At 34.3% G+C, this 287,500-nt stretch overlaps 9 protein-coding genes and 1 long non-coding RNA gene across 11 annotated transcripts in view; 7 read left to right on the plus strand and 3 right to left on the minus strand.

The window, feature by feature from the left end:
• Positions 1 to 24,448, plus strand: part of LOC111052580 (NADH dehydrogenase [ubiquinone] 1 alpha subcomplex subunit 9, mitochondrial) — a 26,224-nt gene extending 1,776 nt beyond the window's left edge. The window contains exons 3-8 of the mRNA XM_022339309.2: positions 1,307 to 1,426; positions 3,925 to 4,098; positions 7,752 to 7,885; positions 11,693 to 11,854; positions 19,912 to 20,101; positions 22,754 to 24,448. Coding sequence (XP_022195001.2) covers positions 1,307 to 1,426; positions 3,925 to 4,098; positions 7,752 to 7,885; positions 11,693 to 11,854; positions 19,912 to 20,101; positions 22,754 to 22,936 — 963 coding nt within the window. The 3' untranslated portion in view covers positions 22,937 to 24,448. The remainder of the gene's footprint in view (positions 1 to 1,306; positions 1,427 to 3,924; positions 4,099 to 7,751; positions 7,886 to 11,692; positions 11,855 to 19,911; positions 20,102 to 22,753) is intronic.
• A 10,198-nt stretch (positions 24,449 to 34,646) lies between these two features.
• LOC111052579 (vitellogenin receptor) lies at positions 34,647 to 100,727 on the plus strand. The gene is made up of 27 exons (XM_039439358.1): positions 34,647 to 34,796; positions 39,725 to 39,872; positions 41,902 to 42,032; positions 43,965 to 44,093; positions 47,894 to 48,048; positions 49,941 to 50,066; positions 52,644 to 52,758; positions 54,573 to 54,728; positions 55,712 to 55,822; positions 58,108 to 58,233; positions 60,387 to 60,605; positions 61,527 to 61,698; positions 64,482 to 64,683; positions 68,239 to 68,433; positions 70,892 to 71,161; positions 72,579 to 72,735; positions 74,025 to 74,893; positions 76,423 to 76,656; positions 79,691 to 79,912; positions 81,019 to 81,379; positions 83,694 to 83,901; positions 86,947 to 87,128; positions 88,513 to 88,718; positions 92,013 to 92,197; positions 93,761 to 93,992; positions 95,557 to 95,776; positions 97,384 to 100,727. Exons 3-27 carry the CDS (start codon positions 41,957 to 41,959, stop codon positions 98,049 to 98,051), a joined length of 5,796 nt encoding a protein of 1,931 aa, XP_039295292.1. The 5' UTR covers positions 34,647 to 34,796; positions 39,725 to 39,872; positions 41,902 to 41,956; the 3' UTR covers positions 98,052 to 100,727.
• Positions 100,728 to 103,193: 2,466 nt separating this feature from the next.
• Positions 103,194 to 104,230, minus strand: LOC120353894. Its single transcript, XM_039439362.1, has 2 exons — positions 103,904 to 104,230; positions 103,194 to 103,563 (listed from the first exon to the last, which is right to left on the minus strand). The coding sequence occupies exons 1-2, from the start codon at positions 104,127 to 104,129 to the stop codon at positions 103,409 to 103,411; spliced, it is 381 nt and encodes a 126-aa protein (XP_039295296.1). The 5' UTR covers positions 104,130 to 104,230; the 3' UTR covers positions 103,194 to 103,408.
• A 1,392-nt stretch (positions 104,231 to 105,622) lies between these two features.
• On the plus strand, positions 105,623 to 132,000 carry LOC111046242 (nuclear transcription factor Y subunit beta). 2 transcript variants are annotated; one of them, XM_039439360.1, is made up of 7 exons: positions 106,023 to 106,273; positions 107,560 to 107,618; positions 120,034 to 120,559; positions 122,468 to 122,581; positions 124,390 to 124,453; positions 127,627 to 127,781; positions 131,872 to 132,000. In XM_039439360.1, the coding sequence occupies exons 2-7, from the start codon at positions 107,577 to 107,579 to the stop codon at positions 131,913 to 131,915; spliced, it is 945 nt and encodes a 314-aa protein (XP_039295294.1). In that variant the 5' UTR covers positions 106,023 to 106,273; positions 107,560 to 107,576; the 3' UTR covers positions 131,916 to 132,000. The 2 variants fall into 2 exon arrangements, with proteins under 2 accessions (XP_039295295.1, XP_039295294.1); XM_039439361.1 differs by lacking the exons at positions 124,390 to 124,453; positions 131,872 to 132,000 and having other exon boundaries at positions 105,623 to 106,273; positions 127,627 to 127,769.
• Positions 132,001 to 138,906: 6,906 nt separating this feature from the next.
• LOC111046237 (nuclear transcription factor Y subunit beta-like) lies at positions 138,907 to 172,930 on the plus strand. The gene is made up of 6 exons (XM_039439363.1): positions 138,907 to 139,063; positions 139,698 to 139,756; positions 140,933 to 141,521; positions 142,618 to 142,731; positions 144,714 to 144,777; positions 172,716 to 172,930. Exons 1-6 carry the CDS (start codon positions 138,967 to 138,969, stop codon positions 172,762 to 172,764), a joined length of 972 nt encoding a protein of 323 aa, XP_039295297.1. The 5' UTR covers positions 138,907 to 138,966; the 3' UTR covers positions 172,765 to 172,930.
• Positions 172,931 to 200,112: 27,182 nt separating this feature from the next.
• On the plus strand, positions 200,113 to 207,662 carry LOC111055936 (proline-rich protein HaeIII subfamily 1-like). The gene is made up of 3 exons (XM_022343240.2): positions 200,113 to 200,220; positions 202,000 to 202,056; positions 205,997 to 207,662. Exons 2-3 carry the CDS (start codon positions 202,009 to 202,011, stop codon positions 206,462 to 206,464), a joined length of 516 nt encoding a protein of 171 aa, XP_022198932.2. The 5' UTR covers positions 200,113 to 200,220; positions 202,000 to 202,008; the 3' UTR covers positions 206,465 to 207,662.
• Positions 207,663 to 209,129: 1,467 nt separating this feature from the next.
• LOC111060062 (RING finger protein 141) lies at positions 209,130 to 227,537 on the plus strand. Its single transcript, XM_039438559.1, has 5 exons — positions 209,130 to 209,191; positions 212,537 to 212,689; positions 218,706 to 218,880; positions 223,288 to 223,583; positions 227,387 to 227,537. Exons 2-5 carry the CDS (start codon positions 212,538 to 212,540, stop codon positions 227,535 to 227,537), a joined length of 774 nt encoding a protein of 257 aa, XP_039294493.1. The 5' UTR covers positions 209,130 to 209,191; position 212,537.
• Positions 227,538 to 236,515: 8,978 nt separating this feature from the next.
• On the minus strand, positions 236,516 to 240,496 carry LOC111060064. Its single transcript, XR_005572684.1, has 3 exons — positions 240,351 to 240,496; positions 237,346 to 237,394; positions 236,516 to 236,695 (listed from the first exon to the last, which is right to left on the minus strand). It is a non-coding gene; the product is annotated as an uncharacterized LOC111060064 (long non-coding RNA).
• A 3,488-nt stretch (positions 240,497 to 243,984) lies between these two features.
• Positions 243,985 to 252,203, minus strand: LOC111057650 (extensin). The gene is made up of 3 exons (XM_022345099.2): positions 252,017 to 252,203; positions 249,889 to 249,947; positions 243,985 to 246,081 (listed from the first exon to the last, which is right to left on the minus strand). Exons 2-3 carry the CDS (start codon positions 249,934 to 249,936, stop codon positions 245,167 to 245,169), a joined length of 963 nt encoding a protein of 320 aa, XP_022200791.2. The 5' UTR covers positions 249,937 to 249,947; positions 252,017 to 252,203; the 3' UTR covers positions 243,985 to 245,166.
• A 3,636-nt stretch (positions 252,204 to 255,839) lies between these two features.
• Positions 255,840 to 287,500, plus strand: part of LOC111057651 (zinc homeostasis factor 1) — a 142,167-nt gene continuing 110,506 nt past the window's right edge. The window contains exons 1-3 of the mRNA XM_039439364.1: positions 255,840 to 256,020; positions 259,581 to 259,726; positions 280,703 to 280,769. The gene's annotated coding sequence lies outside the window, so the exon portion shown is untranslated. The remainder of the gene's footprint in view (positions 256,021 to 259,580; positions 259,727 to 280,702; positions 280,770 to 287,500) is intronic.

Genomic DNA, 287,500 nt, shown 5'->3' on the forward strand with positions numbered 1-287,500 from the left:
TCACTATTTTACAAAGGCGACTTTCCAGAAGTATTTTAAGCCTAGTTGTTGATTGATTGATTGAGTACTTTTTTTATGTAGATTACAATATATACTGGCTTATACACTTATATACAATAGCCTACAATACAGCAAAATTATAGATGAATTTACATAATATAGACTAAGAAAGTAATTATTGAACTGTATATGATATGGAAAAAGCAATCTGTAATAACTGTAGATAATTATATTGTTATGCATCTACATAAATTGGCGGAGCTTTGGACATATCAATGTCCATTCTTCGGAAAGAATATTAAAAATATCCTCCCCACTTACTCTCTACCAAAACTGAATGATTATGAGATGAACGATAATACAATGAAGGTAGAGTTATGAATGAATAAAAATTACAGGTTATGCTATCCACTTGAATTGATTCAAGTCCACTTTTCAGTCCACAAATAAACTAGAAATTTTGATTTTGATTTGACTAAAAACCGATTATTATAGAATGATTGCATTCAATAAACTCTCAGAACTTGAAAACATTGAGTTATTAAGAAAAATTTTGAGCCATAAATAGAACACAGACTTACATTGAAAGCACAGCTGTTAATATAAGGGATAGCAGCACTAATATAAATTGAATACCGCGATTATATAATGGACATCAATATAGTAAGGCTAAGATTAAACTTATCAGACATACTAACTAACTAGATTCTATTAATATCAGTATAGATCTGTTCCAATCTAAAAATAGACATTGAAAGCTCAATTCATTAAAGCGTTTTATCTAAAGACCTTTGGCCCGGTCGCATAAAAGCTCCTTAAATTTTAATCGTGATTAATCTCACAAGAACCAATCACAGAAGGAGATTTTCGAAAAGAATGGTTCTCATGAAATTAATCACGATTAAAATTTAACCGGATTTTGTGCAACCAGCACAGAGTTATTCTGTTATGTGGGAAAGATGTTGTTTTCTTGTTATTCAAATTCTGTGATTGTGTACAGGCTACTATTATAAGATAGATCCTTCTCTCTTACTTTTCATGAATGAAAAATTTATCTCTTTTCTGTAAAGGGCTACTTGTAATAAAAATAGAAAAAAAAACAATTTCATGAATGAATGTGGCTGCTGATGCTACACTCTACTACTAGATCTGTCTCCACTACTTTTCATGAATGAAATATCAATTTCATGAATGTATGCTGCAGCTGATGCTGCCCTCTATTACGAAATCTGTCTCAACCACTTTTTACGAATGAACTATCATTTTTTATGAATGAAATATCTATTTCAATGAATGAATGTTTCAGATGATCCTGCCCTATCGTGGAGAATACTACGACATTCACCCGAAGCGTGTTGCAGGTGACTTGGGTCAGGTGCTATTTCATCACTATCACCTGAAAGACGAGAGCAGCATTCGAAAGGCGGTAATTAATTCCATAATTCATTCGCATGAATCACAATATGTAGTATAACTACAGCAACTATATCAAATTAACCGGTTATATAGTTACTGTAGTTTAACTAGTAAGCCCCCGGGCTGAAGAACTCTCTCAAAGTGCCACTGATATTCTGTCAGCTGTTCTATTAAAAGCAATGAAAGTTAAGAGAAATAATTCAAATTGCATTGGAACATTAATGATTACAAAAATATGGGAGCAGACGAAAAAATCCCAAAAATTGCTCTCCAATCAAGTAAATTACAATAAACGCAATAGCCTACAAATAAATTTGAAATCGATAAAAAAAGAAAGGGAGAAAAATACCTCTTGCTAAATTATTTAGCAACTATTTTTTATAGAGATGTGATATGAAGTTTATATGGTATAGAATGCGTTTATGTTTCATATTTCTCTAAACAGATAGTCCTAGTAGTTTCGTGAAACTATGTGACACTGCATAGATATCACTGCATCAATAGCAGCATAGATAAAGAGATAGCATGAGAATATATGGCATGGTTTGTAGAATTCATTCAAACCTTGGAAGTTTTTTATCAAATAATGGTGTTGTGTATCAAGTTGAGATGATACTACATCATTTGTGGTGATACTGTATCATTTCTGGTGATAGCATAAGAAGTTATGCTATGGTGTTTAGGGCGTTTATGTTGCAAATGTCAGTTCTAGTAGTTGTTTTTCGTGAAGCTATGTGACGCTGGTAGTCTCTCATACTGTGCCGTTCTCACACTCTCATGTGGCTAAAACAGTAATAATAGACAATAGACAGTAGTAGACAGTAAGGAAGGTTCTGTAATATCATAGGGAAAAAGAAAGCATAAAGGTGCGTACAGATTAACGCGCCGCGAACATGAGCAATTCACTTTTAATCAGCTGATGCCAAGCTTTTTGTATCTGTATCTTACCGTTTCTGTAAAAATACAAATATAATCAGCTGATTAAAAATGAATTTCTCATGTTCGCGGCGCGTATATCTGTACGCACCTTTAGAAGATACCCCATGGTATACGACGTTGATGTTGCAAATTTCACTTTTACTCAAACCGATAACTGTCGATTACGGTACTATCTATTATTAGTGTTTTGCTTGGGAGTGAGAGTGTAAAGCTGCGTACAGATATACGCGCCTCCAACCCGCTCCGCGCACGCTCCGCCCTCGTTCCTCCATCGCTCCGCAGTCGCTCCGCCCCCGCTCTGCAGTCGCACCGATCATGAAGGTTACGGGAGATGTTAGATCTTCTCTCGTTCCCCGGTCGAACCACTCTTGCTCCCCGGTCGATCATCAATCGCTCTGCTCGAGTGACGTTCGGTTGCGGAGCAGAGCGAAAGTCTGTACGCACCTTAAGAACGGCACAGTATGCGAAACTACCAGCGTCACATAGCTTCACCAAAAACAACTACTAGGGTCGGCTTGAGTTGACAGTGAATTTGAAACACAAACGCCCTATACTATGGAATAATGCCATCTCTTCTCTATACTATCACCATAGATGATACAGTATCACTACAAATGATACAGTATCATCTAAACTTGATACACAAACCATAATTTGATACAAAACTTCCAAAAATTAGAATGAATTCTACAAACCATGGCATATCTTCTTATGCTATATTTTTTACATGATATTACTATAAATGATAGAGTATCACCACAGATGATACAGTATCATCTAAACTTGATACACAAACCATAATTTGATATAAAACTTCCAAACTTAATGGATTCTACAAACCATGGGCTATCGTCTCTATGCTTTTATTTAATCGAATTCCATTTTTGAGGTGAATTTGATGAGTTATATTTATTTATTCCTATGGCTTTTATCAAAAAAGAGAGATCCTTTCGGATGTTCTGCCTCGCCGTGTATTACCCAATGCCATTTCCTATTAACACTCAAGTTTATAGGTTATATATTGGGCTCTTCATCTTTCTCACTAAAAGTTTGCACTTTCATTTCCTGAGCTTTTATTTTATAAAGTTCAAACTTGAGAAAACTTATTTCTAATCACAAATTCACATTTAAAAAGCAGTCAAATATAAAATTTTGATGATAATATCATAGAGAAATGATAGCATAAGTAGATATCCCATGGTATAGGGTGTTTATGTCGTAACTTTTTGTGTTATCTCAAGTCCACGTAGTTCTTTCTCATAAAGCTATGTGACGCTGGCAGTCTCTCATATTTTGCCGCTCATACAATCTCACCCGGCCAAAACAGTAAAAATCTACAATAATCGACAGTAATCGGCTTGAGATAACAGTAAAAGTTGCGATATAAACGCCCTAGACCTTGGGATATCTACTTACGCTAATGTTTCTCTATGATAATATGGAACTGAAAATTTCACATTGCAAATTCTTCCATGGTAACCAAATCCATTTCATGAGTTTTTTAGGTGAATTTGATGATTTTTTGTGTGTTTTTAAGGTGAATTTGATGATATTTTGTGTGTTTTTTAGGTGAAATACTCGAACGTGGTGATCAATATGGTGGGTCGCGACTGGGAGACTAAGAACTTTAGTTTCGAGGAGGTGAACGTAGAGGGAGCCAGGCGATTGGCTAGGATTGCTCGCGAGATGGGAGTTGAAAAGTTCATTCATATCAGCGATGCTAATGCGTCGCCTGATCCTGCTGTGAGTTCATTCATTCATTCAAGTTAAGATTAAACAAAGTTAAAGTTAAGATTAAACAAAATTAAACAAGGTGTGACTAAACAAATAGTCTGTCTAAAAAATGGATTAATTTGTTAACCTCATGTTACAATAAATTAAATATCTCGCGATAGAGAACCGTTCGCTATTTGCGCTAACTAGGAACTGGCTACTAAATAAAAAGTAACCTCTCACTATAGTTCACTGAGCGAAGTGAGGTTTAAGATTCAAGTCGACGGTTTGGCATTTCTCTTAATGTTTAAATGTTTATATGTTGCGCATTTACGGCGAAACGCGGTAATAGATTTCATGAAATTTGACAGGTATGTTCCTTTTTTAATTGCACGTCGACGTATATACAATGTTTTTGGAAATTTTGCATTCCAAGGATAATATAAAAGGAAAAAGGAGCCTTCTTCATACGCCAATATTAGAGTAAAAATCAGACTATAGAATTATTCATCATAAATCAGCTTACAAGTGATTACACAGATGTGTGGAGAAGCACTACCTCCGTATTTACGGAGGTTGTGGGAGAAGCTAGTCTATTGCTGTATTTCCATAAGGTTTATAGTTTCAATCAGGTACTTGTGGATGAGAATACTGCGTGAGGTCTACTGTTCACAGAACTACTAGTTAAATATCTTGCGATAGAGAACCTTTCGCTATTTGCGCTAACTAGGAACTGGCTACTAAATAAAAAGTAACCTCTCACTATAGTTGACCGAGCGAAGTGAGGTCTAAGATTCAAGTCGACGGTTAGGCATTTCTCTTAATGTTTAAATGTTTATATGTTGCGCATTTACGGCGAAACGCGGTAATAGATTTTCATGAAATTTGACAGGTATGTTCCTTTTTTAATTGCGCGTCGACGTATATATAATGTTTTTGGAAATTTTGCATTCCAAGGATAATATAAAAGGAAAAAGGAGCCTTCTTCATACGCCAATATTAGAGTAAAAATCAGACTATAGAATTATTCATCATAAATCAGCTTACAAGTGATTACACAGATGTGTGGAGAAGCACTACCTCCGTATTTACGGAGGTTGTGGGAGAAGCTAGTCTATTGCTGTATTTCCATAAGGTTTATAGTTTCAATCAGGTACTTGTGGATGAGAATACTGCGTGAGGTCTACTGTTCACAGAACTACTAGTTAAATATCTTGCGATAGAGAACCTTTCGCTATTTGCGCTAACTAGGAACTGGCTACTAAATAAAAAGTAACCTCTCACTATAGTTGACCGAGCGAAGTGAGGTCTAAGATTCAAGTCGACGGTTAGGCATTTCTCTTAATATTCAAATGTTCGAATGTTTATATGTTGCGCATTTACGGCGAAACGCGGTAATAGATTTTCATGAAATTTGACAGGTATGTTCCTTTTTTAATTGCGCGTCGACGTATATACAATGTTTTTGGAAATTTTGCATTTCAAGGATAATATAAAAGGAAAAAGGAGCCTCCTTCATACGCCAATATAAGAGTAAAAATCAGACTATAGAATAATTGTTAATCATAAATCAGCTGACAAGTGATTACACAGATGTGTGGAGAAGTCAGTCTATTGCTGTATTTCCATAAAGTCTATAGTTTCAACAATACCTTCTATTACCTACCTATTAGTAAGTAATAGTAGGTATTGGTTTCAATCAGGTACTTGTGGATGAGAATACTGCGTGAGGTCTACTGTTCATTGAACTACTAGTTAATATGCTGCATCAGCAATAATAGAATGACATGAGGAGTGCTGAGTTTGATAAGTAATTCGTTATATAACTTTGATTTATTCATTTATTCTCTAATTTACTCATTCAAGTTAATACTGTATGTGACGGAAGTCTTTTTTACTTTCCTAGCCCTTTTACCATAGGTAAGGAAAGTATTGCTTTCCGAAAAAAATTAAGGTACCCCAATTCATAAATTTCTATACGTTTCAAGGTCCTCTGAGTTCAAAAAAGTGGTTTTTGGTCTGTATGTGTGTATGTGCGTCTGTGTACACGATATCTCATCTCCCAATCAACGGAATGACTTAAAAAAATTAAGACTTAAAAAATTTGGAACGTAAGGTCCTTACAATTTAAGGATCCGACACGAACAATTTCGATCAAATGCGATTCAAGATGGCGGCAAAAATGGCTAAAATTTTGTCAAAAACAGGGTATTTCGCGATTTTCTCGAAAACGGCTCCAACGATTTTGATTGAAGTTATACCCAAAATAGTCATCGATAAGCTCTATCAACTGCCACAAGTCCCATATCTGTACAAATTTCAGAAGCTCCGCCCCATCCATGCAAAGTTTGATTTTCGATTCCCAATTATCAGGCTTCAGATACAATTTAAACAAAATATTTAAAGTGGAAAACTCAATCTTTTGAAAACTCAATCAAAAAATTGAGTGGAAAGGATTGAGCATGAAAATCTCTGCAATTAATGTCTTGTAACATTTTCATCTAAAATTGAAAATGAGCTTGAAATTCGAGAAATTGTGATTATTCAATTGCAAACTGTTTGCAACTGTTGATTCTATTGAATCATTCACTATGAAGAGATAGCAGACCTCGTGTGTCTCCAGCGTATTGTCCTCTCACCAGCTGGCTTGGATCTTTAAATAGTAGACTTGAGATGTGCGTGAACACTAGCGTCAGGGGATCAATTTTCATAACGGCAAGGAAAGTTGTGTGAGTGCGCCATACCAGATTATTTCAGGCGTTCTCAAACAAGTCGGCAGGGCAGAAAGACTGGCTGAAGACTGGCTCCGATGATCATCAGATGATTCCCGAACGCCAATCGGACAGCTTCCTGCCTTGCCGATTCGTCTTAAAACCCTCGTGTGGCCTCGCCCCAATCCTGTTAAAACTGCTTCTCAATTCGAGTGGAAAATAATGAAGCACTTGAATAATCATGTTCAATAAAATTATTAGAATTGATAGTGATTTTATGAAATCTCTCCATAATAAGAAAACAAAGATATTGTCAATTTCACTAAAAATTTATCAAAAACTTTAAAACAGTACCATGTTTTCACGTTTACCAACGCATCATCGTTGGTAAATGTGAAACCATGGTACTGTTTTAAAGTTTGTAATAAATTTTCAGTGAAATTTGACAATATCTTTGTTTTCTTATTAATCATGATTGTTCAAATTAGGCTATCTATTTATTCACTAGCAGGTAACCCGTGCTCCGCAAGGATCTATTTTTAAACTTGACAAACTGAAAACTTGATGTAATAGAGTTTTAAATAGTCCTTGAACCATCCTCCGTTAGTTAAGAATCTATATGCAAAAATTTCAAGTTAACCAATCCAGTAGTTCAGACGTGATGATGCGTCAAACAATTTTCCCATCCCTACGGCTGTAAGCCGGTTCTTTCCTTCAGATAACATTACATAAAATATAATAGAATAGAATAGCTGCCTTTATTTTTACCTAGGAGGGCGGAGTTAGGGCGCAGCCGGCCCTCTCTTACACTCAACCCTCAAATGAGAGGCTAAAATGAGAGTGTTTGGGCTGACGCTCAAACACGCTCATGAAACAATCAAAAAATTGAGTATGAGCCATTCTAGCGAACAATAAATCTCAGGTGAAATATTCTGTTCACAAAATATTGATTGTTTGTGTTGTTTATTACAGCAAAAAGTGATCAAAGGAGGATCCAAGTTCTTGAAGAGCAAGTATGCCGGAGAGCTGGCTGTGAGGGAGGAATTTCCCAATGCCACCATTATCAGACCGTCCATGATTTTTGGAAATGGAGACCGATTCACCAGGTGAGCATAGAATTCAGTCCTTCGTCCTTTTGAGGAGGTGATCATTTAAAGTACTCGAATTAATGAAATTCATGGTCAGATTCTCCAGACTTTCAGTAAGTAGAAGACAGTATGAACACAACTGCAATTTGCTGATTAATATGATTCCCTTAAACTTATTCACCCATAAAATAAACAAAAGACTTACAAAAGATATTGATGAATGGGTAAAAGCTAGAATATTTTTCAAAATAGACTTTTAATCATAAAATTACACATAATAGATTGATTTGGTGAATACCCAAAATAAAATTTTGATTTTTGTGAATTTCAACAAAGTTCTTTTTTTGTGTTTCAATCAAGAAGAAAAAATAAGAAAAAAACTTTCAATGATTTGAACTAAACTCATTGCTAGCGATCAGACACGTGTCTCTGCTAGCAATTACTGCCGGTAAAATGAGTACAACTGGGATTTCAGTTATGTTATATGTAATTTATTTTTATTATTTCTAGAATAGGGTATATTCTGAATTTCTGTATGATGTACCCAATTATTATGTGAATTTGTAATTGTAAAAATCTTGTATATATGGCAAATAAATTGAATTGAAATTGAATCGAAATTGAATTGAAATTGAATTTAAATTGAATTGAAATTGCGTCAGTTTGATCAATCACACATTGATCAATATTGCGATTGTTTGTTTCTTAAGGTGCGTACTGATATACGCGCCGCGAACATGATCAATTCACTTTTAATCAGCTGATTATATCTGTATTTTTACAGAAACTGTAAGATACAGATATAAAAAGCTTGGCATCAGCTGATTAAAAGTGAATTGCTCATGTTCGCGGCGCGTATATCTGTACGTACCTTTAGAAGATATATGGTATACGACGTTGATGTTCCAAATTTCACTTTTACTCAAACCGATAACTAACGATTACGGTACTGTCTATTATTAGTGTTTTGTTTGGGGTGAGAGTTTAGGGACCTTTTAGGGACAAGTTTACTTTTGAATTGAATAATTAATAAATTCCCAATTCGTAGTTTATTTATTTTTATTCATTGTTGATTTAATTCAGTAAATTATTACGATTTATTGTTGTCACAGGTACTTCACTTACAATTTCCGCCACTATAGGCGCTACCTGTTACAGAAACGACTATAGTGAGGTCCACGTTATAATGACAGTATTTGATCAACTTTGGTTTTGCTATCCTTGTTTATCATTCGACAAAGCCGGTGGTACTATCCTTTTCTAGGCCCACAACGTGGATCTTTTGGTAGAGAGTTAGTGGGGAGGATATTTTTAATATTCTTTCCGAAGAATGGACATTGATATGTCCAAAGCTCCGCCAATTTATGTACATGCATAACAATATAATTATCTATAGTTGTTATATTACAAATTGCTTTTTCATATCATATACAGTTCAATAATTATTTCCTTAGTCTATATTATGTAAATTCATCTATAATTTTGCTGTATTGTAAGCTATTGTATATAAGTGTATAAGCCAGTATATATTGTAATCTACATAAATAAAGTACTCAATCAATCAATCACAACGATGACAATTATGTTTTTGACAGTGTAGAAATATAATTAATGCAGAGAATCGGCATCGCTATTCTTCTATCTTTATCCACTGTCATTATAACGTGGACCTCACTATAGGACACTATGAATTATAGTGAAGTCCACGTTTAAATGGCAGTATTTGATTAACATTAGTGTTGCTATCCTTGTCTATCATTCCACAAAGCAGATAGCGCTATCCTTTCCTGCCTCTGCAACGTTGTAAGATCGTTTTTCAACCACGTAGAAATTATATAATTAAAAAACAAAATATTTAATCTCAATTATTATGACACTTTACTATTCAATCATTGAAAAATATATATTTTTTTTCGGATGGACACGTTAACTCGTCGGTCCCGGTTGCCTAAAAAGCAGTCGTTAGGTCATGTCAGAGGCCCTGAAATTGATCAGTTGCGACCTGAAAACTCTGACACCAGACCTGAGCCAGCCAGGTCACTCGATATTATTATTATTATTGAAAAATATAGATGAATGGAATATAATTGATTATTTTAAACAAGAATGAAGATCTAATATTACATCAGATATACCGGCATGAGCTGCACTCTATAAAAGGAAGTGTTAAGGCAAAGAATCGGTGACGCTTTTTTCCTATAGTGAGGTCCACGTTATAATGGCAGTGTTTGATTAGCAATGGTACTGCTATCCTTGTCTATCATTCAATAAAGCGGATAGCGCTATCTCTTTCTCGCTTCGCTCTGTTGCCAGATCGTCTTTTAACAATGTCGAATTAATAAATTAATTATCAAAATATAGAAATTATTGAAAAATATAATTTCTTGCTTAATAAAATATAATTGATTATTTTAAACGAGAATGAACAGTTAACATTACATCAATAAACCTGTATCAGCTACCATCTATAGAAGGCATTGACAAGACAGAGGTTCGGCAACGTTGTTCTGCTATCTTTCTTCACTGGCTTGATAACGTGGACCTCACTATGTACGCATAGTAGCGTCTTGATGCTAAGGACAGGTTAAATCAGTCCAGCGATCAAGTCAAGAGTCTGTGACTCTAGATGCTTGTTTACTGTAAATTGATTCAATGATTGTCATTCATTCTTGATGAAATTGTTGTGATTAATTGATTTATTGATCATTGACCGAGCGAAGTGAGGTCTAAAATTCAAGTCGACGGTTTGGCATTTCTCTTGATGTTTAAATGTTTATATGTTGCGCATTTACGGCGAAATGCGGTAATAGATTTTCATGAAATTTGACAGGTATGTTCCTTTTTTAATTGCGCGTCGACGTATATAGAAGGTTTTTTGAAATTTTGCATTTCAAGGATAATATAAAAGAAAAAAGGAGCCTCCTTCATACGCCAATATTAGAGTAAAATCAGACCATAGAATTTTCCATCATAAATCAGCTGTCTAGTAGACTATAATACTACCCGTTCAAAAACATCGAACATCTTGGAAATGTATCTTTCCATCAACTTTAGTAGACAGTTGACTATAATACTACCCGTTCAAAAACATCGAACATCTTGGAAATGTATGTTTCCATCAACGTTAGTAGACTGTTGACCATAAGACTACCCGTTCAAAAACATCGAACATCTTGAATATGTATCTTTCCATCAACGTTGTAGACAGTTTCAGCCAGATCTGATAACAGCGCTCACACTCACATTCCGGGAGAACACGTCACGGTACGATAGGACAGAAAGCTCTATGTTTATTTAGGAATTTTTTCTAGACATTTTAAATTGATAAATTATTTATTCATTTCGGAGAAAACATAGCAACAGGTCAATGTAACTTACTGACCGCGAGGTCTACTGTTCACAGAACTACCAGTGTTTAAATGTTTTTATGTTGCGCATTCACGGCGAAACGCGGTAATAGATTTTCATGATATTTGACAGATATGTTCCTTTTGTAATTGCGCGTCGACGTATATACAAGGTTTTTGGAAATTTTGCATTTTAAGGATAATATAAAAGGAAAAAGGAGCCTCCTTCATACGCCAATATTAGAGTAAAAAATCAGACTATAGAATTTTCCATTATAAATCAGCTGACAAGTGATTACACAGATGTGTGGAGAAGCCAGTCCATTGCTGTATTTCCATAAGGTCTATAGTTTCAATCAGGTACTCATGAGAATACTACTGTTCACAGAACTAGTAGTTTTATTCATTGTTAATTTTATTCAGTAAATGATTGTGATTGATTGTGTTTGATTGCTTGATTGATTGATTGTTTTGACAGGTACTTCACTCACATCTTCCGCCACCAGGGGCGCTACCTGCCTATGTACAGGAAGGGCGAGGAGACTGTGAAGCAGCCCGTGTTCGCGGGTGACGTCGCTCAGGCCATAGTCAACGCTGCCAAAGACAGGGACAGTCGAGGACAGACTTACCTCGGCTACGGGTCAGTAAATTCGTAGATTTAGCCTATTAAATCACATTGAATTGTCAGTGCAGACTTATCTCGGCTATGGGTCAGTAAATTCCTTGTTACTTTCCTTGCCCTATTACCATAGGTAAGAAAAGTATTGCTTTCGAAAAAAATTAAGGTACCCCAATTTCTAAATTTCTGTACGTTTCAAGGTACCCTGAGTCCAAAAAATGTTTTTTGAGTATTGGTCTGTATGTGTGTGTGTGTGTGTGTGTGTGTGTGTGTATGCGTCCGTGTGTATGCGTCTGTGTACACGATATCTCATCTCCCAATTAACGGAATGACTTGAAATTTGGAACTTGAGGTCCTTACCTTATAAGGATCCGACACGAACAATTTCGATCAAATGCAATTCAAGATGGCGGCTAAAATGGAGTAAATGTTGTCAAAACAGGGTTTTTCGCGATTTTCGAAAACGGCTCCAACAATTTCAATTAAACTCATACCTAAAATAGTTATTGATAAGCTCTATCAACTGCCACATGTCCCATATCTTTAAAAATTTCAGGAGCTCCGCCCAATTTATGCAAAGTTTGATTTTAGATTCCCAATTATCAGGCTTCAGATACAATTCAAACAAAAAAATTCGAGTGGAAAAGATTGAGCATGAAAATCTCTACTATTAATGTTCAGTAACATTTTCACCTAGAATTGAAAATAAGTTCGAAATTCGAGAAAATGTGATTATCCAATTGCAAACTGTTGGCAACTGTTGATTCTATTAAATTATTCACTATGAAGAGATAGCAGACCTCGTGTGTCTACAGCGTTATTGTCCTGTCACCAGCTGGCTCAGATCTTTGTTTATAAGTAGACTTGAGATGCGCGTGAACACTAGCGTTAGGTGTTCAATTTTCATAACGCCAAGGAAAGTTGTGTGAGTGCGCCACACTAAATTTTCTTTTGCCTATTAAATCACTTTGAATTGTCAGTGCAGACTTATCTCGGCTACAGGACAGTTTTTCGTCGATGGAAAAACCAATTTCGAATTGTCTCACAACAAATTTATTAAACTAGCCTTCAGAGCTCGAAACAGCTAGATAAGGAGCAACTTGATAGGGAGAGATAAATCATTATTTTTCTTATTTCTTATTCTTTCATTGTGCATAATACTACAATTTTAATATAATTATGACAAAATAGGCTGAGCCTTTACTATTTCTCTCCAAAAATTTTGATAAAAAGTTAATGTTTTCCAAAGTTTATTGTGCTTTTATTGTGCATAATACTACAATTTTAATATAATTAGGAAAAAATAGGCTGAGCCTTTACTATTTCTCTCCAAAAATTTTGATAAAAAGTTAATGTTTTCCAAAGTTTGAGTCGAGTCGAGTTATGATTGGCGAGCTGCTGTAACTGTTGGAGACAATTAGCAAGTTCCAAGTTACCGTTTGATTCAATTGTGATCGAAAATCACTTTCACTGTAAATAAAATTTATTATTATATTTTATACAAATACGTAACCCGTGCTCCGCAAGCGTCTAATTCAGGCCCGGTTCCACCAGGAACTAAAGGCGTCGTTAGAGGAAGCGTAAACTATAGTTAACCCTTGACTGACAAAATTGGATTTCACCACACGCCGTTAGAGTTAATGAGCCGTTATAGAGTTAACCGGCCAAATTTGGTCGGTTAACATCTGTAATCTGTCTAAGAAAAAATGGCACTATAATTCCCAACAGGTCTATTCCATCACATCCCGGTCGTCTGTTGATGGGAAGGATATTATTTGATATCCTTTTCAGAGAATCGACAATTATTTGTTAAAACACCGCCGATTCATGAAGTTACATCACAATATTATGTTATTGTTATTCTAATAATTGCATTCAATCTTTATTCTCGTTGATTAATTTTTTATATTTTGTGAAATTCGTTGAATGAGTGCTATATAGAATTTTTATATCATAAATCTTCATTCTCATTGATTATATTTTTGATTCTATTCTCATTTTTTATATTTTGTGAGATTCGTTGAATGAGTGCTATATAGAATTTTTATATCATAAATCTTTATTCTCATTGATTAATTTTTCATATTTTGTAAAATCCATTGAATGAGTGCTGTATAGAATTTTTATATCATAAATCTTTATTCTCATTGATTAATTTTTCATATTTTGTGAAATTCATTGAATGAGTGCTATATAGAATTTTTATATCATAAATCTTTATTCACATTGATTAATTTTTCATATTTTGTAAAATCCATTGAATGAGTGCTGTATAGAATTTTTATATCATAAATCTTTATTCTCATTGATTAATTTTTCATATTTTGTGAAATTCATTGAATGAGTGCTGTATAGAATTTTTATATCATAAATCTTTATTCTCATCGATTAATTTTTCATATTTTGTGAAATCCATTGAATGAGTGCTGTATAGAGTTTTTATATCATAAATCTTTATTCTCATCGATTAATTTTTCATATTTTGTGAAATTCATTGAATAAGTGCATTTTTATATCATAAACCTACTATGTTCCAAATTTCGTGAGTGCTGTTTTCGAGATACGGTGACATACAGGCATATAAACAGAAATTTAATAGAATAGTATAGGATTTTGATAGTGCAACCCCTCACCCATCCCTTTAGAGTAACCGTCCACTGGAACCGTATTCAACCGATCCGTTCGGCCGTTGGATCGGACGAATCCGCCGGCCGTTAATTCGGCCGAATATGGTCGTCCATTGGAACCGTTTACGTCAGTCTAGTTCAGTAGTAGGCTGGTTGCCAATTATTGAATTAACTACTATCATAGCCACCATCATTTTTCATAAACAATGATTATATTGAGATTTTGAGAATTGAATAAACAAATATCCACTAAACTTGTTATTCTTTACAATAATCTTACCTTCAGATCCTATTTGTTCAGCAATATTTGTCCACAGATTCCTTTGAATATCATGACGATGATATCTTTTGTCTCGCATATCCCACAATGGAACATGCTCATAAACAAAACTTATCAACTATTCATTGTCCATAGTTACAACTTTATAAAACCGAACAACTTCAAAAAACAAACAAGACTTTGAAACAATTTTTGAGGTTAGGAACACTTTGTTGTCTCAGCTAGACTAGCTAGTTCGGCCGGATAGAGCCGGAAAATCCCATTCAATTCGGATCGAAAAATTGATCGGCCGGAGACGGCCATGCACGGCCGTATGAATCTGTTGCAATGGACGAGCATCTATTCCTTACTTTGTTGGGGGATCGTTCGGTAGTTTTGGGCCGATGCTAGTTCGGACGATAACGGGTCTAGTGGACGCCCCACCTTGGGCAAGCCACCAATCAGCGGTCATTTATCATCTCAACCTGTCTGCCTACATCTTCCAAGAGAGCCGTGTCGCAATGCCGTCTGAAACACAAGGTAATTATTGGCCCCATCACAGTGTTATAGTGAGGTCCACGTTAGTGGACAGTGTTTTATAAATGGCAATGGTATTGCTATCCTTGTCTATGATTCAACAAACCAGATAGCGCCATCCTTTTCTAGATCTGCCACGTTGCCTAATCGTCTTTCAACAATGTAGAATTAATAATTAATTTACAAAATATTTCATCTTAGTTATGTAGATTCATCATTAAATTATTGGAAAATTATAATTTCTTGCTGGATAAAAATGTAATTTATTATTTTAAACGAGAATTAACAGTTAATATGACATCAATAAACCTGTATCAACTACCGTCTATAGAAGGCATTGACAAGAAGATCTAAAATATTATAAATCTCAATAAAATGTAATTGATTATTTCAAACGAGAATGAACAGTTAATATGACATCAATAAACCTGTATCAGCTACCGTCTATAGAAGGCATTGACAAGAAGATCTAAAATATTATAAATCTCAATAAAATGTAATTGATTATTTCAAACGAGAATGAACAGCTAATATTACATCAATAAACCTGTATCAGCTACCGTCTATAGAAGGCATTGACAAGACAGAAGATCGGCAACGTTGTTCTCATACTTTTCTCTACTGCCATTATAACGTGGACCTCACTATAATTATTTGTATCGTCTGGAAGTCACATGTAAAATCGCGTTCCTCCGTATCGAGTAACACCTCAAAATCCAACATACTTCTTCTTCTTCTTTAATTACTTCTCACTGTTCTTCTTCAATAATGATGTTTAATCCTCTTCTGCCTTGGTTTAAAAGCAGCTCTCTTTTCCACGCGCTGGTCAACCGCGACAAAAGAGTCTCTTCTGCTCCTTCCTCTTCTTCTATCTTCTACTACTTCTCATTCTTGTTTTTCCTCTTGTTCTTTTTATTCTTCTTCCTCCGCCTCCTCAACCTCTTCTTCCTCTTCCATCTCTTCCTCCTCAAATCAAATCATTTTTTTCATTTTTTGTGTAGTTGAAAAGTTGATATTTTTGTAATTATTCATATTGAATGAAAAAGACTAAGAAATTGTCAAAACCCACAGATTTATTGATACTTAGAAAGACCGTTTTCGGTTATTGCACCATTCTCAATCTCTGATAAACTGATCAGAGATCAGAGATCATCAGATTCATCAGAGATCAGAGTTTATCAGAGATTGACAATGGTGTAATAACCGAAACTGGTCTTTCTAAGTATCATTTTAATCTGTGATTTTTGACAATTTCTTAGACTTTTTCATTCAAAATCTTTTTTTTTATCAAATCATATCATTTTTTTATTTTTACAAAAAAAACAACTCAGTAAAATAAAGATATAAACTTCTATACAGTTAGTTCCTGTCAAAATAAAAATACTACTTGCTAAATCATTCTCAATTTGTATGCAAGTAGGAGGTCAGTGAAAAAAAAGTTTTTTATGCTACACACACACACACGCACACACACACACACACACACACACACACACACACACACACACACACACACACATCTTTCTCTTTTAAATCGGTATGTGCAAAACATGTAAAAAGTATTATAATAGAATATGAATCACTTTTTGTGTAGTTGAGAAGTTGATATTGTGGTAATATTCATATTGAATGAAAAAGACTACTACTTAGAAAGACCGGTTTCGGTTATTACAACTTTGTTAAACAAAGTTTATCAGAGATTGACAATGGTGTAATAACCGAAACCGGTCTTTCTAAGTATCAATAAATCTTTGGTTTTTTGACAATTTCTTAGTCTTTTCCATTCAATCAGAATGTGAATCAGATATTTAAAGAAAAATAACTCTCAATAGTTTCAGGCAGACATCCCCAGTAAGCCATTTTAATATTTGTTTTTTCAAAATTATTTTGTTCTCAATATTTCTTATTTAATCAGGTAGATGGTTGGAAAATTTTGGCCCCAAAAAGACAAGGATTTCAGAAAAAAATGTTATACACCCTGGGGTGTCTAGCTAAATTTTCAACTACACTTCTAGCTCTGTATACATTATCATTCTCGACTTCGATTGCCTGATAAAATGTAAAAGGATGATAAGACTTTGAAAACATATTCATAGCGCAATGGCAAACAATTGAAATATTGATAGATCAAATTCGAATTCAAATTTTTATTTACTTGAAATTCATAAAAAATATTAACAAAAGTATAACACGACAAGTTACAAGTGAACAAGATACTACTCACAAAAAGTACAGTATGTTACTGGACTTTGTCCGCGAATAGGACTCAGATACAAAGATAGGTAAAAGTGTTCGATCCTGCTCACACCCTCCATACACCGTACTATGGCTTTTTGAAGCACAATTAGATGTGCTAGATGGGTTTTGTAGCTGGATCCCCAGCAAATAATACCATAACTTAATTTGGAATCCACCAGAGCAAAATAGAGTTGCCTGAGCACAACTGAAGCAATGCATTTTCTAAGGTGATAGAATTTTTTAAGAATATGGTGGAGATAATTTTTCAATTTACAAATGTGATGAGACCAAGAGAGTTTCTCATCCACTACAAGACCTATAGTGAGGTCCACGTTGTAATGGCAGTGAAGAAAGATAGGAGAAAAACGTTGCCAAGTCTCTCCATTTTGCCACTGAGTGTACACAGCTGTTACTCAATTCATCCCATTAAATTTGATCTAATAATAATTATAATTTCCTTGATGAAATAATCAATTTAATGTCAAATTAATCAAGAATATATTTTTTTCATAATTTGATTCAAAAATTTGCTTCCATAACTGAGATCAGATTTTATTTTTATACAAACCTGAAATGGCGGCTAATTTAAAAAGCTGTGATACACCAATTTGAATCTCAAAACAACAGAAATTGAGTTATCTGGTAGGTATTCTATTCCAATTTATTTTAAAAATGATAGAAGAATAGAAATTCTATCAAAAATAAGTAATTTCAATGGAAATAATTCTGAAATAACCTTTCAATATTATTCATACCAGTACGAGTAGGTCTAACCTATACGTGTAGGCTAACTGAACCATGAATGGAGTCTAGAGCTGCGTACACATATTCGCGCTTCCAACCCGCACCGAGCACGCTCCTCCCTCGTACCGCCCTCGTACCGCCCTCGTACCACCATCGAACCACAGTCGCTCCACCCACGCACCCATCATGAACGTTGCGGAAGATGTTAGATCTTCTCGCGTTCCCCGGTCGAACCACTGTTGCTCGCCGGTCGATCATCAATCGCTCTGCTGGAGTGACGTTCGGTTGCGGAGCAGAGCGAAAGTCTGTACGTACCTTAAGATGTTTAGTTATCAACTTTTAAAATGTCATTTCAGGTATTTTAATTTGTGTGTTCTCATACGGTAATGTCTAAAAATTATTTAATTGTTCCAAAAATACATTTTAAATCAATTATACGACTTGTGTACTAAAGTATTTTGAAGAAAATTTAGAAGTATTTTTTTTTTAGAAAAAAAATGGCGGCTGAGAATATTGTTTGTCTAGTTTTGTACAGTCACTGTCAAAAGTAAAAATAAAATCTTCTGGCAAACGGACAACATTGCGAAGCTAGAGAGAGATAGCGCTATCTGTTTTGTTGTATGATAGAAAAGGACAACAACAGTATTGTCAATCCTACACTGCCATTATAACGTGGACCTCACTATAGATACCTGATAAAATCAGTTTTCCTCCACCTACTGTCCAAAGTACTTACTTTACTCCCTGAAACCTAATACTAAAGTGTCACTTTTTCGCTCTCGGTAGTAAAAAACAGAAAAACTCCCTAGGGAATAAAAGTGACTCCATTTAAATAACATGGGGAGCATCTCTATTTTGAAACTTACATTGTAATAGGTTAGAAGGTCTAAGCTCAGATGAGAAAGCATAATAGAGGTGTCTGTCATTGAGTCAACTGAATTCAAAACCACAACCAGAAATTTGATCAACTCATGAAATATATGTTTGTATGATAATTATTATATTCTTAATATTAGTAGACGATAAGAATTTATACAATTTTAAAAATATTTTATTCTATTCAAAATACCAGCCAACAATTAATATTTTTGATATGCAATTCAAATCTGACCGCGTGATCTGGAGTCAGCCATTTTTGGTAGCTGCTCAGCTGATATAATTGTTACAACTTTTGCCAATAGATAGCGCAATCGGCAGTGCCAATCAGACGACCGGTTTTTGGGTTTTAGATTTAGGTTATGTTGTTAGGAATCATTGCCACCAATACGTAAGTTATTAGAATGATTTTATTTGCAGTTTCTATAAAAAAATGTAGATGGAGGAAAAATGTTGTGTACATCACGAGCGAAAAATACTTTTACCCCAGGGAAATTGCTGCCCTCGGCTTCGCCTCGGGCTTCAAACTTTTTCCCACAGGGAGAAAAAGTCGTACTTTTCACTCTAGATAAACAAATAACTATTGTGCCACAGTACCACAATCACAATAATTGACTCCTCTCCTTCAACTACTTCTTCCTCTACCATTACTTTACCACTACTTCTCCTTCAACTACTTTTTCCTCTTCCTCTTCCTCTTCTTCTTCTTCTTCTTCTTCTTCTTCCTCTGCTCCTTTACTAACAACCAAGCAGCAACTCACAGCTCTTCTAATGATATACTGTTTTATGTTTGGCAGTCCGAAGCGCTACCGCCTCGCTGACCTGGTGGACTGGTTCCATGCGCTGGTGAACCGCGACGAGGAATCGTGGGGCTACAAGCGATACGACATCAAGTACGACCCCACCTTCCTCATCCGCGCCAAAATCAACGAGAAATTCAACCTCTCCTGGCCCATTGGATTTGTGCACCCTGAGTACATTGAGAGGGTAAGTGTTCTATAATAATCGGTTTCCATTTGGTGGATAATTAATTATTATAGTACAGGCTCAGCCTAGTTTTTCCTCCAATGTCATAATTATATCATAGAGAAACAATAGCGTAAGTAGATATCCCTTGGTATAGGGCGTTTATGTCGCAACTTTTACTGTTATCTCAAGCCGATTACTGTCGATTTTTACTGTTTTGGCCGGGTGAGATTGTATTTCACAGTTGTATATGTACACTTTAACATTGAAAAATTTGATGTGAATAGACACCACCATAATTATGCGACAAGAAATGTTACTGTTTTGTTGGGGTGAGAGTGTATGAACGGCACAATTTGAGAGACTACCAGCGTCACACAGCTGCATAGGAAAGAACTACGTGAACTATCGGCTTGAGATAACAGTGAAAGTTGCGTCATAAACGCCCTATACCAAGGGATATCTACTTACGCTATTGTTTCTCTATGTTTATATTATGATAATAGTGTTTTATACAATAAATGAATAATTAATGAATGAATTGAACGAAAAATCAAAATCAAATGCTGTAAATCACCCCTGATTTCCATCTAGCTGTCAACCCCTGTTGTTAATATTCGTTCGTAGAAGCAGAAGTTTTCGAAGTGATTTACAGAATTTGATTTGGATTTTCGTTTAATAATAATGATAAATTCGTGACATTTGAATTCACAGTAGAAAACAATAAAAATACATCGTGAAACCGAAAATGATTATACAGGGTGTTTACGAACTCCCTACCCTAGGGCATTGTTCCTGGGTAAAAAACATATCTAAATATCATATTTAAATTGTCCTGAAGTCTTCATTTACTCACACAGCGGTCATTTTGCTTTTTTCACTAATTATTTTTTTTCTAAATAATGGTTAAGCATACGAAATTGACATTTTGCACAATCATTTATAACAGCTAGACAAAGCTACAAAAAAATTATGATAATTTTTCAAATTTATAAAACAAAATGGCGGCCATTTAAAACTTTGTTTCTTCAATAACTCAGAAACCGTTGGTTTTACAAAAACTTTACAGGAATAACTTTTTTTAGTAAATTTTATTGCCTATCGTCTGGTACCAGATTTTGTAAGATCGGACCAATATTGACTGTGATATGGCAGCTTTAGTGGTTGGTGACCCACCTTTAAATGGGTTAGGTATGTAACGTTATTCCATTGTTTGAAATGAACTTAAATCGCTTACTATTAACATGCAAAGCAAACTGATATTGTTGCATCATTGGGGCGACTCTATTAGCATGCCTTGGTTTGCACTGCAACAAACTTTCAGTGGTAACCTATCACTAAGGCTGCCATATCTCAGTTAATATTGGTCCAATCTTGAAAACCTGAAAATCTAGTCAAATCTGATACCAATTGAAAGGCAATTCAATTTACTAAAAAAAAGTTATTCTTGTAATTCAGTTTCCGAGTTATTTAAGAAACCAAATTTTCAATGGCCGCCATTTTGTTTCGTAAATTTGAAAAATTATCATAATTTTTTTGTAGCTTTGTTGTAATGATTGTGCAAAGTTTCAATTTCGTATTTTCAACCATTATTTATAAAAAAAAATAATAAGTGAAAAAAGCAAAATGGCCGCTGTGTGAGTAAATTAACCACTCCCACACCACTTCCGGACAATTTTTTCAATTCAATTTCAATTCAATTCAATTTATTAATGTCAACAAAAAATTAATATACAATTCATACTTACAAACATAAAATACAAATTCTTTATAAAATAATGAATATTTACATAAAATATCATAATATTCTAAATAATATTGTTGCATCCCTCTTTAAATATGTGATCATATCATAATTTAAATATGATATTTAGATATGATTTTTACCCAGAAACAATGCCCTAGTTCGTAAACAACCTGTATAATTTTTGTAAAGTGTGGAGTTTTTAGCTCAAAAATTTCTAGTTTAATTCAAAATTTAGACTTTTTGAATACGGTTAAGTTACTGTTCTAGATTTTTTGATTCTAGACTCTAATAGTATCTATTTGATTCAAAATGTGCTTGTTCATCTGAGTATTGAAGAGTGTAAATTGTATTTTGAAAAGTGAAAGTGACATAACCAACATTTTGATTTGGACAGTATAGTATAAATTGGAGAGGGGACAGTTTTGGGCATGAGCCTGTTGTGCCTCTCCTCATGTCAAGTATTTGTACACAATGTGATAGATAAATAAATAATCATTTTCGGTTTCACGATGTATTTTTCTTGTTTTCTACTGTGAATTGAACTGTCACGAATTTATAATTATTATTGAACGAAAATCCAAATTAAATGCTGTAAATCACCCCGAAGACTTCTGCTTCTACAAATATTGTCAACAGGGTTGACAGCTAAATGGAAATCAGTCTTCGGGGTAATTTACAGAATTTAATTTGGGTTTACGTTCAATAAAAATTATTGAAGAGTGTCCTTGAAAACTTAGACAACGCCATTTTCTAGGCCCTTGACGGTCAGACGCTTCCTGTGTGTATCATGAACACTCTGACCACGCCACGACACCGCACGCTCTAGCCACCCTTGAACAGTTTGAAAATTTGAATCGGATCAAATGTAAAAGACATTCTTGTGATCTAGGATAATTATTGTGATTAATGTGCATTTGTGTGTTTAGGAGAGCATTTCGGATCCAGTGGCCGTGGAGGATATGACCTTGGAGGACATCGGTGTAAATCTGACGCCCATCGAAGATATGGCTCCCTGGCTGCTCAGATACACGCGTACCAACCGCTACTATGACGAGGAGATGAAGCTGTACCACGAGCCTCCCCCGCCGCAGCCCATTAAGGGATTGTAATTTCATCGAACATCAAGGATTTTAGTCAAATTCAATCAGTTTTAAAGGATTTTTGTCAACTCAATTTGATCAATCACAAAGGATTTTAGCCGAATTCGATCAGTTTAAAAAAATTGGTAACAAACTCTCATCCCAAATTATGCAAAGTCGACGTTTAACGCTTATCCGAACAGTTGGTATAGTGAGGTCCACGTTATAATGACAGTATTTGATTAACATTGGTGTTGCCATCCTTGTCTATCATTCGACAAAGCAGATAACACTATCCTTTTCTAGCTCCGCAACAATTCCAAATCTGTTTTTGACAATGTAGAAATAAAGGCAGAGAATCGGCATTCGACAAAGCAGATAGCACCATCCTTTTCTAGCTCCGCGACGATGCCAAATCTGTTTTTGACAATATAGAAATATAATTAATGAAGGCAGAGAATTGGCAACGCTGTTCTTCTATCTCTATCCACTGCCATTATAACTTGGACCTCACTATAGATGAAGATCCGTTTTCTCAGTCAAATAGTCAAAGACCCGGTTGCACAAAGGCCGGTTAAATTTTAGCCGTGATTAATTCCACAAGAACCAATCAGAGAAGGCGTTTTCGAAAAGACGGCTTCTCTGATTGGTTCTCGTGGAATTAATCACGGCTAAAATTTAACCGGCTTTTGTGCAACCAGGCCAAAATCTTTATTACATGTTCTTCAAAAACGGCAATAGATGTCAGTCAATATTAAATTTATATTTTTTATGGTAACTTGAATCATGAAAAATTATACAAATGTTTACTGATGAAGTATTTCAGTTGGTAGAATTGATGGTGATGTTGTGAAATCTCTCCATAATAAGAAAACAAAGATATTGTCAAATTTCACTAAAAAATTATTAAAAACTTTAAAACAGAACCATTTGTTAACTACGTGAAACCATGGTTCTGTTTTAAAGTTTTTAATACATTTTTAGTGAAATTTGACAATATCTTTGTTTTCTTATTATTTTAGTTGGGCTACATTTATTTTCAGTTGTAGAAAATATTTAGTACCATTGAAATATTTTAAATTATATACGACTAGTAATGACATAAATCTGGTAGTGTATAATTTAAAAGAAATCTTTCAAGGGTACCAGTTATCTATACTATAATAAAGGAAACAACTGGCTTATACACGTACGAGGTACGAGGTTGGAAATTTATATCACGACTGAACTACTGGACTGATTAACTTGAAATTTTGCAAATAGATTCTTAACTAACCGAGGATGGTTATAGGCATATTTTCAATTCTTCAAGATTTCATTACGTCAGGTTTTCAGTTTGTCTAGTTTCAAAATAGGATCGTTATCTTTTGACTGATTGATTGATTAAAATCCTTTATCAAATATTAGCATCCAATACCCTCTAAAAATCTATTATGCTTAGAGCTGCATTTTGTATCATAGAGCAAACATTTTGTTGTTTTATTGTTCAACCATGTTATAAATTATGTGATCATCTATGTAAATAAATTGGATTGAACAAGATCTGATGTTTTTCTTCTTATTGCCTACCTAAAACAAGTGCAAGTGCCGGTTGCACAGAAGCTGGTTGAATTCTAACCGTGATTAATTCCTCAAGAACCATTCAGAGAAACCGTCTTTTCAAAAATGCCTTCTCTGATTGGTTCTCGTGGAATTAATCACGGTTAAAATTTAACCGGCTTTTGTGCAACCGGGTACAAGTCATTTAGAAACTCATTGTGGTGATTCACGTTATAGAGTCAGTGGAAATGATAGAACGGCAGAGTTGCCAAGTCTCTTTTTTCCAGCGTCTTCTATAGCAGATGAAATGATTCAAGACATCTCGTTATATCTTATACCAGGGCTCTCCAACCTACGGCCCGCGGGCCACATCCGGCCCGCCAAGAGTTATTGCAACAGATTTTTAAAAATATATATTCACACAAAGAAGGTAAGCTACTTCCATTTTACAGTTCTCTCCCAGAAAAAGACTTAAAAAACATAAAAAACCATGCTGAAGCTATGTTTTCTCTTTTTGGATCTCCCTACAAGTGTGAGCAGATATTTTCAAAAATGAAGTTTGTTAAATCCAAATACAAATCTTCCTCATCAGATGAACATTTGGAATACATTTCAATGATTGGAACCACATTAAAGTTTGATCCCAAATGGGCGGACATTTCGAGTGGAAAACAAATGCAATACATATTCTCACTAAAACTCTTGGTTCTGTAGTTTTTTGTAACACCCGGCCCCTGCGCACAGGCTTTGCCTTTGCAGGGACCTTCCGTGTTTTTGTTAACCTGCTATTTTAAGTTATTTTGTTTTAGTTTTAAGTTATTTATTTCATAACTACTTTGTATAATAACTATGTTGTAAAAAGGATAAATAAATTGAATTGAAAAAAAGTATTCTCTTTTAGCTTGGTAACTTTTTGTGATTTCGTGTATTGTCAAGTTGTCTTATTACTATGAAAAAAAAGTTATCATATTTTGTTCAACTTGCTAAACTCCTGCATTCCCAAGTTTTCTTATGACCTTTTTACACTCAATAGATTTGACTTTGTATTGAAATGAAATGAATTGTTTTGTTCCTTCCTGTGTTTTAATCAAATCTACTTAAAACTCCTCATATTATTTCAATGGAAATATAATAATTTTACACCCCCCAAATACACCGTCGTTTGTGGCTCACAAGTCAAATTCCACGTACATCCTTTTTATTTGCCCTCTAAGCCACCCTAGAATTAACAAAGTGGCCCTTGGATGGAAAAGGTTGGAGACCCCTGTCGTAAACAATATTAATTAACAGATGATTCTTATTAATAATGATAATTTATTACGGTATATATTTTTATTCGTCAAGAACATAATTAATATTATTCCATGATTTGATAATCAATTTTCTTGATTGTCGTTCTATAACCAACATTTTGATTTGGACAGTATAGTATAAATTGGAAATGGGACAGTTTTGGGCATGAGCCTGTTGTGCCTTTCCTCATGTTAGGTATTATTTGTACACAATGTGAATAAATAAATAATATGAGACGTTTCGCTACAATACAGGGTGAGTTATTCACTGAAACATAAAATCTTTCCTCCATTCACAGATCAGAAAAATCACTCCTCTTCAAATGCTTATAACTCAAGAATAGGAGCGAATTTCGCCAATGTGATGACATATTATTGTTACTCTCATCAAGTACTATCATTTCTGAGAGTTTGAGCGGTTTTAATTCACGAGCATTTTTACAAAAATCCATTATGCTTTTTTATCAATGGATTTCATAAAAAAACTAACTTGCCCGGCGAACTTCTTACCGCCAAATAGTTTAATGCATCTCATGACAAACTTTGGCTGGATACACACCTGAGGAGGCGCGATGCGGCATTTTATTTATATATATAATTTTCCAACTGCAAAATGAATAATTTACTAAAAATCAAACAATTCTGAACACCGAAGACAGCAAAATTATTCTTCAATGTTGTTTTCCATCACGAACTGCTTATTATTTAATTAGGTACTTTATGCTATTAGAAAAAACTACTAGCGCAGCCAGATATTTCACAATAAATGAATTAATCACTCACTGGTTCTTGGTTAAATGAATTAATCACTCACTGGTTCTTGGACTCTTGGAACCAAGAAGATGGCGGACCTGCCGAAAGATCTCGTTGTCACAGTGAGTAATTAATTCATTTATTGTAAACTATCTGACTGCGCTGGTCGTTTTTTCTAATAGCATAAAGTGAGCAAAATTATTCGAAACAAAGCATGTCTTTAGAGCATGTAAGACTTAATAACCTGAGGCCGCACTGCTGGATGGTTACACACAGAACAGTCATTTTGTTTTTAGTCGGGGCGTTTAGAATGAAATACATGGGTGGTTATGGAGCAGCACACACTCTTGTCTACTATCTACCGACGGCTGTTGGATGACGCAATGATTATAACAGCTGATTTTTATCTCTGTATGTGGCCAGCTTACTATCTTCTCCCATAAGGATTACATGCAAACTTTGAAGGACCGTAGGAAAGAGTCCTGGGGCCTGTTTTATAAAAGTTACAGTCCTGTAATACAGGAGAATCACCATTCCATTACATGCTCAATATAGCTGATAAAATCAGCTGTTCCTGTATTACAGGACTTCTAAATTTTTATGAAACAGGGGCCTGAAGTAGGATTGTAAATTCCATAGGCCATAAACCTGATCCTGAACATAACGAACACAACTAAAAAAAATCATCAGATTCGGTGCACACATAGAAAAGTTATTGAATGTCAAATGTTTGAGGCTCGGATTTTTATTTATATAGATGCAAGTAATATTATCTCCCAGATTTTGTTGATATTCGGGCTATGAATAGAGGTTGACCTAACAAGTGACGTGCTACAATATGAGACGTTTTGCTACAATACAGTGTAAGTTACTTTCTGCATCAATGAATAATCATTTTGAAGTATCAGCCATTTCGTCATCACTCCATCATTACAAATGACAAACATTATCATGAATAATGTGAATATTATATCATAAATAATGATGACAAATAATGCCATCAGCCCAATATATCATGACGAATAATAGCCTATATGCTTCAGGCTATAGTGAGGTCCACGTTATAATGGCAGTATTTGATTAGCAATGGTATTGCTATCCTTGTCTGTCATTCAACAAAGCTGATAGCGCTATCTCTTTCTCGCTTTTCTCTGTTGCCAGATCGTTTTTTAACAATGTAGAATTGATAATATTAATTTCCAAAATATTTCATCTTAGTTGTGAAAATTCATCATGAAATTATTGAAAAAATAATTTATTGCTAACAAAATATGATTGATCATTTTAAACAAGCATGAACATTTAATATCACATGAATAAAGCTGCAGCCGCTACAATGCAGCAGCAATGATTATAATTAACAAAATATTTCTTCTCAATTATGAAAATTCATTATGAAATTATTGACAATGTAATTTCTTGCTTAATGGAATATAATTGATTATTTGAAACGACAATGAACAGTTAATATTACCTCAATAAACCTGTATCAGCTACCGTCTACAGAAGGCATTGACAAGCCAGAGGATCGGAGGGGTACACTGAAGGAGCCTCCACGAAGATTGCAACCTACAAGTGAAAGCAAGAGAAAAAGAGAATACTAGCCAAAGCAATCGGGCGTACCCTGGGCAACGTCAAAATGACGGCCAATCCTTCAACCACCGGACTGATCAACAAAAATCGGCACTTTTCAGAGCCATCCGTGACGATAGTGAGCTTTAATGTTGAAGGCTTAACTAGATCCAAAGAAGACTTTTTATCATTGATGTGCAGGGAACAGAAAATAGACATACTGTGTATTCAGGAAACACATAGGGACGAATCCAGACCCCGACCTCGGATCTATGGCATGACACTAATCGCAGAAATCCCCCATGCAAGATACGGCAGTGCAATATTTGCTAAAACCAATGCCCTAGTAACCTCCATAGACAGCACACACGTGGATGACATCGAAATCATCACTGTGGAACTGAGAAACTATACGGTGACATCAATTTACAAACCGCCGAACAAGGACTTTAACTTCCAAGAAACTGATAATTTCCACTCGCAAACAGTACAGTTCATTGTGGGAGACTTTAACAGCCACTCAACATCCTGGGGTTACAGAACCACCGATGACAACGGACACAAAACGGAAGAATGGGCAGAAAGAAATAACCTAACAATAATCCACGATCATAAACTACCCTGCTCATTCTACAGTCGAGCGTGGAGGCGTGGATATAACCCAGACTTGTGCTGGGTGTCTTCCAGAATTTCTGGCGAATGCGTCAAAACAGTATATGACCATATACCAAAAAGTCAACACCGCCCAATCGGTATAAAGGTATACTCAGCCCTGAAAACTCCCACTATACCCTTCAGGAGAAGATTTAATTTTAAAAAAGCTAATTGGGACAAGTTTAGCCACGAGTTAGATAATGCTGTCGCTGACCTTCCAGCCATCCCAGAAAACTACGATCAGTTTGTTAAGATTCTAAGGAAGATCTCGTGTAAAAACATACCCAGAGGATGCCGACAACAATACATTCCAGGAATGTCTCCTGAAGCTAAAGAACTGCTGGATGAATACCAGAGACTGTACTCTGAAGACCCTTTTGGCGAGGAAACAATAGAACTAGGTGAAAGAGTGACCCACTTGACAAGTATGGCCCGACAGAATAAATGGATTGAAACACTAGAACGTCTAGACATGACGCATAGTAGCAAAATAGCCTGGAATCTCATCAAAAAACTAAGTGGAGACCCTTGTGTAATAAACCTGCCTGGAAGAGTTACCTCAAACATGATTGCCCACCAATTACTCTTAAATGGAAAAACCAAAGGAAAACTAACCCGTAGGAAAATAATACGCAAAGAAGAGTCGGAAAACAAATTACTTGAACAACCCATCATGATGGAAGAACTGGATTCCGCTCTAAAAACAATGAAAAATGGAAAAGCCCCAGGCATAGATGACATCTGTACAGACCAAATTAATCACTTTGGAATGAAAACCAGAACATGGCTACTGGAACTCTTCAACACATGCATAAACACCTTTGCCTTGCCGAAAATCTGGAGAAAGTCAAAGGTGATCGCCTTATTGAAGCCAGGAAAATCACCAGACCTTGCCACTAGCTATAGACCCATATCTCTCTTGTGTCATCTATATAAAATATATGAGCGTATCATATTCCAACGAATAGGGCCTTTTATTGAGGAAAAGCTGATCCCCCAACAAGCAGGATTTCGCCCTGGGAAATGCTGTACCAGCCAAATACTGAACCTGACTGAACACATTGAGACTGGATATGAGGAAGGTACTGTTACAGGAGTAGCCCTTATAGATCTTACAGCTGCGTATGATACAGTCAACCACAACCTACTTATGACAAAACTATACAACCTAACTCAAGACTTCCACCTAGTCAGAACAATTCAGTCTCTCCTTCAAAACAGGCGTTTCTATGTGAGTCTCAATGGGAACAAAAGCAGATGGAGAAATCAGATTAATGGACTGGCCCAAGGAAGCGTGCTCTCACCTCTTCTTTTTAACATATATACCAACGACCAGCCTATAGCTCCTGATGCACGTCACTTCCTTTATGCTGACGACTTGGCCATCGCAGTTCAAAGTCGGACTTTTGAAGCAGTGGAAGGAAAACTAACTGCAATACTATCTGCCATGTCAGTATACTACAGACAAAACAGTTTAAAGCCAAATCCATTAAAAACACAACTGTGTGCCTTCCACATACGATCAAAGGAGGCCAGAAGAGAACTGAATGTTCAATGGGAAGGCCAACAATTAGAACATACAGACTCACCCAAATACCTAGGCGTCACCCTCGACAGATCACTAACATATAAAACACACTGCCAAAACACTGCTTCAAAAGTCAACGCGAGAAACAACATAATCAAAAAACTGCGTAACAGCAAGTGGGGAGCAAGCCCAAGGGTTCTCTTGACATCTGGAAAAGCACTCAGTTTCTCAGTTGGAGAATATGCATGCCCGGTGTGGTGTCGATCCACACACTCCAAAAAGATAGACGTGGCACTTAACGAAACCTGCCGTATCATGACTGGATGCATGAAGCCGACTCCCATCACCCAACTCTACAAAGCAGCAGGAGTAGTCGCCCCTAACATCCGGAGAGCCACCCATGAGTATCTGGAAAGATTTAAGCAGACTTTCGACGATAGACACATGTTATATGGGACCGAAGAACCGCCCAGCTTTCGACTAAAGTCTAGACGTAGTTTCTTGAAGTGTACTAAACCAGAACCACCAGAATGGTACCCTCCAGACGAAAATGTGGCAACAGGTTTGGATCTGAACTGGTTAACATGGAGAACCCTTAATCGTATAAGAACTGGCATGGCTCCGGTGAAGGAAAACCTGGTTAAATGGGGATACAAGCAACCGGAGGAGATTTTTTGCGACTGCGGAGATACACAGACTATGCGACACCTTTTACAATGCCCCCTACTGCCAACCCACTGCACATTTGACGACCTCTGGGAGGGAAATGATTTAGCTGCCGACCTTGCCCGGTATTGGGCTGGAAAAATTTGAAGTCCGGACACGAAAAAGTAAAGTAAGTATCGGCAACGTTGTTCTCCTATCTTTCTCCACTGTCATTATAACGTGGACCTCACTGTAGTACAGAGATTAGAACAGCGTCTCCAACAATTCTTATCGGATTGCTAATTATAAAAATGAGAAAACAACATCTGAATGAATGAGAAACAATATCATTCTAGAAAAAACAATAATAATTTATAATGCACTTATTTGTTTTCTATGACGTGAGCGTACTTACTTACAAAGCACAATTCTAAGCTCAAAACAACTTCAAATTCTAAATTTGTCTCTAGCGAAAAATTTTTCCGCAATTAATTGATATAAACAGAACAACAAAAACATGCTAAGTGCGCACTACCAAAATTTCTCATATCTTTCCTAGAAAATTGTAACTTAAATATATTTTGAAGACTAATCAATATTTTTAAGGCAAACTTGAAAACAATTTATGCTTTGAAATTTTTTGTCAGAAGTAATATTTTCAGACACACTACTTACATATTCACTTTTTGTGTAGTTAAGAAGTTGATATTGTGGTAATTATTCATAATGAATGAAAAATACTAAGTAATTGTCAAAAAACCGCTGATTTATTGATAATTAGAAAGACCGGTTTCGGTTATTACACCATTGTCAATCTCTGATGAACTGATAAACTTACATATTCGTCTCCCCTAGAATTTTAACAATAAAAAATTTTTTAAATCAGCATTTTTTTATCTTCAAAATCATTTTTTGGAGACGTTCCTGAGAAATTGGGAGAATCTGATGATGAATCATTTTTTCACAAACTCAATATTATAGTTGATAGAGCACTACTCCAAGGTCATTATTTCTTGTGATAACAAAATGCTCTGGTCAACTTAAAAGTGGTAACTTTGTTAAATTAACTGATAAGAAGATTGAAAACTGTTGAAGAGTTGAAATAATGCAAATGAACTTCCCTCTCATCAATGACCTTTTAATTATTTTCTACACTCGGTATCTTCAACCTTAGCGTATCATTGTACTAATAAATCTCTGGCAAAGCATTAATTAGATGAACAAGTTTTTTCTCATTGATTTTACTATTAAATTACTCTAGAGATTAGATTTGAAATATGCAAGCAATAATGTCAAATAATTAGCTGATCAATGTTTGTTTTTTCTAATGTAATTCTGCTTATTACACAAGTGTATCTTTAAATAGTGGCGATTGGCAAAGTATCTATTTTTGTTTATTTTAGTTGAAACATTTTGCTGTAAAGTTGGCTTTCATTCATGTATTTAAACGTGGGGCGATTTGATTGAGAACTATAATATTCTAGTGCATTGAAAATTGATTGAAAATAATATTGTCAAATTAAATTTATCCCCAGTGATAATTCCTAGTGTATTGAAAATTGATTGAAAATAATTATTGTCAAATTAAATTTATTCCCGGTGATAAGTTCAGGATAAAGTGAGCAATATACCGTGTACTGTATTTTTGTTTTCTAAAATAGGCTAGTTTTGTCAAGTTTTCACTGTTACATAATATGAAATACTATGAATGAAGATTCCAGTTTTTTCTAACAATAAGCTGAATATATCGCAATCACTTTGAAAATTGAAAATACATCAATATTATTAAAAGTGTTTGTTGCCTCTGTACAAGATACCTACCGTTATCTTTATTTCATTGTGCACATGAATTTATTTCCAATTGGATTGAAAAATAAGATTCCACTATTTATTTGCTCCCATTATATTGATTCATATTTTAAATTTTCTCTAATGCTGCAGTGTTGTATAATGGTAAAATCAGTATCAGTACACCTATATTGAAATTCTGATAATTACGGAAAATTATCATTACATTCTTCAGCGTTCAGTGATAGTTATTTGCACGAATAAGTATTTTTTTATATTTGCCAGTTCTCCAATACCGTATTTGGTACCTGAGAGTTTATAAGGTGAGTGATCATATTTTACATTTGTGTCAAATTAGTTTCAGTTTGTTTCAATTCTCCATTGTAAGTGACAGTGGAATGAATCTATAAATAAAATGAGAGATAATTCAAGGTTTTTCAGAATAATTTGCATTAAATAAATCTATATATACAATGAGAGACAATTACAGGATATTTAGAATAATTTGCAAGACATTTTAATCTCATCATTTTATTAAGCTCTATGTTATGTAGCATAGATTTTTAATTATCACATTCACTGTGACTACAGTATTATGATCCATATACAATCAAATACTATAGTGAGATCCATGTTACAATGGCAGTGGATAAAGATAAGAGAAAAACGTTGCCGTTCCTCTGTCTTGTCAATGCCTTCTATAGACTGTAGCTGCTACAGCTTTATTCATATAATATTAACTGTGTTCATTCTCGTCTTATAAATGATCAATCATATTTTATTTAGCAAGAAATTATATTTTTTTAAATTTCATAAAGAATTTTCACAACTGAGATGAAATATTTTGGAAATTAATTATCAATTCTACATTGTTAAAAGACGATCTGGCAACAGAGCAAAGCGGGAAAGAGATAGCGCTATCCGCTTTGTTGAATGATAGACAAGGATACCAATACCATTGCCAATCAAACACTGTCATTATAACGTGGACTTCACCTATGATAGTCATAGCCTTTTGAAAGAATTTCGTGATCAGATATAAAATTTATGAACCTTTCTCTTGATGTAGTTATCTAGGCTACTATATTCCAGAAAATATTTGAATAAGGAAATATTAGGATATCAAAGCAGATCAAAGTTTATTATTGAAAGTGTGTAGTAAACAGCTTATTTGAACAAAAATATCGCTTACTTAACAACGTGCAATGTTTGCAATTACACTCAATAATAATATTCATTGTCATATTTATTTAACAGATCCAACAAGATTACGGATTTATTACTCCAGCTTTGACGCTGGTTTGAAACATTACATTACCGTATTTATTATCCTCAAAATTATCAATTTTGAAACATTTCTCAAGCTGCGTTTACACCAAAGTTGTACTATATGCCAATTCTTTCCTTTATTATTATTATAGGTATAGGTCTACTTGTGTACGGTATTTAATCAGTTGATTTGTGAGGGAAATTGATAGCAAATATTCATTAAAGAGAGTAAATAAATCATCACATACATGAAAGTGAATAAATTCCTTACAAAATCAATTCATATGAAGGCCTAACTTTCTATCCTATTAATTATTGTCAAATTAAATTTATTCCCGGTGATAAGTTCAGGATAAAGTGAGCAATATACCGTGTACTGTATTTTTGTTTTCTAAAATAGGCTAGTTTTGTCAAGTTTTCACTGTTACATAATATGAAATACTATGAATGAAGATTCCAGTTTTTTCTAACAATAAGCTGAATATATCGCAATCACTTTGAAAATTGAAAATACATCAATATTATTAAAAGTGTTTGTTGCCTCTGTACAAGATACCTACCGTTATCTTTATTTCATTGTGCACATGAATTTATTTCCAATTGGATTGAAAAATAAGATTCCACTATTTATTTGCTCCCATTATATTGATTCATATTTTAAATTTTCTCTAATGCTGCAGTGTTGTATAATGGTAAAATCAGTATCAGTACACCTATATTGAAATTCTGATAATTACGGAAAATTATCATTACATTCTTCAGCGTTCAGTGATAGTTATTTGCACGAATAAGTATTTTTTTATATTTGCCAGTTCTCCAATACCGTATTTGGTACCTGAGAGTTTATAAGGTGAGTGATCATATTTTACATTTGTGTCAAATTAGTTTCAGTTTGTTTCAATTCTCCATTGTAAGTGACAGTGGAATGAATCTATAAATAAAATGAGAGATAATTCAAGGTTTTTCAGAATAATTTGCATTAAATAAATCTATATATACAATGAGAGACAATTACAGGATATTTAGAATAATTTGCAAGACATTTTAATCTCATCATTTTATTAAGCTCTATGTTATGTAGCATAGATTTTTAATTATCACATTCACTGTGACTACAGTATTATGATCCATATACAATCAAATACTATAGTGAGATCCATGTTACAATGGCAGTGGATAAAGATAAGAGAAAAACGTTGCCGTTCCTCTGTCTTGTCAATGCCTTCTATAGACTGTAGCTGCTACAGCTTTATTCATATAATATTAACTGTGTTCATTCTCGTCTTATAAATGATCAATCATATTTTATTTAGCAAGAAATTATATTTTTTTAAATTTCATAAAGAATTTTCACAACTGAGATGAAATATTTTGGAAATTAATTATCAATTCTACATTGTTAAAAGACGATCTGGCAACAGAGCAAAGCGGGAAAGAGATAGCGCTATCCGCTTTGTTGAATGATAGACAAGGATACCAATACCATTGCCAATCAAACACTGTCATTATAACGTGGACTTCACCTATGATAGTCATAGCCTTTTGAAAGAATTTCGTGATCAGATATAAAATTTATGAACCTTTCTCTTGATGTAGTTATCTAGGCTACTATATTCCAGAAAATATTTGAATAAGGAAATATTAGGATATCAAAGCAGATCAAAGTTTATTATTGAAAGTGTGTAGTAAACAGCTTATTTGAACAAAAATATCGCTTACTTAACAACGTGCAATGTTTGCAATTACACTCATCAATAATAATATTTATTGTCATATTTATTTAACAGATCCAACAAGATTACGGATTTATTTCTTCAGCTTTGACGCTGGTTTGAAACATCACATTACCGTATCTATTATCCTCAAAATTATCAATTTTGAAACATTTCTCAAGCTGCGTTTACACCAAAGTTGTACTATATGCCAATTCTTTCCTTTATTATTATTATAGGTATAGGTCTACTTGTGTACGGTATTTAATCAGTTGATTTGTGAGGGAAATTGATAGCAAATATTCATTAAAGAGAGTAAATAAATCATCACATACATGAAAGTGAATAAATTCCTTACAAAATCAATTCATATGAAGGCCTAACTTTCTATCCTATTAATTATTGTCTGGGATGAAATAAAAATTTGAACCAGGTTCAATTCTATGGCTACACATTAACTTATATACAGTAAAGCTGCGTTTACACCAAAGTTGTCAACAAAATGTTTATTTTTCCATCCTTATAGACTCTATTGGTTGAATATAGCTTGTCAAACACATGATGTGCATATGTGTTTGACAAGTTATATTCAATCTAATAGAATCCATGAAGAAGGAAAATATACATTTTGTTGACAACTTTGGTGTAAACGCAGCTTTACTGTATATAAGTTAATGTGTAGCCGTAGAATTAAACTTTAGTTCAAATTTATATTTCATCCCAGACAATAGAACATAGTAGAGCTGGGTTTACACCAAAGTTATTAACAAATTTATACTTTTATACATTTATACATTGATACATTGGCTACAATGTCATTCTCAACTATAATAACTTAAAAATAACTTATAAATTGTTAATAACTTAATCCTGATGGATTCTATTAGATTGAATGGAACTTGACAAACACATATGTTCATCATGTGTATGATAAGTTATGTTCAATCTAAAAGAATCTAAAAGGATTAAGTTATTAACATTTTGTTATTAACTTTGGTGTAAACGCAGCTTTAGTTAGGAGGCCTTCATATGGATTAATTCAGTAAAGAATTTATTCACTTTCATGTATTTGATTTATATTACTCTATTTTATGAATTATTGCTATCAATTTTTCTCACAAATCAACTGAATAAATACACAAGTAGGCAACAATACATTAAAGGTATAGATATAAATCTGCTAGCTAATGAGATGATGATAATATCACAATCATGTAATTCCAGCGTAAGGAATTATATAATATAATAAAGGAAAGAATTGGCATATTATAGTACAAACGTACGGAATAGGAAATTCACGAATGACGCATCATCACGTCTGAACTACTGGGCTGATTAACTTGAAGCTTTGCACAAGATTCTTAATTTTCCAAGGATGGTTATATAGGTCTATTTTGAGTTCTTCAAGATTTCAGTACGCCACGTTTTTAATAAGTGCCTTGCGGAGCACGGGTTACCTGCCTGGTCACAAATTAAATAAATATGATTTTTCAACAACACTTCCATTCAGTGATTGACATTTATTTCTTTTTTGTTCTATTCATAATGGAGAATAGATAACACAACATATAACATATATGATTGTATATAAATTGAATACCCTATATAGAAAGAATAAATGAAATATAATCTCGGTAAAAATGACTTGAAAATGGCATGAATGTCGGAAACATGTTGTGATAAAATAATTTAAAAGGGTACTGATATTTATAATTTATTTATATTAAAAGTAGCCCTAAAGAAAAAAGACAAGAAATAATAAAATACAAAGAATACATTAATTTTATATTAAATAGATAGAGTTTATGCTGATGAATAGACCTAATCTTTATAGAGCTACTATAAAAGTATTGGAACACAATAAAATATTCATCAAGTACCCTTTTTATTATTCAATCATTAGAAGTGATTTGATAAAAATACAAATTATGCTTCATAATAATTTCAATGTGTTCCATTGAATAAATTGAAATCGAACAAAATACACGCATTAAAAGACCTATATAATTTCAGATAAATTAAGAGTAATCCCAAATAGTTGATCTATATAAATTCACACAACCTATACTTTTTATTCATTCATGACTCTACCTTCATTGTAATATCATTCATCCCATCATCATCACCTAGGCTTAAAATACTTCTAGAAAGTCGCCTTTGTAAAATGATAAATAAATAAGAAATAAATGAACCAAGACCAATTTCTAATAGATATAGGATAGCATTAGTGTATTGTTGATTTATTCTTTCAAAATGATAAAAGTAATTTAATAGATTAAAATATACATTTTATGGTGTTTCACAAAAATAATTCAAATCAAACAGAATACACTCAATATAGACCTGTATTGTTTGAAATAAATAAGAAGTAATTTTTAATAACGGTAACAATACTTTGTAGTCAAGTTATCCATAATAAAATGAAATATACATTTTATGGTGTTTCACAAAAATAATATTCAAATCAAACAAAATACACTCAATATGGACCTGTATTGTTTGAAATAAATTAGAAGTAATTTTAAATAAAAAAAAAAAAATAAAAGTAACAATATATCGTTGGCTTGTTATCCATTCAAAATAACCACTAGAAACGTTTATCGTCGTTCTGAAGCCAGTCAAAGTGAATGACGATCTATGATTGTAAACTATAATAAGGTCCACGTTATAATGACAGTATTTGATTAACTTTGGTGTTGCTATCCTTGTCTATCATTCGACAAAGCAGGTAGCACTATCCTTCTCTATCTCTTTGGTAGAGAGTTAGTGGGGAGGATATTTTTAATATTCCTTCCGAAGAATGGACATTGATATGTGCAAAGCTCCGCCAATTTATGTAGATGCATAACAATATAATTATTATCTATAGTTATTATATTACAAATTGCTTTTTCATATCATATACTTTCAATAATTATTTTCTTAGTCTATATTATGTAAATTCATCTATAATTTTGCTGTATTGTAAGCTATTGTATATAAGTGTATAAGCCAGTATATATTGTAATCTACATAAATAAAGTACTCAATCAATCAATCAATCTCCGCAATGGAGCCAAATCTGTTTTTGACATTGTAGAAATATATAATTAATTGAGGCGGAGGATCGGCAACGCTGTTTCCCTATCTTCATCCACTGCCATTATAACGTGGACCTCACTATAGAAAATCAATATTACAGTATTTTCAATTTCATTACGGTAACGAATACTATGCGTAGTGAGATTCATTCCAATTTGTCATAATTGTTTAAGTGGAAAACCTGGGAAATGTTAATGTTATCATCTATAATTAATACTGACAGTATAATATGAACCTCATTGGAGCGCAGTTGCAGATTATCAGTTTATCTTATCAAAACTGAGATAACGACAAATCTTCCTAATTTTGCTTCACCCTCTAGTGGATAGACCCACTTCTAAGAATGTTGTCTTCCTCTCCAATACTCTTATCATGCTTCAACACCACAATTCCGCCACCTTGATCAATCAAAATGAACCCATATTATATAATAATTCTCAAGCACAAACATACTCAGTTATTTACACTGATTAAATTGGTTCAATCTATTGATTTTTGAGTATTCTGTCTATTTATTTTGATACTATTATGTAAGCTAATTCCTAGGATTAACTTGTCTGATATCATCAATAGAATTGGAGTGAGATTCAAGTCAAAGTTTCAGAATTAGTTGAATCAGAAGAGTTGGTGTTATATCTGTAAGGAATGATGACAGATTCTAGTGGGTGTCATTGTATATGATTATATATTGTTTCCTCCACAAGGAAACTTGAAGCGGTTTGAAATGATTTTACAATATTCTGTGATAATTTCTTATTTCAAAAACCTCCATAACTAGAAATTATATAACGAAAAAATGTTTGTGAATTTGAAAAGTTTTCTCGCGGGCTTAGTTTTCAAGTCACGTGGTCTACATCAATCTGTCACCATCGTTCGAATGGGGATCATTAATGTTCCACTGTAGTAAATACTGACAGTTTTTAGTGAATCTGTAGCTAGTTCTGCTATTGGTAGAAAATTCTAGACTATTCTTTCCGAATTTCAGGCTGATCTTCGGCCACTTGGAGCTTCGATGTGCAACCGATAACTTCTTTCCTGAACAAAATTGTGATTTGTGGGCTGTGAAACATCAATTTTATTAGAATATTTTTTAGCAAATGTGGTGAAACCGCTTTTATTGTCTATTTTTAAAGGTGAGTTCATAGATTTGTACTTAGTATGATAGTTATTAACTCAGTCTCTCTATTTTTCAAAGTGTGTAGGTGAAGAGACTAGAAGTTGAACAAGTTTTATCAATCCTTAACAAGTAACACCATTGTAACCACGTTGTATTAAAACTGGAATTTAGTCGGAATTGTTAGATATTTTAAGCTAGAAAATGTTATACTCACTTCAAATTCTTAAATAATAATTGCAAATTATAATTTCATGAAGGAGCTACCCAGATTGAGTATAACATAGATTTTTGTTGAAACCTTAGCTTCAAAATTACCTTCTCAATAATATCATCCTATTTCATATTTTTCTGATGTCTAAAAACAAAAATATGATGAGTAATTATGAATGTATAATCAACAGAGCAACCGGACTATTTATTGATTAGAACAAATATTGTGGATGAGAATAAATTATTTTAATTCTTGAATCTTGTCATAGTACCCTTGTGATTGGTTGATTATTTTATGATATTGATTTTAGAATACACTGAGATATAATTATCTGAGAAAATAAAATTTCAATTATTAGAAAAAGTTGCTGTAGTTGGTATTTCTTTCAACGTCTCATATCATGATAAATGCTGTACATATCGTGATATGTCAGGCCTGTAGATTCAATATCAATATTGAATATTCTTGATCATTCCTATTCAAATAATTAAAGGACATAATATTAATTCTGCAGGTATCCATTATTGTAGCTTGAAATATTTTTATGAAATCCATTTGTGGAAGCTTCCATGTAATTTTTTTCTATACTTTTATGAGAGCTTTTTCACAAGATGTGAGATCGAGTTCATAGAGGTTTCAAAGTTTATTTCTCTTGAATTTCCTGTTCTTCCCATATTGAGAAAGTACGGTACCAACAAATTTATTGTATTTTTTATATTCTTCTATTCAAGCTATTGCTGTTAATTATTTTCTTGCGGATATTTGTAACTTCATAATACTATGAGATTCTCAGACATGAATAATCTAGAATCTTGATAACTAAAGATAACGATATCGAAGATAACTATAAGTTGGTAAACTTCATACTTTAAAGTTTAGTCTACTACTCTTAATGCAATAGGTTGAGATCTTATTTCCAATTTTACTGGTACCGTAGATAATATTTGAGTACGGTATAATACTAATCAATTTTCCGTACGGTACTGCAATATTTCAAATTTTATCGATAGATAATTTTTAAGTATAATACTAATCAATTATCCGACATTGAAACTTTCTGATACCTGATGGCTTATAAATATATAATCTCTATTTATAGATCAATCATCACCATCCAAACATTATTTTCAACTATATCTATTCTATTTTTATTTAATTAATCACGAAATTGAGATGAATCATTAGAGTTGATTGATTGATACAAAATCAATAGAGGGGCAAATGCTCTTGAGAACACAGATTTCAAATAAAACTCAATATTTTTATGAATTAATTGATGAGAGATTTACCCACAATATAATTTTTGGGTGAAGGATGAATTCTTAAATTTATAGTCAGTCACAGAAACTCAGAAATATTTCTATTCATTCTAATAGATATTAATGATTTAATAACTTTTAATTAATTAAATAGTTTCATTTATATTAGTGTAGTCATGATGTAGGCTTTCATTCTTGAAGTTTTAAATTTTATCGTGTGCCATGTTAAAGCTGTATACCGTAAGCTGTATATTGTGCTACTTCAATTCAAACATATATACTTTCTTCACTAGATTTAATTAACATTTTATATCAAGTTAAATTGTAAATATTTTTTATTTTCTTTCTAGTTCCAAGTGAAGTTTCATTAGAACTCTTTCCCCACAGACAGACTTGTCTATGTGGGGTAAATCAAAAAGAGTGGATATATTTTTATTTATGTCTGTACTGAATAAAACTTTATTTGATTTGATTTGATAATCCTAATATAGGTACTTGATAATTTAACAACTACACACTTGTTCCTTTCCATATTTCCACACCAATTAATAATAGATTTTCTGTTGAATTTTCAGATAGTTGTAAGTCAAATTTTATTGCAAGTGATAAAATCACTTCCTGTCTACCAACATGAGGGCCATTTGGTTTTTAGCCAATATTGTAATATTGGCTGCAATTGGGGCGTCCTCATTTGAAACTTTTGAAGGTGAGCTCTTTTACTTCCAATTCAAAAATATTTCAATCAATATCGAATCATAAAAAGTATCATATTATTTCCGTATTAATTTATTTTCATTTATTGTCAATCACAAATTATTATTGAGGTGGAAACCACGATATTGCGCGTCCATAGTGTGAAACAAATTATTATTCTTTAATTATTCATACAATAAAAGTACATAATCAAAATGATAGGGAGAGAAAAAATAAGGTAACCTTGTGCTACTCTTCTCCCAAATTTAGATTAGGTTACACATAGTCCAAAATAGGTTAAGTCTTGTAGTTGTTCACTTCACAAAATTTTCAGTCCTTTATTATTTTCACAAAGTAGATTTTTGAATTTAGATGCTTAAAAACCAAACATGTAAGAAATATTTCACATTATTATCACCAAAATAGGAAGTATTCACATATATAATAAATAATTTTGCAGGACCATAAACAAACTTAATATTCTAATATCAATAGTCGAACGTATTTTAAACAATAATATATTATGATTGAGAGAAGACAGCAGGCAGACATTTTTGCCTTTGACTGTCTTTGAACAGTTTCATTCTTAAAATTTCCTTCTGCTATTTAGTTCTTCGGTCAATATTTGCAGTGTAGTAGGAGTCCTTTTAGTTCTATTTATTCAGCTTTCATTGGATATTTGAAATAATTACATACAATAATTATGCTCCAGCAGATTCGATTAACTGCAATTCCTAATGAATCTTCCATTATGATTTAAAGTACTTAATACATTACTCCTACTTTATTAACCTTCCGGTAGTCGCGCCCCGTGTGCATAAGTCGTGTTGTATTTTGTACAACATCCAATAATCCAAGTGTTATGTACTCTGTTCACTGTCAAAACATATTAATTACCTAATTGTATAATCACTTTTTCCATCTTCTTCGATTATTTTACGCCTATGAAGATTTGGATGATTACCATTTCATATAGGTAATAAGGTACATCAAGCAAAGCCATCAATTCTGTGTTATTGTTTCGTTTACAGTCTCCGTATACAGTCTTTCTTTATCTTATGCATAGTGCGACTTATGCACTGTCGCGACTAAAAAAATGGCACCTACCAGACTTAACCATTGCTCGGTTGATACCAACGATATATATATACTAACTAGTTAGTATATATATAGATTGTTGGTTGATACTGCAACTCAGTGGAGTGATGGGGGAAAGTTTTGGAATGCATAGGTGACTCATTCACTGACACCACCCCATTCAATAGTTTATTTGTGCAGCAAAAAAAACTTACGCTGTTGTACTTTATACAACAGCGCGACTGTCGGAAGGTTAAGGTCCATCGTACATTATATTTTATTATAGTGAGGTCAACGTTATAATGACAGTGTTTGATTAGCAATATAGTATTGCTATCCTTGTCTATCATTCAACAAAGCAGATAGCGCTATCTTAGCGCTATCTCTCTCTCGCTTTGCTCTGTTGGCACATTGTCTTTTAACAATGTAAAATTAATCATTAATCAACAAAATATTCCATCTTGATATTATGAAATCATTGAGAAATACAATTTCTTGCTTGATAAAATATAATTGATTATTTTAAACGAGAATGAACAGTTAATATTACATCAATAAACCTGTATCAGCTACCTTCATAGAAGGCATTGACAAGACAAAGGATCAGCAACGTTGTTTTCCTATATTTCTCCACCATCATTGTAACGTGGACCTCCCTAAAGTGTTGAATTCAACTATTCTCATAATTTTTTCTGATCTTTGCAACATTTGTAATAGATCTAGATCCAGTAGGTAACCTGGAACTCAGCCCTACACACAGACGTATAGTCTTGTAGGGATATTCTTGTGATAGTAATACTATTGAATTTATTGTATAGTGCGTTTTGGAGAGAAGATTGATTTGAATTTGTTCTAATTTTGTTTGCAGGTTTGATTCCCAGCCACGATGGTTGTCCTTTAGACCACTTTATGTGTGATGATGGAGAATGCATTCTGTTAGCTCAGCATTGCGATGAAAAAGATGATTGTTCAGACAGAAGTGATGAAAAGAATTGTGGTAAGTCAATTCCTTCAATAATAATTGATAAATAAAAGCTTTTATTAGTTCCCAATACAATAGGTAGAACGAATATGAAAGATTAAACATCTCTGCTGAGATAATACTTATAACTTAATACTTAGTTTTGAAGAGTAAATTAAATTTTTTTCAAGTGGAAAGTGAAATCTAACCTCTTTTTTGAGATTTCTATTTGTACAAATTTGGGAGAAGACAGTTTTTGGCTATGCCTGTTGTCTTCTCCCAATCGTATTATATATTATAATTATGATTTGTGATTGTGAATAAAATAAATAAATAACGACAATACTGAATTGAAATGTACATTATTTTTCTTAGAATTAACTGAATTTCCAAATGCGAATTTCTATTTTCAAATAGATATTAATGCTATCAATAGCTCTATCTATATTAAAGCTGCTCTATCTATATTATTTTATAACGACAATACTGAATTCAAATGTACATTTTTCTTAGAATTAGTTGAATTTTCAAATGCAAAGTTAATATATTCAAATAGCTATCAATGCCATCAATAGCTCTATCTATATTGAAGCTGCTCTATCTATATTATTTTATAACGACAATACTGAATTCAAATGTACATTTTTCTTGGAATTAATTGAATTTTCAAATGCAAAGTTAATATATTCAAATAGCTATCAATGCCATCAATAGCTCTATCTATATTAAGGCTGTGCAAAGGCTAAAAATAAACTTTCTACTGGTGATAGTTTTCAAACTTTATTATTAGCCTAAAGTTGAAATATTTTCTATGATAATGTCTCACAATCTTTTTATGATAGTGTGGATGAAGCTTATGGGAGTGTTATTTATCGATTGTGATAAACCTATATATCTGTTATGAATTATTGAAATATACTTAGTCATGAAAATACTTATATTTATTCATGAGAATAATCTAGGAAATCAAATGCCTGAATTTTGTCTAATCCAGTTCTTCATTCTAAAGCTGAACCGGAGTTAATAACACGAGTTATTAACAAAACGTTATTAACTTAACTGAATCGTCAACCATTTTTCTTGATCTTGTTGATAACAAGGAATTTTCTGTTAAAAACAAGAGTTGTCAACTTTTGTAAAGAAAAATTTTTGTCGATTCAGGTAAGTTGACAACTTTTTATTAATAACTCATGTTATCAACTCCGGTGTAAACGCAACTTAACATGATGTTATTGACTTTTGTAATTAACATCAGTTGATAACAAAAATGTTAAAAACTTGTTCTAATAACTCCGGTGTAAACACAGCTTTAGTAAGGTTTCCTATTGTTTATGAAATTGAATCCTCTAATTTTTAAAATCACTATAATTTCTGAACTACATTTCTATTTTCGGAGAAAAAGTGTTATCCTGAAACTCACTGCTTACACTTGGAGTTCTCTTCAAAATTATTGGAATAACTTTTGAGTTATTTGTAGTACAAATTTATTTTCTACTACATTTTGCAGTACATTTGTACTACAATTTGTAGTAAAAATTAAAATGTTCAATACCCCACTTTCAATATTTTTCACCTCAATATTTGTTATATTATTTTTATCCTCAACAGTACTTATATCATAAGTATGTACGGCAAGATATAATCATGAACAAAATATAGCATAAGTTTATGCTATTATTTCTCTATGATTTCACCTTCTGATTTTTCAATTATTGGTCTATTGTTATAGCTGCTTTAAACGTTCTATTAAGCTACTGTGAATTATTAATTCAATTTCTGTTTCAATAATATTATTACTAAACAAAAATCCAAATTAAATGCTGTAAATTATTAGCCTGTTGCCAATATTTGCAGTACCGCAAAAGTCTTTAGGGTGATTTACAGCATTCAATTAGGATTTTCGTTTAATAATAATTATTAGCATTTGAATAATTGCAATATCTCAGTAATTTCAATTTCTGTGTTATTGTGAAAGTGATGTGGTAGATATTGGATAATAGCAACTTATATTTATTCGAAACCACTAATTAATTATAAGAATATTTGAAATACGATTATAAGTGTTGTAAGTCTATCTCGAATAATAATTATCATTGTTTCACAAGTCAGCAGTGGTTTTTACAATAATATCAAGTGGTTTTTATTAAATTTTTGGCGATGAATTTCAATTGAAAACATGGTTGGATGATAGACAAGGATAGCGACACCAATGTTGATCAAACATTGCCATTAAAACATGGACTTCTCTAATATTTTTTTAGTAGTTTTGAAAATATCAAGTCACGTTTGAATTCAATATTTTTTTAGATTTATTTCTTAGCAGAGTTCTATTAAACTGAAGGTAAATTCAGTTTAATTTGGGATAAATTTGAATTAAAATTCACGACTAATTTTCAGAGTTGAACTTTCATTAAATTATTGTAGGTGAATTGAATTCCTTTTGAGATTTTAATAATTAAAATTTATAACTAATTTGCGAGTTGCTTTCTATTAAATAATAGGTAAATTCAGTTTCATTTGGGATAAATTTAAATTTAAATTCATGAATTATTTGCACATAGTTGGATTTTTATTATTAAATAAATGTAGGTGAATTCAGTTTCATTTTGAACGAATTTTAATAAAAATTCATGAATAATTTTCAGAGTTGGACTTCCATTGAATTCTGAATGAATTCAATTTTATTTGGAATAAATTTCAATTAAAATTCATGACTAATTTCCATAGTTGGACTTCTATTAAATTGATGGTAAATCCAGTTTTATTTGGGATAAATTTCAATTAAAATTCATGACTCATTTGCAGAGCTGGACTTTCATTAAATTGTATTTGAACTCAATATTATTTGGGATGAAATTTTAATTAAATTCATGACTTAATTGCAGAGTTGCTTTTCTATTGAACAGTAGGTGAATTCAGTTTTATTTGGGATGAATTCCAATCAAAATTCTTAACTAATTTCCGAAGTTGAACTTCCATTAAATAGTAGGTTAATTAAGTTTTATTTGGTATAAATTTCATTAGAAATTTACGACTAATTTTTATTTGGGATAAATTTCAATTAAAATTCATGACTCATTTGCAGAGCTGGACTTTCATTAAATTGTATTTGAACTCAATATTATTTGGGATGAAATTTTAATTAAATTCATGACTTAATTGCAGAGTTGCTTTTCTATTGAACAGTAGGTGAATTCAGTTTTATTTGGGATGAATTCCAATCAAAATTCTTAACTAATTTCCGAAGTTGAACTTCCATTAAATAGTAGGTTAATTAAGTTTTATTTGGTATAAATTTCATTAGAAATTTACGACTAATTTTTATTTGGGATAAATTTCAATTAAAATTCATGACTAATTTGCACATAGTTTGGATTTTTATTATTAAATAAGAGTAGGTAAATTCAGTTTCATTTTGGACGAATTTTAATCAAAATTCATGAATAGTTTTCAGAGTTGAACTTCTATCAAATAGTAGGTGAATTCAATTTTATTTGGATTGAAATTAATGACCAATTTTTATAGTTGAACTTCCATTAAATTATGGATAAATCCAGTATTATTTGGGATAAATTTAAATCAAAATTCATGACTAATTGGAGTTGGACATTCATTAAATTTTTGTAGTTAAATTCAATAATTTGGGATAAATTAAAAAAACATAAACTTATTTGCATAGTTGAACTCTCATTAAATAGTAGGTTAATTCAGTTTTATTTGGAATAAATTTAAATTAAAATTCATTACAAATTTTCAGAGTTGGACTTCCATTAATTGGAGGTGAATCCAGTTCCATTTTATATAAATTTTAATTTAAATTCATGAACAATTTTCAGAGTTGGACTTCTGCAGGGGTCCGCAATTCTTCGAGTGTGGGAACGGAAATTGCATAGATGGCGACATGGTATGTAATGACGTCAGAGATTGTTTAGATGGATCTGATGAGGATGAACAATTATGTCACACCCAACACCAAGAACATCATATTAATGTAAGTAATAAAAACATTTAATTAAATAAATGACTTTGTTGTAGTTAAGACACTGTGTTACTTGTAAATATTTGAAAAAACACTTACTTTTGTTGGAGTATTGAGGAATGCATTTCACTCCTGAAGAGGAGCTTCATCAGCCTCAGAGGCTCAAGAGTGAAATGCATTCATTAATACTCCAAGAAAAGTGAGTGTTTTTCAAATATTTACACAGTGTCACAGTAACACAGTGTCTGAACTATAACAAAGTTATATTATATAGTATTTCGTCATGGAAAGCAACTTCAATAAATAAATGAATTGAATAAATATAGATAAATAAAGAAATCTGGAAGATCTAGAAATTGATTGAATAATCAATGATTATACAAGTTCAGAACCTTCAATATTTATACAGATGGAAACGTATGAGATGATATTGAATTTATTTCAAATTAACAGGTAACCCGTGCTCCGCAAGGGTCTAATTACAAACTTGACAAACTGAAAACTTGATGTAATAAAATCTTAGAGAATTCAAAATGGGCTTATGACCAACCTCGGTTAATTAAGAATCTATATGCAAAATATCAAGTTAATCAGTCCAGTAGTTTAAACGTGATGATGCGTCAAACATAATTTTCCTATCATGTACGTGTATAAAAGGCAAGCTCTTTTTCTTTATCTATATATATATAAAACCGAAATGGCACTCACTTACTGACTGACTCACTCACTCACTCACTCAATCACTCACTCGCAGAACTAAAAATCTACCGGACCAAAAACGTTCAAATTTGGTAGGTATGTTCAGTTGGCCCTTTAGAGGCGCACTAAGAACGGATTTGGAAAAATTTCCAAAGATACGCCCAAAATCTGCGTTTCTCCAGCATTTTTTGGCGTTTTCTCAGCGTTATCGAGAACAAATGAACAGAATAAAATGTTAAAACTCAGTACAGAAGCTCAGCTAGGGTGTAAAAATGTTGTGTTAGAAGGAATTTGCAATAACGTCAAAGATACGCCCAAAATTAGCGTTTTTTATTTGTTTTTGCTTTTTCTCAGATTTATCGAGAACAAATTAACAGAAATTGTTCGAATTTAGTACAAAAGCTCAGCTAGGGTGTAATAATGTTGTGTTAGAAGGAGTTTGAAATAACGCCAAAGATACGCCCATAATTAGCGTTTTTTGCGTTTTCTCAGTTCTTTCATCAAGTACCTAATAGACAGAATATGTTCAAATTTTGTACATAGGTTTAGATAAGGTCTAAAAATTTTGTGATGAGGTGACTTTAATATTTCATCAAAGATACGCCCAAAATCAGCGTTTTTCCAACGTTTTTCTCTGCTTTTCTGCGTTTTCTCAGTACCTACTTTGATTTTCTGATGGAATGAAGCATGCTCAAATGAAAAAAGCAGGCGAGCGAAGCGAGCACGCTGATCTCAGTTTTGGACTATCCAGTCGGGGGTCCAGGGGGTGGAGCCCCCTGGCTAGGCGGATATGGTGAGCGAAGCGAGCCTGACGGCTAGTTATAGTATAGTATTGCATCTCATTCTAGCAGTTTACTGGAGATTAAAAAAATATCGTGCAGCAACCGAAACTTATTTCATTTTTATAATGTGCTTTGTAGTAGTGTCAATTTCAATATTAATAATTTTGACTTTGTTGTAGTTTATACACTGAGTTACATTTTTGTAAATATTTGAGAATCACTTACCTACTTATTATGATGCAATGAGGAATGCCTCTTCCACTCATGAGGAGGAGCTTCATCAGCCTCAGAAAAAAGTAAGTGTTTTTCAAATATTTACAAATGTAACACAGAGTGTGAACTACAGCAAATTCATTATATGGTGTTTTGTCATGGAAAGCAACATCAATAAATAATTTTGTCAAATTTGATTCATGTTTTCAGTATCCTGAATGCGACAACGCAACCCAATTCACGTGTGATGATAAGATGTGTATTCCGTGGGCTTGGGTCTGCGATGGTGAGCCCAATTGCCTGGATGATAGCGATGAGAAAACTTCCCTATGTCAGGTCAGTAATAAATTATTAATCAAATCAAGCCATTTTTTATTCTCACAAAAGACACAATACAATAACTCAAATGATTTACTATCAATACTCAGTGAATCAAAGATATAAACTTTTATACAGTTAGTTCCTGTCAAAATGAAAATAAAGATACAGAGATATCTTTTTATCTAATCTTATTCATCTCAGTGGAATAAAGATATGAACTTCTATTCTTACTCTTAGTTTCTGCAAAAATTAGAATAGGTAGTTTATCTATAGGTATAGATAATAGGTATTTTTAGAGCTATCGATAGAGAGGGATTAGGGAGGCTGTATAGCCTACCTTTACAGATACGGCTGATAAATAGATAGAGAATAGGTAGGTAGTTTATCAATTTCTGTTATAAAATGAAAGAATAAAAAAATATCATGGAAATAATATTCAGGATTATGATTTTAAAATTATTGTATTTTCAAATGGTCAAGTGAAATCTAGCCTACTAATTTCTTCATTTAGAAGAAACCATACTTATTCGCCAGTAAGATCTAATTTATTTAATGTCCGTTGAGGTATACTTTCTACAGATGGAATTAAATAGAGAATGCATTTATTCAAATGCTAATTAATATGTAATTATTATTTAACGAAAATCCTAAATAAATGCTGTAAATCACCCCGAAGACTTCTGCTACTGCAGACATTGACAACAGGGTTAACAGCTAGATGGAAATTCGATGAGAACTACTATCCAAAAGTTATTTGCCAGCCCGGGAATCGAACCCGGTACCTCCCAATTGCTAGTCAGGACTGCTTACCCTTACACCAAACTGACAATCTCTGGATTGCAGCGCTCATTTTATACGAAGCCATAGCGGCCAACCAGGATACAGATGGAATTAAATAGAGAATGCATTTATTCAAATGCTAATTAATATATAATTATTATTTAACGATGTTTGGTGTAAGGGTAAGCATTCCTGACTGGCAATTGGGAGGTACCGGGTTCGATTCCCGGGCTGGCAAATAATTTTTGGATAGTAGTTCTCATCGAATTTCCATCTAGCTGTTAACCTTGTTGTCAATGTCTGCAGTAGCAGAAGTCTTCGGGGTGATTTGCAGCATTTATTTAGGATTTCCGTTAAATAATAATTGTATACTTTCTGATGTGATTGGATAACATTGTAAGGGAACTTTATACTAGCCCTTTCAATATCTGAGGCAGCATCTTCGACTCATGTGTTATTTATATGTAGATTTGAAGATACACACAATTAATGATATATTGTATAATTTATTCTTAATGATGATATTATATATTCGATACTCCCCCACACAAATTTCTTATGTTGTAAGTGAATTTAGTGAAAATTTATGTAGAAATTTTATTACTTTCACGTTTCACTCCAGGACAATTCGTTTTATTGGACTATTTATCATTGCGATTAGATAATGATAATAGTCTGTTTTTTTGTAATAATCTATTGCTAATTTCCAATTTTTCATAGAAAAATCAATGAGTTTCAAAACTATCAGACTGATTATGAAAAGAAATAATATTGGATAAGAGAAAGACAAATTTCTTTTGGAAACAGAATTATTTCTTTCGGTACTAAGTAGAAGAAATTTTGTTATCAATTCGGATCTTAATCTTTCTAAATTCAAAATAAATTGTTTTGTGTGTTTGTGTTTTGTTTCAATGTGGGAATTAGTGAAGAGTTGGAAAGTCGCAAATAACATTTATTTTGACAATTTATTTTATGAAATTGGGATGAAAAGAAGTTTTGGACTGTAGTCTGTTTCGTTGTTCTTAAGTTGATTGTAAATGATAAATAAATAAATACTCTAATAGTTATTTATTATAGTAATAAAAGTAGGCTAGTTAAACCTCTTCACAATAATATATTTGAGTTTTGTTTAATAGCCTCCTAATCAGCCAAGAAATCATGGAAAACCTTAAAATCAAATGTCATGATTTTCCAGTGAATTTCAAATCTAAGGCCCAGTATTACAAAAGCCTGTTAAATTCGAATCATGATTGAATTCCACGAGAACCAATCAGAGAAGTTAGGTTTTTTTGAAAGAAGACTTCTCTGATTGGTTCTCGTGGCATTTGATGGGGATTAGAATTTAACAGACTTTTGTGCAACCGGGTACTAGTAAACTGGAACCAGTTCGAGGAATGAAATGAACTAATGTTGTTGGAATGTAATGAACTTCCATGATCGAGTGAGCTTTAGATTGAAAACCAAAAAAAAAAAAAAACAAAACAATTGTACTGGGAAAATTTGATAATAAGTTATATTTCACATTAATTAATTTATTATTTATTTATTTATACAATATGACAATTTCCACTGAGTCTAACAAGACCCATAGTGGTGCAAAACAAAATAATGGGTGTAGGCCTAGTTGAATCATCCTGTCTTACACTAAACTTATGAAGTACCGCGTATAGAAAATGTACTATAGATAATTATATTTGTTGGAATTATTTATTAGATCAGTTATTGAGTTATCACTATGAATTATTTGAATTATTACTAATACTATATATAATTTGAAGTTCATTAAAAGACAAAATCACTTCTGTTCTCCAGAAACACCACTGTTCAAGAGAAGAATTCCAGTGTCGAGATGGTCATTGTATTGAGGAGGATTTCAAATGCGATGGATCACCTGATTGCAAAGATGGATCTGATGAAGAAAACTGCCGTAATTATTTCATTTATACATACAATCACAGTAGATATATATATAGCTATGACTTAAGTTTCATACTGGTTTTCAAGATTTATGATATAGGTAGCCTACTGTACTGATTTTTTAATCAATCAATCAAAATCAATCAACATTCTTATTCACAATACAAACAATTGAGGGTCCTGTCAAACCCAAAAGTTTTTCGGCGGGTGCCCAGTTACAGAAAAAAACGAGTTACAAAAGATAAATAAACTTAGACAAAATAAATATTACACTTTAAAGATTTATTCTGAATATATTATATATTTTATTGATTTGAAATGAGAATATCCTTAATCAGGTGAAGTTACTAGGATTTATGAGTCCAATGTACACCACAAGGCATTGATTAATTCAATTTTATTATTTTTGATTTTTTTTTTCAAGTAGATTGAATTTGCTTCTCAATTTTTCTACTCACACTCTTAATGACTTGCCTACTTTTTTGTTATCGAACCAGTTTCCTCGAACTTGTTCACTATAGTGAGGTCCACGTTATAATGACAGTATTGAGGTGCGTACAGATTTACGCGCCGCGAACATGAGTAATTCACTTTCAATCAGCTGATGTCAAGCTTTTCATATCTGTATCTTACCGTTTCTGTAAAAATACAGATATAATCAGCTGATCAAAAGTGAATTGCTCATGTTCGCGGCGCGTATATCTGTACGCACCTTTTGATTAACATTAGTGTTGCTATCCTTGTCTATCATTCGACAAAGCAGATAGCGCTATCCTTTTCAACGATACTTGATCTTTTTCAATAATATAGGAAGATTATTAATCAACAAAATATCTAATCACAATTATGAAAATTCATTATTCAATCATAACAAAATATATTCAACTCTGTTGTAGTTCAAACTCTGTGTTACTTGTATTTACTTGATGAATGAAATATAATTGATTATTTAAAACAAGAATATAATAATAATAATATCGAGTGACCTGGCTGGCTCAGGTCTGGTGTCAGAGTTTTCAGGTCGCAACTGATCAATTTCAGGGCCTCTGACATGACCTAACGACTGCTTGCTAGGCAGCCGGGACCGACGACTTAACGTGTCCATCCGAAACACGGGAGTGGCCCGAGATAAATATCTTTATGAAGAAATTCTAAACAAGAATGAACAGTTAATATTACATCAGTTATACAGGTATCAGCATAATATCCTCTATTATTAGAAGTCAGTGGCAAGACAGAGAATCGGCAACGTTGTTATTATTATTATTATTTATTACATTTACAATCACAAATCATAATATTACAATATAATAATAATAATTATTATGATATTATGATTGGGAGAAGACAACAGGCATAGCCCAAAAACTGTCTTCTCCAAAATTTTTACAAATAAAAGTTTCAGAAGAGAATGTTTTCTTATCTTCCTCCACTACCATTATAACGTGGACCTCACTATGAAACCCTTGTAATATTTTTGAATTAAACTCGATTACATGACTAGTTTTGAAGTGTATGTCATTCTCAAGTAGTGTCTTTTGTGAGTTTTAAAACAGTGATTCTGACTAAATTCGAGGCTATCAATCAATCAATTTCATTAGAACAACATTTTTACATTGTTGGGTCCTGCTAAACCCGTGGGTGGCTACTCTTAATCATCAAGGAATTGAAATAAAAAAAATAAGTACCCTTTTTAATTTTTTTACTTGAAACATGTTGTTTCAAAATTAATGTTATTTTCAAGTGAGTGAATAAATAGGCTAAATAAATGTCTGATACTGATAAGTGGGGATCCATATTTTATACTCTTTATTTATTTTCTAGCGGTAGGAGTCTACTCGATGGATGACGAGTGTACACTGGACAATGAGAGATTCCCTTGCCATGATAGAACGCTGTGCATTGACATCTCGGCGCTTTGCAACAATAAGAGAGATTGCTTCGATGGATCGGATGAAGGAGGGTTGTGCCATGAAAAAAGTAACTATATCAATAATTAATCTATGATAATTATATCAGCTCATATCTTGTGATGATAAATATTTTCATCTGTAATCAATCAAATTAAATGCCATAGAACAAACTACTACTTATACAAAATGTTACTTGAAATTGATCATTATATGTAACTGATAATACGTGTGTTATCATCAGACATATTTTATTCATTTATTCACTAAGTAAATTATATCAAAATAATAGAGAGAGGAAAATAAGGTAACCTTGTGCTATTCCTCTCCCAAATTTAGATAATACATATTCCGAAATAGGTCAAGTCTTGTAGCTCTTCAATTGACAAAATTTCTTTATTCAGTATAAGTACATTATATCAACATAATAGGGAGAGGAAAAGTAAGGTAACCTTGTGCTATTCCTCTCCCAAATTTAGACAACATATAGGTAGTCCAAAATAGCTTAAGTCTTGTAGCTCTTCAATTCACAAAATTTTCATTTCTCAAGAATTTCACAAAGTAGATTTTCAAAATTGGATGCTTCAAAACTAAACATAGAAGAAATTTCCACAATCTTATAACTAATTATCAAAATTGATAATTGCATTTTATTAATTCACCTATCAATCAATTCAAGTTATTTGTAAAAACTATTTTCAAATTGAATTTAATCATCAATTGATAGAAACTGCGAGATTGCTACACAGAAAAGTGTTGATTCATTTATGATAGCCAATCACCTCTATTTCTTGAATTCCAATCATGTCTATAGACCTATTCAGTTTTACTATTATTGTAACTGCTTTCTGGCGAAAATTGTGTTGAAATGTTTTGTTTTTTTTTTCATGAAAACTCCAGTCACTATTGATATAAATGTTCTATGAGCGTTTGAAAACATAATGTCACAAAAATTTTATAAATTCGACCTTTTTTCTTTTCAGGTTGAATTACAATTTCCATTGTCCATTAGCAATCATTTTTTTAAATAATATTTTGTAATTTGTTGTTTAGTTGATTGTAATGGCAAGGCCAACTGTAGCATAGAACAGTGCTTCCAATCCCCCTCGGGCCAGATCTGTCTCTGCAACAAAGGATATAAACACGACAATGGAGTCTGTGTTGGTGAGTAAAATATTAACAAATATTAATTTTGTGTTTTTTAGTTTGTTATTGTATATTAAAAGTTTTCAAAAAGGTACTATGGTAATATTTTACAAAGAATTAATCAATTTATCTGTTGATATCATTATAAATCATAAGCCTACTTATATAATTGGGAGAGAGCAACAGACTTAGCCCAAAACTGCTTTTCTCCAAAATGTTATAATCCCAGTACCGTAACATTTTCAACCGATAGATTAAATTTCACTTTCAAGAAACAAATATTTTCTGGAATATTATGCAAATTCATTTCATTTTCATAGATTTTCTCATTAATGAAGGAAGATTTGACACACAGACAGAAATATATTTATTTCCAAAAGAATGCAATTTACAAAATAAAACTCTCATATATTCAAACACAGTTTTAATACAAACAAGAATTTATAAGGAATTGGCTAATAGGCCTACCATGATGTTATACGAAATAAACGTTTGGTGTAGCATCACGTCTGTAGGCCTACTACCAAACTGATTAACTTGATAGATCTTTTGATAAAATGATGATAGCAAACCAATGTTTTCACATTTGCTTTCATTATTATGGAAAAATACTGTAGATTTCAAGTTATTAAAACAAGTTATTGAAGTTATTTCAAATTTCATTTTACCTCAATCTCTTTATGTATTCCTTGTAATTTTGTTCCACCCTTCGTATACGTTAAATACATACAGTTCTTACTTGGAAAATTCGTCTAGTAGCCTATTATAATGATACTAATAATAGCTTTATTGACATTCATGAAATGAACAAAAGCCTCCCAATTGAGGTGATTTTTGGTTGGCAGTTACTGAAAAAACAAAATTTACAATATAGTTACAAATTGTCCATGATTCTTTGCCACCTTCTCCGATCCCTGGCTGTTGTGGCCAGTAGCCTATATTGGTAGAGATTTTTTACTATAGTAAGGTCCACGTTATAATGGCAGTGGATAAATTACAATTACAATAATTGTAACTTTGACAAGTTGTGTGGTCATTATTAGTAATGTATTTAATTGTATGTAATTATTACATACAATTAAAATTACAATTAAATACATTACTTACAATGACCACACAACTTGTCAAAGTGGTCATATAATTTCCAAAACTTAAAATGAATGTCAAGTAAATTTTATGATGGAAATAAAATTATTTATTTATTTATTATAAAGATAGAAGAATAGCGATGCCGATTCTCTACATTGATTAATTATATTCCTATACCGTCAAAAACATAATTGGTATCGTTGTGGACCTGGAAAAGGATAGTACCACCGGCTTTGTCGGAAGATAGACAAAAAAAGCAAAACCAAAGTTGATCAAATACTGTCATTATAACGTGGACCTCACTATAGAGATCAATGATGATGTAACAAGCGAAACTTGTATCACAAATTAATGTAATGATCTCCGGTTTTGACAGAATCAAGTTGTTTCCAATCATCATGGATATATTGAATAATAATAATAATAATGCATTTATTTGATCCATAGATTCATACATGAATATAAAAGATCTTGTCAAACATAAATTTACACAGAAGTTGTCAAGTACAGAGTAAAAATTTAATAAATATGATCGAATAGAAACACAAATATGTTGTAAAAATTCTACACAGTTCACCAGTCAACTTGAAAATGTGACCGATGTGGTCACGAAAACCATGATCGTGTACCGAGTAAAACAGTGTAGAATTTGACAACAGATTTGTGTTTTTATTCAATTATGGAACGGTTCTACAATATTCACAATGACTCAGTCGAATTTTTTGAATAAGTATAGAAAAATACATCAATTACAATCTATTTAGGCAGGCAAAAACTAAAATGTTACCGTATATCACAGTTGGGGTTCGAAGATGATTCTATAGAGTGATAAAATTTATATTTATCACGATAAAAAATTCAAAATTTTTAGTTTAGTCATTAGTTTTGAAGTGGAAATTGGACTTTTTGAAGTGAAAGTGAAGTCTTAACCTTATTCTTTTTTGAAACTTCTATTTGTAAAAATTTGAGAGAAGACAGTTTTGGGCTATGCCTGTTGTCTTCTCCCAATCATATTATATTTATTATAATTATGATTTGTAATTGTCAATGGAATAAATAATAACTTCACTTTCACAACTACACAGAAAGTCACTTTCATTTCTTTATTTTGAAATATTATAGGGTCTATTGTATGTATCATTATTATGTAGGCCTATCATTTGTTGTGTGAGTTTTATGATGTGTTTCAACAACTGTTTGTGTGTGTTTTTTAGACATCGATGAGTGCAAGGAATTCGGAATTTGCGATCAGAAATGCAGTAACCTGGTTGGTGGATTCAGATGCAGTTGTGACCCCGGGTATGCACTGCAAAAGGATGGACATACTTGCAGGGCAGAAGGTAGTATATTACTTCAATAAATTATCAATAATTAATTAATAATCATTTTTATTGATTAATTTTCTGAACAAGTTATTCATTCATTTATGCATTTAATCCATTATTATTTTTTGCTTTTAGAAAAAACGACTAGCAGTCAGATATTTTACAATAAATGAATTAATCAATCACTGGACAACGAGATCTTTCGGCAGTTCCGCCATCTTCTTGGTTGTACTCATAGACAAGTAGAAGGAATCCTTTTTGATTACCTTCTTAGCCACAACAAACCCAATAGACACCAATAGACACCAACAGCACCAACAGACACTAATCCAATAGACACCAACAGACACTAATCCAATAGACACCAACAGCACCAACAGACACTAATCCAATAGACACCAACAGCACCAACAGACACTAATCCAATAGACACCAATAGACACCAACAGACACTAATCCAATAGACACCAACAGCACCAACAGACACTAATCCAATAGACACCAACAGCACCAACACACACTAATCCACTAGACACCAACAGCACACAAAAAATTGCCATCCTATCCTTCTATTTGTCTATGAATACAACCAACAAGATGGCGGAACTGCCGAAATATCTCGTTGTCCAGTGAGTGATTAATTCATTTATTGTAAAATATCTGACTGCTAGTCGTTTTTTCTAAAAGCAAAAAGTGATTCAATAATAAGCAGTTCGTGATGGAAAACAACATTGAAGAACATTATTATTTATGTTAAATGATTGAGAGGAACAAGGAGGATAGCTTGACCGTATTGATAAGGGATGAAAAATCTCTCTCCATTCAATAAGATCATGAATTTATTCGAAGTTTTGTGAATTGCAGGACGCAAAGAGCCACTAAAATGTACTTTTCATTAAATTCACTTAGGACCGGTTTTCGAGCTCGGAATTTAGCCAAGTTCTAGACTTTAAACAGCTGGAGTCAGAAAATTGGCTTTCCAAAACGGGGCGTGGTCGCAGCTTTTATAACAGTAGTCGTAGTTTTTATTTCCTCATTTCTATAATTGGAAACGTTTTTCCTTGACGAAATTAGACATTACTAAATAATTCAAAATAGCTGAAACTTTACAATATCTTCTCTTTATTTTATTATGTGTTCAATTTTCTAGTTTTTCGAGATTTAATTCAAAAGTGACTATGACAATGACTGCGACTACGCCCCGTTTCGGAAAGCCAATTTTCTGTCTCCAGCTGTTTAAAGTCTAGGACTTAGCTAAATCCCGAGCTCGGAAACCGGCCCTTAGATTCCGATTATTACATTATAATTAAAATTATACATTGTGAGTTTCAGGAGACAGAGCCGCTAATCAATTTCTTAATAGTTAAACAATCTCTGAATTTGATCAGATGATGAATCTATCTCAATAAATTATTGTACTTTGTGATTTGCAAGAGGCGAAGAACCAAATTGACCATTCCCAATTTGAAGCCAATTTTTTTTTAATTCTATTACTGTCACGTGATGTATGGTTTTTCATCTATATCAGAAAAATATCCAAGTTGTATAGGGTAGAAGTGGGAGGTTCGCATAATTTTGAAAACCCCTTAAAAAATACCCCTTTTTTGAAAATTCGAAGCTCCGGAACCAAAAATGGTAGAATCCTGCGCGACCACTCAATTTATTTGAAATTTTGTTATCTTCAATTCTGTTGAGAATGATTTTTCTCCAAAAACTCGAAGTGTTTGAGATTAAATGAAAAAATCAAAAAAAGTCCAAATTTTTAGGGGTTTTGGGGGTTTGGGGGTTAAGCCGCCCTCTGACGTGTCAGCAAATTTCAGATTCGAATTCAGCGCCCCAAAATACATATAGAACCGTCGTGAAAAATTCTTTCGGGGCTGTGTCCTGAAAAACGACCATTATTTGACTGGACTAAATTTCAATCAGTTACTTCTGTGATATTATTTATTTGTTTATTTATAAGGTTAGCAAAAAAAAAATACAAGAATCGGAAAAGAAAAAACAGGCTATTGCCTAAAACTTCTTCAATTTCCTAATTCAGTTTTAAATTATTCAAGAGATATCTCCTTATGCTATCACTTTTCTATGACTATACTTCATTAGTTGAACAATTTATGAATTTAATTAGATAACAATTCTAATTCAATACCTATTTTTGACAATCGCAGGAGGCAAGGAACCACTGATCTACTTCTCGCTGGGCAGAGAGATCCGGGTTCGATTCCTGAAGTCAGGCATGTACCACGCGGTGGCTCGCAACCTGAGCCAGGCCATAGGGGTGGAGGTGCAGGGGCACCATGTCTACTGGACTAATATCTACGAGGGGGATGAGATGATTGTCAGAGCTCAGCAGTTGGGGGCAGAGAGGATGCCTATTGTAACTGCAGGTAAATTATTAAACATATCAATTTTAGAAATCTTCATTTTGTATCATTTTAAATTTCTTAGTCTTCCCATTTTTTGAGTCCCTTTCTTCTTCTACTTCTATTAATTCGTCTACTTTTTTCTGCTACTTCTTCTACGTCACCTTCTTCCATTCCTTCTCCCCCTACTCCTCCTCATTCTTCTCCTCCCACTCCTATTCCTCCTCCTTCTTCTCCTTATCATCATTTTTATCATCTATTTCTTCTTCCCTTCTTTCTCCTCCCATTCTCTTCAATCTTGATCCTCTTCCTTCTTGTTTTTTTAAATATTCGACTTTCTTCTACTTGATCCTCTTTTCCTTCTTCTCCTACTTCTGCTTCCTCCCATCCTCCTTCCATCACTTCAATTCTTTCTCTTGTTTTTTCTTCTTCTTCACCTCTTTCTCCTCATTTTTTCAGTTTTTCTTCCCCGTCTGCTCTTCATCCTCCTTCTCCTGCTCCTCCTTTTACTAACATCACTTTTATTTTTATTTTTGTTCCTCTTCTGCTTCTTCTACTTCTTCTCCTTCCTCTTCTTCTCCAAGCTCTTGTTTCTCTTTTTTCCTTTTCCTTATTCTTGTTCTTCTTCTTTTCTTTTTCTCTTTGTTTTTATTTTCTTCTATCTTTTATTCTTCTCCTACTCCTTCCTCCTGCTTCTCCTTCTTCCATCAATTTTATTCATCTTTTTCCTCTTTTTCTTCTTCCTCTTCTTCTTCTTCTTCTTCTTCTTCTTCTTCTTCTTCTTCTTCTTCTTCTTCTTCTTCTTCTTCTTCTTCTTCTTCTTCCACTCTTCCTCCTTTCTGATGAACTAAGATCTTGATCAAGTGAATGTCTGTCTCCCTTTGTACCAATAATTTACATCAGTTTAAATTTGGATGAAACACTGTTTGTTGGTCTGTATTGCAGGTCTGAGGGAGCCGGAAGATTTGGCCGTTGACTGGGTGACGGGCAACATCTACTTCACCGATTCTGGCATGAAGATGATTGGAGTCTGCTGCGCTGACGCATCACACTGCGCCGTTCTGCACAATAGCGACATCAACAATCCAAGAGGCATTGCCCTGCTGCCATACGAGGGGTGAGTCTGTCAATCAATCACTACTGTTTACCATTTGAGGGGGTTAGTCAATCAATCAATCAAACAATTTGAAACTAGAGTGGGTCACATTATAAAAACAGCATGAACAGAGTGCCCCGTTGCACAAAAGCCTGTTAAATTCATGATTTAATGCCCCAAGAACCAATCAGAGAAGGCTTTTTTGAAAATAAGATTTCTCTTATTGATTTGTTGATTGGAATCTTCCAGTTGACAAAATTGTGTTAGCTTTGAATCCTGATTAAATGCCACGAGAGCCAATCAGAGAGCCTTCTTATCAGAAAAACCTTCTGTGATTGGTTCTTGTCACATTTAGCCATGATTTGAATTTAACAGGTCTCTGTACAACCCAGCCATAGGGTACGCTCTGAACCCTACGTCAGGTCGATAATCAGCTTTCAATGTATATCGCGATTGCGATAGCTTATATGAAGCTGCGTACAGACTTATGCGCCACAAACAAGAGCATTTCACTTCTCATGAGCTGATGCAATTCTAAGGCCAAGCCAAACAAAGCGTTTTTGAATTGGCGGCAGACGAGTCGGCAGGGCGGGAAGCTCTCCGATTGGCTGATTGTGTTGACGTTCAGGAATCAGATGATAATCAGCCAATCAGAAAGCTCGTCCCCCGTCAATACAAAAACGCCTTGAAAAACTTTTCATATGGCCCTCGCAACTTGTCATGTCGCCCTTGCCAATCGATTTCCACATACATCAGTTAACGTGTCCGGTACAGTGTAAATATAATTTCCATAAGCTCTAACGCGCCTATTCATAGTCGCTTGGCCAAGCTGTGTGTGAATACTCCTATTAGAACTAATAGAAATAATATTCACAATATACCAGACATTGAGATTCAGAGCCTACTGACATTAGAGAATCCAGTAGGGATCATGTTTTCAAATTTATTTTATTTCTCACAACATATTTCCACTATTAGGCCAGAACACATCAAGCTTTTTTCAAGCGACAACTCAATCAGCCAATCGGAGATCTTCCTGCCCTACAGACTCTAAAAACACCAACTCAAAAACGCTTTATTTTGTCTGGCTGTGAATTTGATTTTCATGCATGTAAATACTGGTAGCCCTTACCAAGAAAGTGAATAGATTATAATTAAACTAGCCGTCATGCTCGCTTCGCTCGCCATATCCGTCTAGCCAAGGGGCTCCGCCCCCTGGACCCCCGACTGGATCGTCCAAGAATGAGATCAGCAGGCTCGCTCCGCTCGCCTGCATTTTTCATTTGAGCATTTTTATCATATGTTAGGACGATCCAGTCGGGGGTCCAGACTAAACGTCTGGCTAAACGGATATGGCGAGCGAAGCGAGCCTGACGGCTAGTAATATAATATTCCCAGGATTGAAGTAGCAGTGCCCAATCAATTTTTCCGCGATAAATGCATTTAAATCTTCAACTTGGTGCCAACCTAACAAAGTCAACTCAACTTAATGCCAACCTGACAAAATTATTAATTTAGTTGCCAGTTAACAACTGTTTCAAAGAGGTACTCTATCTAGATTATAGTTCTATAGTAACATATGATATGGAAATTTCAATTATGATTAAGAGATTGGGAGAAGAAGAATATACATGCTAAAATACGAACTTTAAACCCTTAAAAACAACCCTTAGAGTTGAAATATTGCCAAAAGATTCCTTAGTGCGCCTCTAAAGGGCCAACTGAACATACCTACCAAATTTGAACGTTTTTGGTCCGGTAGAGTTATGCGAGTGAGTGAGTGAGTGAGTGAGTGAGTGACTGAGTGAGTGCCATTTCGCTTTTATATATATAGATAGAAGATGCCTTATCATTTGCACGTTATAGCATCGTCAAGGACCGCCCGTTTGTACAGTAAAAGCTTAAACTGAATTTAATTAATCAGCTGGTGGCTTGAACTCAAAATGAACTACAATACAGCGAACGAGACTTCATATGGATTTAATCCAATTTAGAATTAAATTTATTTAGTTTAATCTTCCGGTAGTCGCGCCCTACTCAATCACACGAGCAGTCGCGTGTTGTATTTTGTACAACATCCAATTTTCCAAGTTTTATGTACTCTGTTTACTGTCAAAACATATTAACTGATTATATAATTACTTTTCCCATCTTCTTGGATTATTTATTGCCTATGAACATTTGGATGATTACCATTTCATAGCCCAATAAGGTACACCAAGCAAAGCCATCAATTCTGTGTTATTAGTTCGTTTACAGTCCCCGTATACAGTCTTTCCCTATCTTATTCACTGTGGCGACTAAATGGCACCTAAAGACTGAACCATTGCTTGGTTGATACTGCAACTCAGTGGAGTGATGGGGGGAAAGTTTTGGAATGCATTGATAGGTGACTCATTCACTGACACCACCCCAATAGTTTTGTGCAGCAAATAACTGACACTGTTGTACTTTTTACAACAGCGCGACTGCCGGAAGGTTAAGCTAAAACCGTGCAAACTTTACTGAAAGTGATGTGGGCGAAGTTGAAACTATAAGAGCCTCTCTTCCACTTGAACCAGTATTGAATAATATGGAAATCCTGATATTTTTTAATAGAGTTTTAATCTAATTCTAATTTTCATCCATTTATTTACTTTGTAGTAATTTATTATGTACTGGTCAGACTGAGGTAACAGGTCGTGGGCAAAGTTTAGGACATAAGAGCTCCTCTTCCACATAACCAAGTATTTAACAGTGGGAATTTAGCTATGTCTTTAATTGAATTTAAATTTGATTCTAATTATAATTAATTTGTTTTATAGATACATGTACTGGTCAGACTGGGGTAACAGGTCGGTGATAGCTCGCTCAGGAATGGACGGCTCCGATGTATTTGAGTTTGTCAGCGAAAATCTTGGCTGGCCGAATGGAATCACCATAGACCACGGCAATCAACGCCTCTACTGGGTCGATGCCAAAATGACCACTATTGAATCAATCAGGCTGGATGGCACTGATCGTAGGGTGAGTGTAAAGTAAAGTGAAGTAGTTGAGTAGAGTAGAGTAGAGTGAAGTGGAGTAAAGTGAAGTAGAGTAAAGTGAAGTGATAAAGTAGCCTAAAATAAGTGAAGCACAATACAGGATCTTTCTAAATGATGGACCCATTTTCAAAAATTGGTATTCAATAAAGTGAAAATTCGAAATGAACAACCTTTATACCAATAGAAAGAGAAAGTTTCTAAGTTTTTTTCAATACCTTACAAGTGTTGAATGTGGCCTCCGGCTGCTGCAAGGCAAACATCTACGCGGTAGCCAAACTCGTCCCACACGCGAGAAAGCGTATCTGGTATTATTGAGTTTGTTTGTTCGTTGTTTGTTTTTTGTTATAGTATTAATGACGTTTATCGACTTGTTATATTTTTATTGACGTTTCCTATTGCATTGTTATTGCTTTATTTGAATAAAAGTATTCTTATTCTTATTCTTATTCTTATTCTCATTCTTATTCTGATTCTTATTCTTATTCTTATTCTTATTCTTATTCTTATTCTTATTCTGATTCTTATTCTTATTCTTATTCTTATTCTATTCTTATTCTTATTCTTATTCTTATTCTATTCTTATTCTTATTCTTATTCTTATTCTCATTCTTATTCTTATTCTTATTCTTATTCTTATTCTTATTATTATTCTTATTCTTATTCTTATTCTTATTCTTATTCTTATTCTTATTCTTATTCTTATTCTTTTCTTATTCTTATTCTTATTCTTATTCTTATTCTTTTCTTATTCTTATTCTTATTCTTATTCTTATTCTTATTCTTATTCTTATTCTTATTCTTATTCTTATTCTTATTCTTATTCTTATTCTTATTCTTATTCTTATTCTTATTCTTATTCTTATTCTTATTCTTATTCTTATTCTTATTCTTATTCTTATTCTTATTCTTATTCTTATTCTTATTCTTATTCTTATTCTTATTCTTATTCTTATTCTTATTCTTATTCTTATTGAGTGCACGGCAGCAGTGATACGGTTCCGCAGATCGTTCAGCAGCCGGCGACCATATTGAACACTTGTATTAAAAAAACCGTTGAAACTTTCCCTTTCCATTGTTATAAAGGTTGTCCATTTCGAATTTTTACTTTAATAAATACCAATTTTTGAAAATCGGTCCATCATTTAAAAAGACCCTCGCTTTCTCGTGTGTGGGACAAGTTTGGCTAGGCTATATCTGTTGTGTAGATATAACGGTATCAGCTATCCTCTATAGGGGGCAGTGGCTAGGTAGAGAATCGGCAATGCTGTTCCTCTATCTTTCTCCATTGCCATTATAACTTAGACCCCGGTATAGCATCAATAGATCACTCTTGTCAAACTAGAGTACTTTGAGACATATCAGTAAAACAACTTCAGTTCAATCTAATATTGTACATTTGTTGAACCAAAAATTAAACAATGTATCGATGATACAGATAGAAAAAATTATTCTCTACAAATTATGTCTCTTGCAATTTTTTGATACAACGAAAGATAAGGCTGAAATCTTGTAAAATCCAAGTGCGTGTGTCTCTATTCTAGTAGCAGACCTAATCTAGTTACATTTTTTGACGCTAGATTCCGCGAGCGTGCAGTTTGCTCAGTTGGTAGTACCAAATTCTGCCACCAGGCAGTGCGCGCTCCACCAAAATCTCATTTCTGGTTCTCAAACGCTTGACCAGAGTTTCTCATACACTGGTTGGATTCCCAATCGGAAAAATTGTAGGCGCCTAGGTTTTTTGTCAATAACTTGTGAACGATGCGTCCAACAATAATTTTTATGGAGACAATTTTCGTTTGAAATGAATTTCCTAATAATATCGTCATATTTCCAAATTGATTTTTCCATTAATAGCGGAATTATTGGGCTGTAAAGTAACATTTTGTCAAATGTATTCCTGAAATTTCTCTTTAATAGTTCCAATACAAATAGAAGAAGAAGGAAAAGGGGGAGAAGTTGAAGAAGAAGAAGAAGTAGTAGTAGTAGTAGTAGTAGTAGAAGAAGTAGTAGTAGATGAGGAAGAAGAAGAAGAAGTAATAGTAGTAGTAGTAGTAGTAGTAGTAGAAGAAGTAGTAGTAGATGAGGAAGAAGAAGAGGAAGAAGAAGAAGAAGAAGAAGAAGAAGAAGAAGAAGAAGAAGAAGTAGTAGTAGTAGTAGTAGTAGTAGAAGTAGTAGTAGTAGTAGTAGTAGTAGTAGTAGAAGAAGTAGTAGTAGATGAGGAAGAAGAAGAGGAAGAAGAATCTTCTTATAGAAGAAGAAGTAGTAGTTATAGATTAACCACTACGAGAAGTAATACAAAAAGTGGTAGGAGTATTATAGTGGGGTCCACGTTATAATGACAATGGAGAAGACAGGAGAACAACGTTGCCGATTTCTCTGCCTTGCCATTGCCATCTATAGAGAATATAGCTGATACCAGTATATCTGATGTAATATCAACTGTTCACTGTTATTAAAAATAATCAAAAATTCATATTCAAAATTTCAAGTTGATCAGTTGAGTAGTTGAGACGTTGATGATGCGTCATTCGTGAATTTCCTTTCCCTAGACAATATTCTTTCCTCTATTCTATTATAGAAGACTAGCAGGAACCCGTGCTTCGCAAGGATCTATTTTCAAAATTGATAATCTGAAAACTTGACGTAATGAAATTTTGAAGAATTGAAAATTGGCCTATAACCATCCTTGGTTAATTAAGAATCTAGCCTATATGCAAAATTTCAAGTTGATTAGTCCAGTAGTTCAGACGTGATAATGCGTCAAACATAATTTTCCTATCCCGTACATGTATTAAGCCAACTCTTTATTTTATTATAAATATGGTTAACGACTGCAAGAGAACAATATTATTGAGGTTGAGTGGAATCAGGTAGAAAGCAATAACAGAACAGATGTTCTTTTTTGAATTTCTATCATATTATTTTGTTATTTCCAATGATTACAACATATGTTAGAATATCACATGTCAATAAATAAATTATTTCATTTCCATATAGCACTCACCTTACCATTTTCATAACCTTACTTAATATGATCCTTTTTCATCCTTTGAAACCCTTAGAGGCAATATATCTCAAAATCCGTTCTTAGTGCGCGTCTAGCATGTTTGAAGAATATTTGTGCAAAGTTTCAAGTCTGTAGGACAATTAGTTTGAGCTGTAGTGTGATTTTACATCAAAATTTTCGAAAAATGTCCTCTCCTGGACCCCCCTGAGCTCCTGATCGAAATTTTTCTGCATATATCTAATCTTTTTTCGTAGCTGAACAAAAAAGTTTCCCATGACTTTGCTGTGCAATGAGCGGTTAAAAAGTACAAAATTTTGGGGGGGCCCTAGCTCCCTCAGGGGTGCAAATTTCTGAAAATCCTTTCTTAGTGGATGTTTTCAGGCTACCATAAATAATCGTGCAAAATTTCAAGTTTTTAGGCTCAGTAGTTTGGGCTGTGGTGTGATTTCAGTCTGTCGGGGCTTAGCCTTTTATAAGTATAGAGATTACATAAAATTCAATTTTTACTAATTATTTTTGTTAATTTTGCAGAAAGTTCTAGAGCGCGCAGTTGTGCATCCCTACTCGATAGCTGTTTTCGAAGACACGATTTACTGGAGCGACTGGGATTCCCTGAAAATCGAGTCGGCCAACAAATTCACCGGCAAAAATCGGAAAACTGTCGTTCAGGACAAACACAGAATCTACGGAATCAAAGTCTACCATCCTGCTATGCACGATATAGATGTGAGTGTATTATATTTGGGTTATATCATCGTATATGATAATAGATTATTTCATCCAATTTTCTCTTAACCTTCCGGCAGTCGCGCTCTTGTAAAAAGTACAACAGTGTCAGTTTTTTTTGCTGCACAAAGTTATTGAATGGGGTGGTGTCAGTGAATGAGTCACCTATGCATCCCAAAACTTTCTCCCCATCACTCCACTGAGTTGCAGTATCAACCGAGCAATGGTTCAGTCTTTAGACTTTAGGTGCCATTTAGTCGCCACAGTACATAAGTCGCACTGTGCATAAGATAGGGAAAGACTGTATACGGGGACTGTAAACGAAACAATAACACAGAATTGATGTCTTTGCTTGATGTACCTTTCTTATACATTCTCACCCCAACAGAACACTGAGGGCCAGTTTCCGAGCTCGAGATTTAGCTAAATAAGTTCTAGACTTTTAAACAGTTGGAGTCAGAAAATTGGCTTTCCGAAATGGGGCGTAGTAGCAGTCCACATTCAAATTAGCTTACGAAAAACAAAGTGAAAATAGTGTAATGTTTCAGCTATTTTGAAATATTGAGGAGTGTTTTATTTCGTCAAAGAAAAGCTTGTCAAATTATAGAAATGAGAAAATAAAGATTACCATTAAAACCACGACTATGCCCCGTTTCGGAAAGCCAATTTTCTGACTCCAGCTGTTTAAAGTCTAGAACTTAGCTAAACCCTGAGCTAGGAAACCAGCCCTGAAGCCCGCCGCAAAGTAGACCCACGCTAAACCACGAAAAGCAACCCACGCCGTGGGATGTTTGTAAACCATTGCTAGGCTTCTCTAGACATCTGTGTAAAGGTGCGTACAGATAAACGCACCACGAACATAAGCAATTCACTTTTAATCAGCTGACTATATCTGTATTTTTACAGAAACGGTGAGATACAGATATAGAAAGCTTGGCATCAGCTGATTAAAAGTGAATTGCTCATGTTCGCGGCGCGTAAATCTGTACGCACCTTTATACATGTAATAAATTATCCACTTGTTAGCAGATCGATTATAAATAATTTTATTATTCGGTCCCGGCTGCCTAAAAAGCAGTCGTTAGGTCATGTGAGAGGCCCTGAAATTGATCAGTTGCGACCTGAAAACTCTGACACCAGACCTCAGCCAGCCACGATATTATTATTTTTTTTTTTTAATAATTTTATAGCAATGGTTCACAAAATATCCCACGGCATGGGTTTCTTTTCGTGGGTCTACTATAATACGGGCCTTACTGTTTTGTTAGGGTGAGAGTGTAAGAACGGCACAGTATGAGAGTCTCCCAGCGTCACATAGCTATAGCCAAACAAAATTTGTTAGACTTTCATCTTGAGTTAACAGTGAAATTTGGAACATAGACGCCCTATACCATGGGATATCTTATTATTCAAGCTTTCCTTTATGGTACAACTTACACATTTTCAACAGTTTTCAATTAATTTTGGATATAATTTGTTGCATGTGTCTGTTTTCTTCCTATTATCATTTGTTCTTATTTTAGTATTATTTATTTGTTGTTTCGTTGCCTATTTATCCGTGTTTCGGATGGAAAAGTTAATCTGTCGGTCACAGCTGCCTAAAAAGCAGTAGTCAGGTCATGTCAGAGGCCCTGAAATTGATCAGTTGCGACCTGAAAACTCTGACACCAGACCTGAGCCAGCCAGGTCACTCGATATTATCCTATACTATTAAACGAGCAACTTCTGTTCATATGTTCATATGTTTAGATGTTTTTATGTTTGTATTTCACCGGATCTCGAAAACGGCTCTAACGATTCTCACGAAATTCAGAACATAGTAGGTTTATAATATAAAGATTCGATTGCACTAGGTCTCATCCCTTGAAAAACTGGCTGAAGGACATTAAAAGGATAATTATTATTCATCCTTGGAAAAACAGTTGATAATAATTATTTTGTCGTCTGTTGGTGATGGAAGTGAGTGAGCGAGTTCATGTGTGTGGGACTGTGTCAAAATTATGACTCAGCTGTTGAACTTTTGTAATCATTCAATCAGGTACTTAGTGCCGGTTGCAAAAAAGCTGGGTTATTTTCAATCCTGATTAATTCCAGTAGATCCATCTTTTTGAAATAGTCTTCTCTGATTTGGTTCATTTGAAGTTGATCAGAATTAAAATTTAACCGGCTTTTGTGCAAGTGGGCCTTTGTGAGGGAAATTTTTGCATTCCTCTGGGAACTAATCTATGGGAACTAGATAGAACATTTATGTATGAATGTTATTATAATTTCTTCTTTCGTGATAAATTTCTTTTGTTTTTGTACTCCAGAGCGAAGCTCGGTCTCCGATATTTATTATTATAACTGCATAATTATTGTTATTATTTTATGTAAGGAATTTCAGATTGTCCTATTATATGTAGAGATTGTTTTTTCATGACATGAGAATTTTAATTAGATCTTTTTGTTGCACTTTCAGCAAATCAACTACTGTTTCGGCGCACCCTGCTCGGACCTCTGCCTGTTGGCTCCTGAACGAGTGGACTCGAGCTCCTCACCCTCACCAGCTGGCAACAGCCGACGCTACAGCTGCGCATGCCCAGACGGCAAACAGCTGGCAGCCAACAATCACAGCTGTATTGAAACAGAGAAGAAGCAGGAGTTGGTCATTGGCAACAGAGATAGGCTGCTCAGTTACCAGCATAAACAGCTGGGAAGGGTTCATATTGAGGAGTTGCCTCTAGATCAGGTAATTAATTAATTCATTAGTTGATTCATCTATTCATACTCTTATCAATTGAATGATTCATTCATCCACACTTTAATTTGCTTGTTGATTAGTTGATTTATTCTTTCAATAATTTTGCAAGATAAGCATTGATGATGATTTTACATCAATATAGTACGCCTAATCATGCATTGATAAAATGCAGATGGAAATTACTGAGATATTGCAATTATTCAAATGCTAATGAATTTTTTATTATTATTAAACGAAAATCCAAATTAAATGCTGTAATTCACCCCGAAGACTTCTGCTACTGCAAATATTGACAACAGGATAAACAGCTAAATGAAAATTCGATGAGCGCTACTATTCAAAAATTCCCGGGCTGACAAATAATTTTTGAATACTAGTGCTCATCGAATTTCCATGAAGCTGTTTATCCTGTTGTCAATATTTGCAGTAGCAGAAGTATTCAGGGGTAATTTACAGCATTTAATTTGGATCTTAGTTGAATAATAATAATTAAAATGCATTGTATCAGAATTGAAATACATCTATTATATGACGTATATCATAGTAATATTTACAATAATATGATTCACGTGTGTCATGATATGATTCATAATTAGTGACATGTTTATTCTCGTGGGACATGATGTCATAAGTAGATAAGTGAATGAATACAGTACGAGAGTATTTTTACTCATTCATAAGTCGATAATCCATTCATTTATTCATAATTGTTATAGTATCAGAATTGAAGTTCATCTACTGAATATGACGTATATCCTATTATATTAAGCGAGCAATTTCTGTATTTATATATCTGATTATTTTCATATCTGGCTATTTTTATATCTGGTTATTTATGTTTAACGGATCTCGAAAACTGCTCTAACGATTTTCACGAAATTTGGAACATAGTAGGTTTATGATATGGAGATTCGACTGCACTAGGTCTCATCCTTGAGAAAACTCGCTGAATGACATTGAAAGGATAATTCATCCTTTGCTGAAACAGCTGTGGATAGTAAAAAAGTGAGTATGTGAAAAATCAAAATATCGCATCCCCGAAATTCATAAGATGACGTATAGCCAGCTGTGAAATATAAACACGATCATTTTTGAGAATTGTGTTCTGTTTATCAATATGTTGATGGATGACGGAATGATTATAACAGCTGATTCCTATCTCTGTGTGAGGCCAGCTCACAAATTAATCTTCTCTCATAAGGATTACATGTACACTTTGAAGGACCGTAGGAAAGAGTCCTGAAGTCAGATCATAAATTTGATAGGCCATAAACCTTCTCCTGAACATAACAAACACAACTACAAAAATAATCAAATTCGGTGTACATATAAAAAAGTTATCGAATGTCAAAATTTGAGGCTCGATTTTTATTATTTATATAGATGAATCCATGGATTGTTACAGGGGAACGCGATGATTGGAGACATAAGCGCTCTACAGTACAACTCTCAAGATGGCAGCCTGATAGTGGGCGACTCTTACAATCGGAAAATGTCTTCAGTTGATCTGAAAACTCTACAGGCCAGAGATATTGTGACTACTGGCGTTGGACGGATAGAAGGTGAGGATTATTTATCATCATCATCAACATCAACATCATCATCATTATAATTTAGAAAAATTGTTCGTTCTCTCTAGGAGGGATGAGAAAAGTCGGCTGAATTTGGATACTTCAGTTCAATCATGAACTCTCATAATGTCCACATTAGGACAAAGCTGGCCCATGTGAACATAGATAAATATTAGATAAATATAAAGAAAATAAAAATCTCAGTACCCTTTTTTGAAATATTTAATCACAACATGTTTCGGACATTTATGCCATTTTCAAGTGATATCACTTGAAAAAATGATACTGAGATTTTTTTTCTTTATATTTATATTACAAGTAGCCCTATACAGAAAAAAGATAAATATTATAATATGATCATTCTATGATATCTAGCTGGGTCACGTCATGATACGTCCCGTCATATCTCAATGTGTGACTAGCCTAATATCATAGAGGTAAAATAGCACATGAATATATCTCATGGTAAAGGGGAGTTCATGTTCCAATTTTAAATGTTAACTCAAGCCTATACTCCTAGAAGATCTGTTTCATGCTGGTGAAGCTATGTGATGCTGGTAGTCTCTCATACTGTGCCGTTTTTATACTCTCACCAAAACAACAATACAATAGTTGACAGAAACGAGAACGATTTATACCATGGGATAGCTACTTATGCTATCTTTTATTCATGCTAATATACTTTCTAAATGTATCATGGCTCTTTATTCGAGTACAATTTTACTAGAGACTACTTATCACAGCTTTGAGATACATAATAAGTTATGTCACTAATATTATTGAGGATGATACCCACATTAACGTTTTGCTTATGCGTGAGTAATGGGAGTGTGAGGTTGAATCATGAGATGATCAAACGTTCATGCCTATTCGATGGAATTCGTCAGGATTCGAACCCGCGACAAGTTCGCACTAGCAGACTGAAGAGGATGCATCGCCTTATGCTCAACTCACACTTACGCGACTCATGTCAAGAAGAGACTCTACTCTAGTCGAGAGCATGTGCTTTCAAATGGTGACAGTCAGACCAGTCGATTCTAGTCTCCGCGACATCACCATTTGAAAACATAATTATGCTCTCGACTAGAGTCGAGTCTCTTCTCGACCTACTGAGTCGCGTAAGTGTGAGTTGAGCCTTAATCAACTCGGCTTATACGATACGTCTTATAAGATACATCACTAATCAGTTCTAACACTGATAATATAACATTATTCTGATTGATACTAATTAGATACATTTCTCATCATTTTAGTTTTATAAATAAATTTTTCTCCCACAGGCATCGCCTTCGACAACCTAGGCTCCAACATCTACTGGACCGACTCAGAACTAGGCAAAGTGGAGGTGATCAACACCATCAATCACCACCGAAAAACCATCATGAACCACCTACAGGGCGACATACCACGTGGTATAGCCGTCATACCATCAGAGGGCATCATGTATGTCTCACTTACTTCCCCCACCACCGCTCACATCGACAAACTATCCATGGCAAGTGGTGACGTCATGTCCCGTACACATATCTTTGAGGAGAATCTTCGAGGACCGTTTATCCCCTTGTTTTATGATGGTATGTTGCACCGTATGTACTGGGCTGATTCAGGGACTAGACGTATAGAACATACAAACTGGAACGGAGAGGAACGACACACCTATTCCGAACTGAACAGCTCTCCAATATCTGTCACATCTGTGGGGACTGATATCTTCTGGTCCACCCCCGGTTTCAAAAACGTCTACTACGCTAACAAACTGGAGTTTAAGGGTAGCAAGGTTTTGGACCTCTCAAACCTAGTTTACTCAAACTCCAAGATCTTCATCACCGCAGTTACTGGTCTAGATTCCCAGCGAAACCACCCCTGCGCAGTGGATAACGGGAATTGTAGTCATATATGTTTGGTGTCTCCGAAGAAAGATATTATGAGGGAGTGTGCATGTCCTGACGGGATGTATCTTAAGGAGGGTGGGAGAGAGTGCAGTGTGAGAGAGGCCTGTGAGAGGGGAGAGTTTGAGTGTGGAGAGAGCAGTGTGGCGGGGATTGTGAGGCATTGTATCGCCGCGAAAAAGAAGTGTGACGGGAATAAGGATTGTCCCTTGGGGGAGGATGAGGATAGGAGTCTCTGTGGTCTCAAGGATTTCAGTAAGGTGAGTCAAGATTTATACTAGTTTTAATACAATGTATTTCAATATTTTCATGGATTTTATTTCATTCAAAGTACACACTCCACAATTTATCGATTCTCAAAAATGATCTTACATTGTTCCATAATTCTAATTTATTTTTACCTTCTCTGATAAATTCCACCTTCACTTCTAATGAATTTTATTTCTTTCAAAATACACACTCCACACTCTATCTATTCTCAAAAATTATTCAATATTGTTTCATATTTCTCATTTATTTCCACCTTCTCTGATACCCTCCACATTCACTTCTCCACCATGTTTTCATCCCAGTTCAAGTCTACTTAATCTTTGTCTTATCACATCGTCTTAAAGATGTGACAATCTGATGATACAATCAGATGACACACATGTTACAATCTGTGTTTTTCATTATGGAAAAGTACCACATCACTCACAACTGAACTGTTTTTACATTTACATTACAACTGTTTTTACAATTTTATCACATTCAAAATATACACTTCACACTTTATCTATTGTCAAAAATGATATAGCATTGATCCATATTCTTCATTTATTTCTACGTTCTCTGATACACAGTTCTATATGAGAACTTTGCTTCTCTATTATTCTTTGTTGACTCTATATGTTTAAGTGCACTCATTACTATATCACTTCGTCTTTGACAAATTTTATTCAATTCAGATACACAATTCACACTTTATCTATTCTTTAAAAATGATTGAACAGTGTTCCGTTATTCTCGTTTATTTCTACCTTCTCTGATACAATCCACCGTTGCTTCTTCAATATGTATACCGTACAATTAAGTCCACTTATCACTTTATAAGTTGTTCTTTCTCTAACTACTTCTTTTTCTACTACTTCTCACTTTCTCCTCTTCCTTCTCACCTTCTCTTGCTCCCATGCGTTCATATTCTCACAACTTTCATCTCTGTCTTCTTCCTGTGTTTCATCTTCCTTGCATTCTCCCATCTTCATCACTATCCTTTATAATAGTGTACCATTGGATGTGTATTCAAATTGGGTTAGATTATAGTGGATAGAATGTTGGATAGATAAGAAGGGAGCAGAGACATTCAAATACATGCATTGTTTCAACACTCTCTGATACACTCTACGTTGTTTTGACCCTTCTGTAACTTCCTTCTGAGTGATATTATTTTGTTTTTTCTAGTAGTTTTATTGATGAAGAATGAGTTTCCAAAATGAGTCGGTATCTTAATGAGAGTTAAATTGAATGAAAAAGACTAAGAAATTGTCAAAAATGACTTATTCATTTATAATTCAAGAATTATTCATTCAATATGAATAATTACCACAATATCAATTTCTCAACTACACAAAAGAGAGTGAAATTGATAGATAGTAGCATGGAGAAGAGATAGCATAAGCTATAGCTAGACCAGTTCACTTGCTCCTCCTTCATCTTCTTCTTTTCCTCCTCCTGCCTTCCCTTCCTCACTAATCCTCCACAACTCACTCACTATCTACCTCCTCTGATAATTTATATTTCTCGTTTCCAGTTGCACTGCCTGCCAGGGCAGTTCGCCTGTCTGGATGGAAGCCGTTGTATCCCGGATGCCCTGCTCTGCAATTGGCACGCGGACTGTGATGACCACTCGGATGAGACGCTCGGCTGCGATTCGAGTCGAGCACCCGAGGATGGCCGAGCGCAGCCGAACATACCCGAAGTGTGCGAGTTCCGGTGCAGCACTAGCAATGAGTGTGTTAGCGAGGCTCAGCGGTGTGATTTGCAGGTGAGGCAATAAAAAAAAAAATAAATTGGATAAGTTCATCTCTATAATAATACAATTTTACAATGAGGAAACATTTTCAAATGCTTCATAACATCATAGATCAGTTACATCCGGGGTCTGGGACACTAATTAAATCTAAAGCTGCGTACACATACTCGCGCTTCCAACCCGCACCGAGCACGCTCCTCCCTCGCACCGCCCTCGTACCACCATCGAACCACAGTCCGCGCACACATCATGAACGTTATGGAAGATGTTAGATCTTCTCGCGTTCCCCGGTCGATCATCTATCGCTCTGCTGGAGTGACGTTCGGTTGTGGAGCAGAGCGACAGTCTGTACGCACCTTAATAGACCAGGGCTCTCCAACCTACGGCCGGCGGGCCACATCCGGCCCGCAGATAGATTTTGTCCGGCCCGCCGAAAGTTATTGCTGCAGATTTTTTTAAAATATATATCTATACACATTTTTGACAACAACTGTGAGTTCAGTACTCTTCTCTTACTAGCCACTCCATCTCTTAATAAGTCCGACTGAGTCATTGTCAATATTGTAGAGCCGTTCCATAATTGTGTAATTCTTAATAAGTGTAGAATAAGCTGTAAACAAGCAGCGATCAACCATTGCGAGATATTAGCAAATGGTCTGCACGGACTCTACATGTCTCTCCCAGCAAAAGACTCTGAAAGCATAAAAAACCATGCTCAAGCTATGTTTTCTCTTTTTGGATCTACCTAAAAGTGTGAGCAGACGTTTTCAAAAATGAAGTTTGTTAAATCCAAATACAGATCTACCTTGTCATATGAACATTTGAAAACAATTTTAATGATCGGGACCACAAAGTTTGATCCTAAATGGGCGGACATTCTGAGTGGAAAATAAATGCTATCTTCTCACTAAAAATAAGTATTCTCTTTTAGCTTGGTAACTTTCTGTAAATTCGTGTATTGTCAAGTTGTCTTATTACTATTAAAAAAATTATTATCATTTTGTTCAACTTGCTAAATTTATGCATTGTCAAGTTTTCTTATGGCCTTTCTACACTCAAAAATTGGACTTTGCATTGAAATGAAATGAATTGGTTTGTTTCTTCCTGTGTTTCAATTAAACCTACTTGAAACTCCTCATATTATTCAAATGGGAATATAATAATTTTATACCCCACAAATTCCCGTCGTGTGTGTCCCCACAAATCAAATTCCACGTGCATCCTTGTTATTGGCACTCTAAGCCTCCCAAGAATTAACAATGTGGTCCTAGGATAAAAAAGGCTGGAGACCCCTGTAATATACCATTAAACCACAAACGCAACGTCAGAATCTGTGAATGAACACATCTGTGACTTATTACAGTATAGATTATTGTCAAGCTACATCAAACGATACAATCTGTTGAAAAATATAATCAAAGATCAAGATTGAGTCACACCACAGCCTACTTTAGATTTCTAAAGTAAGCCATGGTCACACCTCTTTTGTACTTGAAATTTCTATTTATTTATTTCTTCAATCAATTACAATTATTATACTTATATGTATAGAATAGGATACATAATAAAATAAAGTGACTGACATTTTGACCAATTTTGTTTGATATCTCAGTTACAGACTTCTGAGAAGTTGGATCTGACTGTCATTTTTTCATGTTTTACCAAATCAAATCAAAATTTTATTCACAATTGAAACAGTTGAGGGTCCTGCCAAACCCAAAGGTTTTTCGGCGGGTGCCCAGTTACAGGAAAAATGAGTTACAAGAGATAAATAAACTTAGACAAAATAAATATTACACTTCAAAGATTTTAAGTAAAAAATGAAAGAAAACTGATACAAAATGCAAAAATAAAATAAGAAATATACATCAGATTTTGATACAGAATTACATTAATGAAAAAAGGGAAAAATGAAAATTAATTAGAAAGGAATGAAATAATAAGGGAAAAATTGTTTTATACAAGTAATAGTAAATTTTTATCGTTGAGGCAGGCGGCAGTGACAATAAAAGGAAAATTTCAAAACTTCAGCCAGCAAAAATTGAAAAATACTAATAATGTAAGCATTATGCTGTCGTTTTTTCAACTTGACGTTTCTTAAATTATGAGTACGTTTGTAATATATTATTAATTTAATAAATTGATTGTGCTGTTATTAAAATAAAACAATAAAACATTTTCAGATATTATTACTAACATATTACTGACATTAAACTCATCTTAAGACATAGGCCTAAACTTCTTAGGATACCGGTAGTGTAATTATTGATTCATTCATGGAGAATTATTCTTCTCAGTCGAAAAAGACTATTTGATCCAGTTCTCTCAGCTTTCTCTCGAATGAAAACGGGAAATTGAAATTGATACCGGTGAATTATGATAAAAAGACACTTTAGAATGCTTTCTATTTAATTTCTGTGATATTCAGTTACATGAATTCACATGATGATTGGTTAAGTCTTCATTAAGGAGTGTACAGACACTTTTAAAGTTGTTAATAATTGTAGAACTGTAAAACTTGTAAAAAATTAAAAACTGTAAATTATTAATAATTAAAAATTATTTTACACACGTCGAACACGAGCACTTCTTTCTTCATCAACTGATGCCTAGACTTATTACATCATTATCTTACTGTTTCTGTACAAATACCAAAGACCTTGAAGAGATATAGACCCACAATGCCTATGCCTTCCCAATGATAGCTCTTACTTGAAATTGAAGGCTGCCATTGGGGTATTTTAACACGAGATATTATATATTATTTATTTGTAATACAATAGATCACAAAGGCATTGGTGGCATTGGTATGTAATAATCTTATGGGTTGCCCCCTCAATGGCGGATTTCAATTCCAAGTACGACACTAGCGCTGCATGTGAGTCTATGCATCTTAAAGGTCTTTGACAAATACAGAAGATATGATAAGCATAGCATCAGCTGATGAGAAGTGGAGTGCAGGTGTTCGTAGCGCATAAGTCTGTACACACCTCAAAAAATACTCTTATTTCAACTTACTGGATTTTTAATTATTTTCAACTTCCAGCCTGACTGCAGCGACGGTTCAGACGAGCTAGGCTGTGACGCACACCTGTGCGACAAAACTGCACAGTTCCGATGTCGGTCGGGAGCATGTATAGCCGCTGAGTTGGAGTGCAACGGGGAGATGGACTGTCGTGATGCGTCAGACGAACATGCCAAATGTAATCATGTCAGGACGTGCTCTCCTACTCAGATCACTTGCAACAATGGACAGTGCATTGATAAGGTCAGTTGGAAAGTCAGCACCTGATTATTATTGGGTTGCTATCCTTGTCTGTCATTGGAAAAAATCTGATAGCCCTATCCTTTTCCAACTCCAGAATTATGGGTGATATTCACCCTATCATTTCATCCTGCAATCACTCCATTCAGCTCAGGGTGACAAACTATGGTCCGTGCAGCACTGTACTCGATATAATAACGCTGCAATCCATGGTTAATATGAACTATGGTTAATATCAAGTAGGCTTAAAGCCTGATTTTCATTTATAGAGTTAGTGGAAGACGCCCCTGGGCAAGTACTAACTATCTTGTGAACTTTCCAAATTTAAACTTTCATGGTAGAGTAATAGTTTCTAGTAGAGTGAAGTGGGATAGCACCAAGGGATAGTACTAATTTAAACGAGCTAGTAGAGTAGAGTGGAGTCCGTATTGACATTTTAAGGTTAGTTCTGTTCACTAGACAACACACTTTACCTACTATTCTCAATTATAGTGAAAACAGTTACTCGACCAAGTAAGAGTAGAGTAGAGTTAGCTCGGTAAAGTTCGTATGCCAGTTACTCGACCACTAACTCTACTAGTGAAAAACAGGCTTATTCAGTGCTGGATTCTATCCTGTTCTGGATTCACTGCTGAACTCTATATTTTTTTCTAATGATGGACAAGGATGAAGAAACAGAGCAGGGAACTCTTCTCCCAACAGATGTGGTCTGACAAGATGATCCCTAGTTTTTCAGGCAAAAGTTGGAGAAAGACTTACTACCCCTTCTATTTGATGGCGTTGACACCGATGCAGTAAAAGAATTCACCTTCTCTTAACTGTGAAAGGGTTTCGGATAGCAACATTCTTATTCTTCCATTGTTATAATTATTATTATTTTGTTTCAACTAACCTTGAATTTGACAAATTTTGATATCTCATGAGCTGAAACGCTACGTTAGGAGTGCTCAAGAATTTTTAATAGTATTATTCTGTTTCACTTTACCTATAATTATTTGTTAAATTTAGATGTTTCAGGAGCTAAAATGTAACGTTTAGAGTGTGCAAGTCTTTAAATACTAGTATTCTGTTCCAATTCACCTTGAATTTGACAAATTCATACTTTTCAGGAGTTGAAATGCAACGGCCGGAATGACTGTGACGATGCAAGCGACGAGCAATCCTGTCCACAGCGTCCCATTGCACACATTCCCGTCTTCGCGAACACGGGAGCTTCCTCCCCCGAATGCGACACCCGCTTCGAGTTTGAATGTGAACGAGGACATTGTATTCCTTCCTCAGCCCGTTGCAACCATACATCAGAATGCAGTAACGGCCGCGACGAACTCAACTGTATGGGTTGCCATCACGACCAGTTCCAGTGCAAGAACGAGAGGTGCATCTACCACACGTGGGTTTGTGATAAGAAGAACGATTGTGGTGATAATTCTGATGAGGAGGAAGCACTGTGCAAGACGCGGAAGGGGAATGGTGAGTTATTGAATGGAAAAGACTAAGAAATTGTTAAAAAACCACAGATTTATTGATACTCAGAAAGACCGGTTTCGGTTATTACACCATTGTCAATCTCTGATAAACTAAAACTAAATACAAGAGCAGCAGAATTAATACTAGTAGGCGAGTACTACTATTGGTCAAGGGCATGAACGCCTGCCATTGGCCCAGCTAGACAGTCTCCTCCCTTTCAACGGTGTGAGCCATTTGGTCATATGAATAATTACCACAATACCAACTTCTCAACTACACAAAAAATGGTGAGTTTTTGGGTTTTTTTGGTTTAGGGTTTAGGGTTTAGATGTTTAGGATTCCAGGGTTTGGGATAAAGGGTTGAGAGTTGCAGGGTTCAGGGGTTTGGGTTCTAGGGCTTGGGGTTTCAGGGTTTGGGGCTTTGGGTGAGGTATCAAGGTTTATGTATAATTTAGAGTATTGAAGTTTCGGTGTTTGGGGCTGAGGGTATTGTGGTTAAGTGGTTTTAGGGATTGTGGTTTTGAAATTCAAGGTTTATAGAATATTTGAACATTTAAATTCCTATGACACGATCAATTTCTTTGGAGTACAGTACAATAGCCACCTCTAATACAAGGCCCCGGCCTACGATATTGCAACGTCGCAGTGTAGGCCTAGAATCTAATACATGATTGATAGAAAAAATCAGCTGGTATTTTTAAAAATATTTTTCACCAATCATGTATTAGATTCTAGGCCTACACTGCGACGTTGTAATATCGTAGGCCGGGGCCTTGTATTAGAGGTGGCTATGACAGTATGCGTCTCATGACTTTGAGCTTTGACTTGAGCTTTGCATGCATGACTTTGAAACGGTATGTTGGCAAGGTATGTTTTGCCGGATAATATTCACAGCTTTGCAGAAATATCAGGCTTCAGAGTCCCCAGATCCCTATCCCTAGATGACGGGAGCTCCCTACAGAGCTTCCTTGAAGCTATTCCTTGCTCTTCCTTGAGAGTTGCAGCGTATCACCAACTATGGAAACAGCAAGTTGAACGAATGTCAGCTGATTGACTGTGTTGTGCTGAAAGTACGTAACTCCAAAAAACTTCTTGTGTATCTTTTCGGATGCAACACGTTGCTTTTAAGAAGATACAAAAAAACATATGTTGCATCCAAAAAGCTCCTTGTGTATCTTTTCGGATGCAACACGTTGCTATTGAGAAGATACAAAAAAGCATCTGTTGCATCCAAAAAGCTCCTTGTGTATCTTTTCGGATGCAACACGTTGCTATTGAGAAGATAAAGAAGAAGCATTTGTTGCATCCAAAAAGCTCCTTGTGTATCTTTTCGGATGCCACACGTTGCTTTTGAGAAGATACAAAAAAGCATCTTTTGCATCCAAAAAGCTACTTGTGTATCTTTTCGGGTGCAACACGTTGCTTATGAGAAGATAAAGAAGAAGCATTTGTTGCATTCAAAAAGCTCCTTGTGTATCTTTTCGGATGCAACACGTTGTTTTTGAGAAGATACAAAAAAGCATCTGTTGCATCCAAAAAGCTCCTTGTGTATCTTTTCGGATGCCACACGTTGCTTTTGAGAAGATACAAAAAAGCATCTTTTGCATCCAAAAAGCTCCTTGTGTATCTTTTCGGGTGCAACACGTTGCTTATGAGAAGATAAAGAAAAAGCATTTGTTGCATTCAAAAAGCTCCTTGTGTATCTTTTCGGATGCAACACGTTGTTTTTGAGAAGATACAAAAAAGCATCTGTTGCTTCCAAAGTAATTGAGTAAGATTAAAATTATTACAATAGGCTATATAGACTGTGATAGAATTGAAGTTTAGTAATTATTGTTTATTGATATTTCTGTATTCTTATTTTTATTTTTTAACTTTATTTCATTTATTTATTTATTTTGAAAAACTGAATAGCTTTGAAGCCTACTCTTGCACTGAATGTTGTGTATTATCTTCATTTATGTATTTTTATTGTAATTCTGTTAGAAATTTTATTGTATTGACATGGCCTAGTGTACTGTATGTATTTTCTGGCTGTAATAAAATCATTGAATCATTCCAAAAAGCTCCTTGTGTATCTTTTCGGATGCAACACGTTGCTTTAGAGAAGATACAAAAAAGCATCTGTTGCTTATGGAGAGATACATTCTCAATAATGCTATGTGTTTTTGAACGAGTACTATTGTAGTCTAGTGGCCCTCCAACGATAGGCAAAGCTACAGGACGCGGACTGTAACTTTGTGCTCTTCAATTGTTATTTAGGGATGTATATCAATACTTTTGACATGCAACGCGTTGCATATTCTTTCCGTTGCAGCCGACCAGAGCGTTGCAACAAAGAGCGACACTCGTTGCTTCGGGAGCTTCCGCTGTGCAAGCGACGCCAGTGAGTGCATCCACACAGACAAGGTTTGCAACAACGAGAAGGATTGCTCCGACGGAAGTGACGAGGGTGGTATGTGTGATAAGGGATGTGAGAGTGCAGGATGCAGTGATACTTGTCAAAAAACACCTCATGGTCCCAAGTAAGTATTCAATTTTGTTACCTTTTTGTTACAGTTTCATAAGATTTTGTTGGATTTACATGATTCACCACATGGTCCCAAGTGATTATTGCATTTTCTTTTTCTAATTTGTGTTACAATTTCATAAGCTTCTGTTGGACTCAAGTGATCCACCACTTAGTTTCAAGTGAGAATTCAATTTTTTACATTTTTTGTACAATTTCATGTTTTTTTGTGAGGTTCAAGTGATACAACACTAACGCTCAACTCACGCTTAAGCGACTCAGGTCTAGAGCATGTGTTTCCAAATGGTGACACTCAGATCAGTCGATTCTAGCATAGAGAAACAATAGCTCGAGTAGATATCCCATGGTATAGGGCGTTTATGTCGCAACTTTTACTGTTATCTCAAGCCGATTACTGTCGATTATTGTAGGTTTCTACTGTTTTGTTGGGGTGAGAGTGTATGAACGGCACAATATGAGACTACCAACGTCACACACCTTTTTGAGAAAGAAATACGTGAACTATCGGCTTGAGATAACAGTAAAAATTGTGACATAAACGCCCTATACCTTGGGATATCTACTCAAGCTATTGTATTTCTCTATGATTCTAGTCTCCGCGACGTTTGAAAAAACATGCGCTCGACTAGAGTCGAGTCTCTTCTCGACCTGAGTCGCGTAAGTGTGAGTTGAGCCTCAGTTTCAAGTGAGAATTTAATCTTTCACATTTTGTTACAATTTCATGAACTTTTGTGAGGTTCAAGCGATTCACCAAGTCATAGTGGGAACCTGTTCCCAAGTAATTAACTAATTTTTTAACATTTATTGTAAGTTTTTAGGTTATTTCGTGAGATTCCTGTGATTTGCTACAATAAAATTCAGAGAAAACTATCAGGATGATCATTTTCGAAGTGATAAAAGTGATACTTGTCAGAGAACATCACATTGTCTCAAGTAATTTTCCAATTTTGTTACAATTTTCCTAAGTTATAAGTTTCTGTGAGATTTACGTGATATGCTACAATCCAGTTTGCAACGAAACTATGAGGGTCATTTTTTCAACTACCGATCAAAGTGATACTCATCAGAAAACTCTATATTGTTTCAAGCTATTATACAATTTTGTTACAATCTTTGTAAGTCATAAGCTTTTGTGGGATTCATGTAATTTGCCTCAATCAAATCCAGAGAAAACTACAAGTTGAATAAAAAAGACTGAGAAATTGTCAAAAACCACAGATTTATTGATACTTAGGGCCGTTTGCACAGTTTAGATTGCTAAACTCGATTAAATTAATCGAGTTTAAGTTAATCTGGAAGTTTAAACTTGAATCGGTTTTCTCAGTGCATTTACTAATCCAGTTTAAGTTAAACTAGTTTAGCGTTGAGTTGGTAATAGAATGTCATCGTTTATAATATCAGGAAGGGTAATTTTTACAGGAAATTTGCTATTTGTTTACAAACCATTAGTGAATTGAGGCTATGTAGCTACTATTTCCTGGTTCAAAATCCACAGAGCTGTAAGCTGTACGGTAATAAAAGAGAAAAGCGATCAAGAAATTATTCAAAAAATGATGAAATGCTTTATTACTATTAGAAACAAACTTTATTTAGTTGGTACCAAAAAATATAATCTAGAATGTAAGATAAAAACCTTATTTTGTTATGAAAATCTACTTAAATCTACTACGGTCTTCCTCGTTTATTAGAAATCTCTCGAAAGCAAAATATCTCAGTTATTTGTTATTAAAAACATGTTTTCTAATCAAAAATCATTGATAAAAATTGTCTTATTTTCTATCAAGTGGCTTATTTGATCAAATACGAAATTGGCACTTGCTTTACTCAAGCAAAACCGTTAGAAAAATTCTCTATGATCCCAGAAATTTAAATGATTCGTTTTTTGCCCAATTTTTCTGTTCCAAAATCTCTTCACAGTCATCTTCATCAATCGCATTGAAAACTTCTATCAATTCCTGTCAATTCTATCAATAATGATCCACTATAACCTTAATAATTTTCATTGTCTATAGAAGCATTAAAAATAAAACGTTGAAAAATAATTTACTATTAGCTGTTTCCCCATCAAATTTTACAGATGACTAGTAAATCCAAATTATTTGGTTTAAACCTCCTGTTTTGGAGGTTTTAACTTTCCTAGAGTTTAAACTCAATACAGAGTCTAAACTGATACTGCGCAAACGAAATTTCAGTTTAAACCAAAAAAAATCCAGATTTGGTTTAAGCTTCAGCTTAAACTTAAACTGTGCAAACGGCCCTTAGAAAGACCGGTTTCGGTTATTACACCATTGTCAATCTCTGATAAACAGATAATGGTGTAGTACACCATTATCTGTTTATCAGAGATTGACAATGGTGTAATAACCGAAACCGGTCTTTCGAAGTATCAATAAATCTGTGGTATTTGACAATTTCTGTCTTTTTCATTCAATATGAATAATTACCACAATATCAACTTCTTAACTACACAAAAAGGGAAAACTACAAGGGTCATTTTTATAAAAGTAATACTTACCAAAAAACACCGCAATGTTCCAAGCTATTATACAATTTTGTTACATTCTTCATAATTCAATGATGGATTGAATGATTGCCTTTATTCATGGCCTTGATGTAGTGGGGTGGAAAGTTTAAAACCTGAAACTATATTCTCCTCAATCCAATTCGAACATAAACCAGTCGCTTCCCAGAAAATGACTCCTTCATTCTCTTCTGAAGTTGACTTTTCTGAATATTTTCTCAAATGCACGTTTTTTAACATGCTCTCTTCACTGGTTGCAATTACAATAATAAAAAATTGACTATATTCCTGCGTAGAAATGAACAAAACAAATAGAAAATAAAGTAGTAACATTTGTGGCTGTTACTACTTCATTTCTGCGCAGGAATATAGTCAAATTTTTCATGAAATTTACAAAACAAATGAAAAATAAAGTAGTAACAGCCATCAAATACCGTATATAACTATGATATTGCCTTTCATTCAAGTTGGCTTCTTCATTGATCTCTATAAAATCGATTTTTCTGAATATTTTCCCAGATGCACATGTCCCCAAGGCTTCGAGCTGTCAGGTGATGCTAAGACGTGTGTGGATATAGACGAGTGTGCCACGGAGGAGTATTGCTCGCAGTATTGTTCCAATACTCCCGGAGCATTCCGCTGTTCATGCAAGGCGCCAGAGTATGTTCTCAGGGAGAATGGCATGAGTTGCAAGGCTAAAGGTTAGTATTGCAAGTCAACTAGATTCACTTCAAGTTCTACGATACATAAATTTATTTATTTTATGAATTTTCTCTGAAAACACTTCTTCCCATACTCCTCCTACTCCTTCTTCTACTCCTCCTGCATCTCCTTCTCTTCCACCTCTTTCTCCTCATCACCCTCCTCCTGCTGAAAAACTAGATGAATTGATATAGTCTATTACCATCCTTGTTAAATTCAGAGTCTAATATCAGTGACTGAGCTTCGCTCTGGAGTACAAAAGCATAAAAAATGTATTACGAAAGAAGAAATTATAATAACATTCATACAGAAATGTTCCATCTAATAATAATAATAATAGCTAGCGCACAAGTTTAACTTTGCTGGCTGTGCCAAATCATTTAGATCTATTATAATTTACATTTTTATTATGCATTTTGTATGTATCATTCATGTTTTGTAACTATGTAATTTTGGCGAAATAAACATTGTTATTCTTATAATAACAGTAAATCGAGATTCATTCCCATAGGAATGCAAAAATTTCCCCCACAAAGGCCCAGTTGCACAAAAGCCGGTTGAATTTTAATCCTGATTAACTTCACGTGAACCAAATCAAAAAAGATGGATCTACTGGAATTAATCAGGATTGAAAATAACCCGGCTTTTTTGCAACCGGCACTAAGTACCTGATTGAATGATTACAAAAGTTCAACAGCTGAGTCATAATTTTGACACAGTCCCACACACATGAACTCGCTCACTCACTTCCATCACCAACAGACGACGAAATAATTATTATCAGCTGTTTTCCCAAGGATGAATAATAATTATCCTTCTAATGTCCTTCAGCGAATTTGTTTTAGGAATGAGACCTAGTGCATCGAATCTTTAAATTATAAACCTACCATGTTCTGAACTTCGTGAGAATCGTTAGAGCCGTTTCCTAGATCCGGTGAAATACAAACATATAAACATCTAAACATCTAAACATCCAAACATCTAAACAGAAGTTACTCGTTTAATAGTATAGGATCGATAGATTACTTCTCTCATTATAATTCATTTTATTCCGGTTTGTTTATTTCTGTTATAATATAACTTTGTTACGACTCACACTGGCGCACAAGGAATCTTCCTTTTGCCGGTGTTTTTGCCTCACCTACTGTACTTATGCATGTGATCATAAATTGAATCTTCATTTTAGAACTATTATTTATAATATAAAGGAATAAAGGATATCATTTCGTTATTATTTCTAATTAAATAAATGTATGTATCTTGGTTTAAGTGCAGTAGCATTATACTTATATTTATTTTTTGAAAAGTTATTTTGTATTTTGTTTTTGGCAAATAAAATTCATCCATTCATTCAGAAATATTCAATATTTTTTAATTGTTCAGGTGGCGAAATGCAGTTCATCTACTCTGTGTACAACGAGATTCGCACCATGTCGGGTTGGCACTCCTATCTGGGCATCGTTCACTCGGACCCCGACTACAGGGCGCGCGTAGCGGGACTGACAGCCGACGTTGCCCGTAAATACGTCTACTGGACAACCACCACAAACGACAGTGTCTTCCAGATATCTATGGATAATCGCCGAATGGTGAGATCACATTCATCGCTAATAGACTACTCTTATTCAATGAGGAATTTTTCTTCTCCTTTTTTTCCCTCTTCATCTCCTGCTTCTTCTTCTTCTTCTTCTTCTTCTTCTTTTTTCTTCTTCTTCTACTTCTTCTTCTTTTTCTTCTTCTTCTTCTTCTTCTTCTTCTTCTTCTTCTTCTTCTTCTTCTTCTTCTTCTTCTTCTTCTCTTCTTCTTCTTCTTCTTCTTCTTCTTCTTCTTTTTTCTTCTTCTTCTTCTTCTTCTTCTTCTTCTTCTTCTTCTTCTTCTTCTTCTTCTTCTTCTTCTTATTCTTATTCTTATTCTTATTCTCTATTTTCTTCTTATTTATTTTCTTCTTATTTTTTTCTTCTTCTCCACCAACTCCTTCTCTTCCCCCTCCTCGTCTTCTCACACCTCTCCTTCATCCTCATTCATCTCCTTCTCATCCACCTAAGCTTCCTCTTCCTCCTCCGCCTCCTCTTCCTCCTCCTCCTCCTCGTCCATCTTCTCATTCCTCACATCTTCTTCTCACTCACTTTGTCTTCATTCAACTCGATCCTGCATCTCTTTTCTTCCCTCCTTCATTCTTTCTCCATCAACTCTCTCTCCTTCTCCTATATTCCCTTTATTCCCTTCTTCATCAACTTCTTCTTTCTCTCCTACTATCAATTCTTTATCTTCTTCCATTCACTCTGACTTCTATTGAATTCATCTTTATATCCTTCCCCTGCTTCTTGTCCTCAGTCTCTTTCTCCTCCTTCTCTTTCTGATGCTTCTTCTCTTCTTCCCCTTCTACTCTTTCTTCTTTGTCTTGTTCTTCCTCCCAGTCTCCCGTTCCTTTCTTTCTTCCTGCTCTTTTCTCTCGTATTCACTCACTACTTTTCCTTTTTCGTCATTTTCTGCTTCTTCTTCTCAGTCATTTTCTCCTCCATCACATTCTTCTTCCTCCTCTCCTTCTCGACAGCCTTTTCTCCTCACTTCTCATCCTCTATCTTCTTCTACTTCTTTTTCTTTATTTCCTCTTTCATCGTCTTTCTTCGTCGAAGCAAAAGTCGGAGCATGTAAGTCGTTGCGTCTGGACGGTGAAACGGATGGGTCTTCAAGATTAAGTCGTCAAACTTAAAATGTATCGGCCGGGAATCCTTTTCCATCAAACCGTCCGTCTTTTGCCTATCCACCAAAACCTAAATCACGTGAAAATGAACATAGAGAAATTGTGATTTCAGATTCGGATTCAGCGCCCTCAAATTAATAAAATGCCTCGCGAGTACTTGAAAATAAGCAAGTTTTTTTTTATCGATTGTATAATAACACCATTCTTAAACCCTTTTTTTTCTTTCTTGATTCTCATGATACTCTCAGAATTTGGTTTTGATATTATGATTCACTATCATGATATATTAAGATGTTCTATATTGCTGATAAGAAAACTATTTACAAAATTTCAATCCATTTACAATCTCTGTGTCTTGAGATATGACATGTAAACAAAGCCATTTAGCATAACAGTAATATTTTTGTCATCATGTTGTTGAATATAGCATTATCCGGTTGAATCAGAGAAAAAATACGATATAATTTTCACTCATCTACCGGATATTAATTGTAAACCGTATACAATTCACTGTATTCAGACTCAATGAACCATATCTCAAATCACAATTCATATTGGAGTGACACATAACCTCTAGATACTTTGGACTGTTGTAAAAATTAGAATTGGAACCGTTTTGGGCGTAAGTTAGCCTGTATGAATATTTATTTATAAATAAATAAACAAATAAATAAACATATCAAGAACTGAGCTCGTGAGTACAAAAATAGGAAAACGGATTACATAAGACGGATGCGTGTGGACGCAATTTTACATCAGTCTTTTGCTTGAACCAAACGATCAGTCTTTTGCTTGAGCAAGAGACTGATGGTATACTTGACCCGGCTTTACTCTTCCTCTACCTTCCTTCCTTCTTCAAACGGAGGAATTCATTTGAAAGATGAGTAATTTATCTTTTTCTACTTCTCCTTCTTCTCCTCCTTCTTCTTCTTCTTCTTCTCCTTCTTCTTCTTCTTCTTCTTCTTCTTCTTCTTCTTCTTCTTCTTCTTCTCTTCTTCTTCTTCTTCTCTTCTTCTTCTCTTCTTCTTCTTCTTCTTCTTCTTCTTCTTCTTCTTCTTCTTCTTCTTCTTCTTCTTCTTCTTCTTCTTCTCCTTCTCCCTCCTCAGCAGTCTTAGCATTCAATAATATTCATTATATTTTTCAGCTTCAAAAATATTAATGACTGTAATATCGAAATACGGCGTGGATTATGCAACCTGCCAAACAGGGATTAGCACTTTTTTACTGTTCATTAAATTTTTATATCCATTACTTCTGGGAGTCCTATCAGCTCCCAACTGCTGAGCTGAGACAATGGTTTTGTCTCCTTCGTCCTTCGTAATATTGGTTTCAAATGAGAAGAGGAAGAAGATGAAGAAGAAGAAGAAAAAGAAGAGGAAGAAGCTTCGCTTACAAATTTTGCTTGTCTTTCTTTCCCCTCTTTCTCTCCCATTCTTTCCTTTTTAATCATGTTTTTCCTTCATTCTTCACTTTTTTCATATATCATGAGAAAACATAGTTGGCTAGGTATTTCTATCCTGTCATTCTTCCAGCACACCCCACAATGAATCCTGTCTTATGTATTTTTATTGGAAATTTGATTTTTTATTGTATTTATCTATTCATTTATCAAATTGTGTACAAATACTTAACATGAGGAAAGGCACAACAGACTCATACCCAAAACTGTCCCATTTCCAATTTATACTATACTGTCCAAATCAAAATGTAGGTAATGTCACTTTCAATTTTCAAAATACAATTTACGCTCTTCAATACTCAGATAAAAGAGCAAATTTTGAATCAAACAGATACTACTAGAACCTAAAATCAAAAAATCCAGAACAGTAAATTAATAATTATTCAAAAAGTCTAGATTTTGATTGAAACTAGAAATTTTCCATCTAAAAACTTCACACTTTACAGAAAACAACAGTTTCTGTATTTTGATATAATTTATTGTGTGCTTACCCACATGAGCTTTTTGCTTTTTGCTGAGAAGTACTAGGGTGATTTATGAGATTATTAAACGTCCATGCCTATCAACAGGACTCGTACCCACGTCCAGGTAGCACTGGCAGACTGAAGGATGCAACGCCTTAGTCTATCCAGCTATCCTGCCCGGCATATCCTGAATAATAAATCATTGTTCTATAATGTTTTCTATATTCTATTTTCTACTTTTTGTTTTCTTCACCAGATAAGGTCAGCCCACATCATACGGCCAAGTCGGCTGGCAATCGACTGGATCACTGGCAACGTGTACGTAGTGGAGGCAGCCACACAGATAACCGCTGTCAACTTCGAGAAGCGAACCCACGCCCGGCTTTACAAGAGCGATCCGGCCAAGGATATCGAGGCGTTGGCTGTTGATCCTGTCACTAGGTTTGTTGCACATTCAATCAAAATCAAATTATCATATCTTCAGGTAGACATAGGCCTACATAAGTTTTTATTGAACTTAATAATATGATCTGAATATTCATATCTCCACGTAGATAAACATAAGTTTTGATTTAACCACATAATATCGGGGCACCGAGCTTTGCTCGTTATTTTTAATATCGGGGACCGAGCTTCGCTCTGGAGTACAAAAGCATAAAATATTTATTACGAGAGAAGAAATTATAATAACATTCATAGTTCATACAGGAATGTTCTATCTAATCACAGGAAATTGAGATTAATTCCCAGAGGAATGCAAAAATTTCCCTCACAAAGGCCCGGATGCACAAAAGCCGGTCAAATTCCAATCCTTATCAATTTCACGTGAACCGAATCAGAGAAGACCATTTCAAAAAGATGGTTCTACCGGAATTATTCAGGATTGAAAATAACCCGGCTTTTTTTGCAACCGGCACTGAGTACCTGATTGAATGATTACAAAAGTTCAACAGCTGAGTTACAATAATTTTGACACAGTCCCACACACATGAACTCGCTGACTCACTTCAAATGATCATTATCTGCTGTTTTTCCAAGGATGATTGAAAATTATCCTTCTAATTTCCTAGTGGAATCGGATTTCTGTATTATAAACCTACCATATTCTGAGTTTCGTGAGAATCGTTTGAGCAGTTTTCGTGATCCGGTGAAATACAAACATATAAAACAGAAATTGCTCGTTCAATAGTATAGGATTTATTGATAAACAGAACACAATTACTCTAAAGGGATTGTGTTTATATTGTACAGCTGGCTAAACGTCAGCTGACAAGTGATTACACAGATGTGTGGAGAAGCCAGTCTATTGCTGTATTTCCATAAGGTCTATAGTTTCAATCTGGTACTTGTGGATGAGAATACTGCGTGAGGTCTACTGTTCACAGAACTACTAGTTTATTGATAAACAGAACCACAGCCTACTATAGATAGAGTGAGCCATGACAGAACATAATTCTCTCAAATGATCGTGTTTTATATTTTACAACTGCCTATACGTCATCTTATGAATTTCGGGTATGCGATATTTTCATTTTCCACAGAATCACTCACTTACTTTTTACCTTCCACAGACGACGAAGGTCTCAGCTGTTTCAGTCAAGGATGAATTATCCTTTCAATATCGTTCAGCTAGTTTTCCCAAGTTTGAGACTGATTTTACCAAAATCTGTTATCTCAATCATTAAAGCTTATCATTTAATCATTGAAAAATGTATTTTCTGATTATTTCAAACAAGAATAAACAGTTAATATTGCCTCAGATATACCTGTATCAGTATTCTCTATAGAAGGCAGTGGCAAGGCCAAGAATAGGCAACTCTGTTCCCCTATTTCTCTTCCTTCACTGCCATTATAACGTGGACTTCACCGTAGAGAAATACACATCCTATTTCTGTATTTTCTGGAAACAAAATAATTTTCTGGAACGAATAAAACGATGGCTTCTTCAGAGTATTTCTCAAAAATAATCTATTTTAAACATTTTTCTCTGTTTTTTTTCGACAGAACAATGTTCTGGAGCGAGCGTCTAGCACACAAGATCCAGTTCAGTGCCATCTACCGAGCAGACACAAGTGGCTCGGGATTGCTCGAAATAGTGTCGACCAACTTGAAGCAAGTGTCCGACATATTCGTCGACTCGTTTCACGCCCACATCTACTGGGTCGACAGTCAGACCAGAAAGGTGGAGAGAGCCTCCTTCGACGGGAGTAATCGGCAAGAGGTGTTTACTAGTCCTGTGAGTATTTATTCATTCATTTATTTATTTATTCATTCATTTATAAATTCATTCACTAGTTCCATACTCAGAAGTATTTCACAAGATATGCAGCTTTGAATATAGAAATTGGCCATTTTTTGTTTATTGGAATATGGGCTTGAGTGCACTCAACAATAAATTTTCCATTTTTTGACCGAATTTTACTTATGATTCATGATTTTGGACCGCCTGGACGAGCCGAGAAGAATGAAGTGTAGTACTATATTGTTGATCAAAAACTGAAATTCATCAGAATTGATTTTTTCTTGAATTTTTACTCTTTTTTGAAAACTCATAATTCAGTATTCATTGGTGATAGAGAGTTCTGAATAATCTCATTTTATAATCCAGAGAAAGGTGGGAGCAAATTTTCCTGTCCGATTACTGGATATGGCGGAAATAGCTGAAAACTAGAAAATGTACCGAAAATACGAGGTTTTTGGGCCACCCTGTATCTACAAACTAGCACAAGTAAATTTTGCATGAAGAAACTGGTTCTGGACTTCTCTCATGTATCCAAATAATAAAAAATATTAAAAAATCAGAACTACAATATAAATTGCAAGCACACCCCATTTAATTTTTTATGTCTATATTGACTGGTCTACTGTGGGTATTCACTTATTCGTTCTTCCACACATTTATCCATTCGTTCATCATTAATCCATTCATTTATCAATATATCATCTATTCATGCACATTCACTCATCATTCTTGCCTCAGTTCAAAATAAGTACAATCTAAATATTTTGTGCTGTGTGGCTGATTACACACACATCGATTTTTCAACGTATCTATTTTCTATCGATTCTTACGTTTATCTCGATTCTTAATAATTTATTTGAGTTCAACCAACAATTTTCTATCGAATTCTAATATGTTTCTAGTCTGTTCTAACTGTTTTCTATCTATTATTGACCAACTCCTTCAATTTGTCCAACCATTTTCTATCGAATTCTAACATGTTTCTAGTCTGTTCCAACTGTTTTCTATCGATTCTTACATTTATCTCGATTCTTGACCAACTATTTGAGTTCAATCAACCATTTTCTATCGAATTTTAACATTTTTCTAGTCTGTTCCAACTGTTTAATATCGATTCTTACGTTTATCTCGATTCTTGAGCAACTATTTCAGTTTGACCAACTATTTTCTATCGAATTCTAGCATGTTCTAGTCTGTTCCAACTGTTTTCTATCGATTCTTACGTTTATCTCGATTCTTGACCAACTATTTGAGTTTGACCAACCATTTTCTATCGAATTCCAACATGTTTCTAGTCTGTTATAACTGTTCTCTATCGATTCTTACGTTTATCTCGATTCCTGATCAACTATTTGAATTTGACCAACTTTTCTATCGATTTTCTAGTCTGTTCTGTTTTCTATCGATTCTTACGTTTATCTCGATTCTTGAGCAACTATTTGAGTTTAATCCACCATTTTCTATCGAATTCTAACAAGTTTCTTGTCTGCTGTAACAGTTTTCAATCAATTCTTACGATTATATCGATTCTCAATACATTTTATATCTGAATTTCCAGGCTGTACCGACGGACATCACCCTGTTCGAAGACTACATGTATGTGTTAGTGCAAGCTGATTCGGCGTCCGAGAATATTGACATGATAGAGACAGGCAACGTGTGGAGATGTGGTCTCTATGGAGCAGCCTACCAGAAGTGCGAACTATTTCGCATTCATCCCAAGCACTTTACTGTGCCCTATCACTTCGAAATTATGCATCCTGGGTTGCAGCTCAAAGGTAATCATTATAGAGAATATTATTATTGATCCAATTTCTCTGAAGACGATCCTATGTAAACACTGTAGACGTTATGATTGTGTTCCGTAAAGAATGTATAATTTGACTGTTTGTATGTTTCTAAATTGATCTAATGAGACTCAATTCATTGATTATTATTGATTCACACAATAAGAAGCCTGAATAATCAAAATGATAGGGAGAGAAAAATAAGGTGACCTTGTGCTATTCCTCTCCCAAATTTAGAATAGAATAGAATTTTATTAGTCATTCAATATTTACAAAAAATACATCGACTTCGTCGATGAATAGATAAATAAGGTTACACATAGTCCGAAATAGGTTAAGTCTTGCAGTTGTTCACTTCACAAGACTTTCAGTTCTTGATTATTCTCAATTGATGCCCCAATTGCTTCAGCTGACCTCTTCTGCACACTCATAGTGATTGAAAACTGGTTCTCAATCGAAATCGTTGAATAATTGAATGGTATTTGGGCCCAAGTACATAAAAGTCTATAAAATGTTGATGGTGAATTTCAGAGAAGCATCTCTGATTGCTTCTGTGGTATTGAAGTCCTATTAAAATTTGACAGACTCTTGTGCAACTGAGCCTTTATGATTCATAAATATTATAACCTATGTATCAGTGTATAAATAAATTTAGAAATATAGTTGACAATATTAATACTTTCCTTGCCCTATTACCATAGGTAAGGAAAGTATTGCTTTCCAAAAAAATTTAAGGTACCCTAATTTCATGTTTTCTATACGTTTCTATGTCCCCTGTGTCCAAAAACATGATTTTTGGGTGTTGGTCTGTGTGTGTGGGTGTGTGAGTGTCTGTGAACACGATAACTCCATTCCTCATTAGCTGATCGACTTGAATTTTTAAACTTAATGTCCTCATACTATGAGTATCCGACTATAAGAAATTCAATATAATTCAATTCAAAATGGCGGAAAAAATGGTGGATAATAACTAAAAAACCATGTTTTCACGGTTTTCTCGAGAACGGCTCTAACGATTTTCTTCAAATTTATACCTTAGATAGCTATTTATAAGCCCTATCAACTGACATGAGTCTCATTTCTGGGAAAATTGCAGGAGCTCCATAATATTCCTGAGAAGAATGAATTTTGTTAAATTTCTATCACGATTTTCTCAAAAATGACTTGACCGATTTTTTCAAATTCACACCCTGTATAGTTATATATCAGCTCTATTAACTGGCATGAGTCTCCTCCCTGAGAAATCAACAGGGGGTACACCCCATCCTTGAGAAATTTACTTTGTAACCTCCTTCTCGTGCATGAGGTAGGTAGGTAGAGCCGTTTATTCAAAAGAACACATGTCGATATTTTATTTGTAGAACAGCTGTTTCGACAACTTTTGAAAAATCCTCAAATAATTTCATAATTCAAACAAAGGAAAATGTACTCTGAACACAATCACAATAGTATAATCGTAGTTTTAATTATTTAGCCGCCAATCGGCATAATGTTATTCCCTAAATTATCCTCGTTAATGAGGCTTATAGATCAATGAGCAAGGAAAGTTGTGTGAGTGTACCACACCAGATTTTTTATTAATATTTGACGATTTCCAGGTCACAACGACTGCCGAAACTCGACCGACTGCCAATCAGCCGGCGGCATGTGTCTTCTCCGCAACCACAAACTCCGCCCGTCCGCCGTATGCGTCTGCGCAGACGGCACACGCATGCGCAGAAACAGCATCTGCGAAGCGTCGTCTGCGACCATCTTCGACTACGATGACGTCACCTACCTAACCTCAAACTCGCCGGTGCAAACGTCTTCACTGGGCAGTGCCTTCTGGATGTTTTTAGCGTTTATTTTCGTCGTGGTCCCCGTCGTCGGTATTTTATGGTTTGTGTATCGTGGGGGGCCACCCTCTGTACCCCTGAGTCCCCCCCAATGGATGCCCGGTTTTTGTGCCCGTCGCTTTCCTTTCCACACGATTAGGTTCAACTCAAAATTCGGGAATATGGATGCAGACGATACCATCCCGGCGTATTCGGATTTCCAGTTTCACCCCTGTCAACTGAACCCTGGGGAACACCAGTACGAAAACCCCATAGCGGCTATGCAAGCTGAACAAAATAGTGGGGCAGCGATAACTATCAAAACCATGAATGAGATCGACATTCAAATGGGAGAGGAGAAGAATGGGTGGATGGCAGGGGGTGGAGAAGGGGGAGATGATTCAGACTCGTCGACAGTTGAGATGCCTGAAGTAAAACTGTTGAATTTGTGATCACGTTGATGCTCCAATCATAAATCAGACACTTAGAATCATAAATTTTGAATCATATTGATCATAAATCAGTTAAGGGGATGATTTCGTTTCGTAGACAATTAATTAATTGAAATGCATAGTATGAAGCTGTTGAATTTGTGATAAATTTGATGCTCCAAACATAAATCAGACACTTAAAATCATAAATTTTGAATCATATTATCATACGTGAGTCATCATTTGATCATAAATAAGTGAAGGGGATGATTTAGATTTGTAGACAGTTGAGATACCCAATGTAGAGCTGTTAAATTTATGATTACATTGCTGGTTCAATCATTAATTATATAGACTCTTAAAATCATAGATTTCGAATTTTGAATCATGAATGAGTCGTAATTTGATCATAGAAGTTGTAAATATATCAAAATTTCATCCTAACGCAACCTGCACTCGAAGAATCACATATCATAAATATGAGGAATAATTTGATCATAAAAGTGTTGTAAATATATCCACATTTCATCCTAACGCAACCTGCACTCAAAGAATCACATATCATAAATATGAGGAGTAATTTGATCATAAAAGAGTGAAGATTTGGCCAAAATTTCATCCTACACACAGAAACAATACTAGCATCAACTAAGTGTCCACTAGCTGTTACGGGAACACGGAATTGGAAATTCCATCTACATTTTAGTCCCTGACATTTCCAATTCCGAGTTCCCATAATAGCTGCTACTAAAGTCCCTGAGAGCAGGCTGCATAAGATTTGATGTGTGACCTAGAAACTTAGCCTTGAAATAATTAATTTCGAATTACATCATGAATGCGTCATAGTTTGTTCGTGAATGAATTGTAAATTAGTCATGAATGAGTGAGAAATTCAACTTGTATGATAATAATCTAATCATAAAAGTGTTTTAATCGATCTTTAATGTAGCAACATTTAATATGTCCAATGTTCTTGTGAAATTTATGGTACAGATGAGTGTTCTGAAAACATTGTTTTTCAATCATGAATGAGACAGTTTTGAGATCATAAATGAGTCAACACTTGAGATACCCAGATGTCTAGTTTTTGAATTTGTTTTACAGATTATACCACTAGCTCTCATATTTTAATTCATAGAAAATCAATTCATGAAAGTATTCTGATTTTCTCTTCCATGTAGACCTAAGTCAAAAGTCATGGATAAATATCATATCAAGTCATAGAATAATGAATGCATTCTAAGTGCCGGTTGCACAAAAGCCGGTTAAATTTTAATCCTGACTAATTTCATTACATTTATTTATTGTCACATTACATCAATTTTTGAGTAACACTCATTTGACTGGTGACATGTCAATACTAGAACAAAATTATATTTAAAAGACTTAGTTCTAACTTCTTGAAAGTAAAAAGTAATTCCAGGAGAACCAATCAGAGAAGCCGTCTTTTTGAAATTGTCTTCTCCAATTGGATCAGGAATTAATCAGGATTAAAATTCAACCGGCTTTTAACCATGAGAACCAATCAGAGAAGCCGTATCTTTGAAACTGACTTCTCTAATTGGTTCATGTGATATTAATCAGGATTGAAACTAACCGGCTTTTGTGCAACCGGGTCCAACTCTCCATGTATTTTAAGTCGAAAGTCATGAATAAATCAACCATAAAATCACCCAACGTTTGGTTTTTAAATAAGTTTATGTGTTGGTGTTGAAACATCCTATACCATCTTATAATGATGGTGAAGGTATATCATGTAAGAACATAGAGATTGCTATTATACAATAGGAAGAAATAATAAGGGAACAGCGTGAATATTGATGTTTAGAAATTGTGAACTGTTAGCAAAATGATGAATTTGGAAAATAAGGATTAGAATATTCTTTTTGAAATATTTTATACTCCAATGTTGATGTGAATAAAAGAAATTTATTGGTAGCAATATAATCAGTATTAGTGATGACATAAGTTTATTACATCAGTGCAATGCAACTATAGCTATTAATCCATTGGTGAGGTGTTTGGTGAAAAATAACCGAATAACTGAGAATAACCGAATTAATGAGAGTAACCGATTAACAGAATAAATAAAAGTAACCGAATAACTGATTCACCAATCGTGTCGCTAAACGTGACCTGAAGGATAAGTCAGGAACTATGTAAATTCAAAAATTGAATTCAATTTTGATGAAGGGAGTAGAGATCTTTGGGAATTACTCTCATAAAATAATCACCACTGAAAATATATTTATTTATTCAATCATTTAACATAACATCACTTCCAGAAAAATGCCACAGTTTCAAGCCCAAATCGGCTCCAACTCTATTTTTTTAATTTAATGTTTATTATTGTTATAGTTTTAGAATATGTAGGTCTAAGTTATTTTTTAGTATCAAATCCCGTTTGAAATCAATTTGTATAACTTCCATGAATATTTTATTTCATGTGGTTAGTTTAAGTTTTCAATTACCGAATTGTCAAAGAATTCGTAATAAATGTTTATTTTTTGTATTTTGTTTTTTTTAAGTGGATAAATTCATTCAATCATTCCTTCAAATCAGATGAACAAAAGAGTTTTAAAGTTTTAGATGATGAAACGTAGTCTAAAACTCTAGTGAGGTGATCAGTCAAATCAATTATTATTAATATACTGCCAAAAATCTTCTTATGAAGATACATATTACACTGCCAAGATACAACTATCTTTTTATGAAGATACAAACTTCATAGTTCGTTGCTTTCTTACCTCTTAATAATAAAAAATATTATTTTTTTCTTACAATTATTATGTGAATGCAGTGATCTACTGATGTGAATATCAACGGTACTTAACTCTATGATCTACCTCTAAATTTAGATCATGATAATTCAAGACATATTAACCTTGGCTATCAAAAAAGTGCTTCATAAAGTTTTAATAAAGTTTACAGCATTTAATTTGGATTTCCGTTTAATAATAATATTATTCAAATAATGAAGTGGACTGGAAAAAGAGTGTCTAAAATGATTAAAATTATGTCACACATTAGTTGTTATAGACTGAATTTTCATGTTGAGATTAGTATCATGTAAAGTTTGAATTTCTAGTTTGTATCTCAAGTTTAAAATAACCAAATTCATGAAAATTGTTGTAGAAACTCAGTACTAAAATATCATTGAATGCTTCATTTCAATTGTAAAATATTTGTGTCTCTGAACTCAATCAACTTATGCATTCATCTCAAATAATCCACTTGTATAATTCTACAAATTTGTGTACCTTCTTAGGACAATATGCACCATAGGCTTTACTTTAAACGCTAATTCAATTCACGTTTTTCGATTAATTATGATTCAATATTATTGTTCACCTGTTGATATTGTCACATTCATTTAGACCTGTTAGACTACTTTCCAGGTTTAAACTAACAGCTGTTTTATCTCCGTTCAAACTGAGATGGAGCTTATGGGTCTAAAGCTGCGTTTACACCAAAGTTATTAAAAAATGTAAATAACTTAATCCTTATATATTCTATTAGATTGAACATAACTTATCATACAAATGATGAACATATGTGTTTGTCAACTTCGTTCAATCTAATAGAATCTATGAGAATTGCAATTGCAAATCATAATATATATTAAATATAATATGATTGGGAGAAGACAACAGGCATAGCCCAAAACTGTCTTCTCCCAAATTTTTACAAATAAAAGTTTCAAAAAAGAATAAGGTTAAGTTTTCACTTTCACTTCAAAAAGTCCAATTTCCACTTCAAAACTAATGACTAAACTAAAAATTTTGAATTTTGATATTTAAAAACTGATTAAAAACAAAAATATAAATGAGGATTGAGTTATTAAAATTTTGTTAATAACTTTGGTGTAAACGCAGCTTTAGTTCCTCTCAATAAACCTATTCAATTCAATAATGATTTTTCAAATTTTAATTTGTTCAAAAATCATGTTTAGTTGCTTCTAGTCTCCAGTAATTTAAATAGATATCATTTGTGTTCAATTAGAATAAGTAGGCCTACATAGGTACATTGTATTATATTATCATACATTTCAAATAATATTGTGATGAATTAATGTATAGGCTAGATTTATGTGTTATAGTGGATATGATGTTGTGGGAGTGTTGTTGAAGGTGATTTTGCTTTATTCCATGTTGATTCTAAACAACTTCTAACTGTCACAACGATTAATTTATTAGAAATATTGTAATATTTTCCAAGTTTCAATGAATAACGATTTGTGACAATTAATTTCAAAATGAATCGGTTCTTGGAACGTAAATCTAATTTGACAATAATTCAACTCAGCTGAAAATCTAACTTTGTAATTGGTACAATAATGCTTGTGTGAATATTGTTTATAATGGAAATCAAATTCTCATTGAAATAGTATGAGATTTTCTACGAGTAAGAAACTTAATTAAAAAACTGAGGAATCATTTTGACAAAAATGGAGGAATGAAACTATTCTCTTGACTGTAAAAAAGATAAATTGATTAAAATTATATTATGTTTTACAAACTCACGATACATAGCCTACAATAAATAGAAGTACAATAAATGTAGGTAATACATGAAAAGCAAATTTGTAATGTTTGTCGACTACCTGGAGATTTTTATCAGATACAAGCATGTGATAACTTGAGAAACTAACAGAGATAACACTAGAACCAACTTATGAAAATAGTTATTTTCAATAGTTTCCAAGTGTATTTTTGTAGTGTAATACAATAAGATATGCAAAAAATATATTTAAGAATAAGTAAGAATATTGATAAAAGAACTAGCTGTTTAGTGGTGTTCTTTATCATTATACACGAATAGAAATCTCTCTAAATAGGATGATAATACTGTAATATTAATTCAGCATAATAGAAGTCTTCATTAAAATCCCAAAAACTACGGAGGAAAGAGAATTTCCGATACCGAATCAATGAATAATTCTTCATGAATTTGTATTCATGTGTATGATGATTAGGCTTGTCTTCAAGATGTCGAGTCCATGAAGTACCAAGCTATTCTATAATTCGGCAGTTATTGAACATTATTAAACGTTATCACAGTTATTAAACATTTCACACCAGTCTAATGATGTAGCATCATACAAAAATAGAATAAATAACGAATAAAAAATGGTCATAAAAATAAAATAAAACATTAGAAATGGTCGTACAAGAATAAAATAGAATAAAACATAAAGAATGGTCATACAAAAATAAAATATACTAAAAAATTGGCAGTTGGATTAGCTGTATGTTTTGAAAGTATTATTGCACATATTTTTGGCAGTGTCTCCCTCTTGAGTCGGCTTTTCTTGAGATGCGCCAACTAAATTAAGAAATTCTAGTTCATCAACACATTAATCAACACTGAGTAATTTATCACCGATCAGGTTTCAGCTGATTTTGAGCTGTTTCTTTTGCGTTTTTCATAATTTGCAGCTGGCCTGATAGTTTATCCTCATTCTCCACAAGTTCAGACACTTTGTCAAGGTTTTTGCTTGTCCAACTCTGCACCAGTGATCGAAACGCATCATTTATTTATTTATTTATTAGATAGAGCGAACAATACAATAGTCGGAAAAGAAAAAACAGGCTATTGCCCAAAACTTCTTCAATTTCCTGATTTTGTCACAAATCGTCCAAATATTATATAGGTTATGTTCACTTCAATTTCAACACCAAATCTTCAATCTGAAACTATGAATCAGAATAAAACAAAGAATTTCAAATTTAGATAAATTGATAATGAAACTTCCGTTAAAACTAAAACCAAACTTCAAATATTCACAAAATATAGAATAAAATCACTTAAATTTTGAGCTCGAAAATATCACTTTCACCATAGCTACAACAGCTGATTTGAATAATAATCATAAATCTCTTTCTGAGTATTTTGCCGTAGAGTTGCTTGGTCTTGCCATCTGGTCATCTCCTCTTGCAACCATTTCTTGTTGGGTTCTCTGCGAGCTCGTTCTAAAAGATGTATTAGACGATCCCCGCTCGACTCAAACTTGAGACTCTCTTCAAGAGACGTATCATGATGAAGCAAAATACTCAAAAAACCGTCGTCCATTTCAAAATCGCTGACACACTCTCTCATCTGCTGAACGAAATGCAAAGCTTTTTTGAGATCATTCTGGACACACAAGCATTCATGTTTCCATTGCTCGTAACGAGTTGTGTCTGGTACTGAAGCACTTGTTTCACCAATGGATAATTCCTGGAACAAGTTATCAACTTCTAGAGCTTTTCTGGATTTCTCGACTTTCCCCCCTCCCCCGCACCAATCCTACGTAAACCCCCCCACACCCTTTCTCTCTCTCCCTCGCTCTCTCTCTCTCACTCTCTCTCTCTCTCTCCTCTCTCTCTCTCTCTCTCTCTCTCTCTCTCTCTCTCTCTCTCTCTCGTCCTTCTGTTCTTTTTGAAATATTTCCATTTCGCTCTCCAATAAATTCTTCAACTGTTGCCTTCGCACGTATCCAAATTTTTCTTTTTCTCCTCGATTTCTGACATTTGTGGAGTGACTGACCTGCTGCTGGAGTTTTGCGATGAAGCCCAGTGGGTCAATTTGCTGCTAGAATGGTCACATGTTTTATTATAATCTTGAACATCGGTCCACTTCACTTCTTAATTCTCTCCTCTTCGGATACACGTTTTCGAATCACCTCACTCTCTCTGAAATGACGACAACTGCTGTAACCAAACATAGTGAAGATGGATCCTAAATTTGATGTTGTAGAGAATATGGTAATTGAAAGTGCAAATACTCCTGCAACAAATAATTCTTCATTTGAATGAAGTTACAACTATCGAAAGGGACTAGAGGAGCTGCTTCTAACTTCCGTCTGCTCATGACTACTGCCAACCAAAAAGGGTTACAATAGTTTTAAAGTTATTCCATACAGAAACAATAGCGTAAGTAGATATCCCATGGTATGGGGCATTTATGTCGCAACTTTTACTGTTATCTCAAGCCGATTACTGTTGTCTATTGTTGATTTTTACTGTTTTCACCGGGTAAGTGTGTATGAACGGCACAATATGAGAGACTACGAGCGTCACACAGCTTCACGGGAAAGAACTACGTGGACTATCGGCTTGAGATAACAGTAAAAGTTGCGACATAAACGCCCTATACCATGGGATATCTACTTATGCTATTGTTTCTCTATGGTTATACCTACTGGTTGTATTTTTCAAAGTTTTATGATATAGTGTCTAACAACATTGTGTATAGGCAAAAAAAATTGTTACATTAATATTTTTTTAAGTTATACTAGTTGTATTTTTTTAAATTTTATAATATAGTTTATAATACTACTGTTACTTTTCAAATAACTATCACAATTTTCTATTAATTTGTTGTTGAACAAATAATAGTTGTAAATAAAAGAAATGTTCTATTTTTCTCAAATCTTTATTTGCTTTGATTCATCCTCAGGTAAATCACAAGGATACAATGTATTCTGGGTACCTACATTGGGTTATATATGTAGTAATATGGGAAAGCTACCGAAGAAGAAGAAGAAGAAGAAGAAGAAGAAGAAGAAGAAGAAGAAGAAGAAGAAGAAGAAGAAGAAGAAGAAGAAGAAGAAGAAGAAGAAGAAGAAGAAGAAGAAGAAGAAGAAGAAGAAGAATAGAGGTTCAGAATTCAAGCTACACTTACATTTCCAGTTTATTATGTCTGGAGCAGTCACCCTTCTATAAGAGGAATACCGAGATATTTCGTTGTAGGTGATATGAACTTATTACATTCATTAGCAAAAAAATAATTGAATAAAACTTGAAGCCGACCTTGACATTGAATAAAATTCACTTTGAAATAGGTTTCATACTTCGACGATACCAAGCTACAATATCGAGATACACTTCTGCTGTCAGCTTTCCTCGATCAAATCCCAATATGCTTTTCACTCAGACAATGCTGACAGTTGGCAGTGAATCTTCTGTTACTTGTAAGTTGAGAGTGCAGGTGTATGAATAAATTATTATAATTTCAAATTGATGTAATTTGGTTCTATCGTGTAATACTGCGATTGGTTGAGCAGTTTTTTACTGACACAATTTGATTCTGTCGTGTGATTCTGGGATTGGTTGAGGCTAGAAATCGAAATAGAAGTCATATAGGAATATGAAATAGACAACGTATAGAGGATAGTCGATACAGTTACTGTGGTGGCAGTACTACAATATTGTCAGTAATTGCTGAAGTTTCTGTGTCAAGTGTTGCCTTAGGGGATACGGGTAAGTCACTATTTTCCTTCTCTAAATTCAAAACTATCTATCTATCTATCTATCTATATATATATATATATATATAATATATATATATATATAATATATATATATATAAAAGTGAAATGGCACTCACTGACTGACTGACTCACTCACTCACTCACTCGCAGAACTAAAAATCTACCGGACCAAAAACGTTCAAATTTGGTAGGTATGTTCAGTTGGCCCTTTAGAGGCGCACTAAGAAATCTTTTGGCAATATTTTAACTCTAAGGGTGGTTTTTAAGGGTTTAAAGTTCGTCATTTAGCATGTATATTCTTCTTATTCCAATCTCTTAATAATTATAATTGAAAAATGTCCATACCATATGTTAATATAGAACTATAATCTAGAGAAAGTACCTCTTCGAAACAGTTGTTATCTGGTAACTAAATTAATAATTTGGTCAGGTTGGCATTAAGTTGAGTTGACTTTGTTAGGTTGGAACCAAGTTGAAGATTGAAATGCATTTATCGCGGAAAAATTGATTGGGCAATGCTACTCCAATCAGAGCTATTACTGGGAATATTGTATCACCTGATATGGTGAGCGAAGCGAGCCCGCTGATCTGATTTTTTACGGGGGTCCAGGGGGCGGAGCCCCCTTGCTAGACGGATATGGCGAACGAAGCGAGCCTGACGGCTAGTTATCTGATAAAGTTTTCATATTACCATATAGTGTTTATAATAGGGCCAATTGGAAGTTGAACCAAGAGAAAAGATAGCGTGAGAAATATCCCATGGTATAGGGCATTTACGTTGCAAATTTCACTGTTAACTCAAGCCATGTCCAAACTAAGCACCCTATATTTCTTATTACAAATTATTAGCCGATTTTTGTAAACTCAAGCCGATTACTGTCGACCATTACTGTTTTGTCCGGGTGAACACACAATGGATACTTACATTTAGAATATTCTAGTTGCAACCCCTAAATCACCCCTTCATGAGGGGTTGAAATTCAGTTGTATGTCAAAAGGTAGAGTATTTGACCAATAACTTATCCTGAAAGTAACAGTATCATATCTTCAACAGTCTTCAATTTATTGAAGGGTTCCCTTCCCATACATATGACTCACTCTGTATATTGATATAATAATAATGAATATATACATAATATACATTTCTTTATCTGCAAGATCAAAGAATATTTATTCCATAGCAGTTGAATTTCCTGAAACTATACTATTTCAAAGCCTTTTCAAGATACCTTAGATAATAATAGCTGTTATCATACCAGTCTTTCTGTTTTGCAGTTGGAGAATTAATAATTATGATTCCGGTCAAACTATTGCTCTTCAGCGGTCTATTGGTCGTAAGTTGGAAAATCTTGAAATACTAATTAATTTTTTTGAATAAAAAATATATATGTGAAGTATTTAATTGGTTAATAAATTCCGTCAAGTACTCAATTATTATAGTTTTTATTACTTTCCTTGTCCTATTACCATAGGTAAGGAAAGTATTGCTTTCCAAAAAAAATTAAGGTACCCTTATTTCAAGTTTTCTATACGTTTCAAGGTCCCCTGAGTCCAAAAACATTGATTTTTGGGTGTTGGTCTGTGTGTGTGTATGTATGTGTGTGTGTGTATGTGTGAGTGTGTGTGTTGGAACAAGGTATAATACGGGGAGACAATCAAGTATACACAGCACATTAAGGGGAGGTGTGTACACTAAGGGGAGACCCCGTAGTGTCACTGCTCAATTTTAGTAAAAATCACTTCTACATGCTTAAAACCATGTAAAAACGTAATAAAAAAAAATCTCCCCATTTTGTTAGTACTCTACCTAATTGGGATACACTCCAGTTTCCAAAATTGCCACCACGTTGTGCTACGATCACACTTACACAAAACTCATTTACGGATTGAGCATACAATGCGGGGTACTTGCATATCCCTGCATATCTCCATTGTCTCCTTCACTGTTCGAAGTAACTGGTTTGCTATGGGGCTTGCCGTGAATTTATGAATCAGCAACTTATCTCCTTTTTCGTTCAGACTCATTGAGTCACAGCTTAGCGAATTCATAGTTTATTTTTCTGTTCATTCACTTGAGACATGAGAAGGGAGCGAGGAAACATGCTGCCAGAATGTATTGTGGTACTGATTTTTTAGTTATTGGTACAAATAGTCTGAAAATGATTCTTCACAAAAAAATACCCTCTGCTAACCTTACAGTGTTAAAAATACCTGTTTTTTTCTCCATATAACTCAAAAACCTTTCATAGTGAAAAAATCCAGAACTGTTTCCAAGAGAATAAAATCCTCTACAATTCAACGCCAAATTAGGTTCATCACAATCAATGGTGACTTGGTAACACAATTTCCCGAGAATTTTCCGCATTGAATTTGGGTTATTGCTAGAATGATGCGAATGGGAGGCTTGTTAAGATTCAAGAATAGCACGTCAGTAAGTTTATATTCTTGAACAGGCTTCACTGAGAATTCACTTACTGTTTTAGAGAAGCGGATGCCTCAAACTTTGCTAACCTAACATTGTATCTCAAGATCAGGATAGCCTATGATAAAATGAAATTTGTCTCTTAGTTTCTCTCCATATTGACATTTTCTTCTGTGTCTGTCAATCCTTGCAAAAACTCTCTTGTAAACCTTGGATTGAATATTTTACTTGTGTACGGCATGCTCACTTTTTGTGAAAAGACGTTTTTCCGGAGAAAAGATTTAGTAATCATACCCTGCTCAAAAAAAAAAAAAAATAGCAGTCACAACACCTTTTCCAATTTTATTTGAGAAAGTAAAAAGTTAATTTGAGAAAGTATCAATTGTATTTGAGAATAGTCACTTGTAATTGAGAGAATGTCAGATGTAGCCTAAATGAGAATAGTCAATTGTATTTAGGAAGTCATCACACATGTAATTGAGAGTAGTGAATTGTATTTGAGAAATCGTCAAATGTAAATGAGAAGATATCATATCATGAGCAGACATTTGAAAATGAGAAAATTTTCCAATTGACATGTCGTGACTCTTCTGTAGCCTACAGGTTTGATTTGAGCAGGGAAGGATACTGTACTACGTACATAGTATTCCATAGGCTTTGTATGTGTGAAATTATTATTTTCAATTGTGAAATTGAGGAGCTGGGTGGAAAAACGACCGAGGCCACTCGTGTCGTTTTTCCGCAACACGCTTCATTCTATCCGCCATTAAATTCTGAACAGATTGGTACATAAAATGTTGTTGTATCTTGAAAAATGATTGAGTTGTGAAAATTTTTTGTTTGTGTGGCAAACCTGAAATTATTCAGCTGACAAGCTGTGAGCCAGCAGCCAGTGAAATCCTTATTTTGTTTTCTTACAAAAGAAGAAGCTGATTGATTGATTGATTGATTGAGTACTTTGTAGATTACTTGTACTTATGTAGATTACAGTATATACTGGCTTATACACTCATATACAATAGCTTACAATACAGCAAAATTATAGATGAATTTACATAATATAGACTAAGAAAATAATTATTGAACTGTATATGATATGGAAAAAGCAATTTGGAATAACTATACAAGATTATATTGTAATGCATCTACATAAATTGGCGGAGCTTTGGACATATTAATGTCCATTCTTCGGAAAGAATATTAAAAATATCCTCCCAACTAACTCTCTACCACATGAATGGTATAAGAAGATCATTAATACATCCAAGGGAACCAACAATCCTCTAGATGATGAAAATAATGAAGAAGACGCTCCTGAAGAAGAATCCGATGCTGAAAGCATTGGGTGTATGAATTTCCCGAAAATCAGAACAGTACCATGTAACATTCCAGAGTCTTGATTATGGGAAGAAACGTGTTCAAGAAGAAAATATCATCTTCAATTGTTCACTTCTAAATGACATTTTTTAGATCTTTATTACCTACTTATTAATTATCCAATATCATGAGCAATATATTATCATTATCACTACTCTTGATACGGGTTTTTCATCATTTTATTGAACCTCTGAACATGTAACAACCAGGGTTATGGAAAAACGACCTGAGACAACACACCTTATATCAATTATTATCAGTTAGCCTTGAATTACTGGCTAATTATGAATAATAGCATTGAAAATAGTATAAAAAGATCAATAAGTTCAAATACTTGCAAGAATATTGCATTCTGAAGAAATAATGAAGATGTGTACTAAATATTTCAAACTCAATTTACACAAAACTTGATTTTTTGACTCAGGTCGTTTTTCCACCCAACTCCTCAATTATTTCCCCTGTACTGTTCACGAATGATTAATGAGAATCATTTCTATGTATGTATTGGCAACACGACTTTTGTCTCCAAACATTTGAACTTGATGAAGATCAAATTCTCTATGTTCACGGCGCAATTGAACTTTATCATCAATCAATTGAATCTCTTGATCAAGCAATTCGGTAACTCTCCAATGAATTTTGGGGCTCAAAAATATTTTTTTATTTAAAAACTAAACGTTCATTTGAATATAAAATATATTATCATATATTTTTTATGAGTACAGTTATGGAAAATAAAAGTATTGGTTTTTTAAAATCATTCCCCAATTAAAACTGACAACTTTTCGATTTCAAATCGTATGTTCTCAAATTAGGAGTTGATAGTGAGCTGTTGAACGGAGCGGTCGCAGAATTGTTTTGCTCTCTTATTTCAAGTTTCCGGACGGGTCGTGCTTAATCGGTTCATTTAGTGCATGTTTAACCTAGAACGTTCTTTCGTAATAAATTGAATTATCAATTTGTTATTTATTTGTGAAATTGTTTTCAAGTGAATCGAAATATTCGAAGCTGAATGAATAAGAACAGTATCTAACAATACTTTTCACCGGACGATAGTGCTAAGAAGAGTCCTCGTGCTAAAAGTTCGCCTGAGCTCGAAGAGATGGAACAGAAAAAGCGTGCTCCAGACCCAAGTGTTAAAGCTTCCGGTAATGTGAACTCAGACTTTATTGAATCACTATTTGACCGTTTTGAAAAGCGGTTTAGTAAGGCTATGGATGAAAAACTCGCGCTGCTAGCTACAAAGGTGGATTTAAATGGTCTAATTGAAAAAGTGAATAAACTCTCTGTCGAGAATTAACAGTTAAGAAATCAAATTGTTGCTCAAAAAATTCAGAATAATCTCATAATCAGGAAGATGGAAAATTTTGAAAATAGATCGAGAAGGAATAAAGGAACAATATACTTTTTCGCGGGCTGAAATATGAATGTGCAACAGTGGATTACGTGAGAACTGTCAGAGACTTTTGTGTGAGTCATTTGGGGGCACGAGCAGGTACCTGGGTTAATCGAGCACATGCATTGGGCAAGAAAATAGATAACGGGCCAATCATTGCGCATTTTCCGGACGATCAGGACATCCATTTCATCACGAGAAACAGTAGGAAGCTGAAGGGTACACAGTTTGTGATTCATAAAGACTTTGCTTTCGACACAAGAAAACGACGATCAAAGCTTTTCCGGGTGCTTGGCGAGTTGAAGAAACAAGTTCCGGGAGTGAGAGGAGAGTATCGGTTGAAGTGGATCGTTTAATCGTGAATAGTCGGGTTTTCACGCTGGATGAGGAGAATGGACTGGTCTCGGAGGGAGAGGATGGGCTGCAGAAGATCGGGAGCATGTTCGATGAGAGTGTGATGCGGGCCGTGAGCGGGAGCATGTGTGATGAGGAGGAGCGAGGCGGCGAGGACGAAGACCGCAACCGCATAGATAACGCCGTCAGTCCGTGTGAGAAGGGACAGTTGAGTATAGTAGCGTACAATGTGGCTGGATTAAGTGGTAAGATTGTTCAAGTATATAATTTTATTTGTAATTATGATGTTTTTGTACTATTGGAGACGTTTGTTGAAAGAGGAAAGCAATTGTATTTTGAAAACTGTTTTCCAGATTACAATTTATACTGGGAATTCGCAGTTGGAGAATCAAACTGAGGTAGAGCAAAGGGAGGAAAGTTAATAGAAATTAGTGAAAGAATAGAGAGTTTTTGTAAGGTAATCGATGCGCTTGAGAGGAAAGTTATTCACATGAATGCAGGACAACGGGATGAATATTATATAGTTCCAATTTACCTGAGTGGTGGAGGAGACATGGAATGGGAGAGAGAATTCAATACATTATGGGAGTTTATGATAGTGCAAGAGCATAATAGAAATAATATGATTTTAATTGGAGATTTTAACGGTAGAATAGGAAATGGACAGGGCATGTCGGAATTAACAGATGTAATAGAATTGGGAAATGCACTGAGTAATAAGCAAGAGTCAAAGGATGAGGTGATTAATATGAAAATTAAGAAAATATTGGAGCTCTGTGAGGTTTTTAATTTCATCATTATGAATAGAAGGATAAGTGGAGATAGGTGGGGAGACTTTACTTTTATAGGCAGAGGGGCTTCCGTAATAGATCTATGTTGCATGGCTGTCGAATTAGCGCAAATAGTTGGAAAATTTTCTATTGTGCCAGAATTTTTATCTGACCATTTCCCAATTGAAGCTACGCTAATCACGGTTGATACTCTAGAAAGAGAGAGCACAATTTTACCACTCTTACCGAAGTTGAAATGGAAGGAAGCGAGGAAGAATGAATATATATCTAAACTCACCAATGCTTGTAGAGAAATAAATGGTCTTTCCGAGAGTAGTGAAGAGACTTATGAAGTATTAAATAATCTTGTATATAGAGCTGCAAATTATGTGCCCCAACCTGATAGAAAGAGAGAAGGATGGAGAGAAAAGTGGTTCGACAAAGAGTGTGCGGTTATGAGAAAGCGAGTGTTCAGCCTATTGAATGTGTTTAGAAAATCAAATTCGGAGCAGGTGAGAGAAAATTATATGAAGGTAGTAAAGGGATACAAACTGCTATGTAAGAGTAAAAGGCAAGCGTATTACAGCGATATAAAAGAACAATTCAGAAGAGTCAAGGATTCCAGTGATTTGTGGGCTCTGATAAAGAAATTCAAGTGTAGAGAGTTCAAGATTTCGGGAACTGTGAGTGCTGAGGATTGGGTTGAAAACTTCAGACGAGTGTTTTGATCAGTTTGCGGGGTAGTCACATATTATGCGGCGAGGAATGTTGAAGATCAAACTCTTGACAAAGACATAGATATGAATAAATTGGAAAGTGCCTTCAAGACAATGCGCAACAATAAGGCTCCAGGTGATAACAGAGTTCCTGCTGAGTTTTACAAGAATGCGTCAAAAAATTACAAAGAGATTATTTTGACTTTTTCCAATGCCATCGTCAGAGGTGGACAGATACCAACAGGGTTTCCACGTTCAATTATATTTCCATTGCATAAAAAAGGTGATACCAATGAAGTGAATAATTATAGAGCCATATCTTTTATAAATGCTGTCGCTAAAGTATTTTCATTTATTTTACTGAGAAGGTTGCAGTTGTGGGAGGAAAGAGAAAAGATTATTAAAGAGAATCAGTGTGGCTTTCGGAGAGGTTATTCGGCTACTGATAATATTTTTGTTCTATTCAATATAGTAATCGTTGAATAGACCTACAAAGAAGTTGTACTGTTTCTTTTTGGGCTACGATAGTGTGGACAGAGAGGCTTTATTTTTTAAACTGAGTGAATTGGGAGTGTCGACTAAATTTATTGCGATGTTGAGGAGTCTATATAGAAATACGAAGTCTCCTGTATGGCATGGCGTGGAGGGTAACTTAACAGAATACTTTGAAACCAGAAATGGATTAAAACAGGGATGCGTATTCTCCCCGTTGCTATTCACACTATTTTTGAATGATTTGAGTGATGTTATTGGTGGAGGTATATTATGTTGGGCAGAGGTCTATGTTTTAACTCAGATTTTCTTTTGTCTGTCTGTCTGTCTGTATGTATGTATGTAACGCGTTGATAGAATTCTATGAGATTTGGCAGAAATATTCCTTTTTCAACTGCGCGTCGATGTATTAAAACACAAGGTTTTTTTCAAATTTTGCATTTTAAGGATAATATGAAAAGAGAAGGAATCCCTCATTACTCCGACATCACTGTATATAATTGACTGAGCGAAGTGAGGTCTAAGATTCATGTCGACGGCTGTGCATTTCTCTTTATGTTTATATGTTGCGCATTCACAGCGATATACGGCAATATATTTCCATGAAATTTAACAGATATGTTCCTTTTTAAATTGCGCGTCGACATATATACGAAGTTTTTCAAAATGTTGCATTTCAAAGATAATATAAGAGGAAAAGGAGCCTCCCAAAGATACTCACAAAGATACAGAATATCTCTTGCAGTTAACAGAAGGCTTGATGAACATGGATCTTTGAAAGTTGTTTTTTTTTGCATGCATCCACTCTTTCAAATAGGATACATTATTCTGAATTATTCTGTGAACATAGGTGTAGACTACTTTCTAGGATCATGTAAATGTTAGGGTCAAGCTACTGAGAAGTCATGGTGGGGGGAGTGAACAAGGCCATCGTGTTTTTCTTAGGCTAGTTTCACACGGCAGAATCCCGTCTCCTGAAGATCATAATTCAGATCATTTCATATTTCACAGCTCGAAGGCTTTCACAAGGGGATCTCAAATTTCAGACGCGTATGCTCAGAGTATGACTCATTACTTTTCTCAAAGTATTCGGATTTGGATTCAGCGACCCCAAATTTTTTAAAACGTAAGTCCCATTTTCGAAAATACCCAAAAACAAGGGAGTTACAGCAGTTTTTAATATAGCTTTTACATTGTCATAAAGTTATGTTTAGTAAAAATGTACCTACTAAGATAATAATACTTCTGCCTCACAGGTAAAGGTTTTTAGAAGCTTTTAAACACTCTTGAAAAGTTCAAACATGAACATTTTAAAACATTAGGGGCCGGTTTCCGAGCTCGGGATTTAGCTGAGTCCAAGACTTCAAACAGCTGGAGTCAGAAATTTGGTTTTCCAAGACGGGGCGTAGTCGCAGTCATTGTCATAGTCACGTTTGAATTAAATCTCGAAAAACTAGAAAATTGAACACAAAATAAAATAAAGAGAAAATAGTGTAAAGTTTCAGCTATTTTGAATAATTCAGGAATGTCTAATTCCGTCAAGGAAAAACGTTTCCAATTATAGAAATGAGAAAATAAAAACTAAGACTTCTATTATAAAAGCTGACCTTTTGGAAAGCCAATTTTCTGACTATTGCTGTTTAGAGTCTGGGACTTAGCTAAATCCTGAGCTCGGAAACCGGCCCTAAAAGTTCTAGTTTGAAAAAAAAATTCCAGCTTTGAAAGTTTCAAACTTCAAAAGGTTGAATCCAAATATGGAATCAGAAATCATCTCCCCTTATCACTCAATAAAATACGAGAAAAAGTAACCTTGTACAGTTAACTTCACTGAATTATTTACGTTGTCGGGATTTCAATTTTGTCATACAACAATCTAATTCATTAGGTTGAAATCGTTGAATATTACCATGGATTTCCTGTTGAATCATTGACTTAACATCTTTGCAACAATCAATAAAATCTATTACACAGTATAAATATGCATACAGTAGGCTATAAACATTGTGCTGATCTGAACAGTGAGTATAGAATGTAATTACATTATATTACTCTAACAGCTAACTGGATCTGAATTGATCTATTGTAATAATGGACATAATGAAATAATGTCTCACTATTCCAAGTAAAACGAAACTAATGTTTGTGTTTGTATAAGAGCTGCTGAGTGGATACTGCATACTGAGAAATTCATAAATGATCCAGACCAGCCTGGCGACTTCGATGCTATCGACACCGGAATCTCCTTTTATTGCTATCAATGAATGAATCTGAATTAAAACCATGTATTGTATCAACTATCCTATTATCGTATTGTAATTCGTGAAGCCTGTTTAGTAAAAGCCAGTTACATACACATCGATTTTTTACCGTCCTTATAAAATTCTATTAGATCAAACAGATGATGTTTGACAAGTTGCACTTATTCGAATTCATAAGGATGGCAAAAAACAATCGTACAAAAATCAACGTGCATGTAACTGGCTTTCGAAGACCCATACGATATTGTATAGAATAGTAAATATCGAAATAAGTGTTGCAGCCAGAACTTGTGTTAAGAACCGGTTTTGTCCCCGCTTTGTAAGTTAAACTAAACACACAATTCCTCCCCGGAATGTGGGTTTGAAGTGTACACACCATTTCTCCCCGCTTTGTGCAGTGGAAGTGTACACACATTTCTCCTCGGTTTGTTCAGTGAAAGTGTACACACATTTCTCCCCTTTTTGTAGGTTTAATGCGTAATTTTTTTTTCAAGTTAACAGAAAAAAAAAGTTACAACTGTATTGAACACATATTAATATACTTTCTAAAACAAAAATTAAGTCTCCAACATGTGTGTAAATGTGTGTAAATCAGCCTCCCCGCAATGTATGTTCATTTCTCACCTCCCCGTTTGTTACCTTGTTCCAGTGTGTGTGTGTGTGTGTGTGTGTGGTGTGTGTGTGTGTGTGGTGTGTGTGTGTGTGTGTGTGTGTGTGTGTGTGTGTGTGTGTATGTGTGTATGTCTGTGAACACGATAACTCCATTCCTAATTAACCAATTGACTTGACATTTTAAACTTAAGATCCTTATACCATGAGGATCCGACAATAAGAAATTCAATATAATTCAATTCAAAATGGCGGATAATGGCTAAAAACCATATTTTTCACGGTTTTCTCGAAAACGGCTCTAACGATTTTCTTAAATTTTATACCCTAGATAGCTATTTATAAGCCCTATCAACTGACATAAGTCTCATTTTTGGGAAAATTGCAGGAGCTCCGTAATATTGCTGATAAGAATGAATTTTGTTAAATTTCTAACTCGATTTTCTCAAAAATGACTTGACCGATTTTTTTCAAATTCATACCCTGTATAGGTATTTATCAGCTCTATTAAATGACATGAGTCTCCTGCCTGGGAAACTAACACCAGGGGGTCCACCCCATCCCTGAGAAATTTACTTTGTAACCTCCTTCTCATGCGTCAGGTAGGTAGGTAGAGCAGTTTATTCAAAAGAACACATGTCAATATTTTATTTGTAGAACAGCTGTTTCGACAACTTTTAAAAAATCCTCAAATTTCATGATTCAAACAAAGGAAGATGTACTCTGAAAACAATAACAATAATATAATCGTAGTTTTAATAAAATTATTTAGCCGCCAATCGGCATAATGTTATTCCCCTAGATTATCCATGTTTAAGAATGAGGCTTATAGATCAATGAGCAAGGGAAGTTGTGTGAGTGTACCACACCAGATTTTTGATGTTGCTTTTCATGACGAAACACTATATTATAATAACTCTGTTGTAGTACAGACACTGTGTTACTTGTAAATATTTGAAAAAAACACTTACTTTTCTTGGAGTACTTAGGAATGCATTTCACTCTTGAAGAGGAGCTCTGATGAGCCTCCTCAAGAGTGAAATGCATTCCTCACTACTCCAAGAAAAGTAAGTGTTTTTTCAAATATTTTCAAGTAACACAGTGTCGGAACTACAACAAAATTGAAGTTTTAAGTTTCTCAAGTTTTCTGTTCGTGAACATTTTGTCATTTTTGTAACTTACCGTGTTTCGGACGTAAGCCTGTGATACTTCTCTAAAATTTGTGTAATTCTAAATGATTCAATAAATAAATGAGTTTGAATTCGGATTCGAATTTGATCCATGCTCAGTAAAGAAACCTTGTTTCCTTGAAGCCTTGATTCTTTGAAGCCTTGATTGAGGAGCATTGATTCCTTGAAGCCTTGATTGAGGAGCATTGATTCCTTGAAGCCTTGATTGAGGAGCATTGATTCCTTGAAGCCTTGATTGAGGAGCTTTGATCCCTTGAAGCCTTGATCGAGGAGCATTGATTCCTTGAAGCCTTGATTGAGGAGCATTGATTCCTTGAAGCCTTGATTGAGGAGCATTTATTCCTTGAAGCCTTGATTAAGGAGCATTGATTCCTTGAAGCCTTGATTGAGGATCATTGATTCCTTGAAGCCTTGATTGAGGAGCATTGATTCCTTGAAGCATTGATTGAGGAGCTTTGATTCCTTGAAGCCTTGATCGAGGAGCATTGATTCCTTGAAGCCTTGATTGAGGAGCATTGATTCCTTGAAGTCTTGATTGAGGAGCATCAATTCCTTGAAGCCTTGATTAAGGAGCTTTGATTCCTTGAAGCCTCTATTGAGGAGCATTGATTCCTTGAAGCCTTGATTGAGGAGCATTGATTCCTTGAAGCCTTGATTGAGGAGCATCGATTCCTTGAAGCCTTGATTGAGGAGCATTGATTCCTTGAAGCCTTGATTGAGGAGCATTGATTCCTCATATTAGTTAATTAATTAATTTATTTATTTATTCTTATTGCTTTTATCTGCAGAGAGATCCTTTTGGATGTTCTGCCTTTCCATATTGACCAATGACATTTCTTATCAACACTCGAGTTTACAGGTTTCATATTGGGTTCATGTTTTCTCACAAAAAAATTGCATTTATACTCCCTGAATTTCTATTTTATGAAGTTTGAAAACGAGAAAACTATTTTCAAACAAAAAAATCTGGTGTGGCGCACTCACACAACTTTCCTTGCCGTTATGAAAATTTATCACCTGATGCTAGTGTTACAGCGCATCTCAAGTCTACTATTCAAAGATTTGAGCCAGATGATGACAGGGCAATAACGCTGGAGACACACGAGGTCTGCTATCTCTTCATAGTGAATGATTTAATAGAATCAACAATAATTTGCAATAGAATAATCTCATTTTCTCGAATGTACAGCTCATTTTCAAATTTAAATTAAAATGTTACTGAACATTAATTGTAGAGATTTTCATGCTCAATCTTTTCCATTAGAACTTTTTTTCTTTCAATTGTATCTGAATTGGAAATCTAAAATCAAATTTTGCATAGATGGGGTGGCACTCCTGGAGTTTTTACGGATATGAGACTTGTGGCAGAAAAATAGAGCTTATCAATGACTATTTTAAATATAAATTTGATCAAAATTGTTGGAGCCTTTCTCGAGAAAATCGCGAAAAACCCTGTTTTTGACAACATTTTCACCATTTGAGCCGCCATCTTGAATTGCATTTGATCGAAATTTTTTGTGTCGGATCCTTATAGTGTAAGGACCTCAAGTTCCTAATTTCAAGTCATTCCGTTGATTGGGAGATGAGATATCGTATACACAGACGCACATACACACACACACACACACACACACACACACACACACACCACACACACACACACACACACACACACAAACACCCAAAAACCACTTTTTTGGACTCAGGGGACCTTGAAACGTATGGAAATTCAGAAATTGGGGTACCTTAATTTTTTTTGGAAAGCAATACTTTCCTTACCTTGGTAATAGGGCAAGGAAAGTGAAATCACATTAAAAGTGAAATTGTGAATCAATCTTAGTTAATAAGTGGAATTAATGCATCAATCATGTATTTCCTATCCCATACATGTATAAGTCAATTATTCCTTCTATTATAATCAGATTTCAAACTTTCAAAATTCAAAATTTATTGTTTCAAGTGTTTGGTCAGAAAATCATACAAACTTTTATAAAATGAAGGTAACATAATTTATTTCGTGGACTATTTTAATGAGTCAAAATTCCGGAGAGGAACAGTTTTTGGGGCTGTGCCTTTTGATTCTCCATCAAATAATTTTGAAAACATGATTGTGCATCATTGAATTGATAAAAGAAGATTATTGAGACAAGCTTATTTGATTACAGGTTATTCAGTGTGCATATTATTCACCTCCCGACTCTCCAATAGATTATGGAGAATACTTTGCATCTCCATCCTCTCCACGAATGAATCCGTGGGAAACAACAGCAGCACAAGGATCGTCATCATCACCAAAACCGAGGTCACCACAACGACCGAGGTCACCAGAACATCAACAGTCATATACACCACAACATCAACAGTCATATCCACCACAACATCAACAGTTATATGCACCACAACAACCGTGGTATCCACCACCACAACCGTGGCATCCACCAACACAAGTACAGTGGCAACAGCAGCAACAACAGCAGCAACAACAACAGCAGCAACAACAGCAGCAACAACAACAGCAGCAACAACAGCAGCAACAACAACAGCAGCAACAACAGCAGCAACAACAACAGCAGCAACAACAGAGGCTTCGACAACTCCAGCTTCAACGACAACAGAGGATACAACAACTGGAACAGGAGGACCCATCACGAAAGCGACGAAAAGTGTCAACAGCAAAAGGACGACACATGAGCAAGTTAAATTAAATCTAATCAAACTCAATTCAAGTACAGTATGCATCCTTTAGCTTTGCCTCTGCACAGAGTTGAAAGAGAAGATCGAAGATTCAAGATTTCCTTCTAGTTTGTGGTCTCTGTGACTTTGAAACGGCATATGGGCAAGGTATGGTTCACAGGGTAATATCTACAGCTTTACAAAAACATCAAGCTTCAGAGTCCCTAGATGGAGGAAGCTCCCTATACACAGACATTCTCCATAAATGGGAGAGTTGCAGCATGTATCATCAATAATTGGAAGAGCATGTTGAACAAATGTCAGCTGATAAGCTGTGTTGTGGTAATGAGGAGTAACTACAAAATTCTCCTTGTGTATCTTTTCAGATGCAGCACGTTGCTTTTGAGAAGATGCAAAAGAGCATCTGTTGCTTATGAAAAGATACATTGGAGCTCCTTGTGTATCTTTTCGGATTCAACACGTTGTTGCTTTTGAGAAGAAACAAAAGAACATCTGTTGCTTATGAAAAGATACATTTTCGGCAAAGCTACAGGACCCATACTCGTCAAGAGACCTGTCCAATCACAACCCAAATGAGTGGGATCGGAACACTGCATGACCTGGACTTGATGCAATAAAATGTTCTGTGAACAGTACATCTACTGTTATAAACCACAGCCTCCTCTTATACTGTCCATCAGAGTATATCCTGTCTGTATGTCATGTCGACAAGATATCGGTGTGGAAACGGCTATTGGCTGTTCGGGTTGGTGTATAAAAATGCTAAAATCAAAATATAATCTCCTTCAAGACATACTGGCAACAGGACAGCCTGAGTTCAAGGCAGAGAAAGGTCGAGAGACAATACTATGTTATTCTAGTTATTAATTGCATGCGTTATCGCATGCAATCAATAGTTGATTCAATCTCTATAATGAAAATGAATGTTTGTTTGTGTGTTAGTTTGTTTGTTCCCTATAGACTTGGCCAAGAGGCTAACGTCGAACGGGTAGATCATCATGATTCAAGATCATGTTGTGATCCTGTCTATGATTCAGCATATGAACTAACCAGCTGTGATGAACACGTCACTCTGTGATAAAATTGTTTACTGGTATTAAAACGGTAGTTTTAAGCACATAGAAAGTCCGTATTGAGATGTGAATAGAAATATTTATTGTGAGATAAATTTCATGATTAACCAAATAAAGTCAATTGTGACATGAGATACATTGACTTTTTGGCGGTACGAAGTTCGCCGGGTAAGCTATTATGCATGAAAATTGGATTCAATAAGGCATGCAATTAATAGTCCACACAGCAGCTGATTTTTCACCAAGTGACTTAGAGATATTGATTTTCATGCGTTATGGCATGCAATTTATAATCCACTTTACAGCTGATTTATGATGAATAATTCTATAGTCTGATTTTTACTCTAATATTGGCTGATGAAGGAGGCTTCCTTTTCTTTTATATCATGCTTGAAACTCAAAATTTCCAAAAAAAAACTTGTATATATGTCACTGCACAATTTAGAAAGGAACATACCTGTCAAATTTCATGAAAATCTATTGCTGCGTTTCGCCGTAAATGCACAACATAAAAACATTTAAACATGAAGAGAAATGCAAAACCGTCGACTTGAATCTTAGACCTCACTTCGCTCGGTAAATTATTCGAAAAGACAGCAAAATATCTAGTTGACAAAAACTGTGATAGGCCTAATGGTGATATTCACTTTAAACTTTTAGCATTGGTTGATTGGGGAACATGTTGAGGTTAGTTATGATGAATTCAGACAGTTTTAAGTGAATTACACTTTACAAACTCGTTTCTTCTCCATTTTATTGGATATTATTGATAATGTTTTTTTCTATTATTTTCTATATATTTAACTATAATTTGATTGAACATTTTTCACAGGTGTATTCTTAATCATGGATGCTAACAGAGATGACAGAGTGACTATAGAAGAATACGCCCGATTGTTGGCCTTAGCTAACACACATGAAAGATCCATTTTCAATTATGTCAACAGTAAGTTTACTGAGTAGTTTTGCATGTGACTGTGATGTGATTAATCATCCATACCGAATGGAAAGACTGGATATTGTCCAACCGCAGACTTATTGAATAACGAGATACCTGTTTTGGCTTCTACACCATTATCATAGACTAAAACTAAAAGTAGAGAGCAGCAGTATTGATACTTAGACTGGCCACAGAAGGCAACACAAGAGGCGCCCTCCTGTAGTATTAAGCCTTGTCTGGGTTGACTCCACTTCCCTAGCTATTCGTGGAAGCCAAACCAAACCCCAAGGCAACTCCAAAAGTTGCATTGTCTTCAAACCCATCGGGATCTGCCCCATCAGGGCAGGTTCCTCAATCTGAAATAGGTGCTTCAGGAACACAGGAGGTTCCGTAGCACTCTTATGTAGAGACTATCAACATTGAGAAGGTTTCCACTGATCACGACATGGATGACTTAAGATCAATCACACTATCCGAACTGGAAATGAAAGATGAGCTTCTCAGAAGTCCAGTGAAGCGATAATCTGCAGGAATTCCTGAGAATGCAATTTGCAGGTGGAGAGAACAAACTTCACCTCTGCTCGAGGAAGGGCGACCATTCAGGCGAAACTTCTTGAGAGAGATAAAACTCTCGAGCCTGCAAAGTTTCGGGGGGGGGGGGGTGAAATGGAAAACCCCAGGAGACCAGAGATGAGTGAAACTCCAGGCACAAATGTGGGTCGAGGGTGGCCAGTCGCCGGGCGCTGGAGAGGCAATTTGGCAACTCATTCAGCACAAGGACCTACAAGAAAGGCTAGGAGTGGCACTCAATAGAACCAATCAGTCTGAAGAGACTGCCAAACATATCACACTGGATTGCAAAAGACTAGGGGCGAAGAAAAGGGCTCTGTTTGGCTGCAAGCAGCCAGGTGATGAATGAGATGTTAGTATAGGGAAAAACTCCTGGATCTTGTTAAGGACACAAGTATTGGTTTGCCTAACTAATGTACTTGGGACACACAGTAAGCTCCGGTTGATCTGTGAGGTTCTTTAAACATTTGGATCCTTGAATCCGTCCCTTCAAACATGATATAATAGCGGTGCTTGATCATTAGTATGAATACTGCTACACTGTAATTTAAATTTAAGTTCACTAGAAATAGTAGGATAGTTTAGGTTAGGTTAGGTTAGGTTAGGTTAGGTTAGGTTGGGTCAGGTTAGGTTATCAATTGGTTATCATTTAGTTATCAATTATTGATAATGTTGTAACAACCGAAACTGGTAACTCGTTTTTCAATAAGTCTGTGACTGGACAATATCTGTACTTTTTATCCATAACTGATAAGTTCATTATAAGATCATTCATTACTAGCAGATAACCCTGAACAGTCTGGTTAAGAACTTTACAAACTGAAAACTTTACGTAATGAAATCTTGGAGAATTGAAAATAGGCTTATAACTACCCTCGGTTTAATTAAGAATCCATATGCAAAATTTCAAGTTAATCAGTCCAGTAGTTCAGAGCAGACGTGATGATGCGTCAAACATAATTATTCTCCTATCCTATACGTGTATAAGACAGTTCTTTCTTTCATTATATTAAACAGCTATATATGACCATTATTCAAGCTAGTGGAAATAGTGGCTGTAAGAAGCTAGTCTCAGTGTCAGTATAAATATATTCATAGAGAAAAATATAGCATTAGAAGATATCTCATGAATAGATATAAATATGATTGAATGGAAAATGAATTTTACAAATAACAGATTGTGACTGCTGTTGAATTATCCAGAACATTTCTAAAGCTCTTTTACCTTTTCTGCATATTTTCAGTCAGGGTAGCTTTGGCGCAGGCATTCCGAGGAAAACAATATATAACGAGCGCTGATATTCCTAGGTATTGTATAGGCCTATTAAATAATACTCTAATATCGGGAGACCGAGCTTTACTCTGGAGTGTAAAACTGCGTTTACACCAAAGTTATTAACAAGATGATTATTTTTCTGTCCAAATAGATTCTATTAAATTGAACGGAACTTGACAAACACATGTTCACTTGACAACATATGCTCATCATGTGTATGATGAGTTATGTTCAATCTAATAGAATCAATAAGGACAGAGAAATAAACATTTTGTTAATAACTTTGGTGTAAACGCGGCTTTAAAGCATAGAAAATTTGAAAGGAAAGATTGAATTTATAGTTTATATTTATTCACTGTATCCATTTTCTCAGTTGTACAATAATTATTTTTATAGTTATATGAGGAGGCACAACAGGCTTATGCCCAAAGCTGTCCCTTTTCAAATGTATACTACAGTCCAAATCAAAATCTAGATTAAGCTACTATCACTTATCAAAATAACAATTTATTCACACTCCAAAAACAAACAAATCATCAATTACAAATAGATATACTATGAGTTCTATATAGAATGATGTACTATGTTTGCTACAATGTTTGTTAGTAAACTATGTACTATTCTACACTAACAGCATCCAGTTACTATTTTGGACTTCCCGAAGTAAACATGTTTTTCAAAAGAAAAGAGAAATAAACGAAAATAAGTTATTCTTGCTGAATTTTTCTTCTTGAGAGATCAGCTGGATGATCCCACACATGCACTCGTTCACTCTCTTCCATTACAGTATCGACAGACGACAAAATTCCCAGTTTTTTTCCAAGGACGTGTTAATCCTTTTAATGTCCTCCAGCGAGTTATTCCAGGGTTGAGACCTAGTGCAATCGAATCTTCATATCATAAACCTACTTTGTTCCAAATTTCGTGAGAATCGTTGGAGCCGTTTTCAAGATCCGGTCACATACAGATATAAAAAAAAATAAACATCTAAACTTAACATAAAAACAGAAATTGCTCGTTTAATAGTATAGGATATGCACAAATGTGATTCTTTTTCCAATTACAGTACAATCAGATATAGAAATAGCCTACAATTTTTGATTTTGTGAGTTAGCTGAGGGATCTGAGGCTACTTTAAACTCATACTATAGTGAGGTCCACGTTATAATAGCAGTATTTGATCAACATTTGTGTTGCTATCCTTGTCCTTCATTCGACAAAGCAGATACCGCTATCCTTCCCTACCTCTCCAGATCGTTTTGTTTGATTATCTATCATCAATTCACCGATGCACAAGCAAGAAGCTCATACAGGCATAATCCGCATTGAAAAAAGAACAACTCAACTAAATTAATTTTATTCATTATTTCTGTAGATTAAATTCAGTCAAAAAATTAGTGTGGATCAAGTGCATTTTCCCCAATGATAATCTATATGAATAAAAATCGCCTCAAATTTTGACATTCAATAACTTTTTTATGTGTGCACCGAATCTGATGATTTTTTTTTTAGTTGTGTTCTTTATGTTCAGGACCAGGTTTATGGCCTATCAAATTTATAATCCGACTTCAGGACTCTTACCATCGGTCCTTCAAAGTTTACATGTAATCCTTATGGAAGAAGATTTGTGAGCTAGCCACACACAGAAAAAGAAATCAGCTGTTATAATCATTGCGTCATCCAACAGCCGTCGGTAGATAGTAGACAAGAGTGTGTGCTGCTCCATAACCGCCCATGTATTTTATTCTACAACAAAATGACTGTTCTGTGTGTAATCATCTAGCAGTGCGGCCTCAGGTTAAAGACTTACATGCTCTGAAGACATTGCTTTGTTTCGAATAATTGTGCTGTCTTCGGTGTTTGGAATTAATTGATTTTTAGTAGATTATTTATTCTGCAGTTGGAAAATTATCCATATGAATGAAATCCATTAAAATTATCAATTGGAATGATAATAAATTATGAATAATAGCATCAAGTTACCAGCTGTACACTAAGCTAATTTTGAAATCAGAGGAGGCGCGGCTTGGTGATACAAAGTGTTGATCTATGGACTATGTGTTGATCTATATACCGTTTGGTATACCGTTATCTATATACCGAATATCTATATACCGTTATACCGATTTGGTGTGTGTGTGTGTGTGGTGTGTGTGTGTGTGTGTGTGTGTGTGTGTGTGTGTGTGTGTGTGTGTGTGTGTGTGTGTGTGTGTGTGTGTGTGTGTGTGTGTGACTACAAAATATAAACACGACTTAGAAGATGAAGAAACCTTAAGGGTTTGAAAGGGAAGGTTAGAAGGTGGGGTTTTTGCTTTTATATGACAAAATGCTTGTATTATTCAAATGTTTTAATAATTATTGTAAAGCAGAAACAGAAAGCTTGCATGTCACAAAATGTTTGTGTTATATAATTTGACTATACGACACCATATGATTCTCAAGAATGCGATATTCTGTCTACTCTGTACTACAGCCTACGTCACGGCTGCAGTTCCCCCACTCCAATAATTGCATTTCAACGAATATACTATAGATGCGTGACCAACCTTCTGTCTACTAACTTTGCATCACTCCAACATAGGCCTCACATTTAGCCAGTGACGAATAGCCTACATCAGCTGAAGATGCGTGTTGATTTCTACACTTAATCTTCAGCAATGTAAGTAAAATGAATGAATGCAATTATGACAGTAAAATCAGTGTTCCCCAATAAATTATGAAAAGTTCTACACTAGTGACCCCCTTTGTTAGAGAACTCGCTCAAGAACTGTTGTATTGTAATCTTTGAAACCCGCAACTTTCAATTACAGGTACATAGTTTATAAAAATTATGAAAACATCTGAATATTTCTCATTGGGGATCCTTTTTGAAATAAAAATTACTCTTCAAATATTGGTAGTTTTCTGTCGCTTCAATATCTTTGACCATCATATTAATCCAAATTATTTTTTTTTTTAATGAGAAGGTGGTCATGTGATACATGATTTCAATACAGAGTTCCAAGAGAAAATAAATGGCGGAAACCGCATAAATTGATATATCAATGAAGGTAGAGTTATGAATGGATAAAAATTATTGTAGAACACACAAACAGACGGATAACGACTTTGGCCTTCAGTAAATCAAAAGTGAGAACTCGCTAACGCTCATTTAAATATCCATACAATATTCAACAAATTTTATAATAATTTTTCATTCTTGCAGGTTGGTTGTAGATCTAATAGAAATTGCGGACACATTACCAGAAAAAAAATACAGAGAAAAGGATATTCAAGAGCTTTTCGGAGTCTCAGAGACCAAATCAAAAGAACTCTTTTATTATCACAATAATATGTTGCATGAAACAATTACAACCTACAGTGAGTATATGTAAAACTCATTCGACTAGCAAAATTTACTTTAGAATGAAGCTTTGAAACGTATAACTTATTGCTAGAGTTCATAAACTGAGGTAAGGTCCACGTATAAGACTTACAGTGGCAGTATTTGATTAACATTGGTGTTGCTTTCTTTGTTAATCATTCAACAAATGGGATAGCGTTATCCTTTTCTACATAAATTTCCTTCAAGTTTTGTACAGTGGAGTTTTGTGATATCTACTTCAGTTTTCCAGATATTCACTCTTGAATGTGTAAAAACAGTTTTTCTACATAAATTTTCTTCAAGTTTTGTACAGTGGAGTCTTGAGATATCTACTTCAATTTTTCAGATATTCACTCTCGAAAGTGTAAAAACTTGGAAAAAACAGTTTTTCATCCAACTCTTTGCACCTTCCGGGCTCATTAATCAAGAACAATGCATCAAAGAAAATACTACTGAACGTTGTGTTGTAGTGCATTTAATTCTTTTCATTTTGATGTATTATTTCACTAGTTTATGCCCCCAATCAATTGTTATCCCATAGCAGTTTTGGATTCTACACTTTTAAGATTAAATATCTTGAAAACAGAAGAGTATATCACAGAACTCTACTGAACAAGGCTTGTAGGTATAGGAATTTCATCTAGCTTTATTTTTGGTCAGTTAGTCATGTCGCTGAAGGCATTGTTTTCATGATACATGAGTGTAAAACTACGTTTAGCTGGAGAGCTATATAGCTCTGCTATATAGCAGAGCTATATAAAATTTGAGCTACATATAGCTCTGTCAGCTACATATAGCTCTGCCATAAGTAGATTTTAACGCTAATTTTATTTAGCAGAGCTATATGTAGCTCTGCAAGATGTTTGGAGTAAAAATCACTGTTCAGTTCCCAGCCAGATGCCGAAGAAGAAGGTAGTTCTTGCAGCAGTCGCTGCTTTCGCCGCAGCTACTTTGATATTTTCAACACAGAGAAGAGAAAGAAGATTTTGGATAATTTTGTCAGGCTAGAAAACTATACATTGGTAGTGACCTTTTGAAAGACCTAAATGAGGTTGATAGAGACGATTTGACTTATGAAATTCGTTGTGATGATAGTTTCAAAAACTTTCTTCGCCTGACAAAAGGTGATTTTGAATATTTACTCGATGCAGTTGGACACAACATTTCAAAAAAAGATACCTCTTTCAGAGATGCAATACCTGCCCGTGAAAAATTGTCAATTACTTCAAGATTTCTTGTATCTGGGGACCTTCCTTGCATCAAATTTCATGTTTTCTATTTCTATTTTTCAAAATCAGCACTTTTAGCGTCCCATAGCACAGGGTAACCCTGAATAGTTCAACTAACTTTATAATATTGTCTCTATTCCAGTCAAATTCACTATCAATTTTTGCACAATAATATAATTATAAATCAGAAAGAAATGCTTGTAATGCGCAGTAGACTACCACCACTCTGACAACAAATGAGTACAGTATATCAGGTGATCAGGTGTAAATCCAGGAGGCACCAAACAGCTGCAAACAGCAGTGAACAGTTGCGGCAGCCTTCCTTCAAGGACAGAGCAGCTACATCTAGCTCTGCTATAGACAAAAATTGACATATATAGCAGAGCTACATGTAGCTCTAATTCTCTTCGATGTTTACCGAAAACTTTGGATAGCTCAATTTCTGCTATATAGCTGAGAAAATAGGCTTAAAACTGCTATATAGCAGATCTTCAGTGTCACTTTTTGAACATGTAGCAGAACTATAAAGCACTACTACATAGTGTAAACCTAACTTGAGCCAGAAATGAAAAAAATGCAACTTTTAAACCACTCTTATCCTTGATCACAAGGGGTAGAGATTAGGACTTTTGATATATTTTCCCTCCAACAAGTCCAAACAAAGCTGCGATGTCAAATATTGTGTTCTAAACACCCACCAAACTTACTTGTCAATTGATCTATTATTGTTAAACTGAAGAGTCTACACTCAACACTATAACTGCTGCCACAATCGTAGGGAAATGCGTAGAATATAGTCCAGTCAAATGGTCGTTTTTCAGGAAACAGCCCCGAAAGAATTTTTCACAACGGTTCTATATGTATTCTGGGGCGCTGAGCTCGAATCTGAAATTTGCTGACACGCCAGAGGGCGGCTTCACTCGCAAAGCCCCCAAAATTTCGGACTTTTTTCAATTTTCAATCTCGAAAACCTTGAGTTTCTCAAGAAAAATCATTCTTAACAAAATTGAAGAGAATGAAACTTCCAATAAATTCAGTGGTCGCACAGGACTCTACCATTTTTGGTTCTGGAGCTACGAATTTTCAAAAAAGGTGTATTTTTTTAGGGTTTTTCAAAATTATGCAAACTCACCACTTTCACCCTATACAGCTTGAATCTTTTTCTAGTAATGATGAAAAACCACACATCAAGTAAGAGAACAATTAAATCTGAACAGAATTCCTTGGGAATTTTCAAATTTAGTAGTGGGGGGAGGGGAATACACCCGGAAATAGACAATCATGTCCTACAGCCGGAATATGAATTTTTCATTATAATTGACAAAAGAAATAATATTCCGGCTCATATTATATTACAAGGTTCATTTAACATTATTGAATGTGTATTGAAAAAAAAAACATATTTAACAGTGAAAATACCCCTATAACCCCCTCCCACCGCCTTTAGTCCAGTCCAGTATTTTGGAGCGCTGAATTCGAATCTTGAATTATCTGACATGTCAGAGGACGGCTTCACCCCCGAGACTCCCGAATACGCCCAAAATTTTGATTTTTTTCAATTATCCCATTCAATCTCGAAAACTTTGAGTTACTCGAGAAAAATCATTCGTGACAAAATTGAATAGAATAAAATTTCCAATAATTTGAGTGGTCTCGCAGGACTCTACCATTTTTGGTTCTGGAGCTACAAATTCTCAAAAAATTTATTTTTTCAAAATTTATATAGGAATCTATCACTTTTAGAATAGTATATTAGTAATTGAAGGCCATAATTGATGATATTCATTTGTGTTTTGTATCTGTATAAGTATATGATATGTAGTTCCCCATTATTACTTGATAGTACTCAGAGTTGTATAGGGTAAAAGTGGTAGATTCGTATAATTTTGAAAAATCATTTTTTTGAAAATTCGTAGCTCCTGAACCAAAAATTTCAGAGTCCTGTGCGACCACTCAATTTATTGGAAATTTCATTATCTAAAATTTTTCACTGAATGCTTTTTCTCAAAAAAGTTTTCGAGACCGTTGAGAAAAACTATTTCGTTGCTTTTTCCTGAAAAACGACCATTTGACTGGACTAATAATGAGATATTGATATTTTAGTTAATACATTGGATTGGAGAGAATATAATTCTCTATAAGTTCAGAATAAGCTTTTTTCAAGCAATGATCAAACAGTTATAAGGGCAAAAATATGAAAAAATTGTAGCCATAAGGGGTTTTCTTAAAAATGTGACACCTTCGAGATCTCATATCTAGAAAACTATGAAAGATATGGAATAATGTTACAGATAAAACTTGTAGGCCAATTTGTGAACTTTAATTTTGTATTCAATAAAAATGTCTAAAAGACGCATATAGTTTGAGATATAATTATGCAAAAGAGCAAAATATGGTACTTTCAAACCACCCCCATCCACTAAGCACAGGACTTTTGATATGTTCACCCCCTAACTATCCATGAAAGAACTGCTGGGTCAAAAATTGAGTTGAAAACTTTTTCCTCTATAATCTTTCTTTGACTGGACTATAATAATTCACATATGCACATATCATTGACTATGCACCCCTACTTCCAAATTTCCATACACAGTCTCAGTAAATACAAGGGAAGCTTGGTACCCCCAAAAATCAGTCCTATAAAATACATCACAGTCTACAGTCATTGTAGATATTGTAATTGAACATAATATGAAAATTTGATAAGCCATGATTGAATAGAAAATCCTTTTCAATGTTTACACTTCAAATAATAGATGAGAAGTAACTCAATTTGTATATTGCATCAACATCAATATTATGTTGCCAGGTAGCCTGTAGGGATAACACATTGTCATTGACTAATTTTTTTTTTCAGCTTTGATGAATAGATTTAACGATGCCAGGGTGATATTTGGTTAATGATGTTGAGGTTGATCCGAGGATGCAAACCAGAACCACCTGTGAGAAGTAAAAAAATGAATGAATAAAAAATTTAATTAAGTTACCTGTTTTGTTTTCCACTGACCTTTATCCATGAATACAGAGTGGCACAAAAGAAAGTGGACAGTTGGTTGAAACAAGACTAGCAATTTAATTTGAAACCAGCAGGTAACCCGTGCTCCATAAGGGGCACGGGTTACTCAATAAGGGGTTACTCCATAAGGGGCACGGGTTACTCAATAAGGGGTTACTCCATAAGGGGCACGGGGCATTCAATTCTAATTGAATAAAAACTTGACTCACTGAACTCTCTAAAATTTCAAAATAGACCTATGACCATCCTCAATAAATTAAGAATCTTATACAAAATTTCAAGTTAAATGGTTGAGTAGTTCAGACGTGATGATGCGTCATTCGTGAATTTCCCATACCATACTTGTATAATCCAATATTCTTTGCTTTATTAAATTATAGATTATTTTTATTACAAACAGTGATTACAATTATTTTCTATCTTCACATTGCTCTTTGTCTTTATTAATACATCTTTGAACTCAGCAGAGGTATTTTTGGGAAGGCTGAAGTGAGTAGAGAAGTTAAAGCTAGAGTCTATGTCTCAATCATGGAGCCCATCCTCCTCTATGGAAGCGAAAGCTGGACCTTAAATAAAAGCGAAAAAAGTCAAATAAATGCAGTGCAGATGAAATGTCTGAGAAGAATAGTAGGCAAAACTAGAAGGGATAGAGTGAGGAATGACTGTATTAGGGAGGAGCTGAAAGTTAAATCTATAGAGACAACTATAGTTGAAGAGAGAACGCTCTCCTGGTATGGTCATTTTGTGAGAATGCCTCAAGAAAGAAAGCCTCGTCAATTCATGGAGGCCAGGGCGCAAGGTAAAAGACCGATAGGAAGACCGCGAGTAAGTTGGGAGGAAAACGTTTCACGGATTGCAGCAGCTAGAGGCAAGACCATGAGAATAGCTTTGGATAGGGACCAATGGAGGAGGTGGGTCCGAGGCAACATCCCAACGCCGTGAAAACGGCACAATGGGCGGAGAAGAAGAAGAAGAAGAAGAAGAAGAAGAATACATCTTTGAAGTATTTCTGGGATACTATTGTGTAACATTACGTACTCTATGGCATAGTGTATGTGGTAACACAACCAAAATTGAGAGTACAGAATGTCTGTATTCTTTCAGTTCGTCAATAGTAAGATACCCGGTCGCACAAAAGCCGGTTGAATTTTAATCGTGATCAATTTCACGAGAAACAATCAGAGAAGGCTTTTTCGAGAATAGGGTTCTCTGATTGTTTCTCGTGAAATTGATCACGATTAAAATTCCTCGAAAAAACTCGAAAAAGCCTTCTCTGATTGGTTCTCATGAAATTAATTACGATTAAAATTCAACCGCTTTTTGTGCAACCGACACTGAGACTATAAACACTTTTTTCCTGTGTGGAAACCAATTTGAATCAAAGTCCTTGACTAGAGAAAAATCTTCTAGTGAATGTAGGGCATGTCCTCCAATCATTTTTCTTCCAGTCCAGTCAAATGATTGTCGTTTTCAGGAAGCAGCACCGAAGTAATTTATCTTGTCGATTCTATGTATTCTGGGGTGCTGAATCTGTTATTTTCTGATACGCCAAAGGGCGGCTTCACACCCACCAACCCTGGAATTTTGGGACTGTTTTCATTCTTTTGGAGAACATTCATTTTAATAATCGCGAATCAAATTCGTCAACCTGGATCGTCTTCAAGAAGGACCAACTCATGTAATAGATATAGAATGCAGCAAGATGTATTATAAATCTGTTAGCATAGGTACAGTCCGGGTCCCCTGTATCTTTGCCTATTGGCAGAGAGCCACTAGACTACAATACTAGCCGTTTAAAAACATGGAGCATTTTTGAAAAAGTATCTTTTCATAAGCAACAGATTCTCTTTTGTATCTTTTCAAAAGCAACGTGGCCCTCCGCCGATAGGCAAAGCTACAGGACTCGGACTGTAATTTTTACTTTCCTTGCCCTATTACTATAGGTAAGGAAAGTATTGCTTCCCGAAAAAATTAAGGTACCCCAGTTTCTAAATTTCTATACGTTTCAAGGTCCCCTGAGTCCAAAAAAGTAGTTATTGGGGGTATAGGTCTTTATGTGTGTGTGTGTGTGTGTGTGTGTGTGTGTGTGTGTGTGTGTGTGTGTGTGTGTGTGTGTGTGTGTGTGTGTGTGTGTGTGTGTGTGTGTGTGTGTACACGATATCTCGCCTCCCAATAAACGGAATGACTTGAAATTCGGAACTCAAGGTCCTTACAATATAAGGATCCGACACGAACAATTTCAATCAAATGAGATTCAAGATGGTGGCTGAAATGGCAAAAATGATGTCAAAAACTGGGTTTTTCACGATTTTCTCGAAAACCGCTCCAACACTTTTGATCAAATTTATACCTGATATAGTCATTGATAAGCTCTTTCAACTGCCACATGTCTCCTATCTGTAAAAATGTCAGTAGCACCGCCCCATCTATGCAAAGTTTGATTTTAGATTCCCAATTGTGTCAGACTTCAGATACAATTCAAACAAAAAATTCCAAGTGGAAAAGGTTGAGAATGAAAATCTCTACATTTAATGTTCAGTAACATTTCCGCCTAAAATTGAAAAAAAGCTCGAAGTTCGAGAAAATGTGATTATTCAATAATAATTGCAAACTGTTGATTCTATTAAATCATTCACTATGAAGGGATAGCAGACCTCGTGTGTCTCCAGAGCTATTGTCCTGTCACCAGCTGGCTCAAATCTCCTAATAGTAGACTTGAGATACGCGTGAACACTACCGACAGGTGATCAATTTTCATAACAGCAAGGAAAGCTGTGTGAGTGCGCCACAGCAGACTTTTTATTTATTTTTTTTCTGCTGAAGGTGATGCTGACATTAGCTCTTGGCTTGTGCGTGGTTAATGAGGTGAATGATAATGAGAGATGAATATATCAATATAGAGATGAACTGTATACCTAAAGTTTTAGGTGGGTTCCAAACCACCGGGAAGCGATTGTACTATGAATTGCAGTAATTGTTTTCATCTTCTAACCAACTGACCATCAGTGACTTTTGTGCCATTCTGTGAATAGGTTCAAGTCTAATCTAATCTTTTTAATAACAGTAGAATAATAAGGTATTCTGTCAGGGTTACTTGAATACTTATTTATAGAAAATCAGTATAGTCAATTGCACAAAAATTGTAGGATGCAAATTAGAACAGACAAATGAAACGTTTTTGTACAACGTTACCCACAGCTGATTACTGAACGAGCGTCAGCGAGTTCTTACTTCTTACTCAAAGCCAAAGTCGTTGAAAGGTGAAAAGACATTTGTTGTGATTCATCATTTAGGGCTAAAAGCCACGTTTATTTATTATTATTATTATTATTTTTACAATAAAGCACTGATTGGGAGAGAAAAACTAAGGATACTCCTTGTACTATTTCTCTACCAAATTTGGATAATATTATTTTAAAAGTCCGAAATGAGGTTATGATTCCACTTTTCTGAAATTTAGTCCTTTTACACTCAAATTCAAGAAACTAAGAGTTTTGTATTTTGAAGGTTGAGAAACTGGATAGAAAACAAAAATATCACACTCAAATCACTATCAATTGAAATATTTTCACGTAATTTTACAAAATTTAGAGCCATAAAAATAGAACTTCTTTTTCAGCACAGCTGACAAGTGTTTAATTGTAGATATGGTTGCATTAATCACAATGTGTTTCATATGGGGTTTAAACGAACACCTGACATTATTTTATCCGTTCAAACCAATGTACCTAGAATACAAGATAGTAGCCACGAAAAGATGCGCAGTAACAAATCCAAACCAGCTGGACGGTGTGGCGTTATTGATGCTCTAAAAGTCTAGTCTTCCTATCTTTTCAATGTTAACTTGAGCAACTTTGTAAGTTTTTTTCTCAAAAAGTACGTAAATTTCAAGTCTCATCGACATTCCCTACGATTTATACAATATTTATCTTCAATTTTCCTAGGAATTCAATACTCTTGGACGGCTGGATCTTTCTAAATGATCGATTTTGTAAGAGCCTGCACATCGAATACCTGTTGCTCTCTTATTGAAAATTAACATGCTTTCCCTGGCTCTTTTGTAATTCCATTACTCAATGCTAATGGATCTGATGAATCGATCATTGAATAAGAAATTAAAAATATGAAAACATTAATTGAAGTATAATATAATTTTTCTCAAAATCCTTGATGTTTTGTCTGTTTAGCCTACTGTATATTATATAGAATCAGTAGAACATCTTGCCGTTTCAACATCTTTAATTCTTTAGGAGTGCACTCTTAAAAATGCAGGGGAAAAATGATATACACATATCCACATACTTTAACCTGATGATAGTTGTGTGTTACGGTCATATACAATATTTATCTTCTTTTTTTTCTCGAGCAACTTTGTAAGTCTTTTTCTACAAAAGTACATAACTTTCAAGTCTCACCGACATCATGGAACAAGAGAGAGTATGGGGTGATAGTATAACACTCACATCATGAATGCATTTTTAACTGAATAAATTGCAATTTGAAAAAAATATCTCAAAATATGCCCAAACTATTCTCTCTGATTATAGGGAAATAATGTGGAGATTGAAAGGAATTGGAGTTTACGACACATTATAGTGTTTTGAGTGCATGAGAGTTTAATTTCTAGAATAGAAATGCCCTCCGAGTTGGTTGAAGAGGTTGTCATCCTTTCGTAGTCTTTCAAACAGGCATTCAACCAATCACTTGTCTTATAGAATTATAAATTTTATTAGTAAGATACTTATAGTATGAATTCATATTCATATGTAGCCTATACTTTTCAATTGATGATTCATTTTTATTGAATAGGTAATTGAATGGAAAAGACTAGGAAATTGTCTAAGAAAAGTGAATTTCATTTAATATGAATAATTACCACAATATCAACTTCTCAACTACGATACACAAGAAGGGAAAAATACATAATTATTGGATCATGAAGAGTTGATTTTCCTCTTCACAAATAAATAATAAAGAATGAGAGTTTTACAATAAGAGAACAAGTAGTATTATTCAAGAATTCCTCTCATAAATAATAAATGTGAATTATGTGTTTCACAATACCAGAGCAAGTATTCAATACAGCTCTCAATTATTGAGAATTCCCCATACGGTATGCATGCTTTAATGTATCATATTCACCCTTATATTTTGTTGTAGTTTCCAATTGAAGAGATTCAACCAGAAAACTATTTCCTGATCAAGTATGTGAAAGCCATAATTTTTCTGAAAAAAGTGATCCTCCTCCTAAGGGGTTGAGCAAGATGTTCTATTGATTCTACATATTATAATATACAGTACACAGACAAGATAAAGGATTGTGAGAGAAATAATATTATGGTACAATCAATGTTTTCTCGTTTTTAATTCCTTATTCAATGATCGATTCATCAAATTCATTAGCATTGAGTAATTGAATTACAAAAGAGCCAGGGAAAGCATGTTAATTTTCAATAAGAGAGCAACAGGTATTCGACGTGCAGGCTCTTACAGAATCGATCATTCTGAAAGATCCAGCCGTCCTGAAGTATTAAATTTCTAGAAAAATTGAAGATAAATAATATTGTTTTAATCGTATAAGATGTTGATGGAACTTGAAAGTTGTTTAATTTTTTAGAAAAATTCTTACAAAGTTGCTCAATTTGACATTGAAAAGATAGGAAGAATCGATTTATTGAGAGCAACAATGACGTCACACCAATCATCTGACTCTGATCATTGAAAGATCGAGATGCGCGTGGCCAGTACCTTCTATTCTAGGTATCTTGGTTTAAACCGAGTATACTTGCATTTGGGCCTTAGTCAGCTAGAATATTTGTATATTTCTTCGAATAGCTCATTTGTTGACAGTAAAGGCTGATTTACACGATGCCAGTGGCTGGCATGCCAGTTTGGATATTGACTGGCAAGCAGCTACTTGCATGCCAGCTTTAAGCGGGTACTCTCTCTACACGTGGCTACTGGAACAAGTTGAGCGACTGTTGCTGTTTACACAGTGCCTGTCGGCTGGTGCCACTGAGGTTACACGGTAGCGGAGGAAGCTGGCGCGCCAGTAAAACAAAAATATTCGCTGGCGCGTCCTTGGCTTGCTGCCTGCTTCAGTTACTGGCGTGAGCCGTTTACACAGTGCCAGTTGTTGGCATTCAGTGACTGGCTACCTCAACTGGCAAGCCGACTGGCATTGTGTAAATTTGCCTTTACCAGTGAATGTCTTGTTACTTGTAAGTTGAGAGTGCAGGAGTATGAAAAAATTATTATAATTTGAAATTGACATCAGGAATTTTCTGAAATTGACTCTAAGGAATGCAGCCAAGTTTGACGGCATGCAACTTTATCACCTGATGACAAAATCTGAGGAGTGCCAGTTTGTTGTTGCATGCGCCGCCAAACTTGCACTCTAAGGAATGCAGCCCAGTTTGTTGGAGTGCAACTTTGTCGCCGGGTGATAAAATCTGTGGAGTGCAAGTTTGTCGTTGTATGCACCGCCAAACTTGCATGGCACAGTTTTTCATTGTCCTGGGACCGCGGCAAACTGGGCTGGCGACAAAGAAGGCAGACGACAAACTTGGCTGGTTTTCCAGCCCAGTTTGTCGTTGTATGCTCCACCAAACTTGCACTCTGATGAATGCAGCCCAGTTTGACGGCGTGCAAATTTGTCGCCTGGTAACAGAATCTGAGGAGTGCAGGTTTGTCGTTGCATGGACCGCCAAACTTGCACTCTAAGAAATGCAGCCCAGTTTGTCGGCGTGCAGCTTTGGCGGTAGCTCAGTTTGTCGTCAGCCCAGTTTGTCATCATCCCATTTGATATGTCGTGTAATACTGCGATTGAATGAGCAATTTTTAATTTATGCAATTTGAATCTGTCGTGTGTTGCTGCGATTGGTTGAGGCTAGAGAACGAAATAGAAGTCTCATAGGAATATGAAATAGACAACGTATGGAGGATAGTCGATACAGTTACTGTGGTGGCAGTACTACAATATTGTCAGTAATTGCTGAAGTTTCTTTGTCAAGTGTTGCCTTAAGGGATAAGGGTGAGTCACTATTTTCTTTTTCTTTAGGCTTCTCAACTATATTACCATATAGTTTTTATAATAGGGCCAATTGGAAGTTGAACCAAGAGAAAAGATAGCGTGAGAAATATCCCATGGTATAGGGCATTTACGTTGCAAATTTCACTGTTAACTCAAGCCATGTCCAAACACCCTATATTCCTTATTACAAATTACTAGCCGATTTTCGTAAACTCAAGACGATTACTGTCGACAACTGTCTATCATTACTGTTTTGTCCTGGTGACCACACAATGGATACCCACATTTAGAATATTCTAGTTGCAACCCCTAAGTCACCCCCTTATGAGGGGTTGAAATTCAGTTGTATGTCAAAAGGAAGAGTATTTGACCAATAACTTATCCTGAAAGTAACAATATCATATCTACAACAGTCTTCAATTTATTGAAGGGTTCCCTTCCCATACATATGACTCACTCTGTATATTGATATAATAATAATGAATATATACATATACATTTCTTTATCTGCAAGATCAAAGAATATTCATTCAATTCATAGCAGTTGAATTTCCTGAAACTATACTATTTCAAAACCTTTTCAAGATACCTTAGATAATATAGCTGTTATCATACTAGTCTTTCTGTTTTGCAGTTGGAGAATTAATAATTATGATTCCGGTCAAACTATTGCTCTTCAGCGGTCTATTGGTTGTAAGTTGGAAAATCTTGGAATACTAATTAATTTTTTTGAATAAAAGATATATATGTGAAGTATTTAATTGGTTATTAAATTTCGTCAAGTACTCAATTATTAGAGTTTTTATTGATGTTGCTTTCCATGACGAAATACTATATAATAACTCTGTTGTAGTACAGACACTGTGTTACTTGTAAATATTAAAAAAACACTTACATTCTTGGAGTATTTAGGAATGCATTTCACTCTTGAAGAGGAGCTCTGATGAGCAGCTTCTTCAGGAGTAAAATGCATTCCTCAATACTCCAACAAAAGTGTTTTTTTCAAATATTTACAAGTAACACAGTGCCTGAACTACAACAAAGTTAAAGTTTTAAGTTTTTCAAGTTCTCTGTTCGTGAACATTAATTAATTTCGTCATTTTTGTGACTTACCGTGTTTCGGGCGTAAGCCTGTGATACTTCTCTGAAATTTGTGTAATTCTAAATGACTCAATAAATAAATGAATTTGAATTCGGATTCGAATTTGATTCATGCTCAGTAAATTGAGAAGGCTTGATTCCTTGAAGCCTTGATTGAGGAGCATTGATTCATCATATTAGTTGATTTATTTATTCATTCTTATGGTTTTTATCGAAAGAGAGGAATCCTTTTGGATGTTCTGCCTTGCCGTATTACCCAATGCCATTTCCTATCAACCCTCAAGTTTACAGGTTATAATATATTGGGTTCTTCATGTTTTCTCACTAAAAATTTGCATTTTCACTTCCTGAGTTTCTATTTTATGAAGTTTGAAATCAAGAAAACTATTTTCAAACAAAAAATCACATTAAAAGTGAAATTGTAAATTTAATCTTAGTTAATAAGTGTAATTAATGCATCGATGATGTATTTCCTATCCCATACATGTATAAGTCAATTATTCCTTCCTTCATAATTATAATCAGATTTCAAACTTTTTAAATTCAAAATTCATTTTTTCAAGTGTTTGGTCAGAAAATTAGACAAACTTTTATAAAGTGGAGGTGACATAATTTATTTTGTGGACTATTTTAATGAATCAAAATTCCGGGGAGGAACAGTTTTTGGGGCTGCGCCTTTTGATTCTCCATCAAATAATTTTGAAAACATGATTGTGCATCATTGAATTGATAAAAGAAGATTATTGAGACAAGCTTATTTGATTACAGGGTATTCAGTGTGCATATTATTCACCTCCTGACTCTCCAATAGATTATGGAGAATACTTTGCATCTCCATCCTCTCCACAAATGAATCCGTGGGAGACAACAGCAGCACAAGGATCGTCATCATCACCAAAACCGAGGTCACCACAACGACTGAGGTCACCAGAGCATCAACAGTCATATCCACCACAACATCAACAGTCATATCCACCACAACATCAACAGTTATATGCACCACAACAACCGTTGTATCCACCACCACAACCGTGGTATCCACCAACACAAGTACAGTGGCAACAGCAGCAACAACAGCAGCAACAACAACAGCAGTCTTATCCACAACAACAACAAGGGTGGTCACAACAACCACAGCAGTCGTATCCACCACAACAACAAGGGTGGTCACAACAACAACAAGGGTGGTCACAACAACCACAACAGTCTTATCTATCACAACAACAACAACAACCGAGTTCACTGCCACCACAACAGTGGTCACAACAACGGAGATCTCCTCCAGCCCAGGAGGAACCATCACGAAAACGAGCAAGAGTGTCAACATCAACGGCTAAACCAAGTTCACGTCGAATGGGCAAGTCAAATTATATCTAATCACACTTAATCCAAGTAGCTTACAGTACACATCCTTTAGCTTTGCCTCTGTGACTTTGAAATGGCATAAAGGAAAAGTATTGTTCTCGTGGTACAAAAACATCGATTCAGATTCTCTGTAGTGAGGTAGCATACCAGATGTTATGCAAAACACATACGATATAAATTAGTTATAACATTATATAGTTTGTTGATTTGGAATTACTTGATGAAGATTACACACGTTAAATACTCAATCTTGATATTTATATTATTCTAATATTCTACATGAGGTTCACGTTATAATGGCTTTGGAGAAAGATAGGAGAACAACGTTGCCAAACCTCTATCTTGTCAACGCCTTTTATAGACAATAGCTGATATAGGTTTATTAATGTATAATTAATAGTAACTGTTCATTCTCATTTAAAATAATCATTGATATTTCATTAGGAGAGAAATTATATTTTTCAATAATTTATTTCATAATTATTCAGATAAAGTATTTTGTTTTTAGATTTCACATTGTTAAAAGACGATATGGCAACAGAGCAAAGCGAGAAAGAGATAGCGCTATTGTTGAATGATAGCAATACCAATGTTGATCAAACACTGCCATTATAACGTGGACCTGACTATAGATGGAGGAAGCTCCCTAAAGCGCTTTCTTGAAGGAAGCTCCCTACATACAGAGATTCTTCATGAATGAGAGAGTTGCAATACATATCACCAACAATGGAAATAGCATGTTGAACAAATGTCAGCTGATAGGCTGTGTTCTGCTAGAAGGATGTAACTCCAAAATGATGTCTGTCATCTGCTAGAATTCATAAGGACGGAAAAATATCATAGGGACAAAAATCGATGTGTGTGTGTGTGTGTGTGTGTGTGTGTGTGTGTGTGTGTGTGGGGCTCGACTGGACTGTGACAAAAACTGTGATACGTAGTGACAACGTGTGACAGTTTCAAGTGAATTACACTTAACAAACAGTAGGCCAAACTTTCAACAGCCGTTTCTTTGCCATTTTTTTTGGAATATTATTGATAATGTATCTTTTTATTTAATGATGTATAGTTTGATCAAACATTTTTTACAGCTGTATTCCTAATCATGGATGCTGACAGAGATGGCATGGTGACTAAAGAACAATACAACCGTTTGAAGAACTTAGCTGCCACACAACCAAGATCCATTTTCAATGATCACTTAGGTATGATTTCTTGTAGTTCTGGAGGTGACATTGTGTTAATCGTCCATATCGAATAGAAAGACTGGATATTGTCCAACCACAGACTTATTGAAAAACGAGATACCTGTTTCGGTTGATACACCATTACTATAGACTAAAATTAAAAGTAGAGAGCAGCAGTATATTGATACTTAGACTGGCCACTGATACTTAGATAGGCCAATCGCAGATGTTCACCAAGATAGGTTACTACCTCCACCAATAGCGGTGCTCGCCCCCTGCGCCCCCTGTGGTGTGGCCTGAGGGAGCTTTGAATTGAACTTTAGACTCAAGAACTTGTTGAAAACCATAATACAATCACAGTATCCCTGCTTGTCGTAGAAGGCGACTGGAAGGGACCCTCTTTCCAAAGCCCTTCTTCCAAAACCCTTCTTCTCCATCCTAATATGCTTTTGAAGTTTTCATTGCTGGAATGACACTTTCCCATTGACTCAGCTGTGTGCAATTCGTTCTTTCTTTTTTTATCTGTCTGCCTTTCCTGGCCATATTCTTCTTAGGCCAACCCAAGGTGTGATGTGAACCGTGCTGATGGGTGGTGATTTTATATGGTGTTTCTCATGGTGCCTGTAGTATACAGCCTTGCCTGAACATGTGGGCTCTGTCAAGGTGGACTCCACTTCCCAAGCTGTTCGTGTGAGCCACATGAATCAACCAAGCGCCAAGGCAACTCCAGAAGTTGCCTTGCCTTCAAACCCATCAGGATCTGCCCCATCAGGGCAAGTTCCTCAATCTGAAATGAGTGCTTCAGGAACACAGGAGGTTCCTTTGCACTCTTATGTAGAGGCTACCAACATTGAGAAGGCTTCCACTGATCACAACATGGATGATTCAAGCTCAATCACGCCATTCCAACTGGAAATGGAGGATGAGCTTCTTAGAAGTCCAGTCAAGCGATAATCTGCAGGAATTCCTGAAGATGCAATAGAGCAACCAAGCAGTTTGCGCATGGAGAGTCCAAACTTCACCATTGCCCAAAGAAGGGCGGCCATTCAGGCAAAACTTCTTGAGAGAGATGAAGTGATCGACCCTGCAAAGTCTCGGAGTGGCAAAAAGAAAAATTCCAGGAGACCAGAGATGAGTGAAACTCCAGAAACGAATGTTCAAGGGTGGCCAGTCGCCCGAAAGGCAAAATTTGGCGACCCCTCAATCAGTGCAAGGATGTACAAGACAGGCAAGGAGTGGCACTCAGGCACACGAGGACTTATCAGCCTGAAGAGACTGCTAGCATAAAATACTGGATTGCATGTGACTAGGGTCAAAGAGAAGGGCTCTGTTTGGCTGAAAGCATCCAGCTGATGCTTGGGATGTCATGCTTGAGTGATGATTGAATTGGATGCTAGTATAGATGTTAGCTAATCTGTACTTTAAGTTTAAGTTTAACAGAGATTGATAATGGTGTAACAATCGAAAATGCTATCTCATTCGTCGATGATTCTGTGGCTGGACAATATCTGGACTTTTTATTCAGAACTGATAAGTTATGCATTAATTACTCATCACTAGCAGATAACCCTGCAAGGGTCAGGTTAAGAACTTGACAAACTGAAAACTTGATGTGAATCTTGAAGAATTGAAAATAAGCCTATAACCATCCACTGTTAATTAAGAATCTATATGCAAAATTTCAAATTAATCAGTCCAGTAGTTCAGACGTGATGATGAGTCAAACAATTGTCCTATCCCGTACATGTATAAGCCAGTTCTTCCCTCTATTATAGTATAGATGACCATTATTCAAACTAGTGGAAATAGTGGCCGTAAAAAGCTAGTCTCAATGCCAGTATAAATATGGTCATAGAGAGAATATAGCATAAGAAGATATCTCATAAATATAAATAAATGTGATTGAATGGAAAATAAATTTTACCAATAAGAGATTGTGACTGCTGTTGAATTATCCAGAACATTTCTAAAGCTCTTTTTCCTTTCCTGCATATTTCCAGTCAGGCAACAGTTGGACCAGGTATTCACAGGGAAGGCATTTATAAGGAGCACTGACATTTATTGGTATGCTATATGAAATAATTAATACTCTATATGCACAAATATAATTTTCGGAATTACAATCAAATATAGAAATACAATTGAAAGATATAACATCAAAACTGGTCATGTCCACATAAACAAATTTTTGGCAAATGAGAAAAGTTTGTTGCTATCAAACCAATTAGTCCTAAATATTGAAGTTTGTCCAGTATATCTAAACAGGGAGCATAAAAATCCCTACAATTAATAACAGTAACATTTTAACCTAAAATTTAAAATAAGCTCAAAATTCGAGAAAATGTTATTATTTCAATTGCAAACTGTTGGCAACTGTTGATTAAATCATTCACTATGAAGAGATAGCAGACTTCGTGTGTATCCAGCATTATTGTCCTGTCACCAGCTGGCTTAGATCTTTGAATAGAAGACTTGAGATGCGCGTGAACACTAGTGTCAGGTGATAAATTTTCATAATGGCAAGGAAAGTTGTGTGAGTGTGTCACACTATTTTTTTTATTTATACAGAGATGATGAAAACATCTGAGTAATTCTCTTACAAGAATAATTTGTCAGTAGGTTTCACTCAACGTTAGTAGACAGAAGGTTGATCACTCACAGGTGTGAGATTCGAAGTGGAGGGGGGAACGCCAGCATGACGTCACGTGTAGTAAAAATGTGATTGAGTAACCACACTGAGCATACAGTTTATTCACTGTATCTTCAAATAAATCGTTGTTTATTGCCCTCAAGATTGACCTAAAACTTGAAAATGTTCCATACTTTAGCGAATGAATCACCGATTCTAATGATGTTGTTAAATATTCCAAGTTCATTCAACTTGTATGAATAAAATGAAGTTGAAAGTTTTTCAAGAATCTAAAAACGTGACACGAAAAAGTTAATAAGCTGGAAAAGCGTTAGTAGACAACGTTATACTATTATAATTCCAGATTAACGCATGAAAAATATTGAAAAATTAATGCATTGCAATAAACCGATAAACCGATTCCGATAAATTTCGTTCATATGAATAATGCACTGAACACATGCTGGTATTGAGCACATGTTCTACGAGAACCAAAATATCTCATCCCCGAATTTCACAAGCTGATGTATAGCCAAACTACAAAATATAAACACGACCTAGAAGATGAAGAAACCTTGAGGATTTGAAAAGGAAAGTTAGGAGGTGGGGGTTTTTGCTTTTATATGGAAAAATGCTTGTATTATTTAAATGTTTTGATAATTATTGTAAGGCAGAAACAGAAAGCTTGCATGTCAGAAAATGTTTGTGTTATATAACTTGACTATAGGTCACCGTATGATTTTCAAGAATGCGATATTTTGCCTACTCTGTACTACAGCCTACGTCACGGCTGCAGTTCCCCCACTCCAATTGCATTTCAACTAAAATACTATAGATGAGTGACCAACCTTCTGTCTACTAACTTTGGGTTCCACTGGGAATTCTATTTGAAATGAAAAATTACTCTGCAAATATCAGCCTTCCGTCACTTCAATATCTTTAACCCTCATATGAATCCAATTTCATTTTTCAAAATGAGAAGGTGGCATGTAATAGATGATTTCGATACAGAGTTCTAAGAGAAAATAAATGGTGGAAACTGCAAATTGATATTTCAACTCATATCATCTTGTTGATGTTACGGCCACCGGCCACCGAGGTGGGCGCAATAACAAATTACTTAGCAATCACGTTGGTAGAGCTGCTGGAAATTGTGTAACAGGCATTACTCACTCGCGGTGGTGGCGATTAAATAGTGTGAGGTGGGGCCGATGGTGGTTTAAAGACAGATGAGGGCACATGACGAACGGTGTTTTCTCTTAAGGCCATATACCGGTAGTCGGGCTGCCATGGTGTGGCGTTCAGTTGCTAGAAAAGATTGCGGGCCGTCACTATTGCTGTTACAAAATAAGGAGTGATGATGAATAGACTTACAAAAGCAACATGATGACAAAGAGCTGCAATTTGCCTTGATATGAGACCCAAGACAGGCAAAACACCTTCTGTGTTGTTCTACAGTTTCGAATCTTTTCTTGATAGGCTCAGTCTGGAAACGCTCACACTTGTATAGCTGGTGCGGAATGTTGCACAGAACGCAGAGGTTATTAAGATTTTTCCCAGATTGAACTGCAGAGAATGTTGGTTTGGTCAGGTGCAGTTCAGCTTCATCCTTGAAATGCATTGCGGGTGGTGGGATGCAACTGGCTTGCATGAAAAATTGATCACTCACCTCATTGATTGCGGTTACTACCAGAGATTTTTCCTGGTTGGAAATAAATTTCATGAGATTGTCAAATGCAGGTAAGTCATCGGCACCTAAGGAATTTTCAAACTTAGCCCTCACTGTGCTGGCCAGTTTCTGTAAACAGATCATTGTTATCAGAAAATCAGCGTGATTCAATCTCAAACTGAATAAGGATTGCTTAGCAGAACTTAAGTCAATCGTGTAGTTCTTTAGTACCTCCATTAGATTGCCTCTAGGTTGGAAGTTGGTATAATCTTACTGAAAAGTGCATAGGCTTGATAGCGTTTATTATTATATCTCTCATGCAAACTTTTGTAGGCGTTCTGGTGAGAATCATTTGTATCAGCAAAATTCCGTACCAAACACAAGGCATCGCCACGTAGGTAGGGAACATGTAGATAATATTTTTCATCATCAGAAAAATCTTTACAGTTGTGAACAGCTGCCTCAAATACACTTTTGAAGGCACTCCATTGATTCATATCACCTATCACCAGAGAATGTATGGAGATCTGAGGTTTTATGAAATTTGAAGTCTTGTTTTCAGCATTAGCTCAGCTATTTTCAGTCTCTTTTAATTTTATTTGATAAAAAACATTATGAAACTCCTTTCGAAGTGTGTGATTCAGCAATTTGATCCAAGGGTACATCATCAACATTTACTTGATCAAAATCATCACATAGTTTTTTTGAAATCTTTGTTATGATCTAGGTATAATTCACATAACTTCATGAGGACCTCAAATTCGTATCTACTAGCAAGTGCAGAGATTGAGAGATTGAGTCTTTTCAATTTATTCAGCAACGGAAAGTCTGCCATTTTTTCTTACAAAGATATTAATTGTAATAACCTGCTATAATGAGTCCCTTTCCAATAGTTTTGCATTTTAATTGCAGGTACACAGACAATTTTAGCGGTTTTCTTTATTTTAATCACTAATTTGCAGTGATAAACTCGATAAACATTGTAGACATCATTTCAAGATCAACAGAAGTGAAATGTATAGGTTATGTCGATGTACTGACAATTGACAATGTCAATAGAAAGTTCATTCGATAGTCACAATCAATACTCTAATGATGTCAATAGCAGGTTCATTTGATAGTCGATATTTGTTGTTCAAATCGATATCCAACCTCAAACTTTTTCAACTTAATGCATAATTTTTATACTCACAATCTTTTTACATTTATCCCTAAGTCTCTTGGTTCACTTCTATTGTGGCTTGGAGGACCAGGGTTTTTGTTACGGCCACTGAGGTGGGCGCAATAACAAATTACTTAGTAGCTTCTACTGGTAGAGCCAGGTTGGACTGAGTGAACATGGATTGAAATGAAATACACTTTTATTAATAATCGGAGGACCAGACCAACAATAAGTTGATTGAATGATTTACTCAAACACATAAATCAAGTTCAATACAAAAAGGCGGTGTAAAAACAAAGTCTTTCATACAAAGGCGGGAATCTCACTACTAGGCGGGATCACAGCTTGCTTAGTTCTATACTGTCTTCATGAATTATACTCAACAATAATAAGTCTCAGGTTGATATTGAAGCGGTATCACAGTAGTAAAACACTTGTAGCAGATTAATCTTGTAGTGAATCGACATGAATCTAACTTGGAGCAGGAAACGACACGATACGTTGCAGGAAGTGGGACCGACTTTGCACTGTGAACTGAGTGAACGATGACTCGGCTCGAGAACGACTCCTTCAAAGAACAGTTCCTTGGTGGACGATAGTTCAAAAATAGCTCTGTAGGAACTAGAGGCAGCGCTCATAGCGGTCACTTACCACAACTGGTTGGTGGTAAGGCTACTTTCACACGATAGGAGGCATGCAACTTGAACACTGAACAGTGTTCACGTTTTTTTGTCGAAGTACATTGAGTCAAATCGTGTCTTTCACATGGTGACCCCGAGCCAGGAACTTCCTTTTGTCATGTCTTTTCCCCTCGTGGCAAGCAGAAACCGGTTTGGATCGAGATACTAGCGGACAAATCGCCGCTTTCACATGGTGATTCTACGTCTCTCCAGTCACCACTTTTTCTCAGAAACTATCTTTCTTGAAAATGAAGATGGAAAGATTCTGATTTCGGATTTGGATTCAGCGACCCAAAATTCTTTAAAGTGTAAGTCCCGTTTTCGAAAACTTCTGAAAACAAGGAAGCTATGGCTGTTTTTGATAGAGCTTTTCTATTATCATATAATTAATTATACAATAAAAACGAACAGGTACTGTACTATACAGAAAGTATGTACTGTAGCTATTATAATACAACTTACACTGTATTCGTGTAGGAAATTTGGTAGGATATTTATCTTGATTTCTGAAAATACCCCAAAATAAGGTAGTAAGATAACTTTGAAAAACCAAAGTTTTCCTGCCATTTGAAGAAACATTAAAAATTAGTCTGAGACTTATTATGTCTTGGACTAAAAACATATAACAAATATCAGATCACTATTCAAGCTATCAAGCTTTTCATGAATTTATTTGTCTCCTAATGGCAGAAGGTTTGTGCCCAACGTTCTCACTTAAACATTTCTGTGATTAAATTGTGATAGAACACATTATCGTATTGATCTTCTTAATCCAGTTCATGTACATCGATTTTTGTAAAATTGATTTTTTACCGTTCCTATGAATTCTAACAGGTTCAGCACAACTTCTTGAATAACATTATGTTTGATTCAACAGAATTCATAAGCAAATGCTCATGCTTGGTCCATAGTTCTACGACTGAGGAATGAGGATTTAGCTCAGCGACTAAAATCGACAAGCCATGATTATGTTAATCTTACACATGATACAAAGTATCGAACTGCTTTGTACTATTATACATGGTTTTTATTCTGTATCATTATTTAATAAAAATAAAACATGATTCCGGTTTCAAAAGCATCAAAGTCGCCAGGCTGGTCTGAACTATTCATGACTTTTTCAGTATGCATTTGAACTCTTTCCACTGTCGGTTTTTGTTTAGAGTGGGTTTCGAACTCCCTCACTCTATACGGTATTTTGCCCGGCGCCAATCAATTACTATGAATTGATAAAATTAAACTAATAAAATTGAATTGATTTGAATTGATAAAATTAGCTACTTTACTGTAACTTCACTCACTGTGTGGATACTTATATTTCACTCACTGAACTAATAATAGTATTGAAGAAAAAGATAAAGATAGATAGATCAGGGTCGTGTGTAAGGGAATGTATAAAGTGAAAGGCAAAACAAAGGTTAATTATGAATTTATTATTGAACTTTAAATTTATATGAATTTATAAAAAATTGATCAAAAATATAGTAATGATTAGATATAAATACAAGATGATTAAGTTTTTGAAAGTACAACAGTTCAAGTTTAATTTTAAACAACAAAATTTAACAAACAGTTCTTATTACTTTTATCAGGTTACTTGAACAATAAGATATAAAATCAAAGTATTGAACAACTCTAGTAAAAAATATGATTATAGTCAAAAATAAGAGAATTTATAAATTTTAAAGAATGAATATGATTAGGGGAGCCTTGCTTTAAGAAACTATTATTTGTGCTTAGAAGAAAATTTCAACTGTAAGCTTCAAGAAGTTAATTAAAACTGTATCTACAGATTTGTATTTAGAAGAGCTAAATAATTAAATTTGCTGTTTACTTTGATGCTATGTAATTTGATATAGTTATTTGGGCTTTTTAGGGTGGGGTGGTGTGGATTTGAAATGAGAAAAATTGAAAATTCTAAATACAATCTTTACCTGGCTCAGTCAATTCCCTATAGGATAATTGAAGTCTGAAACCAAAAACTCACTCCTACACTGAACACTGTCCAAAATCCAAGAGACTCACAGCAACTAACAGCAACTCAACTGCCACTAACTGCCACTAACTGCCACTCAAATGCCACTCACTGCAACTAACTTGCAAGGCATGGTCTGCCTGTTTATATACTAGAACCACGATTTTCCACCCCTCATCACCCTTCGCCCTCTAGCTCCGCCTACACTCAAACTCATCAGCTAATATTCTGCTTACAAATTGAATTCAAATATCAATTTAAATTTACTATAATGTTTATTATGTTATATCATTTTAAACTATGGCTCCCCTTCATTATTAAAACAAATGATATCATACATTTTATCAATATTTAAACTCTAAAGTTTGGATACTGACAATTGAATGCATTGATTTGATTAATACAGTAATCAATCTTATAAATCTGATATGGCAAATACTTCAATAATAAATACATGAAATGAACAAAATACAATGTCATACAGTACATCATTACAATCGAGTTGAATAAATCAAATTAATAAGATACCAATCAATTACTACTTAATTAATTAAGCAGGTTTCTTATACTCATTGTCAACATGTTTCAATCAAATACACCTAATTTATTCTATTTACAAATTTGTCCTTAGCCTATGAATTCGGATTCAACTAACTTAATTAGCTTATAATAATTATTAAATTATAATTTATTGTACAACATTATTTGTTGAATACTTTATACATATAGCCTAATCTACTTCATGACCTAATTTATAAATACATCTACTCATATATCATGTTTATCGTTTTATGTGATCACCATTCAAATAACTGATCATCAAATAATTGCTTCAATAATATCCATGTGCTGACCACGTGGTAAAATTGTAGCATATGCTGACCACGTGGTTACATTGAAAATTACATATCTATATTTACTTCTCTCCTAACTATATATCTATATCGCTATTCACAATCTTCATTCACCTGCCATCAACTTATGCTATAGATATATACAAGGGTTGACACAAAGCACAGTGGGCCATGTGGTTACTATAGTAAACGTGTCTGTGACTGACATTTGAATACTGTTACGTTTCTAGGAAAGAATGATTTTGTCTCAAACTATTTTGAAAAGAATAATGACCCCAGCGTCTGTCTAGCTAGGTAGGCTATTCAAATGCATTCTCAATAGTTTTGAGAAACGGTTCTTCTTATTATTCTAGCTCTTCGAGCGTTCATATTCCTAAATACAATATGTTCAGAGCACGTGTTACAACACATAACAGGAATCTACAATTTTTAAATTTTAGGAGAGCACATGGTCGCCATTTGTGGCTCAAAACCCCCCTCTCAAGAGCAAATACTAAATGAAACATGAGTTTAGTCTTTGCGATATTAACACTAAAAGGATGGTTATTAAGAGTAACCTACGTGATGAAATTAATGTTCTCAAACTTCAGACACCACAACATGAGTTCATATGGACGGTCTAGAAGTTTGAAGATCACTGTAGTTCTCCATCGCTGTACAACCAGATCATTGGATGCTGCATGTTACGTGGAATTCTGACTGGCCGTTAGCCTAGTGACTCTCGTAATCTGATAATGTCAACTTAGTCAGCTGCTCCATTCATCTCCCGTTTCTATCTTTCCTTATCATACTGTACTGTACAATCAATACTATAGGCTATAAATATTTACAGTTAAGTTTTTCAGCATAGTGCATCCTTCACACAATAAGGCTACTCAATCCACCCCTTGTGTGAATTCCGCACAATGCTTACTGGCTTGTTTACTCTGTGAACAATACATTCTCCATCTCACTCCTTCTCATGCCGCTCGCTCATTTCGCAGGTGTTACCACTTTCTCTTTCTACGCTAGCCCTTACACTTCCATTCTGTCCTTCTTGTGAGTCATTTGTTGTCCTCCCTTCATTGTTTATTAATTGTTCACAGGCTACTGTCCATTTCCTCATTATTATGATTTCTTTAATACTATCGATTCACACTAATGCACTTATTATATAATATTATTTACATACTTTCTCAACTAGAAAATTGCTCCATTTTATAATTAGTCTTGGGGATTGTCACGTCGGTCCATATTTTCCATCTCATTGTTCACCTCTTCTCCAGTTATCATCTGAAAACGATCCTCTTCCTCGGTAGTCATTTCGTTCTCTTCTATTCCAGTTTGCACTCCGTGAACAGGTGTTCGCTTCATTATCATTAGCATTACTTCCATGCGAGTAGTTCTCACGATTGATTGATCTACCCCTTGATCCGAAATTATCGTCTCCATATCCTGTTCTCTTTATTTGCGGATTCCTTTCTTCAAATCGTTGGCATTGTTTTTCTTCTTTCTCTCCTGCTGGACTCTGCTGACTGCGTGGCTGTGGCTGATTCACGTCTCTCCTCCTCCAATTCACATTTGGTGACGAATTGGTGTTCTGCCAATTAGCATTCTGGTCGCTATTCCATTTTCCATCTCGAATGAAATCTCCTCTTCCCTTATCGCCGTTGAAAGTCAGATTGTTGTCCCGACGCTGCTGTCCGTTACCAATCTCCTGCTCTCTTCTTTTCATTTGCGGACTTTTTCTCTCTTCTCTTTGTACCCATACATTCTTTTCTTTTTGTTGTTGCTTCTCCCTTAATTCATTCTTCTCAACATCGATGTTTTGCAAGCTCCATTCTTCCAATAGTTTTTCCATCTCGGGCACTGTCTTAACATTCCTATTGAATCTAGCTGTTTCTAGTCCAGTTCCATAATGTTTAACTAGTTTCATTATAATTTCTTCATCCGAGAGTGCCGGTGTCAAATTCCTTGCTATAAGCATCTGCTTTATGAAGTACTCACTTGCGTTTAATTTCCTCCCTCTAATAAATTTTCCGGTTCTTAATCTCTCTCGCACTGAATCTTGAATGAGTTGGCTCCAGAATTTATTAGTGAAACGCTCCTCAAATTGTTCAAGAGAGTCAATGCTAGCCTGAATAATCATCCACCATGCTGAGTGTTGACTATCGAATGACTTTTCAATGATGCTTGATTGCTCACTCCAGTTAATTTTTCCACTACGCCGCAAATATTCTTTCAACTTAATCAAAAATTGCATAGGATTCTCCAGATATTTCTCAAATTTTGGCACTTTATCCAATCCTCTACAGCTGGTGTTGACGATAATCAGTTGTGTCCTGGCCTTCTCGAATTCCGTTTTCATCCTTTCCTTCTCTCTGTAAAATTCCGCGAGCTGCTCCTCAAATCTTTTAAAGGCTGCATTATCCATTCCACCTGATTTCTCTGATAGCTCCTTTCTCACTGATGCGATCTCTGTTGAAAGTCTCTTATCTATTCTCTCGACGTTTTTCTCAACTGCTGTTATTTTTATTGCTATCTCATCACAAATCTCTTTAGTTTTTTCCTCCATTTTCTTCTCGTATCTTCTCTCCAGCTGTTCTACATTGCTACTTAACTTTTCTAACTTTTCGTTCATTTCTTTCTTATTCTCTTCCAATTTCTTACTGTTTTCTTCAAATTGCTTGCTCATACTTGTCCGGCTTTCTTCGAAACTGGCACCCATATCTTCCCTCATACTTGTTAATAAGTTGAAAATCTTGTCCATTTCTTTCCCTGATAGTCCTACTTTACAGCTTTTTTCACTCGGAATTTGTTCTTGGTCGTCGTGAGAGTCACCAGGTTGATTTAATGCGTCAGAATTCGGTAACATCTCCGGTGAATATTGCTCGTGACTTTCACTGGTCTCGATGGTGTTGTCTGTGCTGCCCTCACTGCTTTCGAAATTTGTTGTGGTGCTCTCATTTGTTGCCATTGTGTCTGATTGAAGTGTGTTCACAACCCTATTTCTAAGAAAATATCCTGACATAGGTAACCTATACTTCGATCCTATTACTAATCCTACCTATCACGAAGCTCATACATGACCCAAATAATGTTCATACAGAAGATTAAAATACTGTTCAATAAACTACACCCACAAATAAAAAATTCAAAATTAGATTTCTATGATGCTTGACTGGATAAAACAATATACAAAAGATATGAATGACACTATACTCAGAGCTTCCAATTCTCTACTTCTATACCCAATTCTACTAATATCAACTTTCCTATAACCAATATAAAAATCTACATATAGTTGAGCGCACCAAATACGAATTCAAAAATTCACATACAGAATAATCAAGTGAATAGGTTAAACACTGAGAATTTGAAGAATTTAAACGGATAACTTTCCCACCTGGCAATACTAATAATAATAATTATCACACTTCTGTAGCACACTCAATAAGAATTTCACACAAATGAAGATGATTATGTATACCAATTCACTATTATGCACTTCCACTTGATACACTTCAGCAGATCAACTCAGAATCTGGCCCCACGTCGGTTTTCTCGCCCCACCTTTCCACTGTCAGTTTTTGTTTAGAGTGGGTTTCGAACTCCCTCACTCTATACGGTATTTTGCCCGGCGCCAATCAATTACTATGAATTGATAAAATTAAACTAATAAAATTGAATTGATTTGAATTGATAAAATTAGTTACTTTACTGTAACTTCACTCACTGTGTGGATACTTATATTTCACTCACTGAACTAATAATAGTATTGAAGAAAAAGATAAAGATAGATGGATTAGGGTCGTGTGTAAGGGAATGTATAAAGTGGAAGGCAAAACAAAGGTTAATTATGAATTTATTATTGAACTTTAAATTTATATGAATTTATAAAAAATTGATCAAAAATATAGTAATGATTAGATATAAATACAAGATGATTAAGTTTTTGAAAGTACAACAGTTCAAGTTTAATTTTAAACAACAAAATTTAACAAACAGTTCTTATTACTTTTATCAGGTTACTTGAACAATAAGATATAAAATCAAAGTATTGAACAACTCTAGTAAAAAATATGATTATAGTCAAAAATAAGAGAATTTATAAATTTTAAAGAATGAATATGATTAGGGGAGCCTTGCTTTAAGAAACTATTATTTGTGCTTAGAAGAAAATTTCAACTGTAAGCTTCAAGAAGTTAATTAAAACTGTATCTACAGATTTGTATTTAGAAGAGCTAAATAATTAAATTTGCTGTTTACTTTGATGCTATGTAATTTGATATAGTTATTTGGGCTTTTTAGGGTGGGGTGGTGTGGATTTGAAATGAGAAAAATTGAAAATTCTAAATACAATCTTTACCTGGCTCAGTCAATTCCCTATAGGATAATTGAAGTCTGAAACCAAAAACTCACTCCTACACTGAACACTGTCCAAAATCCAAGAGACTCACAGCAACTAACAGCAACTCAACTGCCACTAACTGCCACTAACTGCCACTCAAATGCCACTCACTGCAACTAACTTGCAAGGCATGGTCTGCCTGTTTATATACTAGAACCACGATTTTCCACCCCTCATCACCCTTCGCCCTCTAGCTCCGCCTACACTCAAACTCATCAGCTAATATTCTGCTTACAAATTGAATTCAAATATCAATTTAAATTTACTATAATGTTTATTATGTTATATCATTTTAAACTATGGCTCCCCTTCATTATTAAAACAAATGATATCATACATTTTATCAATATTTAAACTCTAAAGTTTGGATACTGACAATTGAATGCATTGATTTGATTAATACAGTAATCAATCTTATAAATCTGATATGGCAAATACTTCAATAATAAATACATGAAATGAACAAAATACAATGTCATACAGTACATCATTACAATCGAGTTGAATAGATCAAATTAATAAGATACCAATCAATTACTACTTAATTAATTAAGCAGGTTTCTTATACTCATTGTCAACATGTTTCAATCAAATACACCTAATTTATTCTATTTACAAATTTGTCCTTAGCCTATGAATTCGGATTCAACTAACTTAATTAGCTTATAATAATTATTAAATTATAATTTATTGTACAACATTATTTGTTGAATACTTTATACATATAGCCTAATCTACTTCATGACCTAATTTATAAATACATCTACTCATATATCATGTTTATCGTTTTATGTGATCACCATTCAAATAACTGATCATCAAATAATTGCTTCAATAATATCCATGTGCTGACCACGTGGTAAAATTGTAGCATATGCTGACCACGTGGTTACATTGAAAATTACATATCTATATTTACTTCTCTCCTAACTATATATCTATATCGCTATTCACAATCTTCATTCACCTGCCATCAACTTATGCTATAGATATATACAAGGGTTGACACAAAGCACAGTGGGCCATGTGGTTTCTATTGTAAACGTGTCTGTGACTGACATTTGAATACTGTTACGTTTCTAGGAAAGAATGATTTTGTCTCAAACTATTTTGAAAAGAATAATGACCCCAGCGTCTGTCTAGCTAGGTAGGCTATTCAAATGCATTCTCAATAGTTTTGAGAAACGGTTCTTCTTATTATTCTAGCTCTTCGAGCGTTCATATTCCTAAATACAATATGTTCAGAGCACGTGTTACAACACATAACAGGAATCTACAATTTTTAAATTTTAGGAGAGCACATGGTCGCCATTTGTGGCTCACATTATCCACTCAGCAGTTCTAATACACAGACATCAGTTTCACTTGGAATGGCATGACATTTTCTATTCTTTCAATTCCTATTATTATCATAGATCGATTCAGATCAGCACAATGTTCATACTGTAGGTATGTTCATAATAGATTTTTCTGATTGTTAAAAAGAAATAGTCAATAATTGCTGGGAATTTAAAGTGATATTCAACGATTTGAACCTGATAAATTGGATTGTTGAATGACAATTGAAATCCAGTGAAAATTACTGTACAACATTCCTTTTCCTTCTATTTTATTGGGTGATGAGTGGAGATGATTTATGATTTCATATTTGGATTCATCTTTTCATAGTTCAATATTTTTTTGGAAAACTAGAACTTTTAAAAATAAAAAATGTTAATGTTTAAACTTCTCAGGTGTTCAAAAACTTCTTGAAACCTTTGCCTCTCCCTTTGTGAGACAGGAGTATTATTATCTTAGTATGTTTACTATATAATCATATGATAATAGAAAGCTATTAATAACAGCTATAACTCCCTTGTTTTTGGGTATTTATGAAAATGGGACTTAAGCTTTAGAGAATTTTGGGTCGCTGAATCCAAATCTGAAATCAGAAATCTTCTATCTATATTTTAAAGGGAGTTAGACTTTGAGAAAAAGTGATGAGTCATACTTTGAGCAAACGTCAGCGATAAATAAATAAATAAACGTCAGCGTAAATAAATAAATAAACGTCAGCGTAAATAAATAAATAAATAAATAAAATGTTATTGTCAAAAAGCCTTTACAGCATAGACAACGTCAATATATAGCATAACAACGATAAGTTCAAGTCACACACTTCTACAGTAGTATATACACAATGCTCATATAATGATGGTTAATATTAAAAAATAGAATAACAACAACAATAAATACATTTGGACGTTTCTACTATAGTATCACAGTTGAGTGATGAAGAGATGTTGAATTTAGATAACAAGATAATCAGACTAACCAACACTTATAGACAGGTACTAATTATTTACTAACATATATTTACTAGGCACTCATCGAATTCAGTCAATTTATAAAACGGATTTGATACTAGCCAACTATATATCTTTCGTTTAAATATCTTTTGTGACACATTATGTGAATGGGAAGGCAGTTTGTTGAACAGTTTTTGTCCTGTGATCTCAAAACTATTAAGAGATTTTGTCAGTCTTTGGTGCTGTATATCAATGTGATTTCTATATCTAGTGTTAATTGAATGAACATCACTTCTTAACTGCAGACAGGATAGGCTCTTATGGGTATAAATGAGGACATAATATACATACAAGTTTATCACAGTTGAAATTTTTTGATTAATGAACAATGGTTTGCAATGCTCAAGATATGATGAGTTAGTTATAATTCTTAAAGCTTTCTTTTGAATGAGTAGAACATCATTGATCTACAGCACCCCATCATTGATATGGCATTACCCCAAAGGATGAGGCCATAAGATATTATACGATGAGAGAAAGAAAAATAGGCCGTTCTTAAATATTTCATAGGTACTACACCGGATAGACTTCTGAGCAAATGAATTACTCTGCTAAGCTTTGAGCTTACATATTTGATATGTGGCTCCCATGTGAGCTTTGAGTCCATATGAATCTCTAAAAATTTCACACTTGCTGGATTATTCACTGGAGGTCCTCTATTTAAATTAAAATTAAGTTGTTCAGTTTTACTGTTATTAAGAACAAAGCTATTTGCATTGAACCATAGAGATGCTTTTTCCATAGTGTGTTTGCTTTTCTGGCTCAGAATGTTCAGATCACTGTTCAGGTTAAAGAAAATGGTATCATCTGCATACAAAATTGTATCAGTTTTAACGAAAGCTGAAATGTCATTGATCGCAACCAAAAATAAGAAAGGACCAAGTATCGAGCCTTGTGGCACACCCGACTCAACCTTCAACAACGACGACTTGTTGCTAATGCTACCTACAGTTACTAGTTGACTACGATTCATTGGGTAGGACTTTAAAAATTTGAGAGCATTCTGACCTGTTCCATAATAGCTCATCTTTTCCAAAAGAATTGTATGATCAACACAGTCGAATTCCTTACTCATGTCACAGAAGGTGGCCAGAGCATAGTTTCCCTGTTCAAATGCTTGCAATACACTCTTAGTTTTAATTTGAGAAGAGCATCTACAGTAGATTTATGTTTTCTAAAGCCAAATTGAGAAGGTGCTATGATATTTAAACGCTCAAAATGTTCAGACAGTTGATTATATACTATAGTTTCAAGTATTTTTGCTAGAACAGGTACAATAGATATTGGTTTATAACTACTTGGACAATCTCTATCCCCTTTTTTGTAAATAGGCACCACCCTCGACTTCTTGAGCTCCTCTGGAAATACTCCTTCGCTAAGCATTTATTTAGACAATGTGTAAGAGGCTTCACAAAACTATCTATCACCTCCTTTAATAAGTTGACAGACATGCCGTAAATATCACAGCTATTAGAAGATTTAAAGCATTTGACAATGTCTGACACTTGTTCAGGGAGCATTTCACAGAAATTAAAGTTAGCAGTCAAACTGGGTCCCTTAACAGATTCTAGATCCAATGACAATCTACCTGGTCCATTCAATGAGTCTCGAATATCTTTAACAGACTGAATAATCAAGTGAATAGGTTAAACACTGAGAATTTGAAGAATTTAAACGGATAACTTTCCCACCTGGCAATACTAATAATAATAATTATCACACTTCTGTAGCACACTCAATAAGAATTTCACACAAATGAAGATGATTATGTATACCAATTCACTATTATGCACTTCCACTTGATACACTTCAGCAGATCAACTCAGAATCTGGCCCCACGTCGGTTTTCTCGCCCCACCTTTCCACTGTCAGTTTTTGTTTAGAGTGGGTTTCGAACTCCCTCACTCTATACGGTATTTTGCCCGGCGCCAATCAATTACTATGAATTGATAAAATTAAACTAATAAAATTGAATTGATTTGAATTGATAAAATTAGTTACTTTACTGTAACTTCACTCACTGTGTGGATACTTATATTTCACTCACTGAACTAATAATAGTATTGAAGAAAAAGATAAAGATAGATGGATTAGGGTCGTGTGTAAGGGAATGTATAAAGTGGAAGGCAAAACAAAGGTTAATTATGAATTTATTATTGAACTTTAAATTTATATGAATTTATAAAAATTGATCAAAATATAGTAATGATTAGATATAAATACAAGATGATTAAGTTTTTGAAAGTACAACAGTTCAAGTTTAATTTTAAACAACAAATTTAACAAACAGTTCTTATTACTTTTATCAGGTTACTTGAACAATAAGATATAAAATCAAAGTATTGAACAACTCTAGTAAAAATATGATTATAGTCAAAAATAAGAGAATTTATAAATTTTAAAGAATGAATATGATTAGGGGAGCCTTGCTTTAAGAAACTATTATTTGTGCTTAGAAGAAAATTTCAACTGTAAGCTTCAAGAAGTTAATTAAAACTGTATCTACAGATTTGTATTTAGAAGAGCTAAATAATTAAATTTGCTGTTTACTTTGATGCTATGTAATTTGATATAGTTATTTGGGCTTTTTAGGGTGGGGTGGTGTGGATTTGAAATGAGAAAAATTGAAAATTCTAAATACAATCTTTACCTGGCTCAGTCAATTCCCTATAGGATAATTGAAGTCTGAAACCAAAAACTCACTCCTACACTGAACACTGTCCAAAATCCAAGAGACTCACAGCAACTAACAGCAACTCAACTGCCACTAACTGCCACTAACTGCCACTCAAATGCCACTCACTGCAACTAACTTGCAAGGCATGGTCTGCCTGTTTATATACTAGAACCACGATTTTCCACCCCTCATCACCCTTCGCCCTCTAGTTCCGCCTACACTCAAACTCATCAGCTAATATTCTGCTTACAAATTGAATTCAAATATCAATTTAAATTTACTATAATGTTTATTATGTTATATCATTTTAAACTATGGCTCCCCTTCATTATTAAAACAAATGATATCATACATTTTATCAATATTTAAACTCTAAAGTTTGGATACTGACAATTGAATGCATTGATTTGATTAATACAGTAATCAATCTTATAAATCTGATATGGCAAATACTTCAATAATAAATACATGAAATGAACAAAATACAATGTCATACAGTACATCATTACAATCGAGTTGAATAGATCAAATTAATAAGATACCAATCAATTACTACTTAATTAATTAAGCAGGTTTCTTATACTCATTGTCAACATGTTTCAATCAAATACACCTAATTTATTCTATTTACAAATTTGTCCTTAGCCTATGAATTCGGATTCAACTAACTTAATTAGCTTATAATAATTATTAAATTATAATTTATTGTACAACATTATTTGTTGAATACTTTATACATATAGCCTAATCTACTTCATGACCTAATTTATAAATACATCTACTCATATATCATGTTTATCGTTTTATGTGATCACCATTCAAATAACTGATCATCAAATAATTGCTTCAATAATATCCATGTGCTGACCACGTGGTAAAATTGTAGCATATGCTGACCACGTGGTTACATTGAAAATTACATATCTATATTTACTTCTCTCCTAACTATATATCTATATCGCTATTCACAATCTTCATTCACCTGCCATCAACTTATGCTATAGATATATACAAGGGTTGACACAAAGCACAGTGGGCCATGTGGTTACTATAGTAAACGTGTCTGTGACTGACATTTGAATACTGTTACGTTTCTAGGAAAGAATGATTTTGTCTCAAACTATTTTGAAAAGAATAATGACCCCAGCGTCTGTCTAGCTAGGTAGGCTATTCAAATGCATTCTCAATAGTTTTGAGAAACGGTTCTTCTTATTATTCTAGCTCTTCGAGCGTTCATATTCCTAAATACAATATGTTCAGAGCACGTGTTACAACACATAACAGGAATCTACAATTTTTAAATTTTAGGAGAGCACATGGTCGCCATTTGTGGCTCACATTATCCACTCAGCAGTTCTAATACACAGACATCAGTTTCACTTGGAATGGCATAACATTTTCTATTCTTTCATTCCTATTATTATCATAGATCGATTCAGATCAGCACAATGTTCATACTGTAGGTATGTTCATAATAGATTTTTCTGATTGTTAAAAAGAAATAGTCAATAATTGCTGGGAATTTAAAGTGATATTCAACGATTTGAAGCTGATAAATTGGATTGTTGAATGACAATTGAAATCCAGTGAAAATTACTGTACAACATTCCTTTTCCTTCTATTTTATTGGGTGATGAGTGGAGATGATTTATGATTTCATATTTGGATTCATCATTTCATAGTTCAATATTTTTTTGGAAAACAAGAACTTTTAAAAATAAAAAATGTTAATGTTTAAACTTCTCAGGTGTTCAAAAACTTCTTGAAACCTTTGCCTCTCCCTTTGTGAGACAGGAGTATTATTATCTTAGTATGTTTACTATATAATCATATGATAATAGAAAGCTATTAATAACAGCTATAACTCCCTTGTTTTTGGGTATTTATGAAAATGGGACTTAAGCTTTAGAGAATTTTGGGTCGCTGAATCCAAATCTGAAATCAGAAATCTTCTATCTATATTTTAAATGGAGTTAGACTTTGAGAAAAAGTGATGAGTCATACTTTGAGCAAACGTCAGCGATAAATAAATAAATAAACGTCAGCGTAAATAAATAAATAAACGTCAGCGTAAATAAATAAATAAATAAAATGTTATTGTCAAAAAGCCTTTACAGCATAGACAACGTCAATATATAGCATAACAACGATAAGTTCAAGTCACACACTTCTACAGTAGTATATACACAATGCTCATATAATGATGGTTAATATTAAAAAATAGAATAACAACAACAATAAATACATTTGGACGTTTCTACTATAGTATCACAGTTGAGTGATGAAGAGATGTTGAATTTAGATAACAAGATAATCAGACTAACCAACACTTATAGACAGGTACTAATTATTTACTAACATATATTTACTAGGCACTCATCGAATTCAGTCAATTTATAAAACGGATTTGATACTAGCCAACTATATATCTTTCGTTTAAATATCTTTTGTGACACATTATGTGAATGGGAAGGCAGTTTGTTGAACAGTTTTTGTCCTGTGATCTCAAAACTATTAAGAGATTTTGTCAGTCTTTGGTGCTGTATATCAATGTGATTTCTATATCTAGTGTTAATTGAATGAACATCACTTCTTAACTGCAGACAGGATAGGCTCTTATGGGTATAAATGAGGACATAATATACATACAAGTTTATCACAGTTGAAATTTTTTGATTAATGAACAATGGTTTGCAATGCTCAAGATATGATGAGTTAGTTATAATTCTTAAAGCTTTCTTTTGAATGAGTAGAACATCATTGATCTACAGCACCCCATCATTGATATGGCATTACCCCAAAGGATGAGGCCATAAGATATTATACGATGAGAGAAAGAAAAATAGGCCGTTCTTAAATATTTCATAGGTACTACACCGGATAGACTTCTGAGCAAATGAATTACTCTGCTAAGCTTTGAGCTTACATATTTGATATGTGGCTCCCATGTGAGCTTTGAGTCCATATGAATCTCTAAAAATTTCACACTTGCTGGATTATTCACTGGAGGTCCTCTATTTAAATTAAAATTAAGTTGTTCAGTTTTACTGTTATTAAGAACAAAGCTATTTGCATTGAACCATAGAGATGCTTTTTCCATAGTGTGTTTGCTTTTCTGGCTCAGAATGTTCAGATCACTGTTCAGGTTAAAGAAAATGGTATCATCTGCATACAAAATTGTATCAGTTTTAACGAAAGCTGAAATGTCATTGATCGCAACCAAAAATAAGAAAGGACCAAGTATCGAGCCTTGTGGCACACCCGACTCAACCTTCAACAACGACGACTTGTTGCTAATGCTACCTACAGTTACTAGTTGACTACGATTCATTGGGTAGGACTTTAAAAATTTGAGAGCATTCTGACCTGTTCCATAATAGCTCATCTTTTCCAAAAGAATTGTATGATCAACACAGTCGAATTCCTTACTCATGTCACAGAAGGTGGCCAGAGCATAGTTTCCCTGTTCAAATGCTTGCAATACACTCTTAGTTTAATTTGAGAAGAGCATCTACAGTAGATTTATGTTTTCTAAAGCCAAATTGAGAAGGTGCTATGATATTTAAACGCTCAAAATGTTCAGACAGTTGATTATATACTATAGTTTCAAGTATTTTTGCTAGAACAGGTACAATAGATATTGGTTTATAACTACTTGGACAATCTCTATCCCCTTTTTGTAAATAGGCACCACCCTCGACTAAAAAATTTACTAAATCATTCAAAAGCCTTAATGACATAAGAAAACAGAGTCTGAAAAATAAAATTAAAAAATGTCATAAACTCAATATGAACAATTCTTAAAAGTTTCATTCCAATTTAAAGGCTATCTTCCTGACTTTCAGCAATACTCTACGATAATATATCTCCAGAAACAATAACTCAAATGTAACGTAACTGAAAACTTTCTATACTTCTGTAGAAAGAAAATTTATAATTATCTTTCATCACTAATAAAATCAAAAGGATTATTCTCAATCAATATTATTAACTTGAAAAATAACAGGCTTAATTGATTCAATACACTTATGGAAGTTTCAATCAATTAAATTCCCTAAATTATATTTTAACCTTAGTTTATGTACCTTAGCGGTTATTTGAAGAAACAATTATTCATACATGATGAAGAAACACAATAAACTTCAAGTTAATAATTAATATTAAGTTAAAAAATTATGTTTTTTTTTTATAATTTTGGCCTATGTATGATATGCATAATATATATATACAATTAAACTTTTCAGGACATGGCACTACTAGAAATTTAAACTTTAATAAAAATAAAACTAGCTCCTACATAACTAAAAATGATATAAACTCATAAACTGCCCAAAAAGGGCGAAACATAATGACTACATCTTTACTCTCGTAGTGCTCCTAGCAAAGTGTCCTCCGAAACGTAATCTGGTCTCTCGACTGGGGAATCCCCACTACTGTATTTAGAAACAGGTCTCCTATTGGGCGAATGGGAATTAATTTGACCAATTGTCGCGTGGCTTCTAGAGCCTTTGGACCAAATAGTAACTGCAAAATCGGTAGTTTGTTATAATTTCAATGCTTGCTGTTTTCCAACTTATCGCACTTTATGTCGCGACAAGAAGGCTAAGTTTTAGAGATAATTCCATAATCTACAATTCTCGACGACTCGGAGCCACAATTTTTAAATATCTATCATGGGAAACTCGAAGTCATGGCCGTTCATAATAGAGAGAGAAAATAATTTATTTCGCTAACTCACTTACAATAATGGCTCTAGTCTATTGCGTATTAAATTTACTATTATAACTTGGGAAAAGGCCTGAATTAAATAGAGTGCCCAGCACATGTTATAGTTGAATTTTCTTAAGATTTAAAAGAAATATGAAAACAAATCATTAGCTGGTTCTTTTTACTATATATATCAGACAGTCTTACTATACAACGAATTTCTAAATTTATTTATTTTGTCAGCAGTCCATATGTCTTGTTTGTACTAGCTTTGAATCGGTATCATATTTTTGAGAGAGAAAATAATTATTTCGCTAAATGTAACTTACAATAATGGCTCTAGTCTATTTGTGTATTAAATTTACTTTTATAACTTGGGAAAAGGCCTGAAATTAATAGAGTGCCCGGCACACTCCCCTTCTTCCTTCCGGTGTGAACACGCAAAAAGAATCTAATCAGGATATTATGTTACCATAGAGGCATCTGTTATATTTGGAGAGTCGAATTTCTGGATTGATAGTAGATCCAATTTGAGCGGGCCCTCTTCAAAAGAAACTCTTTAATCATTCCGAAATTCAGCAAAATGTATAACTAATTGAGATTTGTGGCAAGAGTCTTTAAAACTGTGGCAAGAGTCAGGACAAAACAATATGGACGTGTCCACCTTTTAAGTAGGTACTAAAGACGGACCGAGTATAATAATCTTGAATACTTCAATCACTTTTGAGTCCTGGTTATTTTCTTGGCAAACTCTAACAAGGGAAAACGTTTAAAAGACATCATAGTTTTAATTGGTTCTATGTTACTCTGCGTTGTAAAATATGAATACGTTTGATCATAATAGTAAAGGATGAAACTTTTTCACTCAGCTGAATGTATTGAAATCTAACTATCATTACTATAGAGTTGAGAGAGCAACATATTTTTAACAAATAAAGCAATTCAGTAGGCAATACTATTCTACATAGGCTATGATTCAAAGATAACATGATTGAAACAGCATTATTAGATCAACGCGAGAGCTATATGACACAAGCGCAATTTTGCATTCCGCAATCATGGAAAAACACTTTCATTATAATATTCCAGTAAAACCTTTAACACAGAACGCTAGTCAAAACAAAACTATGATCGAGTGCCAGGCTATTATTTATCGCAAACCAAAGTACGTGACATTTTCTCTCACATTATTAATTTACCAATACACTAACACATTAATAGACTAGGCTACTATTACACTATTACTGATTCTCAAGTTCACTGACATTTCCAACAACTTACTGGAGCCTCACATAATTATTCCTCAACAATAAACTTCATATCCAACTAGTTTCAATTACTCTACTAGATCTCAAAATATCTCAACTTATTCACATGGAAAACTTGATTGCAATTTTACTATTCATCATTAAAAAATTTTATCATTTCATAAAGATTTTCCTATTTTTTTTTATTTATTAATACTTTTTGACTACTTATCTCTAAAGGGTCCTACTACTGTTAATTACCTCAATTTAATTTTCCCAACAAAAATTCTATTTCCTTTTGACACGAATTTTCCTACATATTTTCTACTTTCATATCCCCAATTAAATTTTTAATCAACCTTTCAACTCTCAACTACAGAATAATTTAAACTCATGCTTAACTCAAGAGATTTTTCCATTTTCATTTCAAATTCAACTAGAAGAATTCACTGTTAATTTTATTTTAATTTAACCCGTTCATTAGTGTTCCAATATTTATTTCTACTTTCACTGATAACCATTTTAACATTACCTAGGTACTCGAAAAAGTTTCTCTGTTATTTTATTTGTATACCTTAACTAATCACTTTAATATTCATTGTCTAAAACCTTCAATTTTCGTTACCATACCAAATTTCTAAGCAACTTTAAACTCAATAATACCCCTTTTTTTACCAATTTTTACTTGTGTTTTTGGGCTGACTTTCCTACCAAACATTAACGAACCTTTTGACTGGGCTTCCCTAAACTGCATTACGCTGATTGTTTTCCTTACAATCACTACGAAGACTCACTAAATATTCTAGATTTCGGTTTACGTTATTCTACTGACGAGCCCCATAACTCTCGAATGAACCAGACCGTTTACTAGATACAAAAAATCTTAGCTCACACCATCTTCGGTGCCTTTCGCTAAAATTACAATTCCACCGTACAAATTGCAAGGTTAGTCACAGCTAGATTCCTTGATTTGTTACATGGACAACTTTCGGGCAGTGCTCCGTTCTCTCTGGACACGGACCTACACTCGCGCCGATTACCTAAATCAACAACAACACACACAGCAGGACATCCCCTTGTCCTCCTCTAAATCTTGAGTCTCAACTAAACAAACAAAAAAATTCCCCACAGTCTACAACAGGAAACGTTACCACACAACGGATCTTTACACTATCACTACGCATGCCTACCGCAAAAATCACACCTAAAAAAAAATATTTCCAATAATAAAACTGATTCACCTTTTCGAGAATAAACATTACTGATAAGGGACTTAACAACTCATCTCAATCAACTTATTTTATACAAATTCCCAAGGATTTGATCATCGTTTCAACTTTAATCTACAATATCTATTATTTAGTTTAAAATCCTCAAGGCCAAAACTACTCATCAACTTTTCAAAACTACATATCAACAATAACTAATAAAAACTTTTCCTATTTATTCTCTGATTACCTTCGATCTACCTAAACTTATCAAAAAATTTCCTATTTTCCTCAACATTCTCCCATAATAATTTCCGAATTTTCCTAATTTACTTGGGTTGACCTTTAAAATCTCAATATTCACTTTCACTACTACTATACTATATTCAACTACCAGACGTGAGACCAGAATACGTACGTTGACATTACAATAATTTCTATCATCATTCACGGAATTACAGAATGCAAAAAATTATTCAGCACTTAGAATCAGTTTTTTTCACCTATCTAGTTTCTTCTACCAATTTTTATTCTAACGTTAACCTTTAATTTGTCAATCAATTTCAATATAAAGTTTTAGAATACTTTCAACTTAAGCTTCAATGATACCTAACTTTATCTTTAAGCACTTCAAAAGATTTTCATTTTAATGGTTTAACATAACTGAATAACTTTCCTGTTTCATCTACAATTATTTAAACTTCAGAAAAATTGGAGTAGCAACTATAAATTATTCATTCAACTCCAAACCCAAAATATTGACAGTTAACACGTTCACAGAATGAATTATTAAGTATAGACTCAGAAAAATTGATCTAGTATTATTAGAGTAAGTTATGAAAAATTTAATTTTTTAGAAATTTGAATTCAAGAGATTTAAATATCTCTAGACAGCAGAGTCGGCGCAGTTGTGTGCCAAAGAAGATAATTTGAATAAAATTTAGAATTTAGAAAGGCCGACACATCTAGAAAATACCTGAGTCTATACCTAATTCATGCAGGTGAACGGGCTAGAGTCAAGAAAACTTCAATTAATCTTGCCATGCCTGATTTAATAGGTTTATACTATAGAAAATCACTACAATTTGAAATAATTGAAAAATACAAACAGTTTCAATAAACATTGGCAACTAAAATCGAACAACAGAAACAACAATTTCATGTTACTTTGTTGACATTCTTCATCTGATTCGGGGGCGCATTACTATCCCCGTTTAGATAGCAATACGTCACAAAACCAAACAATATCAGTCATCAAATAACAAATAATTAACTTCAACATAAAATTACTCAAGAAAGAAAAGCCCGTTGAACCCAAGTTTCGTCGATAGTAACCCATATAACCCATTTCATAATAATTTGAATCCCCACTTTTGATTGACATTCTCGAATGAACCTTTGTTTCACTACACTGCACTTTCGTTGGTCTGTACGTTGCTTTATCGTCGGGGTTACAGTACCTTGTTTTTGGCGGTGAGCTTTTACCGGTTGAATTTGGCTTGACGGCGACGTCCTCTTACGTCCCTAGACCTGTCGTCTGAACGGGTGTCTTGAAGCGGTGTTACATAAAGTTGCGGAACCAAAGGGGTGGTAGTACAAGAAGTTGGTTTGGGAACACACATGAACCGCTGTAAATAAATGTATTACAGCATTAATTTCTAACTCTTCCTACAATTCATCAAAAGCTAAAACAGGAGTTATCTATTGATTACAATTATTAAATTCTCTCATTCTTTGAATCCTCATTGTATATAGATTTTTATCTTTAAACTACTGATTCTTTTTATCAGAATTAATGGATCTTTCTTCACAAATAATTCAAATTGAAATGATGCTAACTTTATGATATTTTTCGTTTGGTTTGCGAAATCAAATATAATTTTTCATATAGTAGCTCGGCTAGTATTGTTGGAAACTGTGTGCGCCAGCCAACATTTATTTTATTTATTATTTATGAACTATAGGACGCAATCCAAGTGTAAATAACGGGCATTCGCCCAAAACTGCTCAGAACCTAATTAAAAATGAACATTCCAGAGTTTATGATTTGATTTACCTACAAATACAAGTCCAAAAACTAGTATCAACTGAAATTATGAATTTATCACCTAATAAAACAAGACACTTTATAACACAATAAAAGAAAAAAATATTGAAAATTTCACTTAAGGAAAGATAATGTTTGCCTTATAAGATTCATCTTGTGGAAGTTTTTACCTTTAATTAATAAATTAGTAGACACATAGAAAATAATTTAAATTGTATTAAAATTTGAACATTCATTAATATTAATTTCCTGGAGAAGAAAAACTTTCTTCTTCATCTATTAAGATTTCTATCATAAAAAATTTACTAAATCATTCAAAAGCCTTAATGACATAAGAAAACAGAGTCTGAAAAATATAATTAAAAAATGTCATAAACTCAATATGAACAATTCTTAAAAGTTTCATTCCATTTAAAGGCTATCTTCCTGACTTTCAGCAATACTCTACGATAATATATCTCCAGAAACAATAACTCAAATGTAACATAACTGAAAACTTTCTATACTTCTGTAGAAAAAAATTATAATTATCTTCCATCACTAATAAAATCAAAAGGATTATTCTCAATCAATATTATTAACTTGAAAAATAACAGGCTTAATTGATTCAATACTCTTATGGAAGTTTCAATCAATTAAATTCCCTAAATTATATTTTAACCTAGTTTACGTACCTTAGCGGTATTTGAAGAAACAATTATTCGTACATGATGAAGAAACACAATTAAACCTTTCAGGACATGGCACTACTAGAAAATTTAAACTTTAATAAATAAATAGCTCCTACATTAACTAAAATGATATAACTCATAACCTGCCCAAAAAGGGCGAAACATATGACTACATCTTTACTCTCGTAGTGCTCCTAGCAAAGTGTCCTCCGAACGTAATCTGGTCTCTCGACTGGGGAATCCCCACTACTGTATTTAGAAACAGTCTCCTATTGGGCGAATGGAATCAATTTGACCAATCGTCGCGTGGCTTCTAGAGCTCCTCTGGAAATACTCCTTCGCTAAGCATTTATTTAGACAATGTGTAAGAGGCTTCACAAAACTATCTATCACCTCCTTTAATAAGTTGACAGACATGCCGTAAATATCACAGCTATTAGAAGATTTAAAGCATTTGACAATGTCTGACACTTGTTCAGGGAGCATTTCACAGAAATTAAAGTTAGCAGTCAAACTGGGTCCCTTAACAGATTCTAGATCCAATGACAATCTACCTGGTCCATTCAATGAGTCTCGAATATCTTTAACAGACTGAATAAAATAATTGTTTAGAACATCTGGATGCAGAGGAACACTCTTTCTAGCATTAACATTATTATCATCAACTGTGTTTATAATTTTCCATGCAGCCTGACACCTGTTTTTTGATTTTCCAATATATTCAGTGTTATAGATTTTTTTTTGCTTCTCTTATTGATTTCTTATACCTATTTCTACATTCTATATAAGCAGATTTCGTTTCGACAGTTTTGAACTCATTATTTAGACTCATTAGTAAAAACATTCGCTGCTTTAGGGCTGCCAGCTGTGAACTGTACCAGCTGTTTTTCTTATTCTGCTTGCCTCTATTGTAGGAAACTTTACAAGCTCTTTCAGGAATGTTATAGTTGAATTTTCTTAAGAATTTAGAAAAGAAATATGAAAACAAATCATTAGCTGGTTCTTTTTTACTATATATATATCAGACCAGTCAGTACTATACAACGAATTTCTAAATTTATTTATTTTGTCAGCAGTCATATGTCTTGTTTGTACTAGCTTTGAATCGGTATCATATTTTTTAATATTACTACTATGTGCAAGCTCAACAGATTCAATGGTCAGAAAATCATGATCCGAGTACGGGAAAGGAAGAAGCTTATTTGAAACAACAGTACTCCTAATATTAGTAAATATATTATCAAGACAAGCATAATCTCTTGTATTTACGACATTTGTGAATGTCATGTTGAATTGCCTTAATAAGTTTTTCAGCTCAAAAGTGCTACGTCTATCTCTATTCAAGTCAAAATCCAAGTTCACATCTCCACCTACGAATAAATTTTTTTTCTTGATTTTTATAGCACCTAGTTAAAGACTAATAAGCTATTCTATTTTGACATAAATTGATAAGAATATTGTTTGTGAAGGTAAAACCCATTGGTTAAGCCTTCTATATTGGTGAAAGATTAAATAAAGATTATTTTTAGTATAAAAGGTTACAGTATTCTGCCTTTGCACTTCCAATTGAACACTTTAGCACTAAACTAATTCGTGTGGCTTTCTGCGTTGCAGTCTTTTTACTCCATGCACGTTGAGCAGCTGGATTGCTTCCACGTTCACATGTTGATGGAGTCTTTTCTCATGATTGTTTTTCTGAAAATTTTTGGATTTCACTGATGACTGTCTCCACTTCCAGGTCGCGGTGGAGATCAGAGTTCCTGATGTACCAAGAAGCGTCTACATAACTTCTGAGTACTTTGTTTTGGAAGTGCTGGATGATGTCGATATTGGATGGTCGGGTGCAGCCCCAGAGTTGAATTCTGTAGGTCCACACCGGCTTGAGAATCTGCTTGTAGAGAAGCAATTTGTTATAATACAACTTTGATGTCCTCCCAAGTAGCCAGTACATTTTCTTGAATTTTATGTCAAGTTGTTCTCTTTTCTTCTTCACATGCTCCTTCCATCTGAGCTTGGCATCCAGCGTCATGCCTAGATACTTTGCAGTGTTGGAGTAGGGTACAATATTCCTATTGAGTGTTAAGGGGATATATTGAACTCTTCTGTTTGTAAAGTTGACTTTAACTGATTTTGCTTCATTCAATTTTATAAGCCAGTGTTTTGTCCAAACATTTATTCTGTTGACTGCCACCTGCAATTTCTCTGTAGAAACTTCAACAGTTTCACCAACTGATAAAACTGCTGTGTCATCAGCAAATGTTGCTACTGTTACGTTTTCCGGTTGAGGTATATCAGATTTGTATAGGAGGTACAAGAGGGGACCCAGCACACTTCCTTGAGGAACTCCAGCCCTGATTTCTCTGAGAGATGAAAAAGCATCATCTTATTTTATCCTGAAATAACGGTCTTGAAGATATGATTTCAGTATCAGACTGTATTCTGTTGGTAAGAACTGGTTCATTTTGTAGCACAATCCTGAATGCCATACTTTGTCGAGAGCCTGTGCTACATCAAGGAAAATTGCAGAGCAAACTTTCTTTTCCTCCAATGTAATTTCAATAATATTTGTTATTCTGTGCACCTGATCTATTGTACTATGTTTATCTCGAAATCCGAATGGGTTGGTATCAATTCATCATTGTCCAGATAAGGCTTTAATCTTTTCAGTAGAAGTTTCTCAAATAATTTTGATATTACTGGCAGTAGTGAAATTGCCCTATACGAGGTTACATCATGTGGTGGCTTTCCAGGTTTTGGTATCATGATAACATCGGCTACCTTCCAGAAACTTGGCACATATTTCAATTGGAATGAAGCGTTGAAGAGATGGCATAGCACACAAATCACAATTGCTTTTCTTGGGAGCTCCTGTAGAATCTCTTCAGTTATTAAGTCGAAACCTGGCTTTTTCTTTCTGCTCAAATTTTTAATCTCATATTCTACCTCCCTTGGCGATGTTGGAGTGATAACTGCTCCAAGATGATGAGAATTCTCATCTATAATTGTTTCCTCATGAGGTGAGAAAACCTTTTCCAGATGATCAGCAAACAAATCGGCTTTCTCTTTATTGCTCCTTGCCCAGCAATCTTGATTCTTCCTTATCGGTGTAACTTGTTCAAGAGGTCTCTCCAGTTTCCTGGTTGATCTCCATAATGAAAAATTTGTAGTAGACTCATTGGTTAACTCTTCTAAGTATTTATTGATATCATGTTGTTTTACATCCTGTATCATCTTTCTCAGTTCATTAGTAATTCTATTAAGTTCTGTTTTAATTCTTGGATTTCTTGTTGATTGCCATGATCTTCTTGTTGTTCTTCTTTTTTCTATCAACTCTCTTACCGCTACAGGATAGCAATTACCTTTGAAAATCCTGCTTTGAAGTAGTGGTGTATTTTTCCAGGCACATTGTTGGATATTGATTACAAACTCCTGTACTTAACTTTCTAGTTCATCTATAGTTTGCAGAGATGTGTTCAAGTCTATTTTAGAGTTTATCATATTTTTAAAAGTTTCTAAATCTGTGTACCTGTTGGTGAGTCTAGGTGGCATTTCTTTTTTAACAGCTGCACTGTGCATTGTCAAAACTATTGGCGAATGGTCAGAGTTGAGATCAAATTTTTTTTCAACTTCAACACAGTTTGGTGAAATATTTTTTGTGATGAAAAAATCTATCAGGTCTGGAATTTTTGTTTTGTCTGTTGGCCAGTAAGTTGGTTTCCTTGTTGAGTGAACATCGCATTGGTATTCATTAACAGCCAGTAATAGCTCCTTTCCTTTAGTTGTGGTCAGTCGGGACCCCCATTGTGTATTCTTTGAATTGGAGTCTCCTCCGATGATAAATTTTCCTGTGAAGTTGCTTAGGAAATCAATATATTCTATCTTCTTCAAATTAAATCGTGGTGGACAGTAGACGGCTCCAATTGTGATCGTACCAGATGGTCTACCGATAAGTTTGACTTTGATTGAAATCGACTGGAACTCCTGCAATTCTATCTTCTTGAACTCGTGATGGTTTAGCTCTTCTCTTACAATAACCGCACTTCCGCCTCTAGCGCTGTTGTTGGGATGTATGGCATGGTACGTTTTGTCCCCTCTAATTTTAAAGTAGGATTCTTTGGTGAAATGAGTTTCGGAAATGAGACAGGCATCTATGTTATGCTCAATTGGAATTGCTAATAGATCATCTTTGTGCTGTAGTAATCCATTAGCATTCCAAGTCATAATTTTGAATCTATTTTCCATGCTTCTTGTGAATGACTTCTGGAACTGAAATATTTTCCAGTTTTTCTAACCTACTTAAAATTGATTTATTCAGGCCTTCTTGCACAACTAGTTTCTCAAGAATCAATTTAAGTTGAGTTGTAATGCTCAGTTCCGAATCTTTACTCAAGTTGAAATCTTGAAGACTTGACTTTTCGTTACTGTTGATAGGTACTTTATTTTTCAGCTTATCAGCATAACACTGGTTCTCCTTAACTCTACTGTCATTTATTACAGCTCTCTGTGGCACAATAGAATCGTTTCTTTTGTTGACTGACGAAATAGATTTTATTGCTTTTTTCTTATTTCGAAGTGCCTGCAACTCTTGTGCTACAACACATCCTCTATAATTGGCAGGGTGCTCCATCCCACAATTGTAGCATTTAGGCTCAACTTCTTTACTCTTAGTACAGTTGATAGTGATGTGGGGACCAGCGCATTTCACGCACCTAGGCTCCTTCTGGCAGTATTTTTTAGTGTGTCCCCAGGTTTGACAATTTTTACATTGCGGTAGAAATTTCGATTTTTTCAGGGGGACTACTTCAACCTTCATACCATAATTACACATATTTCATAAATTCTATTTATGCTCTCTGTGTTTTCAAAAGCTAACATGAATATTGGGAGTGGTTCTTTCGTTTTCCATTTAAGAATGTTTACCACGTCCACAATTTTAAATCCTTTTTCCTGAAGTTCCTCTTTTATTTCCTGTGGATTGCAAGTGCTGTGCAACTTCTTCACAATTACTCTAATGGGTCTCGTTTGCTTGTTTTCAAACGAAGACCAATTCATTTTTTTGTCATTCAGCAATGATGTAGCTAGTCTATAATAATTATCCTCAGATTCAATGATGAGTTTTAAGCTACCATTATCCAATAGTGTGATCTTATAAGAGTCTTTTATTTTTTCATTCAAAATCTTATACACTACTTGATAGTCTTGGATGTTGTAGAGTATTATTGGAGGAGGTCTCTTAACTTGTTTGATACTAGGAGTTTTTTTTGGTTCAGCATTCTCTTTTAGTTCAGTTTCTCTACGTGAACACACTTTTTGCTCATTGGATGATTGTGTTGGAGATGAGTCAGATTGTTCTCTCTTCCTCTTTCTTTGCTTTTGACGAATCCATTCTGTTTCAGTAGATGATTTTTCTTCATCGGTATGATAATTGTCCGTATTTTTTTCTTCATTCTTAGATTTAGTCTCTAACGCTGATAATCTAGTTTGAAGCTGTTCAAGTTGAATTTTGAGTTCAGAACTTATTTTTTCTGATTGCTGGAATTTCGTATTAGCTTCGTTCCAAGCTTTAAATAAAAGTTTTTCGCATTCTGATTGAATTTTATCAGTTCGAACCATGACCTACGAATTAATGATAGTTTTTAAATGCTAGCCCATGCAAGAAGTTGAACAGTTCTTCCAATTGTTCCAAGAAAACTCTACTGTTACCATTGGGAGATCTATAAATTGAAGTAATTATCAATTTGGAAACACGATTGACAACACATGTAGCTTCAAAGTCCAACTCCCTGCAAAGAAAATCTACATTCAAACGGTCAAAATCCTTAACTGATTTTTTTATAAAGATTGCCACTCCACCTCGAATGTGAAGTGTTCTATAAAAACTATTACAAAGAAAATAATCATCTAGTTTTAAAAAAGACAGTTGAGACTCTCTACACCAATGTTCACTTACACAAATAATATCAACACTTTTATCAATAGCAAACTCATTTAACAAGTCCTCCTTACTTATTAAACCCTGCATATTAATGAAACCCATTCTAATTTTTCCAATTCTATTATTCTGTTCATTACAAAATGGTTGTGTAAAATTATTCTTATCACATTGAGCATCTAAATTGATTTGATCAGAACAAACACCAATCACAGAATGTCACCAACAGAAGTGTAATTCGAATAAAACTTTTGCCAATCTACTCTTCTAGAAAAGAACTAAGTGGAAGAGTAATGGGAGGAAATGAGCTCAAATATGAAAAATACTCCTCTACATACTTAACAATCCTATCACCTATATACGCTTTTCCAAAACCATTCAAGTGCAATCCATGACGTGTGAAAAATCATCGTCCTAGGTTACTAATGTCCATGAATTTTACGTGTGCATACAGGCTACATATTTTCAACATTGACCTATTATTTTCCTTAATTGCGACGTTGACGCAGGACTAGTCTGCCAGGTCGTACCGAAGAGGAATTGAAAAAACAAGAACATTTGTCCTATACAGTGCCGCCAAACTCCGTCGCAACGCTATTAGAACATCGTCAGCCTCATTCTTGCTTACATCCCTTGACTATCAGCGTAATGATGTATTTTAGCCTCACGAGTGACACTAGCATTAGATTGTCCGGATTGATTCTAGGTCTTTCGATTAGACGACATCCCATCACAACAATTAGGGATTTCACAGTTTGACTGTGTTTCTTCATACTTTCCCGACTCAACGTACAATTTATCATGTAGGGTCCTCCATTTATTAGTCTCTCCTCGCTCCACAACTCTCTCATTTCTTAAAGCTGAGTTATCCGCCTCCAATGCTTCAATAGAAGTAGACATTGACTGTACTCTTTCTAATAGAGATTCATTTTTGTACTCAAGTGACTTAATTAATTGATTCGAATCCTCACTCTGACTCTGAATTTCAGATTTCAACTGTTCTATTTCTAATTTCAAATCTCTCACCATATTTATAAGGTCATCTCTTTGTTGTAAGAGCTCTAAATCACGTATACTGCAAGTCTCGTCATCCCTAACAGTTCTAATGTTGGGTGTATTAACACCCATCTCTCGCGATTTTGGAGTCTCATTATCTCCAACGGTTCTAATGTTATGTGTATTGACACCCATCTCTCGCGATTTTGGAGTCGATAACAACTCAATTATCTTATTTGGTGATTTTGAGGGAGTAGTATCAACCTGTGACCCTGTGTTGATATCCGAAACTGAATGATTATGGGTACCTGAAGCTCCCATAACATTATTAATACCACTGTTCGTTTTCATAGAAGCAGAACAACCAAACGTCAAACATCGCCATGAAACTTGTCCATTTACTAAATCTCGATCCTTTCTATAACTGTGACCGTCTACCTTTATTGCTTTATCACCTGTTTTTGTTTTAAAAATTTGGATAGACATGGTGGTATTGAGTTAACCAGTATGTGAAGGTGTAGTGGAAAAGTTGACAGTTCAAACTCTATCTCTTCCCGCTCCGTTCACAGTGCTCCGTTGTCATGGGAACCAGAGACGCCGCAATGCAACGAATATACCCAATAATAAGAAACGAACAACAATATCTATACAAACAGTTGTAGGCAGGACGTTTATCTGAGCGATAAAACAAAAGATTCTACTACTAATCTTGAGTATGCACCGACTACAGTTGCAAGAGAAACAAGCCCTCAAATCAGTTAACGCGGCACGGAAACCGATAACAAACAGTCCGTTGACCAGCTACAGTCCGTTCAGTTTATATTCGGATGTATACAGTACCAGTAAGCGTGCACTGACACTATTTCAGTCGAAACTAATAAGTACAACCGGCTAAAATTTAGGTTAAACCCACAGGCAAACCTATTTTTCCGTTGCTTGTGCTACTCACCACTCACAAGCAATTCACTTGGGCTCCGTGAACTTGTAGTGCACAAGCCCGAAAGAATTTGAAAAAAATTGACAATAAACTACAAATTTTGTCTCGGCAGAATATCCAAAAATTAAATTTTGTACAAGCACCGTTTTTTTTTTACACGCATTTGAAGTCGCGGTCAAGGTCATTTTCCAATGCTAATTTCCCTATTCTGGAAGTGTGAACTTGTAGTGCACATGTCAGAAAAAATCCGAAAAAATTGACAATAAACTACGAATTTTGTGTCGTATGAATATGCAAGAATCGAATTTTGTACAAGCACCGTTTTTTAATAGCTACGCTACCGCTCATGCAGGCAGTATATTATGCAGGCGTGATAGTACGATTTGTATTACTTCGAATAAATAAAATACTGTATCCAAGTAGAAAAGATGATCTATTGAATCATCATCAACCACAAACGGAATATGCAAGCACAGTTTTCATGGGAAAATTTCAAAGTACAATATTTGTAATAGTGATACTATGAGGAATTCTTGGAAAATCAACCACAAAAGTCAAGTACATGACATTTCTTGTGTTATTAAATCCTGAGTGCAATGTTGAACATATAGAGTCGAATCTGATTTCGAATGAATTTTTTACAAGCACAGTTTTCACGAAAAGAAATTTCAAAGTTCAATATCAGTAATAGTGTTACTAAGGATAATTCTTGAATAATCAACCACAAAAGTCAAGTACATAGCATTTCTCCTGTTATTCTGGACTGAATGCAATGTTGAACATATATAGAATCATTTCTGATCACGAATGAATTTTGTACAAGCACATTTTTCACGAAAAAAATATCAAAATACAATATATGTAATAGTGATACTATGAGGAATTCTTGGAAAATCAACCACAAAAGTCAAGTACATGGCATTTCTTCTGTTATTCTGGATTGAATGCAATATTGAACATATATAGTATTATTTCTGATTTTGAATGAATTTTGTACAAGCACAGTTTTCACGAAAAAAAAATTCCAAAGTTTAATACCAGCTATAGGTATCCTCTTGGGAATTCTTGAATAATCAATCACAAAAGTCAATGCATGGCATTTCTCCTGTTATTCTGTACTAAGTGCTATTGTAAACATATACAGGATCTATCCTGATCACGAATGAATTTTGTACAAGCACAGTTCTCACGAAAAAAAAATATCAAAGTACAATATTTGTGATAGTGATACTATGAGGAATTCTAGAAAAATCAACCACAAAAGTCAAGTGCATTGCATTTTTCCTGTTATTCTGGACTAAATGCAATGGTGAACATATATAGAATCATTCCAGATCTCAAATGAATTTTTTACAAGCTCAGTTGTCACGAAGAAAATTCTAAAGTTTAATTCCAGTTATAGTGATACTATGGGGAGTTCTTGGAAAATCAAACACAAAAGTCAAATGCATGACATTTCTTCTGATAATCTAGACTGAATGCAATGTTAAACATATATTGAATTATTCTTGTACACGAATGAATTCTGTATAAGTACAGTTTTTACGAGAAAAAATGTCATAGTTCTATATTAGTAATAGTGATACTATGGGGAATTATTGAATAATAAACCAAAAAAGTCAAGTGCATTGCATTTCACCTGTTATTATGGACGGAATGCGATGTTGAATATATATAGAATCATTCCTGATCTCGAAAGAATTTTGTACAAGCACACTTTTCACAGAAAAAAATGTCAAAGTTCAATACTACTTAAAGGACTCCTCTTGGGAATTCTTGAAAAATCAACCACAAAAGTCAAGCTCATCGCATTTTTTCTGTTATCAAGAACTGAATGCATTGTTTGACATATAAAGGATCATTCCTGATCATGGATGAATTTTGTACAACCACACTTTTCACCAAAAAAAAAATGTCAAAGTTCAATACTAGTTGAAGAACTCCTCATGAGGATTTTTGAAAAATCGACCACAAAAGTCAAGTGCATCGCATTTTTCCTGTTATTATGGACTAAATGCAATGTTAAACATATATGAAATCATTCCTGATCACAAATGAGTTTTGTACAAGCACAGTTCAGTGATTTTTCATTTCATTAGTCATTTTTCTTACCGTGTTGCCTGTGCTGTATAATAATGATTGAGAACTTAGTACATTCACCACTCCAGTTCCGATTATGACTATAATGGTTAATCCTATATACAGAGTTATTTAATCAACGTGCAGTCCATAACTGTCTCTTCAGCTAATCAAATTGCTACTATGACAACTAACTGTGGGCACGTTGGTTCATCAATTCAATGAACTTCAAGAGTCTACTTGTCTTTTGGTTCAATGTTGATGCAATATGATCTCTTAAAAAAGAATTAAATGTTGATTAAAAAAATCGTTCAACTGAAAAAGAAGTATACTGGAACTTTTGAATCAAACTTTTGTATGTTTTAAAAAAAATTCAGTCAACAATTTTTTTTTTTTAACTGAAGAGGGGGCATTTGTAATGTGAACATTCAAACCGTGCGCCACTCAATAACTTTACAAGTTAAGTGCAATGAATTGAAATAATTCAATCAATGTTATTATAATTGAATATTTATTAGAACAAATTAAAATAGGACTGAATAATATTTATAATATAACATGACCAAAAACATTAAGTAAACTGCAACTGCACAAATATTGAGTATATATGAAATGTAACTAAATTAATTCATTCTTTATTACAAACTTAAACCAAAAAACTAATATAGAAATATTCACAATGGATTATCATTTACTTTATCCTAATCAAAATTAAAAGAATTAATCATTTGTCAAAATATATTTTATTCAATTTTGAGGTTAGAATGTCTTTTTGGAGGGTTTTTCATTGCTCATCCTTCTTCTTGTTTGAGAGCTGGTAAAGGAAACATCAATATTGGGGTATGAAATTTGGGTATGAAACCTATTTTATTTCATATTCATTCAGTAACTATAAGGGTCTAGTTAGTTTTTATGAGTCACTTCTCCTTTGTAAATGTAGTATTGAGACCTTAAATGATGGGATATATACAATTTCAATGCAAAATCATTCTTGTACTTTGGGCTACAGACGTCAGTAGAATAAATACTATCATTGAAATCAATAGTTGTTTGTCTTACCGAACCTCCAACATCATTTCTATTACATTATATAACAATAAGAATCATTTTCCCCGAACTGAATGGAACATTTCAGAAGTACCTAAATGGTATGTATCCAGTGTTTGGGTCAATAATTGTACCCGGTATTGTGAAAGAACTAGATTCGGAAGAGCGCATTCCTCTTCAACTCTTGAAGAGAGTAGGAGAGGTGTGCCGCAACTTTTGTGGTTGATTATTCAAGAATTCCCGATAGTATGACTATTACTAATATTAAACATTGAAATTTTCGTTTTCGTGGAAACTGTGCTTGTACAAAATTCATTCATGATTCAATATATGTTCAACATTGCATTCAGTCCATAATAACAGGAGAAATGCAATGCACTTGATTTTTATGGTTGATTACTTGAGAATTCCCTATAGTATCACTAATACTAATATTGAACATTGAAATATTCGTTTTCGTGAAAACTGTGCTTGTACAAAATTCATTCATGATCAGGAATGACTCTCCATATTGACTATTGCATTCAATCCATAATGACAGATGGTATGTCATGCACTTGACTTTTGTTGTTGATTATTCAAGAATTCCCAAGAGGATACCTATAACTGGTAATAAACTTTGGATTTTTTTTTCGTGAAAACTCTGCTTGTACAAAATTCATTCCTAATCTGGAACGATTCTTTATATGTTCAACATCGTATTCAGTCCAGAATAACAGAAGAAATGCCATGCACTTGACTTTTCGCAGTAGCGTAGCTGGCAGGTAGCCAGCATAGGGAAATAATCAATGATATGTATGACCTTGACTCCATCTTCAAAAGCGTCTAATTAAAAAACGGTGCTTGTACAAAATTCGATTTTTGCATATTCATACGACACAAAATTTGTAGTATATTGTCAATTTTTTTCGGATTTTTTCTGACATGTGCACTACAAGTTCACACTTCCAGCATAGGGAAATTAGCATTGGAAAATGACCTTGACCGCGACTTCAAATGCATGTAAAATAAACGGTGCTTGTACAAAATTTAATTTTTGGATATTCTGCCGACACAAAATTCGTAGTTTATTGTCAAATTTTTTCGGGCTTGTGCACTCCAAGTTCATGGAGCCATTCACTTGACTATTTCAATACACCACCACTACGCATTACGTATCAACACGAATATAACTCTTCAACCAAATATCATAAAACTTTGAAATATGTAGAGCTACAACCAGAGTTACTTTTCCAACTTGTGCATCGTGAGCATCCTTGCTAAAGTTGTTAGATCTGTCGGCTTATTCGAAATATCCTCATGTGAAAGCACAGGAGAGCTGCAAAATATGAAATATGATCTTCAGTAATATGATCTTCAGGAGCGAGGATTCTGCCGTGTGAAAGAGGCCTAACAGTTGATGTAAGAGTTGCAAATTATGTTGTCATATCAGGGACTGAGTTTTGTTCGTTATTTATTTATTGATAGACAGAACACAATTATTCTTCAAAATGATTGGGGGAGGACTAACAGGCACAGCCTGAAACAGTTTCCTCCCCAAATTTTGATTTATACACTATAAATAGTCCAAAAAGTAGGTTTTGTTCCATAAACTTGAATTCAGGTCCAATTTCCAGTCCAAAGATTTGAGAACAGAAAAGTTTTAATTTAGATTGTCTACAAACCAGATTGAATAACAAAATAACACTCACTAATAACTTAAAACTGTAAAATAATGATAAAAATTAGAAACTCCCACCAAGAAAAATCACTAATCAGTTGTTAAGAGAGCGTCTCAGTTTGTCAAAATCTCAGTTTGTCTAGTTCCCATTTACATTATCAATGCCGGCCACCACATACAGTGGTAATTTTTTTTGTAGGTGCAGGTCCGATATATAGGAAGTCCTGGATAAAGTCTGATTGAGAGCCACATAGCAGCTGAGTGCATCTGCTAAAAAAAGTTTTATGGTTGAATGATTGGAAGAAAAGTTTACTTTTTTGATGGATTTGGAAACTTTGCAAAAATATGTTTTCATTCTAAATATGATTATTGACCAAGCAAAGTGAGGTATAAGATTCAAGTCGATGGTTTGGCATTTCTCTTGATGTTTAAATGTATAAATGTTTGAAAGTTTAAATGTTCAAATGTTTAAATGTTCAAATGTGTATATGTTGCGCATTCCTGCAAAACGCGGTAATAGATTTTCATGAAATTTGACAGGTATGTTCCTTTTTTAATTGCGCGTCGACGTATATATAAGGTTTTTGGAAATTTTGCATTTCAAGGATAATATAGAAGGAAAAAGGAGCCTCCTTCATACGCCAATATTAGAGTAAAAATCAGACTATAGAATTATTCATCATAAATCAGCTGACAAGTGATTACACAGATGTGTGAAAAAGCCAGTCTATTGCTGTATTTCCATAAGGTCTATGGTTTCAATCAGGTACTTGTGAATGAGAATACTGCGTGAGGTCTACTGTTCACAGAACTACTAGTTTTTGATCAATTATGAATAATTTCACCTTCCAAAGGTTTCTTTATCTTTCAGATCATGTTTATATTTTTACAGCTGGCTATATGTCAGCTTATGAATTTATGATATATTTTTTGATTTTCCTCTGACGCTCTTGCCCACTCACTTTTTTATTATCCACAGACGATGAAAGTCTCAGCTGTTTTTCCAAGGATGAATTATCCCTTTAATGTCAGCGAGTTTTCTCAGGGATGAGACCTAGTGTAATAGAATTTTTATATCATAAACCTACAATGTTCCAAATTTCGTGAAAATCGTTAGAGCAGTTCTTGAGATCCGGTGAAATACAAACATATGAACATCTAAACATCTAAAGCTGGGTCTACACCAAAGTTATCAACAAAATGTTAATAACTTAATCCTCATAGTTCTATTAGATTGAACGGAACTTGACAAACACATATGTTCATCATATGTATGATAAGTTATGTTCAATCCAATAGAATCTTTAAGGTTTGAGCTATTAACATTTTGTTAATAACTTTGGCGTAAACCCAGCTAAAATAAATAGACATTCAAACATATAAACATCCAAACATATAAACAGAAATTGCTCGTTAAATAGTATAGAATATTAACCAGCTGGAATCTTGGCCACTTCAGAAACATTTCTACACAATTGGACTCAGAAATGGAAGACAGATGTTTAGGCTTTGTAATCAGTCTGAAGAGACTGCCAAGCATATCATACCGGATTGTGAGAGACTTGGGGCTAGAAGAAAGGCTCTGTTTGGCTGCAAGCAACCAGGTGAGAAATGGGATGTTAGTATAGGGAGAAAACTCCTGGACCTTGTAGAAGACACAAAGTTTTGCCTAACCAACATACTTAGGACACACAATAAGCTTCAGTTGACGGGTGAGGCTCTTTGAACCTTTGGATTTTTGAATCCGTCCCTTCAAAAACATGAACATAAACATAAACATAAGTGAAAAGTGAGAACTCGCTGACGCTCGTTCAAATATCCATACAATATCTATCAAATCAAATCAATTCAAATCTTTATTTGTCCCAAAAACATAATTACAATGACCAAAATGGTTATAAATGGAAAAAGTAAAGTACAATATGGAATGAAAAAGAAAAATACCATTAATAGGGTTATACATAATTATATTAAAAACGGGAAGTCCCTGCAAGGTTTGAGGAACCTGAGCGCAGAGGCCGAGTGTTCAATGCTTAACAGTACAAGAAAATAATAATGGGATATTATTAAGAAATAGGGAAAGGAAAAAGTGAATGAGGAAGGGAAGAGAAAGAGCAGAGTGAAGGCATAGGGGAAAGTGAAGAATAGTTGAAAATTACATGAAAAAACATGAGAAGTCTTTATACTAAGCTATGAGGAAATTACATTGCCAAAATTACATTGTTCAAGATTATCCATGTATGAATTTCAATTAGCAGTTTTCTATTTAATTTACTAGTGATAAAAATGGTTAGGAATAACATTGATGAGCTTTGATACCTGATATGAGAATTGTTTTCTACAAATTGATAAAATAGTATCTGTAATTTGAAAAGTAATAGATGAGGGATGGAGGTAATATGGTGAAACACGCAGGCTGAAAAGATTCATATGTTTATTTATGTAGATGATTAAATTTTTCATGTAAAGCTGCCTGACAGTTAAAACATCTAGCTCACTAAACAGGTACTCACTTGGATAGAGTCTGGGTTTTCCCAATATAGCTCTTATAAGGTGTTTTTGAATTACAAAAAGTTTTTCCAAGTGGTTTGAGTATGTTCCACTCCAAATTTTATTCTGTATTGCAGAAATGATTGAATGTAGGCAAAATATATGAGTCTTGAGATTTTTCTATTACGAAATTTACTTATCCAATGTCTGAGTTTGTTGCATGTATCATTGATGTGAACATCCCAACGCAAATGTTGATCAATCATTACACCCAAATATTTAAAATGATGTTCTCTATTAAGCTTTGAGCATGTACAATTCTTCCAATCGGAATCGATGCAATTTACATTATGGATTTTAATTCAATCCAAACCTTGTGGCTGGCCTATAGAATTTGGGGAGAAAGATATGAAATTACTTTTTTCATGTTCAATGTTAATATATGCTCATCAAACCAGGATTTTACTATTTTAAGTCCGGATTCTGCTGCTTTTTTAGTATCTTCCCAATTCTTTCCACTGAATAACAATGAAGTGTCATCAGCAAAAGCGATTGAGACACCATTTTTTAATTCTAACTTGAGAAGATCATTAATGTAGATTAGGAAGAGAATCAGTGACAAGACTGTTCCTTGTGGAAGATCGTAATCAGTGAGTTGTTCAAGGCTGGCTTTATTATCAATTTTGAGCATTTGAAATCTATTTTTTAAATTGATCTTGAATAATTCAAGGGCTATTCCTCGAATACCCAACTTTTTCATTTTTATCAGAAGTTTCGAGTGAGGAATAGTGTCAAAAGCTTTAGCTAGGTCTAAAAATATGGCTATTGTTTTATTTTTGTTATTGAAATTTTCTGTAATATTCTGTGTTAGAAGAGATATTGCATCTACTGTACTTTTTTTAGACTGAAACCCAAATTGATTTTTGTGAATATTATTATACTTTAGGAGATAGCTTACTAAACGGTATTTTATTAACTTTTCAATAATTTTGGAAAAAGTACTCAACAAGCTGATTGGACGATAATTTGATGGATTGGAAGCATCACCTGATTTATGTAGGGGTATGATATTGGCCAATTTTAAACTATCAGGGAAAAAACCCTCTGCAAAACATCGATTTATTATCACCCTCAATGGTTTTATAATATGTGGTGGAATTTATTATCACCCTCAATGGTTTTATAATATGTGGTGAAATAGTTTTTAAAATCCTATTGCTAATATTGTCAATTCCTGGAGCTGAGTTATTGTTTAGAGAGTTTATTGTAGCAGTAATTTCATTTTCATTGGTGCTGCTATCCTAGTTTATCATTCGACAAATGAGATAGCGCTATCCTTTTATAGATAAATTTCCTTCAAGTTTTGTTCAGTAGAGGTTTGTGATATCTTCTTCAGTTATCAAGATATTCTCTCTTGAAACTGTAAAATCTGAAAATACACTTTTTCATCCAATTTTTTTGCACTTTTCAGGCTTCTTACTCAACAACTGTTAAATCTCGTAAGTCAAGTAATCATTAGTTCTAGTTTTCTGTCTTGTATTTTGCTTGGCAATATTGGTCATCTTCGTTGGCAGATTACGTCATCTTAGTATGTCATATTGTTCGACTTTTGTAATTTTTGGCTGTATAAGGTTGACAGCCCTGATTTTCAAGTCGGCAGCATGAGAAGCTTCCTCATTAGCATTTTATTCAGGTTTGGACTCAACATATATATACTTGAACTCCTATGGGATTCTTGTAACAGTGAACTTGTCAGTTGTTGACTATTGTCCTCTCTACTTTTGGGAGTAATTTGAATCCTTTCCAATATTACTCATACAATTGACCAGTTATTCTTCTGGGAAATTGCACCTGCAATTTCGGCAACCACCGTTTGCCTTCATATCATCACTCGGGGAATCTGCTCCTTGCAATTCCACAGACGGCCACCGTTCGTCTCATCTGGAGTCCAATACTCTGCTATGAGCACCTCATTCTCGATCAGTGTTCATCCCGTGAACTCTACCCAGTTACTCACTCGGATTATTACAATTGAACGGTCCACGTCGTCGACGGAATACCATCACTTGGATGCTCCATTGAAGACGTGGCAGAACATCGGTCCTGGGTCGTCATCTTGGTCTTCACCTCTTCATGTCCGTGGTTGTTGGGAAATACCTCCGACTCCTGCCAACCAGTCACCGCGTCATCGCTGGTCCCGGGTCCGTCGTGGATCTCTCTTTCCTTCCTGTGCCTTATTCTGGACAAGGCCTGGCCCCATCATACTATTACACATGACTATAAATGCTGACAGCATTTAATTTGTTTCATTGTTCCTTACTCAGAGGTCATTCCCCTTTTTAACATCATGTCTTCATTCCATTATCTACACTTTGAATATAACTATCAAGTTAGGTTATGTTCTCAGTATCAAGGTATCTCCCTATAAAATATTTGATTGTTTAGTGTTGTTGCAATAAATTATTTGTGTATTGTCATATGTTCACCTATATGAGGTGATACACCTATTGATTAATATTATTTGTCTTTCAAACAATTTAGTATTTTTAAAACCTGTTTCATCAGTACCCTCTGAGATTGTGCATTTTGTTGTGTCAGGTTTTTTAAGGTGACTTTTTTTGAAATATCTTGTAATTCAATTTATGAATAATCAACTGATTCTTTTCAATAGTCTTTTTGGAATTCAAGCTTCAATATTGCTTCTTACCTACATATTTTGTCAACTTGAATTTGTATCTTTATACAACCATTTGAATTATCTATACTTTAATTTCAATAACTAAAGATATACTTTTGTATTAATTATTATTTAACGAAAATCCTAAATAATACTTTTGTATTAATTGATTGAGTTTTATTGATCTGTATGACTACTCATGCAGCTGCATTTGTATCACAACTTTGAAAAGAATTTCGACACGAACAATTTCGATCAAATGCAATTCAAGATGGCGGCTAAAATGGCGAAAATGTTGTCAAAAACAGGGTTTTCACAGATTTTCTCGACAACGGCTCCAACGATTTAGATCAAATGTATACCTAGAATAGTCATTGATAAGCTCTATCTACTGTCACAAGTCCCATATCTGTAAAAATTGCAGGAGCTCCGCCCCATCTATGCGAAGTTAGATTCTAGGTTCCTAATTATCAGGCTTCAGATACAATTTGAACACAAAAAAATTCAATTTGAAATGATTGGGAATAGAAATCTCTACATTTGATGACCAGTAACATTTTCACCTAAAATTGGAAATAAGCTTGAAATTTGAGAACATGTGATTATTCAATTGCAAACTGTTGGCAACTGTTAATTCTATTAAATTATTCACTATGAAGAGATAGCAGATTTCGTGTGTATCCAGCGTTATTTTCCTGTCACCAGCTGGCTCAGATCTTTGAATAGTAGACTTGAGATGCGCGCGAACACTAGCGTCAGCTGATCAATTTTCATAACTGCAAGGAAAGTTGTGTGAGTGCGCCACACCAGATTTTCCAAGCTGTGGTCCGCATTCAACCAGTCGGTCCTTATTCAACTTCTGTGTGTTTTTTCGGGTCGCTGTCAACCTGTCTTCCCGACAACTGGTCTCCTCACTATTTTGATCACAGGCGTCAGTAAATCCCCTGGCAAAATATACCATTGCCGTCAACTAGTCTCCCCGACAGTAAATCCCCTGCTGGATAGGCCTATGGGGGGATTCGTTGTCGTGATCGTACCCGACAACTAGTCTCCCCGACAGCTAATACCCTATTGAACATTGGAACCAGCTTGCAGCGGGCGGAAAAATAAACTATTTCTCTTTCCGAATTCAACTGACTTGGAAATGTTCCTTATTGAATTTGCGAGAAGTTTCAGAATGAGTTTGTACATCTAGCAAATGATTCCTGCATGTATGCATAGAATATAACAAATATAATCGCTTACCTCACTAGTTTTTTCATTACCATTTTATATAACATATTTTCAATGCATATATGAGTTTCAATTTCATATATATTCTCAACATCTATTTCACTCAATTTCCATTCTTTATGATTTGATACAAGCCATATAAAAATAAATTTCACCTTTTTCATATATGAAGTTTGAACTATTGGTTCTTGAAAAATATGAAATAACTCATCAAAAAGCAATGAATGACTGGGAAAACCAGGCGTGATTTGAGGAAATCCATGGAGTAAGTGCATGAAATATTTATGTCAGTTTACTCGCGAAAACTCCGGCACTCAGAGCGAGCAAGGAGCTTGGTTGTCGGGTTCGGTGACAACAACCAAGCTCCTTGCACGCTAGCGTCAACTAGTCTCCCCAACAGTAAATCTCCCACTGGTCCAGAGGGGACTAGTTGTCGGGACTGTAGACGACAGCTAAGCTCCTCGGTCGCTGACGACAAATAGTCAGTAAAGCTCCTCTCTCAGGAGCTCAGTTGATGCCGTCAGTAAATGCCCTCGAATGTGGTTTTAGAAGGAGCTTTACTGTCGGGGAGACTAGTTGGTGCGTTCCCGTTTTTTCATTAGCCATCGGTCCGTACTCAAGGAGTTGGTCCACAAAGATTATAACATCCTTTGTGTTGAACAGATCTTCAAGTTCACTTTTAATTTAATTATGTTGGAATTCTGGTGTGGTAATGAATGAAGTGTTACACATTGTAGCTCTTAACATATTCATTTATCACATTCTACAGTCCACATATTTAAAGCTGAATTCGAAAAAAGTACTGAACTTTGGATTGTAGAGCATTTAATTCTCTTCAATTTGATGCATTATTTTACCATGTTTTGCTCCCAATCAATTGCTATCTTATAGCAGATTCAGATTTCACACATTCAAGATTAAATATATTGAAAACTGAAGAGTATATCACAAAACTATATGGTACTGAACAAGGTTTGTAGGAAATATTTATCCAACTTCACTTTTGGTCAGTTAGTCATGTCGCTGAAAGGAATTGTTTCCATGCGTGTAAGCCAGAAATGAAAAAAATGCAACTTTTAAATCACCCTTATCGTTAAACACAAGGGGTAGAGATTAGGACGTTTAATATACCTTCTTTACCTTCTAACTGGTCCAAAAAAAGCTGCGATGTCAAATATTGTGTTCCAAACACTCCCTCCGAATTTACCTGTCAATTGATCTATTGTTGTTGAACTGAAGAGTCTACACTCAACACTATAAGGCTACTTTCACACGATAGGAGACGTGCAACTTGAACACTGAACAGTGTTCACGTTTTTTTGTCAAAGTACATTGAGTCAAATCGTGTCTCTCACATGGTGACTCCTATCCAGGAACCTCGTTTTGTCACGTCTTTTCCCCTCGAGGCAAGCAGAAACCGGCTTGGATCGAGATACTAGCGGACAAATCATCACTTTCACATGGTGATTCTACGTCTCTCCGGTCACCACTTTTTCTCAAAAACTATCTTTCTTGAAAATGAAGATAGAAAGATTCTGATTTCGGATTTGGATTCAGCAAACCCAAATTCTTTAAAGCATAAGTCCCGTTTTCGAAAATATCCGAAAACAAGGAAGTTATGGCTGTTTTTAATAAAGCTTTCTATTATCATATAATTATACGGTAAAAACGAACAGGTACTGTACTATACATTATGTAAGTACTGTAGCTATTATAATACAACTTACACTGTATTCGTGTAGGAAATTTGGTAGGATATTTATCTTGATTTCTGAAAATACCCCAAAATAAGGGAGTAAGATAACTTTGAAAAACCAAAGTTTTCCTGCCGATTGAAGAAACATTAAAAATCAGTCTAAGACATATTATGTCTTAGACTAAAAACGTGTAACAAATATCAGATCACTATTCAAGCTATCAAGCTTTTCATAAATTTATTTGTCTCCTCATGGCAGAAGGTTTGCGCCCAACGTTTTCACTTAAACATTTCTGTGATTAAATTGTGATAGAGCACATTATCGTATTGATCTTCTAAATCCAGTTACATGTACATCGATTTTCGTAAAATTGATTTTTTACCGTTCCTATGAATTCTAAGAATTCTATGAATTCTTTATACAGGTTCAGCACAACTTCTTAAATAACATCATGTTTGCTTCAGCAGAATTCATAAGGACGACAAAATATTGAACAACAAAAAAACGCTTTCTGAGTAACTGGCTTTAACAAAGCATGGCTTCACGAAATACAGTACAATAATTTAGAATAGTTGGTACAATGGTTATGCTTTTCGCATTATGGCAGCACTGTGCTTGCTCACTCACTTCTCCAGTTGACACTTGTTGACTTGTCAGTTGTTTACTTGACTTGACTTTGACACCTGTCATTACGCGATGTCTGAGTTTGATGTGGAGCTGTTGATTACTGCAGTTTGCAACCGACCTGCTCTTTGGGATAAAAGTCTTGACATCTACAAGGACCGGAATGAAGTCGCCAAAAGTTGGATGGAAGTTAAAAAGAAATAGTCAATAATTGCTGGGAATTTAAAGTGATATTCAACGATTTGAACCTGATAAATTGGATTGTTGAGTGACAAATGAAATTTAGTGAATTTTACTGTACAACATTCCTTTTCCTCCTATTTTATTGGGTGATGAGTGGAGATGATTTATGATTTCATATTTGGATTCATCTTTTCATAGTTCAATATTTTTTTGGAAAACTAGAACTTTTAAAAATTAAAAATGTTTATGTTTAAACTTCTCAGGTGTTCAAAAACTTCTTGAAACCTTTGCCTGTCCCTTTGTGAGGCAGGAGTATTATTATCTTAGTACGTACTATATAATCATATGATAATGGAAAGCTATATTAAAAACAGCTATAACTCCCTTGTTTTTGGGTATTTTCGAAAATGGGACTCACGCTTTAAAGAATTTGGGGTCGCTGAATCCAAATCCGAAATCAGAAATCTTCTATCTATATTTTTAAGGACGTTGGACTTTGAGAATAAGTGATGAGTCATACTTTGAGCAAACGTTGGCGTAGTTGTTAGATCTGTCGGCTTATTCGTAAGATCCCCATGTGAAAGTACAGGAGAGCTGCAAAGTATGAAATATGATCTTCCGTAATATGATCTTCCAGGAGCGAGGACTCTGCCATGTGAAACTGGCCTAACTGCTGCAACAAACGTAAGGAGATGCGTAGAATAATGAGAGAATATAATGCTCTACAAGCTCAAAATTAGCACGGATTTTTTTCAATCACCGTTGAAAAGTTATAATACCAAAGAGATGAAAAACAGTAGCCAGAAGAGGCTTTCTTCGAATTGTGACACCTTCGAGAGCTCATATCTGGAAAACTATGTGAAACATGAAAGAATGTGACACATAAAACTTGTAGGCCTATTTGTGAGCTTAAATATTGTATTCGATAAAAATGTCCAAAAGAGGCATATAGTTTGAGATATAATTATGCAAAAGAGAAAAATATAGTACTTTCAAATCACCTCCATCTCTTTGGCACAGGAGGTAGGGGTGAGAACTTTTGATATGTTTCCCCCTAACTATTCTTGAAAGAGCTGCGGGATCAAAAATGGTGTTCCAAACTTTTTCCTCTATAATCTTTCGTTGACTGGACTATAATAATATGAACATTACCTCCAAATTTTCATACACAGTACATGAGGAGAGCCTGGTACTCCCATATATCAGTCCTACAAAATACATTACAGTCTACACTCATTGTCATGAACTATTTTTTTTTTCAGTACTGGCAATGAAATTCAATGATGCAAGGATTAAATTTGATCGATAATGTCGATGTTGATCCGAGGGGCCAAACCAGACCTACCTATCGAAGGTGAAAAATGAATGAATAAAAAATTTAATTTCCTGTTTTGTTTGTTCACCGACCTTCACCCATGTATACAGAGTGGTGCAAAAGACACTGGACAGTTTGGTTAGAGCAAGACTAGATTTATTCGACCCGTGCTCTGCAAGAGTCTAATTGAAAACTTGACCCACTGAAATCTTTAAGAATTCAAAATACGCCTATCACCCATCCTTGGTAAATTAAGAATCTTAATTAAGTATTCTTAAGTTCTGTTTTTTCCAAGCTTTTGCGATTTTTGTAAATTACTGTAACACTCTCTTTAACATTATAAAATTTGAATTGTATATAAAGTACTTGAAGCAGAATAAGTGAACTGCAAGCTGCAATTCACTGTCAACACACAAAGGTTTGTTATGTTGGCAGTGCCAAATATTTCATTGATAATATTGTTATACTCGAGTTAAAATCAATGTCTATTTGTATTGTATACTCTTGTAATTAATATTGTACAAATCTGTATTTGTAATTTTGGCAATAAATTCAATTCAATTCAAAAAAAAAATCTTATACAAAATTTCAAGTTAATCAGTTGAGTAGTTCAGACGTGATAATGCGTCGTTTGTGAATTTCCCATACCGTACTTGTATAAGCCAATATCCGTGTTGCTTTATCAAATTATAGATTATTTTCATTACATACAGTGTTTACAGTTATTTTTCATTTTCACATTGTTCTCCGTCGTCATCAATACATCTTTGTAGTCTTTCTGGGATACTATTATATACCTACCTACTCTATGGCACAGTGTATGTGGGAACACTGTCCAAATCATAGAGTACGTGATGTATGTAGTCCTTCAGTTTGTCAATAGTATGATACCCGGTCGCACAAAAGCCAGTTGAATTCTAATAGTGATTAAAAGCTATCACACTGACACACCTTCATGCGCTGACTCATCAAATTTTAGCTGGTTAATATCGTAGAGAAACAATAGCGTAATTAGAGTATCCCATGGTATAGGGCGCTTATGTCGCAACTTTTATTGTGAAATCACTGTCGATTATTGTCGATTTTTACTGTTTTGATTGGGTAATAGTGTACGAACGGCACAATATATGAGAGACTACCAGTGTCACACAGCTTTACATGAACTCTCGGCTCGAGATAACAGTAAAAGTTGCGACATAAACGCCCAATACCATGGGATATATTCTTACCTATGCTATTTTTTCTTCATGTCAATATACAACTTTTACGTCAAAAAACTGATACAGGTTGAGAAATCAATGTGCGGCTTTCGCCATTATTCTCTCTTGGAACTGTATCAAAATCATGTAGGCTATCACAAATGCGACCATCTTCTTTTTTGAAAAAAATAAATTTGGATTCATATGAGGGTCAAAAACGTTGAATCGACAGAGTAGCTTTTCATTCCAAATAGGATCCCAATGAAACCTACTGTTAAATTATTCTTGTAAGAGAAATATTCAGCGGTTTTCATAATTTATTTTCATCAACTCTGTATTATTGAAAGTTGTGGGTTTCAAAGATTACAATACAACAGTTCTGTTCTTGAGCGAGTTTTCTAACCCAAGGGGTCACTAGTAATCGAATAATCTACATTAAGTTTCAAAGCAGGTTGCCAGATAATAATTTACTGTAGATTTCAAAAAAGAAATGTAACAGATGCCTTTGTCAAATAATCGATTGATGACAGTCGATCAAAATATCGATGTATCGAGGCTCCAATATATTGGAAATATCGATATTTGAGCCCGTTATATCAGTATCTATGTATCAATATTTGTCTGCCATCTATATATTGTTGCATATTGATATCTTTTTCATTTTTCCAATAATGTTTTCTACTACTTATCAAGGCAGGCCCCGGGCTATAAATGGGCAAACTTGGCATTTGCCTAGTGCGCCAAATTTTTGAGGGCGCGAATAAGAGATGATGAATATAATTCAGAGAATAAAAATACCCACTATAGTTTGTGTAAAATAAGTTGAGACTTGGCCCTCCATCCAAGAAATTACAGGGTTGCCAAATCGTGTAAAATTGCAACTTTGTCAAATTTCCAATTCAACGTCAGAATTGGATGTAGAATGTCATCCCCGATATCCTAGTAGTACTAAAAAAGCCTCAGGGCTGAAGGATTAAGAGGAAATTTAACTTTTATGACAAAATTGGAAACATCGCGAAGATTTGTTTTTCTTTTGAATATCACTTCTCTCAGAATCATGGGGCGTCGTAATGCGTAATAATTTTATATCAAATTAACGGGGAGAATGTCTCCTTTCTATTGGTGTCTGGATCATTTTTATCCGACTTATAGTTATTTCTAATTAATGATTATGTTCGTCAATGTCGAGACATCTCGAGCAGAAAACATGGAATTTTCGACATCCTAGAAACTTTTTTGTTACTGAGTCAACTAGAACAGGTGACATCAGATACTTGTGGATGAGAAAACTACGTGAGGTCTACTTAACTGTTCACAGAACTACTAGTATTCAAGTACCATACTCTCTGCTCTTGTTCAAAAATAATCACAGAAAGAGGTCTTACCACAAGCTGCGAACAAGCTTTAGTCCTATGCCTCCTACCCTGATGACATGAGAAGTGAATTTGAAATGAATGTCTGCACTTCAAAATGTACGTAGAACAGAAAGAGCTTGGTTTAAATCAAAGAACATGAATTGAGGTTCACTTTCTCAAATCTTGGAGTAGCTGGTAGAATATTTTTCTAAGCAGGCTGTGACCAACTGCTCTGCAGAGAGAGGATTCTACGCTTTGAATCGTCTGAAGAATGTTAAGAGGTCTACAGTTTTGTGTTCGAAAGACGTGATTTTGTTATCTCTTGTTATTTACTTCATAAGATAGAAGTGACATAGATTACTTGCTTTTTCATTATATTAATAAAGGGGGGCGCCAATAGAACATTTGCCCAGGGCGCGCCATTCACCTAAGCCCGGGGCCTGTATCAAGGGGGGGGGTTGGTTAGGAGGAAGAAGTTTGAGTAGCTCAAGTTGTAAAGTAGGTAACTACTCGTGCTTTGAGATTTGGGATGATGCCAAATTGCACCCTAGGATTGTGCTTCAGTGATGACAGTTCCAGGATTCATGCTACAGCCTACTTAGTGCTGTTGCCAAAGTGAAAGTTCAAAATAAATTGCATTTTAAATTGGATTAAATCTATATCAAGTCTCGTTCGTTATAATGTGGTTTATTTTTGTTTAAGCCACCAGCTGATTAAATGCAGTTTAAAAGATTTTTGACTGCCGCTTCCACATCCACAGTGAAAGTTAAAACTGAATTGAATCAGTTGCTGGTTGATTCTCAACATGAATAAAATTCGTGAACTCAACATTGATTAAACCAATGTTAAACTAAGATTCATTTTGCACTGTGCAAACGGCCGTTAGATTTACAGTATTTTACCGAAGGTAGATTCCGAACCACCGGCTATGTAATGCTGTGCATTATCAATACTATAGTGAGGTCCACGTTATGATGGCAGTGGAGAAAGATTGGAGAACAACGTTGCCGATCCTCTGTCTTGTCAATACCTCCTATAGACAGTAGCTGATGAAGGTACAGGTCCGATATATAGGAAATCCTGGTACAATACGACCAGAGAAGTTTAGTCAAAATTTATAGACATGATTACAAAAAGCATATAAGCCACAATTATTTACAAATATTAATACAATTGGTTGATTATTAATTTGCTGATCTGAAGCTACGTTTACACTATGTAGCTGGAGAGCTATATAAAATTTGAGCTACATATAGCTCTGCTAGATTTAGCTCTGCTATAAGTAGATTTTAACGCTGATTTTAGGTAGCAGAGCTATATGTAGCTCTGCAAGATGTTTGGAGTAAAGTTCACTGTTCAGTTCCCAGCCAGATGCCGAAGAAGAAGGTAGTTCTTGCAGCAGTCGCTGCTTTCGCCGCAGCTACTGTGATATTTTCAGCACAGAGAAGAGAAAGAAGATTTTGGATAAGACCCTCCCCTCAGGCTGGAAAACTATACAGTGGTAGTGACCTTTTGAAAGACCGAAATGAGGATGATAGAGCCGATTGGACTTTGAAATTCGTTGTGAATGGTTGTTTCAAGAACTTTCTTCTAATATTGTCTTCATTCCAGTCAAATTCAATCTCCATTTTTGCACAATAATATAATTATAAATCAGAAAGAAATGCTTGCAATGCGCAGTAGCCTACTAGCACTCTGACAACAAATGAGTACAGTATATCAGGTGATCAGGTGTAAATCCAGGAGGCACTAAGCAGCTGCAATCAGCAGTAAACAGCTGCGGCAGCCTTCCTTCAAGGACAGAGCAGCTACATCTAGCTCTACTATAAACAAAAATTGACATATAGCAGAGCTATATGTAGCTCTGATTCTCTTTGATGTTTACCGAAAACTTTGGATAGCTCAATTTCTGCTATATAGCTGAGAAAATAGGCTTAAAACTGCTATAGAGCCGATTTCCAGTGTCACTTTTTGAGCATGTAGCAGAGCTATATATATCTCTGCTATATATAGCTCTGCTACATAGTGTAAACCTAGCTTTAGAAAATGTGGCCATCACTTTATATGAATATGTATCGGGAAAATGCATTTAAAGCTTTTTTACTTTGCCTTGTTTTACTGCCGTTCCCACATTGAAATATTAAACTGAATTGAATCAGTTGCTGGCTTAATCTCAACATACTAAATCAAATTCATGAACTCAACATTGATTTAACCAATGTCAAACTAAGGCTGGGCATACACCGGTTAGTCAAGACAAGACTAGTCACGTTTAGTCACAATACTTCACATAGTTGCTTATGAAGACATGTCTAATTGCAATGTGAGTTGCGTCATAAGCAACTATGTGAAGTATTGTGACTGAACGTGTCTGATCATGACTTGTCTTGTCTTGACTAACCGGTGTCTGATCATGTCTTGTCTTGTCTTGACTAACCGGTGTATGCCCAGCCTATAATTCATTTTGCACTGTGCAAATTGCCGGTAAACTCACAGCCTTTTAGCGCAGGTAGATCCCGAACCACCGGCTATACAATGCTGTGCACTATAAACTAGTGGAGCTAGTCTCGAGCGGTCACCCATTCAACAAAAGTACCAAGATATTTTATTGTTACAATATAAACTTTTATTTGCAAATATTCAAAGACGTTGAGTCATGTCAGATGAGGCTCTGAAATTGATCAGTTGCGACCTGAAAACTCTGACACCAGACCTGAGCTAGCCAGGTTATTCGATATTATTATTTGCAAATAAAATCTATATATACATATAAAAGCGAAATGGCACTCACTCACTCACTGACTGACTGACTGACTGACTCACTCACTCGCAGAACTAAAAATCTACCAGACCAAAAACGTTCAAATTTGGTAGGTATGTTCAGTTTTTATTAAACTATGTTATTTTAACTCTAAGGGTGTAAAGTTAGTCTTTTAGCATGTATATTCTTCTTCTTATTCTCTTAATTATAATTGAAAAATGTCCATACCATATGTTAATATAGAACTATAATCTAGAGAGAGTACCTCTTCGAAACAGTTGTTAAATGGTAACTAAATTAATAATTTTGTCAGGTAATGCCAACCAAAGTTGAGTTGACTTTGTTAGGTTGGCACCAAGTTGAAGATTGAAATGAGTTAAATCGCGGAAAAATTGATTGGGCACTGCTACTTCAATTAGAGCTATTCCTGGGAATATTATATTACTAGCCGTCAGGCTCGCTTCGCTCGCCATATCCGTTTAGCCAGACGTTTAGTCTGGACCCCGACTGGATCGTCCTAACATATGATAAAAATGATCAAATGAAAAATGCAGGCGAGCGAAGCGAGCTTGCTGATCTCATTCTTGGACGATCCAGTCGGGGGTCCAGGGGGCGGAGCCCCCTGGCTAGACGGATATAGCGAGCGAAGCGAGCCTGACGGCTAGTAATGTATAAAGTTTATAACCGACTTTGGCCTTGAATAAAACTCAATTCGCTTTTGAAATACTGTGTAGGTTTCATGCATTGAAGAAAAACTACATACGGCCAGCATTCCTGATTATTATAACACTAATATGCTTTCCATTAAATTGATGCTGACAATTTAAAGTGAATGTCACTGTCTTGCAAGCGAATTGTGTTGTCGGCCTGTAAGTTAGATACAGGTGTATATGAATAATTATTATAATTTCGAATTGACGTAATAAGACCATGTCGTGTGATACTGGCATTGGGAAGGGAAAAATACAAAATAGACTTCTCCTAGACTAGAGAATCGACGAAGTAGTTACAATAATTTCAGTGTATTCTGTTCCGAAATTGCTGCCTGAATCAGCGGGGCGAGTCCTTATTTCACACTTATAAATAATGACTATCTAGGATAAAAATTTGGTCAATTCATTTTTGAGAAAATCGTGACAGAGATTCAACAAAATCCATTTTGAATGTAAACACTGGGATGTAGTCAAAAGTATCACTAGGTACCTAATTTATTGTGAAATTACAAACATGTTTCAAATCCATTTTTGTCGAGAATATTGCGCAGCTCCTGAAATTTTTGCAGAAGTGATAGCCTACTCATTCCACTTTCATCTTGAAATATTTCTCACTTTTCATGTGGTTAAAAACTGCTTTCCGACTTATTATACTTGCTTATCAAAATTGTATTTAAATTTTCAAAAACAATATATGGTCTTGCCCAAAGACCTTGAAGAGATATAGACCCACAATGCCTATGCCTCCCCAATGATAGCTCTTACTTGAAATTTAAGGCCGCCACTGGGGTATTTTAGCATGGGATATCTATATATTTCTAATATTATAGATTACAATGGGATTGGTATGTAATAATCTTTTAGGTTGCCCCCTCAATGGCCGATTTCAATTCCAAGTACAACACTAGCGCTGCATGTGAGTCTATGCATCTTTAAGGTCTTTGGTCTTGCCAAACCTGTAGGTTAATTTTTGTATAGTAGCGCTCATCAAATTTCCATCTAGCTGTTTACCCGGTTGTCAATATTTGCAGTAGTAGAAGTCTTCGGGGTGAGTTGCAGCATTTAATTGGAATTTCGTTTAATAATAGTTATTCATTAATTAGCATTTGAACAAATGCAACTTCCAATTTAATTCCAAATTTGTAGGTGTTTTAGCGGGTGCCCAGTTCCAAAAAATAATACTGAAGACAAGAAAAATTTGATATAATCTATTTTAAATAATTTCTTATAACAGATTTACTTGATTCGTTAGTTGAAAAATAATATTTTAAATAATAAACTTTGATAATAAATATCTTCTTAAAATGTATAAATTCAGGGCTACTCTCTTTTATTTATAAAATAGAATTATAGCACCCTTTGAATACATTAAGAATATAAATATTATAACAACTTGTTTCAAGCAGTGTTCACTAATTTTTTTTAATATTTCGTCTTGGAGACTCCAGGAGGGAGTACCTATTAAGCTGGGTTTACACCAAAGTTATTAACAAAATCTTAATAACTCAATCCTTATAGATTCTATTAGATATTGAACGGAACTTGACAAACACATATGTTCATCATGTGTATGATAAGTTATGCTCAATCTAATAGAATCTATAAGGACGACGGAGAAATCAACATTTTGTTAATAACTTTGGTGTAAACGCAGCTTAAGACAAGTCGTTCTTATGAATACTTAATTTCATTTACTTAAGATGATATTTAAAATAACAAAACTATTAGTAAACGTTTATTTGAAATTTATTTTTATAACCTGACGACTGTGTGAACACTGAAACTAGTGTTGTTATAATTTGTTTTCTTAATCTATTATTTTATTCATTTCAAAAGGTAGCTTACTATGATTAATTTTTTTAAATTTGATAATACATTTTTAAAATAGGGTACTATATGGAATTATATTCCAACTCACAACACTTTATGAAAATATAATAATTATTGAACATCTCTTTTGAAATTTTCTGTCAATTTTTATAACATATAATCTTAAATAAGTAGGTTTTCGAATGAAATACGAGAAAATAATCGGCTATTAAAATTAAAATTAGAGTTCTACCTACTGGCATCCGTATCTTTTTATGAGATTTCTATTATCTGTATTATAAATTTCTTTTACAGAGCTGCAGAATGAATATCTTATTGAAAATTCTTATCTACCTCAGCGTGGTTTTCATTGTAAGTTGCATCTTTTATGAAATTATTTTATTTTTTATTATTTATTGATTCGTACAATAAGTTAGTAGTACATCATCAAAATGATAGGGAGAGAAAAGATTATGTAACCTTGTGCTATTCCTCTCCTTATAATTTAGATAAGGTTACACCATAGAGAAACAATAACGTGAGTAGATACACCATGGTATAGGGCGTTTATGTCGCAACTTTTACTGTTATCTCAAGCCGATTACTGTCGATTATGGTCGATTTTTACTGTTTTGACCGGGTAAGAGTGTATGAATGGCACAATATGAGAGACTACCAGCGTCATAAAGCTTCACAGGAAAGAACTACGTGGACTATCGGCTTGATATAACAGTAATGTTGCGACATAAACGCCCTATACCATGGAATATCTACTTATGCTATTGTTTCTCCTCTATGGTTACACATAGTCCGATATAGGTAGTGTTGTGGTTGTTCACTGCAAAAATATTATAATAAATACAATATTTTTTGCTCCATTCGATAATTCGTCCGTCCATTTATTGACCGAGCGTAGTGAGGTTCTATGTTTTAATTCGGATTTCCTCTTGTCTGTCTGTATGTAACGCGATTACGGCCTTGATAGAATTCTCATTGATAGAATTCGATGAGATTTAGCAGGAATATTCCTTTTTCAACTGCGCGTCGATGTAAACACAAGGTTTTCTGACATTTTGCATTTTAAAGATGATACTGTATGGAAAGAAAAGAAATTCCTCCATACTCTGATATCACTATATATATATATATATATATATATATATATATATATATATATATATACCATCTACTCTGAAGATAGGGTTAATAAGACAATGGAATCATTCATAATCAATCAGCTGACAAGTGGATTACACATAGAGGTTCTGGAGAAGACGTGTCTATTTATATAAGGTCTATATAGTTTCAATCAAAGACCTTGAAGAGGTATGCATCTTTAAGGTCTTTGGTTTCAATATTTTGTTTTTCAGGCATGGTATTAATAAGCGTTTCCATCAGTATCAATATTCTCACATTTGAAAAAAAACTAATTTTATAGATGATTAAAAATAATGAAATGAACTGAATAATGCTGAAGAAATTATAATATTTTTGATTGGAAAAATTAATTTTCATCAGATTAAAAGATTATCACGGAACTGGATGAATTATATCATATGGAATACAAATTCAAACGTGAACTGAGTTTGTTAACATTTCAAACAGGTGACATCAGATACTTGTGGATAAGAAAACTGCGTGAGGTCTACTGTTCACAGAACTACTAGTTTAATGAGATTCATTCTCTCATTTTTGAAATGGAATAATTAACTCATTCGTTCATCCATAGATTCATTAATAAAATGATTGATTTATAAATAATTTATTTAATTATTCGCTCTCATTCTTAAGATGGGATTCCTAAGCAATGGCTGTAACGACTCAAGCCGCGCTGTATTAACTGCTATAGTCGCTATATGACTGTTACAACTACTACCTATATAGTAGGTGGTTATAGTGAGAAGCACGTTATAATGGCAGTGAACATTTCAATTTCACATTATTATAACTAAAATAGGAAATATTCACATCAGAGATTGATTACCACATCAGATTATTTATCAGAGATTGACAAGGTGGAAAGGGCCCTACACACCTACGGATTAGGCTTGCGGATTTGGCTTGTCTTGGCCTGTGTCCTTGAACGACTCGGAGCAAAATCACTACACACTATAGTGAGGTCCACGTTATAATGACAGTGGATGAGATAGAAGAATAGCGATGCCGATTCTCTGCATTAATTAATTATATTTTTACACTGTCAAAAACATAATTGGCATCGTTGTGGACCTAGAAAAGGATAGTACCACCGGCTTCGTCGAATGATTGACAAGGATAGCAAAACCAAAGTTGATCAAATACTGTCATTATAACGTGGACCGCACTATAGTAGTACCGTAAGCAACGCGAGCCCGGCCTGCCCTACTTTTCAAGGCTATCCCCTCCACCAAAATCTAAATCGTCCAAAGAATAATGGAGATAGAGAAGTTTTGATTTCGGATTTGAATTCAGCGACCCCAAATCCTTGAGAGCGTAAGTCCCATTTTCGAAAATACCCGAAAACAATGGAGTTATGGCTGTTTTTAATATAACTTTCTATTATAGTAAAAACGTACTAGGTTAATGAGATAATAATTTTTTTCTCACAAAGGGAAAGGTTTGAACACTTGAAATTTTAGGTCCAAACATGAACATTTTTTAAACTTTTTTTAATTTAAACTTTGATTGAAATATGAAATCCAAATATGAAATCAGAAAATCAACTATGAATATGAAAAGAGTTGAATATGAATTTAACTCTGACAATTTTCACTACTTCTATTTCCTCCTTATTGTTATGTTATCTGTCTCTCTACATTCTCTCGCTCTCTCTCTCTCTCTCTCTCTCTCTCTCTCTCTCTCTCTCTCTCTCTTATGTATTGTAACATACATATAAATGAAGAAATCTAATCTAATCTAATCCCTGACGGATATGAATTCAGTAGGCATTTTGAGGTCCGCTGAAGTGCAGTTTCATTATCAGATCTTTCAACGCAACTTAAAAGTAATTGTGTTTTATTTGTAGTTTCTTTTTAATATATATATATATATATATTATATGTTTTACTTTTCTTCTTCATCTCTTCTCCCTGTCCCCTTATTTTCCTCTATTCTCTCTAACTCCTGGATAGAGCTTTCTGCTATCTTATAATTATAACAATTAATCTGTCATTTTTCAATGATCTACTAATTTTTCTTTTTCTTAATTGCATTAATACCATTCTGTTCATGTTACTATCGTTTATTTTGTTCAATTATCTGGATGTATATTTTGTAATGATGTTTTTGTGCAATGGGTCTGTCGAGACCCATCAATAAAATCAATCAATCAATCTCTCTCTCTTTCTCATACAGCCACACACCAACTCTTAATTTATTCACACAGCATAGCAGTAGATAGAGAATTGAACCTCTATACTTAATACTGTAAAGCCTCAACCAGCTCCCAATAAGTACGGTATAGAACTTTTCACATCTTGTGTAATATGATATTAAATACTATGACAATTCATTGATTGAGAAAGGTTGTCATACTCGATATTATCCTGTAAAAATAGAGACAAGAAAATTGTGATTCAATTTCAGCTTCCTCAATAAAATTTCACACAAATAGACAAAAATAATATAAAAATAAGTTGATTTTTATTGAATAAAAAATTGAAATATGATTATTCTACAGCTAATAACATTTTTGGGAAACACTGGTACTATTATTGTACAGTACTAGTACTTTCTTGCTAAAGGTTCAACCAAATTCTTCATAGAAATAGAATTCTTCATTAATAACATTAAAGTGCTCACAGAGTTTTTATTTTCGACTATTTTAGAGTCCCCGCGAACCGTTCTACCAATTCGAGGGCGCTGAATCCGAATCTGAAATCAAAATTTTGCTATCTCGATTTCTAGGCGATTTCGATTTTTGGTAACTACACGCGCCGGCCGGGAGAGCTTACACACTCACGGATTTCGCCCGAGCCGAGCCGAGCCGCGCCGCGCCGAGCCGAGCCGCGCTAGTAGCCCTGGCCGGATTTGGCTCGGCTCGCAATAAAATCGCCTACACACTCACGGATTTCTCCCGAACCGAGCCAAGACAGGCCAAATCCGTGAGCCAAATCCGAAGGTGTGTAGGGCCTTAATAACGGAAACCGGTCTTTCTAAGTATCAATGAATCTGTGGTTTTTTGACAATTTCCAATTTCTTAGTCTTTCTCATTTAAAATATTCACATATAAAAAGAATAATTTTCAAGAATTACCTAAAAACAAACTCTTAATTTCAATTATTAATTATTATTTTTATTCATTCAATCATTCAGCAAAGTTTTTCTATTACAGGTTAGTACTAGGGGCTACCCTGCTGCTCCTTCTCCTCCTTCTCCTCCTTCTTCTTCTTCTTCTTATTCTCCTCCTCCTACCCCTCCTCCTCCCGCTCAACCCAGGCGTAAAACCCTGCTAGATAAGGTTACTGAAGGATATCCTCCTCCCAGAGATCCTGCACCCATGTATCTGGTGACCGGGGAAGGCCAGTATGGACCATCACCACGTCCATATAAAAAACCAAGAAGTACAAATCCCAACGCAATGAGACCTGCTGGTTGGTTGGGACGACCATCAAACCCACAATTGGGACAATCATCAAGATCACAGATGGGACAATTGCCACCACAATCGGGACAATTGCCTCCAATGCCACGCTCTCCAACAGAATCACCAGACGCGACACGACAAAGACGAGGAACCGGGGGAACCGGTGTGACCGGGGGGACCGGAACCGCGACTGACCCCCATGTTGTGGATGATTAGACTAGTCTATTATTAGTGTTTTGATTAGATTGATTAGATAGATGTGTGATAATTAGAATGATTAGAGGTGATATATGATTAGACTACGAGCACAGAGTTGGAGATGTTTTCAATAATTTTTGAAGCACAAGTGAAGGAGTTTTTTCTCATTTAACTCGTCGATAAAATAGATAGAAATGAAAATAGAAATCTAAGTATCCTTTTTAGAATTATTTGGTCACAGATAATTGCATCATATAACCGAAACATGCTGTGACTGAATATTTATAACTTTTGTATTATATACAAATGAAAAAAATATTTTTTTAAATACATTGCTTTTTTGAATAAAAAATTATACTTTTAGTTTAAACACAGTGTTACTTGTGAATATTTGAAAAAACACTTAGACTCAACTCACACTTACGCGACTCAGGTCGAGAAGAGACTCAACTCTAGTCGAGAACCTGTGTTTCGAAATGGTGACACTCATACCAGTCGACTCAAGTCTCCGCGACGTCACCATTTGGATACACATGCTCTCGACTGAGTCGAGTCTCTTCTCGACCTGAGTCGCCTAGGTGTGAGTTGAGCCTTACTTTTCTTGGAGTATCGAGATATGCATTTCACTCTTGAGCCTCTGAGGCTGATGAAGCTCCTCCTCAGGAGTGGAATGCATTCCTCAATACTCCAAAAATAGTGTTTTTTTCAAATATTTACAAGCAACAAAATCTATAAGTATTAGTCTGAGTATTAGTATAAGTTGTAGTCTGAGCTACAACAAAGTTATTATTTAGAGTGTTTCATCATGGAAAGCAGCATCAATTTGAATACTTATATTCAAAAGTAGCCCTTGAGAAAGAAGGACAATAGATAGATAGATACTTCTTTCTTCATTTATACTAGGCTTGTCGCCAAAGAGATGAATAATAATTAGGTAGGTCACAATTTAACATGTAAACAAACCAATGTTAATCAGGTGCTGAATTCTAACATGAAGCTCTGTTTCAATGCATCGACTTTTCAACAGAAATATAATGATTTCTAGACAATTTTCAATATTGAATTACGAATATCATCAAATTGTATTGATTGTTCAGTTATTATAATTATCTATTGAATAAATAAAAGTTGTACTTAGAAACGATCGTTTTTCTATGCATGAGTAATATTTTCAATGAAATTAATATTAGAATGTTTTTCTGAAACTTTCTAGTTAATAGAAGAGAGTCGTAGTCGAGCAGTCGTACAGTAAACATCTAAATTAGTGAGTAGAGTAGCTTTCAATAACAGTGAAAAGTAGGTCAATAGAATAGTGTTAGTTAAACATCAGCTATATAGTGTAGTACCATCAACATTATAGTGTGGTGTCTTTTCAACAAATGCAATCACCAAAAAAACCACCATATGGAGTGATTCCAGAATACGAAGAAGAGGAGGACAAAGAAGAAGGAGAGGCGTTTCAACAAAACGTTACCATCAGCCCTTTGGAGCAGAAACAGAACCAGGAGGTGGAGCTGCAAAAAGGTAATAATATGAATACTATAAGTGAAGTTATGGCCAATGAATTCAAAAAGGATATTGAGGAACTATATAATAAACTCTTGGATTTTAAAAAATGGGCTGCAGTTGAATATGAGAGAAAGAAACTTTTAAGAGTAGATTATGATAGATTTTCAGAGATGTTAGTTGGAACAAAACAGTCAATCTGCATTTAGACTGAAAAGTCAATTATATAATGCAAGAACCAATCGTAAAAAAGGAATATTAATAATATAATCATTCACACAGCCCACCAGACCAGTTTGAAGCGCCAACCACACGCTACCCCCGCAGACCCGCCAACAAAATCCGCTTGACATCAGCTCCAAAGCGAGCACGCCCATCAATGGCATATCTAGTATTGTAAAATTTATTTTGAAATACACAATTATTATTGCTTAAAAAATCACTCCAATAGAAGTTTTAAATAATGCAAGTTCAGATATACCGTACTCAGTGGCGGCTCTGACTAAAAAATCAAATGGGACACTATCTATTTTCAATTACACAATTATTGCTTAAAAAATCAAATATACAATTATTGCTTAAAAAATCGCTCCAATAGAAGTTTCAAATAATGCAAGTTCAGATATACCGTATTCAGTGGCGGCTCTGACTAAAAAATCAAATGGGACACTATCTATTTTCAATTTGATTGGGATAGTGACCACAAAAACGTCACATAAGTTAACAATTTTCTGTAGTAACTAGGAAGTCAATCAGGTTCCAGTATTTAGTATACGGTACCTACTGGAATCATCTCATAATATACCAAGATATTCAATAACATGTAATAAAATCATAGAGAGAAAAGATAGCATTTATGCTATGATAAAAAACCGATTTACTATCCACTCACCATTTATGGATCAGTGCACCCTCATGAAGCAATAAGTTTACAGGTTACTTCATGACCTTTATAGCTTTAAACATGTTATTATTGAACACTTTTAGTAAAAACGTATTCCATTAATGTACTATATTTGTACATAATAGAAAATATTCAAAATTTGCCGCCAATAGCGCATGCTTATATGAATTTATTTTTCTCGATAGAGTTCTCAATCGTCACTGCCTTTTTAATATTTAAGAGGTAGTCATTGCGGCAGCTGCCAATTCGTTTTTATAGGTTATGCTATGTCTTCAAGGAAGAAATCGGTCTATTTTTTTCTGGTGTGTTTTCCTCATTATAAAAATATTCTTAATGTAAGTTCGACCACTTATAGGCCTAATTAGGAATTGTTTTGAAACTGTATATTTATGCTCAATATTCGGGGCTGAAAAATGACGAAGGATTAGAATCGATTGAATAATTTTTGGATAACAGTCTGACTGCGCATCTTGACGTAGGTATGTTTCAAAGCAATAAAACGTAATTATTATTTTTAAATTATTATATCTCATCTAATACTTGTAGCAGGATTCAATGTATCTGAATCTAATTATAATATTCATAATTAGAGCTTCAGTCCTTCACTTAACTTATTTAATACAAGTTGTAGAGTATGGTTCCTCTACTTTCTTCATTGAAATATTCTGTTTCTATTCTATTCCTTGATAAATTTTATAAATCAACTACAAATTTTCAACGTAGGTCTAATATATTTTTTTGAAAAATTATATAGAGTCCCTTGACCAACAAAATTGACTCACTCCTAAGTTGTTTTTGATAATGTACCTAACAGGTTAAAATTGAATGTAATATATTTTTTGAATAATTATAGAGAGATAGAATCCCTTGACCAACAAAATTGACTCACTCCTACGTTGTTTTTGATAATGTAGCCTAAGTTAACTGGTAAAAATTGAATGCGCATAAGAAAAATATTTGTAGTAATTTTCATCACAAAAATTCAAAATCGGCTGAATTATTAATTGCAAAATATCATGCTGTGCATGTCCATTGAAACACAAACTGTACGGTACTTGGTGTCCCACAAAAGACCATACGTTATGGTGTATCAATGAACCATGTCAAAAGACCATGGTGTATCAACCAAAGATTCAACATCAAATTTACAACAATCAATGACAAGTAAAATTAAGTTTTGAAATAATAAAATAACATAGTTTATGAAAAAAATATAGGCTATAGCCTATATTTGGATATTTCTAAAAAACATCAATTATTAGATAACTATCTGTTAAAATTTAATGTTAATGATAAGGTTAGAAAGGAAAAATGTCAAATAAGATCCATATAATTTGTTTCTTTGTTTGACGTTTTTGTATTATTTTTATTAGCTTTCAAAGTTGAAAAAATTACATTGAAAGCCGAATTTCAACCATTTTGAACGCTCATAAAAAGACAAAAAAGTCAAACAAAGGAACAAATTACCGGTATTTGAACCTAATTGGAAATTTCTTCCCCTTTCCAACCAATCAACTATAAGTTATCCACAGAATTTTACCAATAGTTTTCTATAGTGAGGTCCACGTCATAATGGCAGTGAAGAAAGATAGGAGAACAACGTTTCCAATTCTCTGTCTTGTCAATGCCTTCTATGGAGGACAACTGATACCGGTTTATTGATGTAGTACTAACTGTTCATTCTCATTTGAAATAATAAATTAAATTTTATCAAGCAAGAAATTATATTTTCAATGATTTTATAATCAATATTAAATATTTTGTTAATTAATTATATTCCTACATTGTTGAAAAACGATCTGGCAACAGAGCAAAGCGAGAAAGAGATAGCGTTATCAACTTTGTTGAATGAAAGACAAGGATAGCAGTACTATTGCTAATTAAACACTGCCATTATAACGTCGACCTCACTACAGTTATTGATGTTTTTTCGAGAAATTGATATATCACCAAAACTAAGGTTTAAGAATATAAGAAAATTTCACTAAACATTATTTTTTGTTGCAAACTTCATGATGTAAGACCTGATGGTCTTATATTTCGGTGGGGACTCTGCTTAAGTTTGTGGAAATTTATGTTGAGTAGATAAATAATATTAATAATAAATAAATGTTTATTGTCAAAAAAACATGAAACAAATCAATAATATTTTAACAATATTTTTGGAGTGACTGGTATAAGAAAAGCCTTGCGCCCCAGCCATGAGTTAGGCCTATATGTATTTGAAATGCTGAGAAAACCATTACAGATAATTCCTTATTCCATCTTCCATTTTAGGATGAATATAAGCTAAGCTAAATTAAAACAAAATTGTAAATTATTTTGTCATTCTTCAGTAATTAATGAATGCAATATGAACAACTCTCTTTCATGAGATGAATCATTTTTTCCCAACATTTTCCAGTTTCTCAATGATAGGGAAGTGATAATTATTAATATAATTTTCTTGTATAGATCTTCTAATGAACGATTATCTACAGCTGGTACCAATCAACTACACTAACTTCAACTCCAAACTACCGTTTTAATACCAGTACACAATTTATCACAGGATGACGTGTTTATTATACAGCTGGTAACTTTAGATGCTAAATATAGCCGCTCGGCCGAAAATTTCGAAAACATAGGTCTGTAAAATGGATTAATAAATAATTACTATTAGCCTCCCTATTAAAATTTCTGGTCAGAAACCATCCCCAATATTCACACAACCTATTCCCAAAGTTTCATGCTGTTCTGTCTAGTAGTTTTCGAGTCTATAGGGAACAAACAAACTAACACACAAACAGACATTCCTTTTTATATATACAAAAGCGAATATATATATATATATATATATATATATATATATATAAACGAAATGTCACTCACTCACTGACTGACTAACTCACTCACTCGCAGAACTAAAAATCTACCGGACCAAAAACGTTCAAATTTGGTAGGTATGTTCAGTTGGCCCTTTAGAGGCGCACTAAGAAATCTTTTGGCAATATTTTAACTCTAAGGGTGGTTTTTAAGGGTTTAAAGTTCGTCTTTTAGCATGTATATTCTGCTTATTCTCTCAATTATAATCGAAAAAAGGCCATACCATATGTTAATATAGAACTATAATCTAGAAAAAGTACCTGTTCGAAACAGTTGTTAACTGGTAACTAAATTAATAATTTAGTCAGGTTGGCATTAAGTTGAGTTGACTTTGTTAGTTTGTCACCAAGTTGAAGATTGAAATGCATTTATCGCGCAAAAATTGATTGGGCACTGCTACTTCAATCAGAGCTATTCCTGGGAATATTATATTACTAGCCATCAGGCTCGCTTCGCTCGCCATATCCGCCCCCTGGATCCCCGACTGGATCGTCCTAACATATGATAAAAATGCTCAAATGAAAAATGCAGGCGAGCGAAGCGAGCCTGCTTATCCCATTCTTGGACCATCCAGTCGGGGGTCTAGACGGATATGCCGAGCGAAGCGAGCCTGACGGCTAGTAGATATATAAATTTAACCAGACAAACTAGCTGTTTACTCGATAATCCAAAATTGATATTAATCGATATACAATATTGATACTACCATCGATACATCAATATCAATTTATTATCATTGACATTGCGATACAATCAACAAAATGTAACATTATCTAGTTAGGCCTATAGTAATGTTGTCATTGTGTCCTTTACAGAATGGGGCAAAACGGCAGCAGTTCTGAGAAAGGACTGGTGTCAGAAGTCGTCGATGTACAGGAAGAAATAGTTCGACATGCAAGATCTTTCACCGAAATTGCAACTCTCAGCTATGATGACTTGAAGGCTCATCTTGATCAATTGAACACATTGTAAGCTTTCCAAACATTCATTATTTTATTAATGTCTGTTTTTTTTTTCATTTATTCAATCATTCAGAAATGCACAACTTACAGAAAAGTACCACAGACTCGCGCCCAAAACGGTTCCAATTCTAATTTATACAACAGCCCAAATGTATATATTTATATTTACTAGTAGTTCTGTGAACAGTAGACCTCACGCAGTATTCTCATCCACAAGTACCTGATTGAAACTGTAGACCTATGAGCCTGTTCACATGACAGCGATTTACGTTCGGTTGTCGCGCGGTTGACAAACCGAGCAAGTGCCAGGTATAGGGAAACACATGGTGCCGTACACATGCATCGCTCGGTTTTAGTAGTCGCCGGCGAATCGCGGCGGTTGTAGTCTCAGACTACAACCGCTCGGTTGCCGGGCGGCTCGATATACTAGAGCAAGCATGGGAGCGTACACATGTCTTCAGTCAACCGAGCGGTTTCGATCAGAGCAGTAAAGTTTTAAATATATGTTAAAGAGTAATATAGTAATTAAGTAAATAGATTAAGCTATTAAGATTGAGTACCTAGTAATTATTTATCATAACCGAGGGCAAACCGCTCATGAATCGCTGTCATGTGTACGAGGCTGGCAAACCGAGCGATTTGCCAATCGATCGACAACCGAGCGTAAATCGCTGAACAAGATCTTATGGAAATACAGCAATAGACTGGCTTCTCCACACATCTGTGTAATCACTTGTCAGCTGATTTATGTTGAATAATTCTAGTCTGATTTTTACTCTAATATTGGCGTATAAAGGAGGCTCCTTTTTACTTTCTTGCCCTATTACCATAGGTAAGGAAAGTATTGCTTTCCGAAAAAAATTAAGGTACCCAAATTTCTAAATTTCTATACGTTTCAAGGTCCCCTGAGTCCAAAAAACTGGTTTTTGGGTATTGGTCTGTATGAGTGTGTGTATGAGTGTATATGCGTCTGTGTACACGATATCTCATCTCCCAATTAACGGAATGACTTGAAATTTGGAACTTAAGGTCCTTTCACTATAAGGATCCGACACGAACAGTTTCGATCAAATGCAATTCAAGATGGCGGCTAAAATGACGAAAATGTCAAAAACAGCGTTTTTCGTGATTTTCTCGGAAACGATTCCAACGATTTTGATCAAATTCATACCTAAAATAGTCATCGATAAGCTCTATCAACTGCCACAAGTCTCATATCTGTAAAAATTTCAGGAGCTCCGCCCCATCAATGCAGATAGATTCCCAATTATCAGGCTTCAGATACAATTGAAACAAAAAAAAATCAATTGGAGTAGATTGAGCATGAAAATCTCTACAATTAATGTTCAGTAACATTTCCACCTAAAATTGAAAATAAGCTTTAAATTCGGGAAAATGTGATTATTCAATTGCAAATTATTGTTGATTCTATTAAATCATTCACTATGAAGAGATAGCAGACCTCATGTGTGTCTCCAGCGTTATTGCCCTGTCACCAGCTGGCTCAAATCTTTGAATAGTAGACTTGAGATGCGCGGGAATACTAGCGTCAGGTGATCAATTTTCATAACGACAAGGAAAGTTGTGTGAGTGCGCCACACCAGATTTTTCCTTTTATATATTATCCTTGAAATGCAAAATTTCCAAAAACCTTGTATATACGTCGACGCGCAATTGAAAAAGGAACATACCTGTCAAATTTCATGAAAATCTATTACCGCGTTTCGCCGTAAATGCGCAACATATAAACATTCAAACATTAAGAGAAATGCCAAACCGTTGACTTGAATCTTAGACCTCACTTCGCTCGGTCAATAATTATGAAAATAATTCCACAAAAGGGTACCATGGAATTATTTTTAACTAACGAATCAAGTAGACTCAATGTAATACGTTATTGATTAATATTATTCACCACCCAAGATAAAGGAATTAGAATATGTCGATTATTAAGTTGATAATGTCGTAATTTGAAATATATCTATAGTGAGGTCCACGTTATAAAAGCAGTATTTGATTATAACATTGGTGTTGCTATCCTTGCCTATCGTTCGACAAAGCAGATAGCGCTATCTTTCTCCAGCTCTGCAACGTTGCCAGATCGGTTTTTAACAATGTAGAAGTACAAATATTCGATCTCCTTTATTTATTCATTTATTCTTATGGCTTTTATCTGCAGAGAGATCCTTTTGGATGTCCTGCCTTGCCGTATTACCCAATGTTATTTCCTATTAACACTCACGTTTATAGTTTATATTGGGTTCTTCATGTTTTCTCACTAAAAATTTGCACTTTGACTTCCTGAGCTTTTATTTTATAAAGTTCAAACTTGAGAAAACTTATTTCTAATCACAAATTCACATTTAAAAAGCAAAAAATATAACATTTTGATGATAATATTGAAGCTTAAAATTTCACATTACAAATTTTTCCATGGCAACTATTAATTTTATAGTGGTCCAATAAGAAAGAATCATTTTCAAATATTTGAACTTTGTTCAATTATCAGCTCAATTAAATTCAATTATTTGAATTGTAATTCATTTTTTATTCTGGGGTTATAAATTGTTGAATAATTCCCTGTTAATTAGTGATGCTCATGTTTTATTGCATTTTTGCTCAATATATGAAAATTTATCATTCAATCATTGAAAAATGAATTAAAATTACTGGACGAATGAAATATGATTGATTTTTCAAAAATAAGAATGAACCGTCTATATTACATCAGTTGTACCTTAAACCTCATAAGTCTTAAGGTGCTTACAGATATACGCGCCGCGAACATGAGCAATTCACTTTTAATCAGCTGACTATATCTGTATTTTTTACAGAAACGGTATAAGATAAAGATATAAAAAGCTTGCCATCTGCTGATTTAAAGTGAATTGCTCATGTTCGCGGCGCGTATATCTGTACGCACCTTTTAATGCCTCCATATACACTGTAGGCTATATTTCCAATTTCTTTGGGCGGTGTGAATAAAACCGAGTACGACGAGTATTTACTTACAAGTAAAACGTAACGAGTATTTGAACTTCAAGTAAACCGATGTGAATAAAGCGTCGAGTTTACTTGTGACCATGTACTCGCCAACCCGAGGGTTTACTAGGAATAGAAAGAAAAATAAAAATCTTAATACCCTTTTTGAAATATTTAATCACAACATGTTTCGGACATTGATGCCATTTTCACGTGATATGGAGTAAATTAAGTAAGTGATTTACTTCATATCACTTGAAAATGGCATCAATGTCCGAAACGTGTTGTGATTAAATATTTCAAAAAGGGTACTAAAATTTTTCTTTTTCTTTCTATTTCTATAAAAGTAGCACTATACAGAAAAGAGATAAATAAGATGTTTACTAGGAAGTATTTACTCGCGAGACAACTGAATTCACATGAAAGACAAGTAAATACTTGTAGCGCCACATAGACTACTACGTACGCATTATTTCCTGTTGTGACTTGTTCTGTTTTTGTCGCTTAACGCCGATTGCACGTGAGTGCAATCTATAGCACCAATGACGGTCGGAATGCAAAATTTTGAAGCGCAATCTGCCTTGGCCTGATTATCTTCAATAGTGCGTGGAAATTTAATCCAATCTTCAGACGTTGACTCTATTTTATCCAATACTCTTGAGAATGGTTCTGCTGATGGTACTTCTTTCAACCCCCATGTCGTTGGCAACACCACTTTGGAATCCTGGATCACTAATATATCTCAGAAAATAGGAGAATGTTAAGTGACACATAACCTAGCTACATTTGGACTGTTGTATAAATTAGAATTGGAACCGTTTTGGGCTTATAAGCCTGTGGTACTTTTCTGTAAGTTGTGTAATTCTTAATGATTGAATAAATAAATAAAAGTTACCATCTTTTTCCTTGCAGTTAACCCTCCACCACTTGCATCAGTGTTTTCATCAAGAAAGTGCGAAGAAAATCTACGTTTTCGCTCTCAAACCGTTATAGTCCCTTAGATAGATCGGGACTTATTTCACGCCGGTCTCTCTAACGTTTTACACCATGCAGGTTCATAAATGCAGCCATCTCTCGTGTCCAAGTACGACTGCAAGTCTGGGGTCGGGTTGGCTTACGAATGGACGAGTATTTACTTGCTACAGAAGTACCGGGTGATTACAAATGAAATAGACAACTTCAATAGCCTGTACAAAATTAAACTGGTGTATTTCAACATAGTAAGTGATATAGGTTTGTAGGGAATTTCTTAAAGTTTATGTTGGTAGAACTGTTGCTGGCTATTGTTGGCTGCTCCGTGTTACAACAGCCAGTTTAGTTTAGCAATATGGCCGCTACTCAAGTGGAGAAAGCTTATTGTGTACTTGAATTAGCCAAAACAAACTCTGTTACTGTTGTGCAGCGTCATTTCAGAACAAAATACGGTAAACCACCACCAACAAGGCATTCAATTTATGACTGGTATGAACGTTTTGAAAGCAGTGGATGTGTGTGTAAGAAGAAGAGTACTGGAAGACCTTCTGTTACAGAAGAAAAAATTGATAGTGCTCGTGATGTTTTTGTACGAAGTCCAGGAAAATCGACTAGATCAGCGAGTTTAGAATTGCAAATTCCTCAACCTACTGTGTGGAAAATTCTGCGGAAACGTTTGAAAATGACACCTTATAAATTGCAGTTAGTACAAAGTTTAAATGACAATGATAAAGTTGTACGTAAAAATTTTTGTCAAGAGATGCAACATTGTCTTGAAAATGACGACATATTGTTTAATCGCCTAATTTTCAGTGATGAATGCACTTTTCACATTAGTGGAAAAGTTAACAGATATAATGTACGAGTATGGGGAACAGAAAACCCAAGAGAGACTGTACAGCATATACGCGATTCTCCTAAAGTGAACGTGTTTTGCGCTTTATCTTATGAAAAGGTTGACGGACCTTTCTTCTTCCAAGAACCATCAGTAACCGGAAGAATTTATCTGGACATGTTAACCGAATGGTTAATGCCTCAACTCCATGAAGATAGTTGTAACTTCATTTTTGTACAAGATGGAGCTCCGCCTCACTGGTACTCAGACGTCAGAGGGTATCTGGATGAACATCTTCCTAGACGATGGATCGGCCGTGCAAGTGAGGAAAACGTTGTGTTTCAGCCGTGGCCACCTCGTGGTCCGGACCTAACGCCCTGCAACTTTTTCTTGTGGGGCTATGTAAAAGACAGAGTTTTCGTACCACCGCTTCCTGTTGATATCGATGATCTTAAACAACGAATCACAAATGCTCTTGCTACAGTTAACCGTGAGATGCTTAGTCGTGTGTGGTCAGAATTTGACTACCGTGTTGATATCGGTCGTGTTGCAAATGGTGCACACATTGAACATCTGTAAATTTTCAATAAAAACTTCAAGAATTCTTCTATGTAATCATGTAAGTAATGATCTAAACTTTTAAATAATAAATTCTCTACAAGCTATTCAAACTGTCTATTTCATTTGTAATCACCCGAGTAAGAGTAAGTACTTGTTTTATTCACTTCAATTTTTGCGTTTACTTGTCATTCAAGTATTTACTTGTCCTACTCGTTTTTATTCACACCGCCCATTGATATGTGTAGTTTTTGGTCAGGAGAACATACGTTTGTCTGGAATATTATTACTGTTTAATAATTGTTTCAAAAATCCAATAAAAGCGATAGGAATGGATCTGAGGACTCCTACTACTGCAAATATTGACCAAAGAACTAAATAACAGAACGAAATTTGAAGAATGAAACTGGGTGCAATTTTTAACAGTTTCATTCTTCAAATTTCCTTCTACTATATTTCTGCTATATTTTCCATCTGCTAAATTTCCTTCGGTTAATATTTGACAGCTTAATTAAGCGTTAATATTTGGTATTGGACAGCTTTGGTTAATATTTGCAGTAGGAGAAGTGCTTAGTTCTATTTATTTAGCTTTCATCGAATATTTGAAACAAATACACATACAGGGATGATTTGAATTTTTTATGGCTATTAACTGAATTTATATTTTTGTTGCAGGTCTCAGCAATGTATGGATTCAGACGGTATGCAGCTTATATTCGCCATACAGAAAGGTACCGACTCTTCTGCCCTTTTTTGGAAGTCTAGAGTACGAATTGTATGCATCAAAATCGATCTGGAGACCAAGGAAATCGATAGCTACCGTGTCATGAGTTTGAACGAGTTTCTCAAGGTAAATAATAATAATAAGTTTCTGAAGGTAAATGATAATTTTGACATTTTTCAAATTTTCATCTTTTTGGAAACTGAAAAATCCTACCTTTTAGAGTTTCGAAAACTGTAAATTTTATGTGAAATAACATTTTTACGATAAATCAACCCTTTCGGAGTTATTTGCATTTTTAGAAAATTTCAAAATGGCGGATTTCGAAAATGATTTGAAATAATTGAATTTTGAAAATTTCGACATGATGAGCTTATAGAACTTACATTTTTGAACAAATAACTCCATAGACGCGAAACTTAAGGAACAATCCTTGTGAAGATAGGGAGGAGAAATTTTTCAATTTTTTTCAATTCAAAAAATAATTTATTCCACACAACATAATATTATTACAAAACATTGTACCATCTAACAATACAAAAAATACTAATGAAAATTATATGTTTTGCTTCAGATGACAAAAACATAAAGCGAAATAAATATGAGCACACCTAGGCATAAGCCCTATTGGAGTGCACTTCTCTTGAAATAAAATAAATTTAAAGACTAGAGTAGTAGGACCGCTACGCTCTACACATGAAATAAACTTTATTTATGTGAAAATTAATAATTATAAATTTACCAGTGTTACGGTCTTCATAATACGTATTATACAGGTCTTCATAATCTATTATAACAATTGTAATGTTATTGAATGAATTACCATTGATTTTCATGGAAAAAACTAAGTTAAATGAAAAAAATAATATAGTAAAATAAATAAAATTATTCAAAAATGAAATGTTCTCAGTGGACAGCGAATTAAATTATGAAAACAGAAAGACAGGGAAAAAACCACTGACTTGAGAATAATATACTGCCTAATATTTATACTAATGTACAATCCTCAAAAAAGATTCACAGTCATTCAATGTGAACAGATAGAACTTCAAACTTTTAAGAAATACATTGAATGGGACTGAGGTATTACATTTTCTTGAAATTAAATTGAACATTCTAGGTGCATTGAAAGAAAATGAATGTTGAAAAATTGTTAAATTAGATTGGGGAACTTGAACTAAAACCCGTCTGAAGTCATATCTGATATCCCGAGTAAGATTTGCATTGAGTCTTCTTAGGAAGAATAGCTTTAGTACTTTGAAAACATAGAGTATAGAAAACACCAGAGATTGAGAAAATTCAGTAATTTTGAGACAATCGAGCCTATTAAACAGTCATATGGGCGAGCGTAGCAAGCCCATTCACTCCACCTTCAAACTTTGGCGGCGCGAGCGAGTCTGTCTACTTCACTTCCAAACTTTGGCGAGCGGAGCAAGCCTGACCACTCTTTCTTTCAAACTTTGACGAGTGGAGCATGCCACTCATCAAGCTAAGCCAGCCCGTTCACTCCACCGTCAAACTTGGGCGAGCGGAGCGAGCCATTCAGAAAAGCGAAGCGAGCCTGTTCACTGCACTCTTGAACTTTGGCGAGCGGAGCAAGCCACTCGGCAAGCGAAGCAAGCCTGACCACTCTCTCTTTCAAACTTTGGCGAGCGGAGCGAGCCACTCAGCAAGCGACGCCAGCCCGTTCACTCCACCTTCAAACATTGACGAGCGAAGCGAGCCTGTTTTATCCCCTCTTTGAACTCCAGCGAGCGGAACAAGCCTGTTCACTCTACTCCCAAACTTTTTTTATTTCCTTCTACTTCTAGAATATTATGGCAGCTAAAACTGGTCTTGCGACTCTGTCTTATAATTTATTTCCGTCATATAATTGATTTACATCTTATAGGTACATATAAAACATTACTACAATATGTTTATATATATATATATACTACAATATGTTTATAATGGCATAAATATATATTTAAACATATATGTCTATAAAAGCAGTCGTTAGGTCATTTCAGATGCCCTGAAATTGATCAGTTGCGACCTGAAAACTCTGACACCAGACCTGAGCCAGCCAGGTCACTCGAATATTATTATTTATTTTAATGCCATATTACGATGAGCAGATCTAGCATATATATGTGATCTTATACCAGTTTATCTTACAACTTATACCATAAGAAATGTATACCATAACATCATAATACCACCCCATACCATTTCAAGGGACCCGACAGGGCAACCGGCCGGGGGTGCAGGGGGCGGAGCACCTGCCGAGACGCGAAGCGCCGAGTATTAATAATGAAGAGTGCTAACTCTCTGGTAGGCCAAATGCAGAAAGAAAGCAGTGATCTTGGGCTCACTCCGTCTGCTCAGAGCAAACGATTTGTGGATCACGGACATGGCAGCTTTGATAAGTTCTAAATAGTGTGTTTGTCTTTTCGGTCTCAAAATTTTAAAGTTTTTTCAAAGTTTGGAATTTTGTAATTAATTGTGATCGATTTAATTTAATTTAGAAGTATTTTTTCAATTTAAAAATGATTTTCGGGTGTTTTTAATTGTAAATTGAGTGTTTAATTGATCAATGTTGAGTGACACATAACTTAGCTACATTTGGACTGTTGTATAAATTAGAATTGGAACCGTTTTGGGCTTATAAGCCTATGGTACTTTTCTGTAAGTTGTATGATTCTGAATGATTAAATAAATAAATGGCATGATTGCTCACTTCACGTATGTGAGGAGTAGTTGTGTCAAAAAATCCCTCCTGGGAATCTGAACCCAAGTTGGGATAGTCAAGCAACTCCTAAATGGAATAAATAATAATAGTTGGCCTCCACATCACCACTTACAGCCAACCCGTTCCACCACATGGCGCCAAGTGACTGAATGAGTATGCTTAGGCAAATTTTACGTGCAATAGAACGGCTTCAGCCTTTGTGTATTGCAACTGTAAAAGTAATATCTAGAGAATGGAAGTGGTTTATTCAAAAGTTAAAAATAGTATATTTCGCACCTAGAGCAGAAAATGAGATTTTTCCGGCTCGAAATCGGTTTTCAGGTCCGAGGCCGTAGGCCGAGGACTAGAAAAGATTGAGAGCCGGAAAAACATTTTTGCCCCTGGTGCGAACGCTATTTTTCGCCACACACAAAAATAAACAATATATATATGAAATAATAATAATTGTGTACTAAGCACTTCCGAAAGCAGAAGTGGAAGGTGATAGCTCTAGCAAATCTGATGTAATCTGAATATCAGGAAATTGTCCAAGTATTTTTATTTTTTATTCTGATTTGTCTAAATAACCTAAAAGATGATGTTCAATTATGTGGGAGGTTGAGTTTATACTTTTTTATTCTTTCAAATGACAATAAGATGATATTATTATAAATGCTTTAATTATTGAATAATGAGCATAAATAATGAAAAGTTTTTTGATCGGCTGTTTTTTGATCACCTTTCTTAGTTCCATGTTAGCGGCTGGAAAGGGTACTCTTTCCGGCCTAGGCCGGAAAGAAACCTTTTCTGACGTCAGACGAGAGTCGTCTGCAAACAATGTCTTTCAGATCTACGTAGGGACTGGAAAACAACTGCTTTCTGTGCAGTCAACAACGATAACAATTATGTTTTTGACAGTGTAGAAATATAATTTATTAATGCAGAGAATCGGCATCGCTATTCTTCCTTCTTTATCCACTGCCATTATAACGTGAACCACACTATAGGAATTTCATTCTCTTTAAAACCATAGAATTGAGCTGGATTTGCACAAAACAATGAAAGTGAACAGTAGAAATATACAGGGTGTAACAAGGCCGAAGGCCATAGATTCTACATAAAACTTGCAACAAAAAATGTCCAGTAAAATTGTATCATATCGACCTTAGGTTTCTAAATACCGGGTGTTATAAGTATATATTTATAAAATTGAATTATAGTACAATTTGTATTTTTGTTTTGTAATATTTTATCAATTTTAAAGGGTACCTACTATAATTCTATTTTATAAATACAAGAAAGTAGCCCTGAATTCATACATTTTAAATAAAGTATATATTTTTACAGTTATAAGTATATATTTTTTAAAATGGTGAACACAAACCAATTTTACATCAAATTACTCACAGAAGTATCAAGTTTATGATGATGTATTATAAGTGTTCTATGTGCCCTCCTTTTTAGGCTCGGACGACATCTAGACGGTAGCCAAATTCATCCTAGACTGTTCGCAAGATGTCTTCTCGGACTGTAGCTACTGCATCAGTTATCCTGGTTTTTAGTTCGATATTTTTATAATAACTACAAGTCTCATCCTATTTCGGACTATGTGTATAACCTTATCTAAATTTGGGAGAGGAATAGCACAAAGTGACCTTATTTTCTCTCTCCCTATCATTTAATGATGTACTTGTTGTATAAATCGATAAAGAATTATTAAAGAATGTTCTTCATTGTTTGATGATGAAAATTGTGATTCATTGTTTTTTATGATAACGTTTTTAATGGTAAAGATAATAATGTTTAGTTTTTTTTAATTTCAGGTGTTCAAATCACTCAACAACCAATGTATGGCGGCCCAGTGCATATCTAGTTGTGAGGAGGCAACGGAGGAGGCAGAAGATGATCGACCTTCAACGTCGGCTGGCCAGGGAGTCACAAATGACCCCGCCCGGGTCACAAATGACCCGCTGACCGCGTCACGACTCATGCGAGAGGTGGACCGGGTCAAGAATGACTGTGACCCTTTGCAGCTTGAGTGTTGCATCTGTTTCGAAAGAAAGCCGAATACGATGTTGCCGTGTACGCATGCCTATTGCAAGCAGTGTATCGAGCAATGGTACGTACAATAGATAAAGTTTTATTCCTCTACGTATCATAGAGAAAAGATAGTATTAGAAGATATCCCATGGATTGTAGAATTTATTCAAAGTTTGGAAGTTTTGTATCAAATTATGTTGTTGTGTATCAAGTTTGGATGGTACTGTATCATTTGTGGTGATGCTGTATTATTTATGATGAAAAATCTGGTGTAGCGCACTCACACAGCTTTCCTTGCCGTTATGAAAATTGATCACCTGACGCTAGTGTTCACGCGCATCTCAAGTCTACTTATAAACAAATATCTGAGCCAGCTGGTGACAGGACAATAACGCTAGAGACATACGAGGTCTGCTATCTCTTCATAGTGAATCATTTAATAGAATCAACAGTTGCCAACAGTTTGCAATTGGATAATCACATTTTCTCGAATTTCGTGCTTATTTTCAATTTTAGGTGAAAATGTTACTGAACATTAATTGTAGAGATTTTTATGCACAATCTTTTCCACTGATTTTTTTTTTGTTTAATTGTATATGAAGCCTGATAATTGAGAATCTAAAATCAAACTTTGCATAGATGGGGCGGAGCTTCTGAAATTTTTACAGATATGGGACTTGTGGCAGTTGATAGAGCTTATCAATGACTGACTATTTTAGGTATAAATTTAATCAAAACCCTAATTTTGACAACATTTTCGCCATTTTAGCCGCCATCTTGAATTGCACTTGATCAAAATTGTTCGCGTCGGATCCTTATATTGTAAGGACCTTAGTTCCAAATTTTAAGTCATTCCGTTAATTGGGAGATGAGATATCATGTACACACACTCATACACACACTCACATCACACACATACAGACCAATACCCAAAAAGCACTTTTTTGGACTCAGGGGACCTTGAAACGTATAGAAATTGGGGTACCTTAATTTTTTTTGGAAAGCAATACTTTCCTTACCTATGGTAATAGGGCAAGGAAAGTAAAAAGTAGCTTAAGAAGGTTTGTCATGGTTTATGTTCCAAATTTCACTGTTAACTGAAGCCGATAGTCCTAGTAGTTGTTTTTGGTGAAGCTATGTGACGCTGGTAGTCTCTCATACTGTGCCGTTCTTACTTCTCACCCCAACAAAACATTAATAATAGACAGTAATCGGCTTGAGTTAACAAAGAATCAGCTTGAATTTGGAACATACTTTATGCAACACAACAGCAGGATCTATCTCCTAAAACTCCTTCAAAACAGTTCATGTTGTACGACTGAGAAATATTAATTTTTTGTATTTTACTTAGGAACGTGAACCCCACAAAACCTTGTATGCTATCTTTTTTATTTGCATCCCAAAACATCGGAATAATCAGACTGAGGATAAGTCAAAAAGAGCAACCTAAAGGAGGTTCTCAACACATATCATAATACATTGATAAAATACTGTAGGCTAATTATACAATAGTCACATGAAATATATTAATATATATATACAGTATATATAAAAACGCAGTTAGTCAAGAGTACCTATGTACAAGGACCTGGGAAGAATCAAAGACAAGGAACAATAATTTATCACTCCTGCAGAAACTCATCCACAGAATAGTATGGCCTTTCAAGCTACAGCCTCTTTAACATTCCTCTGAATCTTCGTAAGTTCGCCATGTCTCTAATATCCTGAGGTAATCTATTATATATTTTTGGGCCCATATATTGCGGAGATTTTTCAAACATGGCGGTTCTATGAGCAGCCACTGATAGGGAGGCTGAGTGCCTTGTATTGTAACTGTGGATTTCATTTATGCGGTTGAAGTTTGGTAGGTTTTTGTGAACGTATGAACAGATCTCCAAGATATACAGTGACGGCAGTGTAAGTATCCTGCTACTAAGGAGTAGTTCTCGACAGGGATATCGGGGGGGGGCTTACCAAAAATAACTCTTAATGTTTTTTTCTGAGATCTAAATACTTGGATGAAGAATTTTGATCTTCCCCAAAGGGTTATGCCATACTTGAGGAAAGGAAAAAGATAACCGTAATATACCACCATACAGCTCAATGTGTTTTTGAGCACTCGCAGAGAGAAAATAGCCGAGTTAACCCTGGAGCATATTTTTTGAGTGTGTACTGACCAGTCCAATCTACTATCTAGTATTACTCCTAGAAGATCAACAGCAACGCTCTGCTGGGGTACACTCAAATCGGCCAACTCATTAAAGTTTCTGGCTGCAAAATGAGGGGGTTGGAAGGTAATGAACTTGAATTCATAGACAGACCATTTGCATCAAACCATCTCTTGATATTCAGTAGCTCTTCCTGTGTTTGGGTGACTACAGCTCTCAAACTTGAATTAGTGATAATAGAAGATGTGTCATCGGCTTAGTAGAGCAAGATGACAGATCATTTACGTATATAATAAATAATGTGGGACCAAGAATGGAGCCCTGTGGTACACCAGCGTTGATTACAGCCCATTTTGATTGATAATTTTTATTGTCATGGTTTATTAAGGTGACCTGCATCCTCTCTTTCAAAAACAAACGATCTTTTTTTCACTCTGCAGAACTATAGAAGCCGGGTGATTCAAAAAGTTCTTTACAACTTTGAAAATTCATATAAATCTTATTAAATAAGGTACAGAGCTGGTTTTAGTGTTGCTTTAAAGGAAAACACTTCAAGTTTTTTTACATCAAACTAAAGCTGTTCTATGTGACTTCTGTTGGTTATCCTGCAGACATCCCATCGATAGTCGATTTCTTCCCAGACTCACACTAGCATTTCAGGTGTAACTTGCTCAACAGCAGCGCAAATCCTTGCTCTAAGTTCAGGTAGAGTGGCTGGCAAAGGAGGTACATACACCATATCTTCTATGAAACCCCACAAGGAAAAATCCAGCAGTGTTAGTCTGGGGAACGAGGGGGCCATGCAATTGGCGCATTACGGCCAATCCACTGATTTGGAAAGCGGTCATTAAGAAAATCCCGGACGTCAGTCAGATAGTGTGGTGGTGCGCCATCTTGCATAAAGAAAAAAAATCGTTCTCGGTCAAGTGGTTATTATCATCGGTCTGTGGTATCAAAAACTTTGCAGTATATCAAGGTACACTATGCCGATTTTCAAACCAAAACACACAGCTAGTACGCTCGGGTCCAGTGAAGGCAGCCATCTTTGACGTAAGTGCCGCTAGTGCTTGTGCGGCGTGACCAGGCACTAGCGGACTGTGCGAGTCAAAACTTAAAAATACATAATTATAATTATGATTAATTATTATTAATCATTAAACCTAGTCTTATTATTTTGTTTTTATGGGCAATAAAGATGTTGAAAAAAAAAAAAAAAAACTTGGAGTGTTTTCCTTTAAAACAACACCAAAACCTGCTCTGTACCTAATTTAATAAGATTTATATGAATTTGCAAAGTTGTAAAGTCCTTTCTGAAACACCCGGTATATCCTTAATCTTCTAAAACAATGAATTCATGTTATACATTTGATTGTATGTTATGAGATGTTGTGGTGTTTCTCCTTAATTGAAAGAATAAGAACCGGTTGCACAACAGCCGGTTAAATTTTAACCGTGATTAATTCCACGAGAACCAATCAGAGAAGCCGTCTTTTCAAAAACGCCTTCTCTGATTGGTTCTCATAAAATTAATCACGGTTAAAATTTAACCGGCTGTTGTGCAACCGGGCCTAAGACTTGGATATTGTCAATATCACTTATATTTATTCATGAATTAATTTTCGAATAAATAAAAGTGGTATTGACAATATCAAAGTCTTATTCTTTCAATCATGTTATACAATTGAAAATATTAATTTTTTGCATATTTTTTTAGGAATATGAACCACAAAACTTATACTATCTGCCGGGAGGAGGTGAAGAGTAACGACGATTCTTGGGTGATATCCGAAGCACCCAACTCACTGGAAATCAGCGAGGAAATCGCCTCTACCCTCATGGACATAGTGGGCAGCAAGGGGCAATGACCCTCGACCCCCGACCCGCCTCAGGTCGACGATTATGAGTATTACTACGATTCCGAGGATGACAGCAGCTAATGAGGTGAGACTTTTAAGAACTTCCACGTGCTAGCGTGAAACCATCGAGAAAAGATAGAAAAATAAGATATCCATGGTAGTGGTAGTTTTTTGACCGAGCGAAGTGAGGTCTAAGATTCAAGTCGACGGTTTGGCACTTCTCTTAACGTTTAAATGTTTATATGTTGCGCAATTACGGCGAAACTCGGTAATAGATTTTCATTAAATTTGACAGGTATGTTCCTTTTTTAATTGCGCGTCGACGTATATACAATGTTTGTGGAAATCCTGCATTTCATGGATAATATAAAAGGAAAAAGGAGCCTCCTTCATACGTCAATATTAGAGTAAAAATCAGACTATAGAATTATTCATCATAAATCAGCTGACAAGTGATTACACAGATGTGTGGAGAAGCCAGTATATTGCTGTATTTCCATAAGGTCTATAGTTTCAATCAGGTACTTGTGGATGAGAATACTGCGTGAGGTCTACTGTTCACAGAACTACTAGTTTCTCAAAATTCAAGTTATTTTTTGTTAACTCAAGCAGATTACTGTCTATTATTACTGTTTTGGTCGGGTGAGAGTGTAAGAACGGCACAGTGTGAGAGACTACCAGCATCACAGGACATGGCTCCACCGGGAAAAAAGCTACCTACTAGGATTATCGGCTTGAGTTAACAGTGAAATTTTGAACATAAACACCCTATACCATGGGATATCTTCTTTGGAAGGTGGAACTCGTTTGACAGAATCGTGGTTCATGTGAAGTTTAGAGAGAAACCGGCGTTTAATTGGAACGTAGTTGAAGGAAACGTGGTTTCGTGAAACTTGGTTTAGTGACTGTCAACTGGAACCTAGTTTAAGGAAACGTGGTCTAGTGGAACTTGGTTTAGCAACTGTCAACTGGAACCTAGTTTAAGGAAACGTGTTCTAGTGGAACTTAGTTTAGCGACTGTCAACTGGAACCTAGTTTAAGGGAACGTGGTTTAGTGAAACTTGGTTTAACGACTGTCAACTGGAACCTAGTTTAAGGAAACGTGGTTTAGTGGAACTTGGTTCAGCGACTGTCAACTGGAACCTAGTTTAAGGAAACATGGTTTAGTGAAACTTGGTTTAGCGACTGTCAACTGGAACCTAGTTTAAGGAAACGTGGTTTAGTGAAACTTGGTTTAGCTACTGTCAACTGAAACGTAGTTTAAGGAAACGTGGTTTAGTGGAACTTAGTTTAGCGACTGTCAACTGAAACGTAGTTTAAGGAAACGTGGTTTAGTGGAACTTGGTTTAACGTCTGTCAACTGAAACGTAGTTAAAGGAAACGTGGTTTAGTGAAACTTGGTTTAGCGACTATCAACTGAAACGTAGTTTTAAGGAAACGTGGTTTAGTAAAACTTGGTTTAACGACTGTCAACTGGAACCTAGTTTAAGGAAACGTTTTTTAGCGACGGTCTACTGAACCGTTTTTTAGGTGACGTTTGAGTGAAAGTTGATTTGAACTACATTAGACTGGAACTTGATTTTAGTGGCGTTTCCAATACTTTGTTGTTGAACAATGCAATTTTCAAGAGGTAGAAATTAAACGAATATAGTACCCTTTTAATAAAATTTAAATTTAACAGAGATATTGTGAAATTTCTCTATATTAAGGTGTAATATAAGCGATATTGTCAGTTCCACATAATTTATTAATTATGTGATTATATAATTTATTAATAAGTTCCCTTTCCTTGCTTCAAAAGCACTATTTTAGTTTTGGTGTTTAAAGAAAAAAGGGTGCTATAGTGAGGTCCACGTTATAATGGCAGTGGATAAAGATAGAAGAATAGTGATGCCGATTCTCTGCATTAATTAATTATATCTCTACACTGTCAAAAACATAATTGGCATCGTTGTGGGCCTAGAAACGGTTAGTACCACCGGCTTTGTCGAATGTTAGAGACAAGGATAGCAAAACCAAAGTTGATCAAATACTGTCATTATGACGTGGACCTCACTATATATTCGTTATGATTTTATCTCTAAAAGAAGCCCTTGATATTTATAATGGTTTTCACCAGGTATAGATAGTGATGAATTTTGAATCTGTGACTGAAATGGCTATTAACATAAATAAATTACTATTTTCTTGAGTTTTAGTGTGTTTTGAATTGTAAATTGAGTGTGTAATTAATGAATGTTAAGTGACACATAACCTAGCTACATTTGGACTGTTGTATAAATTAGAATTGGAACCGTTTTGGGCTTATAAGCCTGTGGTACTTTTCTGTAAGTTGTGTAATTATTCTGAATTATTAAATAAATAAATAAATATTTGTTGGAAAATGTGATTTTCAAAGTGTTTCAGGGTTATTTACTATAATAATTTTACTACCATACTAAAGATATACCCTTAATTGTAATTAGTAATCAATTATATTTCACCCTTAATTATTCTTAGATTTATTTTTCTATATGAAACATTAGACTAAGTTAACTATTTCAAAGCTGCTCATCCAATATTTCTAATATTTTAAGTAGATTCCAAAACGTAGTTCCCCAGCCAAGTTATAGAATTGTACTGAGCTGAATGGGATATTCTGTAATCATATTTTATATTTTTATATCTCGATCAATTTCTCATGCTATGTTACCTATTTGCAGTAGTGCTATAGTGAGGTCCAGGTTATAATTGCAGTATTTGATTAACATTGGTGTTGCTATCCTTGTCTATCGTTCAACAAATCTGACAGCGCCATCCTTTTCTAACTTCGCAACGTTGCCAGATCGGTTCTCAACACTCAAGAAATATAATCTATTAACAAAATATTCAATCTCAATAATGAAAATTTATTATTTATTCATTGAAAAATATATTTTATTGACAAATAAAATATAATTGATTGGTTTGAATGAGAATGAACAGTTGAAATTACATCAGTGATACCGTTATCAGTTATCCTCCATAGAAGGCAGTGGCAAGGCAGAGTATCGGCAACGCTTTATCCTATCTTTCTTCACTGCCATTATAACGTGGACTCCACTGAAATCCCGAATTAAAATTGACCTCCAATCATAATAATATGACACTCAGCCTTTTAAGGAATATTCTAGTCATTTTTAGGCCTAGTTCATGTAGGTACTTCCATTAAAGTTAACCGTGATCTAATCCTTGAAGTGAAAAAAAAAGAAGAAGTAGGAGAAGAAGAAGGAGAAGCAGAAGAAGAAGAAGAAGAAGAAGAAGATGAAAAAGTCAGGAGAAGATTAAAAAGGAGAAGAAGAGAGAAGAAGAAGAAGAAGAAGACAGGGAGAAGAGGGTAGAAGAAAACAGAAGAAGAAGAAAAAAAGAAGTAGATGATGATGAAGATGAAGGAGAAGGAGAATTAAAAGAAGAAGGAGAAGAAGGAAAAGACTGGAGAAGAAGTCAGGAGAAGATGGATAAAAAGATGGAGAAGAAGAAGAAGAAGAAGAAGAAGAAGAAGAAGAAGAAGAAGAAGAAGAAGAAGAAGAAGAAGAAGAGAAGAAAGAAGAAGATGATGATGATGATGATGATGGTGATGATGATGAAGAAGAAGAAGAAGAAGAAGAAGAAGAAGAAGAAGAAGAAGAAGAAGAAGATGATGATGATGATGATGAAGAAGAAGAAGAAGAAGAAGAAGAAGAAGAAGATGATGATGATGATGATGATGATGATGATGATGAAGAAGAAGAAGAAGAAGAAGAAGAAGAAGAAGAAGAAGAAGAAGAAGTAGTAGAAGAAGAATTATCATACTAGCTGGTAACCCATGCTCTCTGTAAAGGTCTAATTGAAAACTTGATCTACTGAAATCTTGAATAATTTAAAATAGGCCTATAACAATCCTACGTAAATTAAGAATCTATTTGCAAAATATCAAGTTAATCAGTTGAGTAGTTCCGACGTGATGATGCGTCATTAGTGAAATTCCTATATCTAAGCCATTTCTTCCCTTTATTTATATTATATTTGTAATTATTTTATAAAATGACTAGTACCCTTTTTTATGTAGAAAAAAACTAATTTCGAGCTCTTATGTCATTTTCAGGTGTCAAAATTAGATGAAAATTATATTTACTCCCTAGAGAACACTTGTTTAATGTAATCTCCATTCTAGTTAAGTTATAAAATCGCAGAATAGTGTACGGAATTTAAAATTTATAAATGAAATCATTAATTTCTAGAAGAAAATTTCATGGACTAGAGTCATGATCTACATGACGCCTAAAGCCCTATAGATAATATAATTATAGATTATTTATAATACTTGAAAATCTCATGAATTCTTAAAACTAGTTGTGTTTATATTATGTAAAGCATAAAAATGGTACTAGTAGTTTTCTATAATAATTAAACATTCAACAACCCTATTAAAATAATTTATTAAAATATTATATTTGTAATATTCATTGTGTATGTTGTAGTCTATAGTGAGGTCCACGTTATAATGGCATTGTTTGATTAGCAATGGTATTGCTATCCTTGTCTATCATTCAACAAAGCGGATAGCGATATCTCTTTCTCGCGTTGCTCTGTCGCCAGATCTCTTTTAAGAATGTAGAATTGATAATTAATTAAAAAAATATTCCATCTTAATTATGAAAATTTATTATAAAATATAATTGATTATTTTAAACGATAATGAACAGTTAATATTACAGCAATAAACCTGTGTCAGCTACCGTCTATAGAAGGCATTGACAAGACAGAGGATCGGCAACATTGTTCTTCCATATTTTTCCACTGCCATTATAACGTTAACCTCACTATAGCGCGTGTGTCGTGTTACCTATTTTACATAAACATAATCACCTTATAAATAGTTACTTTTATAATAATCATAAATAATGGAATGCATATTTGTACTGTATATATTATCATGTGATATACCTTGTCTTATTATGAGACTTTTCATGTAAAAAGTTGCACCAAAGTCGGTTAAACTTTAATCCCGATTAAACCAGGAGAACCAATCAGAAACGCCTTCTCCTTAGGTAAACTTTTCTGATTGGTTCTCGTTAAATTTAATCATGATTAAAATTTAACAGGCTTTTGGGCAATGGGTTTTATCATAGAGAAACAATAGCGTAAGTAGATATCCCATGGTATAGAACGTTTATGTCGCAACTCTTACTGTTATCTCAAGCTGATAGTCCAGCTTGAAATGGCGTAGTTCTTTCCCGTGAAGCTTTATGACGCTGGTAGTCTCTCATATTGTACCGTTCATACAATATCACCCCAACAAAACAGTAAAATTTGACAATAATCGACAGTAATCGGCTTGAGATAACAGTAGAAGTTGCGACATAAACGCCCTTTACCATGGGATATCTACTTAAGCTATTGTTTCTCTATGGTATTATTCTACTCTATTTCAACATCACTATAATGGAGTGAATGCTTCATAAAAATATTATTTTAATAAAAACATGTATATTTTATAAATGTGTGATCTATTCAATATTGTGATGTTAATCAATGTGAAATGTTACGAGTTTATTTGCTGTTATAATAAAATGTTTAATTCATAAATAAATTTGAATAATTGCCTCTATCAAGGGCGGAGTTAGGACTCTACAGTGAGGTCCTCGTTATAATGGCAGTGGGGAAAGATAGGAGAAAAACGTTGCCGATCCTCTGTCTTGTCAATGCCTTCTATAGACGGTAGCTGATACAGGCTTATTGATGTAATATTAACTGTTCATTCTCATTTAAAATAATCAATATATATTTTATCAAGCAAGAAATTATATTTTTCAATGATTTCATAATCAAGATGAAATATTTTTGTCAATTAATTATTAATTCTACATTGTTAATAGAGATCTGGCAACAGAACAAAGCGAGAAAGAGATAGCGCTATCCGCTTTGTTGAATGATAGACAAGGATAGCAATACCGTTGCTAATCAAACACTGCCATTATAACGTGGACCTCACTATAGGTCCTCTATGCCACACAAACCTTCACATTTAATAAGAGAAAGAATTAAATATGTAAGAAAATACAAATATGATCATCAAATCTTGGTTTGATGATTGAATAACTGTAAGTACATCTTTATTTGTATTCATTATCCGATATTTTGTCCAACTTGGGGTCCATATTCATATCGAAATCAGACCGTGGAGGGGGGGAGGGTTGTTGTGGGCGAGACGAATGCCGTTGGAAGTCTGGTGAACAGTTTGACCGACTTGTTCAACCTCGCAAGGTCGCAAGGAGAAGATGAAGTGGGAGAAGGAGAAAAAGAGGAAGAAGAAGTATGAGGAGGAATGAGAGGAAGAAGAAGTCATAGAGGAAGAAGGAGAGGAATAAATAGGAGAAAAAGGTGAAGGGGAAGAAGAATAAGGAGAGGAAGAATAGAATAGAATAGCTGCCTTTATTTTTACCTAGGAGGGCGGAGTTAGGGCGCAGCCGGCCCTCTCTTACGCTCAACCCTGAAAATACAAATGTGATCATCAAATCTTGATCTGATGATTGAATAACTGCTAGTACATCTTTATTATTTGAAGAAGGAGAGGAAGAAGATGAAGAATAGAAAGAAGGAGTTGAAGAGGAAGAAGAGATAGGAGAAGAAAAAGAAGAAGAAGAGTAGGAAGAATAAGAAGGAGGAGAAGTGGAGGAGGAAGAAGAAGAAGAGGAGGAAAAAGAAGGAGAAGAAGAAGTAGTAGAGGAAGAATAAGAAGAAGAAGGAGACAAATAGGAGAAGAAGTAGAAGAAGACAGGATAAGAACAAGAAGAAGACAGAAGAGAAAGAAAATATTTATTATTAGATATCATATTGTTTTCAAGTTTAGGTAACACATAAAATAAGTTGAAAATTTTATTTATTTATTTTATTCACAATCACAAATCATAATAATTAAAATATGATTGGGAGAATACAACAGGCATAGCCCAAAACTGTCTTCTCCCAAATTTTTACAAATAAAAGTCTCGAAAAAGGAGGTTAGATTTCACTTTCCACTTCAAGAAGTCCAATTTACACTTCAAAACTAATGAATAAACTAAAAATTTTAAATTTTGATACTTTAAAACTAATTAACAACAAAAATATTTCACTCAAATTTCTACAAATTGGAAAAGTTTTGAGTAATTTATCAAAATTTTGAGCCAGAATAAAACACAACTTCACTATTAGCACAGCTGTTTTATTCACCAGAAAGTTTTAGAAAAACATTCGAACATTACATTGAGAATACATTTCCCAGTTATCAGTGATGGTTTAGTGAACTATTGTTATTTAATTTAGTTTTCAACTCTTCTAAATTCCTAGTTTATAGATATTTTAGACTCAAAATTCGACATAAGTTGTGAAGTGATAAACATAACCTTTTTTTGTACAATTTCCATCCAAATTTGGGAAAGGAACAGTGTTGGGCATTAAGCCTGTTATTAATTACCCAATCATGGTTGAGAATGATACTGTATCTATCAATGTATATATAAATAAATAAATATAATTCTACCCACGCATAGAAACACGTTCTAAGAACAACTAAATTTGTTGGTATTTGAAAGTCAATATTGGAAATTGTCTAGAAATTATATTAATATTGGAAAATTGATGAATTGAAACAGAGCTAATCTTATCATTTAGCAATAGGGGGTCCTTTCATTTGAATCATTTACCACTAGGGGTCCTTTCTTTTGTATCATTCACCACCAGGGGTCCTTTCTTTTGTATCATTTACCACCAGGGGTCTTTTATTTTGTATCATTTACCACCAGGGGTCTTTTATTTTGTATCATTTACCACTAGGGGTCCTTTCTTTTGTATCATTTACCACCAGGGGTCCTATCTTTTGTATCATTTACCACCAGGGGTCCTTTCTTTTGTATCATTTACCACTAGGGGTCCTTTCATTTGTATCATTTACCACCAGGGGTCAAATTCAAATTCAAATTTATTTTGTCAATCAATACAATTTTAAAGAAAATAGTATACATCACAGAAAATATAATCAGAAAACTCCTCAATAAACAACACATGAAAAAGAATTAATCATATAACATGATTAATATACCATGATTTCCTATACCAGGAAGACCTTTATTTTTCGTATTATTTCAGGGTCCTTTCTTTTGTATCATTTATCACTAAAGTGCGAGATAAATTACTTTTAACACGGCTCTTTCTCGACGGAGAGGTCCGATGCTCTATCCTCCACTAATCACTCCCACTACCTAGCAGCATTCTCCTTCTTTTGTGTGTGAGTGAGAGAGCTTTGTAATGCGACGCGGCAACACTCCCCTCCATCTATTACTGGCAATGTTCCAAGTAGTGAACTGGTCAGCAGGTATATTGGTTTGTGTATGTTACGGAGATGTGTTCATCACAAGAACATGAAGCAAAATGACACGGCGCATCCAATTGTGCGCAGGATGTCCATCTGTGTCTATGCTACAAACTGTGGAGGGAGAAATGGGTTTCTCCTCTTCATGTTAAAAGTAATTTATCTCGCACTTTAGAGGTCCTTTCATTTGTATCATTTATCATTAGGGGGTCCTTTCTTCTGTATTATTTACTATCAGGAGGACCTATCCTCGATATTGTCAGTTCCACATAATTTATTTCACCCTAATATGGAGAGTTTATTTTATCCTTTTACCACAAAGTTCATAGTGTAAAAGGTCCTTTCCTTTGTATCATAATCGTTTACTATCAGGGGCTCATTTTCTTGGTCGTTTGTCAAGTGGACGGTTTTGATTTGTTGGTGGTCTCCTTCCTGGGTTCTGTGTACTGAATGGTGGTGCTGTAATAGCTGATGGTATATCCAACCCTGTGAGGGGAGCTAACCCATTGTCTGGAGATGCCGGTCCTACGCCTTGATTTCTAGAGCCAGGGGAGCCATGAGTAGGGGAGCGTCTAGGAGTGCGAAGAGTGGAGGAGCCTTCTTGAGGAGGTGGTGGGGAGCTTCCAGAAGGAGTAGGGGAGTGTCCAGGAGTAAAAGGGGAGGAGGAGCCTTCAGAAGAAGGAAGAGGGGTGGCTCCAGGAGTTCTTGGAGGGGAGCCTGCAGGAGGAGGAGGAGTTCTTGGAGGGGAGCCTGCAGGAAGAGGAGGAGGAGGGGAGCCACGGGGAGAATTTCTTCTATTGGGAGAGCCTCCAATTCCCTGAAATTAAAAAAAGTTTTTGAATGATTGATCCAAGATTCAAAATTATTTATTTTGCCACACATTTTACAATGTAATATCGGGGACCGAGCTTTGCTCTGGAGTACAAAAACATGAAACATTTATTACGATTACGAAAGAAGAAATTATAATAACATTCATACAGAAATGTTCTATCTAATCACAGTAAAATGAGATTAAATTTCAGTAGGTCATGCTTTCAGTTCGTCAAGTTTTCAAGTTAGCACGGGCTACCTACTTGTCTATAGTATTATGAAGAAGAGAATTTGGTTATACATGCAGGGGATAGGAAATTCACGATTGACACATCATCACATCTGAACTGATTCACTTGAAACTATGCCTAAAGAATATTATAAACTAGTGAATGAAGCATGATACCATGAATAATTATTACGCCATAATTTTTCAAACTTGAAAAATTAGAGAATAAATAAATAATAAAATCATTCAATTGTAACTTCATAAATGAAGTATGAACGAATGAATGAATCATTCCACTTTAAAAATGAGAGGATGAATGAATAATTAAAGTATTCAATTATTAAATAGAGCATGAATAAATGAATGAAATATTGAATACTGAGCAAAATACTATGAATTATTACTAGATAATTTCTGCAACTTACAATCAGGAGCATGCTGAGGTAGAAAAGTGAGATCAAAATTATATTCATTCTGCAAATGATGTGAAAGAAATTCATCATATTAATAGAAATTTCAAAAATTATATAGAAACTTTTTTTTGTCAACAAAATATTTATAGATAAATTAGATATCTAAAATTGGTAAGTGGAGCTACCAAATTTTCAACTATCACTCAGATTCATGAATAAAAATGTGAAAATAATTTAGGATTGAAAATTTTGTGAAGTGAACAGCTACAAGACTTAACCTATTTTTGACTATGTGTAACCTTATATAAATTTGGGAGAGGAATAGCACAAGGTTACCTTATTTTTTCTCTCCCTATCTTTTTAATGATGCACTTATTGTATGAATCAATAAAGAATAAAGGTTTGTGATATGTATCATGCAGGAAAAGTCACTCAGGATTAATATCTCAGAAAAAATATCAGAAATAAGATACAAGTATTTACAACATTTTTCTGTCGACATAATATTTATAGATATCTATATTTATTGTCCAATGGTATTGAGCTACCATTCCAAACTATCACTTAGATTTGTAATATTTATTTATTTATTTATTTATTTATTTATTTATTTATTTATTATTTATTATTTATTTATTTATTTATTTATTTATTTATTTATTTATTTATTTATTTATTTATTTATTTATTTATTTATTTATTTATTTATTTATAATAAACTCTACACTTAATTATTATAATCTAAGGGCCACTGCTAACAAATATGTAACCTATAACACTAATATTGAATGTATAAGGAGGCAGTTAATTTACATAGGTACTAAAATAATAAACCTCATTCCAAATCACTTTCTCATGGACAATAAGATCAGCGGAAAAATTAAACTGGATATAAAAAACTGGACATACAGTAATTTCTTCTTCCATTTAGATATATGACTCGAGATTTCTGCTCCAGCATTGTTTTTTCTTTAGTTTTTTCATTTTTTCAGTGGACTCGCTTACCTTTATTTTGAGTACCTATTCCTCTGTTTTCTTCCTTCCCCCCCATTTCTCCCTTCCCTTTTTTCCTCATTACTTCTCTTCTCTTCTTTGCCTGCCTATCACATGGGAAACCATAGTTGGCTAGGTATCTTCCTCTCTTTTTTTCTCTTCTCCAACACAACCAACCACAAAGCCCATGGTTTTTTATATTTGTAACATTTTTTTGTATTAGTATTGTAAAACTTTCTATAATTGAGTATAACTGGAGATGTTGTAATATTCAAATAAAATAAATAAATAAACTGTAAGTAGAATACGGTTCAGTACCAAATAAAGTCATTGGAATTAACGATACAATATTATCCTTCATAGTTAACACGTTATATAGTTTCATAAAAAGTATGGGGAGTCATTAATAATTTATTTCAGGCTAATGTTGAAGCTCATTAAGTAATAAATTGTAATAATGCGAAATACTTATTCTATGTTTGGCTTTGAAGCATCTAAATTTGAGAATATACTTTGTAAAAATATTTAAGGACTGAAAATTTTATGAAGTGAAGAACTACCAGACTAACTTATTTCAGACTATGTGTTATCTAAATTTGAGAGAGGAATAGCAGCACAAGGTTACCTTATATTTCCTCTCCCTATCATTTCGTTGATGTATCTATTGTATGAATGAACAAAGAATTATAGTGAAACCGTTAGAGAGGTATCCAGAAAACTACTTAGGATAGATAATATTATTGACATTTCCCGCAACTAAATACAAATGTGTAAAAGCATTTTTTGCATGCAATTTATTACAATTTGTTTTTTAACAAGTATGTTTGAATTTCAACTCAAATGTTCAATAATTTGTAGATATGCTACATCAGTTAGACAGATCTACTCTGTCTGGAAGTTTAAAGATTACTCAATTTTATTTTGTTTCTGTTAAATTGTCTTCTCTTCCTACTTCTAGAAATTTTTGTTTTTGTATTCACATATTACTTCGAGCTACTCCAATAAATTTTCAACTATGATTAAACGAAAAACCAAATTAAATGCTTCAAATCACCCTGAAGACTTCTGCTACTGCAAATATTGACAACAGGGTAAACAGCTAGATGGAAATTCAAATGAATTTTTGAAGAATATATATTTTCACTTTTTGTGTAGTTGAGAAGTTGATATTGTGGTAATTATTCATATTGAATGAAAAAGACTAAGAAATTGTCTAAAAACCACAGATTTATTGATACTTAGAAATACCGGTTTCGGTTATTAAACTTGTTTATCAGAGATTGACAATGGTGTAATAACCGAAACCGGTCTTTCTAAGTATCAATAAATCTGTGGTTTTTTGACAATTTCTTAGTTTTTTTCATTCAATAAGAATATTTTTTATTGTCTTCAGAATTGTTTTTTAAAACCTATGTGTTTGCCATGACCCTGAATTGTTTTTAATAAAATGTTGAATATAAATTTTGATTAGATTTGATGCAAGTATAAAAATATAGAAAAGCAGTTTTCAAGAAGATGAAAAGTGAAAAATATTCTAATATAAGAGTGAAGTGAGTCTCATTTCTGCAAAAATTGCGCAATATTCTCGAGAAAAATGGATTATGTTGAATTTCTATCAAGATTTGAACTTGAACGTTTTACAGTAGAAACATAACCTATTTTTTGACATTTTATTAATTTATCAAAATTTGGGAATGGAATAGATTTGGGCCAAGCCTGTTGTTCCTTCCTAATCATATTTATATGATTTGTGATTCTGTCCACAAATAAATGAATAGATAAATAATAAATATTTTCTCAAAAATGGCTTCACAAGAAGATGTCAAATTAAAAATACTATAAGATAAAAGTGAAGTGAATCGCATGTCTGCAAAAAATTCAGGAGCTGTGTAATATTCTCGAGGAAAATTGATTTTGTTGAATTTCTTCCACGATTTTCTCAAAAATGGCTGGACCGAATTTTTTCAAATCTTTACCCTGGATAGTTATTATTTGTAAGTAAAAAATGAAAAATATGGACTCACCCTGCTGATTCAAGCAACGATTAACACAGAGCACAATTGAACAGAATAGAATATAGAAAAGAATAGACTAAATAGATTAAATAAACTACTAGATTAAATAGGCATTTAATTGTAACTACTTTGGCGATTCTCTTGGAGACGTCTATTTTGTATTTTTGCCTAATCCATTGGCAATATCATCAGACGTCATAATCTATTTATGACAATTTAAAATCATAATAATTATTCATATACATCTGTATCCAACTTACAAGAACTAAACAGCAACACAATTTGCTTGCTATACAGTGACATTCACTTCAAACTGACAGCTATCATTTAATGGTAAGTACATTGGTGTTATACAGGTATTATTATGGAGAATACTGACAGTATATGAAGTTTTTCTTCAATGCACTGAACACCTACATTATTTCAAAGGTGAATTGAGTTATGTTCTATTCAATGTCAAAGTCAACTTGAGAATTCAATCCATTTTTATTTTTTTGCACACTAGCAGGTAACCTGCGCTCCCTGAAAACTTGACGTATTGAAATCTTGAAGAATTAAAATAGTTTATTTATTTATTCAATCATTCAGAATCATACAACTTACAGAAAAGTACCACAGGCTAACTTACGCCCAAAACGGTTCCAATTCTAATTTTTACAACAGTCCAAATGTAGCTAGAGGTTATGTGTCACTTCAACATTCTTCAATTACATCTAAATTCCTCAGTTTAACAGAGATTGACAATGGTGTAACAACCGAAACCGGTCTTTCTAACTATCAATAAAATCTGTAGTTTTTAACAATTTCTTACGGTAGTCTTTCTATTTAATTTAATATTATTTAAGAATTTGAATAGGCCTATAACCTAAATTCTTAAGTTTATCAGAGATTGACAATGGTGTAACAACCGAAACCGGTCTTTCTAACTATCAATAAAATCTGTAGTTTTTAACAATTTCTTACGCTAGTCTTTCTATTTAATTTAATATTAGGTTAAGAATTTGAATAGGCCTATAACCTAAATTCTTAAGTTTATCAGAGATTGACAATGGTGTAACAACCGAAACCGGTCTTTCTAACTATCAATAAAATCTGTAGTTTTTAACAATTTCTTACGGTAGTCTTTCTATTTAATTTAATATTATTTAAGAATTAAAATAGACCTATAACCAAGTTCGGTGTGTGCTCCTCAAGGGTATTATTTAAAACTGGATTTACTGAAATCTTAAACAAAGCCTTTATAAACATCATCAAGTAGATATTAATATTTCTATGAAATATGACCTTAGTGTTATTACAAGTCTTTTTTCAGCCGATATTGGATTCCTCCAATTAGTGACTTGTTTTTCCAAATCAGGCTCCACTCTCGTCAAAATATAATCAAAGGTTTAAGTTGACATTGACATCCTTTTCTTGAATGGCGGCACTCCTGACTGGGCAATCCGTATTGAGTCAAGAAGGTTCAAATTGGCTTTCATTGTGTTCTGTAAAGCCGTCAAATGGTTGATTTGAATACTGGAAATGCCAAATAGTAGATACCCTAGGAAGTGCTACGATATTATGGTATCAGAATTAGCGCAGGGAGGAATTTTTAATTCAAAACTCAGATTCAATTGGGTACATTCACTAAAAAGCCAGTTTTTCAATGCCTCAGCAGAAAATTTTTGGACGAATTATAGTATTGATGTGAATTCTTTGAAACAACGCTATGAGGAGCTTATAGAAGCTTATTGTGGTAATCTGTACAACTTAGATGTAGGTAGAGCCATCGATTCCCAATCCTCTCCCAGATACACGCACTTGAATCCAAATTTCATTTTAGGTGAGCAGTTCAGATTCAGATTGGCCTTTTCGAAGATTCGTTGTTTATCCCAACTAAGATTGGCTAACGACCTGAGTATTTACCTGTAGGTTGAAGGGAAGGGTAATTGGATAAATTGCAAAGAGCACTGTCCAATCTGCAACCTTCGAACTGATGAGACCGTAGAACATTTTTTATTAGTATGTCCCATGTATTGCCACATCAGGAGGCAATTCACTGCCAAATTTACTCAGAATATTGTAAATGACGCAGATAAAGTAATGGTACTGCTATCCAACTTGAGTGTAGGGAAAATAAATTCCGTGTACAATTTTATAGTAGAGGCGCTCAAAATAAGATCAGAGATACTAAGTGTAACAGGTTGAGCCGTCAGTGAATCTTTTTAACAATCGCAGCAATAATTTAATCATGACGTTTCACTCAATTGAATGAATTGTGTTATCCTGTTTGTAATTATAATCAATGTTTCCATATTGTTTGTGTATTTTGTCTGTTAGTATCATGATGATTGTGACTTTGTATGGGGTGTGGCCCCGATTGCAAATAAAGATATTAAAAAAAAAAAAGTTGACATTCGCATCTACTAAAAACATCGGGACTCATGCCTTCTTAACACATTAAGCAGATGGTGGATATTCAACAAATATTCGACGATTTAAGTTAATTCCATTAACCCACTGTGTCCCAGCAGGCTTAGCTAATATCCAATACTTTAAGTAATTGTTCTCACAAAGTAATGTCCGTGCAAACTAGACAACACTATTTTCTAGGCCCTTGACGCTCAGAGGCTTTCTGTGTGTATTATGAATGCTCTGACCTTATATGATTATATAAGGGTCGTCTTTTAGCATGTATATTCTTCTTATTCTCTTGATTATAATTGAAAAATGTCCATACCATATGTTAATATAGAACTATAATCTAGAGAGAGAGTACCTCTTCGAAACAATTATTAACTGGTAACTAAATTAAATAATTTTGTCAGGTTGGCATTAAGTTGAGTTGACTTTGTTAGGTTGGCACCAAGTTGAAGATTGAAATGCATTTATCGCGGAAAAATTGATTGGGCACTGCTATTTCAATCAGAGCTATTCCTGGGAATATTATATTACTAGCCGTCTGGCTCGCTTCGCTCGCCATATCCGTCTAGCCAGGGGGCTCCGCCCCCTGGACCCCCGACTGGATCGTCCAAGAATGAGATCAGCAGGCTCGCTTCGCTCGCCTGCATTTTTCATTTGAGTATTTTTATCATAATTATGTTAGGACGATCCAGTCGGGGATCCAGACTAAACGTCTGGCTAAACGGATATGGCGAGCGGAGCGAGCCTGACGACTAGTAATATAATATTCCCAGGAATAGCTCTGATTAAAGTAGCAGTGCCCAATCAATTTTTCCGCGATAAATGAATTTCAATCTTCAACTTGGTGCCAACCTAACAAAGTCTACTCAACTATGCCAACCTGACAAAATTATCAATTGAGTTACCAGTTAATAACGGTTTCGAAGAGGTGCTCTCTCTAGATTATAGTTGTCTATATTAACATATGGTATGGACATTTTTCAATTATAATTAAGAGGATAAGAAGAATATACATGCTAAAAGACGAACTTTAAACCCTTAGAAACCACCCTTAGAGTTAAAATATTGCCAAAAGATTTCTTAGTGCGCCTCTAAAGGGCCATCTGAACATACCTATTAAATTTGAACGTTTTTGGTCCGGTAGATTTTTAGTTTTGCGAGTGAGTGAGTCAGTGAGTGAGTCAGTCAGTCAGTGAATGAGTGCCATTTCAAATCAAATCAATTTATTGCCATTCTTTTCTTTTACAAACAAGTGAAACAAAAACATTCTTATAATGTTATAACTAATTATAATCTAAACTAATTTAAAAACATATTCAACGAATGTTTTCTTTTATTTTAATATTGAAATAATGGGCTCTCCCAGAAAAGCTAATGCTTGAGCTCTGGAAGAGAGTTCAAAAATGTTAAAGGTAATGTTAAAGACAATTTAATTAGTGCCAGAAGAAACAATATGCAGTATAAACACTAGAATATAAATGTATGTACAATATAACAATGTAAGCACTGGAACAAAAAGTCAATTAATCTTCTGAAATCTTAAGTCCGAAGTAAACTTTCCTACATACCCACTCTCTTATTTCATAAATTAAACACTTAGTAATATTTCGCTTTTATATATATATAGATTTTAGATCAAAAATTGGACAAAACTTACGAAGTGATGAACATAACCTATTTTTAGACAGTTTCTTTCCAAATCTGGGAAAGGAATAGTTGCATAATTGGCGGTTGTACTGTAACTTATTGTAGATTCGTGTATAAACCAGAATGTATTGTAACTTACTTGAATAAATAAAAATTGAATAGTTTTGAGCTTTAAGCCTGCTGTTCCTTTCCCAATCATTTATGGTTGAAATGATGTTGTATATATCAATGTATGAATAAATAAATAAATAAATATATAATACTACTACATGAATAGAAACATGTTCTAAGAACAACTAAGCCATCTGAATTCAAAATTTATGGTTTTAATGTTTATTTTGGACCAAAGTTTAAAAAAATTGTACACATGAAATTCTAACCTTATCTTGGACTTTGTCATCTATAAATTTGGAAGAAAAATAGCACAAGGACCATCTTATTATTTTATCTTTCAATGTTATTACATTAGTGTTATTTGCATTGTGAATTGTGAACTAAATTTGTTGATATTTGAAAGTCAATATTGGAAATTGTGTAGGAATTATATTAATATTGGAAAATTGATGCTTTGAAACAGAGCCAATCTAATCATTTAGCACTAGGGGGTACTTTCTTTTGTATCATTTACCACTAAGGGGCCCTTTCTTCTGTATTATTTACTACCAGGAGGACCTTTATTTCTTGTTTTTTTTTACGACCTCGATATTGTCAGTTCCACATAATTTATTTCACCCTCATATGGAGAGTTTCACCCTTTCACCACAAAGTTCATAATTTAAACGTTCCTTTGTCGTTTGTCAACTGATTCTTTTCTCATTGTTGGTCTCCTTCCTGGTTGCTGTGTACTGTATGGTGGTACTGTTATACCCGGTGGTATTTCCAACCCTGTGAGGGGAGCTAACCCATCGCCTGGAGATGCCGGTCCTGCGCCTTGATTTCCAGGGGAGCCAGGAGGAGTAGGGGAGTGTCCAGGAGTGTGAAGAGGGGAGGAGCCTTCGGGAAAAGGAGGAAGGGTGCTTCCAGGAGTGAGAGGTGGAGGGGGGTTTCCAGACGGAGTAGGGGAGTGTCCAGGAGTAAGAGGGGGAGGGGTGCCGCCATGAGGAGCCGGATTTCTTGGAGTAGGAGGGGGTGGGTTGCCGCCAGGAGTGAGTGGTAAGCTTGAGTCTCCAGGAGTGAGAGGATTTGGAAAAGGGGAGCGTCCAGGAGAAAGAGTGGGAGGGGTGCCGCCATGAGGAGGGGGAGTTCTTGGAGTGAGAGGGGGAGGGGTGCCGCCAGGAGTGGGTGGAAAGTTGGAGTTTGCAGGAGTGAGAGGATTTGGAAAAGGGGAGCGTCCAGGAGTAAGAGGAGGAGGGGTGCCGTCATGAGGAGGGGGAGTTCTTGGAGTGAGAGGGGGTGGGGTGCCTTCAGGAGGAGGAGGGGTGCTTGGAGGGGAGCCTTCAGGTAGAGGAGGAGTAGGGGAGCGTCCAGGAGTGAGAGGGGGTGGGGTGCCTTCAGGAGGAGGAGGGGTGCTTGGAGGGGAGCCTTCAGGTAGAGGAGGAGTAGGGGAGTGTCCAGGAGTGAGAGAGGGAGGGGTGCCTTCAGGAGGAGGAGGGGTTCTTGGAGGGGAGCCTTCTGGTAGAGGAGGAGGAGGGGGGCCTCGAGTAGAACCACGTAGAGAATTTCCTCTATTGGGTCGAGAGTCTCCAATACCCTGAAATTGAAAAAAGTTTTTGAATGTATGATTCGAGATTCAAAATTCTTTATTTTGCCAGACATTTTTTTCAATTTATAAGCTCGTCATCTTCTATCTTCTATTGGAACAATATGAAATTTACAACAACACAAAACAGTTTTCTAAATGATCAAATAAATTTCTCCTCCCACACACAAAATAATCCACAATTCAAAATTACCGCCCTAGTAACGCATCCACCAACCCCCACCACCACCTATTCAATCAATCAATCAATCAATCAATCATTTATTTCTTTCCAAAACATACATGAAAATGTACATGAAAAAGTCAAAAACTAAAACTAACTTAAAGCTTAAGAGAAATTAGTGACTGTATAAAATACATTTTTTTACAGTAAACTCATTTATACTGTAGCATGCTAAATCCATCAAATATGCTCTCAGCAATTCCTTAAATTTTGATCTATCGGGTTCATGTCTTATGCAACCTGGGAGACAACCAATAAATTTTATTCCCATGTACGTTGGACTTTGTTTATATTTTTCCTTATTGTGTTTCTTTATTGTAAAATTATTTTTATTTCTTGTGTTGTAATTATGTATATCTACTTGCCGTGGGAATCTAGATTCGTTAGTTTTTATATATAATATTGTCCTATAAATGTACAGGCTGTACACCGTCATGAACTTTAACTTACTGAAGAATGGCTTGCATGATTGCTCTCTATCAAGATTTAGAATTATTCTTATTGCTTCTTTTTGTAATAGGAGTATTTTATTTAAGTTTGAGATACTTGTTCCTCCATATATTCCAATTCCATATGAAATGTGGGAGTGGATCATTGCGAAGTACACTGCTTTTAACGTTTCTAAGTTGGAAATTTTTGCTAGTCGTCTCAGCGCGAAAATTCCTGAGCTTAATTTTTTACATATTTTTTGAATGTGAACGGACCAACTAAGTGTGTTTTCTAGATATAGACCTAAAAATTTAATTTCTTTCTTATTATCTACGGAATTAAGTTGTTTTACCTCTGAATTTCTACAAGTAAAATGGAGGAACTATGTTTTGTTATCATTAAGTAGCAGATTATTCCTCCACCTTCATCCCTTACCACACATAACCTTGACATTAGAGTAAACTCCTACAGTTTGACGATCGTCACTACCAATGTAAGTGTGTTTTCACTCCATAAGTGTTTTTAAAAGTTCAAGTTTAATTCGAATAGTGAAAAAGTATTGATATGCAACAGAGTTCTAACTTCTGTTCTGAATTCACAGTGAGGTCCACGTTATAATGGCAGTGAAGAAAGATATGAGATCAATGTTGCCGATCTTCTGTCTTGTCAATGCCTTCTATAGATGGTAGCTGATACAGGCACAGAATACAAATATAGCAAGATAGAAGTTTATAGAAGTTTTCTCTGATACAGGTTTATTGATGTAATATTAACTGTTCATTCTTGTTCAAAATAATCAATCATAATTATTTATTAAGCAAGAAATTATATTTTTCAATTATTTCATAATGAATTTTCATAATTAAGATGACATATTTTGTTAATTAATTATCAATTGTACATTTTTAAACGCCGATCTTGCAACAGAGCGAAGCGAGAAAGAGATAGCGCTATCCGCTTTGTTGAATGATAGACAAGGATAGCAATACCATTGCTAATCAAACACTGCCATTATAACGCGGACCTTACTCTCACTACATATTATTATGAAGAGAGAGTTGGCTTATACTTGGATACGAAATACATGTTGATGTTTCACACATCATCACGTCTGAACTACTGAGCTGATTAACTTGAAATCCTGTGTAAATATTCTTGATTAATCGAGGATGGTTATAGGCCTATTTTATATTCATTAAGATTCCAGTAGGTAATTATTATTAATCGAAAATCCCAATTAAATGCTGTAAATAACCCTGAAGACTTCTGTTACTGCAAATATTAACAACAGGGTAAACAGCTAGATGGAAATTCGATGAGCGTTACTTTACAAACATTAATTGTCACCTCGGGAAATTTCAGTGTGTCATGCTTTCAGTTTGTCAATTTCTCAAGCTAGCACTGGCATAGAGAAACAATAGCGTAAGTAGATATCCCATGGTGTAGGGCGTTATCATGTCGCAACTTTTACTGTTAACTCAAGCCGATTATTGTTGATTACTGTCGATTTTTGTTGTTGGGGTGATATTGGGGGGGATAGTTGTTGGGGTGATAGTTGGGTTTTTTTTTGTTTATTGTTGGGGTGATAGTGTGCGAACGGCACAATATGTGAGACTACCAGCGTCACACAGCTTCACGGGAAAGAACTACGTGGACTATGGGCTTGAGATAACAGTAAATGTTGCGACACAAACGCCCTATACCATGGGATATCTACTTATCGCTATTGTTTCGCTATGGCACGGGCTAGCTACTTGTAAATAAATAAAATGTTTATTCTCAGTCAAAGAAAATACATAACATAAAACATCTTCATACAAATAAAAACAAGTTTTCAACTGAAAAATAATACACATATGCAAAGCTCAAGGAGCTTGTCCGCATATGGGAGCACAGTACTAATGATATTACACTGATTATATTTAAATTAAAATAAGAAGTAATAGATTCAAAAAACCGAACAATCAACCAACTTATCAAGAAATAACCGAACTATCCCTGTAAATACATTATAATTAATCTAAAATTATAATTGTCTATAGTATTATGAAGAAGAGAATTTGGTTATACATGTACTGGATAGGAAATTCATGAATGACGCATCATCACATCTGAACTGATCGATTCACTTGAAACTATGCCTAAAGAATTATAGACTATAAACTTTTAATGAATCATTCCACTTTAAAAATGAGAGGATAATTATTGAATATATTTAATTATTCAATTAGTGAATAGAGCTTCTATAAATGAATGAAATATTGAATACTGAGCGAAATACTATGAATAGAAGAGCTCCATTCCAAAACCTGCTAAGTCAAAAACATAATTTGTTGGCAATTTATCTATTTATACGTGGATACAATAACAAATCATATAAATAAATGATTGGGAAGGAACAACAGGCTTGGCCCAAAACTATTACATTCCCAAATTTGATTACATGTCCAAAAAATAGGTTATGTTTCTTCTGTAAGAAGTTCAAGCTCAACTTTCGTCCAAAAATAAATATGAGATGCAAATTTTAAATTTAGAAAAATTAAAACACCAAATTATAGTTAAATATTACTTTGAACAATTAATTACGACATAGCAGTCAGGTATTTATATAAATAAAAGCTATTAGCTTCTAAGTTCGTAATGGAATCAAACATTGAAGAGTATTAAATATTACACTTAATTATCACTGCACATTGTATTAATTAAGTTATTTTATGAATTTTGAATGTTAAAAAATGAAGCCAAAAATGGTTTTGAAATTATCTTCACTTAATCAATTTGGGAAAAACTGTTGCTGAATCACTTAATGCTCTGTGCCAATGAATTCTCCCTTGAAGTTAATTCATTAGAAGAATAATATGTATTATTTTCAAAGGTGTCTTTCAATTATCCAACCATTTTTAGTAGAAATAAAACTTGGCATGGATTGGTAAAAACGACTAGTTGACTTGACAGGTTTTTGAAAAAATTAATGTTTGAACGGTGATTACAGCTTTAAGAAGCAGTTTTTGGCAAGAAACACACTAGCAAATGATAGTCATATGTTTTGATGACATATAACATGAAAACAGAAATCGGAAAAAATTGACTTAGCAGGTTTTGGAATGGAGCTCTTCAATTATTACTAGATAGTTTCTGCAACTTACAATCAGGAGCATGCTGAGGTAGAAGAGAGACATCAAAATGATATTCATTCTGCAAAATGCTGTGAAAGAAATTCATCATATAAATAGAAGTCTCAAAAATCATAATATAGAAGTATCTACAACATGTTTCTGTTAAGATAATATTCATAGATATTTGGAATGGTTAATAGAGCTACATTTCAAACAAATTTTCAACTAACACTCAGATTATTTTGGTGATATCTATTATACAGATGGAGTCAATCAGAACTAATATCTCAGGAAGAATATCAGAAAGATAAGATACAAGTATTAACATGATGTTTCTGTAATATCTAGAATTATTGAATGAATGAATGAATAAAATGTTTATTTCCCAAAAAAACTAAAACTACAACATCAATAACACAAAATATCAGATAAATTACAATATTACATACAAGTAGTTAGTTAGTTACAAAAAAATCTTATGTGTCCTCTACTTGTTTAGATTTTTCTGTGTGGAAATTGACCTACTCCACTATGGCGTACCATGTTCTAGAGTAGGTTTGTAGTTCTAGTAGTAGGTTTGTAGGCTAGTAGTAGGTTTGTAGGTTTGTAATTGGTTAGTAGAGCTACCATTTCAAATAAATTTCCAACTATCACTCAGATTTGTAATATCTATCAAGCAGGAGAAGTCGGTCAGAATCAAAAGTCCAAATTAAATGCTTTAAATCACCCCGAAGACTTCTGCTACTGCAAATATTGACAACAGGGTGAACAATTTGAGGGTCAATGAATTTTTGGTAAATAAATTTTTCTTGACTTGAGCACTGTTTTTAGAACGAGGCACCGGCTAAAAACTTATGGGATTGGCATGACCATCTATTGTTCACCGAACGAAATGAGGTCTGAGATTCAAGTCGACGGTTTGGCATTTCTCTTAATGTTTAAATGTTTATATATTTATATGTTGCGCATTTACGGCGAAACGCGATAATAGATTTTCATGAAATTTGACAGGTATGTTCCTTTTTAAATTGCGCGTCGACGTAGATACAAGGTTTTTGGAAATTTTGCATTTCAAGGATAATATTAAAGGAAAAAGGAGTCTCCTTCATACGCCAATATTAGAGTAAAAATGAAACTATAGAATTATTCATCATAAATCAGCTGACAAGTGATTACACAGATGTGTGGAGAAGCCAGTTTATTACTGTATTTGTATAAGGTCTATAGTTTCAATCAAAGACACTAAAGATCTTTTAAGCTGGGTTTACACCAACGTTATTAACAAAATGTTATAACATAATCCGTATAGATTCTATTAGATTGAACGGAAGTTGACAAACACATATGTTCATCATGTGTATGATAAGTTATGTTCAATCTGATATAATCTGAAAGGATTGAGTTATTAACATTTTCTTAATAAATTTGGTCTAATCGCAGCTTTAAGGTCTTTGGTATCAATATTTTGTTTTGCAGTCATGGTATTATTATGCGTGCCCATCAGTACCGTAACAATATTCTCACATTCGAAAAAACTAATTTAATAGGTGAATAAAAATAAACAAATGAACTAAATAATGCTGCAGAAATTATAATATTTTTGATTCTAAAAAATTAATTTTTATCAGATAGAAAGATCATAACGGAACTGGATGAATTTTATCATTTATGGAATACAAATTCAAACGTGAAATGAGTTTGTTAACATTTAAACAGTTGACATCTGGTACTTGTGGATGAGAATACTGCGTGAGGTCTACTGTTCAAAGAACTAATAGTTTATGAAAAGTGAAAAATATTCTAAAGCTGGGTTTACACCGAAGTTAATAACAAAATGTTAATAACTCAATCCTTATAGATTCTATTAGATTGAACATATCTTATTATACACATGATGAACATATGTGTTTGTCAAGTTCTGTTCAATCTAATAGAATCTATAAGGATTGAGTTATTAACATTTTGTTAATAACTTTGGTGTAAACCCAGCTTAGGATAAAAGTGGAATGAACCTCATTTCTGCAAAAATTGCAGGAGCTGCGCAATATTCTCGAGAAAATAGATTTTGTTGAATTTCTATCACACGACTGAACCGAATTTTTTCAAATCTTTACCCTGGATAGTCATTAGGAATAAAAAATGAAAAATATGGACTCACCCTGCTGATTCAAGCAACGATTAACACAAAGCACACTAGAATAGAATAAATAGATTTAATAAACAAATAGATTTTCCAATTATTGTAACTACTTTGAATAGCATATGGAATAGATCAAATAGACTAATAGATTGAGTAGACTTCTTAATTGTAACTACTTTGTCGATTCTCTTTCGGGACGTCTATTATCAAACGTCATAATCTATCTACGACAATTTGAAATTATAATAATTATTCATATACACCTGCATCTAACTTACAGGCCGGCAACACAATTTGCTTGCTATACAGTGACATTCACTTCAAACTGACAGTCTTCATTTAATGGTAAGCACATTGGTTTTATACAGGTATTATTACGGAGAATACTGACAGTATATGAAGTTTTTCTTCAATGCACTGAACACCTACATTATTTCAAAGGCGAATTGAGTATGTTTTGTTCAATGTCAAAGTCAACTTGAAAATTTAATCCATTTTTATTTATTTGCAAACTAGCAGGTGGCCCTTGCTCCCTAAAAACTTGACGTATTGAAATATTGATGAATTAAAATAGTTTATTTATTTATTCAATCATTCAGAATTACACAACTTACAGAAAAGTACCACAGGCTAACTTATGCCCAAAACGGTTCCAATTCTAATTTTTACAACAGTCCAAATGTAAGTAGAGGTTATGTGTCACTTCAACATTCTTCAACATTCTTGCTCCCTAAAAACTTGACGTATTGAGATCTTGAAGAATTGAAATAGTTTATTAGAGATTGAGATGGTGTAACAACCGAAACCGGCCTATTTTAATTCTTAAATTATATTAAATTAAATAGAAAGACTAAAAAACTGTCAAATTGTCAAAAACTACAGGTATTATTGTAGGCTACTCACAATAATATATATTCTAAATACAAGTAAATTTGAAGATTATATTTAGAATTATTATTGTAGATAGATACATAATTGTAGACTAGTTTCACAGAAGCTATGTTTTCTTTTTTGTTTGTACTTTTGTTCACTTCCTTTACTGAACAATAAAAATGTATTTATTTATTGATACCTACTTATTTATTCATTGATATTTAAGTATCAATAAATAAATACGGTACGGTACATTATTATTCTTCAGTAAAGAAAGTGAACAAAATTACAAACAAAAATGAAAACATAGCTTCTGTGAAATTAGTACAATTATGTACTTACATAATATTCTAAATATAATCTTTAATTTACTTATATTCAGAATATATATATTATTGTGAGTACAATGAAACCTGTAGTTTTTGACAATTTGACAATCTCTTAGTCTTTCTATTTAATTTAATATAATTTAAGAATTAAAATAGGCCTATAACCAAGCTCGTTGTGTGCTCCTCAACGGTCTTATTCAAAACTTGATTTACTGAAGTCCTAAACAAAGTCTTTATAAACATCATCAATAAATTAAGAATCTTTAGGCAAAGTTTCAAGTTAATAAGTTGAGTAGTTTAGATGTGATGATGCGTCTTGCCTGAATTTCCTATTCCGTAGGCTACATGTATAACCCAATTCTTTTCTACATAATATTGTAGACAAGTAGGTAACTCGTGCTAACTTGAAAACTTGAAAAACTGAAAGCATGACCTACTGAAATCTTGAAGAATTTGAAATAGACCTATAAACATACTCGGCAGAGTATTATCTATGTAGGCCTACAAAATCTGAAGTTAATCAATTAAGTAATTTTTTCATAATTGAGATTGGGTATTTTGTTAATTAACTACATTCCTACATTGTTAAAAACCGATCTGGCAACGTTGCGGAGCTAGAAAAGGATTGCACTATTTGCTTTGTCTAATGAAGACAAGAATGTCTAATAAATGAAGAGAAGGATAGCAACACTAATGTCAAATACTGATATTATATCGTGGACCTTACTATAGTAATAGGAAGGATCCAGATAGAAAAAAATATTCTCTACAAATGATGTCTCTTGTCATTTTTTGATAAAACGAAAGATAAGGATAAAATCTTGAGAAATAGAAGTTTGTGTACTGTATCAATAATTCTTGTAGTCGGCTCAAGTTAGTTAGTTACAGTTTTCGACGCTAGAGTCCGCGGGCGTGCAGTTTGCTCAGTTGGTAGTACCAAATTCTGCCACCAGGCAGTGCGCGCTCCACTAAAATCTCATTTCTGATTCTCAAACGCTTGGCCTGAGTTTTGAAGCGTGCCGATTGGATTCCAAAGCAGAAAAATTGTGGGCGCTTAGGTTTTTTTTCAAAAACTTGTGAACGATGCATCGTACCAGAATTTTTATAGGGACAAATTTTGTTGAGAATGAATTTCCAAATAATATAATCATATTTTTAAATCGATTTCTCGGTTGTATGACAGAATTACGGGGCTGTAAAGAAACGTTTTGTCAAATGTTTTCCTGAAATTTGATTTACTAGTAGTTCTGTGAACAGTAGACCTCACGCAGTATTCTCATCCACAAGTACCTGATGTCACTTGTTTCAAATGTTAACAAACTCAGTTCACGTTTGAATTTGTATTCCATATGATATACGGTAATTCATCCAGTTCCGTGATAATCTTTCTTTGTAATGAAAATTAATTTTTACTATCAAAAATATTATAATTTCTTGAGCATTATTTAGTTCATTTCTTTATTTTTAATCACCTATTAAATTAGCTTTTTCAAATGTGAGAATATTGATACTAATGGGCACGCATAATAATACCATGACTACAAAACAAAATATTGAAACCAAAGACCTTAAAGCTGCGATTAGACCAAAGTCATTAACTCAATCCTTATAGACTATATTAGATTGAACATAACTTATCATACACATGATGAAGATGTGTGTTTGTCAACTTCCGTTCAATCTAATATTAAAATCTATAAGGATTAAGTTATTAACATTTTGTTAATAGCTTTGGTATAACCCAGCTTAAAAATGCATACCTCTTTAAGGTCTTTGATTGAAACTATAGACCTTATACAAATACAGTTAATAGTGGCTTCTCCACACATCTGTGTAATCACTTGTCAGCTGATTTATGATGAATAATTCTATAGCCTGATTTTCACGCTAATTTTGGCGTATGAAGGAGGCTTATTCTTTTTCCTTTTATATTATCATTGAGATGCAAAATTTCCAAAAACCTTGCATATACGTCGACGCGCAATTTAAAAAGGAACATACCTGTCAAATTTCAATAAAATCTATTATCGCGTTTCGCCGTAAATGCACAATATATAAATATATAAACATTCACACATTTAAACAGAGAAATGCCAAACCGTCGACTAGAATTTTAGACCTCACTTCGCTCGGTCAATTAGTGCTAATACTAAAAGAAGGTAGAAGAAGAAGAAAAAGAAGAAGACAGGAGGAGGAGGAGAAGAAGAAGACGAAGGAAAGGAGAAGAAAACAGGAGGAGGAGGAGAAGACGAAGGAGAAGAAGAGGAAGAAAAGGAAGAAGAAGACAGCAGAAGAGGGGAAGACGGAGTAGAAGAAGAAGAAGAAGAAGACAGAAGACAAAGAAAAAGAAGTAGAAGAAGAAGAATATGAAGACAGTAGAAGAAGACAAAGGAGAAGAAGAAGACGAAGGAGAAGACAAAGGAGAAGAAGAAGAAGAAGAAAAAGAAGAAGAAGAAGGAGAAGACGAAGAAGACGAAGGAGAAGAAGAAGTAGGAAACATGAGAAGAAGATGAACCCTCGTCATTATCAGTCCGAACAATCTGTATCAAAGTCATTATCAGTGTGTATCACAGGAGCTTCCTATGTGTTAGCTGAGAACTTTCTGTTTACAAGTGGAAGAGTGATAACCCACTGAACTGACTTCAGTCTCTTCTGTGTACAGTAGACAGTAGATAACGGTACCCGGCCGAAATAGTGCAAGTGATTCTCGGTTAGTTTACAAAAACGCGCGGCCCGCCAACAGTTACTGTGTAGTCTACTCCGTGGAAAATTTACTGTGAAAAATATTGTTAGAAAGCTGTTTATTTTGAAAAAAAAATGGTAGGAAAAATGTTGGACACCATGTGTTTAATCCTTATTTTGATTTGACAAATTTCTATTAACATAACTTTCTCGGCTCTACTAAAATAATTTGGAGGTTACAGGTTAGAGAAATCCACGTTGTAAGTTAGTCGTTAGTAGAATAATATGTTTTAAACGTTTTCCAAATCAAATCAAATTGGTTTTTATTATCATGATTTCAGGGTACAAATATTCATATTATACAACAACGTTACATCTTCTGCAACCAAACAATCATAAATAAAACTTACAGTTGAACTAAAAAATTAATCATTATAACTAAATCTAATTGTTATTATATCGTAGCTCCAGAAAATACAACATTATATTTTAAAAAACTTCATGAAAACTCTCCACAAAGGCTAAGCCTGTGTGTGTTTTCCTATTCTCCTAAAGCATTCCTGACTGGCAATTGGGAGGTACCGGGTTCGATTCCCGGGCTGGCAACTAATTTTTGGATAGTAGTTCACATCGAATTTCCATCTAGCTGTTAACCCTGTTGTCAATGTCTGCAGTAGCAGAAGTCTTCGGGGTGATGTACAGCATTTATTTAGGATTTTCGTTAAATAATAGTTTTCCTATTCTCTTTGTTGTATCAAGTTGACAAATATATTTCAATACTCAAGATTCTCTCGGCTCTACCAAAATATTGTAGATGCAACAGGCTAGAGACATCCACGTTGTGTTCGGTAGAAGTAGAGTATAACATTTTTGAACGTTCTCCAATAATTTATTTCTACAGGTCCATTTTTGAAAAATTGCCAAAAATTTGTTACATTTGCACTGGAATTCTGTGTTGTTTATATAATTCGAAACCATGTGGCTCTGTGTTACCGGATGTGCACGTTAAAATTTAGGTCCCGGCTGAAGTATGACAGTCGTTAAGGCCTATAATATAATATATTTGTATTTTGAAAAGTGGAAGTCACATAACAAACATTTTGATTTGGACAGTGTAGTATAAATTGGAAATGGGACAGTTTTGGGCATGAGCCTGTTGTGCCTTTCCTCAAATTAAGTATTTGTATACAATGTGATAAATAAATAAATAAATGATATTCAAGCGAGGTGGGACCTTCCCGCAAGGAAATCCCCACTAAGAAAACCCATACGAATTTAATTTTATACCATGTGGTCAATTTTTTTTTAATTGTTTTCAAAATGTGTCAACAATTTTGATTACTGTACCCCGATTTCTTGATATAATAATTTTAATCAAGATAATATGATTTTGAAAAGTGACCCATGATAGTGTTTTACTGAGATCACTAAGTGACGAACGCTTAGTACCCATGTGGATGGGTGACCACTTGTTAGCCAGCACCACTAGCTGAGAAATGTTTTGGAAAAGGTGACAGTCTAAAATTTCATGTCATGTGATCTTCAGTTGAGGGTAATCATTGATATTCATTTATTCAATATTTTCAAACTGTTAATAATCTATAAAATTTATATCCAAATTTGGGAAATGAACAGTTTTGGGCTTTAAGCATGTTGTTCCTTCCCCAATCATTCATAATTGAGAATGATATTGTATCTATCAACGTATAAATGAATAATTAAATAAAGATAATAAATGAAAGAATTGACTTATAGACGTACGGGATAGGAAATTCACGAATGACGCATCATCACGTTTGAACTACTCAACTGATTAACTTGAAATTGTGCATATCGATTCTTAATTTACCGAGGATGGTTATAGGCCAACTTCAAATTCTTCAAGACTTCAGTAGGTCTAGTTTTCAGTTAGTCAAGTTTTTAATTAGACCCAGTGCTACCTGCTAGTAAGATATAAATAATAAATTGCTATTGATACATGCTATTACATTACTGAATAAATCTCAGTGCATTTATTTCATCTATTTATCACTCAATATCGGGGGACCGAGCTTTGCTCTGGAGTGTAAAAGCATAGACAATTTGTAATGAAAGATTGAATTTATAGTTTATATTTATTTATTCATTTTCTCAGTCGTACAATTATTTTTACAGTTATATATGAGGAGGCACAACAGGCTTATGCCCAAAACTGTCCCTTTTCAAATTTATAATACAGTCCAAATAAAAATTTAGGCTATGTCACTATCACTCATCAAAATAACAATAATTTATTCACATTTCAAAAAACAAACACATCATCAATTACAAATAGATATACTATGAATTCGATTTAGAATGACATACTATATTTGTTACAATATTTGTTAATATACTATGTAGCACTAACAGCATCTAGTTACTATTTTGAACTTTCTGAAGTGAAAATGTTTTCTAAAAAAGAGAAATAAACGAAAATAAGTTTCTCTTGCTGATTTTTTCTTCTCGTGAGATCAGCTGGATGATCCCACACATGCACTCGTTCACTCTCTTCCATTACGGTATCGACAGACGACAAAATTTCCAGCTGTTTTTCCAAGGACGTATTTATCCTTTCAATGTCCTTCAGCGAGTTTTCCCAGGCATGAGACCTAGAGCAATCGAACCTTTATATTATAAACCTACTATGTTCTGAATTTCGTGAGAATCGTTAGAGCCGTTTTCGAGATCCGGTGAAGTACAAACATATAAACATCTAAATATATAAACAGAAATTGCTCGTTTAATAGTATAGCATATAAACAAAAAAATCTAAATATATAAACAGAAATTGCTCCTTTAATAGTATAGGATTGAAAATTAAGTAAGCTACAATTTGGAGAGAATCAACCGGTATTTCACCAAAACTGTTTCAATTCCTAATTCTGTATTGAATTCAATTAATGTTCATTCTAATACTATACTAGCAGGTAACCCGTGCTTTGCAAGGGTCTGATTAAAAACTTGACCCACTGAAATCTTGAAGATTTTGAAATAGGCCTATAACCATCCTCGGTAAATTAAGAATCTATTATGCAAAATGTCAAGTTAATCAGTTGAGTAGTTGAGACGTGATGATGCGTCGTCATTCGTGAATTTCCTATTCCGTACTTGTATCAGCCAATATTCTTTGCTTTATTATATTATAGATAGAATAGTAGTTCTGTGAACAGTAGACCTCACGCAGTATTCTCTTCCACAAGTACCTGATTGAAACTATAGACCTTATGGAAATACAGCAATAGACTGGCTTCTCCACACATCTGTGTAATCACTTGTCAGCTGATTTATGATGAATAATTCTATAGTCTGATTTTCACTCTAATATTGGCGTATGAAGGAGGCTCCTTTTTCCTTTATATTATCCTTGAAATGAAAAATTTCCAAAAACCTTGTATATACGTCGACGCGCAATTAAAAAAGGAACATACCTGTCAAATTTCATGAAAATCTATTACCGCGTTTCACCGTAAATGCGCAACATAAGAACATATATAAACATTTAAACATTAAGAGAAATGCCAAACCGTCGACCTGAATCTTAGACCTCACTTCGCTCGTCAATTATTGTAGGTGTAGCATGAGAGAGCCAGAGAAAATTATGTTTATTGAAATTTCTTACTTCTGTAATTAAAAAAAAACCCAGACCGTTGTAAATAGGAACTTGTATTTTTTTGCAGCTAAAGCATATCAGTATTAATTCGAACAAAAAGACTGATTAGATAGAAAGTTGTAAATCACTCGTGATTTTTTCAAGTATTATTTTTCTAAATTTGGATTTTGGATGTTTTGACAACTTGTGAGAAGTTTAGGATCTATGGCCGTGGTAAGTAGAAACTTTTTTCTACTTTCTCATTGTATTATTTATTTAATCTTTCATTCATTTATTCTTATAATAAGTACATTATAAAAATATTCAATATGACAGTTCTATTTTTGAAAAGATTTATTCATCTTCAAAAAAGCATGTGAATGAATGTTTCTCATATTTTCATAGTTTTTAAATATTGATTACAGTAGTTTTTCTATTTTTTTCTGATAACTTCTTGAATAAATATTCAAGGGCATTGCTGCTTATCTTCTCAAAGCAAGCACAGTATGTTTTTGGAGAGGAAGTCAATATGATAAGGAAGGAGTGATTCTTTAATGATTATCTCTAATTATCTCTTATTAATGAGTTCACGCCCCTCAAATTGCAAAATCTGTTCCATTTATTACTGCTATTTACCACTATTATCTTTTACTTTCGAGTCGCTCTTATCGCCTCAACTTAGTTTAAAATGTTTTAATGTATTATTGGAAAAAAAATTGAAACTTAGAAATACATAATAAAAGCAATACAAATTTGACAACATGGGAAAATCCTAATACAAAATAAAATGAAACGCCAATTGAGTATTTACATCTCGAGGTACTAGACCTGTTTGAGATGGTAGTATAAAAATTAATTACAAAACTAGCGCTAAAAAGTAGTTGCTGAGGCTGACAATCGCCTATGAAGTGACACATATCACATAACGATATCGATTATAGCTTTGATGTATATTGCACAATTAAATGCTTTTAATTTTTTGTGAATGGTAGTAACGTAGATACATTATAGATATATAGATGAATTCCTTTATTCAAAACGTGAAGTAAATAATTTATCTACATTTCAATAATCTATCTATACTACTACCATTTACTAATAGTGTCTTCTTCTAAAGGTGCGTACAGATTTACGCGCCGCGAAGATGAGCAATTCACTTTTAATCAGCTGATGCCAAGCTTTTTATATCTATATCTCACCGTTTCTGTAAAAATACAGACAATGATATAATCAGCCGATTAAAAGTGAATTGCTCATGGTCGCGGCGCGTATAGCTGTACGCACCTTTATAGGGTCTTCCATAGGAGGTTTTTGATAGTTTTCATTTAAAATTCTTCACACAAAAATTACCAGGAATCAACTTATTAATTCTATCAGTCATACTTTCGATTCAAACCATTTTTGAAACAATTATAATGAGTCATTGTCAATTGACATGTTATGTGAATCGATTCTTGTGGTTATTGGAACTAATAAAATGGTTATCTATACAATAATGAAGGAAAGAACTGGCTTATACACGTACGGAATAGGAAAATTATGAATGACGCATCATCACGTCTGAACTACTGGACTGATTAACTTGAAATTTTGCTTATAGATTCTCAACTAACTGAGGATGGTTAAAGGTATATTTTAAATTCTTCAGGATTCCAGTGGGTCAAGTTTTCAGTTTGTCAAGTTTAAAAATTGACCCTTACGGAGCACGGGTTTCCTGCTAGTTGACACTAAACTAATTGGAACTAAATTTTCAATTCTTCAAGATTTCATTACGTCAAGTTTTCAGTTTGTCAAGTTGGACCCTTGCGAAGCACGGGTTTCCCGCTAGCTGACACTAAACTAATTGGAATCAAATGACTTTTACATCGTTTAGGAGTAGAATTCTCAAATCTCTTATTTTGGTAGAGAGTTAGTGGGGAGGATATTTTTAATATTCTTTCCGAAGAATGGACATTGATATGTCCAAAGCTCCGCCAATTTATGTAGATGCATAACAATATGATTATTATCTATAGTTATTTTATTACAAATTGCTTTTTCATATCATATACAGTTCAATAATTATTTTCTTAGTCTATATTATGTAAATTCATCTATAATTTTGCTGTATTTTAAGCTATTGTATGTAAGTGTATAAGCCAGTATATATTGTAATCTACATGAATAAAGTACTCAATCAATCAATCAATCAATCAACAGACAGTACGGTACTATATTATTTATTTAATTATTCAAGACTTCCAGTTAATAGTGTGTCATCAGTAGTTAATACTTGAGACTGAAATAAATTCTTGACTTTTGGATGAATAATCAAAGCTAATAGAGTTGAAGCATATTATAACAGTGAATCAGTGATAAGGATCGAATTTCAAAATTCTTATCAGATGGTCACAAAGTCAATACAATATTGACAGTGTAAGCATTACAGAGTTGATATGAAGAATACGGAAATAGGTAGGCCTACTCTGTTGGACTATTTATTATGGGATATGAAGAATATGATATCGAAATACTATATTGGACTATTTATTATCTCGTGAATGATCTCAATAATAGTATTGTTTTGAAATAGCCTGCACAGTTTAAACTGTACATACTCAATTATTCTAAATCTGGGGAAGTTACAAATATTAATCATACCGTTCATAATCAACATCATCATCATCATCTTCTTCTTCTTCTTCTTCTTCTTCTTCTTCGACTCCTGTCTTCTTCGTCTCCTGTCTTCTTCGTCTCCTGTCTTCTTCTTCTTCTTCTTTTTCTTCTTCTTCTTTTATATACACCTGGAATAATAACTCACTCACCCAAATAACCACCATCGTCTCACTTTATCGCTTTAAAAAAAGATCCTCAAAATAAATCATTTCTCCATGAAAAGGAGTCGTTCGCTTCCAATTGTCAGCTCTCGTTGAATGAAAAGTGTTGGTGTTGTTTATAGGGAACGGTGTCAGTTTAAAGTGAATTTCACTGTATTTTAAAAAAATACAGTTGTAGCCTACTGAGTTTTATGGGTTGAATAATTTATTATCATGTGACCACCCACTTACATTGTTTATTGTTATTTTGTTTTTAGATAGGAACAAGAAGCTTCTTCGAGATTCTTTCTAATTCTTGCTTACAGTCTAAGACCCGGTTGCACAAAAGCCACTGATTAAATTCCAATCGTGATTAATTCCACTTGAAAACCAATCACAGAAGGCGTTTTTGAAAAGACGGCTTCTCTGATTGGTTCTCGTGGAATTAATCACGATTGGAATTTAATCGGCTTTTGTGCAACCGTCACTAAGTCTTGTTAGAGCCTTGTGTTGGAACTTGGAATCTGTTGGTTTTTTTCAGGTCAAGACTATTAGGTTTGAGTTTTTTTCCTATAATGAGGTCCACGTTATAATGGCAGTGCAGAAAGAAAGGAGAAAAACGTTGCCGATCCTCTGTCTTGTCAATGCCTTCTATAGACGGTTGCTGATTCAGGTTTATTGATGTAATATCAACTGTTCATTCTCGTTTTAAATAATCAATATTTTATTAAGCAAGGAATTATATTTTTCAATAATTTCATAATGAATTTTCTTAATTGAATATTTTGCCAATTATTAATTCTACATTGTTAAAAGACAATCTGGAAACAGAGCAAAGTGAGAAAGAGATAGCGCTATCCGCTTTGTTGCATGATAGACAAGGATACATTGCAATAACATTGCTAATCAAACACTGCCTTAATAACGTGAACCTCACTATACAAAACCTTATCCTCCCTTCAGGTGTTCTTTCATTGATACCATAGAGAAACGATAGCATAAGAAAATATCCCATGGTATATTTCGTCTATTTTCCAAATTACACTGTTGACACAAGCTGATAGTCCTAGTAGTTGTTTTTGGTGAAGCTCTGAGACGCTGGTAGTCTCCCATACTGTCCCATTCCTTACACTCTCACCCCAACAAAACAGTATTAATAGACTGTAGTCGGCTTCATATTTGGAACATAAACGTCCTATACCATGGAATATCTTATTATGCTATTTTTACTTTCCTTGCCCTATTACCATAGGTAAGGAAAGTATTGCTTTCCAAAAAAAATTAAGGTACCCCAATTTCTAAATTTCTATACGTTTCAAGGTTCCCTTAGTCCAAAAAAGTGGTTTTTGGGTATTGGTCTGTATGTGTGTGTGTGTGTGTTTGTGTGTATGTGCGTCTGTGTACACGATATCTCATCTCCCAATTAACGGAATGACTTGAAATTTGAAACGTGAGGTCCTTACAATATAAGGATCCGACACGAACAATTTCGATCAAATGCGATTCAAGATGGCGGCCAAAATGGCAAAAATGTTGTCAAAAACAGGGGTTTTCGCGATATTCGAAAACGGCTCAAACGATTTTGATTAAAGTTATACCTAAAATAGTCATCGATAAGCTCTATCAAATGCCACAAGTCCCATATCTGTAAAAATTTCAGGAGCTCCGCCCCATCTATGCAAAGTTTGATTTTAGATTCCCAATTATCAGGCTTCAGATACAATTTAAACAAAAAAAAATCTAGTTGTGAAGATTTAGCATGAAAATCTCTTCAATTAATGTTCAGTAACATTTTCACCTAAAATATTAATAATAAGCACGAAATTCGAGAAAATGTGATTATCCAATTGCAAACTGTTGGCAACTGTTGATTCTATTAAATCATTCACTATAGAGAGTTAGCAGACTTCGTGTGTCTCCAGCGTTATTGTCCTGTCACCAGCTGGCTTTGATCTTCGAATAGTAGAATAACTTGTGATGCGCGGGAACACTAGCGTCAGGTGATCAATTTTCATAACGACAAGGAAAGTTGTGTGAGTGCACACACCAGATTTTTTGGTGAAGCTCTGAGACGCTGGTAGTCTCTCATACTGTGCCGTTCTTGCACTCTCACCCCAAGAAAACATTAATAATAGACAGTTAGTCGACAGTAATCGGCTTGATATTTGGAATATGATAATGAATAATGACAGAATGAATAATTATAGCCTTATTCAGAAGAAACTCTGAAGGCATTACATATATTTTAGCGAATAAATTTAAATTGAAAATTTGAGAACGCGTGAAACCCCGGAAGTGTTTTCACGTCTATTTGGCCACAATCACGTGACTGCATTTCTTGATGTTGAATAATGAATCATTCATTGTTTTATCACGTGGTTTCTCGTTACAATTCACCGCTCCCAACTGTAAACAACAGGAAACTCTTGGAAGGAAACCCAAGGATGTGCAGAAAAAATTACATGGCTGAGAAATTTCATTCAAGAATGGTATCTGAAGCGAAAGTGATAAAATGCTTACGGTTATTGAGTAATAAGATTCATAATACAGTATTAATTGACCGAACGTCGTGTTTATATGTTGTGCATTTACGGCGAAACGCGGTAATAGATTTTCATGAAATTTGACAGGTATGTTCCTTTTTTAATTGCGCGTCGACTTATATACAAGGTTTTTGGAAATTTTGCATTTCAAGGATAATATAAAAGGAAAAAGGAGCCTCCTCCATACGCCAATATTACAGTAAAAATCAGACTATAGAATTTTTCATCATAAATCAGCTAACAAATGATTACACAGATGTCTGGAGAAGCCAGTCTTTCCAAATATCTTCCCTAGGAAAATCACCTGTAATAGAGAATATCTTTCCTCCTCCTCCTCCTCCTCCTCCTCCTCCTCCTCCTCCTCCTCCTCCTCCTCCTCCTCCTCCTCCTACTCATACTCCTCCTCCTCCTCCTCCTCCTGTCTTCTTCTTCTCCTTATTGATTGGAACCGCTCCAAATATTGATTGAATGGATGAGGAACAATACCAATAATTAAATTCTCAAAAATCAAATTCTATCACAGACAAATAATTTACAATATCATTTCTAATATCATAGACGAATAAACAATATTCTATTTATTTTCTCAACGATTGTGTCAAGTGACTTGGAAACTGTATAAAGCCATGTCCACACTGAACAAATGTTCGACATACATGTTTGTTGAGGAGCTCAGGGACAAACATTTTAATAAGTTTGAACAATCATTGTTTGTCAAACAAAAAATTACTGTTTTTCCAAACATTTTCAGAGTTTACAGCTGTAAAACATAAAACCTGTTCACCCCAATTACAAATATTTTGTTTGGTGATGCGTCCACACTGGCTGGCCACGGGCAAACATTGTTTGTCAAGCATAATAAAATTTGCCCAAACTGTTTCAACAAACATGTTTTTCGAACATTTGTTCAGTGTGGACATGGCTTAAGACTACTTTTACTGAAATTCAGATGTGAAATAATAATAATACTGTATTATGAATCTTATTACTCAATAGCCATATGCAAGCTAATATAACTTTTGCTTTAGATACCATTCTGGAATAATATTTCCCAGCCATGTAAATTCTTCTGCACATCCTTGGGTTTCCTTCCAAGAGTTTCCTGTTGTTTACGGTTGAGAGCGGTGAATTGTAACGTGAAACCACGTGATAAAACAATGAATGATTCATTATTCAACATCAAGAATAACGCAGTCACGTGATTGTGGCCAAATAGACGTGAAAATACTTCCGGGGTGTCACGTATTCTCAATTTTCCAATTCAAATTTAAATCTATTCGCCAAAATATATGTAATGCATCCAAAGTTTCTTCTTTAAAATTATTCATTCTGATTCTGATTCATTTGTTTGGGAAGAATTGAAAATTATAGTGTAATTGGAAACAAATCACGGTCAAAAATTTAGTATTGCTGTTTCAGTTTGTAATATCATAGAGGGGGGAAAACAGCATAAGTAGATATCCCATGGTGTTGTGTATCGAGTTGATTAGTTGTATCAATGATTGATAGATTTTCTTGATTGAGGTTGAATACTTAGTTAATAAATTATATTAATTTCTACATTGTTAATAAACGATCTGACAAAGTTACAGAGCTATGAGATGATAGCGCTATCTACTTTGTCGAATGATAAACTAGGATCGCAACACCAGTGTTGATCAAATTCTGCTATTATAACGCGGAAATCACTATACCGGTATCATCTATGTATCACAGAATCCAGTGGTAACAGAGAATCGTCAACTCTGTAATCCTGTAATTTGCACTGACTTTATCATGCTCACTATAGAACAGAACATTACAACAAATTTACAAGATTAAGTGCCGGTTGTACAAAAGCCGGTTAAATTTTAATCCTGATTGATTCCACGTAAACCAATCAGAGAAGTCCTTTTTGATAAGACGGCTTTTCTGATTAGTTCTCGTGGAATTAATCACGGTTAAGATTTAACCGGCTTTTGTGCTACCGGGCCTAAATATTCCAAGTTTTTACCAAATTCAATTCATTCTGACTTTCGAAAAATATTCCATGTTTTCACTAGATTCAATTCAAATTGTGCGACCGTCAATCTGTTATGACAGCCGTGAAATCTTCAACAAATTCAAGTCAAATCACTAAAAATGCACATCGAATCGAGTAATGCGCGATTCTAATGTTCCGTGAACTAGATACCTACAAGATCAATGACAGACGGACATTTTTAAACTAAAATTTTCACGATAAGTCGACAACTAGAACTGAGACAAATTCATTACTGAACCGTTACTCGAACACTGAGAGGAAAATTAAGTCTAGGACATATTTTCAGGGAAGGAAATCAGGAACAAAGTTAATTGAATGAGTTTGTATTTAAAACTCGGTGGAAACCTGTGTTCCGGAAGGATCTATTTTGAAATTTGACAAATTGAAAACTTGACCGAGTGAAATCATGAAGAATTGAAAATAGGTTTATAATCATTCTCGGTTAGTTAAGAATCTATTTACAAAATTTCAAGTTAATCAGTTAAGTAGTTGAGACGTGATGATGCGTCACACATAATTTGTAAGCTAGTTATTTCCTTTATTATAGTATAGATGACATTGACAGTGATTTGGTATGGAGATAATGGAGGATACGCCACGATTATTTAACAAGTCTCAGTGCCGGTTGCACAACAGCCGGTTAAATTTTAATCGTGATTAATTCCACGAGAATCAATCAGAGAAGCTGTTTTTTCAAAAACGCCTTTTCTGATTGGCTCTCGTGAAATTAATCACGGTTAAAATTTAACCGGCTGTTGTGCAACCGGGCCTTAGCCATTTTTCAGTTATTTGTATCGTTGTTTGATTTGAATTAGTGTTTTATTTATGCCAGTAGTTAATATTATTCAGTTATGCCAGTAGTTCTTCACCTCCAGCCGTATTTTTCAGATAGTTGATATAGATATTTAGAATAATAATTATTGTTTTTCTCCGATTGTCACATCTTTGTACTGTTTTCTGTGTTTTGGTGAAATAAATTGAGTTGATAAATTGAATCTATTAAAGTGAGGTCCACGTTATAATGGCAGTATTTGATTAACACTGGTGTTGCTATCCTTGTCTCTATCATTCCAAAAAGCAGATAGCGCTATCCTTCCCTACTTCTGCGACGTTGACAGATCGTTTTTCAACAATGTAGAAGTATAACTTTTTTTTTTATTCAACGATAGATTGCTATCTAGTCTAGGGACTAATGAGCAACTTTTTTCTGTCCTATAATACTAATAAATACTTTTCATACAAGAGAATCCTCCATAGGGTCTCCTATTCAAATTCTAATATTATTAGTACACTGCTTATGACTGTACTACACAGGTGGGTTTCACTCATTTGCACTGCTCTGCTTTTCACTGGACACAAGCCACTTGAATCAGCAGTAGACCAGTTCAAATGGCTTCTTCCTTTTCAGCCTCCTCACCAATCCTTCATTTTCCAGCAGCTGGATAAAAAAGTATAATTGATAAAATAGTTATTTGTGCAACTAGTGCGCAAAGTGACAGTTTGCTGCACCGAATGAAACGTTTACGCCCGAGCCGTAGGCGAGGGCGGAATGGTTTCTTGAGTGCAGCAAACGAACTTTGCGCACGTATTTCACATTAAATTTTTCCTACAGTTACCATTGAATATGAAAAGTGGGTAATTATGGGTAAAATTCCCTGAAATCCATCAAATGTTTTTCTGTGTAATTTTATTATATATAAAAACCTTAATTTATTTAAAATTGAATAATAATAATTGAATTATAATGATTAGTAATTCAATTGAAAATTTATGTGACTGCTTGAAGGGGGTTTATGTTATGTAAGCATTGAAATGACTATAATCAAGGCACATAATGACAAGGCAACGCTGTTCTCCACTGCCATTATAATGTAGGCCTTACTATAAGTGTTACCAACTTCATTTTGATTTTCCTGCATTGATGCTCCATATAACCTACTAACTATTTTGCGTTGTCATGCTGCAAATCTGGAGTACGCAAAGTACCACTTTGCGCACTAGTGTGGAAAAGTGATTCTTTGCGGCCTGCAATCAGTGCAGAAATGGTCACTTTTCAAGGTATCTGTAGGAAAAATATATTTCCAATCTCAATACAGTAGTTATTAAATAATTGAAAATTATATTTTCTTATAGAAATAAAATATCGATGTTTGATGATTGATTATTTTAATCAAGACTGAGCAGTTTATCTATCTCTATATATAATAATGAATGTCTGTTTGTGTGTTAGTTTGTTTGTTCCCTATAAACTCGAAAACTACTTTACAGAACTGCATGAGACTTTGGGAATATGTTGTGTGAATATTGGGGATGGTTTCTGACCAGAAATTTTATTATGGGGGCAAAAAATAATTATATATTAATTCACTTTACAGACCTGTGTTTTCGAAATTGTCGGCTGAGCGGCTAACGTAGAACGGGAAGATCATCATGATTCAAGATCATGTTGTGATAATATGATTCAGCATCTAAACTTACCAGCTGTAATAACGTGTTTCGGATGGACACGTTAAGCCGTCGGTCCCGGCTGCCTAAAAAGCAGTCGTTAGGTCATGTCAGAGGCCCTGAAATTGATCAGTTGCGACCTGAAAACTATGACATCAAACCTGAGCCAGCCAGGTCACTTGATATTATTATTATTATAGCTGTAATAAACACATCACTCTGTGATAAAATTGTTTACTGGTATTAAAACGGTAGTTTTAAGCACATAGGAAGTCCGTATTTGGATGTAAATGAAAATATTGATTGTAAATAAATAAATTTCATGATTCACCAAATGAAGTCAAGTGTGACATGAGATACATTGACGTTTTGGCGGTACGAAGTTCGCCGGGTAAGCTAGTACTATAATAAAGGGAAGAACTGGCTTATACACGTACGGGGGAGAATTATGTTTGACGCATCATCACGTCTGAACTACTGGACTGATTAACTTGAAATTTTGCATATAGATTCTTAATTAACCGAGGATGGTTATAGGCCTATTTCAAACTCTTCCACTCGGTCTATTTCTCAGTTTGTCAAGTTTAAAAATAGACCCTTGCAGAGCACGGGTTACCTGCTTCTATTACATAATATATACCGGTATCACCTTTCCTCTATTGAAGGTGTATTTTTCACTTTCCTTGCCCTATTACCATAGGTAAGGAAAGTATTGCTTTCCGAAAAAAATTAAGGTACCCCAATTTCTAAATTTCTATTCGTTTCAAGGTCCCCTTAGTCCAAAAAAGTGGTTTTTGGGTATTGGTCTGTATGTGTGTGTGTGTGTGTGTATGAGTGTATGTGCGTCTGTGTACACGATATCTCAACTCCCAATTAACGGAATGACTTCAAATTTGGAACTTAAGGTCCTTTACACTATAAGGATCCGACACGAACATTTTCGATCAAATGCAATCCAAGATGGCGGCTAAAATGGCGAAAATGTTGTCAAAAACAGGGTTTTTCGCGATTTTCTCGAAAACGGCTCCAACGATTTTGATTAAATTCATACCTAGAAAAGTCATTGATAAGCTCTATCAACTGCCACAAGTCTCATATCTGTAAAAATTTGAGGAGCACTGAATCATCCATGCAAAGTTTGATTTTAGATTCCCAATTTATCAGGCTTCAGATACAATTTAAACAAAAAATTTTAAGTGGAAAAGATTGAGCATAAAAATCTCTACAATTAATGTTTTGTAACATTTTCTCCTTAAATTGAAAATAAGCTCGAAATTCGAGAAAATAAGATTATTCAATTGCAAACTGTTGGCAACTGTTGGTTCTATTGAATCATCCACTATGGAGAGATAGCAGACCTCGTGTGTCTTCAGCGTTATTGTCCTGTCACCAGCTGGTTTAGATCTTTGAATATCAGACTTGTGTTGCGCGGGAACACTAGCGTCAGGTGATCAATTTTCATAACGGCAAGGAAAGTTGTGTGAGTGCGCCACACCAGATTTTTAAAATTTGAAATCGATTTTTAAAGTTTTTGAGAATTCCGATCACGTGAAATTTATTTTTTGACGTTTGAGGCCAATTTTATCTGTGAAACCACAATTTTTCACAAGTGATATATTTTTTAATAAATTGACAAGTTGATGAAAGAAAGGCGGGGGAGTTACTTTTGATAACACAATGTTATTGATAAAAATTTAGCTACAGAAAAGTGAATTTCATCAAAGAGTTATTTTCACAAACTCTGACACATTATTGGAAAACAGAGGGGAAAATGCTGCTTTCAACTAACTTATCTTTCAATATAAATATCTAGAAGGGAAAATGTAGACAGAATCTGCTGTTTTCAATAAAAATATCTTTCAATAAATCAACAAAATATTGAAGGGAAATTGTTGAAAATAACCTCTCTGACAAGTTGACGGAAAATTAGTAAACGACAATTTTGATAACAACTCACTGAGCACAGTGTCAACAAAATTTATATCAAGTACTGAAAATAAATTATTGGTTCTCATATATTTGATTAAAACACCCACGACCTTGCCTATAGGAATTAATTAAGTCTGCCACTAGAATATGCTGGTAAGATAAGATTAGGAGTTGTAAAGTATTGTACTACACACACTTGAGTGCTATGTGATAAACTGGAAGACAGGTTTGCTTTGCTCGCCTTTTCGTTAATCAATAAAATGAACGAGCGTCAGCGAGTTCTCACTTTTGACTCACTGAAGGCCAAAGTCGTTGCCCGTCTGTTTGTATGTTCTACATACTTTCTTATTATTATCCTTAATAGAACATTAATATTTATTTACTAATTCCATAATTTTGTTTGTTTGTATTATACATTTTTACTAATTTTATTATAAAAAACTTAAATCCCATATCAGTGAATGAAGTTTGTAAATAGTAATTATTACACGCAATAAGCAACTAATTACTTATACCCCAACACATATAATATATAGTGGGATGTATATTTATTCATTGAAATTATCATTTATTCATTGTTGAAACACCGCTGATTTATGTAGTTATATTGCAATACTATATTATCAATATTCTAATGTTGCATTCAATCTTCATTGTAATTAATAAGTTTTCATAATATGTGGAATTTGTTGCATAATTGGCTGTTGTACTGTAATTTATTGTAGATTCGTGTATGAACCAGAATGTATTGTAACTTACTTGAATAAATTTCATTTCTATTTTCTATTTCTATTTCTATTTCTACAAAAACTTAAGCAAGAATTGATCAGTCAGATCAAGTTTGTTGTACAACAAAATTGGCTGACTCCTTCGTCCTTTTTCAGGATATAGAAATAACATTGAAAGTGCATAAGAAAATCGTTGTCCATCTGTTTGTATGTTCTACTATAACTTTAGCAAGAATTGATCAATCAGCTTCAAATTTTTAACACGTTTTCTTCGAACGTTTTTACAGTTCATGTTCGTTGGACAACAAATTTAACTCCTTCGTCCTTTTTCAGGATATAGAAATAACATTGAAAGTGCATAAGAAAATCGTTGTCCGTCTGTTTGTATGTTCTACAATAACATTAGCAAGAATTGTTCAATCAGCTTCAAATTTTGAACACGTTTTCGTCGAACCTTTTCACAGGTCAAGTTCGTTGAACAACAAAATTGGCCTACTCCTTCGTCCTTTTTCAGGAAATAGAAATTACATTGAAAGTGCACATGGAAAAAATTGTTATGATTCATCATTAAGTCAGCTGAAGAATTGATTGCATGCAATTATATAGTTTTTCCATTCATTCATTCATTCATAACATCAGCTGAGGGTATTTGGAAGCTATTACACAGACAGACTTTCATACGCTGACACATGATTTCAGTTGGTTAATATACAACATAATTTACAACTTTTACATTAACAAACTGATGCGGGTTGAGATATTAATGTGCGGTTATCGCCAATTTCTCTTGGAACTCTATATCGAAACCAACCTTCTCATTATTTAAGAAAATGAATTTGGATTCATATGAGAATCAAAGATGTTGAAGCGACAAAGTAATATTTGAAGAGTAATTCTCATTTCAAATAGAGGATACCCAATGAAACCTACTGTCAAATTATACTTGTAAGAGAAATATTTTGCTGTTTTTCTTAATATTATCATCAACTACTATGTATAATTAGAAGTTGCGGGTTTCAAAGATTATTGACCAAGTGAAGTGAGGTCTAAGATTCAAGTCGACGGTTTGGCATTTCTCGTAATGTTTATATGTTGCGCATTCACGGCGAAACGCGGTAATAGATTTTTATGAAATTTGACAGGTATGTTCCTTTTTTAATTGCGCGTCGACGTATATACAAGGTTTTTGGGAGTTTTGCATTTCAAGGATAATATTAAAGGAAAAAGGAGCCTCCTTCATACGCCAATATTAGATTTTCTTGATTGAGACTGAATACTTAGTTAATAAATTATTGGCCGAGCGAAGTGAGGTCTAAGATTCAAGTCGACGGTTTGGCATTTCTCTGAATGTTTAAATGTTTATATGTTTATACGTTGCGCATTTACGGCGGAACGCGGTAATGTAATTCCATGAAATTTGACAGGTATGTTCCTTTTTTAATTGCGCGTCGACGTATATACAAGGTTTTTGGAAATTTTGCATTTCAAGGATAATATAAAAGGAAAAAGGAGCCTCCTTCATACGCCAATATTAGAGTAAAAATCAGACTATAGAATTATTCATCATAAATCAGCTGACAAGGATTACACAGATGTGTGGAGAAGCCAGTCTATTGCTGTATTTCCATAAGGTCTATAGTTTCAATCAGGTACTTGTGGATGAGAATACTGCGTGAGGTCTACTGTTCACAGAACTACTAGTATTTTTCAATGATTTCATAATGCATTTTCATAATTAACATTAAATATTTTGTAAATTAATTTAATTAATTCTACATTGTTAAAAGACGATCTGGCAATAGAGCAAAGCGAGAAAGAGACAGCGCTATCCACTTTGTTGAATGATAGACAAGGATAGCAATTCCATTGCTAATCAAACACTGCCATTATAACGTGGACCTCACTATATGTCAGCAACGTTGAGAATATTTTGAACTAAAGCTGCGTTTACACCAAAGTTATTAACAAAATGTTGATAACTAATTCCTTATAGATTCAATTAGATTGAACATAACTTATCATACACATGATGAACAAAATGAACATATGTGTTAGTCAAGTTCCGTTCAATCTAATAGAACAGTGGTCGCCAAACAGTCGATCGCGAGCTACTGGTAGCTCGTGGGGTAGGTTTTGGTAGCTCACAGAAATGCTCGTGCAAAAGAATGTGGTCCAGTTTGAATATAAACACTTTCCCAGTCTGCAGAAAGTCAATGACGAGAAAAATTCTCCACAACACCGTAGTATTAACCAAGAATATGTTACAATTCTTTCAGACTTGAGATTAGATCGATCAACGATTTCAAGATTTTAAAAGCATATAAAATATGGTCAAATTCATCAACTCTCTTCTGTAGAGATCCATGTAGAAGATTTAGCAGCTTGTGCTGTAAAACATTTTGATGGAGATAAGGCTTCAGTTGAAATGGAATTTGTGGATTTTTACAAATGATCTGTCTCTAAGATCACTTTCTACAACTGGAAATATTTGGCCTCAAGTCCCCAAAGAAGAATATCCCAATATTATTCAAGTTCATTTATTTATTTACTTGTCATTTACAATCAACTTAAGGACAATGAAACATACTACAGTCCGAAACTTCTTTTCATCCCAATTTCATAAAATAAATTGTCCAAATAAGTTGTATTGAGGTTGAAAGCTACGTTCAGCTCTACTTACTTGTGTGAAGCATCTTTTTCAATTATGAAATTAATAAAAAATCGATATAGGATCAGACTGACTGATGAGCAGTTGGACAACTGCATCGAATGGCAGCTACAACGTACACTCCAAACATCAAGAAAATACTTGATAACCAAAAAGAGTTCCACTGCTCTCATTGAAATGTGCATTTCAACTTTTGTTATACTTTTTGCTGAGATAAGTAGATTTCAATACTAATGTATCTTTATAGGCAATAAAAGTGTGATAATTTTATTTTGCATACCGTACTTGTGCCTTCAAAGTGTAAATAAACAGACATCTTCTGTGATTCTGTAATCTGGGGATCCCTTGGTCGAATGGTGTTATTTATATTTACATCGTTGTTATTTATATTGCTGTAATGCTGACATTTTATAATGATTCTCACTACAGCAGGTCTATGGGTCAACGGTTCAAGTTGAAAGTCTCTACTCACTCCCTCACCAACACTCACACTCACTCTCTCTATCACTCACTCTTCTCTCTCTCGCGCCTTCCTGCTCTATCACTTGTAGACATACTCATTCGAACTCACTCACACGTCCACTTCACTGATATTCCTCTCTCACTCATTCTATCACCTGCAGTCATACCTAACTCTCTCTCTCGAACTCTACTCTCTCTCTCTCTCTCTCGAACGTCTACTTCAGTGTTATTCTTTCAGGTTTTTTGTTCACACACACATTCTTTCTCTCACGCGGCCATAGCATTGAGAGATCCTTCTCAATGAAACTTGTTCATCATCTTGTTCTGGTTCTTCTTGTTCTTCTTCTTCTCTTCTTCTTCTTCTTCTTCTTCTTCTTCTTCTTCTTCTTCTTCTTCTTCTTCTTCTTCTCTTCTTCTTCTTCTCCTGTCGTCGTCTTCGTCTTTTTCTTTTTCTTCTTCTTCTTCTTCTTCTTCTTCTTCTTCTTCTTCTTCTTCTTCTTCTTCTTCTTCTTCTTCTTCTTCGTCTTTGTCTTTTTTTCTTCTTCTTCTTCTTCTTCTTCTTCTTCTTCTTCTTCGTCTTTTTCTTTTTTTCTTCTTCTTCTTCTTCTTCTTCTTCTTCTTTTTCTTCTCCTGTCGGCGTCTTCTTCTTCTTCTTCATCATCATCTTGTTGTTTTTGTTCTTCTTCTTCTTCTTCTTCTTCTTCTTCTTCTTCTTCTTCTCCTGTCTTCTTCTTCTTTTTCTTCTTCTTCTTCTTCTTCTTCTTCTCTTCTTCTTCTTCTTCTTTTTCTTCTTCTTCTTCTCTTCTTCTTCTTCTTCTTCTTCTCTTCTTCTTCTCCTCCTCCTTCTTCTTCTCCTTCTTCTTCTTCTTCTTTTTCTTCTCTCTATCTCTCCACTTCTTCTACATTTTCTTCTCTTGTCTTTTCTTTTTATTCTTCATCATAATAGTTTCTCTCCTGTTCCTTCTCTTTCTACTCAGCTGTTTTTTTCCAGTGGCATTCAGATCTTCTCAGTTGTTGGTCGAGCACACACATGCTCACACAAGAATCCAGGCCATTATCATCATCATCATCATCATCAACATCAACATCATTGAGATTGACTTACATCTGCTGTACAATCATGGTCAATGTTGTAGCAGTTTCCCACTAGACGAATCTTCTTTTGAGAATGTTCAGTTTTTGTTTTCGTCTTCCAGTTTATTTTTGTGATACACCACTATTTTATACTGTTCTTCTACGCGTTCAATCTTTTTCTCTTCTCGGTCCCTATTTTCACCATTATGTACTGTACCAAAAGTATAGTCACCGAAAATAAATCGACAACTCTTTCATATGAGCTCATCACCAAGTACATGCTGCCATCTAGTGACAGAACTGTGCATTAGATACATGTCTAGTTTCGACCAATCAGGAGCGAGTAGGCGGAGTTGGAAATATCACCCAACTTGTGCTGCTGTTTACTGGCATTCCCATTTCTTCTTCTTCTTCTTTTTTCTCCTTCTTTGTCTTCCTCCTGGTAATTCTTCTCCACTTCTCATTATTTTCCTGCTCTTCCCCTATTTTTGCTGTTGGATTTGCATACTTACTCTTTTCTCTGTCCATTCGTGAATTGTGTGAAAGAGAGAGACGCTTGTCATATTATTGACCGAGCAAAGTGAGATCTAAGATTCAAGTCGACGGTTTGGCATTTCTCTTAATGTTTAGATGTTTATTTATGTTCATATGTTGCGCATTTACGGCGATTTTTTACAAAACAGATTCTCATGAAATTTGACAGGTATGTTCCTTTTTAAATTGCGCGTCGACGTATATACAAGGTTTTTGGAAATTTTGCATTTCAAGGATGACATAAAAGGAAAAATGAGCCTCCTTTCATACTCCAATATTAGATTAAAAATCAGACTATAGAATTATTCATCATAAATCAGCTGTTTAGTGGACTATAATACTACCCGTTCAAAAACATCGAACATCTTGAGAATGTATCCTTCCATAAACGTTAGTAGATAGTTGACTATAATACTACCCGTTTAAAAACATTGAACATCTTGAAAAAGTATCTTTCCATCAACGTTGTAGACAGCTGCAGCCAGACCTGATAACAGCGCTCACACTCACATTGCGGGACGACACGTCACGGTACGATAGGACAGAAGCTCTATGTTTATTTAGGATTTTTTCTAGACATTTTTAAATTGATAAATTATTTATTAATTTTTGAGAAAACATAGAAACAGGTCAATGTAAATTACTGAGCGCGAGGTCTACTGTTCACATATATTGAATTTGCAGATAGACCTACAGATACATCTACCATGACTGAAAGTTTCTTGGTTTCCTTCAATTCATTTTCTAATTTAATTTGGATTTTCGTCAATAAATACCGTAATGATTATTTTTTATTGAAAAATCCAACTATGAGAACGTATAGAGAACGCTTGTATTCGACCGCCTTCATTTTGTCCATAGAAAGAACGTTGAACGCCGAACCATAGAGAAACAATAACATAAGTAGATATCCCATGGTATAGGGCGTTTATGTCGCAATTTTTACTGTTATCTCAAACCGATTATTGTCGATTTTTACTGTTTTGACCGGGTAAGAGTGTTTGAACGGCAAAATATGAGAGACTACCAGTGTCATAAAGCTTCACGGGAAAGAAGTACGTGGATTATCAGCTTGAGATAACAGTAAAAGTTGCGACATAAACGCCCTATACCATGGGATATCTACTTATGTTATTGTTTCTCTATGGCCGAACTCAGAACGTCTGACCACTGTCTGTGTACTCACACTCTTCTCAATGATATCAATTATTTCTGCTAATTACATGACAATAGTATATTTCGCACCTAGGGCCGAAAATGAGACTTTTCCGGCTCGAAATCGGTTTTCAAGTCCGAGGCCGTAGGCCGAGGACTAGAAAAGATTGAGAGCCGGAAAAACATTTTTGCCCATGGTGAGAACATTATTTTTCGCCCCACTTGGATGTAATGAGCTGGTTTACGTGCGTCATATGGAGGCCGAAAGTGATTGTTTTCTGACCAGGCCGGTAAAATTTTTACGGCCCTAGGGCTGTAAAATAACCTTGAAGTCAGCTGATTCTGATTTGATATGAACATGTTTACAAAATAGTTTATGAAACGGAATCAGTTTATGCTTCTAGAATTGAATAAAGTTTTTGCAATAAGATACTATCATTTTATTTGGATGAATGAAATACAAATGAGATATTATAAACTATTCAAATTCAATTTTCAGAGTATAATAGAATCTAACCTCAAACCTCCTAGTAAAGCGTTTATCACGGAACATGGTGGATAAACGGAATCATTTTATGCTTCTAGAATTCAATAAAGTATTCTGTAATAATATACTATCATTTTATTTAAATGAATAAAATACAGATAAGATTATAAACTATTCAAATAATTCTATTTTCATAGAAGGATAGAACTTCTAACCTAAACTTCCATTGACATTCAGATCACATCGGATTGGCCGAATTTCAAGTGTGCCAAAACAGCTGATCAAAAACTTTTTCAAGTGTGATAAACCAGCTGATCAAAAACTTTTTCAAGTGTGGTAAACCAGCTGATCAAAAACTTTTCATTATTTGTGTTTATCATTCAATAATTAAAACATTTATAATAATATCATCTTATTGTCATTTGGAAGAATAAAAAGTATAAACTCAACCTCTTACATAATTGAACATAATATTTTAGGTTATTTAGACAAATCATAATAAAAAATAAAAATACTTGGACAATTCTTGATATTCAGATTTGCTAGAGCTATGACCTTCCACTTTGCTTTCGGAAGTGCTTATAATAGACAATGAGATAATATTTATTTTCTCATATATATATGGTTTTATTTTTCTGTGTGGCGAAAAATTACGTTCTCACCATGGGCAAAAGTTTTTCCGGCTCTCAATCTTTTCTAGTCCTCGCCTACGGCCTCGGACTTGAAAACGATTTCGAGCCAGAAAAGTCTCATTTTCGGCCCTAGGTGCGAAATATACTATTCGCCACACGAAAAATAAAACAATATAAATATGAGAATAATGTTTATTAGGCACTCCGAAAGCAAAACAGGAAGGTCATAGCTCAGCAAATCTGAGGTAATCTGAATATCAGAAGGAATTGTCCAAGTATTTTTATTTTTTATTCTGATTTGTCTAAATAACCTAAAAGATTATGTTCAATTATGATTATGTAAGAGGTTGAGTTATACTTTTTATTCTTCAAATGACAATAAGATGATATTATATAAATGTTTTGATTCTTGAATGATAAACACAAAAATGAAAAGATTTTGTCAGCTGTTTTAGCACACTTGAAATTTGGCAATCTGAATGTCAACCGTCAACAATCTTCAATTATGTAAGAGGTTGAGTTATACTTTTTATTCTTCCAAATGACAATAAGATGATATTATTATAAATGTTTTGATTCTTGAATGATAAACACAAAAAATGAAAAGATTTTGATCAGCTGTTTTAGCACACTTGAAATTTGGCCAATCTGAATGTCAACGTCAACAATCTTCAATTATGTAAGAGGTTGAGTTTATACTTTTTATTCTTCAAATGACAATAAGATGATATTATTATAAATGTTTTGATTCTTGAATGATAAACACAAAAATGAAAAGATTTTGATCAGCTGTTTTAGCACACTTGAAATTTGGCCAATCTGAATGTCAATGTCAACAAGCTGTTGTCATTGACTTCGGAAGTTTAGATTTAGAGTTCTATCCTACTCTGAAAATCGAATTTGAATAGTTTATAATATTTATAACTTATCTGTATTTCATTCATCCAAATAAAATGATAGTATATTATTGCAGAATACTTAATTCAATTCTGAAAGCATAATTATTCCGTTACATAAACTATTTGTAAAACGTTCAGCACATGGATATTGCCAAGTAGTTCCAAAATTATCCACCAGGCCTCGTGATGAACGATTAAACGCAGTACGATTAAACGCAGGTTTGAGGTTAGATTCTATTATACTCTGAAAATCGAATTTGAATAGTTTATAAATATATCTTATCTGTATTTTATCATCCAAATAAAATGATAGTATCTTATTGCAGAATACTTATTCAATTCTAGAAGCATAAACTGATTCCGTTTCATAACTTATTTTGTAAACACGTTCACATCGAATCAGAATCAGCTGACTTCAAGGTTATTTTACAGCCCTAGAGCCGTAAAAATTTTACCGGCCTGGTCAGAAAACAATCATTTTCGGCCTCCATATGACGCACGAAAACCAGCTCATTACATCCAAGTGGGGCGAAAAAGTATCTTTCCATCAACGTTGTAGACAGTTGCAGCCAGACCTGATAACAGCGCTCACACTCACATTCCGGGACAACACGTCACCGTACGATAGGACAAGTTTGTATTTTGTTAGAGGATATTATATTATAATATGTGAAATATGATTGATGATTGGTCATTTTCAACTAGAATCAACTGTATCTAATATTATAAACGAGATTGATATTTTTATCGTTGTCAAACATGGAGAATTTATCATTCAGTTATCACATTTATTACTGTATCTTTCTTGAAACTCATACCGTTATTAATTTTTTCAGAGGACGACAAACTGGAGCTATGACTAACAGCTGAATTTGATAGCTTTTCAAGTCATCGATAGAGTAGGTGAGTCATCATTTTATTTATTACCTGTATTCTATCAAATAATAACTACCAATAAAATGATAGTCATTGTTGAACATGTGAATACGATAATATGAATATTCACAACTGAAACATACCTATGATTTTTATTAAAAAATAATTGTTTATAAGTACAAAGTTTTGAGTCTCAAGACTTTCGATGAGCGTGAAGTGATTTTTCCCAATATATTTATCTAGTACCCTATTATGGTGATATTCATGTTATAAAGTCAACATCTGATTAGCATTGGTTTGCTATCCTTTTCTGTCATTAGACAAAGCAGATAACTCGATCCTTCACTTTGGAACTCTTCAACACTTTAAAAGAAGATTACAGAATGAAAACATGATACATTTTCTTCTAAGCAGTGTAGGAGATAATAGAATGAACAAATGATAAATTTTCTTCTGAGGAGAAAATTGTAGAGTTCAGATTTAGTAGTTATTAGTAGTACAGATTTAGGGAGAGACACAAAACGAGAGAAATAGATTTTGATTGATTGAATCGATTATTTTCCTTTATTAGGGTGGAGTTAGGACTTCATGTTCTGTCTGCCACACATCCCTAAAGAAAAAAGAGAGAGAGATAGAGATATCTATAGTTATTGTGATGAGCTTGTTACTGTTTTCATTTATGATAAATATGAATCTCTCTATTGTATATAAGTGTATGAGCCAGTTTAAATTGTAATCTACATAAATAAAGTACCCCAATCAATCAATCAAACTCTTTTTTTGTATAATTTGTGTAGGAGAGAGATAGAAACATCCTACTCAGTACCAGAGGAGACTTAATAAATTGCCTCTCAAATTTAGAGACATGGGAACCATAGAATTCAAAAAACTCTACATATGTGGCTCGGCTTGAACCCTTTTTATGATGTTGAAGAGTTTTTTCAGCTGCCTGAATCCAGCATGGACCTGCAACGATTTATAGGCATAATAACTATTATTGTCCGAGCGAAGTGACGTCTAAGATTCAAGTCGACGGTTTGGTATTTCTCTTAATGTTTAAATGTTTAAATGTTTATGCGCGTCGACGTATATGCAAGGATTTTGGAAATTTTGCATTTCAAGGATAATATAAAAGGAAAAAGGAGCCTCCTTCATACGCCAATATTAGAGTAAAAATCAGATTATAGAATTATTCATCATAAATCAGCTGACAAGTGATTACACAGATTGTGTGGAGAAGCCAGTCTATTGCTGTATTTCCATAAGGTCTATAGTTGCCATCAGGTACTTGAGAATACTTCGTGAGGTCTACTGTTCACAGAACTACTAGTGTATTGTGTTCTAATATTTTGACGTGCTCTTATGCATCTATAGATGTTTCATGGATCGAGAAATATATCTAGCTATTTATACGATTGTTTTTCATCTGTGTCAGTACTTAACAAGCAAGATTATCTATCATAGAGAGACAGAGAGATATCTAGAGTGCTTTCAAGATCAGCTGTATCTAACGTTAGTAGCTAGAACTGTCTACTAACTGTGGGCTGTATCTATTTGCATTAATAAAAAAATATGACAACTGTTCAAGGTCTTTAACTGTCAAGCTCTAGAAATTTATGTCATAGCATTAATCGAACTTAACACTGTGTTATGTAACAGATGTCTGACTAAATTTCGGTTGGAATGGAAATCAAGTTCATTTGTTTATGTTTCTATTTTTGTTTTGTGACCTTGTTTCGTATTTTTCTACTTTTTTGACTTTCAAATACTGTTGAGTTTTGGCTTGAGATAGTCAAGTGTCATAATGTATGCTTAGATTTTTTATCATACAATACTGATTTAAGTTTGAGATTTGTTCCAAGAACTAATACAACTACAAAACCAATATACCAAACTAGCCGTAAGGCTCGCTTCGCTCGCCATATCCGTCTAGCCAGGGCCCGACTGGATCGTCCAAGAATGAGATAAGAAGGCTCGCTTCGCTCGCCTGCATTTTTATCATATGTTAGGACGATCCAGTCGGGGGTCCAGACTAAACGTCTGGCTAAACGGATATGGCGAGCGAAGGGAGCCTGACGGCTAGTAAATAATATTCCAGGAATAGCTCTGATTAAAGTAGCAGTACCCAATCAATTTTTCCGCGATAAATGCATTTCAATCTTCAACTTGGTGCCAACCTAACAAAGTCAACTCAACTTAATGCCAACCTGACAAAATTATTAATTTAGTTACCAGTTAACAACTGTTTCGAAGAGGTACTCTCTCTAGATTATAGTTCCATATTAACATAATGTTATGGACATTTTTCAATTATAATTAAGAGATTAAGAAGAATATACATGCTAAAAAACGACCTTTAAACCCTTAAAAACCACCCTTAGAGCTAAAATATTGCCAAAAGATTTATTAGTGCGCCTCTAAAGGGCCAACTGAACATACCTACCAAATTTGAACGTTTTTGGTCCGGTAGATTTTTAGTTCTGCGAGTGACTCAGTCAGTCAGTCGGTCCATTTCGCTTTTATATTTATATAGATACCAATAACAACAGTAAGGGCTGGTTTCCGAGCTCGGGATTTGTCTAAGTTCTAGACTTTAAACAGCTGGAGTCAGAAAATTAGCTTACCAAAACGGGGCGTAGTCGTAGTCATTGTCAAAGTCACGTTTGAATTGCATTTCAAAAAACTAGAAAATTAAACACAAAATAAAATAAAGAGAAAATAGTGTAAAGTTTCAGCTATTTTAAATTATTTAGAAATGTTTAATTTCGTCAAGGAAAAACTTTTCCAATTATAGAAATGAGAAAATAAAAACTGCGACCACTATTATAAAAACTGCGACTACTATACACCCCGTTTCGGAAAGCCAATTTTCTGACTGCAGCTGTTTAAAGTCTAGAACTTAGCTAAATCCCGAGCTCGGAAACCGGCCCTAATTTTATTGTTAGGAGAAATTACTGAAGCCAGCTCAAGTGGTCACCCATCTAACAAATGTACTGGGCGTACGTCTCTTATCCAATTTAAGCGGTTATTACTATACTGAGGCATAGAGAAACTATATCTGACATAGATATCCCATGGTATAGGGCGTTTATGTCGCAAGTTTTATTGTTATCCCAAGCCGAAAGTTCACATAGCTCTTTCCTATGCAGCTGTGTGACGCTGGTAGTATCTCAAATTGTGCCGTTAATACACTATCACCCCAACAAAACAGTAAAAATTTACAATAATCAACAGTAATTGGCTTGAGATAACAGTAAAAGTTGCGACATAGATTCCCTAAACCATGGGATATCTACTTACGCTATTGTTTCTCTATGACTGAGGTCTACGTTATAAAGGCAGTATTTGATCAACACTGGTGTTGCTATCCTTGTCTATCAGTCGACAAAGCAGATAGCGCTATCCTTTTCCAGCTCCATAACGTTTCCACATCGTTTTTAACCCTGAAGAGACACACTGGGCTGTTTCACACCCCAGGGATTTTTTTTCTGTTCTGCAGTTGACAATATCAAACAGATGGGAGTTTATGCCCAGTCTAAATTAGGTTTGTAGTATTGTCAACTACTCTCCACCACTTCCAGTCAGTGATAGCATTCTACAAGGTCACCAGCTCATCTTGTTCTTCGTTTGGGGTGTCTAACACCCCAGAGTGTCTTTTACGTAAGACTTTTATCAAACACTTTTATTACAAAGATTTACTTGTATTGTCATTACGAATGTGGTATGGGATGATGGATCAGTTTGGAATGAATGCTATGCTTCTCTACAACTTAAGATTCAAAACAATAAAATGAAGAGACGTGAGTTTTTGATGAAGTTGTCATTGACAATGATCAAGCCATTCCTTCAAACCAGAGGAGCTCCAACACTCAGGCGGAACATATACGTACTTCTAAAATAATTATTATAAATATTGATAAGCCGAGCTTTACTTTCGATTTCTGTATGCACTTGGAACAAAAATGGTTAAGAAATGATGAAGTATGGGCTAAGTACTTTTTTCTCTATATTTTTCAAAGAAACATGCAAAATTAAATTGGGGTGTTCAACACCCCAGTGTGTCTACTGTGTTAGCATAAAGTAAGTGTGTCTCTGTAGGGTTAACAATGTAGGGATATAATTGATTAACGAAATATTCAATTATGAAAACTCATACTTTAATCATTGAACAATATTTTTTCTTGACAAATAAAACTCAAATAATTATTTAAAACGAGAATGAACAGTTAATATTACATCAATAAACCTGTATCAGCCACCGTCTATAGAAGGCCTTGACAAACCAGAGAATCGGCAACGCTGCTCTCTTATCTTTCTTCACTGCCATTATTATTTATTGAACAATACTATTATTGAATTATTTCTTGACAAATAAAATTTAAATGACTATTTAAAACGAGAATGAACAGTTAATATTACATCAATAAACCTGTATCAGCTACCGTCTATAGAAGGCATTGACAAGACAGAGAATCGGCAACGCTGTTCTGCTATCTTTCTCCACTGCCATTATAACGTGGACTTCACTATAGTTCAAAATGGTAGTTCACACTTTGAACTTACAGTATGCAAATGTTATGCCATTTCATAAAATAATAATGGTGATAAGGTAATCGAGTGAGTATCCTGCTCATAAACTCTTCTATAAAGGAAACTCTCATCATTGCTTGAATTAGAAGCAGCAGTGGAGCAATTTGTGATGAAAGCTGACGGTTTAAAGTGCATCACACTATAGTGAGGTCTACGTTGTAATGGCAGTAGAGAAAGATAGCAGAACAACGTTGCCGATCCTCTCTATTGTCAATGCCTTCTATAGACGGTAGCTGATACAGGTTTATTGAGGTAATATTAACTGTTCATTCTCGTTTTAAATAATCAATTATATTTTATGAAGCAATGAATTATATTTTCCAATAATTTAAAAATGAAGATGAAATATTTTGTTGATTAATTATCAACTCTACATTGTTGAAAGACGATCTAGCAACAGAGCAAAGCGAGAAAGAGATAGCGATGTCCGCTTTGTTGAATGATGGACAAGGATAGCAATACCATTGCTAATCAAATAATTTCGATAATTTCATAATAAAGATGAAATATTTTGTTAATTAATTATCAACTCTACATTGTTGAAAGACGATCTGGCAACAGAGCAAAGCGAGAAAGAGATGGCGGTATCCGCTTTGTTGAATGATAGCAATACCATTGCTTATCAAACACTGCCATTATAACGTGGACTATATATGAGTCAATTACCGTTTCCCCAATTTGAGCGATTGTGTGGAGTGTCTGGTTGTCTGTTTACTTCCGGTATAGCGTCCATTTCCGGTCTAGAGTGTTGAAATAATTTATGCGCGCGCTTTTCAAAAGTTCAATCGAGGTTGATGATAGGGGATTGGTAATGTAAACAAATTTTACAATTATTGGACTCAGTGCCAGTTGCTCAACAGCCGGTTAAATTTTGATCATGATTAATTCCTCGAAAACCAATAAGAGAAGCCTTCTTTTCAAAAAAGCTTTTTGTGATTGGTTCTCGTGAAATTAATCACGATTAATATTTAACCGGCTTTTGTGCAACCGGGTCTCAGACTCGCAGAACTCCTTATAATTAAGGCTGAGCAAAGGCTAAAAATGAACTTTCTACTCGTGATATTTTTCAAAGTTCTTCGATTTGTATATCATTAAGTTATCAAAAGTTTTCTCAGGAAAACATTTTTTTCCGATCATTACTTTTTGAGATATGAGCGACAGAAGTTTGAATTTTTGGGACAGTACATTTCAAATTCGATACGATATAAATCCATGAGATTTAGAGGATGGATTCTTCATGGTATTGTTGATCTAGTAAAACAACAATTTTCTGAAAATATCAATTTTTGGAAAAGTTATTCAATTTAACAAAAATAACTCAACTGAAAGTTATTTTTGGTTATTTTTAGTAAATTGAATAACTATCTTAAAAATTGATATTTTGAGAAAATTTTTGTTTTACTAGATCAAGAATACCATGAAGAAAATATATCCTCTAAGTCTCATGGATTTATCTCTTACCGAATTTGAAATGTTCTGTCCCAAAATTTAAACTCTAGGCGCTCATATCTCAAAAAGTAATGATGAGAAAAAAATGTTTCGTAAGAAAACGTTTTCATTTTGATAGCTTGATGATATACAAATGAAAAAAACTTTGAAAAATATCACGAGTAAAAAGTTTATTTTTAGTCTTTGCACAGCCTTAACTATAGTAAGGTTCATGTTATAAGGATAGCGTTACCTGCTTTGTTGAATGATAGACAAGGATAGCAACTTTGGAAAATATCACGAGTAAAAAGTTTATTTTTAGTCTTTGCACAGCCTTAACTGTAGGGTTCATGTTATAAGGATAGCGTTACCTGCTTTGTTGAATGATAGACAAGGATAGCAACACCATAGTTAATCAAATGAAACTCCCATTATAACGTTGACCTCACTGTAGAAAGAGTTTTCAGTTCTTCAATAGCTCAGAATAACAAAAAACTATAATAGTATTTTGACTCCTTTGAACTTCTTCTTACAGTATTACTATAGTTATTTGTGCAACTAGTGCGCAAAGTGACAGTTTGCTGCACCGAAAGAAACGTTTACGCCCGAGCCGTAGGCGAGGGCGGAATGGTTTCTTGAATGCAGCAGAGGAACTTTGCGCATGTATTTCACATTAAGGTTTTCCTACAGTTACCATTGAATATGAAAAGTGGGTAATTATGGGTGAAATTGCCTGAAAT

Source organism: Nilaparvata lugens, chromosome 12 (assembly GCF_014356525.2).
Source record: "Nilaparvata lugens isolate BPH chromosome 12, ASM1435652v1, whole genome shotgun sequence".
NCBI lineage: Eukaryota > Metazoa > Arthropoda > Insecta > Hemiptera > Delphacidae > Nilaparvata > Nilaparvata lugens.

Excerpts from the sequence above, each read along its gene's own strand:
- LOC111057650 (XM_022345099.2), bottom strand. The coding sequence starts at position 249,936 with ATGAATATCATTTTGATGTCTCTCTTCTACCTCAGCATGCTCCTGATT. Across the intron at positions 246,082-249,888 it reads ACCTCAGCATGCTCCTGATT|GGTATTGGAGACTCTCGACC; the intron begins GTAAGTTGCAGA and ends TTTCAATTTCAG.
- LOC120353894 (XM_039439362.1), bottom strand. The coding sequence starts at position 104,129 with ATGAGAGAGTGTGTCAGCGATTTTGAAATGGACGACGGTTTTTTGAGT. Across the intron at positions 103,564-103,903 it reads AAATACTCAGAAAGAGATTT|ATGATGCGTTTCGATCACTG; the intron begins ATGATTATTATT and ends ATAAATAAATAA.
- LOC111055936 (XM_022343240.2), top strand. The coding sequence starts at position 202,009 with ATGAATATCTTATTGAAAATTCTTATCTACCTCAGCGTGGTTTTCATT. Across the intron at positions 202,057-205,996 it reads ACCTCAGCGTGGTTTTCATT|GTTAGTACTAGGGGCTACCC; the intron begins GTAAGTTGCATC and ends TTTCTATTACAG.
- LOC111052579 (XM_039439358.1), top strand. The coding sequence starts at position 41,957 with ATGAGGGCCATTTGGTTTTTAGCCAATATTGTAATATTGGCTGCAATT. Across the intron at positions 60,606-61,526 it reads GATGCCTATTGTAACTGCAG|GTCTGAGGGAGCCGGAAGAT; the intron begins GTAAATTATTAA and ends TCTGTATTGCAG. Across the intron at positions 71,162-72,578 it reads AGGAGTTGCCTCTAGATCAG|GGGAACGCGATGATTGGAGA; the intron begins GTAATTAATTAA and ends GGATTGTTACAG.
- LOC111046237 (XM_039439363.1), top strand. The coding sequence starts at position 138,967 with ATGGAGGATAGTCGATACAGTTACTGTGGTGGCAGTACTACAATATTG. Across the intron at positions 139,064-139,697 it reads TGTTGCCTTAAGGGATAAGG|TTGGAGAATTAATAATTATG; the intron begins GTGAGTCACTAT and ends TCTGTTTTGCAG. Across the intron at positions 144,778-172,715 it reads AGGAGCACTGACATTTATTG|GTCGCGGTGGAGATCAGAGT; the intron begins GTATGCTATATG and ends CTCCACTTCCAG.
- LOC111060062 (XM_039438559.1), top strand. The coding sequence starts at position 212,538 with ATGGGGCAAAACGGCAGCAGTTCTGAGAAAGGACTGGTGTCAGAAGTC. Across the intron at positions 218,881-223,287 it reads GTTTGAACGAGTTTCTCAAG|GTGTTCAAATCACTCAACAA; the intron begins GTAAATAATAAT and ends TTTTAATTTCAG. Across the intron at positions 223,584-227,386 it reads AAGCAGTGTATCGAGCAATG|GAATATGAACCACAAAACTT; the intron begins GTACGTACAATA and ends ATATTTTTTTAG.
- LOC111046242 (XM_039439360.1), top strand. The coding sequence starts at position 107,577 with ATGATTCCGGTCAAACTATTGCTCTTCAGCGGTCTATTGGTC. Across the intron at positions 107,619-120,033 it reads TCTTCAGCGGTCTATTGGTC|GTTATTCAGTGTGCATATTA; the intron begins GTAAGTTGGAAA and ends ATTTGATTACAG. Across the intron at positions 124,454-127,626 it reads ACGAGCGCTGATATTCCTAG|GTTGGTTGTAGATCTAATAG; the intron begins GTATTGTATAGG and ends TCATTCTTGCAG.